Source organism: Mixophyes fleayi, chromosome 8 (genome assembly GCF_038048845.1).
Source record: "Mixophyes fleayi isolate aMixFle1 chromosome 8, aMixFle1.hap1, whole genome shotgun sequence".
NCBI lineage: Eukaryota > Metazoa > Chordata > Amphibia > Anura > Limnodynastidae > Mixophyes > Mixophyes fleayi.
In genome coordinates, this window is record NC_134409.1 from 100,983,213 (window position 1) to 101,271,570 (window position 288,358).

At 41.9% G+C, this 288,358-nt stretch overlaps 1 protein-coding gene across 1 annotated transcript; it reads right to left on the reverse strand.

Moving 5' to 3' along the window:
• Nucleotides 1-47,292: 47,292 nt before the first annotated feature.
• On the reverse strand, nt 47,293-183,998 carry GRAP2 (GRB2 related adaptor protein 2). Its single transcript, XM_075183010.1, has 7 exons — nt 183,891-183,998; nt 115,904-115,989; nt 88,679-88,770; nt 80,671-80,790; nt 53,245-53,416; nt 50,788-50,871; nt 47,293-47,762 (listed from the first exon to the last, which is right to left on the reverse strand). Exons 2-7 carry the CDS (start codon nt 115,979-115,981, stop codon nt 47,565-47,567), a joined length of 744 nt encoding a protein of 247 aa, XP_075039111.1. The 5' UTR covers nt 115,982-115,989; nt 183,891-183,998; the 3' UTR covers nt 47,293-47,564.
• Nucleotides 183,999-288,358: the final 104,360 nt, after the last annotated feature.

Genomic DNA, 288,358 nt, shown 5'->3' on the forward strand with positions numbered 1-288,358 from the left:
TGAAGGAGCTCAAGTCATCTGTCCACTTGGAAGTACAATCTGCTCTTCATTCACTGCGAGCGGAAGTGGCCTCTATTGGGAATTGTACCGACTAGGTGGAAAAGAGATTGGAGACGGTGGTGACATTCCAGACTGGAATGGAGGAAGACATCCGACTTATCCGCAGCGATCTGACCTCAATTCAAGAGCACCAGGAGGACATGGATAACCGGGCCAGACGGAATAATCTACGTATCAAGGCCATACATGATTCAGTCGAGCCTCCGCAACTTGACTTATACCTTAAGAAGCTCTTCTCTCAGCTTGCCCCTGAGGTCTTGGAGGAACATTTGCTACTGGACAGAGCCCTTAGGGCACTAAAGCCAAGGCTACCCGATCAAAACCAACCCAGGGATGTTATTCTGCGCCTCCATTTCTTCACGGCAAAGGAGATGATCCTACGGGGTGCCAGAAAGCTGTCCAACCTCATGTATGAAGGCCATACTCTGCAGATCTTTCAGGACTTCTCGCCGGTGACTCTAGCCAGACACATGGAGATGGCCCCAGTGACGCAGATCCTGAGAGCCCACAACATACGGTACAGATGGGGCTTTCCCTTCCGTCTCTTCCTCTGGCATGAAGAACGTCAAATTTCTGCAAGATCCCTACCTGAAGCTCAGGCACTTCTCCAGCGACTGGACATGGCCCCAGGGCCCACCCTGGGCGCCTCACAATCATCTGGATCAGGCAGTACCTCAGCTACCCCTCAACCTCAAAGAGCTCCTAGAAACGAGTGGTCCACATCCGGAAGACCGTCCACTTTGCACAGGCCTGACTCTTAATGCCAGGCCTTTCTGTCTCCTCGCCAGAGAAGGCAACTCTATATAAGAGCGGGTCCTTATAGACTCCTATAGTCCACAGGATCACCCCATGGGAATGCATAGGAGAAATGCAACATGCCCGCTCTGTCCTGTTGTGGACTTACCATAGCTTTGGTTTCCCATTGCATTGTTTAGATGTTATGGTTTGGTTGCTTCTCTCTTTCTCCTTTTCCTTTTTATAGGTGGTCCATCTAGAATGAGGCCCTTCAAGTATGCTGCCTCTGAAGGCCTTCCCGTTATTACTGCTTCACCAACATGCAGGCCTGTCTGTTTCTATTTTTATTGATGTTTTATTTCTGTTTTTATTTCTTTATCGCATTTTATAGTATCTTATTGTTTTCTATTTTTGCTTAAGGCCATGTGCCTCTCTCTTTCTCTTATCTCTGATTGTTATATTTGAAAATTGGAACCCTAATGGTATGTTTAGTAGATGCATTGTTATGCATTCTTGTTTTGTTTTCATCTCACAAAGAAATGCTCTGGACATGCACCCTCTCCCCCCCTGAGCCCACTGGAGACATGCTGCGTCTCCTCCCCCCCCTGTCAGCGCCCTTTCTCACGTCACCGGATCTATGCTGGCTAGTCACGTCCCCCTCAGAGCTTTTTGCTCTCAGCTGATCCCCAGATACCCAGAGTATCGCTCCCTTTTCCCTACCAGCTCTATAGGTGGGTGTTATGCACCGCACCCAGCCTTTCCTCCTCTGTCCCTCACCATCCCTCCCATACCTGTCCCCCCCAGGTCGTCACATTTCTCTATCTCTGCAGACTTAATGCTCCAAGCCATTCAGCTTCTGTGTCTTTCATTCAATCCACCACCACAAACTTTCTCATGACTCTTCGCCTTATATCCTACAACGTAAAGGGACTTAACTCCCCCCAAAAACAAGGCAAACTCTATACTTCCCTGCAGACCTTTAAAGGAGATCTAATTTTCATTCAGGAAACTCACTTTGTCAAGCATTTACCCCCTGGACTAAGGTCCAAACGTTTCCCTCTCACTTTCCATGCATGCGACTATACTCAGAAGAGACGCGGGGTGGCTATTTTATTTGCACGCCACCTTAATTTTGAACTACAGGATACACATAGCGACAAGGAAGGCAAATTTCTCATCCTGGTAGGCAATTTGAATAATCTGCCCTGCACCTTGGTCAATATTTACGCCCCTAACCAAGACCAGCACAAATTCTTTAAACGTCTAGGCACTTTACTATCTCGGGTTCGCTGGGGGGAACTGATAGTCGCTGGAGATTTTAATGCGGTCCTCACGCCTTCCTTGGATAGGTCCACTGTCCTGACTACCCTGCCCGACAGGAGAGACAGGATGAACTCTAAGGCCCTACAAGATTTTTTAAAATTGCACAACCTGTATGATTCGTGGCGCATCTCAGATCCCCTACTTCGGGACTATTCCTACTATTCCCCTGCACATAACACATACTCCAGAATCTACATGATCCTGCTCAGCCATGACCTCACCCTTAAACTACTTAATTCACACATTCACCCAATCACTTGGTCAGACCATGCCCCGATTTCTTCTGACCTTTCCTCACTGGCTCTGCAACCCTCTTCCTTTACGTGGAGGATTAACAAGTCTCTGCTTCACGATAGCAACACGGTGGCCCATCTCAACTCCCTTTTAGTCGAATACTTCGAAACTAATGATTCCCCAGACATCTTACCCACAACTCTATGGAATGCTCATAAAGCTGTTATTAGAGGACATCTTTTAGCCCTGACCTCTAATGCCAGGAAAGAGAGACTCGCTAAAATGATTCAGCTCACTAACTCCCTACAACAATTAGAAACACAGCATAAGGCCAAACCCAGATCCCACATTCCTCCAACAGATTATTAAAATACGAGGTGAGCTTAACCTCTTGTTGTCACATCAAGTGGCCAATAAATTGAAATGGTTAAATCAACGTTACTATGAAAAAGGAGACAAGGCAGACAAAATTTTAGCAACCCGACTCCGTACCAAAATTTCAGCTCGTAACCTCCTGGCCATCAGGGACTCTTCAGGTGTGTTAGTGTATGACTCAAAAATGATTTGTGCCGCTTTCCAAAAATACTATCTAAAACGATATAATCTCCCACACCCTTCTAATGAAACTGCACGCCAGAAGCAAAAAGACTGTACAGAGGAATTCTTGGCAAATGCCCATCTCCCTAAATTATCCCATCAGGCGGCTACCGGTCTTAAAGAGTGCATTACCTCAGAGGAAGTTGAGCAGGTGGTAAAGGCGCAGAAAGCCGGCAAGGCACCCGGGTTTGATGGGTTCTTGGCGGCTTATTATAAGAGGTTTGCGGTCCAGTTAGTCCCCTGTTTGTGCACCCTATTCAACTCCATTCTTAAGGGAGCCCCTTGGCCCAAGGAATCCTTCGAAGCGAGGATCTCCCTGATTTATAAGAAGGGGACGGACAGCCATAATTGCGCTAGCTACCGTCCGATATCCCTACTTAATAATGATGTTAAGCCCTACGCCAAAAATCTTGCCAACCGACTTAACTCTGTACTCCCCTAATTCACTACGATCAGATAGGTTTTATTCCCGTCAGGCAAGCTAGGAACAATACGAGGAGAGCCATTGATCTTATCCATATACTCAATGCTAGGAAAACCCCCTCGATCATCTTGGCGCTAGACGCCGAAAAGGCCTTCGACAGGATCTCCTGGCAGTTCATGAACCATACACTGAAGCATTTTGGCCTGACTGGAGATCTCCTGGCGGGAGTGCAAGCCTTATATTCCTCTCCCTCTGCTAGGGTTATGGTCAATGGCTCTCCTTTGAACTACATAACAATCAACAATGGCACACGCCAGGGATGTCCCCTTTCCCCCCTTATTTTTGCCCTTGTTATCGAACCCTTAGCGGCCACGATCCGAGCATCACGGGATGTGAGGGGGGTCCACACGGAGGACCTGGAGAGCAAGATTTCTCTCTTTGCTGACAATGTGCTTTTGACACTTCTGCAGCCAAGTATATCCCTGCCCAACTTATTCTCCATCATGTCTCACTACGGAGACCTCTCCGGCTATAAAATTAACATCACTAAATCTGAGGCACTCTTACTTAACCTCCCTCCCCGTGATTATCAAGACACTACCTCCCAATTTCATTTTAGGTGGCAAAAGAAAAAGTTAATATACCTGGGGATCTACATCACCACCACCTATGAGTCCTTCTACCAGGAGAATTACCCGGCTCTCTTCCTCAAACTTAAATCTGACATTTTCTCTTGGAGGCCCCTAATCATCTCGTGACTGGGCAGGATCATCGCCGTCAAAATGTCTATTCTCCCTCCACTCCTTTACCTATTCCAGACACTCCCCGTTAGGGTCCCCATCTCTGAATCAATTGCTATGCAACGACACTTAGTTAAATTTGTCTGGCGGGGTAGGACTGCCAGGGTCCAACTAACCCAGCTTAAGAAACCTACAAATTGCGGAGGATCTGAAAGCATATTACTGGGCAGCCAATCTTAGTTCTATTGTCACCTTCTTTGCTCCTCCGGCCTCCCACTCATGGGCGGATATAGAAGTAGCTTACCTCTTCCTACCAAACCTATCTAGTATTTGGGGCCTGTCTAAACAATCTAGGCTTGCACGGATCAAGCGATTCCCTACCCTACTATTTGCTTGCCTGGAACTGGGAGACCTGCAAAAGCCATCTCTCTGTTCCCTCAACTTCGTTGAATATCATGCCCTTATGGCACAATCCGGCCTTCCCCCCCCGGCGGACTTCGGTCCTTCTCCCTAACATGGACCGCCGTTGGTATCCAATTTGCTTGGGACCTTCTAGATCAAGGAGGATTTATAACCTTTGATGCTCTCCGCTCCAAATTTCCCACACTAAACCCGCCATTCTACCAATACTTACAAATCAGACATTTCGTCCTCTCTTTCCTGTTGGGCAATTCACCTCCATTGATCTCCTCCTTTGAGACCCTCTGTCTCTCCTCACCACTTCAGAGAGGCATGATTTCCTCAATCTATAATTTACTTCTGGATAAATTACTGATCTCCGGTAGTAGCCATGAGAGGGAGTGGGAGAGGGATCTGGGTCCTTCCCCAGAGGAGGACTGCTGGGAGACCATCAGATCAAATGTAGCTTCTAGTTCCATCTCCACTTTAATTAAAGAGAATGCATACAAGATTCTCTACAGATGGTATCTTACGCCTGACAGACTAGCTAAAATGTATCCAAGTGCCTCCCCGGCCTGTTGGCGGGAATGCAGGCATAGAGGTACCTTCTTCCATATCTGGTGCTCTTTCCCTGTCATTTCCTCCTTCTGGGATAAAGTAGCTACTCTCCTTTTCTCCCTTCTTCAATTCCCTATACTTGGTCCTTCCTCCTTTGCTATCCTATACAAGATGCTGATGTCCCCTCTGCGAAACTGGCTTCGCACGTTTTGGCGGCCGCTAGATGCCTGATAACCAAATCCTGGAAAAGCGCAGTGCCCCCCCGCGTCTCTTCTCTAAAATCCTTTATCTGGTTCATGGCTAGCATGGAAAAAATCACTTTCCACCTACGGGATAAAGATGATAAGTTTTACCAAATCTGGGCCCCTTGGTTACACCACTGATGTCCCCAATACTTCCCCTCCTATAGGTTGACTCGTTCGTACCAGATACTTCTGTTCATAATAATGCTTTAGATAAAGTTACTCCTTCTGAGGTCTGAGACACCGACCTGTATTATCTTACTAGCACAGACGACCCCCCCTCCCGCCCACCCACCCCTTTTCACCCACTGCCCTTTATACCCACTGCCCTTTATAATAATAAGGATATTGCCTGTGTCAATACAGTTTTCCAGTTTTCTGCCACAAGTTACTATGAACCGCAATTACTAACATGTACTGTGACAGTGTTTGCCTTTTTTTTTTCTATTATGTTTCTGCTATTTCTTTGTATGCTGGCTGTCACCCAGGTTGATTTAATAAAATTTGAGTTAAAAAAAAAAAAAAAAAAGGGCTAAAACTATGCAGCAGGAATTAGGTGGCACAAGCAGTTAGCTAGCTGCAGGAACTGCTCGCAGCTCGGTAGGGTATTATGAGTGGAACGCGACTGGGGTTGCTTGCAACTCATAATAACCTACCACGCTGCGGCACACTCCCACTCTTACTCTTCTTAGACAGACATTCCGTCCGTCTCTCTAAATGAGGTCCAATATGTAGATATAAATAGTAATATGTCAAGCTGCAGCTCTCCTATACGGGTACTGGAGCCCGGAGATGCAAATAACTATAAAAGATTTATAAAAAAAAGAGGAGAGCGCTTAGCTAAAATAAATACATCTTTAGTGTGATTAATAAAACACAATAACAATTAATTGTAAATTGAAGAACCAAGAAGTTAATTCCCAAATGTTGAAATGTCTTTCATACAACCCTCGGGTTGTTGTACCCAGGAGTATAGATGTTAGTTACTGTGCACAGTAATTACTTCACTTATTGGCTGCTGCTGGCAGATTTCAAACAATCAAGTATGTATCAAGGAAGGATTAAATTGAACATTCCATTTTACTTTTTGCGGATCACGGGACCATTACATATTGATTGAATTTGAATTTTTGAACTTTATTTACATGCGGCCATTGCTTACCAACTAGCCACACACAGAGCTGTGTTGAATGGAAGCTTCATGCCAAAGTCTATATATTGGATACATACTTGATTGTTTTTTCCTTGGCAGTTGATTATATGCACACAGAGTTGCATCTACAGATGAACTAATATAGGAGTACCTTGTTGAAATCTAGCAGCAGCAGCAGCCAATAAGAGGAGTAAATACTGTGCACAGTCACTAACATCTATACTCCTGGGTATAACAGCCCGAGGGTTGTATGAAAGACATTTCAACATTTGGGAATTAACCTCTTGGTTTTTCAATTTACAATTAATTGTTATTGTGTTTTATTAATTATATTAAACATGTATTTATTTTAGCTGAGCGCTCTCCTCTTTTTTATCTGATAACAGAAAGTAATAACAGATAATAATAGAGAGTAAAAACAATTATAATAGAGGGAAATAACTTATAATAAGACAAGTTAATAACAGGCAATCCCTGCTCCCAAGAAGAGGTAATGAGGGCATGGAGAGGGTGGAACCTCTACTTGGGGGCTGGGCATTTCCAGCACCAAGGATAATAAAGGAGAGTAATACAGGAAAGTAAGAGAAAGTAACTTAACAGGACAATAAAAGGGAATAAAAACAATAATAATGAGAGAAAAAATATATAATATTAACATAGGGTAATAGAAGAATAATAACACAGGGTAATAACAGAGAGTAAAGCAGGGTAATAACAGAAAGCAGTAATAAAGGGTATTAATTGAGGGAAATAACAGACAATTGTAACACAGGGTAATAATAGAATAATAACACTGGGTGGAAGCAGAGAGTAATTGCAGAGGGTAATAATAGAGAGTAAAAACAAAAATAATAGAGGGAAACAACAGATAATAATAACACAGGGTAATAAAGAGAGTAAAACAGGATAAAAACATAATACAGTAGTACAAAGTAATAATAGAGGGAAATAAGAGATAATAATTACACAGGGTAATAGAGGAAGAATAACATAGGGTAATAATAGGGAATACAAACAATAATAATAAGGGAGATAAGAAAATATAATAACACAGGGTAATAGTGAGTAATACAGGATAATAATAGAAAGTGGTAACATAGGGTAATAATAGATATTAAAAATAAAAATAGAGGGAAATAACAGATAATAATAGCACCAGGTGATAACAGAAGGTAACTAGGGGCCTGATTCATTAAGGATCTCAAATGGAGAGGATACTCATTTCAGTCTCCTGGACAAAACCATGTTACAATGGAAGGGGTGCAAATAAGTGTTCTGTTTTACACATAAGTTAAATACTGCCTGTTTTTTCATGTAACACACAAATACTTGATAGCTTATTTGTACACTGAAATTTAAAGTTGATATTTGTGTGCTACATGAAAAAACAGTCAGTATTTAACTTATGTGTAAAACAGAACACTTATTTGCACCCCTTCCATTGTAACATGGTTTTGTCCAGGAGACTGAAATGAGAATCCTCTTCATTTAAGAACCTTAATGAATCAGGCCCTAGGATAGGAACAGTAAGTAATCCTATAGGGTAATAATAGGGAATAAAAACAACAATAATGAAGAAAATAACAAATAATAATAACACAGGGTAATAGAAGAAGAATAACACAGGATTATACCTGAGTGTATTACAGCATAATAAAAGAAAGTAGCAATATAGGATAATAATCGAGGTACATAATAGACAATTGTAACTTAGGGTAATAATAGAATAATAATAAGATAGTGAAAGAAGAAAGTAATAACAGTGGGTAACAATAGAGAGTAAAAACACTACAAATATAGGGAAATAATATAATATAAAAGTACAGGGTAATAAAAGAATAATAACACAGGGTAAAAACAGAGAGTAACACAGGATAATTAAAGAAAGTAGTATCACAGGGTAATAATAGGGAGTAAAACTATAATAATAGAGCCATATGGGAGAATAATAAGACAGGGTAATAGTAGAATAAAAACACATGGTAATAACAGAGAGTAATACAGTATAATAGGAGAAAGAAATCACACAGGGTAGTAGAAGGGAATAAAAAATTAATAATAGAGGGAAATAGCAAAGAAAAAAAACACAGGGCAGTAGTAGAATAATAACACAGGATGATAACAGAAGGTAGTAACACAAGGTAATAATAGAGAGTAAAAACACTAACAAAAGAAGGAAATAAGATACAATAATAAACAGGGTAATAGAAGAATAATAACACAGGTTAAAAAAGAGTGTAATACAGGATAATAAAATAAAGTAGAACTACAGGGTATTAGTAGAGAGTAAAAACTATAATAAAAGAGGATCATAAGAGAGAATAATAACTCAAGGTAATAGAAGAATAATAACACAGGGCAATAACAGTGATTAATAAAGAATAATAACAAAAAGTAGTAACACAGGGTAATAGTAGAGGGAAATAACAGAAAATAATAACACAGGGTAATAACAAAAAGTCATAACATAGGGTAATAATAGATATTAAAACAATAATAATAGATGGAAATAATAGATAATAACACAGGGTAATAAAATAATAGTAAATCAAGGTAATAGCAGAGTAATACAGTTTAATAACAGAATGTAGTAATACAGGGTAATAATACAGGGACATAACAGATAATAATAACTCAGGGTGATAACAGAAAGTTACAAAGGATAGTAACAGAAAGTAATCACACAGGGTAAAAATAGGGAATAAAAACAATAGTAATGAAGGAAATAACAAATAATAATAACACAGGGCAATAAAATAGAGTAATACAGAATAATAGTAGAAGGTAATCTCTCAGGATAATAATAGGGAATAAAAACAATAATAATAATAATGGAAATAAGAAATAATAATAACACAGGGTAATAGCAGAATAATAACATAGTAATACAGGAATAATAGAAAGCAATGACGCACAGTAATAAAATGGAATAATTACAATAATAATGATGGAAATAGCAAATAATTGCACTGGGTAATAACAGAGATTAATGCAAGGTAATAAAATAAAGTAATAGCACAGGGTAATAATAGTGAGTAAAACACTCACTATAGGGGAAATTAACATAAAATAATAATACATAAAAGTTAGAAATAACAGATATTAATAATAATACAGGTGATGATAGAAAGTAATAACAGGGTAATAATAGAGAGTAAAAACAAAAATAATAGAGGGAAATAAGAAATAATAATGAGACATGTTAATAAAAGGCAACCCCTGCTCCCAAGAAGAAATAATGAGGGCACTGGAAGGGAGGAACCTCTTCTTGGGAGCTGGGCATTCCCACCACCAAGGTTGTAGTAGAATAATAACACAGGGTAATAACAGAGAGTAAATCAAGATAATAAAAGAAAGTAGTGTAATAGGGTAACAATGGAGAGTAAAAACACTAACAATAGAGGGAAATAAGATAAAATAATAATACCGGGTAAAACAGAGGGTAATACAGGATAATAAAATAAAGTAGTACTACAAGGTAATGCTAGAGAGTAAAAACTATAATAAAAGAGGACCATAAGAGAGAATAATAACACAAGGTAACAGGGTAATAACTGAGAGTAATGCAATCTATAATAATAGAAAGTAATGACACACAGTAATAAAATGGAATAACAACAAGAATAATGAGGGATATAACAAATAAAAAAGGGTAATAGAAGAATAATAACACAGGGTAATAACAGAGAGTAATACAGGATAATAGAAGAAATGAATCACAAAGGGTAATAGAAGTGAATAAAAACAATAATAATAATGGAAATAAGAAATAATAGTAACACAGGGTAATAGTAGAATAACAACACATTAATACTGGAATAATAATAGAAAGTAATATCACACAGTAAGAAAATGGAATAACAACAATAATAATGATGAAAATAACAAATAATTGCCCAGGTTAATAATAGAGAGTAATGCAAGGTATTAAGATAAAGTAATAGTACAGGGTAATAATAGTGGGTAAAAATACTAACTATAGAGTAAATTAATATAAAATAATAATACAGGGTTATAGAAGAATAATAAAAAGTGTAATAACTGAGAGTAATACAGGATAGTAATAGAAAGTAGTAATACAGGGCAATATTTGAGGGTAATAACAGTCAATAGTAACACACGGTAATATTAGATTAATAACACAGGGTGGAAGCAGAAAGTAATATCAGAGGGTAATAATTGAGAGTAAACCCCATAATAAAAGTGGTAAATAACAGATAATAATAATACAGGTGATAATAGAAAGTAATAACAGGGTAATAATAGGTAGTAAAAACAATAATAATAGAGAGAAATAAGATAGAATAATGAGACATGTTAATAAAAGGCAATCCCTGCTCCCAAGAAGAGGCAATGAGGGCATTGGGATGGAGGAGCCTCTTCTTGGGAGCTGGGCATTCCCACCACAAGGGTTGTAGTAGAATAATAACACAGGGTAATAACAGTGAGTAATACAGAATAATAACAAAAAGTAGTAACTCAGGGTAATAATAGAGGGAAATAACAGATAATAACAGATAAAGGGTAAGAATAGAGATTAGAAGCAATAATAATAGACTAAAATAACAGATTATAAGACTACAGGGTGATAAAAGAAAGATGAACAAAAAAACAAAAAACAAGACAGGCGCTAAATGACTTAGACAAAGTCTAAGACTACCGATAGACTTTCATTCCAGCCTTACAGCTGTTTAGAGTAATCCAGTACACCACAGGAATAACATTCACTAAGTGTTATATAGAATTAAAATCAATAGTACATATTGTATTTCTATGGCATGTCTTATTGTGTGAATTATGCCTTCTACATTTTATTTCTCTACCAGACTAACTTTAGGCAAACAGCTGGATCCTGTATACTAAAATAAACCTAAAAATGGTTAAAGTTTCATGATCACATATCTGAATACTATTATAGGTCTGTTCCAAGGGCTACAATTCTATGGCTTCACTATTTTTTAATGTTACCCTATGTTATTATTATTATTATTTATTATTATTATATTATTCCCTCATTTTCTTACTGTGTGTCATTACTTTCTATTATTACTCCTCTATTACACTGTTATTACACTGTTTTATTCTTCTACTATTGCCTTGTGATATTATTATTATTTTTCCCCTCATTATTATTTTATGCTATTATTACCAACTGTTATTACTTTCTTCTTTCACTATGTTATTATTATTCTATTATTACCCTATGTTACAATTGTCTGTTATTTTCTTCGATTATTACCCTGTATTACTACTTTCTATTATTATCCTGTATTACACTCTGTTGTTCCCTTGTGTTATTATTCTATTACCCTTTGTTATTAGTATTTGTTATTTTCTTCCTTATTATTGTTTTTATTCCCTATTATTACCCTATGGGATTACTTACTGTTCCTATCCTGTTCCTGTTATCACCGTGTGTTATTATTATCTGTTATTTCTCTCTATTATTATTGTTTTTAATATCTATCATTACTTTCTTTTATTATTCCTGTATTACTCTGTTATTAACCTGTGTTATTATTCTCCGTTATGGCTCTATTATTATAGTTTTACTTCCTATTATTACCCTGTTATACTACTTTCTTTTATTATCCTGTATTACTCTCTGTTTTTACCTTGTGTTATTTTTCTTCTATTACCCTGTTATATTATGTTATTTCCCTCTATTTTTAATAGAGGGAAATAAATAGTAATATGTAGTCTTAGACTTTGTAGTCTATGGACCTCATTTAGAGTCGGACGCAAAGTCCATTTTAGGCGTATAGAACAAAAAAACACTATCACACATGTGCAGCAAGCAGCATATCCGCCGCATCTTGGACCCAATTAACACTTGCTACAGCTTGCGGTTCACTACAAGAGAATGGGCGGAACATGGAATTGTGAAGGCCTCACCATGTAAGTAAATCCTAGTCGCAGTGAGGCGCAGACGAAACACACGTCAAAAAAGGGCTAAAACGGGGGGCATGGCTTGGTGGCCATATTTGGTAGACGTGGGTTGCAGGAGCTCCTGTTACTTAACTACCAACTCAGAAGTTTTGGATAATATTGGGCCTAGATTGCACCAGCCGCAGCTTGGATTCGGCTCCAGGAACATCGGGGGAGCAGACCAGCCCTTTCGCCGGGGCGGAGAACCCGCCATTCACCCTCATCCCTGCTGAAGCCCTGACAGCGCCACACTCCAGGGAAACCCACCAGGAGGGAACCCATCTGAGTCCTAACCTTGAAGCTGACAACCGCCGGGCGATTGGGCGGTGCTCCTGACGGCGTTTAAGGCTCCTGTTTGGAAGATCTTCCCCGGCCGCAGAACCGAAAGTCCCCGACCCGCACTTCCGGTTACTGGACCCCACGGAGCTGCGGCAGCGGAGGAGGGAAGCTGCCAAGAAACTGCCCCAAAGCTCATCAGCTCATCAGCCCGGCCGCACGTTACAGCAGTGGAGCACTGGAGGTGGTGGAGGCGGAGCCCCATATCTACTCCTGCTTACATTTGCAGGCAGAGTGTCTGGCCCTGCTGGTCGCTACATCTGTGCCGCATTCTTGGCTCCCATTTGTGCGCTGAGCTGCATGCGGTCCTGGCCCGGAGGGGTCCACACTGTGGCTCACCTGTTGGTTACCTGCCAGATAAATCCTGGGCTGTGGAGCCTTCCTCCTGGGTCTGCTGTGCTCTCTTATGTTGATTTCTGCAGATAGCAGTAGTGTGGGTCACTTCGTTGCTATGTAGTCCCCACTGAATGAAGAATCTATGTGCTGTCTACACCTGGTAGCCGACTTCATATATTGCAGCCTTCATCAACATAGTCATTATTCTCACCCCTGTACAAAAAGCTTGTCCCCCTTTAGTGACAACTTCACTCCCACTGCATTACGCTATAGATTTCACTGGGGACGCTCTACAGACCGTCTAAAAGGAGCCGCGGGCCCCCGTCCCCTGCAGGCTTTAAATGATCTAATCACCCACTACATGCTGACAGGGGGAGGAACCTCATCTGCACTGATGTACTGCTCAATGATTCTCTGAGTCTCCTCATCTACGTGGGCTCGTTTACTGCATTTTACTCTCTCACTCTAGCCTGGGGCTACTGTCCAGAACACTCAATTGCTTCTAATCATATCCTGCTTCACTATGCCTCAGGGCAAAAAGACCCACTCCAAGGGCCTACTGCAGTATTTCGCAAAACAAAAGACTCCCACCTCCCGCCCGGAGAGAACGGACTCTCCACATTCCTCCACAGAGTCTGACTCTGACGAGGAAGATGACACGGCCCCTATCACTAGGCGGGACTTCATGACCCCAATTAAAGAAATGAACGAGCTCAAGTCATCTGTCCACTCGGAAGTACAATCTGCTCTTCATTCACTGCGAGCTGAAGTGGCCTCTATTGGGAATCGTACCGACGAGTTGGAAAAGAGATTGGAGACGGTGGTGACATCCCAGACTGGAATGGAGGAAGACATCCGACTTATCCGCAACGATCTGACCTCAATTCAAGAGCACCAGGAGGACATGGATAACCGGGCCAGACGGAATAATCTACGTATCAAGGGCATACATGATTCAGTCGAGCCTCCGCAACTTGACTTATACCTTAAGAAGCTTTTCTCTCAGCTTGCTCCTGAGGTCTTGGAGGTATATTTGCTACTGGACAGAGCCCTTAGGGCACTAAAGCCAAGGCTACCCGAACAAAACCAACCCAGGGATGTTATTCTGTGCCCCCATTTCTTCACGGCAAAGGAGATGATCCTACGGGGTGCCAGAAAGCTGTCCAACCTCATGTATGAAGGCCATACTCTGCAGATCTTTCAGGACCTCTCGCCGGTGACTCTAGCCAGACACATGGAGATGGCCCCAGTGATGCAGATCCTGAGAGCCCGCAACATACGGTACAGATGGGGCTTTCCCTTCCGTCTCTTCCTCTGGCATGAAGAACGTCAAATTTCTGCAAGATCCCTACCTGAAGCTCAGGCACTTCTCCAGCGACTGGACATGGCCCCAGGGCCCACCCTGGGTGCCTCACAATCATCTGGATCAGGCACTACCTCAGAAATCCCTCAACCTCACAGAGCTCCTAGAAGCGAGTGGTCCACAAATGGAAGACCGTCCTCCTCGCACAGGCCTGACTCCTGATGCTGGGTCTTTCTGTCTCCTCGCCAGAGAAGGCAACTCTATATAAGAGCGGGTCCTTATAGACTCCTGTAGATCATCGGATCACCCCATGGGAATGCATAGGAGAAATGCAACAGGCCCGCTCTGTCCTGTTGTGGACTTCCATAGCTTTGGTTTCCCGTTGCATTGTTTAGATGTTATGGTTTGGTTGTTTCTCTCTTTCTCCTTTTCCTTTTTATAGGTGGTCCATCAAGAATGAGGCCCTTCAAGTATGCTGCCTCTTCAGGCCTTCCCATTATTCCTGCTTCACCAACATGCAGGCCTCTTTGTTTCTATTTTTATTGATGTTTTATTTCTGTTTTTATTTCTTTATCGCATTTTATAGTATCTTATTGTTTTCTATTTTTGCTTAAGGTCATGCGCCTCTCTCTCTGTCTTATCTCTGATTGTTATATTTGAAAATCGGAACCCTAATGGTATGTTTAGTAGATGCATTGTTATACATTCTTGTTGTTTTGTTTTTATCTCACACAGAAATGCTCTGGACATGCACCCTCTCCCCCCCTGAGCCTACTGGAGACATGCTGCTTCTCCTCCCCCCCTGTCAGCGCCCTTTCTAACGTCACCGTATCTATGCAGGCTAGTCAAGTCCCCCTCAGAGCTTTTTGCTCTAAGCTGGTCCCCAGATACCCAGAGTATCGCTCCCTTTTCCCTACCAGCTCTATAGGCAGGTGTTATGCACCGCACCCAGCCTTTCCTCCTCTGTCGCTCACCATCCCTCCCATACCTGTCCCCCCCAGGTTGTCACATTTCTCTATCTCCGCAGACCATATGCTCCAAGACATTCAGCTTCTGTGTCTCTCATTCAATCCACTACCACAAACTTTCTCATGACTCTTTGCCTTATATCCTACAACATAAAGGGACTTAACTCCCCCCAAAAACGAGGCAAACTCTATACTTCCCTGCAGACCCTTAAAGGAGATCTAATTTTCATTCAGGAAACTCACTTTGTCAAGCATTTACACCCTGAACTAAGGTCCAAACGTTTAGAAGAAGAAGAATAACACAGGGTAATAATAGGGAATACAAACAATAATAATGAGGGAGATAATAAATAATAATAATAACACAGGTAATAAGAGAGTAATACAGGATAATAACAGAAAGTCGTAACATAGGGTAATAATAGATATTAAAACAAATTATAATAGATGGAAATAATAGATAACACAGGTTAATAAAATAATAGTAAATCAAGCTAATAGCAGAGTAATATAGTTTAATAACATAATGTAGTAATACAGGGTAATAATACAGGGGCATAACAGATAATAATATCTCAGGGTAATAATAGAAAGTAACACAGGATAATAACTGAAAGTAATCACAAAGGTAAAAATATGGAATAAAAACAATAATAATGAAGGAAATACCAAATAATAATAACAGGGTAATAACAGTAAGTAATACAGAATAATCAGAAAAATTAGTAACAGGGTAATAATAGAGGAAAATAATAGATACTAATAGCAACACTTGATAACAGAAGGATAATAACACAGAGTAACAGCAGAGAGTAGTACAGGATAATAGCAGAAAGTAATAACACAAGGTAATAATAGGGAATACTTACAATAAAAATGAGGAAGATAAAAATAAATAAAACAGAATAAGGCAATATAGTGAAAGAAAGTAACAACTCAGGACAATAATAGGGAATAAGATAATAATAACAAGGGAAATAAATAATAGTAACATAGGGTAATAGTAGAATAATAACACAGGGTAATAAGAAAGAGTAATATAGCAATAATAATAGAAAGTAATAACACAGGTAATAATAAGGAATAAATAGTAGACTGCTGGTCATAGGTCAGTTCATTTAATCTTTGTCCAAACAGTGGGCAACTCACTCCAACTGTTGTATACGTGTCTTCCCGCTGAAGAACCAGTTTAAACTGACCAATAAGAAGAGTGTTTTTGAGTATGAATCTCATATAGATCTTAACTGAAGTTCGCTACTCTGTTGAAACCGGGTTACTGCTGGTGAATTAAGCTTTAATATGAGTGTGTACTATTGAGTGTGTGAGTGTAAATGCTAGTGTGTGTGCTATTTATCCGTGCAATTGCGTCATTAGACTGGCATACTAATCGAAATCGGACGCTAAACCATAATAAATTAATTTAGCTGACTTCATCCAATTATTCGACTTCCACATAGAAGAAGAATAACACAGGGAGTAATACAAGATAGTAACAGAAAGTAATAACACAGGGCAATAATAGGGAATAAAAACAATAATAATGAGGGAAATAACAAAAAATATTAACATAGGATAATAGTAGAATAATATTACAGGGTAACAAGAGAGAATAATATAGGAATAATAATAGAAAGTAATAGCATAGGATGATAATAGGGAATAAAAACAATAATAATACAGGGAAATAAGATAGAATAATGAGACATGTTAGTAACAGACATTCCCTGCTCCCAAGAAGAGGCAATGAGGGCATTGGGAGGGAGGAACCTCTTCTTGGGAGCTGGGCATTCCCACCACCAGGGTTGTAGTAGAATAATAACAGAGAGTAAAACAAGATAATTAAAGTATGTAGTATAACAGGGTAATAATAGAGAGTAAAAGCATTAAAAATAGAGGGAAATAACATAATTTAACAGGGTAATAGAAGAATAATAATACAGGGTAAAAACAGAGAGTAATACAGGATAATAAAAAAAGTAGTATCACAGGCTAATAATAGAGTGTAAAACTATAATAATAGAGTCATGAGGGAGAATAATAACACAGGGTATTAGTAGAATAATAACTCAGAGTAATAGAGTAATACGGGAATAATAATAGAATGTAATGACACACAGTAATAAAATGGAATAAAAACAAGATAATGAGGGATGTAACAAATAAAATAAAATAGGGTAAAAGAAGAATAATAACATAGTGTAATAACAGAGAGTAATACAGGATAATAGAAAAAAGGAATCACACAGTGTAATAGAAGTGAATAAAAACAATAATAATAATGGAAATGGGGGCGTGGTTTGGACGCCATTCCATGCAGACAAGGATTTTGCCAGCTCTCCCTTCTGAGCTTAAAAACCCACCTATATCGAGAGCTACCCGCTTTAAAATAGACCCTGTCACTGGGTTCAAGTGGGGACAACACACCTGCGGTCTCATTGGTGCGTTTTCCAGCTCACTGTTCCGGAATTGGGTTCTTCAGCCACGATATCGGCTGTCTGCACTGCGCTGGGCGATCTCCCTTCCTGCCTCCCCTGAGATTGGGTCAGCATTCCTGGACTGCCACACTGCCGCGTCCGCCGATTGGGTGGTTCTTCCTGGCGTGCCCTGAATAACAGAGAGGCCCTACTTCCGGTCCTGATCCCCAGACTCGGGTGAAAGCAGTGGTGGCCGGCGAGTCACTAACAGCGGGAGTCGGAGGCTCAGAGCTGCCTGACAAACAACCACATATCGTTGTGGTTAACACATTATTATCCCACAGTGGCAGGTTAGCGGGGGAGAGCACCCCCCCTTCTTTCTTTTGTTTGGGTCGCACTGATTGGCACCTGAGCGGCACAACAGGGAAAAGGAGCATTACCAGAGTGAGTCTATCTGCATTCAATGCAATCTAGACCTGTAACAAAGAATTCCTGTGTTACTTTTGGCTACAACCATTGTGCCCTGTTTTGCCCCATATGCTACACTGTGTGCTGAAAGATTCTTGCATCCAGAGTTGTGACATTGCTAACACCTGCTGGCCAAATATAATATTGTGGCTGCAAAGTTTTCTGTAAAATACTTGGCACCACAGGGTGTTGGCATTTCTGTCAGCACATGGTTGGAAATAATTCTGTATTCCATATGAAGCACGGATATCTCTCTGCCATAACAATGGAAGTCTTCTGAATTAACATACAGGATACCCACCCAGTGTGACACTCTAAGCAATCAATCATAAAGCGGAATTTACCCTCAAGTCTTGCTGAATCTACATATTAGTCAGTCTCTCATGGCTCCTAAAAAGATTAAGCCTGCTGTCTTGGCTCCTCCACTTAAATTCCAACCAATGCCAAAGTCGGCGTCAAGTTCACCTTCTACCTCAAGCGTTTCTCCTCCAGCGAACCCATACTAAGGAGTTAGAGATCCCCCCTCTACGCCCTCCTGTCTCTGATCCGGAAATGGATACTGCACTGGATGCTCCATTAACAGCGCGTGTTCTACATTCTACCTTACATCAGATGCTGATGGCTCTTCGGGCTGACCTGACTTCTGAGATGAGAGCGGCAATTGGAGGTTTGAAATCAGACATCGCTGAAATTGGAGATCGTACAGACCACCTTGAGACAAAAATGGGGGAAGTGGTGGCTTTTAACAACAACCTTTCCTCCTCACATCAATCCCTTCAGAGTGAGGTCGCTTTCCTGAGAGGTAAAATGGCAGATCAGGAAGACCGGTCCCGCAGAAATAATATAAAGATCGGGGGCATTCCAGAGGCTGTCTTCAACGCAGATCTACAAGATTATGCAGTTTCTTTATTTAAAAAGCTAGTTCCGGCGGGTAATGATAGAGACTTTCTTATTGACTGTATTCACCGCCTTCCACGCCCTCGATCTGTGCCGGGGAACCTACCGAGAGACACTCTCCTCCGGGTTCATTTCTTTCATGTCAAGGAGGCCATACTCCGAGCTGCTCGAGACCCGTCCAATGCGTCAACGCTTGGGGATCTGCAGCTCTTTCAGGACTTGTCACTCACCACCATCAATCAAAGAAGAGCTCTTCACCCGATAACGGCAGCCCTGCGAGCAAATGACATCTCTTACCGTTGGGGCTTCCCGGTTAAGCTGCTGGTGCGGTATGAGGAGTCCTCGTATGTCATCTCGTCTCTTGAAGCTGGCACCAAACTCTTGGAGGAATGGCAGATATCTCTCCCATCTGGAACCGATTCTGGCAAGACCCCGCTTCAATCAGATTGGTCTCGTGCTTCTAAAGACTGAGGTCCAATACTATGGATAAAACCGTACAGCCTTACAACTTCTACCTCGAGTTTGATAAGTATAATTGTTAACATTCTTTGTATCTAATATTTAGTATCTTGCGTTTACATTTTTGTGGTTTGTCTTCAAAATCTTGATGCATAATCTACGAAATGTATCAAACAGGTATGTTTAAGGACAAGCTGTGTACATGCGAACATTGAGATGTCACAGTGGAGGGACCTAGGGCCTCGTTGGACATATATCCCTCTTTGCATTGCTCACATTGTATTGTTGTAGGATATATTTCCTTTTATAGTATATCACAGGTTTAGTCTGATGTTATATGGCTGTTATATTGTTGCTGTTCTTTTGTTTTGGGTTTGTTTTTTTTTCTTTCCTCCTGTTCATATTTTCTAGAGTGTTACATGGGTGGGATCCTTATCCCACCACCTCCCCACATGGTACCTAGTTTGCCACATGCTTCCCTCTGTGGAAAATGCTCTGACCCCATCCTATGGTTCAGTTTAGTTTTTTAGTTTTTTTTTCTTCGTTTTTTCTTTTAAACCCTTCCTCCCTGTTTCCCCTTTTCCCTGGATCACTCGCACTATACACTATAAGAATAGAGCAAGCTCACTAGCGATGTCTTTCTCCTTTCAGGTCCCATAAATTATGATTCGGTTTTACTCCTTGAATGTTAAGGGACTTAACTCCCCAAATAAACGTCGATTGGCGCTTACTACATTCCACAAACGTAGAGCAGATGTTATAGCCCTGCAAGAAACTCATTTCTCGTCCCATGCCCCTCCCCAACTTAGAGATCCAAGATATCCCTCGGGATACTTCGCTAATGGCCCATTCAAAAGGAATGGAGTGGCCGTGTTGTTTAGTGCTCGTGTATGTTTCAATTTACAGCTAAAAATAGAGGATAAATCTGGCCGATTTATAATTTTGGTTGGACTTCTAGAGGATAAACAGATGACCTAAGTTTCCCTATATGCTCCCAACTCCCGTCAAATTCCTTTCCTTAAGTCACTATGCTAGGAGATACAGAAAGTACGCAGAGGACACCTGGTCCTGATGGGAGATTTTAATTTGACTCTAGATCCCAAAATAGACAAGTCTAGGCCATTAAAATCGGCGGGTCCTGATCCTACCCTAGGTCCTTCGACAGCTTTTCGCAAATTATTAGCGGAATACGATCTTTACGATGTCTGGAGGGTCCAATCTCCAAATGTACGGGACTATACTTATCACTCTAGTGTACATAATACATACTCTAGAATAGACATGGTTCTGACAGACAAATGGACACTACAACACACTGATGCAGTTAATATTCTTCCCATCACATGGTCAGACCACGCCCCGAAAGAGTGGACCTGGAACCTAAATCTCACTAAAATTCCCCCGAGACCATGGCGGATGCCGGCCTATTTACTTACTTCCTTTGAGGCCATGCTCGGTTTGTCAGAAGCATTAACAGAATATATCCAGGTGAATAATCCGGAGAATACATCCCTTTCTACCAACTGGTGAGCACTGAAAGCAGTCCTACGTGGGTCAGCTATCCAAATTGGGGCACGCTTGAAAAAGCAATACCTTTTCCGTCAACATACACTTGAATCCACTCTAATCACCCTAGAATCACAGAACCAGACACGCCCTTCTAAAGCTCTCCAAAAAGAAATAAACAGCGTTAGGAAACAGCTTAATACACTTTTCATATCTCGTATGAAAGTAGCCCTTACTAAATTCGCGTCAGAAATTCTATTCCACGGGTAACAGAGCCAGTCGGCTCTTGGCCCGTAAACTTAGAGGTAAGCAAGCTAGAAACCGAATAAAAACTCTTCAGGACTTTAGGGGAAATAAGATCCACAATCCCGCTGATATAGCGAACCAATTTGCTAAATACTATGCCAGTTTATACAACCTTCGGGATGACAAGGACACGGTGCAGCCGTCAGAACTGTCCATATCTACCTTCCTCCAGCACCTTAGTCTCCCCTCGTTAGATCGTGATAGTCTGGAGCAGATTAATCTCCCTTGGTCTCAACGGGAGATTGAGGAGGTCATCAAGCGCCTCCCTAGAGACAAGGCCCCTGGTCTGGATGGCTTTGTAAATGCCTTTTATACCACATTTCGGTCGGAGTTGGCCCCGCTTCTCACTAATCCTTATAATAACGTTTTGATGGGGGGGTAGTTTTCCAGCTGAGATGCTAGAAGCGCAAATAATAACGATCCCCAAACCTGGTAAGGACCACTCCGATTGTAAGAACTATAGACTTATAGCACTGCTTAATACCGACCTTAAAATTTATGCTAGGTTAATAGCTGATCGCCTGAACCCCTTGTTACCTCAGTTGATCCATCCGGACCAGGTGGGCTTCATATTAGGTCGTCAGGCATCAGATAATACACGGCGCATTCTAGATGTGGTAGACCTTTTGTCTGGGACCAGAGAGGAGATCGTTATGCTTTCCCTCGATGCAGAGAAGGCGTTTGATAGGCTCTATTGGCTCTATATGAAAGAAATTTTACTTAAATTTGGTATTCAGGGCAACATCTTACACTCTATATTAGCTTTATATCAAGGACCTTCCGCAAGAGTATTTAGTAACGGTTTTCTATCTTCCCCTTTCCCCATTACTAATGGAACAAGGCAGGTGTGTCCCCTTTCTCCCCTGATGTTTGTTATGGCTATAGAACCTTTAGCGCATACAATTAGGCAGGCTTCCCATTTCCCAAGCATTACTTTTCACTCCTATACACACAAACTATGTCTATTTGCGGATGATGTATTTCTGTTTGTTACCAGTCCGGAGACCTCGCTACCAGCCTTGAAAAGCATCCTAGATGACTACTGTTCGGCCTCGTTATATAAATTAAATATTACTAAATCTGAGGCCCTGCCTATTAATATACCGCAATCCTCACTATCGTTTCTGCAAAAGAAATTTCCGTTTGTCTGGGAAAAGGACTCTTTGCCCTATCTGGGTATACATATTCCCCCTACCTTATCCACAGTGTTTGAAACTAATTTCACTCCAATTTATTTACATCTTTCCTCCCTAACTAAGAATTGGCTTAACTACGAGGTCTCCTGGCTGGGCCGTATAGCTGTTTTTAAAATGATGTTGTTACCGAAACTGATGTATATTTTTCGCACTATTCCCTATATTGTACCTAAACGATTGATGGCCGGCTTCCATACGCTAATGATGTCATATGTGTGGCGGCAGAAATGCCCCCTCCTCTCCCAGAAACGTATGGCCCTTTCTAAACAACGTGGGGGACTGATGCTCCCTAACTTAACATGTTACCAGGAGGCTTGCATATTGAGCCACCTGCGGGATTGGGTGCTCCCTCTTACCTCTAAGCCATGGGTGGATTTGGAGAGAGCTGTGTGCCCTAACTACCTGTTGTTAGATCTCCTCTGGACACCCAGGCTGGCTCGCCCATCTGTTGTATACAGCTACGGTCCATCTCGGATGCCTTGCAGGTGTGGGATAGAATCATTGGGTTGCATGCCAATTTCGTACTCCCATCTCGTAACCTCTCTCTCCAGGCAGTGGGTCAACTCATCTCAGATCTAAATCTTGCTGTAACGGGATTTCCTCAGTGTCAGATTTGTTTGCCCAAGGTCTTTTTCTTTCATTTTCTCAGCTCCAAGTTTGCTATAGCTTGCCATCCTCAGAAACATATAGGTACTTGCAAATCAGTCACTGGGTCAGAACTGTCTCTAGGACCCCCTACTCTCTCACTTCGCTCCCAACATTTGTCATAAATAGACTGACAAAGGGTAGTGGTAGAGGCGGAATAACATTTTGGTACCATTACATTTATTCCCTGATTACTTCAACTAAAACTCTGGCACAGACCCAGTGGGAAACGGATGTGAATTTAATGCTCACTGAGCAACAATGGAAAATAATTTTTGTAACTTCCCTCCGTATGTCTAAGTGCATTAACCATACAGAGATGCAGGTCAAACTTTTAAACCGGCTGTACCTTACCCCGGAGCGGTTACACAGGTTCTGGCCAAGTCAATCAAAATTCTGTTGGTGCCAATGTTCCCAAATAGCTGATATTTTTCATGTCTTCTGGTCATGTCCGATGATTCAGCCGCTGTGGGGTGAGGTATTTGCTTTGATCTCAACTGTTCTAAAGACTCCTGTCGCTCCATACCCAGCCCTAGCTCTTCGCCATGTCTACCCGACTTCCATTCCGAAGCACGATCGCTACCTCCTGGGCCACATATTAATAGCTGCTAGAGCAGCAATAGCACAAAACTGGAAGTCTCAAGCCCCCCCTACCACTGCCCGAATCATCTCTAAGCTACAGTACAGCTTTGAGATGGAAACAATAGATACGCCCTATTCCTCATCTGCATCAGCTCCTATCATAAAATGGTTCAGGTGGCATGAATATATCACAGATGGACCCGGGGCTCCCCAAGATACTCTCGATTTCCCAACAGCTCATTCTCCAGCGGACCTTATAGAACCTCCCCAGCCCATTGATCAGCTCTTATCCCCTGGTACCACTCCCATGGTGGAGACATCTCTGGTTGATTAAAATGAAGGCTGATATGCCTTGCTGTATTTCTTTGGTGTTGTCTGTTTGTTTTTTTTGTTTTTTGATTGGATTGTTTTGTTCTCTCCTTTTATTTCTAAATGCGCATTGTTGTTATTGTGTGCCTTATTTTAATTTCAATTTTAATTGAGTGATTCCTTTCCGCCTGCGAAGGGATTCCTTATGTGTCTCCCTTTGTTTGTAATTTCTTTCCCCCTTTCTTTTTTTCTGTACCCCATATATCTTTGAAAAAGTTGATTAAAAAATATTAATGCAAAAATAATAATGGAAATAAGAAATAATAATAATACAGGGTAATAGTAGAATAGTAACACTGTAATACAGGAATAATTATAGAAAGTAATGTCACACAGTAAGAAAATGGAATACTAAAAATGATAATGATGGAAATAACAAATAATTGCACAGGGTAATAACAGAAAGTAATGCAAGGTAATAAAATAAAGTGATAGTACAGGCTAATATTAGTGAGTAAAAATACTAACTATAGAGGAAATTAACATAAAATAATAATACAGGGTTATAGTAGAATAATAAAACAGGGTAATAACTGAGAGTAATACAGGATAATAATAGAAAGTAGTAATACAGGGCATTACTTGAGGGAAATACAGTCAATAGTAACACAGGGTAATAATATCTTAATAACACAGGGTGGAAGCAGAAAGTAATAACAGAGTTTAATGATAGAGAGTAAAACCAATAATAAAAGTGGTAAATAACAGATAATACTAATACAGGTGATAATAGAAAGTAATAACAGGGTAATAATAGAGAGTAAAAACAATATTAATAGGGGGAAATAAGATAGAATAATGAGACATGTTAATAAAAGGCATTCCCTGCTCCCAAGAAGAGGAAATGAGGGCATTGGGAGGGAGGAACATCTTCTTCGGAGCTTAGCATTCCCACCACCAGGGTTGTAGTAGAATAATAACACAGGGCAATAACAGAGAGTAAAACAAGATAATAAAAAAAAGTAGTAAGGGTAATAATAGGGAGTAAAAACTATAATAATAGAGGGCCAGAAGAGAGAATAATAAGAAAGGATAATAGAAGAATAATAACAGGGTAATAACAGTAAGTAATACAGAATAATCAGAAAACGTAGTAACACAGGGTAATAATAGAGGGAAATAACAGATAATAATAGCAACACATGATAACAGAAGAATAATAAGACAGAGTAACAACAGAGAGTAGTACAGGATAATAGCAGAAAGTAATAACACAAGGTAATAATAGGGAATACTTACAATAAAAATGAGGAAGATAAAAATAAATAAAACAGGATAATAACAGAGAGTAATGCAAAATATTGAAAGAAAGAAACAACTTAGGACAATAATAGGAAATAAAACAATAATAATGAGGGAAATAAATAATAGTAACATGGGGTAATAGTAGAATAATAACACAGGGTAATAAGAGAGAGTAATATAGTAATAATAATAGAAAGTAATAACACAGGTAATAATAGGGAAGAAATAGTAGACTGCTGGTCATAGGTCAGTTCATTTAATCTTTGTCCAAACAATCGGCAACTCACTCCAACTGTTGCATACGTGTCTTCGCGTCGAAGAACCAGTTTAAACTGACCAATAAGAAGAGTGTTTATGAGTATGAATCTCATATTGCTCATAACTAACGTTCGCTGGATGTGTTCGCTACTCGGTCGAAAGTGGGTTACTGCTGGTGAATTATGCTTTAATCTGAGTCCAAGCTCTTTATGTTTTAGAGGACCTGAACAATGAATACCTTTACTGTAATATTATCTGTATATAAATAACCTTTAATTCATTTATTAAATATTTGCAGATTGGAACTTTTAGAAAGTGTATACTATTTACATGTGTGAGTGTAAATGCTAGTGTGCGTGCAGAGCTGGATTACGGTTCTGGGGGGCCCGGGGCACTTAAGACAGGGGGGCCCTCTATTGTGTAATATGGACTTCATTTTAGACAAATAAGCAGGCAATGCTGTATGCACTACTGTTAGTTGCATGCAGCTCTGCCATCACAGCATAACAGTGTGAAGTAGGACATACCTCCCAGCTTTCCTTGTAGTCAGACCAAATCCTGACTAAGTGAGACAGTCACCCACATTCTGGACTATATTGAGGACAGTTGGAAGATGGTCCTGCTCTCTCCTACCTGCTCTTGTCACTTTTCACTAGGGATGTGCACCGGCGACTTTTGGTGTCCCGTGTTTTGTGTTTTGGATTCGGATTTTCTCGATGTTTTGGGTTCGGATTTGTTTTGCAAAACACCTGCCGAAAGGTTTTGATTCGGATTTAAGGTTTTGGATTCGGAATTTTTTTGTAAAAAGCAAAAAAAGTTCAAAAATCAAGTTTTTGGGCTTATTTTCACTCCTACGCTATTATTAACCTCAATAACATTCAATAACAATAATTTCCATTAATTTACAGTGTATTCTGAACACCTCACAATATTGTTATTAGTCCAAAACGTTGCAACGAGGTATCTTTCTGGACTGCGTAGTGGAGTGGTCCCCACAATATAATAAGAAAACCATCAACTGGTCTTGATCGCACCAAAAAATGTACCTGGACTGCGTAGAGGAGTGGTCACCACAATATAATTTAAAAACCCTGAACTTGTATGAATCGCACCAAAAAATGTACCTGAACTGCGTAGTGGAGTGGTCACCACAATATAATTTAAAAACCCTGAACTTGTATGAATCGCACCAAAAAATGTACCTGGACTGCGTAGAGGAGTGGTCACCACAATATAATTTAAAAACCCTGAACTGGTCTGAATCGCACCAAAAAATGTACCTGGACTGCGTAGAGGAGTGGTCACCACAATATAATTTAAAAACCCTGAACTGGTCTGAATCGCACCAAAAAATGTACCTGGGCTGTGTAGAGGAGTGGTCACCACAATATAATTTAAAAACCCTGAACTTGTATGAATAGCACCAAATAATGTACCTGGACTGCGTAGAGGAGTGGTCACCACAATATAATATAAAAACCCTGAACTTGTATGAATCGCACCAAAAAATGTACCTGGACTGCGTAGAGGAGTGGTCACCACAATATAATTTAAAAACCCTGAACTGGTCTGAATTGCACCAAATAATGTACCTGGACTGCGTAGAGGAGTGGTCACCACAATATAATAAGAAAACCATCAACTGGTCTGAATTGCACCAAAAAATGTACCTGGACTGCGTAGAGGAGTGGTCACCACAATATAATTTAAAAACCCTGAACTTGTATGAATAGCACCAAATAATGTACCTGGACTGCGTAGAGGAGTGGTCCCCACAATATAATAAGAAAACCATCAACTGGTCTGAATCGCACCAAAAAGTTTACCTGGACTGGCTAGAGGAGTGGTCACCACAATATAATTTAAAAACCCTGAACTGGTCTGAATCGCACCAAAAAATGTACCTGGGCTGCGTAGAGGAGTGGTCACCACAATATAATTTAAAAACCCTGAACTTGTATGAATCACACCAAATAATGTACCTGGACTGTGTAGAGGAGTGGTCACCACAATATAATAAGAAAACCATCAACTGGTCTGAATTGCACCAAAAAATGTACCTGGACTGCGTAGAGGAGTGGTCACCACAATATAGTTTAAAAACCCTGAACTTGTATGAATAGCACCAAATAATGTACCTGGACTGCGTAGAGGAGTGGTCCCCACAATATAATAAGAAAACCATCAACTGGTCTGAATCGCACCAAAAAGTTTACCTGGACTGGCTAGAGGAGTGGTCACCACAATATAATTAAAAAACCCTCCATGGGTCTGAATTCCAAAAAAAAAGTTTCTGGACTGCGTAGTGGGGTGGCCCCGGTATACAATTTTTTACCGGGGCCACAATATAATTAAAAAACCCTCCACGGGTCTGAATTCCACCAAAAAAGTTTATGGACTGCGTAGTGTAGTGTTCCCCACAATATTATTTTAAAAGTTTGCAGCAACAGTCAACGTTGTTTAATATCTGATACACCTCTATCTGGACTGCATAGTGGAGTGGCCCCGGTACTAAATTTGGTACCGGGGCCACAATACCTCCGCCTTCAAATGGTCTGAATTGCACTGCACAGCTGCCTGCTCCTACATCCTCTGCAGCATATACATGGTGTTGTTCCAGCGTGTCAATACCTCTTGTTTTCGACGATGACAGGTCCTTTTGATAAATTTTGGTTTTGGCAGCAACAGTCAACGTTTTTTAATATCTGATACGCCTCTATTTGGACTGCGTAGTGGAGTGGCCCCGGTACCCAATTTGGTACCGGGGCCACAATACCTCCTCCAACCATGGTACAGAGCATTCATCATTGAGATCCCATCAAGTATGTTAAAGACAGACAGGGTCGAAGTGTTATTGGTTGACTTTGTAAACCAAAAAACTGTCCCTGTTGCACATAGTCGTGCAATGAAGAGTGACTTTTTCATTTAAAGGCTCCATCTTTCAAGTGTAGTGTTTGTAAGTCATATTATACTTTTGGTAAAATTTGTTTAATTTGTTCCTCTTTATGGTAACTACTAATAGAATTAAAGTATTAAATAGAAGCTGCAGTTCCTCTTTATGGGAATTAGTAATAGAATTAAAGTATTAAATAGAATTAAAGTATTAAATAGAGTGGTATAGAGTGGTAGTGTGGTATAGAGTGGTCCCCACAATATAATAATAAAACCCTCAACTGGTCTGAATACCACCAAACAAGTATCTGGACTGCGTAGTGGAGTGGCCCCGGTACCCAATTGGATACCGGGGCCACAATATAATAATAAAACCCTCAACTGGTCTGAATACCACCAAACAAGTATCTGGACTGCGTAGTGGAGTGGCCCCGGTACCCAATTGGATACCGGGGCCACAATATAATAATAAAACCCTCAACTGGTCAGAATACCACCAAACAAGTATCTGGACTGCGTAGTGGAGTGGACCCGGTACCCAATTGTATACCGGGGCCACAATATAATAATAAAACCCTCAACTGGTCAGAATTGCAGTGCACAGACGGCGGACAACGGATGGACGTCTAAAACCAACATAGCAGTTAAGGGCGCAGTTCCTCTTTTTTGTGACTGCACAAACAATTAACGTAGTAATAGAAATGACAGCTTTTTTTTAAAAAAAATAACAGAAATAAAGAAGGTAGTACTAGAAATGGCATTTTTTTTTAAAATTTTAAATAGAGAAAGAAAGAAGGTATTACTATAAATGGCAGTTATTCGAATCCCCAGGAGAGTCTAAGTGGGATGAGCCACAGAGAGATTAATTCCCTCAGTTTCTCTAACAGGTTGTCAGTGTTGTGCGTCTTCTTAAAACCTGTGATACATAACTACACACACTCGGCAAAGCTTTTACAAATTATCTGCAGCACAGGAGAGTACCACTGGACTGTACTTTAATAGCAGTACATATTTTTTTTGTGTACAGCAACAGTGAATGATCGTAGTTAGACTTTTAAATAGCAGTACAAGCTAGATTTTTGAATAGTTCGTAATATTTTTATTTACATGACTCAGGCGCATCCCCACTCCTTTTCCTATGTCGTAGGTGGCTGTGTAGGCTTGAATGGCCTTTTGATGCTCCTCCATCCTCTGCAGCATATAGAGGGTGGAGTTCTAGCACGTCACTACCTCTTGTTAATTTAGATTGCAAGGCTTGTAAATACTTTGAAGAAAAAAAAAGGCTGCACAGACTGTGGAGCTAGAAAGTGAAATTAAATAGACCACGTTTTTTTGGTGGCTATCTATGCCCCCCTCCCCCCCGCCCTACACTTGTGGTTGAATATAAAAAAAACAGCCTGCATAGACTGTAGAACTAGAAATTCAAATATACAAAGAAATGGACAAAGGCAGTTTGGTATCTGTCTGCATCAAATCCCCTCTCCACTAGGAGTAAAATGGAAATCTATTCAGCCGTTATATAATCTAGAATATAAATAGAAATTGAGAAAGGCAATTTGGTATCTGTCTGCATCATAATCATCAACATCCTCCTCAGCGCCAGCTACATCAATATCCTCCTCCCGGTGTACAACATTCACACCTTCATTAGCCAAATCTGTAATTGGACTGTGGGTGATCCTTCAAACATATGCAGAGGGCGTGCTGCAAATGGTGGAAGGAGCCACCTCTTCCCGTACAGTGATGGGAAGGTCAGGCTTCGCAACCACCAACACCCTTGGACTCGCCTTGGGGATTTGTGATAATTTCTCTTTAGAAGGCAGAGTTGTTTGCTGTTTTGTTGCTAACAGCATAATTCTCTTCAATTTTTTGTAGGGGGGGGGGAGGAGGAGGAGGGCTAAGATCCTTGGGTGAAGCTGAACCACTAGTCATGAACACGGGCCAGGGCCTAAGCCGTTCCTTGCCACTCCGTGTCGTAAATGGCATATTGGCAACTTTACGTTTCTCCTCAGATGATTTTAAGTTTCTCTTTTTGCTACTTTTACTTAACTTGGGCTTTTTGGATTTTACATGCCCTGTACTAGGAGATTGGGCATCGGGCTTGGAAGACGACGTTGATGGCATTTCATCGTCTATGTCATGACTAGTGGCAGCAGCTTCAGCATTAGGAGGAAGTGGGTCTTGATCTTTCCCTACTTTATCCTCCAAATTTTTGGTCTCCATTATATGTAGCACAAGATACTGCAGAATGTGTGAACTTGGTAATATTGCAGTACCAATGGACTTATACTGCTGGATTGGTTTTGCAAATTTTGTTATAATTACTTTTTTTTATAATTTTTTATTTTTATTTTTTTTTATAAGTTTTTTTTTATTTTTTAAAAACTTGGGAATAATGGGGAAATAACTATGCCCTTAGAAGCACAGATCACAGGACACAGCACCACTGGACTGAACAGGACACGGCACAGGACCCAGCAGCACCACTGAACTCAGAAGGACAGAGCACAGGACACAGCACCACTGGACTGATATGATACTGCTGAATGTGTGAACTTTGTAATATTGCAGTACCACTGGACTTTTACTGCTGAATGTGTGAACTTGGTAATATTGCAGTACCAATGGGCTTATACTGCAGGATTGGTTTTGCAAATTTTGTTGTAATTAAAAAAAAATGTAATTAGTTTTTTGTATTTTTTTTTATAACTTTTTTTAAATTTTTTAAACACTTGGGAATAATGGGGAAATAACTATGCCCTTAGACGCACAGAGCACAGGACACAGGACCACTGGACTGAACAGGACACAGCACAGGACCCAGCAGCACCACTGAACTCAAAATTGACAGAGCACAGCACACAGCACCACTGGACTGATACTGCAGAACACAGCACAGCACAGCACAGAACTAAACACCACAGCACGAGATCTACCAGGACAGAGGACCACCTAACACACCCTCCCTCTACCCTGATCAATGCCCGAGTGAAGATGGCGGCGACTAGCGGGGAATTTATAGGATCCGAGTATCGCGAGATCCGACAGCGGGATTATGACTCAGAGCCTCGGTTTCAAGTTTTCATTTGGCGCCAATACCCGGATCTGTCTCGGATCCGACTCGGATCGGAAACGTTCGGGTGGGCTCAGATTCACGAAATCCGAGTGCGCTCATCTCTACTTTTCACTACCTGTGGCTGCTAGTGTCTTAAGTTTAGTTGCTGCTTGTGTAGATTCTGGGATGTCGGGGCCCTATTTTGAAAAAAAAAAGTACATAAAGTTTAGGAGTCCCCAAACAGTCCTGTTAATAAATCAATAGCACCCCTTTAATAATTAGGCCTCCCTCCCTGCAACCAGCCCCAAATTTGAAATTAAATAAAATTAATGCTATTCGTATTTAATAATAAAACTATTTCCCCCAAGCAGCCCAGACATTAAATTAATAGTGCACACATTTAATAAATAAACTGATTTCCCACCCCACCAAACAGCCTGGCAATAAATTAAATAGCATTTACACTTAATATAACCATTTACCACAACTATCACCGGCATTAAATAATTTATATTTTCAATTACAATTAATAACTAGCCCCCCTCCCCAAAATCAGTCCCATATTCAATTAATAGCCCCAAATCACTTCATCTTAACTTAATAGTACCCAATCTTATATTAAATTGTCCCACTATCACCCCTCAAATAAAATAGCACTCATTAAATAATTAGCCCCCACCTGCACTCCACCATTAAATAGCCTACCTCCCACACTATCTTAAGACCCCCCGTTCCCTTACATATATTAACATACTGCCCCCATGCACACTATATTTATATACTGGCCCCCACACTTACATACTATAGTTTATATACTGCCCACACACACACACACACAATATATATACTACACACACACACACTATATTTATACACTGCCCCCCCACACACACAATATACATACACTGCCCACACACACACAATATATATACACTGCCCACACACACAATATATATATACACTACCCACACACACACACACAATGACAGGCAGGGCAGCTCTTCTCTGCTCCTCCTCACACTGTCATCTGCACAGCAGCTACAGAAGCCCAGAAAACAAAGAAAAAAAAAGCATTCTTGTGCTGATAGTGGCGACAGAGCACTTAAACTCGGAACCCTGTGCTGCCCCCTGTATTCCGACATTTGGGGGCAGCAAAAAGAGCCATACCTGGTCCGTGGGGCCCCCTGAGAGAGGGGGACCCGGGGCACTTGCCCCCTGTGCCCCCCCTTAATCCAGCCCTGTGTGTGTGCTATTTATCCGTGCGAATGCATCATTAGTCTGGCATACTAATCTAAATCGGATGCTAAACCTTAATTAATTAATTTAGCTGACTTCATCCAATTATTCAACTTTCACATAAAAGAAGAATAACACAGGGAGTAATACAAGATAGTAACAGAAAGTAATAGCACAGGGCAATAATAGGGAATTAAAATGATAATAATGAGGGAAATAACAAAAAATATTAACATATGATAATAGTAGAATAATATTACAGGGTAACAAGAGAGAATAATAACAGAAAATAATAGCATAGGGTAATAATAGTTAATAAAAACAATAATAATAGAGGGAAATAAGATAGAATAATGAGACATGTTAATAACTGGCTTTCCCTGCTCCCAAACAGAGGCAATGAGGGCATTTGGATGGAGGAACCTCTTCTTGGTAGCAGGGTATTCCCACCAACAGGGTTGTAGTAGAATAATAACACAGAGTAATAATAGAGAGTAAAAAAATAACAATAGAGGGAAATAACATAATTTAACAGGGTAATAGAAGAATAATAACAGAGGGTAAAAACAGAGAGTACTACAGGATAATAAAAGAAAGTAGTATCACAGGGTAATAATAGAGAGTAAAACTATAATAATAGAGCCATAAGGGAGAATAATAACACAGAGTAATAGAGTAATACGGGAATAATAATAGAAAGTAATGGCACACAGTAATAAAATGGAATAATAACAAGAATAATGAGGGATATAACAAATAAAATAAAATAGGGTAATATAAGAATAATAACACAGGGTAATAACAGAGAGTAATACAGGATAATAGAAGAAAGGAATCACACAGGGTAATAGAAGTGAATAAAAACAATAATAATGTAAATAAGATATAATAATAACACAGCGTAATAGTAGAATAATGACACAGTAATGCATGATTAATAATGGAAAGTAATGTCACACAGTAAGAAAATGGAATAATAACAATAATAATGATGAAAATAGCAAATAATTGCACAGGGTAATAATAGAGAGTAATACAAGGTAATAAAATAAAATGATAGTACAGGGTAATATTAATGAGTAAAAACACTAACTATAGAGGAAATTGACATAAAATAATAATACAGGATTATAGAAGAATAATAAAACGGTAATAACTGAGAGTAATACAGGATAATAATAGAAAGTAGAAATACAGGGCATTAATCGAGGGAAATAACAGTCAATAGTAACACAGGGTAATAATAGATTAATAACACAGGGTGGAAGCAGAACGTAATATCAGAGGGTAATAATAGAGAGTAAAACCAATAATAAAAGTGGAAATAACAGATAATAATAATACAGGTGTGTGACTGGATCACTATTAAATAACTTTTGGTAAAACTTTATTTAAAGCAAATAGCGCAGGTCACTTATTTATGTAATTGCATGTGCACTTATTTTTGATATTGTGTATATTGTGAGATAGGAAATCGTTATCTTTGAGACCAGGACAGAAATGTTTTTTTTCTGTTTAACCTTGCTATAGGATATGCCTATGTCTGATGTATATATCTGATACAATGAGCCTGTGTTTACCAAGCCTTTGATGTATTGTGATGTGGGGAAGTGGCTTGTTTTTTTTGTTGTTCTGTGGAAATGTGCATTCGGCGACTGTCTGAAGTATTCATGCCAGTCAGACCTTTTGACTTGCTAGTGAGTCTCCTGCCTCTGAAATAAGATCCAGGAAATCACAGCAAGGTTTTTAAGAATTTCATAGCTAAGTATAAATATTAGTGGCTTTGCAATGCATGTAAATCCATGTTTGTGTAAATAGAGTACATCCTGATTCTAAAAATAGACTATTTCGGAACTGTATAAAAGATGAGCTGTGTGAGCATGTTATGTATTAATCTGATGTTCTCTCTGACCTGACCACTGATACCTTAAATCAGTGGAACTGTCCTTAACAGAACACTTGAGCAATAAACATCACTTTGCTTCAAAGACCTACTTGACAACTTCTTCAATATTGGTGTAATCCTGTGACCCTAAAATCTAATCCGTTCTCCGGCTGTCTGAGGTTTGGACCCAAGCTTTTTCAGTACCACCGCTCTGCCTGCTACAGCTCTTGTCAGTGTCATAGGCCAGGGAGGATCCATCCACAGCAACCCGGATCCATAGTAAGAGGTCCGGAGTTACCAGTCCAAGTGTACAGGCACAGGAGTACACTAGCAGGGACAGATACCCAGAAGCAACGTGGTTCTGAGCGCCATAAAGGAGTTCAGTGGTGGCAACAAGCCCCCCCCCCCATTGCGGCAGTAGGGGCATATGCGAAATAGCGAAAGAGAACGGTGGCAAAGTAAGCCCAGCCGGTTCCCAGCAACAACAGACAGGGTGGCATAGGCGGTCCATCCTCTCACAAGGTGATAATAGAAAGTAATAACAAGGTAATAATAGAGAGTAAAAGCATTAACAATAGAGGGAAATAACAATTTAACAGGGAAATAGAAGAATAATAACACAGGGTAAAAACAGAGAGTAATACAGGATAATAATAGAAAGTAGTACACAGGGTAATAATAGAGAGTAAAACTATAATAATAGTGTAATAAGGGAGAATAATAACACAGGGTATTAGTAGAATAATAACACAGGGTAATAACAGAGAGTAATACAGGATAATAGAAGAAAGGAATCACACAGGGTAATAGAAGTGAATAAAAACAACAATAATAATGAAAATAAGAAATAATAATAACACAGGGTAAGAGTAGAATAATAACACAGTAATACAGGAATAATAATAGAAAGTAATGTCACACAGTAAGAAAATGGAATAATAACAATAATAATGACGGAAATAACAAATAATTGCACAGGGTAATAACAGAAAGTAATGCAAGGTTATAAAAGAAAGTAATAGTACATGGTAATAATAGTGAGTAAAAACACTAACTAAAGTTCGGGTGTGTTTGGTTTCCGAGGAACCGAGCCTGAGCATCTTTAGTAATAATAGAGAGTAAAACCAATTATAATAGAGGGAAATAACTTAGAATAATGAGACATGTTAATAACAGGCAATCCCTGCTCACAAGAAGTGGTAATGAGGCCATGGGGAACCTCTACTTGGGGGCTGGGTATTCTCACCACCAAGGATGATAAAGGAGTAATACAGAATAATAACACAGGCTTGTAATAGAATAATAGCTCAGGGTAATAACAGAGAATAATACAGAATAGTAATAGAAAGTAACGTAACAGGGCAATAAAAGGGAATAAAAACAATAATGAGAGAAATAACAAATAATATTAACATAGGGTAATTGAAGAATAATAACACAGGGTAATAACAGAGGATAATGCAGGGTAATAAAATAAAGTAATAACACAGGGTAATAAGAGAGTAATACAGGATAATAACAGAAAGTAGTAATTAAGGGTATTAATTGAGGGAAATAACACAATTGTAACACAGGGTAATAATAGAATAATAACACTGCGTGAAGGTAGAAAGTAATTGCAGAGGGTAATAATAGAGAGTAAAACAGGATAAAAACATAAAGCGGTAATACAGAGTAATAATCGAGGGAAATAACAGATAAGTTATCTCATAGGGTAATAATAGGGAATAAAAACAATAATAAGAGGGAGATAATTGTAAGCTTGCGAGCAGGGTTCTCTTACCTCTAGAGATGAGCGGGCTCTGATATCTGAAATCCGAGCCCACCCGAACGTTGCCGATCCGAGCCGGATCCGAGACAGATCCTGGTATTGACGCCAATTGCAAAACTGAAACTGAGGCTCTGAGTCATAATCCCGCTGTCAGATCTCGCGATACTCGGGTCCTATAAATTCCCCGCTAGCCGCCGCCATCTTCGGGCATTGATCAGGGTAGAGGGAGGTTGTGTTAGGTGGTCCTCTGTCCTGCTATATCTCGTGCTGTGCTGTGCTGTGCTGTTCAGTTCTGTGCTGTGCTGTTCAGTTCTGTGCTGTGCTGTGCTGTGTTCTGCTCAGTCCAGTGGTGCTGTGTCCTGTGCTCTGTCCTTCTAAGGGCATTGTTATTTCCCCATTATTCCCAAGTGATAAAAAATTTAAAAAAAGTTATAAAAAATAAATAAAATAATAATTATAAGAAAAATGTATTAAAAAAAAATATCCAAAAACAATCCTGCAGTATAAGTCCATTGGTACTGCAATATTACAAAGTTCACTGATTCTGCAGTATAATTCCAGTGGTACTGCTATATTACAAAGTTCACTGATTCAGCAGTATAAGTCCAGTGGTACTGCTATATTACAAAGTTCACTGATTCAGCAGTATAAGTCCAGTGGTACTGCTATATTACAAAGTTCACTGATTCAGCAGTATAAGTCCAGTGGTACTGCAATATTACAAAGTTCACTGATTCAGCAGTATAAGTCCAGTGGTACTGCAATATTACAAAGTTCACTGATTCAGCAGTATAAGTCCAGTGGTACTGCAATATTACAAAGTTCACTGATTCAGCAGTATAAGTCTAGTGGTACTGCTATATTACAAAGTTCACTGATTCAGCAGTATAAGTCCAGTGGTACTGCAATATTACAAAGTTCACTGATTCTGCAGTATAAGTCCATTGGTACTGCTATATTACAAAGTTCACTGATTCAGCAGTATAATTCCAGTGGTACTGCAATATTACAAAGTTCACTGATTCAGCAGTATAAGTCCAGTGGTACTGCAATATTACAAAGTTCACTGATTCAGCAGTATAAGTCCAGTGGTACTGCAATATTACAAAGTTCACTGATTCTGCAGTATAAGTCCAGTGGTACTGCTATATTACAAAGTTCACTGATTCAGCAGTATAATTCCAGTGGTACTGCAATATTACAAAGTTCACTGATTCAGCAGTATTAGTCCAGTGGTACTGCAATATTACAAAGTTCACTGATTCTGCAGTATAAGTCCAGTGGTACTCTCCTGTGCCGCATATAATTTTTAAAGGCTTTGCCGAGTGTGTGTGGCTTAGTGGTACGCTCTCTTGTGCTACATATAATGGAAAACAAAAATTTGGAGGATAAAGTAGATAAAGATCAAGACCCACTTCCTCTTAATGCTGAAGCTGCTACCACTAGTCATGACATAGACGATGAAATGCCATCAAAGTCGTCTGGCAAGCCCAATGCCCAATCTCCTAGTACAGGGCATGTAAAATCCAAAAAGCCCAATTTCTCAAAAAGTAGCAAAAAGAGAAACTTAAAATCATCTGAGGAGAAACGTAAAGTTGGCAACATGCCATTTACGACACGTAGTGGCAAGGAACGGCTTAGGTCCTGGCCCGTGTTCATGACTAGTGGTCCAGCTTCACCCAAGGATCTAAGCCCTCATCCTACCCCCCTACAAAAAATTTAAGAGAGTTATGCTGTCAGCAACAACAACAAAACAGCAAAGAACTCTGCCTTCTAAACAGATGACATCACAAATCCCCAAGGCGAGTCCAAGGGTGTTGGTGGTTGTGAAGCCTGACCTTCCCATCACTGTACGGGAAGAGGTGACTCTATCCAGCATTTGCAGCACACCCTCTGCATATGTTGGAAGGATCACCCACAGTGTAGATCCAGATTTGGATAATCAAGGTGTCAATGTTGTACACCGGGAGGAGGCTATTGATGTAGCTGGCGCTGTGGAGGAACTTGATGATGAGGAAGGTGATGTGGTTATTGTAAATGAGGCACCAGGGGGGGAAACAGCTGATGTCCATGGGATGAAAAAGCCCATCGTCATGCCTGGTCAGAAGACTAAAAAATGCACCTCTTCGGTCTGGAGTTATTTTTATCCAAATCCGGACAACCAATGTATGGCCATATGTAGCTTATATAAAGATCAAATAAGCAGGAGTAAGGATCTTGCCCACCTAGAGACATCCTCCCTTATACGTCACCTGAATAACCTTCATAGTTCAGTGGTTAGTTCAGGAACTGGGCCTAGGACCGTCATCAGTACAGGGACACCTAAATCCCTTGGTCCTGTTGGATACACACCACCAACACCCTCCTCGTCAACTTCCTCCACGATCTCCATCAGATTTAGTACTGCAGGCCATGTTACCAGCCAGACTGAGTCCTCTTCTATACGGGATTCATCCGAGGAATCCTGCAGCGGTACGCCTACTACTGCCACTGCTGCTGTTGCTGCTGTTAGTCGGTCATCTTCCCAGAGGGGAAGTCGTAAGATGGCTACGTCTTTCAAAAAACAATTGACCGTCCAACAGTCGTTTGCCATGACCACAAAATACGATAGTCACCCTATTGCAAAGTGTATAACTGCGGCTGTAACAGCTATGTTGGTGTTAGACGTGCGCCCGGTGTCCGCCATCAGTGGAGTGGGATTTAGAGGGTTGATGGAGGTATTGTGTCCCCGGTACCAAATCCCGTCGAGATTCCACTTCACTAGGCAGGCGATACCAAAGATGTACAGAGAAGTACGAGCAAGTGTCCTCAGTGCTCTAAAAAATGCGGTTGTACCCACTGTACACTTAACCACGGACATGTGGACAAGTGATTCTGGGCAAACGAAGGACTATATGACTGTGACAGCCCACTGGGTAGATGCATCCCCTTCTTCAGCAACAGCAGCAGCTGCATCAGTAGCAGCATCTACACAATGTCTGCTCGTGGCAAGGCAGGCAACATTGTGTATTACAGGCTTTAATAAGAGGCACAACGCTGACAACCTATTAGAGAAAATGAGGGAAATTATTTTGCAGTGGCTTACCCCACTTAGACTGTCCTGGGGATTTGTGGTGTCAGACAACGCCACTAACATTGTGCGGGCATTGCATATGGGCAATTTCCAGCACATCCCATGTTTTGCCCACACTTGGTGGTGCAGCATTACCTCAAGAGTGACAGGGGTGTGCAGGAGATGCTTGCGGTGGCCCGCAAAATTGCTGGACACTTTCGGCATTCTGCCATGCCTACCGCAGGCTCGAGGCCCATCAAAAAAGCCTGAACCTGCCCTGCCATCACCTCAAACAAGAGGTTGTGACGCACTGGAACTCCACCCTCTATATGCTGCAGAGGATGGAGGAGCAGCAAAAGGCCATTCAGGCCTACACCGCCACCTACGACATAGGCAAAGGTGTGGGGATGCGCCAAGCGCAGTGGAGACTGATTTCCGGGTTGTGCAAGGTTCTCCAGCCGTTTGAACTTGCCACACGAGAAGTCAGTTCCGACACTGCCAGCTTGAGTCAGGTGATTCCCCTGATCAGGCTGTTGCAGAAGCAGCTGGAGAAAGTGAGGGAGGAGCTGGTAAACCATTGCGATTCCACCAAGCATGTAGCTCTTGTGGATGAAGCCCTTCGTACGCTTTGCCAGGATCCGAGGGTGGTCACTATTTTAAAGTCAGAGGAATACATTCTGGCCACCGTTTTCGATCCTCGGTTTAAAGCGTATGTTTTGTGTCTGTTTCCGGCGGACACAAGTCTGCAGCGGTGCAAAGACCTGCTGGTCAGGAGATTGTCCTCTGAAGAGGACCGTGACATGCCAACAGCTCCACCCTCATTTTCTTCCACATCTGTGGCTGCAAAGAAAAAGCTCAGTTTTCCTAAAAGAGCCGCTGGCGGGGATGCTGATAACATCTGGTCCGGACTGAAGGACCTGCCAACCATTGCAGACATGTCTACTGTTGCTGCATTGGATGCTGTCACAATAGAAAAAATGTTGGAGGATTATTTTGCTGACACCATCCAAATAGACATGTCAGACAGACCATATTGTTACTGGCAGGAAAAAAAGGCAGTTTGGAAGCCCCTGTACAAACTGGCTCTATTTTACCTGAGTTGTCCCCCCTCCAGTGTGTACTCTGAAACAGTTTTTAGTGCAGCGGGGAACCTGGTCAGTGAGCGGCGAAGGAGGTTGCTTCCTTAGAACGTTGAAAAAATGATGTTCATAAAAATGAATTATCAATTCCTCAATCAAGTACAGCACTGCCCTCCAGATAGTACAGAGGGACCTGTGGTTGTGGAGTCCAGCGGGGACGAATTGATAATGTGTGAGGAGGAGGAAGTACACACTGTAGGGGGAGAGGAATCAGAGGTTGAGGATTAGGACGACATCTTGCCTCAGTAGAGCCTGTTTAGTTTGTACAGGGAGAGATGAATAGCTTTTTTGGTGTGGGGGCCCAAACAAACCAATCATTTCAGCCACAGTTGTTTGGTAGGCCCTGTCGCTGAAATGATTGGTTTGTTAAAGTGTGCATGTCCTATTTCAACAACATAAGGGTGGGTGGGAGGGCCCAAGGACAATTCCATCTTGCAACTCTTTTTTTGCCATTATGTGACCATTCAACAGTCGTTTGCCATGAGCACAAAGTAAAACAAAATTAAAACAAATTCAACAAATTAAACCAAAAGTAAAATGCCCTGTCATAATCAAAAACAAGAGGAAATGACATGCTTGAACTACTGTAGTGTTTATAAGTTATAAACACTACACTTGAAAGCTTGAGCCTTTAAATGAAAAAGTCACTCTTCATTGCACGAATATTTGCAACAGGGACAGTTTTTTTGTTAACAAAGTCAACAAATAACACTTCGACCCTGTCTGTCTTTCACATACTTGATGGGATCTCAATGATGAATGCTCTGTACCATGGTCGTCTAAAACAAGAGGTATTGACGTGCTTGAACTACTGTAGTGTTTATAAGTTATAAACACTACACTTGAAAGCTTGAGCCTTTAAATGAAAAAGTCACTCTTCATTGCATGAATGTTTGCAACAGCAACAATTTTTTGGTTAACAAAGTCAACAAATAACACTTTGACGCTGTCTGTTTTTCACATACTTGATGGGATCTCAATGATGAATGCTCTGTACCATGGTCGTCTAAAACAAGAGTTATTGACGTGCTATAACTACTGTAGTTTTTATAAATTATAAACACTACACTTGAAAGTTGGAGGAGGTATTGTGGCCCCGGTACCAAATTGGGTACCGGGGCCACTCCACTATGCAGTCCAGATAGAGGCGTATAAGATATTAAACAACGTTGAATGTTGCTGCCAAATCATAAATGAATGAAAATGACCTGTCATCGTCAAAAACAAGAGGTATTGACACGCTCGAACTACACCCTGTATATGCTGCAGAGGATGTAGGAGCAGGCAGCTGTGCAGTGGAATTCAGACCATTTGAAGGCGGAGGTATTGTGGCTCCGGTACCAAATTGTGTACCGGGACCACTGCACTATGCAGTCCAGAAAGCTACCTCGGTGAAACGTTTTGGACTAAAAACAATATTGTGAGGTGTGAGGTGTTCAGAATAGACTGGGAATTAGTGGAAATGATTGTTATTGAATGTTATTGAGGTTAATAATAGCGTAGGAGTGAAAATAAACCAAAAAACTTGTTTTTAACACTTTTTATGTTTTTTTCAAAATAAATCCGAATCCAAAACCTTAAATCCGAACCAAAACCTTTCGTCAGGTGTTTTGCGAAACAAATCCGAACCCAAAACCTCAAGCAAATCCGAATCCAAAACACAAAACACGAGACACCAAAAGTGGCCGGTGCACATCCCTACTTACCTCTCTGTCTGTATGTATTACCCAGTATTGTTTTATTAATGCTTGTTCCCAATTGTAAAGCACTACGGAATTTGCTGGCGCTATATAAATAAATGTTGATGATGATGAATAACAAAGGGTAATAACAGAATCTAGTAACAGTGTAATAATAGAGAGTAAAAATAAAAATAATAGATGGAGATAACAGAAATAATAATGCAGGGTAATAATAGAATAATATCACAGACCCGCATTCTGGTGCACAGCGGATCACGAAAGCCATGACAGCTATGTTAGCATTGGATGTGCGTCCAATTTCTGCCATCAATGAATCAGGTTTTAGCTGATCAGTTGAGATCATGTATCCACGCTAACAAATCCCTACTCAATTCCATTTTTCCCAAACAGCAATTTTTTTAGCTGTCCTGGGAAGTTAAACAAAATGTATTTCAGTCCCTAGAAAATGCCATTGTACCGACTATTGACTTATATATGGATATGTGAACAAGCGGTACTGGTCAAACAAAAAACTACATGACCATGACAGCTCACTGGGCTGGTGTATCACCATCAGCAGCAGCAGCAGCGCCGTTAGCTTCATTATCATCCTCCTCATCCTTTCAATATAGTAGTGCTAGCACACAATGCCGGGTCTTTCACAGGCAATCTACTCACTAAGAAACATACTGGGGTCAATCTGTTGGAAAAGCTCAGGAATGTCATCGCAAAATGGCTCAGCCCACTAAGGGCTAGATTTACTAAGCTGAGGGTTTGAAAAAATGGGGATGTTGCCTATAGCAACCAATCATATTCTAGCTTTCATTTATTTAGTGCATTCTACAAAATGACAGCTAGATTTTGATTGGTTGCTATAGGCAACATCCCCACTTTTTCAAACCCGCAGCTTAGTAAATCTAGCCCTAAGACTCTCCGCAGGATTCCTCATTGTCGGTAACGTAGCGAGCATAATGTATGCATTATGACTGGGTGAATTTCAACACGTATCATGCTTTGCACACAGAATAAACTTGATGGTGCAGAATTTCTTAAAAAATGAGAGGTCAGTTCAATATCTATTTAGAACCCCCAGAGCATTACAATGAGAACATGTTTACATAGGGAAAAGTATGTTTATTAAAGAAATCTCTGTACAGCTTGAAACAAAGGGGCCGGTGTTGGTACATTAAACTTGACACTATGTTCATTGACATGGACTTTGTACGTTCAGAGACTGACCACTGTCTATACCACAAAATGATAGATGGAAAGCTGTTCGTCGTTGTTGTATATGTTGATGACTTGTTGCTTACAGGCCAGAAAAATCACATAGACAGTGTAACAAGTCTATTGATAGTTAAGTTTAGATTGAAAGACTTAGGCCCTACGCATCACCTGTTTGGAATAAGAGTTTCGCAAAATATGACTGCTGGGACTGTCACCATTGACCAACAAAATTACCTATTTGGATTTGCAGGCGCAGTAGTAAGCTGGGTGTCAGGTGCCGTCCCTGTACTCTTCCGTCCGCACAGGGACAGGCGCCTTCTCCTCTACAGGATGCTGCAGCTAGTTGCTTAGCAACCAGATGCATCAAGTCCTTCCGCTCGGCAACTCCAATCACGCTTGCATGTCCCATAGCCAGTTACTGGGGATCATGAATTAAAGGTGGGTTGGGGAGTGTAGGGGAAGGTGTATGCATATATAAATATGTTGGCAACAATGTACTGCATCTCTCAAGTGGCAGATGACCTAGTGGATGTTTTTTTTTTTTTTTTTTTTAAAGAGTTAGAGTCAAATATAATACGGTTCCATTTGCCTTGACTAGTATGCAATGCTGACCCCATCTGTTGACCAGTATATATTGTAAACCCCCTTTTAACGATCAGTATACAATACCGCACACTCTGGACAGAATATAATTCAAAGCCCCATCTGATAATGAGTATACAATACTGCACCTCATCATCGTGTAGACAATATACCATGTAGAGCCCATTCTTGTGACCACTATGTAATGTACATCCCTGTTTTATGCCCAGTAAACAATTCAAAACTTCAGTCTGGTAACCAATCTTTTATGCATTAACAGTTATTTATTTAGGCGCAGTGGCTCACTCTTTGCACTTAGTTGCAAAGGGTAACAGCTTAATCTGTGCATTTGAAGTTCTGCTTCCATTTCTCTGACTGCCTGCTGCTGGCTAGAGAGATACGCCCCCTATGGACCTAATTTAGAGTTGGCGCAAAGAATGTTGCCCTACAGGGGAGGGAGTGATTTAAAATGAGGCTCTATATATGTCTAAATTGATGGTGCAATGCTGTCACTACTTTTCTCAGCTCAATCATCATCATCCCCTCTGTTATTCCAGCCCTGTAAGCATTCTTTCAGAGTCTAGGATATGTATTACATCCTAAATAAAAAATTGATTTATTCAGAAATTGAACAGATAAATATGAAACTCTGTATTGTCAAATAAAAAACAACTCTATTCTTAATTCATCACTAATAAATCAGACAATAATTGAGAACTATTCACCTACCTTGTTTTAATATTTGGTAGAAGTATTTTAGCTGCAAATTACAGCTGAGAGTCTATTTGAGTAAATATCAGCTTTGCATATCTGGACAGTTTTACTCACTCTTTTTTACAATATTGCTTGAGCCAGTGGCGGATCCAGAGGGGCGATCGCCCCCCCTAGCAGACACTTGCTGCCGACGGCTGCACAGTATGTGCAGGTCTGTCCAGCCGTGACAGGCAGGGACAGTGTGCTGCCCGGCTGCTCTGACTGTGTTTAAAACACAATCAGAGCAGCCGGGCAGCACACTGTCCCTGCCTGTCACGGCTGGACGGACCTGCACATAGTGTCAAGCCGTCGGCAGCCTAAGATGTTAGAAAGGGGCGGGGCCTAAATCGCCCCCCCCCCCCCCCCCCCCTAAATTGCCCCGGGTACAGCATTTTTCTAGATCCGCCCCTGGCTTGAGCACCAACTAGTTGGATAGTTACTGTTGGTGAACAGCGATTTTCAAGTCATTCCACAAATTCTCAGTGGACTGAAGTCTGGGCTTTGGCTTGGCCACTGCAGGACATTGTACATACATTTTGTATTTAAGCTACTGAAGTATGTCTTTTGCTCTGTGCTTTGCGTCCTAGTCCTGCTGAAATATAAATCTCCTCCCAAGTCCTAGGTAAGCAAATTCTTGCAAACTTTTCTCTAAGGTTTGTATATATCTTGCTCCATCAATTTTGCCCCATATTTTGTCAAGTTTTTCAGTCCCTGAAGCATCCATAGAGCATTATGCTCCTACTCCCATGCTTCATGGTAGGAGTATCTTCTTGAGATGATCCTCACTCTTAGGCCTGCACCAAACATAGAGCCATAACATTGAGCTTAAAAAGTCTCATCAACCCATTGAATCTTCCTCCACTTGGTCTCCCATATGCTTTCTGGCATTTTTGTTTTGCCACCATCCCATAAAGCACAGCTTTGTGTAGTGCCCAGGCTATTGCCCCCATAGATAGTGTCTCCCAATTAATGCTCGGTGGCAACTCTAACAAGTGCTCTTCTCTCACAGATGAAATCCGGATCAGTTTTGGAGGATGGTCTGTTCTAGGCAATTTCACAGTCGTACCATATCTTCTTCATGTCTTTATGGTGGGCTTGTCAGTGCTCCAGGGCAATAGCAAAAGTGTCTAAAATAGTTTAACATCATTGCTCAGATTGGGATGTTTCAATTTCTCAGATTTGATTGTAATGTTATTCTTTAGGATGAAGCTCTTATTGGAAATTCACTAATTAACTGTGGCACTTATTTTGAAATCACTTGAAACAGTTTTATTGTACATATGTGGATACCAATCAATGAAATATGTGACAGCTGAAGACAATTGGTTGCACCAGGGTTTACTTATGTGAAATTTGCAAAAGGGGTCATTACTTATGTGATCAACTATTGTGCATTTGTAATGTATCATTAATTAAGAAAAAGCTTTAGTTTTTTGCATTAAAGGACTACTCTCATGAGGCCCTGTTCCACTGAGGCCCCCTGCTGGAGGCTTCTTCTGAGCAATAAGTTCCTTTATATATTTTTTTTTATTTATTCGTTATATTATACCCTTGTATGCTAAACCCCTTTAATTTACTATATGTAAATTGAGCACTTTGCTTTTTGCTGATTTGGCTACCAGGTATGCTAACTTATGTATTCACAGTCCGTGTAATATTTCAAGTTACCTAGTCCCTGCATGTAACTATTCTCATATGATACTTGTAGAAAGGTAAACCGTCTTCCAATGATTATTTGAAACCCTTCCCCTTGGTTCTTACATTGCACTGCTATATATTTTGTTCTGTATTCTGTCTCTGTAAACTTAAAATTTTCATGCTTCAATAAAAAATGGAATTTAAAAACGAACAATATTAAACCATCAATCTCATGAAAAAATAAAATAATGTTGGTATTTCCCATGTGTTTTTTTCTTCAGGCTGCTATGAATGATTTATGATTCTAGACTCCCGTGGTTACCACAGTCACATGACACATGATATAGTGAGCAGACAGGCTTTGGACTGTTCTTCTGAGCTCTGTATGCAATGTGAGATTATCCTTCTCCCCCTTATATCACATGATAGAGCTGTGAGGCAGTGTCTGTATAGCAGACTATGTCTGTATCTGGCGGTCATTTTTGTTTGCCAGACACACCTTTTGAAAAGGAGATAATGATTTGTAGGAGGATAGCTAAGACAAATGACTATCAGATGCAATCTTAAAATTTACTTATAACATGCTATTTAAAGAAAAAAAATCTATGTGGGATTGCTGCTTTATGTACTGGGTAGGTTCACGTGAAATATCTGCCACCAGTGTGTTATATAACTTAAAGACACAGAACCAGAAATATATATTTTAAGGAAATCTTTATGTTAAACATAGTAAAAATATTGAACAAGCAGTAACCAAGAAGATTGTGATAAAGACAAGGCCCCTCCCTCCCCAATAAATAGCATAGAATACCATAGGTATACTTGTCTGGAATCCAACAGCTCTGTAACCAGATGATAACTATGCACTGTTGTATAACCAATGAATAACACTCTCAACAGATTTGTAAAAACTGGCATTACTTCAATTCCCTCTGGGAGGAATTGTTCAGTCCCTGTATAAATGTCTGTTGTCACCGGTCGATGCTCATTACATAATTAGTTGGGAATAGCCCTGTCTTCTCTCCCAACCTCCCCAGCCACCAGGAGTCGTTAGAGCTGTCCATTACTTCAATGATGTCACTGGTATGGAAACTGAGTTCATCAGGCTCCAGGGCTCTGAAGTCATAAAGAGCTTTAACCAGCCGTGCACGTTTTTGTTGGGGTGACACCTGCGAGATAGAGAAAGGTCAATGAATGAGAAAACATCCAGCAACGCATGGCTATGTATCTATTGCTGTCATGAGATCACCTGTATACCCAAATTGACTAATGGCACAAAGGACAATTACTCTAACAGCAATTTCTCCATAAATCTGGACAGATGTGGCATAATTGTCAGCAGTTTTATCTTTGTGGAGTTGAGGGGTATATTTTATGAAGGTTGGTGTGTAACTGTATTTACAGAGCATGTGTCCATAGGCTAAAAAGCACAAGATTCCCACATGAAACCTTCAGTATGTGCTCATAGTGTATGAATTTGATGGTCTCTGCTGACCTCTACTGGTGACATGTTATTTCACAGACTTCAAAAACTAAACCTTATTCTCTTTTTCACATAAGCCTTGCATATATAGAGACACCAAGGGCAAATTAGAAAGAGCAGCAAGGGGAAGAGACAAGGGGGGAACTATAGCATAGTGAAATCCCTAGCGTTACTCTTTCTGGGTTTCAAACCTCCAGACTTACTAAAGCCTAAACCAATGTAAACCCGCTATTCTTCAAAATGACGCATTTTTTTGCATGCTAAAGGTGGGTATTCAATTGACGGCGTGATCGCCGAAAAACGAGCGCTCGAAAAATATTACCGTTAATACGGTAATCTGCACGTAAAAACCGTTAATACGGTAAAATTCAGCGAGTATTAACGGTAATATTTTTTGAGGGCTTGTTTTTCGGCGATCACACCGTCAATTGAATACCCCCCTAAGAATATAAACCACTAAATTTATGATGCTGCAGTTTGGTAAACCACCAGTAAAAATGCTGGAACTCGCACTGGAAAAATGAGGTGGTTGTCTATTATGAGCTATCGTGTCTGAAGGTAGCTGGAAAATAAAAGATTTAACCCCCCTCCATCCCCTTCTTCTATACTAGTTGATTCAGCAAATCAGGAGTGATCGCTCATCCATCTAAGACTGCTCCTGATTGGTTGCTTGTCTATTAAGTAGACAGGCTTACCGGACAGTAACCAAATTCTTGTTGGAAGCTCCTCGGGGGCAGACTGCTTTGTGAATTTGTTTTTTTTATTTTTAATCAATATGGATTACATCATAACATAAGATTCTAGAAAAATATTTACTAAGGCCACTGCACTGCAGACAAATTAGTGGGACAATTATTTTTTGTAAAGATGACACTATTTATATAATGGGGGCACTATTATTTTGTTTATTCAATGGGGGCACAATTATTTATTTACTCTATGCGGCACTATTATGGATTTATTTACAAATGAGGGCACTAATGTTTTATTGATGTATTATTGAGTAAACATTTCAACAGCATTTACTATTTCCCAGGTAACCACAGGCCAGGGTACCAGGGGAGGCTCAGTGGCGGTTAGTATTGGACTAAGCTGAGTAGCATTGAGCTCGTACACAATGTAGGGTAAAACCGTATGCTGCCTTTCTGAAAAATGTATATTTTGTTGATTTCTTCCCGGGTGTTTAATGTCAGGGATAAATATTATAAGTCGACATGTTATAAGCATGTGAATTTAAAGATGTAAGGGTGTAAGGGGGGAATTTCTATATAAGTTTCAGATTCGGCTGTTAATAGATACAATTTAAAAACCACCACATTTTAATCCTGTCCTTTGTATTACTATATAAATCCAGCTAAGCACGGGAGAGCAAATCAAAGGTGATAAAATAAAACACAGCCTGAGATTTCTTCTTTCCCAGCGACCTCTGTATGGGTCAAGGCCATGGTCAACATTACTAACCCCTGGGACGCATTGACGCAAAAGCATAATTTTGTTGCGGGGCGTGGCAAAAATGACGGGAAGGAAGTGGGTAGCATGCGGTAGAATGGTCAGCTCTCCTGTGAGTCCAGGACACATACACAGAATTCTGGGAGATTGGACAAGTATGTTTTAAGTCCTGCACATTCTTATATGGCGACCTTATTCCCATATCTGTGGCACAGTACTAGAAATAGCCTCCCAACATTCCTAATAGAATTCCTTTCTTTGGTTGGTTTGTATAAGTGGTCAGTGAGGTTTTAACTTTAAAGTACACCCATCAAGTACACAGAGAGAAGAAAGTCATTTTGAGACTGTAGCAAATCAATTCACTAGAAACCAATGACATCCCTAAACACTGTCAGTGGCTGCTGAATTAATATACTACCATTATCATGAAAATAAGTTCAACCCACAAAAAATGTCTCTCTACATGGTGTATGTGATGGAGCACTTTAAAGGACCACTCAATTTTAAATACATGTTGCCTATATTAAGAACTACTCATAAATGCACAAATTTGACATATCTGACATTGCATTTATATTTGTTGTGTGGCTCAGTATACACAATTGTGCTCTGCAATTAGCCTTTCATCATCATCATCATTTATTTATATAACGCCACTAATTCCGCAGCGCTGTACAGAGAACTCATTCACATCAGTCCCATTGGAGCAGGGACTGATGTGAATGATGTGAATACCCTAATATAGACACAGACTCACACACAGACACAGAGACAGAGAGGGAGACGGACAGACTAGCAGCCCATTACCTACCAGTATGGTTTTTTGGAGTGTGGGAGGAAACTGGAGCACCCGCGAGGAAACCCACGAAAACACAGGGAGAACATACAAACTCCACACAGATAAGGCCATGGTCGGGAATTGAATGACCCCAGTGCTGTGAGGCAGAAGTGCTAACCACTAGGCCACTGTGCCTATAGCAACCAATCACATTCTAGCTATCACTTATTTAGTACATTTAGTACATTCTACAAAATGACAGCTAGAATCTGATTGGTTGCTATAGGCAACATCTCCACTTTTTATATATATCTATTAATGTTGCTAGTAGCTCCTTTATACATGAAAAATTGTAGTATATGATTAGTGGTCCTTTAAATTTCTTACAATCTGAGAACATGTCCTATTGGTGTCTCAAAACTATACAAATACACATTTCATTTCAGATGATCTATGTTAGAAAAAATGGTACATTTGGAATTACCTTCTCATTTCTTTCAACTGAGCTCCTGTAGAAGGAACTATCGTACTGCAGAGATGTCTGGCTTCCACTTGCACCAGCGCTGGGCTGGCAACAAAGACAGAACAGAGAGAATAAAACATTTAAATCAATGTGTTATTGCAATCACTGCACTTTGTCTCATGATTAAAACAAATTTGGGTTGTTTTATCTGGTACAGAATAGATTTTAGTTTCTTATGACTCTGCTGCAAGCAGAGGCATAATTAGATATGTGTAGGTCCATAGCAAAATTTTGTAAGAGATCCTGGGCCTGAGTCATTAAGGAGAGCAAAGCATAAAAAAGGAATAAATTTGCACCTGGGCAAAATAATGTTGCATTGGAGGGGGAGGTCATTTAAAATGTGGGGACAGATTTATAGTTGGGGTAGAGCATGTCCTAGATCAAAATTAAATTTCAGTGTAAAAGCATACTTGCCAACCTTTAATACATTTCCTCCGGGAGCTGCAAGGGGGAGGTGGGCGTATAGGGGGCGGGGCCTCGGAAATCACGTCATTTTAGCCCCGCCCTCGTGATGTAATGACGCAAATCGCGTAATTTTACAGCGGGGGCGGGGCCAAACGCCGCGATTCCCGGTGAATCGCGGCGTTTGAACCGATTTCTGCCCACTTCACTAGGAAGTGGGCAGATCAGGGAGATTGCCAGACTCTCCCGGGAGTCTGGGAGACTCTCGCAAAATGCGGGAGTCTCCCGGACATTCCGGGAGAGTTGGCAAGCATGTGTAAATGTAAAGCAAACAAGTATTTGTGTGCTAGATGAAAAAACAGACAGTATTTAACTTATGTGCAAAGTAATAAACTAATTTGCACGCCCGGCATTATAACATGGTTTGTCATGCAGAACATTTACTCATTTTTTTTGCCTTACTTTCCTGAATGACTCAAGCCCACCCAATGTGCCACCCAAAGGTAAAAAAAAAACATATACAGAAGAGCCTCCTAGCTACAGGCCCCATAGCAGCTGAGCTGTACCCCTTGCTACTATGGTAATAATAACGCCTGTGACTGCAACCCATGGTCCGTTCAAACACTGACACCTGACTGCACTTACTGTGCCTGTATTGTCAGCTCACAGTACAGCAGCAAACACGCCAAGGTTCAGTGAAGTAAACAAGATCCATTGCATTCAGTAAATAAATGCTGTTTTGAAATATATTAAATGTAATATAAGCAGACTCATAGACCCGCAAAGTACAGAAATGTATTTTATGCTACAAAGTGCATGCAGCAAGGTGCAGTTTGCATTACAATCTGCTTTCCATAACCTCTTTACGAATAGAATAGTCCATGATGACAAATTATAGTTCAAGCAACACTTTGCTGTGGCTGCATCTGAGCAACGGGGTGCAGTGAGAACACAGACACCTAGGGGTATATTTACTAAACTGCGGGTTTAAAAAAGTGGAGATGCTGCCTATAGCAACCAATCAGATTCTAGTTACCATTTATTTAGCACATTCTACAAAATGACAGCTAGAATCTGATTGGTTGCTATAGGCAACATCTCTACTTTTTCAAACCCGCAGTTTAGTAAATATACCCCCAAATGTGTTTAAATGGGCGAGGAAGGCAGTGGTGGTGAGTCCTACCATTATACAGGACATACACAGATATTCCTTATGTATATACCCTGAAGGAAATGTATAGCCATAGTGACTACTTTATTTCAGGCAGTATATTATTTTTATGCATTCTGTCATGAATGGAGCTATTCTCATATTTTCATATAAGAAATTGATGCCAGAAGCAGCCACTTTGGACAGTCACCTATGTCCATGTTTAAGATGTGATTAAAAACATGGTTCTTTCTGTAGATAAATATCTCTGAGACATTATTTGACTGACACCCTCTGATATTCCTCTTAAAAAAAGCATTCATATTTTTATAAAGCCATATTACATTATCAACTTGCTGTACCCAACCTGTATATATTTACTTTCTCAGCTGAGTGCACATTTGGGCTCTGGTTCATTCGGATACCAGTTGTTATTTACCCCCATATGCCGAGTCATATGTATCTCAGGATACATCTCAGGATGCATCCAGCTCTGCACCTGTAGCATATCGGCCACCCGCGGGACCTTTGCTGTAGCTAAAAGCCCATGGTGCTCAGTACAAAGTCTGAACCAGTCTCTCAAGACATGTGGAATTAGGGGTTCAGTTTATTTAATAGACACTGTATACTTTCTAATTCTGAATTTTCATGGGAGTGCTTCTTGGTGTCACACAGAGGTTCTAAGATGCTGTGCTGATGTTTTCATGGTCGCAAAGAGAGGGATAGAACTGAAGAGCCTTGAGCCCACGTAGGATATTAAGGTCACAGTGGAACCCCAAACCCCCTGGGCCTTGGCGTGGTTGCTGCAGCTCCTACACACATATTGTAAACCACTAATTAGACCAAATGAACCTGTATGTAAATACCTGAGGTTGAGCTGAACCTTCCTCCTGAAGAAAGATCTGTTTCTGTCTGGAGATGGATGTGGTTTTGTAATATTCAACAAGTTTGTTTAGTGACTTGAATTTCTCCGTCCATAAGCTGTAATTTCCTAACTTGTCTCTCATGACTTTGAAGTGCTGCACATCTTCCTCATGTCTAAAACATAAATGCATAACAAAATAAGCATATGGCTGATTGTGTGAAACAGTGGCCTGATCATGTTAAAGGACCATTAAACTGCAAAACTGAAGTTTTCAAATATGAACCATGGAGGTAAACATTGTTCAATGTTAACCTGACATTCCACTGCAGCTCTGTTAAATTTTACCTGCCCACTCTATTAAAGTGGTAGCAGATTCAGGGGTAGTGATTGGGGAGATCTTTCCCCCTAGTACTGCTCCCTGCACCCAGCAACAGAGCACATTTCTGTGAAATTCCCTTCCCCGCTGCAAAAGTAGAATCTTTGGGCCTGATTCATTAAGGATCTTAAATGAAGAGGTATCTTATTTCAGTCTCCTGGACAAAACCATGTTACAATGCAAGGGGTGCAAACTAGTTTTCTGTTTTGCACATAACTTAAATACTGACTGTTTTTTCATGTAGCACACAAATACTTGGTAGCTTATTTGTACACTGAAATTTAAAGTTGATATTTGTGTGCTACATGAAAAAACAGTCAGTATTTAACTTATGTGCAAAACAGAAAACTAGTTTGCACCCCTTGCATTATAACATGGTTTTGTCCAGGAGACTGAAATAAGATACCTCTTCTTTTAAGATCCTTGATGAGTCAGGCCCTATGTTCTTGACAATGGAAGATATTTTGAGTGACACGTTACAAGTGACTATTCATACACGTTACAAGTGACTAGTAAGCATAGGAGCCAGCCCTGTGGATACTGGAGCCCCCCTCCCCCAATGTTTGTGCTGCAGCAGCAACTAGCCATGACTGTGCATGCCATTTTTCAAACATATGGGTGGGGTGGGGGGTACCGTGAGCACCCCCCAATTATTTTAAAATGTTGGCACCTATAGTAAGCTACTTTGCTGGTCAAGATTATAATATGAGTGAAGAGTACTTCGAAATATTTGAATATAGTGTGAATTACCCACTCTTTTTGGTGTACTGCTTTCATGTTCATAAATAGCTCATTTATGAGAATAAGCTTACTAAATGTAAAATTATTTACAAAGTTCCTCCACATAGTAACATGAGTGAATGAAGGATACATCAATCAAAACATTGTTAATTTCCTAGCATAGTATAATAGCGGACGTCTACTAGATATTTCGGGAAAATGTAAAGGTTTTACAAATTAATATTAGCATCAGCCATCCGTTTTTGGATGCTGCAATGAAAAAATTCCGATTTGTGAACAAAATTGTTTTTTAAAGTGCCATTCTTTTAACCAACAACAACAAAAACCCCAATATACAAAATGGATTAAACAAATGTACATTATAAATTACTTTTTATACCCTTGAAATGTGTCTTACTCTACTTGTTTGTTTGAACCATTAATAAAAGATTTGTGAATTGATTAATGAAACTAGAACTATCATAAGGAAGTTTATTCAGTAAATCAAACAGTGAAATTCACTCATACTCCATATCTACCTTTAGAGGTGACCACCCAAGAAGGCATAACTGACAGCTTGTTGGATAAGTTGCAGTTTAAATAACCATCACCAGATGTCTCTCTTTCACAAAAAATAGAATTGGTCCTGGAAATTATTTTATTTTCTGAGCATTATCATTACTCATCCTTCATGAGCGCAGCTCTGTGATGCATCATGACCCTGTCTCGTTCTATGAACCAGAATCAGAGATTGATCTGGCAAGGTCACTAGCTTAGGAAGTAGGAGAGTGTTCATTAACTCCTACAGGGCATTACCAATATGCTTTCAAATGCTTGTATAGTAATTCTTATTCACTTACCATTGCTTTTCTTTTAATTTCTGTCTCTTCAGAGCCATGCAAGGTAGATGAGGATCTACCAATGGGGCTAGGGGTGTAACACTTGTCATAGCATGACAAGCAATTACTGCAGGGCCTGGAGGTATATGGGGCTAGATGCAGGTCCGCCATCAGGGGAAAACAGGGAGTATAGCAAATCAGGCCTCGACAACAGTATGGGGCCTGGCAAGCCCTGGGCCCAAACAGATTTATTAGGGGTGGGGGCAGGGGCAGGCTGGGCTGGGGGGCATCTGTCCCCCAGGTCAGTCCCATAGTGGGCTACCTTGGGCTGAGTCATTGGTCCACCTGCATTGTTTCCATTAAAATAGGCTTCTGATTTGAGTCTTGCCCCCCGGGCTGAAATTTGCCAGCCCTCCCATGGTGGGGGGCCTGCACAGTGAATTAAGGGACATAGCGGGCTCTTTTTGTATGCTGCAGCTGCTTCTGAGATACGAGTGGTAAGAAGAAGCAGTGAAGGGGTAGCTGGAGAGAAAGGGGAGGAGGGGGTCAGGGAGCAACATGTTGAGAAATGATAATTTCAAAATGGGGGTGGAGTGAGAGAAGGAAGTCGGGAGCTGCCTGGTACATTTGTACTGGGTCCAGCAATTTCTGGTGGTAGCCTTGGCTATATGTGATTAAGGCCACAGTAAGGCGAACGGCATATGGCCAGACTAGTCTCTGGTTTCTGTACTAGATGTCAGACTGTTCTTGGTTTTTTCAACTAGATTCCAGACTGATCTCCGGTTTCTGTACTAGACACTAAACTGGTCTCTGCTTTCGGTAGTAGATGCCAGACTGGTCTCTGCTTTCTGTACTTGATGCGTACTAAAAACGTGCCAATAAACTGTGCTCTGCATTAAACAGTAGCCACCAGACTGGTTTCTACTATTAGAACTAGTCAGGAAAATCTCTACTTTTATATCCACAGGATTGGGCTATTTATTGCGCAAAAACCACTGGACTGAGATGAGTATCCATGTTAAGCTATGATTGGTGCACTAGCCACTATGTTAGGCAACTTTGGCTTATGCCTTACACACTAAGCATCTGAATTGACTTTGCCTTCTACACCAGATAAGCCTTGCATTCTAAAATAACAACTAGAACCGGCTTTGTACACTGGCCACCTTAAATGTGGTACATGAGCCACTATAATGCGGTCCGCTACGTGCATGAGCCACTTTTATATGGTCTGCTATGTGCATGCGACATTATAATTGGCAGACAACATGTGGCGTTTTGCTTTCTGATATGTAAGTGGATGCTATCTTAATGTTAAACAATTAAATTGTTTACCAGTTTCTTCTAATCTTATCTTTATATAGGTTTAAAGATGTATAGCGTGGAAGATCTTTGTTGGATATCTAGACAGGAATCGGCTTGGACTAGCCTGTCCTTAATTGCAAACGTCAACACTATAATGGGGTTTCCTATGTACTCAGCAATCAATATGGGTTGTGCTTGATATATTGGTCACTGGAACGAAATCTGTTCTGTACTCTGGATGATGGAATAGTCTATTTCTGTTTAAAAATGCAGAAATGGTGGTTAGATTTTTTTAAAACTGTAACAGTGTGAGCCAAGCTTATTGTCTTGCAACCGGCACTTCTCTGCACCACTTCTTCACAGCTAGGGCCGATGGTAAGCGGGGTAGGCAAGGGCACAGTGTGAGGAATGGGGTCACAATGTAATGAAGGCGGCACAGTGTGATGGAGGGGCACAGTGTGATGATGGAGGAGGGGGCACAGTGTGATGGAGGGGCACAGTGTGATGATGGAGAAACAAAAGTGTGAATTAACTAGTAAAAGGGAATAATAGTAGCAGCAACAGGGATAGATAGAGAGGATCAAGGAGTAAGAGAAGAGCGAGAGAAACAGGATGTGAGGCACAGTGGAGAGCCGGTAGGGAGGGAGAGTGGGGGATACCTGCAATGAAGATAGGGGCACATAGAAACAGAGAAAGGAAACAGATCAAGAGAAAAATATAAGGGTAAAATGGGTAACATGGAAGATATAAGGGAGATATTTTGGATAGCTTTATTATAACATACTTGCCAACTCTCCCGGAACGTCCGGGAGACTCCCGCATTTCGCGTGAGTCTCCCGGACTCCCGGGAGAGTGTGGCAATCTCCCTGATCTGCCCACTTAAAGTTTGGCCCCGCCCCCGCTGTAAAATGATGCGATTTGCGTCATTGCGTCACGGGGGCGGGGCTAAAATGACGCGATTTTCGGGACCCCGACCCCTACACGCCCACCTCTCCCTGGCAGCTCCCGGAAGAACCATTTTAAATGTTGGCAAGTATGTATTATAAAATGCAGATATGAGAGAAAATGTAAGTACATAAAGGAGACATGAGGGAGACATGGAGGGATACAGAGGAAAGGTAATTGGACACAGGAAAGGAGGGGGACGCAGGGTGGATAGCCTTGCATCATTTAATATGTTTTATATTATTTTATATAGTGTTTAAATACATCTAAAATTAATTTCACTCTATCAAAATCCCTAAACATACAAGGGGCCTATACTTATACATATATATATGCACCAGAAGTTGTATGTTTCTCTCTAAAATTAATTCTTTATTAAATAGATTAATTTAATCTGCTGTATTTTCTTATATTGCTGTTAGTGTCATACTTTTTATAATAAATCCCACATAAATTGCAGTCAATGCCATTTCAAGTATTTTATTATAAATTTGAAAGTGTTTTGCATGTATATTTTCCCATAAATTAAAAGCACTCTATTGCTTTCAGTTGTGCACACTATAGAGAAACCTGTAACCATCTGCCAGAGGAAGTGTGCTGGCATAGCAAACCAGGAAGAAATAACACTGGTGAAATCAAACAAAACAGTCACACATAGGGAGTGTGTTAGATGACTCAAGTGCATCCGTGCAGCATAGTTTTGTGCTGCACATAAAATTGGTAACACTGCTCATGCACACACCTTGCACCACTATTTTGAGCTGCATGTCTCTAACACTTGCTGCCCCTTGCACTTCCAGAGATATTCATGAGCAAGAGCAGTGCAGTAAGGATGTGCAGAGGCAAGTTAAGCACACCCTTTGGAGATGTGTTGTATTTGTATTGCATTGAATTATGTTCTTCACTAACTGGAAGGTTTGCACCTACACAAGACAGATGCAGTTCGAGTTGATGATGATGTCTGCCACATGTTTGCACCTGCCGCATCTACCTGCTAGATTTAATGTAACACGTATCTAAGATGCACATAACTCAAAATAGAGATGTGGAAATGTAAAAGTGCAGGAGAAAGCTTGCGCATACACAAGCATTCAGTTCTAGTTTACCCCTATAGGCCTACTATGACATACAGTACATGTTGTAATGAGGTCACTTTTTTGTTTATATTTTTAACCACATTCAATTGTGTGTCTATTGACCCCAAGTGACCAACAATGATCATGTCCTGTTACCGTTGTGGACAGATTATCATTTAAACTGCAAACAGATGGTGTGGGAGTGAATACTGGCATGTATAAAGACAGGTTTATTGAACCTGTTGCTCATCAGCTGTTGTTGAATTGCAAGTCTCGGTAGTCTCTATTATGCTGGAATTTGTAGTACAACATTGTCTAGTGAGCTACATGCTGCATACCCCTCTACTGCTCTATTTTCCTTGCCCCCACACAGTTCCTATGTGTTTCAGACTTGATATTGGGGCTTATGTCTGACAGTTGCCCACACGTTCCAGGATGCGAGGATCACAAGGAGATCTCTCTATAATGAGAAGAGAAGCTGCCTGCTGAACAGAATGGAGCAGGCGAGGGATTAACCCCTGTGCTGACACAGGGAGATACAATCTGTTTAATATATCTATATGCATTTCTATTTTTATAATGGAGACTAAACTGTGAGCATACATGTGCGTATGGGTTTTTGCTTAAAACGTTCTGAGAACTCACCAAACAATTCTATAATACTATAGAATAGAATATGACAGCATTATAATAACAAGAGCAGGGGCAGAACAAGGCATCAATAGTCTCCATCTGATGTTGGCATAATGTTTCTGGTGATATTTTTAAATAATATCATTAATGTGGAATTTCATTAAGTGAAGACATGATGTTATGTTAATAAAATTGCAGCATGGTGGCTTAGTGGTTAGCACTTCTGCCTCACAGCACCTACGTCATGAGTTTGATTCCTGACCGTGGCCTTATGTGTGTGGAGTTTGTATGTTCTCCCCGTGTTCATGTGGGTTTCCTCTGGGTGCTCAGGTTTCCTCTCACACTCCAAAAATATACTATTAGGTTAATTGGCTGCTCCCAAATTGACCCTAGCGTCTTTGTGTGTTTATGTTAGGGAATTTAGACAGTAGGCTCCAATGGCTGCACCATTAGAGCTTACATAACATGATGTGAGTGAGTTCTCTGTACAGCGCTGCGGAATTAGTGGCGCTATATAAATAGATGATGTTGATTCTCCGTTTTCAGTCATCAAGTTTTCTTGTGTTTTACTGTTCATATGCTTGAGCTGAACAACGTATAAGCCTCTTGTGTGGATTATATAGGCAACCGTAATTAATTAAATGATGTTATTATATTATATAATATTCAGTGGTCATATCATGTTGAGTAGCAGTAGTGCCCTATATCTGTATCCAGTGTAATAGAATTGTATGTGGCATGCTGTAAGTGCATGCACACTGCACCTACCTCTGGTGATAACCAGAGGCTTAGCTTAGTCTTATTTTTCTCAGGATACAGTCTGTAGTTACATGGACAGGTGTCCCTGCACATGTAGGTTTAGTAAAAAGAAAGTCAGATGTTGAACTGACACGTGAGCTCTAATTCTCACTGATTGGGATTGTCTCTCCATTTCTAGCCCTCCAGCCCCTGTGCTCCTTGGGTCACTTCACTTTCCCTGCTCTCCCATCAGTCCAGGGTGTCTCTTCCATTCAGCACTTGTGTCCTGTCCCACTTAAAACTCATGGGTGGACTGACTCTATATATATAATCCTGTCAAGATGCCTCACCCAGCGTTATCACCTTCTCCTCTCTGCCTCTCACTCGGTTTAGGAATTTCTCTCTCGGAAATTAGGTTCTCTCTCTAACACTCATGTGCATCTCTTGTCCCTGCTAAATGCCGAGAATACATACTGACTTACATCTGACACTCCACAGCAGACACAACCTCTCACCCCGCTCGCTATCTGTTGGAAGAGCATTGTGACAGAGGAGAATTTCACAGATAGGAAAATTTAAGCAAGGATGAAAAGAGTTTAAAGTGCAATCAAGGTTTTCTCTAATTCTAACAAGGTTTTTTTCTGGTATCTGAGTGGATATTTAAATGCTTTGGTCCCCCCATTACACTACTGGCATGCTTCAGTGGTGGTTTTATCCATTCCACCTCAGTCTGAGGCATCTCTCAATCACATCCGTGAAAAAGGCTTTACATAAATTATAATTATGTCCTGTGGTCAGGTCATGTTATATAGAAAGTTACCACCGCACCAAGTCTCACTATCCCGAGTATAAATGCTATGGTCCAATAATATCAGACCTTATTACATATCTCGGGTGGTGCACTCACACATTGCAAATCAACCATATCCAAGCAAGCTTTAGAGAATAAAATGTGTTCCCAATGGGGCACTCAGTGTTACAATACTGTATAAAATTTATATTTATTACTTTTTGATTAAAAATTCTTATAGATTGTAGTATTCTTACTTATACTCCGAAGCTAAAACATGTTATGTAGTGTCCTATGTCTGTATAGAATGTAATACAATTGCATTATGGTCAAGGCCAGTAATCATTTTATGTTGAGTAGATGTAGTGCTCTGTATAAAGTGTAATGCAATTGTGTTCTAATCATGTCTAGTGGTCAGGGTTTAATGCAAAATTATTATGATCATGTCCAGAGGTCATTTCATGTTGGGTAGGTGGAGTCTCCTTTGTCTGTATATAGTGTGACAAAATGTTATTATAATTATGTCCAATGTCCAGGTCATGTTAAAAGGTATAGTGCTCATCTCTGTATTCAGTTTAATATATCTGTATTGGAACAGGCCCCGCAGTTAGGTAATATCCTATGTCTAGGTATAGTGCACAACAGAATTATGATCCTTTTCTGTGTCCAGGTCACATATAATGTCAGCATGCAGTACATCACACACATTGGGCCTGATTCATCAAGGGACATATCTACCGATTTTGTGTATCGTGCGCAAAACCACACTGCGCATGCCCAGAACCGAGAGCTAAGCACGCGAAACAGTGAGAAACGAACGAATAAGTACCAGCATGAACGAGCGCAAACACCACTTACAACGCCCTACGTCCTTCAAAGTAAAAATGGGCGTGCAATAGGCGGACACCGCTGTGAACTACTCAAAGTAGGCGTTTAACTCAAGATACGTATGATTCATACTTTGGTGTAGTCAGCAATTTCAGTAAAACCATGTGCAACACTTACCCAGCTCGGGGTCATGTCTAAGTCCCAGCCAAGCACACAGCTGCAGATCTCCTCATCTGATACCACAGCGGACCATACACCTGCTTACACTTCTCTCATTACACACCATTATAAAAGACTGTTTGATGCACTCTTTAAATTGTTGGCAGTTTAGTGAGATTATTTGTATATTTGTATTTGCATGGCTATTTTGTTGTATTTGTGTATATTGAATATTTGTCTTGAGAGGTATGTTTGCTCTTTGCCTTACACACTACAATAATGTGTATTTATTTTTCTTGCTGAACTGTGTTTATAAATGTATGTGGCACAATAACAATGCATCACAATTTTCAAGTGTAATGTGTCTGTTGAATAGTTTCTCCCTTTTTGTGGGGGAATTTATGTGTTGCCTGTGTATCTCTTTTATATCACTTTTTGTGTGTGTGTGAGTGTGTGTGTGTCTGGGGCGGGGGGGGGGGGGGGGGGTTTGAAGTTGTTTAAAGTAATGTTGAGTAGGATGCCTCTACGTGTCTCTTGTCACTTTCCCAGGTTACATATTTATGGTTTTTTTTTTCTTCTTTTCTTATCTCCCCCCCTGATCCCTTAAGGTACCAACCCCTGTGATGAAAGTACTCTAGCCCTTCGCTGACCGATGTGTGGAAGAATAATAATACAAATAATACATGAATGTAATTTATCCCGGGTGCACTACAGGCCCCAGGATGACCAGACTACCGTTAAGTAATTAAGTATCAATATTACTAAGAGCACAAGCATACTCCATAGCTGCAAAGACAGACTGGGACCTGTAATGTCCCTAAGACACATTTAAATACAACACAGACACAAGTTAAAACATCATTTTTAAAGCCAAAAATGACACACACATTATTGGTCACCTACATGATAGTGTGATCCAAATAGAACCGAAACCCAGGAAGATGGTGCAAAACAATCTGCCCTGCAATGTCAACTATTTTTTAAGTGTATTATTAATATTTTAGAAAATGGATAATAATAAACATAAAATTATGATAAAAAGTTCAGTGCATTCTGTTCTGTGTTTAGTTGCATTGTGTTCTGATGAACTGAGTTAAAGTGACTCCTTATTGAACAACCTCGAGTTTACGGTGCAGAACAGTTGCTACTAATTATTACTATTAATTAATATTATCAATATTTATTAATTCGCAATATATATATATATATAAATCCTAATAATGTGGTGTGTGCCTAACAACGGTTCTGCACAGTGCAATCAGTATAATATTTATTTTAAAATAAACTAATCGCATCTCAACACTAGGTAAGTCAACAGATGTCCGCATTCGTCTATTTGAATGCGGACATTTCATTGAGTGCTCTAACGGTGGAAGTCTGTATTAACCTCAGTGCATGATATCCATGGTAGGACGTGTGTCCATGTTACGTAGCTTTTTGCGTTACATAAGGGAATTGCGACCAGATTCATCTTGGTTCGTATCTGGAGATCCATTGCTTGATGAATCTGTGCGCATGTTTCGTGTGTAATTTGTGCATATTATGTAATGCAAATTACGCACACAATAAGTACGCTAATGAATCAGGCCCTTTGTGTATGTAGGTGTTATCCTCTCAATTGCCATGTGTGCCTGGAAATTGTTTTCAATATTGCTTAATGTGAGGGGTTAAAAATGGGTTGTCATAGTATTTAGATTCTCTATCTGGTCAAAAGAAATGATCTATTGAACAATTGTTTAACATCAAATTTCAAATGGTTATTATCAATATTGTATATTTGTACATTTACCTAACAGTGTAACATTTATATTTGTATAATCTAATCTAATTGACTTGTAGCCACCAGTAAAGCAATTATACATTCAAAAGTGGTACTGAGAAGTGACCTCAAACAATCTGGTTCAAAGCTGGAAAGAGGCTAAGAGCACCTGCGCTGCAGGTTGGATTGCCAGTCACCCATTTAAAAGGCTGCGATTGTAGGTTAGCCACCTTTTGCAGAGTTGAAAACAGAAACATGTACTTACAATCAGTGTCAAAGATAACTAGACTTGCAACATATTTGTACTTTGAACTCAGATATGCTTATATTTAATTATTTAATGACAGCATTTTTCACTCTCTGTGTTGTTATGATTATCTCTTACCCCTTCCCATGTACCATGTTCAGGGTGAGTGCACACCTTTACTCAGCTCTATGTCATTATAAAGTGTCTTATTTTTCATGATCACTGGACCTCAAACAGTGGAGGTTATCCACATCAAGAAGATTTGGTTGATCTTGTGCATGTTAGACAATAAAAGCTAATAGCTCATTGGTTACCATGAGTACTTGCATATTTGATAGCAACTAACTCCTGGTGATCTGAAATCTGTTATCAAAATCATAAGACTGATCTACCGGAAACCTCAAATAATTTATTGATATGCAATCATGTGGCACATATGTGTAATAATTCTAGAGCAGCCGTAGAGTTCATAGGTGTCCAGTTTTTAAATGACTGACACACATAGGTGGTGCTGTAACCTCCATGCTCCCAAAAACTTCTGTCCCACTTGCACATTCACTAACTCTGTACCTGACATTATGCCAGTGGCGAAACTACTATTGGTGCAGCAGATGCGGTGCACCGGGGCCCATGGAGATAATGGGGCCTGCTGCACGGGGAACTGGCGAGCTGTGGGTAGCGGTTCCCTTCTCCTTACGGCTTCTCTGCACTGTGTCCCACAGCTGGCTAGTTCCACCTCTGTACTATGCCACTATATTCTGTGTCCCCTGCTTTGTTCTCTACTAACTCATAGTGAACAAGTGTCCTGGCTCTGTTTTCAGCAGTGTGTATGATACCCAGGGTCGGATTAAGACACTGTAGGCCCCTGGGCTAGGGGTATTGTGTGGCCCCCATTTGTCAACTGACATATGCCCAATCCTATCATACTGGGGCCCCCCAGTAATATCGGATTTCAATATACCTACTCAAAAAGTAAAAAAGAATATGTCCTCTCCTACTCCTCATAATGACTAACATGTCCTCCCCTCCTCAAAATTACACATGCCCCCCCCCCCCAATGTATCACCTCCGGAGGCTCCGCTCCTCCTCTTCACCCCCTGATAAGTAGGCAACAATGGAACCGATTGGGTGGGGAGAGGGGAAGGGGTATAAGGATGCTGCCTCAAACCCTATGGGGTTGTCTGAGTTCCCCACAGACAGGGTAAATAAAATATATTTGGTTGCTGGGAAAGGGCCCAGAAGGATGACGGGATCAGATGGGGTTGGAAGTGATATATGTGATGACTTTGTGACTGAAACAAAAAACATTAATATTGATATAAAGTACAAGATTCACTAAGGAACATAATTGATGATACGTGCCATATTTTGTGTAATATCGCTCTGCATATGCCCAGAACCGGACCATATGCCAGTTAATATAAATTGCCTACTCTCCCGAGATATCCAGAAGACTTCCGGATTTTTGGACGTTCTCCCGGACTCCTGAGAAAGCAGGCAAACCTCCTGGATTCAGCTATCTCCGTTGGTGAATTGGGTGGGGGCAGGGCTAAACATGACATTGTGATCCCGCCCTCTGCTGCGATTGGCCGAAATTGTCAACACTTTACAGGGGTGGGGACTAATGGCGCAATTCGCATGACCACGCTCCCTCGACAGACCCCCTCCCGGACAGTTTCTTTGAAAAGTCGGCAAAAATGCAGCTAATGCAGCAACATCCTCGAGTACAAAGGACCCTTACAATTCAAGGGGCAGAACGGGGAGGGAACTGGGCACGTAGTCAATGTACAGTAAGGGGGTGCCAAGCTCGAGCGCATGCAGCAACATCCGATTCAAGCTTTGGACATCTCAAAGGTACGTATCACTTGCACCAGCAACAGGTCGGGTGTAAGTGTCAATTACTAGTATTGATGGTCGCATATGCAAGCTACAACATGTGATTGCAGTCAGAAACAATTGTATAAAATGCATTTTATGCACAGTAGACATTCATAACATCCTGATTAATGTATTTTAATGGGATTTTTTTTTTTTTTAATGTCTTGTCATTAATTGTTATATTATTATCATGTGACATCAACTGAATTTTTATTTTTGTCTATGTGTTCTACTGAGACTTTATATTCTACGTATGTATTGGACGTGACCTGCAGTATGTTGTCTGTCAGAGCAGAGCTCACCTAGCCCTGTATTCAATAAGAGACATTTCTTTAGATCTGCTACTTGTTGACTACAGACGTGCATACGCCTGATTTTTGTGTGTTTGAGCCAAAAAAAACACAATTTACTTTTGTTTTGCTTGCCTTAATGAAAAGTCTCTAAAGTCCATGCGTAAAATAATCAGGGCTTCATTTATGAAGCACACTGAAAGCCCACTGCAAAAAAACCTTGATTTTACCGAATGGTTTGCCAATCACTGCAAGTGGAGTGTCTACTCTCCATTCTGAGGAGCAAGTTATAAGTGCACCTCGGTCTGTGGGAAGGGGAAAGAATCTCCTGAAACGCACTCTGCAAAAGCTTAAAAGTTACGTCAAAGGTTTCCAACCACTTTAGTTTATCATCTTTCATTAAAATAATCTTTTCCGTATTTTCTCCTAAAATACTGCTCAATTTGGCTTCAGTTATGGCCATGCATCTGTGGACATCTAATAACCAGGAATGTCCCAAAAGATGCATTTCCTCTCTTCCATGCTTTTTAAGTATCTTGTCCCACAATACTAAATCCCATTTTTGATTAAGCTATTTGTGCACATCCGAAGCACATTTATGCACCCAGACCACACTTAACTAGGACCCTGAGCTGCCCAACACAGCCCATCAAAAATTACAAAATTTGCATCTCCCGATAACACTGCCGTCTTGAAATGCAGAATCATGTACTTCCTTTAAGATGTATTTGTTCAAAAATAGGCACATGACATTGAAATTGCTAGTTTGCCGCGTGGCATGTTTTACATATTTTTAAATAACTCTTATATGTTGTATCCAGCATCATAATTACCACCGTAGCAGCCCATGCTCTGGCGGCATGTGCAGTGGTGGTGGAACTGAAAGTCCAAAATGGGGTTCCAGTGTATACACTACCCCAGAAGCTCTTGAACTGTCCAGTAGATATGAAAACCCAGGGCTCCCACTCTCCCCAAAAATTGCCATGGAGTCCAGCAACTGTTAGTAATGTCTAGAGATGGGCGGGCTCGGTTTCCCGAAAACCGAGCCCACCCGAACTAAGAGGATCCGAGTACCGAGCCTGGTCGTGCCAATTCGGAATCCAAATCGAGGCAAATGTTTATCGGATAGATTGAGAAAAGAGAGTAGGTGTAGTGTACAAAAGTGTATGGTGTTATATACACCCAAAGACAAGAGGTCCATTGCTGAATTTGTCATTGCTGAAATACAAATACAAATATACAAGTCCTTGCAGGCTTTTTTTCTGAATGTGCACTAATACATGTAGGGTCTTTTACTAATATACACCCTAATAGAACAGCTGCTTTGGTAATTTGATCATTGGTGAAATACTAATATACAAGTCCTTGCAGGCTTTTTTTCTGAATTTGCACTACTAAGTGTAGGGTCTAATATACAGTTATACACCCAAATAGAAGAGCTGCGTTGGTAATTTTGTAATTGCTGAAATACTAATCTACAAGTCCCTGCAGGATTTTTTTCTTAATTAGCACTACTAAGTATATGGTCTAATATACACCCAAAGACAAGTGCTCCATTGCTAAGAGTCATTGATGAATAGGAAGACAAGCAGGCTTGTCTGTAGCGTTTGCAGGCAAATTCTACTGCATTATATAGGTAAAAGACAAAGAGGAGTGCTCCATTGCTAAGAGTCATTGATGGAAGACAAGCAGGCTTGTCTGTAGAATTTGCAGGCAAATTCTACTGCGTTATATAGGTAACAGACAAAGAGGAGTGCTCCATTGCTAAGAGTCATTGATGAATAGGAAGACAAGCAGGCTTGTCTGTAGAGTTTGCAGGCAAATTCTACTGCATTATATAGGTAAAAGACAAAGAGGAGTACTCCATTACTAAGAGTCATTGATGGAAGACAAGCAGGCTTGTCTGTAGTATTTGCAGGCAAATTGTACTGCGTTATATAGGTTACACACAAAGAGAAGAGGTCCATTGCTCAATTGCTAATTGTAATTGCTGAAATACAAATTATAGGACTGGCTGGCTTGGTCTAAAACTGCAGTTACATTTTATTGTACCATAGCTCACTCAGAAACAGGAGAGGTGGCAGGGTTCAGTGCTGAAACAGAAATTGTAATTATAGGGCTGTCAGTGTTCTTAAAAGTCTCCAGCAACATTGTACTGTGCCATAGCTCATACAGAAACAGGAGGAGTGACATTGTTGTTGTCACTCTCCAGTCTCAGTCACAATGATACTAATCCCTCTACCTCCTGTGCTAAAGCCTATGTTCAAGTGCATAGTGGTTTTAAGATGGGGAAAAAATGTAAATAAAAAGCTTGTACCTTTCTAAAGAAAAAAAACCTCTCTAATAAAGGTGAAACTTTACTGTAGAAAAACATAAATTTGCCAACATGCCATTCTACCCAAAATATTACCAGGCCAACCAGCCTTAGGTAGCTCCCTTCTCTTAGCTAGATTTCAGCACCTGCAATCCACACTGTCATCATATTCACCCTCATCATTGTGTACATCTTCCTCAAACAATACTAATTCATCCCTGCTGGAATGTCACGGGCACTAGGAGTCTTTACCCAGGGATCACCAGGTGGTAGGCTTACCAGAGCAATGTAGATGGTAATAGGGTACTCTGGTAGCTGGGTGATCACGGAACAGGAAATAGTAGATGATGAGATGCTCAGGAAAGTCTATGACTAGCAGCACTGGCAATATGGAGGTAATAATACACGAGGAACTGTATGGACAAAGGACACGTGAAGGTAGTCAGTGGTCTGCGGTAGCAAGTTGTACCACTGCTATAGTGAGGAGGAATGTCCAACAGAAACGAGGAGGTGATGAGAGTCAGCGGTCTGCGGATAGCAAGTTGTACCGCTGTCTGAGTGAAGGAATGGAATCCAAGTGGAGGTATCCGGGGAGTCAGTGGTCTGCGGTAGCAAGTTGTACCACTGCTATGTGAGAGGATACTGGAACAGGTGATACAGGAAACAGGGATCAGTGGTCTGTCATCAGCAAGTTGTACCACTGAATATATATGTGAGGAGGTGCACGGGGAGAGACTGCAACACAGGATATACACAGGCACCTTATACACCATCCACAGTAACATGCACAATATATATAAATGACTGAACAGGTCTGCAAATATAGAAAGTCTCTTGAAGTAGTCCAGCACAAGTTAACACAGTCAATGATGGCAATAGACTCAGCGGATAGCAGACTCCAGAGGAGAACCAACACAGTCCAGCAAGATATGCAATACACCAGCACAGTCAATGAGAAGTATGCATACCGTGGTTCAGAAGCAGGCAGTCAGATAGGAGTGCAGCGATACCTGAGCGGCAGGAGGCCGGCTGGATGAGAAGTCCCTGGATAGATGAGGCAGCGGTCTAGTAGGTGCAGCGCACAGGTAAGTAGACCAACAGGGACACGAATCCACAGGAATCAGTAACACGTGGAACTGGACTCATGGAGGACCCAGGAGAATGGAGATGATCCAGCAGAGGAGTAGTTGATTAGATACGAATCCAATGCTGACAGGAGGGTAGAGACCAGCGGGACACGTGAAGGCGTGGAGAGCGGATCAGCAGTAGATGGACGATAGCGCGGTCAGCAGCAGCAGGGCTCTGCGGGTACACGGAGGTAACCAGTAGCAACCAATAGGTGTCAGTAGCGATGGAACACGGGAGAGCAGAGTAGACCAGGAGCTGTTGATCACGGAGAGTAGCGGATGGCAATGAGAGCAGCAGTCTCGAGGAAACACAGGAGAGCTGAGAAGAGACTGCAGTGCACAGGGGCAGCGGATAGGAATCAGCTAACTGTCACGATGATGAACACAGGCGAGTTGCAAGCTGGAGGCTGTAGTGCACAGAGGCAGCGGATAGGAATCAGCTAACAGTCACGATGTTGAACACAGGCGAGTTGCAAGCTGGAGGCTGTAGTGCACAGAGGCAGCGGATAGGAATCAGCTAACAGTCACGATGATGAACACAGGCGAGTAGCAAGCTGGAGGCTGTAGTGCACGGAGGCAGCGGATAGGAATCAGCTCACAGACTTGATGAGGAACAGGTGAGAGGATGTAAAGTAAAGGCTGGAGTGCACGGAGGCAACGGATAGAAACCAGCAAACAGTCACAATGAAATATAATAGCGTTGATGTGGTTTAGAGAACTGTAGTGCACGGAGGCAGCGGATAGGAATCAGCAAACAGTCACAATGATATATAATAGCGTTGAAGTGGTTTGGAAGACTGTAGTGCACGGAGGCAGCGAATAGGAATCAGCAAACAGTCACGATGATACAGTTGATGGTAGAAGTGGTATGGGAACCACAGTAGTAGAAGTGGTTTGGAAACCACAGAGGTAGAAGTGGTTTGGAAACCACAGGAATCAGCAGCGCTGAATACACGAGGAATACAGGACACCTACAGAGACTCATGGGGAATGAGACTCCAAGATCAGGCCACGTGGTGTTGACCACAGGTGCTTAATATAGGGAGTGTTGCCTGATCTGCCAATTGAGTTAAAGGGACATACACTGAAGTATAAGAAAGGGCTGCGCATGCGCAGACCCTCAGGATGGAGGACGGCCACGGTTCCTAAATGTCCGGGAAGAGGCACTCACAGTACGGTGAGTGACAGTACCCCCCCTTTTAAAGGTGGGCACAGAACGCCTGGAACCGGGCTTGTCCAGATTTTTGGAGTAGAACTTCTTCAAAAGGGCAGGAGCATTCAGATCTTCAGCTTTGATCCAAGAGCGCTCCTCAGGACCAAAGCCCTTCCAATGAACGAGGAAACGGAGGACTCCTCGCGAAATTTTTGCGTCTAGTACCTCAGTAATCTCAAAATCCTCCTCCTGATGAACTTGAACTGGCTGCGGAGCTGAGGGAGGATTTGAGAAACGGTTGATAATAAGAGGTTTGAGTAAAGACACATGGGAGGCATTAGAAATCCGAAGATTCTTAGGAAGAAGAAGTTTCACACATACTGGATTGATTACTTGAATGATCCTATATGGACCAATAAAACGAGGGGCGAATTTCATAGATGGGACCTTCAAACGAATATTTTTGGTGGATAACCAGACACGATCTCCAATTTTTAGTGGTGGAATAGCCCGCCTCTTCTTATCTGCGAAAGATTTATATTTGATAGATGTCTTCTTTAAACAGGTTTTGACCTGAGACCAGATATTTTTAAAGGTCTGACAAACAGTTTCCACCGCAGGAACTTGGGTGGGAGGGAGGGCAGGAAATTCCGGAAAAGACGGATGGTGACCGTGAACCACCAGCACTTGACTTTTTGAAGATGACTCCTGAGATCCATCTTCAACGTCCGATGACGTCACGAACGCCCGATGAGGAGGAAGGCGTTCAGACTGAACCTTATCACACAGATCCGTAGATGAAGGATCCTGTGGAGGAGGACCTGGTGGAATAGACGAATGCTGTCTTTTGAATGAAACCATTTGAGAGAGACAACGATGATGACATTCAGCTCCCCAAGATGTAACTTGAGAAGTGCGCCAGTCAATCTGGGGAGAATGACATTGAAGCCATGGAAGGCCTAAGACAATCGGACTTGTCGTAACAGGAAGAATTAAAAACGAAATCTCTTCATGGTGTAGCCCACCAATCTGAAGCGTTACTGAAGACGTACTCTGGGTGATGAGACCATTGATGAGACGTGATCCATCCATAGCAGTCACAGTAATCGGTGTTTTCAAAGTAATCACTGGTAGGGACCATTGATTCACTAGGGATTTAGAAATGAAATTTCCTGCTGCTCCAGAATCAATCAATGCCTGTGACTCAAAGGATTTGGTAGCAAAGGAAATCGTAACATCAAAAGCGCAGGCTTTTAATTTCGTAGAAGATGGAGAGGACTCCAGGAACCCTAACCTTATCTCCCCAGTATTGGTTAGAGCCCGGCATTTCCTGGGACAAGAATTGAGCATATGCGTAGAATCGGCACAATAGATACAAAGTCTATTCTTTATTCTTCGGTCCCTCTCCTCTAAAGTTAATTTGGAGCGACCTATCTCCATGGGTATCACCGGAGATGAAGCTGGGTGAAATTGAGGATTTGAGAGAAGAGGTGTTTTAACCGAAGTTGTTTTCTCAGGTTCTCTTTCACGAAACCTCAGGTCTACACGATGGCAAAGAGAGATCAAATCTTCTAAAGAGGAGGGTAGTTCTTGTGAAGTCAGTGCGTTTTTAATTTTATCGGAAAGCCCCTGCCAGAAGGGGGCAATTAATGCTTCAGTGTTCCATTGAAGTTCAGAGGCTAAGATCCTAAATCGAATGACGTACTGAGCCACAGTGCGAGATCCTTGGCGAAGACGGAGAATGCTAGATGCAGCGGAAATAACACGACCTGGTTCATCGAATACACTTCGGAACGTGGAAATAAACTCGGCACTATCCTGTAACAATGGATCGTTTCTTTCCCACAGAGGGGAAGCCCATGCGAGAGCTTGTCCAGAAAACAATGAAATAAGATAGGCCACTCTGGAACGATGGGTAGAAAAATTTTGAGGTTGGAGCTCAAAATGAACTGAGCATTGAGTAAGAAAACCCCTACAAGTTTTGGGGTCTCCATCGTATTTTGACGGAGTAGGCAGGTGAAGCGTGGAAGCTGTAAACACCTGGGATGGCACTGGGAAAACGGAGGAAGGCACAGGAGCATCAACAGTAGTTGTGGCATCTTGCACAGACGGTCTTTGGGAGGCTAACGCCTGGTAACACCGCAGTAAATGCCGTTGGCGAACTTCCTGTTGCTCAATACGGGTAACCAGATGCCGCAGCATCTCTTTGGCTGTAGGTTCCGTATCTGGGTCTGTCATGGCCTGATCTTACTGTCACGGGCACTAGGAGTCTTTACCCAGGGATCACCAGGTGGTAGGCTTACCAGAGCAATGTAGATGGTAATAGGGTACTCTGGTAGCTGGGTGATCACGGAACAGGAAATAGTAGATGATGAGATGCTCAGGAAAGTCTATGACTAGCAGCACTGGCAATATGGAGGTAATAATACACGAGGAACTGTATGGACAAAGGACACGTGAAGGTAGTCAGTGGTCTGCGGTAGCAAGTTGTACCACTGCTATAGTGAGGAGGAATGTCCAACAGAAACGAGGAGGTGATGAGAGTCAGCGGTCTGCGGATAGCAAGTTGTACCGCTGTCTGAGTGAAGGAATGGAATCCAAGTGGAGGTATCCGGGGAGTCAGTGGTCTGCGGTAGCAAGTTGTACCACTGCTATGTGAGAGGATACTGGAACAGGTGATACAGGAAACAGGGATCAGTGGTCTGTCATCAGCAAGTTGTACCACTGAATATATATGTGAGGAGGTGCACGGGGAGAGACTGCAACACAGGATATACACAGGCACCTTATACACCATCCACAGTAACATGCACAATATATATAAATGACTGAACAGGTCTGCAAATATAGAAAGTCTCTTGAAGTAGTCCAGCACAAGTTAACACAGTCAATGATGGCAATAGACTCAGCGGATAGCAGACTCCAGAGGAGAACCAACACAGTCCAGCAAGATATGCAATACACCAGCACAGTCAATGAGAAGTATGCATACCGTGGTTCAGAAGCAGGCAGTCAGATAGGAGTGCAGCGATACCTGAGCGGCAGGAGGCCGGCTGGATGAGAAGTCCCTGGATAGATGAGGCAGCGGTCTAGTAGGTGCAGCGCACAGGTAAGTAGACCAACAGGGACACGAATCCACAGGAATCAGTAACACGTGGAACTGGACTCATGGAGGACCCAGGAGAATGGAGATGATCCAGCAGAGGAGTAGTTGATTAGATACGAATCCAATGCTGACAGGAGGGTAGAGACCAGCGGGACACGTGAAGGCGTGGAGAGCGGATCAGCAGTAGATGGACGATAGCGCGGTCAGCAGCAGCAGGGCTCTGCGGGTACACGGAGGTAACCAGTAGCAACCAATAGGTGTCAGTAGCGATGGAACACGGGAGAGCAGAGTAGACCAGGAGCTGTTGATCACGGAGAGTAGCGGATGGCAATGAGAGCAGCAGTCTCGAGGAAACACAGGAGAGCTGAGAAGAGACTGCAGTGCACAGGGGCAGCGGATAGGAATCAGCTAACTGTCACGATGATGAACACAGGCGAGTTGCAAGCTGGAGGCTGTAGTGCACAGAGGCAGCGGATAGGAATCAGCTAACAGTCACGATGTTGAACACAGGCGAGTTGCAAGCTGGAGGCTGTAGTGCACAGAGGCAGCGGATAGGAATCAGCTAACAGTCACGATGATGAACACAGGCGAGTAGCAAGCTGGAGGCTGTAGTGCACGGAGGCAGCGGATAGGAATCAGCTCACAGACTTGATGAGGAACAGGTGAGAGGATGTGAAGTAAAGGCTGGAGTGCACGGAGGCAACGGATAGAAACCAGCAAACAGTCACAATGAAATATAATAGCGTTGATGTGGTTTAGAGAACTGTAGTGCACGGAGGCAGCGGATAGGAATCAGCAAACAGTCACAATGATATATAATAGCGTTGAAGTGGTTTGGAAGACTGTAGTGCACGGAGGCAGCGGATAGGAATCAGCAAACAGTCACGATGATACAGTTGATGGTAGAAGTGGTATGGGAACCACAGTAGTAGAAGTGGTTTGGAAACCACAGAGGTAGAAGTGGTTTGGAAACCACAGGAATCAGCAGCGCTGAATACACGAGGAATACAGGACACCTACAGAGACTCATGGGGAATGAGACTCCAAGATCAGGCCACGTGGTGTTGACCACAGGTGCTTAATATAGGGAGTGTTGCCTGATCTGCCAATTGAGTTAAAGGGACATACACTGAAGTATAAGAAAGGGCTGCGCATGCGCAGACCCTCAGGATGGAGGACGGCCACGGTTCCTAAATGTCCGGGAAGAGGCACTCACAGTACTGTGAGTGACATGGAATCCACCATCACAGAAGTCTGTTTACTTTGATGCAATTGCCGATAATGGCCTTCCTCATGGAATTTGTAGTTCATTTTATGGCAGGGCTGTCACGATTTTTGTGCAATTCTTTTAGAGCAGAGCAAATGTTAAAATGTTAAGCTGACTTATCTGCATCTCCCACTGGGTGTCTTGGGAAAGCTAAGTTTTTTCCGAGAAACAGTTGCAAGAGAAACTAAAGGAGGAGACATCATTACAAGATGTTGATAGCTCTTGGATCCTGGCAAAGCAAATTAAGTTCTAGATCTACAATTACAATATAGTTACCAGATTTGCTTAGTTTTATTTCATCCTTTAATTTCTCTAGCTGCTTCTCAAAAAGTATAATTAAGGCAATCACTTGACTCAAGCTAACTGTGTCTGCACTCTCTTCACAGGTGACTACTTCGCTGTACATTCCCCTCAAATTCGAGTCTTCTTGCAGCTGCTGCATTCTCCTACATGCTGTTGCAGAATCTCGAAAATTACCCTAAATTTTTCGGGACACAAACAGCATTTCATGCATGTCATTGTCATTTTTTAAAAGTTCTGTAACACCAATTGATTGTGTGAGCAATAGAAGAAATGTGATGGAATTCCCCCCTGCTGTAATACTCTAACAATATTGGTGTCATTATCAGAAATCACATATCCTCAAGAGAGTCCAAGCAGGATTAGCCATGTTGCAATGACATCCCTTAGTTTTTGTAACAGATTGTCAACTGTATTCCTCTTAGTGAAGCCGCTGATACACAGAGTAGCATACTTCTGAAAAATGTGACGTACTTGGGTACATGCTGCTGCTGTTCCTGCTGGTGAAGGCGAATCACCAACCCAGTGGGCTGTCACAGTCATATAATCTTTAGTTTGCCCAGTTCCGCTTGTCCCCATATCTGTGGTTAAGTGTACAGTGGGTAGAATGGCATTTTATAGCCCAATAATTACATTTTTATGAACTTTCTGGTAGAGGTGAGGAATAGCTTTTCTAGTAAAATGGTGTCATGATGGAATTTGGTAATAGGGACAGAAGACCTTAAGTAACTGTCTAAAACCAGTTGCAGTAATAGTGGACATTGGACGCAGATCTAATACCAGCATAGTCCCCATGGCGTCTGTGATCCGCTTTGCGACTGGGTGACAGCTTTCTTACTTTCTTCCTCTAGCAAACGATTATTTATCAGTCGATTGTTGTAAACTACTAGTAGTATTCTTATGGGTTAAAGATCCACCCCCAGCAGCAGCAGCGGGACTAACGCTCAACAATTCTTCAGAGGAATCATAGTTAGTGGAGGAGTCATCTAGCCTTAGCAACTTGGATGCAGCACTAACTCCCATCACTTGTGAGGATATTGATGATGAATGTGTTGGGGGTGTAGATGGCAGGTGCTGGGATCTAGATGAGAGAAGGGAGGTAGATGATGCTGGACTGCTTCTTGTTATTTTTTTAACAAAAGTTTCTGATTTTCCCAACAGCTTTCCATGAACTCACTTCAAATGCCGTAACATGGATGAAGATCCTAGATGGTTAAGGTCCCTACCTCTACTGAGTGTGGTTTTAAAAACGCTACAATTGGCTAGACAACAGTTGTCAGGATTTGTGTTAAAATAATTCCACACATAAGAGGTGGATTTTTGGTCTTATGCCCAGGCATGACAATGGCCTTTTTCTCATCACTGGCAAGCACTGCTGCAATCTTTGTGTGAAGGTGTATGAAAATAATATTGTGACATGTGAGGTGGTCAAAATTGACTGCAAATGACTTAAAATTAGTGTTAGTGAGGTTAATAATAATGTAGGATCAAAGAAAGAGCAAAGTTATGTGATTTTAGCATATTTTAGTAATTTTTCGAGAAAAAATACAGATCCAAAGCCAAAACCAAAACATGCAAGGGCGGTTTTGGCAAAACCAAAACCAAAACCCGCAGGTAATCCAGATCCAAAACCAAAACCAAAACACAGGGGTCAGTGAGCATCTCTAGTTATGTCCCTGATTATATCTGCTTTAGTGACTGTGTGGTCTATGCATGAAGCAAGATAAGGAAATGGCTGTTTCCGCATCTTTTAAGTAAGTTTGCTATGTATTAACTCATAGAAATCTCCTCTATTTAGGCTGACAATGTGCAGCATCGCAGTCCCCATAGATTACTATGGGGACTGCGATGTTCTGCAATGCATGAAGCTTTGATAAGCTTCGCATTGCACGGGCAGGTAACGCCATCTCAGGATGGCATTTCCTGTCATTTCCTATGGAATTCTGATGAAGCCTCTCTGGCTTCGCAGAATCCAGTACAGTGGAAGTGCTGTGCGCATGTGCACAGCATTTCCTCCTGTCACCGGCAGCTTAGCGCAGGAAAGAAAGTTTGCAGAATAGGAGTCACTTCGCCGGGGCTCCCAGAGTAGCCCTTAGTGCATCTAAGCGGTACCTAAATATGCATCACTGCGATGTGCAGTGATGCATATTTAGCTGTATGGATTCCTGCGATTACCTCCAAAGACTTTACTGAGATATTAGATTTCTCTATCTGCCGACATCTGTTTAATATACTCCCTATGCCCAGCTGACAGATTTGTTGATCACTAATCTACCTATGTTTCAGATCTGCGCATCCTTTGAATATCCCTCGGTAGCCATCTGACACATGAGGGTAACAGTCCATGGTTATTTACTCACCACTAGTCAAGTTTAAAGTCTCAATTTATACTCCAATAGGGGGCATGGACAAGTGATTTAAGGGCATTTCTCATTTGGAGCATGCATTAAGGGGATGAGGTGTGGTTTTGATTCAATGGTGTGGTCTAAAATGTCAAGTGGGGAGCTATGCAGTTGTAAGGATTTTGGCTACTGGCCCACAGAAAAAACTAATATAACAGAAGAAGCAATCTGGATACTTATTAAGATTTATCACAAGGGGCCTGATTCATAAGTGATCGTATCTGCCGTTTTTTGCTTACCTTTAGCAAATCCACTCTGTGCATGCTCAGAAAAGGGAGAAAAGAAGCAAAATCCACTGTGTAAGTTAAGAATTTCTTAAGTTAAGATGAAAATCCATCTTAACTTCACTCTTATCTCCCCGTTTCTTCTTAAAAATAAGCATCTTAACTTTTACACAAGATAAGATCACTAATGAATCAGGCCCAAGGTGAAGAATTTATTCAGTAACGGTCAAGTGGCTCAACTTTTGGGATTATCCTTTCAATTGTTGCCCACTACACCTATTATGTCTCCTGCATTCTTAAAGCTGCCATCAGTAAATTTGGGTGTTCTCCTTGTTGATACAGTAGTAAACTCCATGAAAATGTCTGCATCTTAGGATGTATGGGAAAATGTTTCTTTTAGCTTGCTGTTAACGTTGTTTGTCATTGCCTGTTTGTCTTGGTCCTAGCCTGTTTGATTCCAATATCCTGTGTCCCTTTAGTCCTACTATTGTAGCCACTGTCTATTTGGCTATGGTAAATGCAGAAGACCCGTTATTTAGCTTTAGGGCATGAAGGGGCTGCTTTAGGGAGAATCCTGGAGAGGATCCTGGAGAGGACCTGTCTAATAGTCATTATCCATACATGATGTAAGTCATTCTTTCTGTTTCTTTAGATGGTTGTGTTAAATCAATAAATTGAATTATATTCCTATTCTATTTGTTCATTGCTTTTTTTAATTTGGTTCTATCAAAATAATCAGTCCTGACAGGCAACCGGGTTTACTTTGGGCATGACATGGTGTCTGTCAGAGTGGTAGGACTATAGGTATATACATTCTGTTTAGTGAGATGTGTCTCATAGTAGCGAGGTGTTGGACAAGTGCATTCTAAGCATGACTTAGAGTTGTATTAGTGTTTAAACAGTATAATGTATCTCCCAAGTCATCCCTTGGTAAAACACGCTACCCACATCCCCACAACATACAGTACAGAAGACTGCTATAACAAGAGTGAAAGTAAATAATGTGAACACAGCATATCTGCAACACCCCACTCAGGTCTGGAGTGTTACATATGCAAAACATTAAATTGCAACTCTTTTACTGGTTATATCAGTGTTGCTGGGGGATTTATTTCTCTATATTTCTTTCTTGCTGAATAAACCCCACTCTTTCAAGCACCTGCTATCAACCAATAAATTGATTGATCAAATTCCACTTCTGTTTTATATGTAAAACATTAGCAAGAGAATTGCGGACCAATGGTTTCTTGAATCCCCATGTGTCAGCAGGACCAGGAATGTTAGAGCAAATGTTCGATAACTTAATTAGGTTACAAGCAATAACACTTTTTAATAACAAATATAGTTTAAACAAATACAAAGCGGTAGTAATCATTTTCACTATTACCAGAAACCCGACAAGCAGGAGCCCTACAAAAAAAATCAGATTTGGAAAAAATAAACCGGATGCAATATAAACAGACTTACCTAAAAACTGAAGCTACAGATTTCCGGTGTCACCAGCATACTGACAGGACCTCATTCTGAATAGACAGCTTTTCGGTAGTTGAGTCTGAAGCTGAGTTTGACGTCAGTATGACCTAGATCAATGTTAATTTAAAGCAGCAATGTCTGGACCCTGCAATTAATTGTTTAAACACTCAACTGTCGGAAAGCTGTCAATTCGGAATGAGTTCTTGTCAGTATGCTGGTGGCATCGGAAATCTGTAGCTTCGTTTTTTAGGTAAGTCTGTTTATATTCCAGTCGTTTGTTTTTTTTTCAAATCTGATTTTTTTGTAGGGCTCCTGCTTGTCGAGTTTCTGGTAATCGTGAAAACGTACCCAACCCATACAAAGGTGGGTGCTCATACCCCTTAGATCTGGAGATGTACTGATGTCACTAATTTATTACAAATAAATGTTCAAACAGTTTTCTTTACTCTCAATCTCAATAGCTGTAAATGATCTGCAGTTTACATACAGTTATTTAAGCCTGTAGTGGTAGATCTTCCATCATTTCTAAATGTAAAATGTGGATACCCATATGGCCTAAAGATTGCTATGACCATAAAATCCATCCCATCCACCCCATGCTTCCTTTATCCCCAACATAAGGGAAAACTTAAGGCCCTATTCACATTTGTCATGTTATGCTGGGTTTGTTAGGAGATTAAATGATGGAAGGTAAGATTCTGAGTTAAAGATTTTAGTGGAAAACCAGGACACGTGAGAGTCCTCTGTATGGGTCAGTTATGTGATATTTGTCCATACCTGTCCAGATCATTTTGCCTATATAGTTTTTTTTATTTATAGGGGGGTGAGGGGGCTGGTGCACTGAGGGGTATATTTACTAAAAAAGTATCATTTTGTAGAATGTGCTAAACAAGTGTTAACTAGAATCTGATTGGTTGCTATAGGCAACATCTCCCCTTTTCAAAACTGCAGTTTAGTAAATAGACCCCTAAGAGTATACGGATAGACAAGCTGAGTGGCGGGTCTAGCTTTGTATAAAAAAAAAACCCTCCATGCGTAGGATTGATACAAGAAACATAGGGTACGTTTGTTTCCCCATATAACATGCTTTACGGGTGGTGTCACATGGAATCTTTTACTGCTGTATTATTTTGCTGTCATACGGAAATGAATGGGTTTTGCCTAGATGGTGTCACACAAAGCAGATTTTATGCTCTGACAGCTGCTAAAAAGCTGCAAGCAACGTTCAGGGCCAGTAACAAAAAACTCACTCAATATGTGGCATCGTAGAAGTTTGTTATTTCTCCTGCACCTGTCACACAAGCAATTTACCAGCTGTTAAAAAATGTCTTGGATATTATGCAGAAGTTTTCAAGCAGCAGAAAATACTGAAGAGCTTCTTACCCCCAAGCTGTTTTTCTGCTGCATGATAAGCTGTCCTGTGACACCACTCTAACAAAGTGTCCCCAAATGTAACACCAAAGCACTGGATAATGTACCTGACTGAGATAGAAAATTCCCCTTTGGACGTCTGACTGGCACGAATGATGAAAGATCCAACTTGCTTGCCCATAAGTGCAATCTCCGATTCCATGCGGGTAATGTTTTCACAATACCATCTGCCAAGTTAAGAAAGAAGAGATTACTTCTGGCTACTCCATGTTTTCATTCATTACCAAATCTTTTATAAAAAGTAACATTTAAAGCAAAGCAATCATATACTGTTATGTTTCTTTATTTCACATGTTAAGCATAAAAGTTAATTGTCTCTATTATAAAATAAAATGAAAATCAAAGTAGAATAACATACATCAGACTTTGTTATTCGGGCAAAAGGGTATATTTACTAAACTGCGAGTTTGAAAAACTGGAGATGTTGCCTATAGCAACCAATCGAATTCTAGTTATCATTTATTTAGTACATTCTACAAAATGACAGCTATAATCTGATTGGTTGCTATAGACAACTTCTCCCCTTTTTTTGAACCCAACATTTAGTAAATATGCCCCAAGGTGTTTATTGAAATTAGTTTCAGTCACTAAAAAAATTACTTTTTCATTGCAAACATTATATAGATAACTATATAGAGAAAGTGTTACACTTACATCTACCAATTGTGTGTGTAGTATTTATTATGTAAAAACATATAGAAAAATTAGCGATGCCCGTGCTCGGTTTTCTGAAAACCAAGCCCACCCGAACTTAGGGGATCCGAGTAGACTCACGAGCCGGCTCGGTACTTTCGCTCGTCATTTGATCTGAATCGAGTCAAAACGACATTGTTGCGTTGTCGGATCTCGCGGGTTTTGGATTCCATAAGTACCTCCATCTCCAGGAGATCCAGCGCCATTGCTCAAACAGAAACAGTGGTAATAGTGTTCTTGTCACTCTCCAGTCTCCAGGGACATTGCTCAGTGCCATTGCTGACACAGAAACATGGGTAGCAGTGTTCTTGTCACTCTCCAGTTTCCAGTGCCATTGCTGATACAGAAACAGGAGGGGGTAGCAGTGTTCTTGTCACTTGACAAAAATTGACTGGAAATGACTGAAAATTAATGTTATTGAGGTTAATAATAATGTAGGAACAAAAAAAGAGCCAAATTATGTGATTTTAGGGAAAAAAAAAAATCGGGATTTTCGAAAAAAAATCGGGATCCAAAACCAAAACACACGTGGACGATTTTGTCAAAACCAAAACCAAAACACGAAGTTAATCCAGATCCAAAACCAAAACCAAAACACGGGGTCAGTGAACATCTCTAATAAAAATATAATTTTTGATTAAGCAGGCAAGTAGTGTCAAGTAAAACTTATTTTGTGGGTATTTTCTGAGCAATTTTCACCAGGAGATGTGCACAAAAGACAACTATCATGTGCTGTGAGGGGTAGGATTACTTAAAATAGTGTTTCTGTTTTTCTACAGTTTAAACTAGAGATGCTCAGGAAACAAAAAGAAAGAGGAGGGGTAACAGTGTTCTTCAAAGACTCCAGCGACATTCAGGAGAGCTCCATTGCTAATTGTCATTGCTGAAATAGAAATAATAAGTCTGGCAGGCTTGGTCTTCTAAATCTGCAGTCATTGTTTGAAAGTGTATGAAAATAATATTGTGACCTGTGTGGTGGTCAAAATTGACTGCAAATGACTTGAAATTAGTGTTATTGAGGTTAATAATAATGTAGTGTCAAAAAAGGCAAAAATATGTGTTTTTAGCCCCAAAAAATAAAATAGGGATTTTAGAAAAAAATCGGGATCCAAAACCATAACATGCAAGGGCGGTTTTGCGAAAACCAAAACACAAAGTTAATCCAGATCCAAAACCAAAACCAAAACCAGAACATGGGGGTCAGTGAACATCTCTAGTTTTAACCAGACTGAAACCGGTTCAAATAAAAGGGTAACCAACCCGAACTCTGTGACTAGTGTCACTAATCAGCTGTACCAGATTTACAGATTTCTATCCACGCTATCTATATATAATAGTATATTTTTGGTCATTTGTAACATTTTTGCTGTGTATCAAATAACAATTTGGCCAAATTTTATTTCCTTGTGTGAATTAAAGTTTGCAAACAATAATATTTATCAGAAGGCTTGTTCCATCCAGCAAATCACTCAGTATTAATACATATTGTGTAATGATTCATCAAGTCGTACTGGACACAAATGTGCCTAATTATGTGTATAACCAAGCTAATTTTTCTGCATGCTGAGTTTGTATTGCAAAAGCCTGGAAAATGCCACACATTAGCTGCAATCTGATTTTTAATATACTTAAATATTGGAATAAACTATATATTTTTGGTCTTTGGCCAGAATTGAGGATGAAAAGCATCTATTTTGGAGACTCTCCAATTGTATTCCTACCCAACACAGATGGCTCATTACTCACGGATATGCTATTCTCTTAATGGTTACAAGAGACGTAAAATGATGTAAGGTTCTTTCTGTTGACTAAAATGAGGACTACTGTTGGTGATGTTGCATTATTGAAATGCTACCAAGAAATGTGTGTAATATTTTTTAATGCACTGAAGATTCTCATAGACTGCAGCATCACCATTGCAATAGTTTTCTATGGTGAGTTTTAACCATACATGCCTACTCTCCCAGAATTCCCAGGAGGCTCCCGAATTTCGGGGAGTCCTCCCGGACTCCCAGAAGAGTAGGCAAACCTCCCAGATTCGCCGAAATTCACAGCATTTTATAGTGGGAGCGGGACAACAACGTCACAATGCCCCCTTCTACCCTCTGTCACGTGACTTCTCCCCCAGGATCTCCCAGATGAGAAGTTTTGAAAGTTGGTATGCATGGTAATAACTGTTGCAGAACTGTATCCATTGCAGTGTGTGCGATAGCTATGGGGAGGGCTCAGTAATGACCATTCATCTACAGTGCAGGCCCCCGCTCTGCTCTTGAGGCCTATGTGGGGGAGGCAAAGTGTTATCGCTTATCATTTTTTTTACGTTGTCCGGCATTGCATGTTATGTCCCTGCAGGTGCTTATTAATGCTTTTATTACAACATGAACATCCACAATTCTTTAGTATAATTGTTTAAGACTTTGGATGATACTTGCAAACCTGGCATTAAAGTGGAGTCTGTTTTGCAAACTGTGGATCGATTGTAGCACCAGTAGAGATGCTTGTTTTATTCGAACTAGGTCATAATTCAATAGAATTTGATAGTTTTCGTCCTTGATTTAGGGCTAGTTCACTTTGGGTTTGAATGCAGCAGCTGTACTTCCCTTGAAAGCCGAACCTTGAAATCAAATTTGCAGTTCGAGGTTTAAAAAGATGTTAAAATAAGCTGGAAAATGCTGTCTGTTCTAGCTTAAATGGCTATACTTTATAATATTGTTATTCATTTTATTTTAAATCGACAGTGAACATTGCTGAGTTCAAGTTCAGAGTTTGAGATTGACAAGGATCCCTATCTGCCTTGACAAAGGTCCCTATCTCTAATAAGTGGAAGAAGAAGCTGACAGCAGCCGATTTGATCCAGATAGGGACAAAGATCCCTATCTGCCTCGACAAAGTATCCTATCTGGATGGAAACGACCTCCATTGACTTCTACTTCCACTTATTTGTTATCATATGAATGTATTCTGAAATAAATGTACTTTTTTTGAAGAAACTACATGAGTGCTGGCATGCTTATCGAAGTACAGGCTCTCTATATAAAATATTATATTATGCAATAGTGTTTTTCACAAAAACCATTGTGTGGGTCTCACAAAAGCCAATTAAAATTAAGTTGAGGAGGCCAGGGGCTGCCTAGGCTGGAGGGCAGGGGGGCATCTGCACCCTGGGCAGGGCCCATAGTGGGCTACTTTGAGTCACTGGGCCACCTGCATTTTTTTCCTTTAAAGTGTTCTTAAATCAAGTTACCCAGACTGAATCCTCCTCATCTCTACGTTTACCTACTCCTCAAAAGTTTGATGGTGACCCTAAACTTTGTAGAGGGTTTTTGAACCAATGTTCAATTCAGTTTGAGCTACTCCCGCAAAATTTTAGCATTGATCGCACTAAAGTGGCTTATATCATATCACTCCTCTTTGGACAAGCTCTGGCGTGGGCTTTCCCTCTGTAGGAGAGGAATGATTCTTTATTGCAGGATTGTGCTGTGTTTACTGCAACTTTCTGAAAATTTTTCAATGAGCCAGGGCGTGTTTTCTCAGCCTCTTCAAGTTTACTCAGACTCTGACAGAGTTCCTGCACCCTTACTCAATACGTTATCCAGTTCCGTACACTTTCATCCAAGCTGCAATGGAATAATGAAGCCGTCGTGATAAAATTCTGGCAAGGGTTGGCTGAACGAATTAAAAATGTTTTAGCTTGGCAGGAACTTCCTTCTACCCTAGATGATTTCTTTGTGTCACCGAGTTGACATCTGGTGTCGAGAGAGGGCTTCAGAGAAAGAACCTTCTTGGTGGAATCCTGTGTTAACGGTCACTCAGAGCCTACCCTCTAGTGCACAGAGGATCCTATGCAGTTAGGGTGCTCTAGGCTCTCTCCTGAAGAGAGAAGGAGGTGAATTTCTTTTGTGCTTAAACTGGGCATCACCTGGTCTCATGCTCTAAACGCCAGGGAAATGCCAAACCCTAATCTGTGATCAAGAGGTCACATTGGGAAGTTTCAAGTGCTCTCCAGAATTTAATAATTTTGTCTGCTTGTCTAATTCCCATTACCCTTCATGGTTTCAGGGAATCTAAACAACTGCCTGCTCCTCTGGACACTGGGGCAGCTGAGAATTTTAATTCTTCCAAGCTAGTGGAATCCTTGTCACTACCTACCACGTTACTATATACCCAAAGTCATTGATGGGAGAATTCTGACATGAACAGAACCATTGTCTCTAGAAGTCGAGACTCTGCATTTCAAAGAAATATCTCTCTATGTGTTACACACACCTCCAGTCCGGTTATCCTTGATTTATCTTGGCTCTGTCTGCATTCTCCTCATATTGATTGGCCGTCCGCTCAAGTTTTGTCTTGGGGTCCATCCTGTCATTCCAAGTGATTGGTACATGTTAAGCCCTTACGTTCTGTTGCTACTGTTGAAGATTCCACCAAAGCGGTTCTTCCTTCCCAATACTCCTTGTTTGCTGATGTTTTTGATAAACAGAAGTCTGAGGTCTTACCTCCGCATCGTATCTGGGACTGCCCCATTGATCTCCTTCCTGGCAAGATGTCACCCAGGGGCTGTGTCTATCCGCTGTCACTTCCAGAGACGGAGGCCATGGCATGTCTCGGCTGGGTACTTGGATTTGCAAAGTTCGGGGGGGCTCGATTTTCAGAAAACAGAGCTGGAGCATTCTTACAAAATAGACTCTAGGCATAATACATGAATGAAACAGAACCATAATAGAACAAAATAAACAGAGTGGTATGGCTATCTGAAGACTTGTCACAGCCATTTGCCCACAGTTGAATTCAGACAGACTGTCAAATAGCGTTTTCACATCCAAGCACATGATTAATTTTTTTTTACCCAAGATATCATTTTATACCTGGTTTTTACCTTTACCCTATGTTAATGTTTTCACTTTTGACCTTTTCATGTAACTCACTTCTTTGAGAAGACTCGCCAGGCACCCTAAGCAGGATCGCAATGCAATATTCACTCTCCAAGATCAAAAGTGATAGATAGAAAGAAACTGTCATATAATTGTCACAATTTTGGTGTATTGCTTCTCAGTATAAACTTCCCAATAAGGTGGACATGCATAGCTATCATTACATAACGAGTGCTACTGCCCAGAATTGTAGATAATTTGCTGCATGGTGGACCGGCACAGTGTACGAGAAGAGTGCAACTTGGGTAATTTTTACCACCTGGTTAAAGATGATGATAACCTAAGTATCTATATGGGGGAGCCAATATGTTTAAAAAGCATCAGTGCACAAGAGAAATATAGGTAAAGAATAAAAAGTACAATCACAGATCCAGTACAGGAACAACACTTGCTTAATCTCTGTCCAGTTTATTAATAAAAAGATCAGCCCTAAGAGGCGAGTTTTGAAGTAACTAGATAAAAGTCTTGGCAGCTGGGCAACATAGAGAAGATGCTGGCTCATGTACTGAATATATAAGTGCTAAGTTACTATGACTGTGCAAAGTGTACAGGTCACCAGTTCATCCACCATTTTGTATTGGACATATTTCCGTATGGTGTAACAGGACACTACCACAATTCTATTTGAATGCAACCATGGACTCAGATATAGGTGGTCGTACTGTGCTTAAGAATTGATGCTAAATGTTATCCTCACATAAAGGGCACACAAAGAGGTGGAAGCTAGTGAATAAGAAATATTTATAAACATTTATTTTACTCCTCATTTGTTCACATGACCTGTAGCGAAGGCTTCTGAGGTAAAAGAGCACAGGATAATTATGTCTCGTGAAATAGGATTTAGCAGTTGTATTATATCTTGTTTACTGATGTTTTATTTGAGGCCTATTAGGATTAACCATTTGAAAAAATTTAAACATAATGAAATTCTGAAAAACATCCAATATTTTTAGATTGCCTTTTGTTTGTAGCAGTGTGAAATTACCACTTAAATGGGAACATTACCTGCATAATGAAATCACTCTAATAACACAGAAGTCAAAACACACTCAGCAGCAGAGCGAGGCACAGAGAAAGCATTTCCAAACAATACTTTGCTAGTTGTAAATGTTTTTTATTAATAGAAAAAAACTGTTGAATCCTAGCCTGAGGGTGGCACAGTCTTCCCAATTATCGATGGACTCTGCAGGTATAGAACCAGGTTGCCCCCCCAACAGTCTTATTTCTCCTTGAAAAGTCCTGATTTCAAAATTCAAAAGGCCTAATCTAATGAGATAAAGCCTTAACACATTTTTTGATGTGATTATTGGATCAGAGTGTGGCTTGTGTGGATATGGCCATAGCCGTATCCACGAAATTTGCCCTGAATAAAAAAAATCAATCAGCAATGAGCGTTTAGTTTATTGCAAGTTAGACAATGGAAGCAAGTGTCTGATTGGTTGCTATGGTTTATGTTCATATGTTGCATCTAAATGCAACAATAGTAAATGATCTCTATAGTGCAGTGTAAACAGCCCACACTTAGGTGTAAATGTACAAAACAAAGCTAAAAAACCTAAATATGAACAAAAAAAGGAAATCCTTCAAATGGTCTCACAAAGCAATTGCCCAGAAACGTTCCATAAAAAGTGGACAGTTTGAAGGCAACAGGTTATATAGGTGATGTTGTGCAAAATAAAATGCACTACATGTTCAGATATTTTGTAGTTAGCAAAGTACGCTACGGAATTTGCTGGCGCTATATAAATAAATGTTGATGATGATGATGATGATGAATGAATGATCAGTATGGAGTGATGCCTCTGTGTGCCCTGTAAGGTAACAACCTATACAGGGAGATGTCAGGAGAAATACTTTTTTAATCTTATTTTCTTTTCATGCTTTCTCAAAGTATGGGTCTATAAGTAAATGAGTAAAATGTTTTGGTTACATTGAGCCATGCATTTTACCTACTTGTTTCATATATACAAGTTTTTATTTTTGTGTTCATGTGCTGTTTAAGCTACCAGTAATAAATAAACTAGGAATTAGTCATTGTGAACCAAACATACTAAATTTGCATTTTCCAGCAAACAAAATCTAAAAGCAAAAACAGTAAAAGACAATAAATATTAAATGTTTCTCTTCTGCTCCTCTAACAGTGATGTTATTTGCAGGCAGCTATCATTCCTAATAGTATGAACACATCAATCTTAGTCACATAAAATGATTCTTTATTAAAAATCTGGATTTTTGGTGATTCATTTCATTAGCTATTCTGTGACTGAAATCACATTTAAAGAGCAAATTCTGAAAGTATTGATAATATATGCAGGTTTTGTAAGGGGGAGTTTTCTCTTTAATGATTTTTATATTTGGATGTTTCTCTTTGTGTGTTTATAGCTATGCTAACCACCTCCATATGTGTTACTCTACCAATGTAAATACAGACCTTGGAATATTCATATCCACATAGTTTTTAGGAACATAACCCTCGTTGCCCCTGAGTTCAGCTTTATACCAGTTATCATCTGAGCCAAGAATCTGTTGAGAAAACATATAAAAAGATCAGCAATCAGTTAATCTTCCAATCTGCATTTTATATTATATAATATGTCCATTTTTGGTGGGGACCATTTATCATCCCTCCGTGAGCATGAGAACTGAGCTGTTCCCAAAGGTACTGTGTAAATATAGAGAATAACATTAATCCTCATTTAAACCAGCAAATTCTCTAGATGGGTATTTTCTTGTGAGTTTTTCTCCAAAATTATATAGCTGTTCTAAACCACATTATCAGACTCTAGAACTGTGAGACAAATCTCAGATTATTGGATTTATTGTTTGAAATGTAAGAAAACTTTTGGGCAGACAAAAAAAATCCCCTTTTGTATCCAGACATTTGGGTTCTATGAGTGTTGTATCATTTTATATGCAACTGCTTTTTTATGCATGTACTGGAAAAATTCACTGTAGAACCATACTATTAGGGTCACACATTTTGCTTCTTCTTACGTTTTGGATGAGTTATGAAACTTCTAGAGAAGAAAATACTTAATATGAAAACCCATTATGTAGTAGGCAAAAAATAAATAAAAAAATAAAACAAATACGAAATACTGAATAATTGCTTATTTTTTGTAATAATGTAGTATGCACAGACACTTAAGCTGGGTACACACTACAGAAATTTCGACCAACTTTTTATGCTGAGCGATTTTACATGCGACCGATGGTCCGATCGCTCGGTCCATGGACTGCATACACACTAGCCTTGTTTAGGACGATAAAGGGAAGAGCGGACGTCCCTTTAGCGACTTTTTACAGCCATGTTGTCGTGAACAATGATTTAAATTCCGTACACACTGCAGCGACATTTGCGGGAAATGTAACGAGATACCAAAGACATTAGCATAAAGGGCAGAGATTTAACTATAGTTAACTCCCAAAACAGCAGAAAAACAGAAGGCTACACTGTCTCTTCATTCATTCCTATTTGTAAACCTACAATGGCTACAGAAGTACAAGAACAAGCAACTGCACTTCTCCTGCTGAAATATTGCCAACATTAAGAAAAAAACCAAAAACCTTGATAATACTTTTGATGACATGTATATGCTGTTTGCAACTGTTGTGCCACAAACCAGTAGCACCCTTTCACTGTAATACTATTTTTTTTTTCACGTTTCATGTTGTACAAGACAAATTTTATATTGTTATTTTTTTTACCTGCAATAAAACTGTTGCGTTAACACTGTGTGGTTTATTCAGAGTATTTTATAAATATTATTTAATAAAGGTTAATATGACTTTATAACTTTCATAGTTTTTAAACTTTATAAAGGTTAAATGAGAAATGATTGCCAACATAGATGCAAAGGGTAATAACCCACGTGCTTTATACACGTGTAATGGTCTGCAGCCAGACAGGTGCAATACCCATCTATACAAAACACAAGCCTGTGATGTGCGGATTCCGCACCACGTGGGACTGGGATTGACATAAAAAATTAACATACACACGCCCCCCAGGTTGAGGAAGTATCGGAGGATTGTCGTGGATCGGTCGGAAGTTTATACACAATCCTCCTTTTGGGCAGACTTTCGACCATCGTGTCACTGCACACACTGACCCGACTTTTGAACGAGCGGTCGTATGTCGGCTGTTTGAGGCGATTATTGGACGAAAACAGTGTAGTGTGTGCCCAGCTTAAGCGTGCACAGTGAGTCAAAAATATAAAAAGAACATCATTGAACAATTGACTTGAAAAGATTCCTGGTGAACACATTTTAATTGCATCAAAGTTTGTCCACTGTGCTTATGAACTTTTGATACTCTTTTCTTATGGCCCTTTTATTGAATTCAATGAAGTCCTGCAAGTGCCTACTTCCATCTCCCTTCTTTTGAACATCATAGCACATAGAGGCACAAGTGTAAAGTACCTCTTTATGAAACAAGGTTCATACATCCAAATTGTTTTAATATTGTAAAAAAAAAGTTATTTATGTTATTTGTTGTACATCAAGAATGCTGCGTACATTTTCATCCATGTCATGCATCAGTCTTCATTTTATTTAAGTCGTGGAGTTGACAGTATCTAGACAGAGCAAACTCTATGTAATAAGAGTATCCTGGTTTTCTGTTTTATGAGCCCTAGTTTTATAAAGATGATTTTTGAACATGCAACAACAAAGGCTTTTATTGTGGACATAATTGAGGCATAAGCATTTCATACATCATCTTTCATTCCTGGATAGATATTTTTTCCCTCTCACAGACGGATGTGAAAAGAAGTTGAGAGATCAAACAATACCCAGTGATTCACAGCTGAAAGGAGAAGGTCAGGTCAGGTGAACCAAGCTTCTGTCATCTGCAAATTCTAAACTCAGGGTCATGTCATACTGATCATATTGATTCAGGTCTATTCCTGGCAGAGAGAGAGATGTGATAACCTTTACTTTGACAATCAGATCTCTATTACTTCTTTTATTGCAATCATATTCTAAAATAGGTCTGCGCTCATTGTCAAGGCATCTCGTGGACCTTGCAGAGGAGTGAAATTAAAAAAAATATAGCTTAAAAAAAATATTTAGTAAACTGTCTGTGGGTATGTTTTAAAAAAAGCAAGAGGGTAAGTTGTTGTATAGAACGGGTCATAAAATAACAAGACTGTTGATGTTTAGTCGGTTGGATCAGCACACACAGGTCCTTTTTCCTTGGTCTAGGATAGCTGAATGGAAGGATACAAAAAACAAACAAAAAAACCCAACCTATTAAGACATCTTCCCAGAGTACTGAATCCCAGCAAGATCCGTTTATCGGTATACTCTATGGAATACACAATGGTTTCTTTCTCTATGTTAATTGACTGAAGCTCTCAGAACGTGGATGGAACAAGGTGAGAAGCCAGCAACTTCATTTTATCCCTTCAGCTCCGTCCTCCTGGGAAGAGAAGGCGCAAGGAGAGTATAACCTGAAATTGTATTTATTTAAAACATTTTAGAGAGACTACAATCCTGAACTCACCTCTATCTAGGGAAATTAAAATGTTTTTGTTACTGAATGTTTCATTGTCTAAAAAATTGTGGGAAAAATGTGAGAAATAGCAGCCTTATTGGAAATACAAAATCATTTGATAGCTGCTACAGGTCTAATTTCCAGCAGACATTTATAATATACCTACTGCTGAAAGTCTCCAACGAGTTCCATGACCATAAGTGCACTAAACAACACACTGAGTGCTGTTTTACAAGTCACAAACCTCTAAGGTGACTTCCAAAACCCATAAAAGATTAGAGTCAGGGTCAGTTATTACACACAAATTTTCCTAAGAATTATTATTACTATTAATGTACAATGAATTTAAGGCATCAAAACTCTGATTATTCTATAAGTGATTACATCAGAAATCATATTTTATACAGACATTATTTACTGGAGTTTATAGACATAATAGCTTCGCTTGTGCATTATATACATGTTTAGGTGCCAAGTTAGTAGTACGGAACTACATTTTAGCAATAGAGATGAAGGGTGCCTGATATCTGATACCATATTATTCATATACCAGCAATCAAAGTAACATATTTCACTAAGGTGAGCAGGCCAGTCATTTAAGCTGGAGAAACATAAATCCATGTTGGGCAGCACGGCGGCTTAGTGGTTAGCCTTATCCCACATGGCCTTACCTTTGTGGAGTTTGTATGTTCTTCCCATGTTTGCGTGGGTTTCCTCCTGGTGCTCCAGTTTCCTCCCACACTCCAAAAACATACTAGTAGGTTAATTGGCTGCAAACAAATTGACCGTAGTCTCTCCTGATGTTTATGTATGCAGGGACGGGCTGGGCCGGGGGGCATCGGACCCCCGGGCGGCCAGTCCGACCCCTGTTTGGGCCAGCCCCCCACCCCCCCAGTGGATGTAAAATTTCATTAATATTATCGTGTCCGCGTAACAAAACACACGATGCGGCCGCGTCAGCGCACAGGCGGCCGCATCACATGACATGCGTTGCGGCCGCCTGTGCGCCCCCCGGGCTGAGATTTGCCAGCCAGGGCCTGTGTTTATGTTATGGAATTTAGACTGTAAGCTCCAATGGCACAGGGACTGATGTCAGTGAGTTCTCTGCTGCAGAATTAGTGGCGCTATATAAAATAACTACATGCATCATGCAATGATTGTTATAATGCAGTGGTCACAGATTCATAAATGGTTGTCAACCCTACCTTGTACACAATTGGCTAAATTTCATCTTTTTTCCAAACATAAATTCCTCACTTACACTATAAATTCCTCACTGACACTAATGTTTCTTTTATACCTTACACATTTCCAAGTAATATAAAATGGTATTGTGTTGTGTGGTTTATATCTAGCTAGCTTTGTCTAATTCCTAAAGCTTTTGGGATTCTAATAAGTTTAAATTAATTTTAGACATAATTGAATCGCTTTTTAACACTATTTTAATAAAATATAAAACATATTAAGTGATAGCACTTAATAGGTCTCTGTATTTTTTAAAATAGTTTTTAAAGGCATCTAAAATTAGGGCTCTATAACCCCCACTTCTCCCATGTCACACACTCACACACACATATGACACACAGACAGACAAGCAGACACACACATGGGTAACATAAACCTTCCTGCCTATGTCCTGAGGTAGGTGCTGATAAGGGTGTTAAGTATTGTAGGAATAACTCGTAGGAATCCTGCTTTGTTCATTCTGCTGAGGGGAAGGTTTTGCCAGAACATCAATTTCAAGTTAATTTCATTTTACAGTTTGTCTCTATCATTGATTAAGTTATACAAGCGGTAGCAATTTTTCTGGAGACCAAAATGGACTTAGGCCTATGTAAATAGCTCAGCCATTGTTAGGCTGAGCAACTGAGCAGTGTGGAGAAGTGGCGGTATGACATGCTTTTGTATACTAGCCCACTCTGACGTGTGTGCGTCTACGTGTGTCTGTCTGTGTGTGTTTGCGTGGGTGTTCAAACATTATAAGGTTAGATTTTAAAAAAGAAAATGCTACAGTATCACTTATGACCATCAGATAGTGAAGTAAAATGACTGCTTTTATTCAAATAAAGTTTATTGTACAGTATAATGTGTAAACTATAGAAGTTTATGATTCATATCTACCTTATGCATGTGTATGTTACTGTATGCATATGTATGATATTGAATGATATACATTAAAAATGTTGATAGTTCTTATTCTAATATTCTTATTACAGGTTTATTTTACACCCTCTGCCCAGAAAAAAAAAGTCCTTCACTTTTCTCTGTATATACACAGGGTCGGACAGGCCCGCCAGGTAGCCGCGGTATTCCCCAGTGGGCCCCGATGCCTGATGGCTCTGCCCTTTTCATTGTTGGGGCGGAGCAGGGTACTAAAGAAAACAACAACAAAAATCTTACCTGATCACAGAGCCTATGCTGCTCCTCCCTGCTCCCTGCATATTCAGTGAGGAGCGGCGCATAGAGGAGCCAGCAAGCAAACAAGCAAGAAATCAGAAGAGAACAAGAGAAGAAAAGAGAAGAAAGAAGTCAATAAAGCTAAGTAAAGGGACAGAGGCATGGGGGAAAAAGCAGAACGGCACATAGTGATGAAGGAAGGGGGGGTGGGCAGAATGACACAGGGTGATGAAGGAAGGGGGGAGAGAATGGCACAGAGTGGTGAAGGGAGGGAGGAGCAGGATGGCATAGAGTGATGAAGGAAGGGGGTGCAGAATGGCACAGAGTGATGAAGGAAGGGTGGCAGAATGTCACAGAGCAAGGGTGGAGGAGCAGAATGGCACAGAGTGATGAAGGGGGGAGCAGAATGACATAGAGTGATGAAGGGAAGAGCAGAATGGCACAGAGTGATGAAGGGGGGGAACAGAATGGCACAGAGTGGTGAAGAGGGGGAGCAGAATGGCACAGAGTGATGAAGGGGGGAGCAGAATGGCACAGAGTGATGGAGGGGGGAACAGAATGGCACAGAGTGATGAATGGGGGAGCAGAATGACATAGAGTGATGAAGGGAAGAGCAGAATGGCACAGAGTGATGAAGGGGGGGCAGAATGGCACAGAGTGATGGAGGGGGGAACAGAATGGCACAGAGTGATGAATGGGGGAGCAGAATGGTACAAATTGATGAAGGGGGGAGCAGAATGGCACAGAGTGATGAATGGGGGAGCAGAATGGCACAAATTGATGAAGGGGGGAGCAGAATGGCACAGAGTGCTGAGGGGGGAGTAGGAGGAAACAAGGTGAGGAAGGGGGAGTAGCATGGCACAGAGTGATGAAGGGGGGGGGGCAAAAGCAGCATTGCACAGTGTGAGGAAGGGGAGCCAGGAGAAGGGAGGGGGCAAAAGCAGCATGGAGGGTACAGTGTGATCATAAGGGGGCACAGCATGGTGATGAAGGGGCACAGTAATATGTGTGTGATGGCACATGGGGCTTTTGGCAATGTAATGTGTGTGATGACACAGGGGGCTTGTGGCAATGTAATGTGTGGTGTGTGTAAGGTAAATGGCGGCTAATTAATGGGTGCTATTTTGTTTGTGGGGTGATGGTGGGGCAATTTAATTTAATAGTGGAGACTATTAATTTAAGATGGGTTGATTTGGGGGGCTATTAGTTGAATGTGGGGGGGTGTTTTGGGGGTGAATGAGGGCTATTTATTAAATGTGAATATAAATTATTTTATGACAGAGACGGTTGAGGGAAAAAGGTATATTTATTAAATGTAATTACTATTAATTTATTGCTGGGGCTGTTTGGAGGGAAAAAGGTTTATTTATTAATAAATCCGCTCTGATCACTAAATCATTTGCCAAGTGTTTGTTGTAGAATTACAAATCATTAATAGCAGCCTAAAGAAACAAATCAAGGACAAAAGACACCTAATTTCTTCATGTGATTGCTGTTTTAAGATCTTAGAAGGATTTATTGAACGCATGCTTGTTTACGCATATGGAATATATGTGAAAAAAGGGATTTATTACACAAACACAGCAGCATTTCCGGAAGTGATATCACTGCAGCTCAGCTGTGCATGCTTAGCTCTCATTTTTCTAGTCTCTTACTACTAGTAGTTAGGATTTTCTATCATTTAAAGGGGCGGTCTGTCTTTTCTGAAAGTTTTACACCACACTTCCTTGCCCTGGTATAGTACACCGGTAAGATGGCTCTCTACCAGTGGTCCCAGAAGCTTGTCAGTGGAGGCCCCAAACACAAATATCTACTATGGAGAGCTACATTGGTGGGGGGTCTACACTGATGTACTAGTCTGAACAAAATGGGTTGTATTAACTTTCCTTCCTTACAAAAACCATTAACTATAATTGCTGTTGGTATATTGAAATAGAGTGTGTTACATTACGTACACAGGGTTATTTAGAAGTATAATTAGCATTACTTACTCTCTGTTTAATGTCCTCCACAAGCCAGACAAGTTCATATGCCTCTCTGTCTAATTCACAAGTCTTTCAATGGAATAAGTATGATGCAGATTCTCGAGCTGCCTACTGTTAATGGGTAGCTTGCTGGTGTAGATTCTACTGGACTGATTTAAATAGCTCAATGCAAGAGGGTACCTGCACAGTCAGATTTACACTACAATTTTGGAATATTACATGGACAAGAGGGTGCTTCAGCAACATGCATGAAATTGCACATGTAATTTTCCAAGTCCATGACAGTATAATGTTGGCCTCTGTAATTTGCACAAGCACATGTCTGTTGGAGCAATTGTAGCTCTGGAATTCTCACTGTGTTTCCAGGTGTCACAAGTAAATATACATGAGCACTATACAAGTGTCACACTTTTGCATCTTCATAAGGCACCTGATTGTAATGAATTAATAGGCTACAATCTCATGGACATTGGTTAAGACGACAGAATGGCTGCCTCCACTCTGTGCAAGTGACAGGCACACTTTAAGCTGTAATAAACTACTACTTATGTGGAGTGGAATCAAATGGTTAAGGTCAATATCATTTATAAATCACATTTCCTGTGCTGGGTATTGTAAAATTCAGTTTATTGCGAGTTCCTAAGGAACAGGCCTACTCCACTGATTATATTGCATTCACAAATCTCATTAAAATTATACACTTTTAATTTAACCTAGTGCAGAAGTAGCCATACAAATGAAAATATAAAACAGATTATGATATCTAATTGCACCTGCTCTGGGGTGGCAAAGATTTCGAAAGGCCAATTTAAGCTTTTAACATTCAGTTTTCACAGCATGCTTACCATAATAAATAGCATTCATAAATCATTCCAAATGTATAGTAAAAGCACACATAATATAAAATCCATTTCCAAGAAAGGATTAAGGACTATTACAAATTGCATACCTTTAAATATTTTATTCTATAATAATATTTTACATCATGCATTAAAATAACATTTTTCATGGTTCACCGTAATATACATAATGGATTAGGTGTTTTTTTTTTGTTAAGCTACAGAATATTTAATTGCAATCTCTACTAACTCAATGACTACAGCTAGTATGTGTTTCGCTAATTTTTCTCTAGGCTCCTGTGAATTTGTACATTGGTAACAGTATTACAGAGTACAAACATTCACACTGTTTTCATTTTACGTGCACTGCAAATGGTACTTTTAAATCAACATGTCACCGCAGCAATCAAAACAGGTGTCTCTAGCACAACAGAGATCTTTCAACTTCATAGTGGAATCAGTTACAGTGGGTATGTGCACGTGCAGTGTAGAACAAAAGATGAGTCTGTGTGTTTCTGCTTTCTTACATTTGCTCGTATTTCTAGTTATTGTGAAGAAAACGTTTGCTCTTGCAGACTTTCTCTGGATTGTGTTGTAATCAGAATGTTCTCTGGGTGGTCTTAGAAGTGTAGTGCAAAAGTGCAAAAACCAATATAGTGGATATGGAAATCTAATAGTTAAATTTACAAAGAGTTATCGGGATAGCCAAGTGAGCTAAATGGAAACTTGAAGGTATGCCCTTCACCTGAGATGCGTATTGCACCCCCATAAGTGTGAGGGACACACCTCATATAGGCACCTGTTTCAAAGCGTTTCTAACTGGATTGTGCACTGTAAAACATTGGAATTAAAAGATCGAAACCGTCAAACCTGACACATGAATGAGATGGCTCCTATTTCCTTTTACCTTGTTGAGCTATTTAATAATCAAATGAGGATAAAAATCACAAACACTGTACAGCGGTATGTTGAACAAAGCAACATATATAGGTGGTGCTTACACATGTGATTGAACCTTTGCACCAGGATTGTGTGTGGTTTGGGTAACCTCATTGTCAGTCATATATTGCACAGAGGTACTCCATTACCAGCCATATATTATCCAGGTATTACCCCATTGTCAGTCCTATATAACACAGAGGTACTCCATTACCAGCCATATATTATCCAGTTATAACCCCATTGTCAGTCCTATACTACACAGAGATACTTCATTATTAGCCATATATTATTTAGGTATAACCTCATTGTCAGTCATATATTAAACAGAGGTACTCCATTACCAGCCATATATTATCCAGGTATTACCCCATTGTCAGTCATATATTACACAGATGTACTCCATTACCAGCCATATATTATCCAGGTGTAACCCCATTGTCAGTCATATATTACACAGAGGTACTCCATTACTAGCCATACATTATCCAGGTATAACCCCATTGTCAGTCATATAGTACACAGAGGTACTTCATTACCAGACATATATTATCCAGGTATAACCCCATTGTCAGCCATATACTACACAGAGATACTTCATTACTAGCCATATATTATCCAGGTATAACCCCATTGTCAGTCATATATGGCACAGAGATTCTTCATTACCAGACTTATATTATCCAGGTATAACCCCATTGTCAGTCATATATTACACAGATGTACTCCATTACCAGCCATATATTATCCAGGTATTACCCCATTGTCAGTCATATATTACACAGAGGTACTTCATTACCAGCCATATATTATCCAGGTATTACCCCATTGTCAGTCATATATTACACAGAGGTACTCCATTACCAGCCATATATTATCCAGGTATAACTCCATTGTCAGTCCTATATAACACAGATGTACTCCATTACTAGCCATATATTATCCAGGTATAACCCCATTGTCAGTCATATATTACACAGAGATACTCCATTACCAGCCATATATTATCCAGGTATTACCCCATTGTCAGTCATATATTACACAGATGTATATTATCCAGGTATTACCCCATTGTCAGTCATATATTACACAGAGGTACTTCATTACCAGCCATATATTATCCAGGTATAACCCCATTGTCAGTCCTATATAACACAGAGGTACTTCATTACCAGACATATATTATCCAGATATTACCCCATTGTCAGTCATACATTACACAGAGGTACTTCATTATTAGCCATATATTATCCAGGTATAACCTCATTGTCAGTCATATATTAAACAGAGGTACTCCATTACCAGCCATATATTATCCAGGTATTACCCCATTGTCAGTCATATAGTACACAGAGGTACTTCATTACCAGCCATATATTATCCAGGTATTACCCCATTGTCAGTCATATATTACACAGAGGTACTCCATTACTAGCCATATATTATCCAGGTATTACCCCATTGTCAGTCATATATTACACAGAGGTACTCCATTACTAGCCATATATTATCCAGGTATAACCCCATTGTCAGTCATATATTACACAGAGATACTCCATTACCAGCCATATATTATCCAGGTATTACCCCATTGTCAGTCATATATTACACAGATGTACTTCATTACCAGCCATATATTATACAGATATAATCCCATTGTCAGTCATATATTACACAGAGATACTCCATTACCAGCCATATATTATCCAGGTATTACACCATTGTCAGTCATATATTACACATATGTACTTTATTACCAGCCATATTTTATCCAGATATAATCCCCTTGTCAGTCATATATTACACAAAGATACTCCATTACCAGCCATATATTATCCATGTATTACCCCATTGTCAGTCATATATTACACAGATGTACTTCATTACCAGCCATATATTATACAGATATAATCCCATTGTCAGTCATATATTACACAGAGATACTCCATTACCAGCCATATATTATCCAGGTATTACACCATTGTCAGTCATATATTATACATATGTACTTTATTACCAGCCATATATTATCCAGATATAATCCCCTTGTCAGTCATATAATACACAGAGAACCTGTCAGAAACCATATTTTTTGCACCTACATGGACTTTGTGCATATATTATAGGATTTTGTCGACATACTTTTAAAAATATATTTTTTATTACTTTTGTTCGGATGCAAGACAGAATATTATATCTGCATTATTATAAAGAGGCTTTTTTGAAAAATAAATTCAAGCCAAATAGTGAATATATTTTTTGCTATTAAAACAAATGAGAGTAAACATTTCTTGTGCTTATGACCTGGTTGTGTATATACCTATGTGGGTGGATGCCTGAGTCTGACATACTACTACAGGTGTAGAGCTGGACTCATCTTGAGGTACCTCTGACAGAGCATATGGGCGTAAATACGCTTTTCTGAGCTTAAATTATGCTCAGCATGTGCCCAACTCGGCATCAAGCCCACAGTTTGTGTCCAATCTACAGTGTACCATTTGTGTGGCTGAGAAATACATACACAGTGTTCTATTCCAATAGACCATTACAGAATAAGATTCCCTCCCTCGCTTATAATGGGGAATGACTTCAGGAAGCTGAACACTGATTTACAATCTGCTTCTCAAGTAGCAGCTGAGGTCTTACGGTTTCTCCAGTCACCTCCAATTTTCCACTTGTCCTGGGTGAGTAGACTTCTAGTCTTTCAGTGCTGCCTATTTATACAGTGGAAGTATAAAAGGCAACGATGGCCTGATTTCTGTGACAATAGCAATAATTTGCTCCCCAGTCAGACTGCAGAAAGTCTGCCTTTAATTCAGGTTGTGTGACATGACTGTGTTCATATAATATTATTTTCTATACAAAACCAGTAAACACATTTGATTTTATTTTCATAGGTTTTCTAAATGTCATAATAAATTTGCTGCAAATAAACTTACAAATAAACAGTTCTGGAGCAGGAAAAAATGTAATGCACTTTAAATCATTGCAAGAGACGTGCTACCTTTCTATAAATAACTGGATTACACAGTAAATATTGAGTGGAGTACTTAATGCAGAAATCTATTCTTTATGATTATGCTTGATTAGCTTGATATTTTGTCACACAGCTGACTTGTTAAAAGCAGGTGAAGCTGCCCTTTAGGAGTTGGAGCTGTTAGCAAAAGGCTTCCACGCTGCATTCTGGGTAGTGAAACAGATGACAAAGGGTCAGTCACACAGAGCGAAGGCTTCATTGTTGACAGTTATTTTTGGCAAGCTGCAAACTGCGCTTTCTTTTAGTTGAAATAAACAAACAGTGGAAATAATAATACTAATAGAAACAGAAGTCAGGAATTCAATCTGCAACATGAACAAAATATTATACTGCTCTGCTAATGAACCACATCCTAAATGCTGGAACCTCAATAATTGATTAACGTTTGAATATTTATGCACCCTTTTAGAAAAATAGAGCAGGAAGGAATGTGAACAATGCATAAAGTCTAAGTTAGGATGCATGTACTGTACGACTACTGTAACATTTACAAATAATAAATAACTTGTAGTTGTAGAAGACATGTTGCTATTAAAAAACCATACCCCCGAACTGTCCCTGAGATTGGCAGGTCAGTCCCGATTTGAGGGCCTCTATGGGGATGGGGCTTATACAGAAGCAGATGAAGCTTCACCAGAAAGCGGACGTGGATGTGGTGTGAATTTGGTCAGTGGTTTGTGTGTGGGTCTTCAACGGAAAGTGGGCGTGGTTGGACAGATTATGACTTGTGTTGAGCCAATTGTAGGAATGGTTTCTGTGAATCAGGAGTTGGACTTATTTTGATATTGTGAAGCCAATTAGGCTTCACTACAGGGCATATGTATGCATTCCTGTATTCCAACATTTAAAATCTGAACAATTTGGCCACAGTCCAGATCTGTCAGGGTCTGATTAAAGATTCAGGGCGCCCTCGGCTAATTCGCTTGTAGTGCCCTCTCACCTTCCATGCCAGGCTAATAAGCAACAGGTGAAAACAGACGTGTCCTTAATTTCAAATCTGCCTTCTTTCTCTCCCATCCAATGTTTACATTTATATTTAACAACACATCAATGAAAAACTTCTTTAATTTAAATCTGTCACTATAGGGTACAAGTATCACTTTTTCTAAAAAGGAAAAGTGGAGGTGTAAGCTAGAAATTTTTGCTATAGGTAACACCTCCACTTTACTTTTTTGGAAGGTTTGAATCATCTACAACTATGGGCTTCATTTAGAGTCGGACGCAATGTGTGTCTAAGACTTACATGAAGAGTAGTACTGGGAGTGTGCCGCAGCTTGGTAGGGTATTGCGATTGGCATGCAACCCCAGTTGCGTCCCACTTGTAATACCCTACTGAGCTGTGACCAGTTCTCACAGCTAGCTAACTACTTGTGCCACCTAATTCCTGCCACACTTTTTCAGTCTTTTTTGCGGTGTGTTCCACCTACGTTTTGATCCGAATAGGGTAATTTTTGCGGGTAGACGCCCATAGTGTGTGAATTATTCATGGTCACTCCTACATAACTCCGAGTACCACCCTTTCCCTTGTACTGAGACGCAAGCTGTCGCAGTGTACCCTTGCAACTGAAAAGCAGACAGAACTGCACGGAACTGTTGCTTACTGCACATGCCCCATCAGTGGAAATGTGCCGGATACACCTGAAATTGACTTTGCGTCCAACTCTAAATAAAGCCCTATGTGTCTAAATTTACTACAGCTTATAATAATTGCTATTTTTATTTATATGTTTGATTTTTATTATGCCTTCCGTAATATAGAAGCATAGACTAAAAGTAGGAAACCATAAAATAAATGTAGTCGTCAATCTCACCATTTAATGATTTATATAACACGTAAAGCAGCTACCAGGTTACATAACTCAATTAAAGCTTTTACACTGAATTGTTCTCATTTATCATTTGCAATGAAATGTTCTAAATCAAACTACAGTTCACATCAAGCATTGGAATCAAGCTTTTGTCAAGTTTTGGAATCTTTTTCAATTAAGAGTCCTCTTGTTCATCTCTCTTTTTTGCGCATTTTCGAAATTCAGCTCCACTTGGCTTTCTAAACGGGTCACTGCAATCTGTCACTCTTTTAGTTTTAATTAAAATCAGAACTGTATAGAGGAACGGAGGTGTAAGCGAGTGCTACTGAGGATGGAGGGGCGACAGGCTGTCTGGCCTGTCACTGTCCTTGTCTCTCCTTCTAACTTATCCTCAAGCACCTGCCCAAAAAAAAAGTCATTGTTTTCAGCCTTCACCATGGAAATACACCAGGATTAAAACCTTATTACATTTTTTTATTTCATATTTTCTTTCTACTTTGGCGAGCAACTATTCTCTTATTTAAAAATTAATTTCAGTTTATGCCCTGATATTAGACATGCTTTTAATCCATCATACACGCTCTCATCATCTCCCGCCTCGACTACTGCAACCTTCTCCTTACTGGCCTCCCCCTCTCCCACCTCGCCCCCCTTCGCTCTGTTCTCAATGCGGCCGCCCGACTCATCTTTCTCTCACGCCGCTCCTCCTCCGCCTCCCCTCTCTGCCTTGCCTTACACTGGCTCCCCTTCCCCTACAGGATCCTTTTCAAGCTCCTCACCACCACTTACAAAGCCCTCTCCCAGTCTACTGCCCCCTATATCTCCAACCTCCTCACGATTCACACCCCTGCCCGCTCCCTGCGCTCGGCCAATGACCGTCGCCTCTCCTCCACTCTGATCACGTCTTCCCACTCCAGAATCCAAGACTTCTCCCGAGCTGCTCCCCTCCACTGGAACGACCTCCCTCGCTCCATCCGTCTCTCACCCAGTCTGTGCTCCTTCAAACGGACACTCAAAACTCACCTGTTCCTCAAAGCCTACCAACAATCCACTTAACCCTTACCTTGTTGCACCTTCACAAACATCCTTCTCTCGTTCTCCCCTCTCTCCACCAGCCCCGCCTTTCTCTCCCTTACTTTAATGGCTCCCTCCTGTGCCTGTTTGTCCACCCTCCCTTAGGATGTGAGCTCGTATGAGCAGGGACCCTCTCCCCTCCTGTCTCCATACCTATTCTTCTACTCCATCTTCGCTCATATGTCTGCCCGGAGTTCTGAAGTATTGGTACTTTGTGTTTATTGCTCTGTACTATGTCACCCTGTATGGTCTCCTGTTTGTATTATGTACGGCGCTACGGAAACCTTGTGGCGCCTAACAAATAAATGATAATAATAATAATAATAAATACCCTTGTCCTTATTCCACCCACACGCACCCAATTCTGACATGGACCCTGCATTGCTACATCTTATTGCTAGACAAACAAGTTTGGTACAATTGGGGGTATGCACAAGTAGCTACTCAAAACAATACACATAAACGGTTTCAAACACAGACATGTTACAGAATCTCTAGGCCACCGTGGAATGCAAATAAGCAAGTTTTGAGACGAATAATGGATGAAATTCCTCTAGGCACTGAAGACTATAATGAATAGAGTAGAGTGGAATAGAGATCCTGGGTGAAAGAAGTAATTTGGTAATAGTTATGAATCTCTAGAACCCAGTGGGGGCAGGAACCTAATGTTACACTGGGCCATTACAGGGAAGGTAAATAATAAAGAATATATGAAAAATAATAATAAAGAATATATAGGGAAAAATAATAAAATGGCAGGTGAGAGAAAAACATAAATATAAAAGTGAAGCTTCCTAGAAGATGTAGCAATGGATTTCTGTAAGTGAAAAGATGATGAGGAAGGACTTGTAATATCAAATAAAATGATTAAAAGTGGCTATATACAATATAACCTATACATTCTGCATATATAATACATTATATTACATTTTAACCATACAATAAACACTCCTTGAAGGGGACAGCTGTAACTCTACCTATGTCCAAGGTAATCTCGCACTGAAGTTACACTGGCTGAACCTATAGAATGAGTTTACTGATCTATGACTGTCACGGTTTGGCAGTACATACGTGCTCACTGATTCACTGTATATGTGTACTCACATATCAACAGTGTGCATGTCTGCTCACTGACTGCTTAGATTTATGAATAGTCACTAGTTGGCTATATACTGTATATGACTGCTCACTGATTTGCTTTCTTTACCTATGTGCTCAAAGACTGGCTGTGTGTATGACCAGTGCCGTAACTAGACATTTTAGTGCCCTGGGCGAGACAGGGCACCGGCGCCCCCCATCTAAGTGGGAGTGACATTTGACAAGTGGGTGTGGCCAACCTAATGTGGGGGTGTGGCTAGCACTTTACTGAAATAATTCTGTTACACATATTTGCAAATGCATGATAGAGAGATGGATGGAGAAAGGGAGGAGAAAGAGAGAGGAGGGATAAAGATAGAGATAGAGGGAGAGAGAGAAGGGGGAGGAAGAGAGAGAGAGACAGAGAGAGAAAAAGAAAGAGGGAGGGAGAGAGAGGGATTAGTGAAAGAAATACAGATATGACAAAGGGATAAAGGGGTGAGGGATGTAACAACAGAGAGACAGCCAGACATATAGATACAGAATTGAGTGAGAGAGATAGAGATAAGAGGTGTATAAACATGGAGACAGGCAGCCATACATAGAGACACAGATATGAGTGTAAGAGATACATAGGTGAGCGAGACATGGGAGAAGCAGAAACAGTCAGACAGACACAGAAATGAGTGTGAGAGAGATATACATAGATGAGATGCAGGAGGACACCAGACTGGAATACAGAGACAGAAGCAGGTATGTGTGCTGCCATTAATTTGTATAATAGGAAGGTTAGCAGGAACAATGTACACTGAATAGACATCTGTATAAGAGGTGAAGTGGAGGGAACTAGTAACAGGACAACAATAACCCAGCATCTGGACAGCAGTGACAGCGATAGTGAAGCCAGTGTATCCCTGTAACTGGCCGAGAGATCCCCCCCCCCCCCACGGGCGTGCCCAGTCTGTGCCCCTCCAAGAGGCTCTGAGTCCCCGAGCTAGAGACAGCCAGAGCTGGCAAGTGTCTGTGTGCCTCCCCCCGTGTGACTGGAGTCCCCTTCTGACCGTGACGCTCCTGAACCCGCCCCCATCCACCAAGTAGACAGCCTCAGAGAAGCAGGGAGCCAGAGGGGAGAATGGTCCGGATCCTGCAGCAGCAGCAGCATCACCTCACACACAGACAGCGCTGCTGCTGCACCAACTCCCGGGGCTCGATCAGAGAATCTTTCATTCACTTACCCGCAGTGGAACGCATATGCGTTCCACTAACAGGAAGTTCGGCATTTGCGTTCCAAATGCCGAACTTCCTGTCAGTGGAAGATGCGTTCCACTGCGGGTAAGTAAAAGCCTGTAGATAGAGCCAGGTAGCGGGCGGCTGCTGCGCCCACTTGGGCTTGCGCCCTGGGCGATGGCACCGCCCGCACCACCCTAGTTACGGCTCTGTGTATGACTCTTCATTTATTGACTATATATGTACTCACTGTCAGTCTGCTGGCTGCATTAATGACCCAGCGCTAAATAACCGTGACAGTAAAGTATATATGTGTGATATTGGACATGGAGGGGATAAACCTTATAAGAATACATTTATTGGAAAACTGCCGAAAACAGCTAAAAGTGCACAGGTAGGTTTAAAATTACATATCAACAGCACACAAAATAACAATTTAAAATGATGGAATAGTACTAATAAATGATCATTCAACAGGAATGGAAGTCACCATATACAAAGGATGGCCACTAGATATTAGATTGTCAAGTCCAAAATAAGTCCCAAATGATGTCTCAAATAACGGATGCAAGCTGTTCAGGTTGTTCCTCCACAAAACAGTCTTGCACAAAACCCATCAAAGATTTCATGTCCAATCAAACAAGGCAGAAATATATAATCAAAGACACCCTTACCTGTGATACTAAGGAGGAATTTACATCTTACAATCTTACAATGCCCGTACAATCTCCAGTATGTGGGGCGCATGATAAGACCTCTCAAAACCAGAATAGGAGAACATATTCACAATATTAAAAAAGGGTTAGAAACACATAGTGTTTCCCATCACTATAAACATCAGCACAATAGAGTCCCGTCATCTTTACAATTTATGGCTATACAGAAAGTAAACAAGAATTGGAGGGGATTTCATTAAAAAGATCAATACAGTTGAGACCAGGTGGATCTATGAGCTGAAGACCCTGGCCCCAGGGGGTCTCAATATAGACTTTGACATCCAAGCTGCATATTTTGATCAAGACCACCCCATAAGTGTGTTAACCTGATGTCTATAGCCATGCCATCCTGGAATAAGCCCAAACGCTTCAGAACTTGGAAAAGAAGTCAGATGGGCTAGGTCAGTACTGAGGGTGAAATTTTATTATCATACCCAGGGGAACCATATATAATGTTATAGAAATCATCTGTGTGAAGATATTTTTTGAGCTGACGAAATTCCTTATGCATTTACACCCAAACAAATAATTTAATGTATGATCATTAAATAAGGTATCCAACAAGAATCAAAAATAAGACACAAAGCCCCCTTAATATGTATGTAAATAGTTTATTTGACATTATACCATGCTGTTGGAGTTACCAACATCTTGCACAATGTACGACCAGATTGGTTTCAAATTGTTAATATTTAATATTTCATTTGATTATAATGTTTTTACAAATATGGTGGTTTTATTCCTATACCAATTCATTGCATGAACATCTAATTACATGTATCTATTGTATTTGGGTATATAAACCCCTAAGATAGAACTTCTGGCACCTCCCATTGAGAAAGTCACAACTGGTGATGAAACGCGTTTGGCCCAATCCCCTACAGTGATCCAACTGGATCCAACCCACAGGAAGTGACGCGTGCGTTCCACAGTGAAACGCATGCTGGCTTTCAGCTCACTAACCACGTTCATCTATAGAGGAGCTATTCAGCGTTTACCATCTAGCCGGCCAACTTTAGCTCAGATCCAAGCACCTTAACAAGATGTAATCACAGCAAGTACCATGAGACTTCTCTATTCTTTATGTGTTGGCACGTGCCTAGCATCCGTTATTTGAGACATCAGTTGGGACTTATTTTGGACTTGACAATCTAATATCTAGTGATCCTCCTTAGTATATGGTGACTTCCATTCCTGCTGAATAGTCATTTATTAGTACTATTCCATCATTTTAAATTGTTATTTTTTGTGCAGTTGATATGTAATTTTAAACCTACCTGTGCACTTTTAGCCGTTTTCGGCAGTTTTCCAATAAATGTATTTTGTCGTATAAGGTTTATCCCCTCCATGTCCAATATCATACATATATACTTTATTGTCACGGTTATTTAGCACTGGGTCATCCTATACCGTCATTCTGCCTAATTGACAGGTTTGGACAACCTGTTAGATCTTCAGCAGCAATTAATCGTACACTCTGCTTTATCTGTGCTCACTAACTTGATGCATTGTGTATATGGCTGCATTAATGGCACACAGATAATATGAATTTTATGCTGGCTGTTGAAAAATGTAATCCAATATTACAATCCATTTGATCTATCTGCCTTTAATTTACTCAGCAGACAACGCTTTGTATATATGCCATACTTGCCAACTCTCCCGGAATGTCCGGGAGACCCCCCCGCATTTTGCGAGAGTCTCACAGACTCCTGGGAGAGTGTGGCAATCTCCCGGATCTGCCTACTTCACTAGGAAGTGGGCAGAATTAGGTCCCAAACGCGGCGATTTCTGGTGAATTGCGGCATTTTCGCCCCGTCCTCGCTGTCAAATGACGCATTTGCGTCATTACATCAAGGGGCGGGTCCAAAATGACGCACATTTTGGAGTCCCGTCTCCCATCACACCCACCTCCCCCGGCAGGCTCCCGGAAACCAACTTTCTAAAGTTGGTAAGTATGATATATGCAGAAGACTGAAAATGCATGTTTGTGGGACACAATAGGGACTGTCCCCACCAAAAGCTGGCCCTTGGTGGAAACATGGAAGAGATCCGTCAGAGCTAAAATAGATGTTGTGCCTAGCAGTGAACAGAGAAGGATTGTGTCTAACTGACACAAGACTAAACAAAGCAGCAACATTTCCATGTTCCAGGCCTCATTAGGCCTAGAACATGGAATATAATCTGCCACTGCTTATATAAAAAGAAGAACTACAATAGCAGAAGCCTAGCACTTCATGTTGTATATTCATTATGTGTACTGTAGCCGATAACACATTGCACTGATAAGGTTCAGAGACTACTCAAACAATGACAGACTCCTCTGATGTCACAAATGATATTTGTATTTCATTAGGTAACAGTGTCACATTAGATAATTACTTTTCTCATTAGGTAATTAGTTCTTTATTAGGCTGATAATAACATAATAGATGTGATGCATTACATTGCTCATTGGTGGGTTGTAGAGCAACAAAGCAATGTCTCTGAGCTTAGTTGTAGAGAAAAGAGGCTGTTTTTCTGCATCTCTCAGAATTTAACCCTTCAAGGTATCTGCAGTTATCACTCTGGGATGTGTAGTAGCATTAGTTACATTGATTCTCACAATGAACCTCAATCTCCATCCCCTTAGTTTTAGTACTAATATTAATAACATAGGTGGGAAAGGTTTTGACATGTCTAGACCAGGCATCTGGTTTCACACATAGATGGAGCAGAGTCTCATAAAAAGCTATAAGTTGAGTCTCTCCAACTATTTCCTCAGGTTGCAGTCACTCTTTTGGTTGCAGTTTAGTTTTGGTCTTGCTGTTTTTTTTACTTTCCAATAAACAAGTGTTACCCCAGAAGGCCTGCACAAGGATGGGAAAGGGGGCTTGGTATATCTTTATTGTGACAGGGTAGTTTTTGTAGGGTTTACTTACTGGTTTCGCTTCACTGTTCACCACTGAATAGCTCTGAATGTTATGCACTATTTTGCGACTTTTACTAAACCATTGTGACTTGCTCTTTTCAGTTTTGTGAAAATGCTAATCCTTTTACTCGCAAAACATTTTATACATTTTAAGATATTTTGTCTCTTTTTTCTAAAAATTCAACAACATGGAAAAAGAGAAAAAACATTGCATACAAATGGCACATTATTCAACTTTATAAAATTCCCCTGTTACTGATGTCTCTATTATACTGTTCTGCCTTGGTGTAATTGTACCCACTCTGATTCTTGTATAATCGAGTAATACGTACATGGAGTGCTCTATATAACTCACTTAGTAACAGTATTCAAAAAGTTGCAATGAACAGATGCTTAATATGATATAAATGTATCAAAAAGCCATTGGTGAATATTTTAAAGAGAAAACTAACTCGTCTCCACAATAATTTTAACTATTTGTGGAAAACTTCTGCGTTGTCTTATTTGGGTACCCAAATTATTCCCCATGTGGACACTATACTTGATTCCAACTCTTCTCCCTTGCTACTGCACATTACCAACCTTACTAAATCATGGATGTGTTATGAAGCTTCCTGGTTGGGTCGGCTTGCTGCTTTTAAAATGATGCTATTTCCTAAAATTATGTATCTCTTTTACACGCTATCCTTTTTTTTTATTTACCAAAAACAATCGCTAAACCATGATGAGCACATAAGTTTGTAAAAGCAAACCTCTGCGTATTGCCAACAAACATATGACCCTTGATAAACATCTAGGGGAACTTGCTTTACCAGATCTAGCCAAATACCAGAAGACTTGCCTCCTGTCACAATTGAGGGACCGGTCTCTCCTTCACATCAAAAACCTCAGGTTAACTTGGAGAGAGTCCTTAACCCTTCCTTCCCTATCGAAGACCTACTTTATGTTCCTAAAGTCTTGACTAAATTGACGAAAGGTGATAACAAAGCAGGTATCATTTATTGGTACAAGTTTATGACTTCAGTTTACAACCCAATGAAATCTCCTGGCCTCCATCAGTAGGAACCAGACCTTCATCAGAATTTCTCCATAGCCCGATGGGAGAACATATTTTTGACTGCTTACCGTATGTTGAGATGTCTCAATCACACAGAAATGTTGATCAAATTTCTTATTAGATTATAGAGTCCTGCAAAGCTCTATCAAATTTGGCCTTCCCATTCCAAGTACTGTTAGCACAATTGGAATTAGATTGGTAACGTCTTTCATGTTTTCTGAAGCTGCCCAGTAGTTCAGACTCTGTGGACAGGAGTTTTCAGCTTAGTTAGAGATGTTACAAGATGTTTTGAGATGGAGATGCTTGGCATGCCTTAAGCCAATGCAGTGTCTTCCCCTTTAACCAAGTGGTTTTGGTCGGCATGAGTATACCACTGATCGAGAGGAATCCCCCCTTAACTAATATACCCTGGTGTCATTCCGCTTCATATCAATTTGGTTGAATCTCCTCAATTCACATCTGACTAGCTCCCTTTGGATGCTCTACTTACCCTTTCGACCTCTCAATGTTGTTCTTTTTATTGATGGAAATGTTTATACTGCTTTGCCTGTTTTATTGTGTTCACTCTCCACTATGTACCCTTTCCCTTGGTTTACTGTCTGTTCCCCTGTCCCATTTTGCTTTTTGTATCCCCGATAATTGAAAAACTTTAATAAAAACGAATGATGTTAAACAAAAGACAATGTTGAATATTAAGAGATATCATACATGCACATAAACCAAACAAAGATCTTAATTGCAGTATACTAAAGGAGAAGTTGAGTAAACATGGTAAAACTAAGGGTGCATTTGTAAATATTTGCAGATAACCTCTGTACATCTGCCGTGGTTAAAATTCAGCACATCTAAAACTTCCTGCAAGTTATGCACGGTGTCTCTGTCATGAAGTGCATGGGCTTAGTCATCTTACAGCTGCTGTATTACTCAGAGACCAAACGGATGCCAAACAATTGTCTGAAAACCACAGCCTCCCAAGGCTCATACTATGCTGGTTTCATGGTTGACCCTGCAGTGTATACACCTCTCACACACAGACTCCTTAGCATATTAAGCAACCTTTTATTTTACGGTAACTGAATCAAACTATTGAAAGTTATTGTAAGGAATCAACACTATTTTTTGTTATAGATTGAATAGACCCTGATTAAGACCCCAAGAATCCTTAGGTTAGAATAACCCAGGCCCCTTAGTGCTGACACTCCAAAAAACCCTAAGGAGTATTGTTTATTTAATCAACATTAGAAATAGGGAACTGTTGTGGGCAAAATGAATGTCTATCTTGCATTATCCACTTTAAAACCATTTTTGTTGTGAAAACTAGCAGATGTTTGCTTGTCTGGAAAACACATTCATAGAAAGGCGGAACACCTGTTTGTCAATAAATGTCATGATTAGCTGGCCTTTTACAAAGATGCCTTTTCTTTAAGGAGAGATCGCAGACAAATAATACCACTGTGATGATAATACTGTTACTTTTGAACATCTGATTAAAAGATTGTAAAACATTACACAGGAAAGAAACTTAGATTTTATAAAAACAAAATGAAAATTGTTTCATTTGTTTAAAATTCAATGACCAACATTGATTTTGGTAAATCACATCATACAGTGGTTATCCATATTTTAACCATGTTGCTGGAGTGCCAAATTAGGTTGGATTTACATCACTGGTGCCTGTAGACACACAGCCTATAAAGGTCTTAGCAAACAGCAGCCATATCAATTTTAATGAGGAAAGTGATGTATCCTCCCCCCCGTCTACCTGTCCCCTTGACCCCATCCCCTCCCACCTCCTCCGCTCCCTCTCCCCCACCACCTGCTCCCACCTCGCCCACCTCTTCAATCTGTCCCTCTCCACCGGTATCTTCCCCTCCTCCTTTAAACACGCTCTTGTTTCCCCCATTCTCAAGAAACCTAATCTTGACCCCACCTCTCTCTCCAACTATCGCCCCATCTCTCTTCTCCCCTTTGCCTCCAAAATACTTGAGAGACTCGTCTGCAGCCGCCTCTCCACCTTCCTCTCTGAGCACTCCCTCCTTGACCCTCTCCAATCTGGCTTCCGCCCTCTCCACTCCACCGAAACTGCCCTGGCCACAGTCTCCAATGATCTCCTTTCTGCTAAGGCCAGGGGCCACTTCTCCCTTCTCATTCTCTTGGATCTCTCAGCGGCCTTTGACACCGTTGACCACCCACTCCTGCTCCACACCCTTCAATCCTTTGGCCTCTCTGGCTCCGTCCTGTCCTGGTTCACCTCTTACCTTGCTGACCGTTCCTTCTCGGTCACCACCTCTGGATCTCTCTCCCCCCCCTCCTCCCTTCCAGTAGGGGTCCCCCAAGGCTCTGTTCTCGGACCCCTACTGTTCTCTCTTTACACCTCTTCCCTGGGCAAACTCATCAGCTCCTTTGGTCTCAAGTACCACCTTTATGCGGATGACACCCAACTCTACCTTTCCTCTCCTGATCTCTCTCCCTCCCTCCTCTCCAGGGTGTCCGACTGCCTCTCTGCCATCTCCTCCTGGATGTCCTCTAAATTTCTCAAACTTAATCTTGCGAAAACCGAACTAATTGTCTTTCCTCCTGCTCATTCCCCCTGCCCTTCAGACCTCTCTATCACTGTACTCAACTCCTCTCTTTCCCCTGTTCCTCAAATTCGCTGCCTCGGTGTCATCCTCGACTCCTCTCTCTCCTTTGCCCCTCACATTCTCTCACTTGCTAAATCTTGCCGCTTCCAGCTGCGCAACATCGCGCGCATTCGGCCCTTCCTTTCCCAAGATGCCACTAAAGCTCTTGTCCACTCTCTTATCATCTCCCGCTTAGACTACTGCAACCTCCTCCTTACTGGAATCCCCCGCTCTCATCTCGCCCCCCTTCGCTCCGTTCTCAATGCTGCCGCTCGGCTTATTTTCCTTTCTCGCCGCTCCTCCTCTGTCTCCCCCCTCTACCAATCCCTTCACTGGCTCCCCTTCCCCTACAGAATCGTGTTCAAGCTCCTTACACTTACCTTCAAGGCCCTCTCCAACTCCACCGCTCCCTACATCTCCAGCCTCATCTCCATCCATGCTCCATCCCGCCCTCTGCGTTCGGCCAATGACCGTCGCCTCTCTTCCCCCCTGGTCACCTCCTCCCACGCTCGCATCCAAGACTTCTCCCGTGCTGCCCCACTCCACTGGAACCAGCTCCCCCGCTCCATCAGAACTTCACCCAACTTGTCCAGCTTCAAACGGGCCTTAAAAACCCACCTCTTCCTTATAGCCTTCCAGTCCCCCACCTAACTGCCCTCCTTCCTGTCTCCCACCTACCTTCCTCCTCGTCGCTCTCCTCTCCCCCCCTCCCCTCCGTCTTTGCCTCCACTCTCCCCCTCTCCTCTTCCTTCCCTTGCGTCTCTGTCCGTCCTACCCTCCCCTTAGATTGTACGCTCCTCCGAGCAGGGCCTCCTCTCCTCCTGTTCTCCACCACCTTAACTCTGCTCTCCAGCTCCTTGTCTCTTCTGTGAGGCCCTTCTACCCCTCTAGCTACCCCGCTGGGGCTCTCGCCTGTCATCTAGCTGTACTTTGAGCTTCTGAGTTACTGTGCTTTTTGTTAACTGTTCCGTGATGTCTCACCCTGTACTGTATTTCTGTCTGTCCCTGTACGGCGCTACGGATACCTAGTGGCGCCCTATAAATAAATAATAATAATAATAATAATAATAATCCTCATTTATCCTTTGATAGAGCAGAATATATCAGCACTTCCTGCAACAATTCATTGTCCCCTTCAGTTGAATGATGTTCTTTGCATGTAGGGGTCAATCCCGAGTTAGCAGGTGTCCACAGAGGCTTTTACCATTGCAAAAGAACTTGCTTTTTATGAGTGCACAAAAGGTGCCAGCAATCAGTGCAATATTCAGGTACATTTAATGTGGAAAAGAGCAAGAGTATGCATAAAAATATCCTTTCATAAAACAATTCAAATGTACAATAATAACACATGGGTGTAAATGTATCAAGCTGAGAGTTTTCCAGCATGTTTGAAAAGTGGAGATGTTGCCTATAGCAACCAATCAGATTCTAGCTATCATTTTGTAGAATGTACTAAATAAATGATAGCTAGAATCTTATTGGTTTTTCAAACCCGCCGGAAAACTCTCAGCTTGATACATTTACCCCATGGAGTAAAGACAGTTGCACAAGATTCCTTACACTAAATTAAACACAGAAAAAGATCCAATAAGCAAAATTTTAGGAGTAATCTGCAAAAATTTTTAGTAGGCTGGACTGGGAAGTTATATTTTTATGCATTACACCACACACATTTTTACCTGGATCTAATATCCTGCAAAAATATGTGCAGAGTGATGATACAGGGGCACTTTCCAGATGGGGAAAGTGGACGTGCCTCTATGTGTTTGTTAGGCAACCAAAGAGGTGTATTTGCACATGATTGCACATGGTTCCATTCCTGACATTAATTTCTTACATCACATCTCAAACTTTAAATTCCTACTTTATTGCACCACTGTTATTCAATCATATATGCCGTTAAGCGCTTTATTTAACAGATTTATTAGCTATACACTTTTTCCTGTGTTTTAACACTCATCCCTAAATTGAAACATTTTTAAATGTATTATGTACTTCAATTATAAAATAGTTTTATTTATTTTTCTATAAACATATACAATGAAGCTAATGGTCGGAGGTATTCAGCAAAGATAATTATGTTTGTACATATTGTTATTTATTAGTATAGCCATACTGATTACTCAGCTCACAGTTAAGTATATCATTTATTATTTAATAGTATATATTAAATAATTATATATTAGTCTTGCCACCCAGTGTCTGAAAAGATTCAGAAATACATGGCAATACAAAGTAAGACCTTTAGTATAAAGCATCTCTGGGACATACTAGCAACATAAATAAATAAGGATATTCTTCAAAATAAGAAATATTTCAGTGCATTGTCCCCTGAAGGATGGTAATCCAATAACAATGTCCACTGGAATGGTTGCAGAAAAACGCTTATGTATTGGATTTACTGTTAAGCACAATACTGTGTTTACTGATAAATTTAACATACTATATAATACCCATAAAAGTTCAAGTACCTTCAATATATCCCCTTTTCTGAAACTCAGCTCATCCTCTCCAGAGGCGTTGAACTCGTACAGAGCAAGAACCTCCATCCCCCTTGCTGCAAAGAAACAAAATAGGAAAAAACAGTCGGTGTGAAGTACAAACATAACATTCTGTGAAGCATTATGAAATGTAATGGGAATTTATTCTTTTACCCCACATGAATCTGATTTCATATTATTCCTGCCAAAATTTCTGACTGGAAATATGTAAGAAAATGACCGTGCTGCCCAGCCAACAGCCTACTAAACCCATACTTGCATACTCTCCCAAATTTTGGGGAGTCCTCCCGGACTCCCGGTAAAGTTGACATCCTCCCGGAGGTAATGGAGGCAGAACTTAACGTCTCGATTGCGTGCCATTAAGCCCCACCCCTGCTATGGAATGCTGGGAATTTTGTAATGCCGGGAGGTTTGTAAAGTGGGCAAGTATGACTAAACCGCGCTCAATTCTAGTAAGGTCACGACGCTTTAGGCAGATGAATTACAAGACTATTGGCATGTATAGACTTAGGACTCTGGATTTCTTAAATAAGCATATAGAAAGGTATTAAATCATGCATGAGAGGTATTATGCTGAGCACACACTAAAGAATTTTCCTACCGATGTGTTATCTATAACGATATTACTGTTAAAAAAAGGTCACAATCAGCATGAATGATTCTCGCACACACACTATACATGTTTTAAAAGATTTACCCTCAGATCTGTGCTCTCCATCTGTCATAACCGTCGTCTGAAAAGATCATGACACTGTAAACTCTATGTAGATCCTAATTGTGAGAGCATACACACTGCAGAACTGGATGGATGTCGCTCCATAGCTAAATGAGATTTATAGTTCTGCTGAACAATCAAATCAAACGATGGTGGGTGCTTTGGAACAACTATCATTCATTGTCTAAGTGTAGTAGGGATGTGTACCGGCCACTTTTGGTTTCTCGTGTTTTGTGTTTTGGATTCGGATTTCCTTGAGGTTTTGGGTTCGGATTTGTTTCTCAAAACACCTGACGAAAGGTTTTGGTTCGGATTTAAGGTTTTGGATTCGGATTTATTTTGAAAAAAACATAAAAAGTGTTAAAATCAAGTTTTTTTGGTTTATTTTCACTCCTACGCTATTATTAACCTCAATAACATTCAATAACAATCATTTCCACTAATTCCCAGTCTATTCTGAACACCTCACACCTCACAATATTGTTTTTAGTCCAACTGGACTTATACTGCTGAATCAGTGAACTTTGTAATATTGCAGTACCAATGGACTTATACTGCAGGATTGTTTTTGGATATTTTTTTTTAATTAATTTTTTTATAATTATTTTTTTGTTATTTTTTTTTATAACTTTTTTTTTAAAAAATTATAACTTGGGAATAATGGGGAAATAACTATGCCCTTAGAAGGACAGAGCACAGGACACAGCACCACTGGACTGAGCAGAACACAGCACAGCACAGCACAGAACAGCACAGCACGCGATATAGCAGGACAGAGGACCACCTAACACAACCTCCCTCTACCCTGATCAATGCCCGAGTGAAGATGGCGGCGGCTAGCGGGGAATTTATAGAATACGAGTATCGCGAGATCCGACAGCGGGATTATGACTCAGAGCCTCGGTTTCAGTTTTGCAATTGGCGGGAATACCCTGATCTGTCTCGGATCCGTCTCGGATCGGCAACGTTCGGGTGGGCTCGGATTTCAGATATCCGAGCCCGCTCATCTCTAAAGTGTACACACTAATGCAATATCAGGCTGAACGGTCATTTAGCGGGTGATTATCAGGCCCAATAATTGGCTGAAAACACTGTAGTGTGTACCCAACCTTACCTCATAGTCACAAACCAAGATTAGAGGATGGTTACTGTAACCCTTTACTACCTGCCCAGAAAACATTTAAATCTCTTTTGAATGCAGTTGGTAGGCTAAATTTCCTTAATAGCGCTTAAGATAAAAAAGGTATGTATTTCACAGAACAGTTTTGAAGGCTTGCAGCACTTTTCTCCGCTATCAAAGTACTTCTTTAAGGCCTCATATATGCAGGTATTAAAATCAAGTGCTCAATATGCATTTAACACATGTTATCAAGCCAGGACTCCAAAAAATAATAAGTGAATGAATAGACACAAATAGACACATGCTTTCTTACAAACATAGTCTTTGATTTGCCACTTGTCAATTTCAACATCGCCTACAGCATTCATGATCATTTGCACGCTATACAATATAACAGACTTCTATGATAGTGATCATTAAATACATGTTAATGATGTTGCTGTTAAAAGCAAGGACCAAGCGCTAGGTTTCGTCTACATGTTGGTTTTAAATTCCTGAGTGTATGAGGACTAGCAAGACATCCTCGCATGTGGTTAGTAATCAAATCAATGTACTGTATTTGTCAATCTGTTGGAATATATGTATGTATATATATATATATATATATATATATATATATATATATATAATCACCTAACTTAGTTTATAATCAAGTTAAATATTATTAATTACAGGCCATTATCATTGCAACAGTGAAGAGTTTATAGCAATTTGTGTAAAGCAAAGATGCCATTCCTCATTATTCTGCACAGATTTCTAGTTGATATGTGCACAATGTTGCATAATGAGGCTTGAGGTGTCTAGAAAGGTGAATCTTCCGCCTCATTCAATTGCAGCAGCCTGAATATTAATGCAAGTCAAATCAATTGAAGCAGCTGACTCTGTGATATAAAAATCTTCTTGTATAAGAAAAAAGCCAGGGAATTGATTGGTGATTACTTTAATTAGGCCGCAGTGACAATGGTGTAAAGCAGACAATGGGCAATGAAAGAACATACTCCATCTCCAAACTGTCATTGGTATACACATACCTCCCAACTTTTCAAAATCTTCAGTTGTAATGAAGTGCGCACATCTTTGTGGTGTCGCACTCACAAAAAGGAGGTGTGACTATGTCACCGTAAGGATGTGACCGCATCACTTCTGAAGCTGCTCCTAACCCTACCTCTTTCTTAAAATGTCACTTTTAGTGCTGCTGGTACCAGTGGCAGATGTGCATGAGTACTTGTTCACCGCTGGTCTGCTGTGCCACACAACAAATATTTTCATTTTTGGGACAAATGTGCTGATGGTTGGATGGCGATACAGACCTCTTAAATCTGGACTGTCCTGTCTAAATTGGGGCTGCCCTAACTAAATCTATACAGTTGAAAGGTAAGTACACAGGTAAAAAGAAATTGATGATGCCCTATGAATCTTAAACATGTCATATGATGTACAAATAATACTATTATTCAAGCTGTGCTGCTATCTGCTTCGTTGTGTATACATTTCCTGAATTTGTAACCCATATCTGCCCTCAACTTGAGTTTCCCAATTGGTTTTCGTCTCTGCTTGTTTTCATTTTTCTAAACCCTTTTAATTTTCCAAAGTCCCTCATAGCCCTAACCTTTACCAGATCCCACCCTATAAATCTCTTTACAGAGGGCCAAACTTTCCGCTGGGCATTGCAAAACCAGTTTTGGTCCCATCCAGGGCTGCTCCAAGAGCATGGAATAGCAACCAAAAAGCTGGTGCTTATTGGGGAGCAGAAGTTTTCACAGTCTAAGAGGAGAAGTTGGATGGGGCAAGGGCGTTCCTAGTGAAGAATGGAGTAAGTGCACTGGTGCGCCTAATTTTGGAGAGCAGTGCAGAAATTAGATTACATTTTGTGGAGTGAGGGTATTGAAATGACATCATGGGTGGAGATGGAGTGTTTCTTGCTGTGCACAGGGCCCACTCCAGAGAAGGACTTGAATTTTGCACCAGCTCGGTGATGGTGAAGATAGGATCTCATCCTATACTTTTAATGGTACCCACTTTGCGCCTCCATGTTTTATTTTAACACAGAAGTGCACTTCAAGGCACGATCTGAACGGTGTGTTATAAATCTTTACCCACAAAATTGTCACATGTTATAAAACAGTCCAGATGTTCCCTCACTATTATGATTAATTTAACTCATAATGGAGTAAAAAAAGAGAGCAATATTAAATGGTTGGTACTAAAGTGGTAGGAGGTTGAATTTCGATTTGACATTTATACATTTGCACAATGCTTCTATTGAGATTTTCCACCTCCTTACACACCTATAGGCACTCTTATTTGTAGAACCGCCTCCAGAGAGAAGAGAGTAGGCATGTACCTTGATGTGTGCTGGGCAGACCATCTAAGTGCACAGGTCAAACCCAAATAAATGCATTTGCACTTCTTGCATTGCAGCATGGTTTGTCCAGTAGTAAATATGCTATTTTTTTGCTTTGCTCCTTGTCTTGTTTAAGCAAGTAAGCACACCTGCTTTCCCTGCACCAACAGATATACATTAAGCAATGCAATGTAAAAGAAATAAATAAATGCAATACAGAATCAGATTCCAGTCTGTGAAACATAAGGGCCGCTCTCACACATCAGGGTGTGGTGACAGTAAGCGACATTTACAAACCAAAATGCAGCACTTTGAAACTGCCAGAAGAGCTCTCTGTGCCTACTTTGGTGGGACTACAGGACCGCAGCAAATGTCTTTAGGACCACTCCGTTTAATTATTTTAACTTTTTAATTTTTCTCAGAAAATACTGCTCCCTAATTGGTCATTTATACTTAAATTAATCATGACTGTGAGGAGACATAGAGACTGCCTTTATTACATGTGTCAAGCCCTCATTTTTTGCATACATTGTTAAATGGTCTACGTTTATTGGCGACCTGGTTGAAATCTGGGGTCACTTGGTGTTTTCATTTGAGATATTTGAATTATATTTGGTTCACATTAAATTTGAAATCTTTAACACAAATTCAATACCCTGACATGTAGTGTACATTAAATATTATATAAACAAGATCATACAGCATAGTTAGTTAAAAAATCCTGATACAGTCTTGAACTTTCATCCAGAGATGGAAGGTTTCAGAACAAATACCTTTCAAATAAGGGTGTGCACCAGGCACTTTTAGTGTTTTGTGTTTTGGGTTCTGATTAGCTTGAGGTTTTGGGTTCTGATTTGTTTTGCCAAAACACCTGACGAAAGGTTTTGGTTCTGATTTAGGGTTTTGGGTTCTGATTTATTTTTAAAAAAGCATAAAAAGTGCTAAAATCTAGTTTTTTGTTTGTTTTTCACTCCTACACTATTATTAACCTCAATAACATTCAATAACAATTATTTCCACTAATTTCCAGTGTATTTGGAACACCTCACACCTCACAATATTGTTTGGCCGACAAAACGTTGGGCCGAGGTAGCTTTCTGGACTGCATAGTGGAGTGGGCCCGGTACCCAATTTGGTACCGGGACCACAATATATCACCCTCAACTGGTCTGAATTCCACTGCACAGCTGCCTGCTCCTACATCCTCTGCAGCATATACAGGGTGTAGTTCTAACGCGTCAATACCTCTTGTCTTTGACGATGACAGGTCATTTTAATTAATTTTGGATTTGGCCCCAACATTGAATGTAGTTTAATATCTGATACGCATCTATCTGGACTGCGTAGTGGAGTGGCCCCGGTACCCAATTTGGTACCGGGGCCAAAATAAAAAACCTTAACTGGTCTCAATTCCACTGCACAGCTATCTGGACTGCGTAGTGTAGTGGCCCCGGTACCCAATTTGGTACCGGGGCCACAATAAAAAAACCTTAACTGGTCTCAATTACACTGCACAGCTATATGGACTGCGTAGTGTAGTGGCCCCGTTACCCAATTTGGTACCGGGGCCACAATAAAAAAACCTTAACTGGTCTCAATTACACTGCACAGCTATATGGACTGCGTAGTGTAGTGGCCCCGGTACCCAATTTGGTACCGGGGCCACAATAAAAAACCTTAACTGGTCTCAATTACACGGCACAGCTATCTGGACTGCGTAGTGTAGTTCCCCCGGTACCCAATTTGGTACCGGGGCCACAATATAAAACCCTCATCTGGTCTGAATAATACTGCACAGATGGTGGACACCGGATGCACGTCTAACACCAACATAGCAGTTAAGGCCGCAGTTATTTTTTTTTGGAACTACAAAAAATAAAAAATTAGCAATAGAATGGCAGTTCCTCTTTTTTGGAAATACAGAAAGAAAGAAAGAAAGTAGTAATAGAAATGGCAGTTCCTCTTTTTTGGAAATACAGAAAGAAAGAAAGTAGTAATAGAAATGGCAGTTCCTCTTTTTTGGAACTACACAAACAATGAACTTAGTAATAGAAGTGCCAGTTCCTTTTTTTTGGAACTACACAATCAATGAACGTAGTAATAGAAGTGGCAGTTCCTCTTTTTGGGAACTACATAAAGAATGGAAATATTAATAAAAATGGCAGTTCCTCTTTTTTTGAACTACATAAACAATGAACGTAGTAATAGAATTGGCAGTTCCTCTTTTTGGGAACTTAACAAGAATTAGAGCATTTTTTTTATTCAGAAATGATGAGTCTCTCTATTAGAGTGTAATGCCCCTTAAAACTCCTTTAAATAAAATAGTACGTATTCTAGGAGACCCTGTTTATATATTTAAATTGGTTCTGCAAAAATATGCATGATGATCACTGTACAGAGATCTGTAATAGAGCAGCGATTAAAGTGGCCTGATTAAAGGTCATGTAAGATCTTAAAGCACTCACAATTATATAGATACTGTATTCTCGTTAAAGACGTTGCCTAACGTGTATAAAAGTTGGCACTTATATAGCGCTTGCTTCACTGGGTGATGTGAGCAAGCGGAGTGTGTTAATATGGAGAGACCCTATCTAAACATTAATATGATAGAACAAATAGCAGCGCTGTATACGCTGTGTGTAGGTAAGGTAGGGATCTCAAATACCATGACACTCTGTTTAGCCTAATCCCTAACAATGTAATATCACGGAAAGCCTATTTGATTATCAAGGCCAATGGCTAGCTTCTGCTAAATCAGACAGAGTATGCAGCGCACGTCTAACACTAACACAGCTGTGCCGGTGACATGGCCTGCAGGAATATCTCTGATGGAGATAGAACTAGGCCCCAAAGAGCACATAATGCCAAAAAAAGAGTTGCAAGATGGTATTGTCCTTGGGCCCTCCCACCCACCCTGATGTTGTTGAAATAGGACATGCACACTTTGACAAACCAATCATTTCAGCGACAGGGCCTACCAAACTACTGTGGCTGAAATGATTGGTTTGTTTGGGCCCCCACACCAAAAAAGCTATTCATCTCTCCCTGTACAAACTAAACTGGCTCTACTGAGGCAAGATGTCATCCTCATCCTCTTCCTCTGATTCCTGGCCCCCTTCAGTGTGTACTTCCTCATCCTCACACATTATCAATTCGTCCCCGCTGGACTCCACAACCACAGGTCCCTCTGTATTATCTGGAGGGCAGTGTTGTACTTAAATGAGGAATTGATAATTCGTTTTTATGAACATCATTTTTTCAACGTTCTGAGGAAGCAACCTCCTTCGCCGCTCACTGACCAGGTTCCCCGCTGCACTAAAAACTCTTTCCGAGTACACACTGGAGGGGGGACAACTCAGGTAAAATAGAGCCAGTTTGTACAGGGGCTTCCAAACTGCCTTTTTTTCCTGCCAGTAACAATATGGACTGTCTGACATGTTTATTTGGATGGTGTCAGCAAAATAATCCTCCACCATATTTTCAAATGTGACAGCATCCAATGCAGCGACAGTAGACATGTCTGCAATGGTTGGCAGGTTCTTCAGTCCGGACCAGATGTTCTCAGCATCCCCGTCAGCGTTTCTTTGAGGAAAACTGAGCTTTTTCCTCGCAGCCACAGGTGTGGAAGAAAATGAAGGTGAAGCTGTTGGCATGTCACGGTCCTCTTCAGAGGACAATCTCCTGACCAGCAGGTCTTTGCACCGCTTTAGACTTGTGTCCGCTGGAAACAGAGACACAACATACGCTTTAAACCGAGGATTGAGCACGGTGGCCAGAATGTTTTCCTCTGACTTTAAAAGAGTGACCACCCTCGGATCCTGGCAAAGCGTACGAAGGGCTTCCTCCACAAGAGCTACATGCTTCGTTGGATCGCAATGCTTTAACAGCTCCTCCCTCACTTTCTCCAGCTGCTTCTGCAACAGCCTGATCAGGGGAATCACCTGACTCAAGCTGGCAGTGTCGGAACTGACTTCTCGTGTGGCAAGTTCAAACGGCTGAAGAACCTTGCACAACACGGAAATCAGTCTCCACTGCGCTTGACTCAGGTGCATCCCCACTCCTTTTCCTATGTCGTAGGTGGCTGTGTAGGCTTGAATAGCCTTTTGCTGCTCCTCCATCCTCTGCAGCATATAGAGGGTGGAGTTCCAGCGCGTTACAACCTCTTGTTTGAGGTGATGGCAGGGCAGGTTCAGACTTTTTTGATGTTGCTCGAGTCTGCGGTAGGCACTGGCAGAATGCCTAAAGTGTCCAGCAATTTTGCGGGCCACCGCAAGCATCTCCTGCACACCCCTGTCACTCTTGAGGTAATGCTGCACCACCAAATTAACGGTGTGGGCAAAACATGGGACGTGCTGGAAATTGCCCATATGCAATGCCCGCACAATGTTACGGGCGTTGTCTGACACCACAAATCCACAGGACAGTCTAAGTGGGGTAAGCCACTGCGAAATAATTTCCCTCAGTTTCTCTAATAGGTTCTCAGCGTTGTGCATCTTATTAAAACCTGTGATACATAACCTTGCCTGCCTTGCCACGAGCAGCCGTTGTGGAGATGCTGCTACTGATGCAGCTGCTGCTGTTGCTGCGGAAGGCGATGCATCTACCCAGTGGACTGTCACAGTCATATAGTCCTTCGCTTGCCCTGAAACACTTGTCCACATGTCCGTGGTTAAGTGGACAGTGGGTACAACCGCATTTTTCAGAGCACTGAGGACACTTGTTCGTACTTCTCTGTACATCTTTGGTATCGCCTGCCTAGTGAAGTGGAATCTCGATGGGATTTGGTACCGGGGACACAATACCTCCATCAACCGTCTAAATCCCACTCCACTGATGGCGGACACCGGACGCACGTCTAACACCAACATAGCTGTTACAGCCGCAGTTATACGCTTTGCTATAGGGTGACTACTGTCGTACTTTGTGCTCAGGGCAAACGACTGTTGGACGGTCAACTGTTTGGTGAAAGACGTAGCGGTCTTACGACTTCCCCTCTGGGAAGATGACCAACTACCAGCAGTAACAGCAGCAGTGGCAGTAGTAGGCGTACCGCTGCAGGATTCCTCGGATGAATCCCGTATTGAAGAGGACTCAGTCTGGCTGGTGACATGGCCTGCAGGACTAAATCTGATGGAGATCGTGGAGGAAGTTGACGAGGAGGGTGTTGGTGGTGTGTATCCAACAGGACCAAGGGATTTAGGTGTCCCTGGACTGATGACGGTCCTAGCCCCAGTTCCTGAACTAACCACTGAACTATGAAGGTTATTCAGGTGACGTATAAGGGAGGATGTCCCCAGGTGGCCAAGATCCTTACTTCTGCTTATTTGAGCTTTACATAAGCTACATATGGCCATACATTTGTTGTCCGGATTTGGATAAAAATAACTCCAGACCGAAGAGGTGCATTTTTTGGTCTTCTGACCAGGCATGACGATGGGCTTTTTCATCCCATGGACATCAGCTGTTTCTTCCCCTGGTGCCTCATTTACAATAACCACATCAGCATCCTCATCATCAAGTTCCTCCACAGCGCCAGCTACATCAATAGCCTCCTCCCGGTGTACAACATTGACACCTTGATTATCCAAATCTGGATCTACACTGTGGGTGATCCTTCCAGCATATGCAGAGGGTGTGCTGCAAATGGTGGATGGAGTCACCTCTTCCCGTACAGTGATGGGAAGGTCAGGCTTCTCAAACACCAACACCCTTGGACTCGCCTTGGGGATTTGTGATGTCATCTGTTTAGAAGGCAGAGTTGTTTGCTGTTTTGTTGTTGTTGTTGCTGACAGCATAACTCTCTTAAATTTTTTTGAGAGGGGGGGAGGAGGAGGGCTTAGATCCTTGGGTGAAGCTGAACCACTAGTCCTGAACCCCGGCCAGGGCCTAAGCCGTTCCTTGCCACTCCGTGTCGTAAATGGCATATTGACAAGTTTTCGTTTCTCCTCAGATGTTTTTAATTTTCTTTTTTTGCTAATTTTAGTCAACTTTGGGTTTTTGGATTTTACATGCCCTGTACTAGGAGATTGGGCATCGGCCTTGGCAGACAACGTTGATGGTATTTCATCGTCTATGTCATGACTAGTGGCAGCAGCTTCAGCATTACGAGGAAGTGGTTCTTGATCTTTCCCTACTTTATCCTCCAAATTTTGGTACTCCATTATATGCAGCACAAGTGAGCGTACCCCTAAACCACACACACTCGGCAAAGCCTTTACAATTATCTGCGGCACAGGAGAGTACCACTGGACTGTAGTTATACAGCAGTACTTATTTTTAGTGACAGCTGCAAGAGTGAACCTAGTGTGACTTTGAATTGAAATAGTACTACCTATTTTTAGTGATAGCTGCAAGAGTGAACGTAATGTGACTTTGAATTGAAATAGTACTACCTATTTTTTTCAACCTAATTTTTTTTTTTTTTTTTCAATTGTTTTGGGATAATTTTTTTATAATTTTTTTATTTTTTTTATAATTTTTTTTTTATAACTTTTTTATTAATTTTTTAGAAATCTTTTATAACTTTGGAATAATTTAGAAATAACAATGCCCTGAGCAGAACAGAGCACAGGACACAGCACCACTGGAATCAGCAGGACACAGCACTGGACAAAGCACCACTGGACTCAGCAGGACACAGCACAGGACACAGCACCACTGGACTGAGCAGAACACAGCACAGCACAGCACAGCACGAGAAATAGCAGGACAGAGAACCACCTAACACATCCTCCCTCTTCCCTGATCAATGCCTGAGTGAAGATGGCGGCGGCAAGCGCGGAATTTAAAGGATCCGGGTATCAAGAGATCAGACAGCGGGATTATGAGTCAGAGCCTCGTTTTAAGTTTCGGAATCGGCGGGAATACCCGGACAGTGCTCGGATCTGACTCGGATCCGCACTGTTCGGGTGGGCTCGGATTCAAGAAATCAGAGCCCGCTTATCCTTACTTTCAAACCAAGACAAAGAACCCAGCATTGACTACTTATGTGCAAGGAAGCATATCGTGTACAGAGTTTTCAGTAAAACATGACTTAATTATTTGGTGATCACTAACCAGCTCTTTAAATCTCCTTTGAAAGACAGCTGGAGTTTAGGATTAAGAAGTTCCATAAACTTTATTACACATGATAATATTTTGTAATAAATGTATCAAATTGCATTTTATAGAGATTATCTTGATATAGTATACATTATTATAAACATTAATTTTAGATATGATATATTTTACCTTTGATAATTTCATACTTTTATACTTATGTCATTTTAATGTTTTTGTAGGTGGGTGGTCTTTCCACACAGGTGTGACCATAGAATATGGCTGCGTTTCCTGCCCCTTCATTCTTAAATGAGGGGTAATAAGACAGTTGGAAGTGTGGACAAAGTGTGTGTGGCTGAACGTCTTACTGTTGAACAGGTGTTAGGGTTTATATTCATGGGTGTTGAAATCAGACTTTCAGTATGAGTTTTTAAAGCCTACTAAACACACTTTAATGTTAATAATAATGTAACGAATTGTCCTGGACACACAAGCTTTATGACAAGCACTCATTTTGCATCAATTTCAATATTGCCTGCAGGGTTCACAAGCTTTAATGTTCATTGCAGAGTGGCTTTGAGAACACTTTTTAAGTGATCTGTGAGGACAAACTACAAAGTGTGTCTTCTCTTTTAAAAAGCTTTGTTTTCCAACACCCATCTGTAGTAGTCTTTGGAACAAGGGAGCTCCCAGTTACAGGTCACTGATTGTTCTCGTACAGTGCATTGAAAGCATTTCACAGCCAGTTTCATGACAGTAGACTGCAAATAGGGTTAATATTCTCATGCTGCAATGTGTAGGACCTGGTATTCGGCTACTTGCCGTTCTGCCACTGATGCTGTGTCATGGGAGAGTTTCTGAAAGCTCTTTATTCTGTGTTCAATTTGTTCCGAAAATGTTTTAAGAACGTTGTCCCCTTTCATTAGGGGATGAATATCTTTGTCTGAGCCTGGGGGCCCAGCAGTAATCTAGCCCAGCGCCTGGTGCCTGATTAAACAACCATTACCGGCTTCTATTTTTTACTTATTCTTTTTTTTCCCTTTTATCGCATGACTTCTCCAGAAATGTATTTGTGCTCATGAGGACAGCCGGATCCTTTCCCCTGGCTTTGATTAAGAGGCTGAGAAAAGAACGGTTAATGAGCCTGCCCTAACGAGTGCTGATCAGTTTGCTCTGAAAACCTGATGTATGCACGCTTCACTGAGCCCTCAATGTTTTGAGAGAGCTGAATATGGAAGATTAAAAGAGGCGGGTTTATATAGTAATGATAAAAGCCTTCGCTCCTCCGTATCAAACTGTCTGTTTGCAGTGCAATAAGGTTAATTTATCAAACCAATTGTTATGCTGAAATGATGAGAGGTAATTATATCAGGGTATTTTATTCTTAATTTATTTTATATGCATCTTTCTTAACATTTGTATGATTGGTAAAAGTAGGGCATATGCTATGATGCAGAGCCGGATAAAGACCCCATGGGAACATAGGCAGTATACTGGTTTGGGCCCCCTTCCCACCTCCATTTGTGAAAAAATAAACAAAAAAAATAATCTTAAAAATGGACTAGGATAGCCTGGGCCCCTCAGTGCTCACTTGACCCTAGGCAGGAGTCTAGGTTGCCTAATGGATGATCTGGCTATGCTATATTTGTTTGCGCAAACTAAGAAAAATATGCTATAGAAACAGAAGATTTGATGGAAGAAGATAAGCGATTGGTCAAGCTAGACTGTCCATGCTAGTGCCTATTGTCTATTTATTTTATTTGGGTTTTTTTCTTGGGGGGAAAGTTAATTATTTTGTGAAGTTTTGTTGTTGCTGTAAGCCAATAGCAATAGCCTATATCTGCCAACATCACTAATTAAAAAAGCTAATTTATGCCATTACCGTGGTCTTCGTCTACCTGCCCTGACCACTGCCCTCATCCATTGGCCCTATGATTATTGATAGTCTTATGTTATTTTAATTCAATTGTTTAAATGTACAAATCCCTAACATATTTCCTGGGGCTATTATATCTATTGCCCATTGATTCTAGGTGTGTTTCACTAAAAAAAAATCTGTACATTACACCATATTCACTTTTATTTAGGCACATGTTTCAATGGCTGTTGCATCTGATTATAATAATATATATATATATATATATATATATATATATATATATATATATATCTGTAAGCTTATAATTAAAAAATCTATATTTTATTTCAAAATAATTAACAAACACTGAATAAGAAAAGCAAATCCCTTCAGTTTCTCAAGATCCTTTGGCTTTTTTGTGTCTGTACTACTCTTGCCGTGGTGTAAGAAGTCATAGGTCAACAGGTCATAATGAGTTGAGTAATTGTTCATTCACATACTCATATTTCCTTATGCCAAACACCACTTCTTAGTTATTGTTTGCCAATTGAAATAGGAGGTTGACATAGACAAAGTTGTGAAATAGTGCATTAAAGAAAAAAAATAAACATACAATAATTTCTGTGAAGGCCATGAACAGGGCTACTATTGGTGTGTGTGTCTTGCTTGTCTCTATGATAAACACAGCCTTTAAAGGCGGTAGATTTATAAACCTTCTTAGAAGAGTACCAGCTTAAATAGTTATATTAAAGTAGCTCTATATTATATAAAAAAATGTCACAGATGTAGACCCACTATGCCGTTAGTGATTGGTGCTTGATAACTGGTGCAGAGTCTGGCAGTTCAGGTACAAAATAAGAAAACTAGTCCTAGGTCAGGAGCAGAAAGCAACAATTCATGAATGGAAAACAGCCAAGGTCAGGGTCACAAGCAAAAACATTAGATCAAAACAATCTGGGTGTGTCGACAATAATATAGTCAATTAGACTAGAAACTTAGACAACTGTGGGTGCAAAAGTAGGTATAAAAGTGGATTAATTAAAGACCCAACTGAATTCATGGACATGCACACACACATCACACTGTGAGTAAGCACCTAATCGGTTGCACGCACCTGGAGAGCAGCCAACGCAATTATTTCAGAAACAGTGGCAAAACTATCATGGGTGCAAGGGATGTGATTGCTACCAGGCACGGAGGTGAGTGGTTCCTTCTCTGAGGCCCCTTGAACCACCACAGGCCCCTTACAGTACTCCCTGACCCCCCCTCTCTACTAAAAAAAGAGCAGCATGGAGTCCTCTTCTAAGAGGCGCATGCTGAGAAGAGGTCCCCTTTCTGCGGGCAGAGAGGGATCTCTTGGAAGCTACAGAGGCATTGCCGGGCCCTTATTCATTTTTTACTATGTGGCCCAGTGATGCACTGTTCCTGGTGTTTAGAATAATTAGAGTTGTCCTTGGCAGGTAGGGCTCCAGTGTGATCACTACAGAATATGTTTACCTTGCATGTGCAAACTGAAATGGAGGATCTGCACATGCTAAAGGTATGTAAAAAAATCTTCCTTAACTATTATGGCTACCATGCAACACACATTCTTTCCCCACTGGAAATTGTTAACCTGAAATGTTTCTTTCCTAGATTTCTGACTCTTTATATTAGGTAATAGGAAATATCTTACAATAATTGTTTAACTTTACTTGTTACCCAAAAGTAAGCAAAATGTAGTCCTACATGCTTGCAGAACATAGCTATACACATGTATGGAATGTAACAGCTGAGATAGTGCTTAAAGCAAGCAAAAAGGGAGCTAAAATCAATCAGGAGAGAGAACTATTTAGGGATTTCTACAACTGTAAACAATTTGCAGAAGGACCAAATAGTCTCGTAGTTCATCCAGCCAGGCACCACCTGATCTACACTAACAGTGTAATATACACTGCACACCACCATGAATTACACAAACTATACAGTAATACAGTTACACACAGAAGTACACTTCAAACATGACACGGTGTCCCCATAATGGGTTACCTTAATCCCTTTTACACAGACCATCAAATCCTCAAATTGCACCTTACACTCTCTATACTGAAATGCTTACCTATTAAATAGCAAAAAAGTTTAATTTTTGCATTTGATTTTATTTGTAGCGTATTGCTCCAAAAAACTAGTTAACTCATTTTACTTAAGAAGCATTGAAAATGTCTTCAAGAAAATTGCACTGAGCATGCACTGGAACTGGTGCATGCACAGTGAAGCCACATTTCAGAAGAGCTAAATGATAGCCTCGGAAGGGTTGGCCAGCATTGCCAGTCCACCCTTACCTCACTTAGCCTCACTTAGCCTCACTGTCTGTAATGGCAGTTGTTCCAGTACTTCCAACCTTATACACTACACAGCAACCCTCCTGCGGTCCACTGAAACCATGCATCTGTGATGGTTTATCACAGCACATCTCCTTATCCCCTTTCTCAACAGCTGCTCTATGCCATGTAACACTGACTGTTATACTGTCTCATTTGTACACATCTGAAACCATCCTAGACTGACAAATGTTATAGGTATCTTTTACTGGTTTTGCTATGCACAACAATCTTTCTGCATTCAAGTTCTTGAACAAAACTGTATGTAGTCTGTAAGTGGCTAAACTGCCTAATAATAATAATAATAATGTCTTGCTGGTGGACTGCACGCCACATGTGATTGAGAACTTATGTCACCTTAAATACCCTTCTTCCCTGGAATTAGTTCGGTGGGAAGCGGCTCCCAATACCTCTGTGGCTGAACTAGCAGACCCGTACCATACCACAACCCGTGCTCCAAGTGGCTCATCATACTTCTGGGGCTGAACCAGCACACCCGTACCATACCTCGGCCTGTGCACCAAGTGGCCCAATATAACTCTAGGCCGTACTCTACCACGAGCCCATGCATCAAGTGGTTCATCATACCTCCAGGGCTGCACACCCGTACCATACCATGGTATCGGGCAACAAGTGGACCATCATACCTCTGGGGTTGAACCAGCACACCTGTACCATATCACGCCTCACGCACCAAGTGGCCCATCATACCTCCATGGCTGTACCAGCACCCATACCAGATACCGGAACTCGTGCAACATGCTGGTCACACAATCTTGTGCCAGCACTAGAACTCTGGCAAAGACATGGGGAGCAACTCCCCTACCTCAGGGCACATCAGCAGGAAGGTGACTCCATAATTGGGAGCCAGCAGCCGGGAATGAGAGGGAGGGACGCTGTCCTGGCTCCAAAACAGTTGGATGACTCCTTCCTGAAATTTTATAGCCTGTTCCCTTTCTCCTGCCCCCTATGACACTTACATAGGCATCAGGACACCTTCCCAGCTATTGTTAACCCTTAGTGGGGTCTTAACTAGTTATGTACACAAACCTCAACTTTTAATCTCCTTCGGTCTTAATTCATCCCTCAGTTCTATTTCCACCTAATCAACCACATAAACTAGTTGGTGAATAAGTAAAAACAAACAAACAAACATAAATGTAATAATATATTTTAAATCGCAAGAGTTTAGCTAAAGAATTGAGTATAACTTATTTTAGTATATTTTTGGGAGATATATTTACTATTTCTAGCAAATCATGTGCTAGTGTGCCACTTTCTACTTCATTTATTTTTCATAGAGAGCCTTAATTGTGTTAATATTTGCATCTATTAATAGTTTTTTGCTCTGCTGTAATAAGGAATAAATTATAGAAAGCAGCAGAGCAGTGCCAACATGTGGTCACATTATCATGGCACTTAGAGTGACATAGCCAAGCAAAAACTTTTGAACTAAGTCTCTATTAGTGTAAGATTTTTCATCTCAAGGTACTACATACATATACAGTTAAAGACTGATCATTCATTCATTCTTTCCTTTCGTTCATTCAATCATGCTTTCATTCGTTCATTCAAATCCTTTCTCCATTGCAAATAATGAAAACTTAACACTATATATCACAGGATTCAGTGTTATTAACTGGAGGAGGAGCCAGCCACCAGGAAACATACAGTGTCAACTGATGGGAGGACCTAGTCTCGGGGGGCCCTGAGAGAAGCCCCCCCCTTAATCCAGCTTTGATCTATGCCACCCTTTTTATGCAATAGTTATCTGATTTCCCATAAAGATTTGTTCCTGTTAATATCAAACAAATGCACAGTACAGATCTTCTTAATCTTAGTCTATTTGCTTGGTGCAAATCTCAAAAATAATTCTAATGCTTTGTAATTAGATGTTAATAATTTTTAAGAGGAGTATTTGAATGCAAAATAAAAAATGTATCCATGTAATGGCAATGGATATATGGAGATAGGCGCTGTACATGGCACGCTTGGGCGCTCAATAGTAACATCTCCCCAAAAATGATTTTAAAATGTTAATAAAATGAGCCAAACATTTTGTATTTTGCACAAACTAACCAGATACTTTATTTACTCTATGGTGTGTGAAAGGAAGTTACAGCGTTACAGATAACCATGTGCAATGCTAACTAACTGATGCAGGAAACTCTCCAGTTATTTGCTGTAACCACTTTGGCCTAGATTTATCTGGAGATGAATACACTTTGTAAACCAAATAATTTCAGTTTTGCAAGCAAACGTATAATGAAACTCGACAGCAGGCTGCATTAAATTGCTCCACAACTTTGCAAACTTGTATTTAAAAAGGAAACAAAACATTATTTCAGGATGCATTTATTCCATGCAGTCCTCACGTAGGAGCGACTGTTAATTACTGGAAGTGACTTTGTTAGAGGTGATTTTTAATTGAATAATTGACATACATTTTGCATCTCACACTCATTAATTGTGTTTTATAGCATTCAATGGTGAAATCACGTAGAAACTTGGAATACTGACAGTACTAAAAGATCATTTGGCCCATATAGACTTCCCATGTTGCTTATGTATGGTTTAGTCTCAGAACAGGTTTATCCCATGTTTACAAACAGTGTATTCCAAACATGTTTAAATTCCTTTATTGTTATTTTCCCAAAAACATGCACTGGTGGATAATAATAGAGGTGGATATGGTGACCTCCCAGGGGCCAGAGTAGGGAGCCACTGGACCTATCCTCCCTATGCAGAGCCATTTAAACAAGACAGAGTCAGGTGACTGTGCGGAACAATAGCAGATCTTGCAGCAACCTATTAGTCTGCCTGGACAAACCTTCCAGACTGAGTGCGCACATCCTCGGCCAGGGAAGAAAGCCAGAGAAGTTGTTACACCAGGATCCAAGATCCCTTTAAGTGACCCATATGCTGACATTACTACATTTCTGCAATGGAAGAAAAGATAGGAAAGAGTTTATGAGGCATTTATGAGAAAATGTATCAATTATGAAAGGAGGACTAAATATGTCTTAGATATCTAATCAATTATTCAGCCTCTTAACTAATACTATATACTTGTGTAACCTGATGTAACTAATAAAAGCAAAGATAATATACCAGACATGTATGTAAATATAAATGTGCTCAACTCATACATGTGTTAGACAACAAGTCCTACAGCCAGGGGCGGGCTGGGCCGGTGGGCAGGGGGGCATCGGTCCCCCGGGCCGCTCAGAGTGACTGCTGTTTGGGCAGGCAGCCCCCCCCCACCGTGGATGAATATTATCATTCATGACGTGGCCGCATCGCGTGTCATGTGATGCGGCCGCCTGTGCGCCACCCAGGCTGCATGTTGCCTGCCTACAGTGTTTGGAAAGCAGCATATGCATTTTGAAAATATAGTAGATGCTGTCAGTAGGTTTAACAAGGTGCATTAGTTCAGGATAGTGTATAATAGCAAGTACAGGTGTGCATCCGGATTAATGTAAGTTCTGCTACTGTAGGCAGCCTTTCTATTTTATGAATAGGTTTTTAATGGCTCAGTCAGTAAACCTAGCTGTGATGGACTTGATTGCTAATAGGGGCAATTATGCTCAACCCTCTATAGATGCGAAAATGAATGCATCACCGATAAATACATGTATTACATGGTGAAACTGAATACTGACTGTAAAAGATTATTTATATTTTTTGAGCTGAATCTCATCTTCAGAATCACTCTATCTTATATTTAAATTTCTGTCTTGGAATTATTTTTATTATTTTATAGTTATTATTTTAGAGTAAATTGGAAAGTAAAGCAAAAAAAAGAGTAACTTTGCACCTTGGCAAAACCATGTTGCATTGGAGGAGTAGGTAAATTGAAAATGTGGGGACAGATATATAGTTGGGGAAGGGCATATCCTAGATCATCTTTAAATTTCAGAATATAATAAAGTTATCAAGTATTTGTGTGCTACATGAAAAACACCCAGTATGTAACTTATGTGCAAAATAATAAACTCTTTTTCACCCCTTGCATTGTAACATGGTTTTGACCAGGAGAAAACTTACTCTTTTTGTTTTTAGCCTTACTTTTCTTAATAAATCAGGCCCAATGTGTTCAAACTTGGATATTAAAACTACATTAGAGACCACTAACTATATATGTATAAGCAGTTATGGATTATAATTGGGGTTGGGATGGCAGGCCTTAAGGAGGCTCTATATTTTCTTAATTTAAACTTATTGGTTAAAATACGACAGAAAAATAAAATTACCTTGGGGAGAATGGTTTGCTTTATATTTCAAGAGACGTGGTCAGATCTTTTTGCTGTTTATACCAAAATACTAGAACTATGAGGCTTTATGTTTTCATTAATACATTTGGTGAGAGGAGCTTGCTGTGTAAATTAATGCACTTGGGGAGAGGAGGCCATTGGGTATTCTAATGAAAACATTAATGCAAGTGACCTGCAGTAGTTGTTAGAGAATTATATTTGTTACTTTGGTGTGTGATCAAGCAAGAAAATAAGTATATGGATTAGGGGCCCATAGCTGGGCTCTACGTGGGATCTCTGGTAGCTTTAATCCACCGCTGATTATATCTGCTGAGAAGGTAAATAGACCTAGTAATATTACAGTGTAAAATGCTATTTTCTAACATTACTCCTGAACTTCCCGTCACAAATTTAAAGCTATGTTATAGCTCAACTTTATTGTGAAAATATTTGTCTTCTGGTGTTGAAAATGCCTTCTGGTACTATAGACACACTCAGAATTGTTTTAGCTTTGAGACAAGTGGATATTAAAATTGCTGATGTGACAGTACTGAAGCGTCACACTAGAATATCAGAAACAAAGGGAGATACCAAAAGACTGACAGACTTTTAAAGGGCTCACCGTGTATGTTCCCATAAACTTCACATCAACCTTAAACTCCAAACATTTGCATGCAAATAAACACACAGAGCCATGTATAAGTTACTAAAAATGGCAGAACTTTTATTATGATTTTGTATTAAACTAAACCTATGGTGGCGGAGAAAGGGCACTGCGATACAGCTCTCAAGCTGATAACACTAGATCACATGGGGACTGGCGCAAACCGCCTTAAGTCCACAAACCAAGGGGAACAAATACCATCATAACTTGCGCTGAGTTGGCGTCAGAGTGACTGCCCCTTTCAAGCTCACGCTGCCCTCCCTCACCGAGCCGGACAGGGACCCTCCTTACCAAAGGACCAAAAAAGGAGTTACTGGTGCCTCTAAGGGGACAGTGACCTGCGACCAACTACCTGTGCGCCCACTAATCAGCCGCTGAACGCAGTGCCTTCCTACCGCAAACGTTAACACATAAGTACTTAAACTGAGGAGTGGGTGGGTGGGATCTCGTGCTGCAGAGTGAAGAAGACCAGGAAGTACATCCTGCTATATTCAATCAAGGTCCCTCCCACAGGAGATACCATTGGTCGGGCCCCACCCTATGTTAACCCCTTCAGGTAAGTGTTCAGCTTACTACAAACACTGTCGCCCTTTAAGTGCGTTCATCCTAAAAGCCTCACTTGTCATTCTACAGACATTCTAGAAATATGATGTTATATTTTTTAATAACGTTTTTAAAATATTTTCAGTTACACATCTACAAAATATATTCTTTGGCAATAAATAAATATGTATTTAGTAGACCATACATCCTATGTGAACGCAGCAATCATAGATCTTACATAGGATGTTAATAAGATCTCAAAAGTTATTAATTTGTACCTATTCCACTCATCTGCAACTCAAGCATGATGGTGAAGAGCATGGGTGTCCAACCTTTTAGCTTCCCTGGGCCACATTGGAGGACGACGAGTTGGTTTGGGCATCACATAAGATACACTAACAATAACAATAGCTGATCATCCAAAAAACCATAGAAAACATAGTTAACATATATATATGAGAAAAAAAGTGATATATACATATATATCTATCACTTTTTTTTTCAAATCCCCCTATACTTACCTTTCAATCGCCCTGTTCAAAAAATCCTCTCTAGTTATTATACTATAATCACTTTTTGTATTGTTTCGATGCAATATCAATAAGTGCATTTAAGCCAGGCATTGTATATCAGGGTGCCCTGACCAGGCCTGCGGTACCTGACATATACACCACTGTGACCCCAAATTGTCACCTGTTTTGATAATTACACCACTATGTTAGTTAAGGGATAACAACTTATAATGGGCCAAAGAGAATAATATATAATGCCACATTAGTAATACAAGTAGAAGTATGTAGCAGGGAGATAAGGTCCATGATGCTCCAGGACCAGGTGACTTTTATTCACTGGTCAGCGTCCCTTGAAATAATAAAAAAAATCCCCCTTAACTTACCTTTTAATCGGCTTGTTCTCCTGTCCTCTTCTCTTCTTTTCTCCAATTCTGTGCTGCTGATTGTTCTTCTCGCGCGGGTGACTCCTCTGTGCTGCGCTCCGCAATGGATGTTGGGTGTGATGACATCACGCCTGACATTCACTGCGAGCACCGCACGGAGGAGGAGACAAGGGAGGGAGCCGGAGTACCAGCTGACGTGACCGCAAGGTAAGTATTTTCTTTTCTTTTTTTTGCAGGATTTTTTTTTTCCATTAACAGTGCTGCCCCCTTGCCACAACCAAAACTCCTTCTGGGCCACATTCACAGGCGTGCTGGGCCGCATGTGGCCCGCGGGCCGTGGGTTGGACAACCCTGGTGTAGAGTGATATAAAACCGAAAATGAAATAAAATAAAATAGACAAACAAAGAATTCTGGTGTTGATAAAAAAATACAAACTTGTTTATAGATATCCATTTTATAGCAACAATCTCACACAATGTTTTATTTCTCTAAACAGCAAATTAAGTGGCTTTTTTTAGCATGCCTCTGGAGATAAAATCTTGTTAGGGCAGTCAATATACCAGCAATTAAGCATGTGCCATTAGGGTTATTTTCCAGATGTTTTGGAAAACCCTGTCACTGGGTTCTGGGAATTGAACTTGATAGTACCTGACTGAGGCTGGTACACACTACAGGTTTTTCCCCAGATTATCAGACTAGTCACACGATAAACGACCGTTTGGCCTGATATCACATTAGTGTGTATGTACGCTCAAACAATGAGCGATTATTGTTCCAAAGCTCATCATATCGTTTGTTTTGATTTTTAAACCAAACTAAAAATCTCATTCAACAATGGAACAATGTTGTTCCAATCCTGCAGTGTGTATACACTCACGACCAGCAGTGTCTATAGATTATGACAGATGAAGATCACAGATCTGAATGTAAATCTTGAAAAATGTGTATAGTGTGTACACATGAGTCGGCATGCTGATTGGGACTTTTTATTTTTAATCGTTGGTGAAATCATTAACTATATCGCATTGTGATTTCTGTAGTGTGTACCCAGCTTTACAAGACTATCTATAATATAACTTGCCAACCTTTCCCTACAGATGCTGTGAAACTGTAAAACTACTATCCCAAGTATGCTCTGTCTGCCGATATCCTGATCTACAGCATAGGCAAACCGAGGGAGAGTTTCATAGTGCCTGGAAACCCCCCTCTAAGCCTGGGGCATTGTATAATTGAGGTGGCTGGACCCTGCCCCTGCTTCACACGGCTCTGCTTGAAAAGGGAGAGCTGCGTGCACCTAACAGTAGTGCACGCAGCTTTGCCCATGTATATTAAGGGGTTAGGAAGAGTTGGAGAGCAGCCAAGCACTGTCTAAAATTATAGCCACGCCCCCATGCATGCTTGTCACGCCCATTGGCGGCATAGGGTGGGAACCCCCCTCTACAAATCCTGCGTTTGCCCCTGTACAGTCAGACAAAAAGCACTATAAAAGAGCAGGACCAGTTACTGTGAAATGCTAATTTGTGTCTGGCACTGCCCAAATAGATTTCAAGTTGTTGGATAAATTACATGCATTCTGACCTGTGATGCCAGAAATATTGCACCTTGTACTGGTTTTATTTGTATGGTGCACATGTAGGTGATTGAGATATCATTCCCCTTATTCTTTCTATACCACCAATATATATTATCTCCCAAAAAGTCGATTTATGCATATAATTATGCTTGGGGTGGGTTTGTATAAATATATATATGCCATTGCCCACAAACCTTTGGGAAACCTAATTGCATGTATCCCAAAATTTCTAAGCGAAAAGAAGTTAACGAAACCTCTGCTGAACATTAACTTAAACAAGACATTTTGATGCACAATTACTATTTAATGGTTGAATGTAACAATTTGAAAATAAAGTAAAACAGTGAACGTAGCATGTGCAAAAGTTTGGGCACTATGTCACCTGGTTGAAATCGCAGCTTCCTAACATTTTTTGTAGTCAACTAAGAGTCTTTCTAATATTACGTTAAGAGTTTATTCCCACGCTTCCTTGCAGAAGTATTGTAATGCAGAAATGTTCTTAGTTATTCTTGCATGCAATGAATGTTTGAGATCTCCCCACAGATTTTCAACAATATTCAAAATTGGGGACTATGAAGGCCATTCTCAAACCTTAATCTTTCATTTCTGCAAATCTGCGTACCTAGACCTTTGCACATGCCCCATTTACGTTTTACTTTTTTTTAAAATTCAACAAATTCATAGTAATTGTGCATTAAAACGGACAGACATATGTCATGTTTAGGTTTGTACCCTGCAGAGGTTGTGTTAAGTTATTCTCGCTCAGAGATTCAATAAAACATGTAACTTAACCAGGGCTGCTCCAACTTTTAATACAACTGTACATTGCAATTCCCTCCTTACTGGTCTTCCCAAAGTCAGACTTGAACCCTTACAATCTATTTTGCATGCAGCGGCTAGATTGATTTTCCTTGCAAACCGTTATTCCTCTGCTGAGCCATACTGTCAGTCTCTACATTGGCTGCCTGTATTTCAACGAATCCAATATAAAATTCTTCTACTAACATACAAGACCATCAACAAAATTGCACCAACATACATTTCCTCACTTGTCTCAAACTATCTCCCAACTCGACACGTCCCTTCTGCACAAGATCTACCTCTCTCTTCCACTCTCATCACATCCTCCCATTCTCAGTAACAGGATTTTTTCCAGGCTGCACCCACTTTGTGGAATTCCCTCCCACGCACAATAAGACTTTCCTCTAGTCTTCACACCTTCAAGCGTTCACTGAAAACCCACCTCTGCAGACAAGGTTATGATATTCCTCAAGCACCATCTTAATTTCTCTAGATTACCCTATTACCATCCTCTACACAGCTAACGCAAGACAACAACCCTCTGACCAACATTGCAACACACACAGCCCACTCAATACTTTTACCTTTGCATTCTAGCTGGTCCATTGTGCAAAATGATGTAGCACATGCCCTTGTGTTTCTAACTCCCATTGTCCTATAGATTGTAAGCTTGCCAGCAGAGTTCTCTTACCTCTCTGTCTGTATGTATTACCCAGTATTGTCTTATTAATGTTTGTTCCCAATTGTAAAGCGCTACGAAATTTGCTGGCGCTATATAAATAAATGTTGATGATGATGATGATGATGATGATATATATTAGTACAGAGAGCCACAAGGGATAGAGCATAATAATGTTATTGCAAATAGCCAAGAGTAGCTAAGACGGTTGAGAGTAGCTTGTCTAGTGATGCCATATTTATACCGTATGGCTTGAAAAGGTTCTATCATTCTAATGATTAACCTTTTTAGACTAACAGTATTAAGCATAAAAAATATAAAGGATCACTAAAAAATTGATACTGCAGTCTCAACCTGCTGCAGAGGAGACAAAGAAAGTATGGTGGACATGTTTATTCAAGTGTAAATACTATATTCATTTCATGCATATTATATACCTCCTAACATCAGCCTACTTGGAACTTAGTGTAGGGGGCCACTTTGGTGACTTGGTCACATAATGAGAGAAATGGTCACCCCACAGGACATAACTAATGCTTCAGATGCACTAGGCCACCCCACTCCCATAACCTCCCTCCATTGACAACACCCTTGTCATGTGCACCAGAGTCAGTTGCGCACTGTCCTCGCTCACCATTGTGAAATCAGGACAATGTGGACAACTGAGAGGTATTTTATTTATCTAAGTAATACACAACTGTTTTGTAACATATTACTTCACAGTGCTCTGTGTATGGAATCAGTTTTTACAATTATTTAATTATTTACTGCACTTTAAACAATGTTGGTCCTGTGACACCAGATCTGACACTGAGGCCTATGAGGAGGTCCTGAAATTGCTTTAGCACAAACCCCTATAGGAAATAGTGGTAAAGTAGCAGTGTTCCAGTGATAGACTACTAAATAGGGACGGTTTTGGTCAATTCTCAAATGGGTGCTATATAGCCACCAAATTTTTAGTGCATTGTGGGTGATTCACAAATTTAATTTGCCTGTGGTAAATGTCTGAAATTCAGAAGAAGATTTTGCATCTAAATGCAGTGTTAGTAAATGAGCAGGTTTGGAAAAGTGGAGATGTTGAATATTGCAACCAATCGGAATTTAACTATATTATTTATTTAGCATATTGTACAAAATGACAGCTAGAATCCGATTGGTTGCTATAGGCAACATCTCCACTTTTTCAAACCCGCAGTTTAGTAAATACACCCCCTAGTGTCTCTAAAAATACAGCAATGTAGACATAATGCTGATGGTGACAGCTGCTATTCTGCACAGTGGTGATATCTAGAAGATCATGGATAGTTTTGGAAGCAAAGATCCAAGGAATTTGATGCTACACCAACTCCTAAATGTTCTATAGAAGTCAGTTTCATTTCACAAGAAGATCAACTGGAGCATTTTTACCTTATCATGAGGCAAATTCTATCTTCTACTACCCTGACAGGTTTCCATATTTCTCTATCATTCTGTGAAGAGTAAGAATTTATATGAGAGGATTTGTAAATTGTAAGGTTTGCACTTTCCAAAAAAGAATAAGCTTGAAATTTAGGTTAACTCCTTCAATATCCATGAACATCAAACTTTAGCAGCTAGTGGTTTGATGCACACAAAATGGGGACAAAGTATACTTCTGACAAATGCCTTTCTTATTGGAAAAACATTTGAGGTCGCATTTGGTATTTTCCTACTGCATGTAAGCGAATTTAACAGGTTTTTCACTGCTCTCAAAGTGTCCTTGTACATCACCATATACCTTAACGTCTTATCCATAAAGGTCCACCCAAGTCTGTGAAATTCTTTTTCAGCCTATTACAGTGGCTTCATTGATTCAGTTTTAAAAAAAAACCATTTATATCTATTGTTTGGCAACAATTTAGTAAAGTTTTTTAAATTAGAGTTCAAATGCATGGGGCAATAGTTTGTACATTGAATGTGGTCTATAGCCAGTATAGGAATTGCTACGATATGAATGCATGGAGGGGTATCAGACATTTTTTCACCTTCTATTGCAATGTAACCATATACATGGTAAGAAATACAAATGACTGACTGACATACATTATAATAAAAATAGGGCTGGCTGGCAGTGAGTTATTTTCCCCCAATAGGTTCATTAAGAGATTATACCACATCTACAGTAATTCTGGGCAGGGGCAGGCTGGGCTGGGGGGCAAGGAGGCATCTGCCCCATGGGCTGGTCCCATAGTGGGCTGCCTTGGGCTGGGTCACTGGGCCACTTGCATTTCTTTTCCTTTAAAATAGGCTGCTGAGTCAAGTCTTGCCCCCGGGCTAAAATTTTCCAGCCCTCCCCTGATTCTAGGTAGGTTGCATGATTGCAAAAATTCCATTATTGTGATGAGTCCTTGAGGCAACTTTGCAGATATCTCTGCTTTGTTACAAAGCTTCAGGGCCTGATTAAGGGTTCTGGCTGTCCTAAGCTAAGACGCTCACAACCCCCACCAATGTTTACGTTCAAACCAGCAACAAATCAATGAAAAATCTCTTGGTCTTAAATCGATGTGCCTGATTCATGTCTGAACGCAACTTGGACGTAAGTTGCATGTTTACTAATTGCATGTAACTTGAGCATAGTTCTGGCCGTATTCAAATCCAAGCGTATCTCAAGATATGTTTTGATTTGAATCTAGGTGGAAATAACACACATAACAGACTGCAGTATACGCACGTGTATGTAGAATAACAGTTCACATCAGAACACATAAATCTTTTATTTGATCATAAATTAAAATAACTGTTAACAGTCTAAAAATTAATATAATTATTTCTTTTCAAAGATAGCTTTAAAAAAATGTTTAAAATTAATTACATAAAAAAAGATGATTTCAATGCGTACTGTACATACAGTGCATTTTTATAGTATGTCTTAGTTGCATACATTTGTTCTGTGATAACTACTGGCACGCATGCGTGTAATTTTTAATTAAGACTATGCCATTAAGACTAGACCATTTCTAGTTATGCCCAGTGCGGAATCACAGAAAAAACCCTATGCAAACGAACGTATGAGAATCAGGCCCAATTTGTCTAAATTTACTATGGAATGAACAATTGATTTCTGATACAAATTGTATCACCCCCAGTCAATTCATCACCCCCAGCCATTTCATCACTCCTCAGTCATTTCAACAACCCCCAGCAACGTCATTACTCTCCTAGCCATTTCATTACGCTCGCCCAGCCATTTTATGTCACCAACAGCTGTACTTAAGTGACTTACTTGCTGGCAGTAATATGATTATGACCAAAGTTTCTGTAATTTTCAGACAGCGGTCTTAGTCTGGCATCGCCAGATGTGGTAATCCTTATATCGCGAGACCAGACTAAGAACCACAGCACTCACTGACAGGCAGCATAAATCAGATTTTCTGACAAGCTACCTGTCACATAATTGTAACTGCCTGGGCCACCCACTTTAGGCCAGGGCTGGTCCTGATGAATCCAGACAGCCCTTGCCAACTGGGACGGAAAAAAAAAAAAATATTATGAAATTCCAGTGGCGCCCCCAAAATCCTGTTCATTAGGCTGCAGCCTGTTCAGGCCATTGGTTGATCAGGCCTGTAGAGGTAATAATAATATTTCCTGAACATCTCTACTATCGTTCGTGGGTTTGTATAAATGACCATGTAGTATCTTGATAGAGAATAAGACTATGACTGATGAATTTTGTCCCATAAAGTGTTATCTGGCAAATTACCAGCCATATTGCCCTTGTCATAACAGTACTGCTTTAACCATAACAATTTTACTACTATGGATGGCCTATCTGTGAAACAGTAGATCACATTTTTTTCAAGGTAAGTATTTCTGGGTACTATCTTTTGAATTGTGTAGCATGAGAAAGAAATGCCTGAAAACTCTACGTGCCTCACATAAAGTTATATGTCACAAACAAAGAATGTGTCTCTTTATAAACTCAAGGAATTCTGTCTTGGAGTTTATTATTATTATTGATTTGTAAGGCGCCACTGTGATGCCTGATATTGTAGAAAACAGAGACATATAAAGTAGACAAAATAAATGCAGCCATAAATAAAAGATAGAGAGGGCACTGCTCATAACTAATCTGATTTGCAAAGGGCGCAGCTGAAACAAAAGGGGTGAATGTGACTCAGAGTGGCTATTGGGACAGTTGTGATAGTGCACTAGTGTGGGTAGTACAGGTGGCATTAAGGTAAGCTCTAATAAAGAGATGGGTTTGCAGAGTACATTTAAAGATTTAAAGGCAGTATGAAAGTCTGATTGGACGTGGTAGAGAATTCCATACGTGGGTAGTGGACATCAGAAAACTCTTGTAGGCAGGAGTGAGTGGTAGTTACCAGAGAGGAGGTGAGATGCAGGCCCGATGTATGAAGGGTGGTGTTGTTGAGGTCTTTGTAGGTGAGGCCAGTGTAGTGATTTGCAGAGTGGTGAGGCAGATGTCGAGTGGCAAGGGAAGACGATCATTGTTTTTGTAGTATTTCAAATGGATTAAAGAGGAGATAGATGAATAAAGGGAATACCATATTGGAGGGGATTAAAGTACTTAAGGCGGGAGAGGATGAGAGAATGTTTAAGAGTTTTGCTAGCATCTTGGGTAAGAAATGGTAATATTTTAAAGGTGGAGGTAACAGGACTGGGAGAAACATTGGATGTGAGGAATAAAGGAGGGATGTCACAAATCGGGATCTTAGCCACACTTCTCTCCAGAGGATAGTTCTTGGCTCCAGTGTTCCTGACTGCACTACAAGTGCAGTAATCCTGTCTGCACTCCTAAGTGCAGTGTTCCTGACTGCATTATAAGTGCAGTGTTCCTGACTGCATTACAAGTGCAGTGTTCCTGACTGCATTACAAGTGCAGTGTTCCTGACTGCATTACAAGTGCAGTGTTCCTGACTGCATTACAAGTGCAGTGTTCCTGTCTACATTTCCAGACTGCTAATTCCCCTGCTATATTCTACAATCAGCACGAACATGAGCAAGAAGTTCATCCAGGCTGCTAAGTTCTGTTTCACTCCTGCTCCAGCTAGTCCCAAGGGTCCCGAATCGGATCAAGAAATTCAGACGACCGTGACAGTTTGTTCATCATCATCATCATCATCATTTATTTATATAGCGCCACTAATTCCGCAGCGCTGTACAGAGAACTCATTCACATCAGTCCCTGCCCCATTGGAGCTTACAGTCTAAATTCCCTAATATATACACACACTCACACAAAGACAGACAGAGAGGGAGACAGACAGAGACTAGGGTCAAGTTCTGGCCAAATGGATCCGAAGAATTGCCGCGGGTTTCTCAACCAGTGTAGTATACACTTTGAATTACAACCCGGAAATTTCCCCACTGCACGTACCAAAACTGCTTATATTGTTTCGCTACTATCAGGGCAAGCTCTGGCATGGGCATCACCGCTCTGGGAAAAATCTGACCCAATTTTATTTGACATTGATAGCTTCCTGTCTACCTTCCGCAGAATATTCGACGAGCCTGGAAGAACAACGTCAGCCGCTTTAGATATTCTGCGCCTTCGGCAAGGGCAGCAGTCTGTGGGCCAATATGCCGTTCAATTTCAAACACTTTCCTCTGAACTATCTTGGAATAACGATGCTCTTGTTGCGGTTTTCTGGCAGGGCCTGTCTGACCACATTAAGGATGTATTAGCGTCTTGGGACTTACCTACAACGCTAGACCAATTGATTACCACCTGCAATCGGGTTGATCTTCGGTTCAGAGAAAGAGCTCTAGAAAAGAGGAAGCTGAAACACCCCAAGTTCCACCCTATTCAACGGGTCCGTGTACCGTCTCCTTTCCCTGAAGGACCCATGCAATTAGGCAAGGCACGTCTTTTACCCACTGAGCGAGAACGGCGAGTTAGAGAGAAACTTTGCTTATACTGTGCCAGTTCCGGACATCTGTTACATCATTGTCCTCGTAAGCCGGGTAAACACAACCTCCTAGCTGACGATGAGGAAGTGAGCCTAGGAGTGGCTCTTCGCTCCCCACAAGGCAAGGACTGTATTATCCCAGTCACTCTGAAACACGCTCAAGGCTCCCAATACATTTCAGCCCTGCTGGATTCTGGAGCAGCTGGGAATTTCATGTCTGCCAGATTAGCTGCTGAACTAGCCATTCCACTAGAGAAAATTCCAGTGACCATCTTTCTCTCTGCGGTTGACGGTAGCCGTATTCCAGGGGGTACCATTGCGCATCAGACTTCTCCAGTGACGCTCCAAATAGGAGTTCTGCATTCCGAGTCTCTTACCTTTTTGGTCATCCCAGAAGCCACTAGCCCTGTGGTTCTCGGGTTTCCATGGCTTCAAACGCATAACCCCCATATTGACTGGTCGACTCCACAAATCCTGGCGTGGGCTCCAACTTGTTTCGGATCCTGTTTACAACGTGTTCTTCCACATTGCTCCACCTCTGATAAGGAAGTTTTGCCAGTTCCTTCTGCCTACCAAGAGTTCACAGACGTTTTCAGTAAGCAGGCCGCTGAAACTTTACCACCTCATCGGGATTGGGACTGTCCCATTGATCTTGTTCCGGGTAAAACCCCACCGCGTGGCAGAGTCTACCCTCTTTCTATCCCTGAGACAAAATCTATGTCTGAATATGTAAAAGAGAACTTGGAAAGGGGCTTTATTCGCCCATCCTCTTCACCGGCAGGAGCCGGGTTCTTTTTTGTAAAAAAAAAAGATGGTGGATTACGTCCCTGCATCGATTACTGAGGTCTCAACGACATTACCATCAAGAACCGGTATCCTCTGCCCCTCATCACAGAGTTATTTGACAGAGTCAAAGGTGCGCAAATATTTACGAAGTTGGATCTCCGCGGGGCCTACAATTTGATCCGTATCAGGCGTGGCGATGAATGGAAAACCGCCTTTAACACCAGGGATGGGCACTACGAATATCTTGTCATGCCATTCGGTCTGAGCAATGCCCCAGCGGTTTTTCAGAATTTCATAAACGAAATCTTTCGGGACTTACTGTACCATACTATTGTGGTATATTTGGACGATATCCTCGTTTTCTCCTCTGATATCCAGTCCCATCGCAGACATGTTAAAGAGGTCCTCAGCCGTCTCAGAAGGAATAAACTGTATTGCAAGCTTGAAAAATGCACCTTCGAAGTTGAATCCATTCCATTCTTGGGGTATATCATCTCGGGCACCGGTCTCCGTATGGACCCAGAGAAGGTGCAAGCTATTCTTAACTGGCCTCAACCATCTACACTAAAGGCAGTACAGCGATTTCTGGGATTTGCTAACTACTATCGAAAATTTATTCGTGGCTACTCTACTGTAGTAGCACCACTCACCGCCCTCACCAAAAAAGGAGCTAATCCTGCCAAGTGGTCTGAAGAAGCCCAATCTGCTTTTCAACTTCTGAAACAAGCATTTATTTCTGCTCCCATACTGAGGCAACCAGATTTAACCTGTCCATTCTACTTGGAAGTTGATGCCTCATCTGTCGGAGTAGGGGCAGTTCTCTCCCAAAAACCAGCTGATGAGCAATGGCATCCCTGCGGGTTCTTCTCCCGAAATTTTTTACCAGCTGAACGAAATTATGCCATAGGGGACAAAGAGCTGCTTGCCATCAAATTGGCGCTTGAAGAGTGGAGACATTTACTTGAGGGAGCTCGTTATCCTGTCACAATATACACGGATCACAAGAATCTGCTCTACCTTAAAACTGCACAGTGCATGAATCCACGTCAGGCCCGATGGGCACTATTCTTTTCTCGATTTGATATCCATGTCACCTTCCGTCCCGGTTCCAAAAATCGCAAGGCCGATGCTCTGTCACGTTCTATGGTAAAAGAAGAAGATTCCATCATTGTGGATCCACGGCCTATTATCAGCCCACTCAGCATCGCAGTCAGTAGACCCGACAATACACCTCCCCAGGGGAAAACTTTTGTTCCTGAGAATCTGCGTAAAAAATTGCTCCAATGGGCACATTGTTCCAGATTTGCCGGTCATGCTGGCATCCGCAAAACTCAATCTTTCATATTGAGAAGCTACTGGTGGCCTACGCTTCATCAGGATGTTCAGCAATTTGTTTCCGCATGTGGCAGCTGTGCCCAACATAAAAGTTCAAGACAATCTTCAGCTGGTCAACTTTTGCCTCTGCCTATTCCCACCAAACCCTGGACCCATATTTCTATGGACTTTGTTTCCGATTTGCCCAATTCTAATAATTTCAATACCATCTGGGTCATCGTTGACCGATTCTCTAAAATGGCGCATTTTGTTCCTCTCCGTGGACTCCCATCAGCACCTATCCTGGCTCAGCAATTTATAAAGGAGATCTTCCGTTTGCATGGGTGTCCTGAAGAAATCGTCTCAGATAGAGGAGTTCAGTTTGTGGCGAAATTCTGGAGATCCTTGTGCCAAGCACTACAGATCAAACTAAACTTCTCTTCGGCCTATCATCCCCAATCCAACGGGCAAACGGAAAGAGTTAATCAAGACCTAGAAACATTTCTCCGTTTGTACATATCCTCTTCTCAAGACGACTGGGTAGATCTGCTTCCTTGGGCAGAATTTGCTCATAATAATCATTATCACGAATCCTCTGCTTCCACTCCATTTCATACGGTCTATGGCCTACACCCCAGGGTACCCTTGTTTACTCCACTTCCTACAGCCTCAGTACCTGCCTCTGAAGTTTTCCTAAAGAATTTTTCAGGCCACTGGCGCCAGGTACGGGAATCTCTACTTAAAGCGTCCCAACGCTACAAAATTCAGGCCGACAAAAAGCGACGAGCCATTCCAAGCTTGAAACCCGGAGACAGAGTCTGGCTGTCTACTCGCAATCTACACCTCAGAGTTCCATCTATGAAATTCGCTCCTCGCTTTATTGGACCGTTTAACATCTCCCGAGTCATCAATCCAGTGTCCTACAAATTACATCTACCATCTTACCTCAGGGTACCCAATACCTTCCATATCTCTCTCTTGAAACCACTGGTGCTAAATCGGTTTTATACACCCAAACTGGTTTCTCCTGAAGTGCAGACTGAACATGGTGACGAATATGAAATTAAAGAGATCTTGGACTCTCGGTTTCGACATAAAACCTTACAATATCTAGTCGACTGGAAAGGCTATGGTCCAGAAGAGAGGGCCTGGATCAAAGCTTCTGATGTTCACGCTCCATCTCTTATCAAAAAATTTCACCGCAAGTTTCCAACTAAGCCCCAATCTAAGTGTCCAGTGGCCACTCGTAAGGGAGGGGGTACTGTCACAAATCGGGATCTTAGCCACACTTCTCTCCAGAGGATAGTTCTTGGCTCCAGTGTTCCTGACTGCACTACAAGTGCAGTAATCCTGTCTGCACTCCTAAGTGCAGTGTTCCTGACTGCATTACAAGTGCAGTGTTCCTGACTGCATTACAAGTGCAGTGTTCCTGACTGCATTACAAGTGCAGTGTTCCTGACTGCATTACAAGTGCAGTGTTCCTGACTGCATTACAAGTGCAGTGTTCCTGACTGCATTACAAGTGCAGTGTTCCTGTCTACATTTCCAGACTGCTAATTCCCCTGCTATATTCTACAATCAGCACGAACATGAGCAAGAAGTTCATCCAGGCTGCTAAGTTCTGTTTCACTCCTGCTCCAGCTAGTCCCAAGGGTCCCGAATCGGATCAAGAAATTCAGACGACCGTGACAAGGGAGGAGTGAAGAACATATTGAGCTTTAGTTATTGTTGGGACATCCATGTGGAGATAGCAGATAGACAGCTGGTTATATGAGAAAGTAGGGAATGGAAGAGGTCAGGGGGGGGGATATGTATATTTGGGCTTAGTCAGTAAAGTGGTGGTACAGGAGGCCGAATGAGAGAATTAGTTGTCCAAGAGAAGAGATGTATACTGAGAAAGGCAGAGGGTGGTGTACAGAGCCATGTGAGGCTCCAGCAGATAGCAGGAGTGGAAGGGAGGATGGAAGGAAGGATGTGCCAGAGGTAGATACACTAAAGAAGTGGTTTGATAGGTAAGAAGAGAGCATATGGTGGCTAGGCCACTGACAGCTGGTGTTGCCCATGGTTTCAAGAAATATAGTAGTCATAACAAATGGTAGAATGCAAGCTAAGCAACTTTATCAGTGACATGATTGTAAGTGGCACTATCCTCTGATCCTCTGACTCAAAACCTCTGGAGTTCCACTTCCTTCACTTCCCTGCTAACCACGCAGCAGACAAACACAAGAGTCTGCCTACTTTAGGTGGGCTTACGCCAACCTAATGCTAGAGAGGGATGTTCTTATTAGCCCATCATGAACACTGGTCTGATGGGTTTTCTATGCCTAACCTGGTGGGGACTAGTCTCAGGATTTCCAGGGAAGGATCACTATTGGGTGGCCTTATTTCTAAGGGATTTCCCAGATGCTTTGTGTCCAAACTGCCTTCTAGGGTTTTACTTGCTGTGTTGGGCTCTGCTAGGTCTGGGAGTAGAACTGGAGGACAATAAGATTTAAGAATTAAGAAAAATGGCCACTTAATACTAAAAGTGACTGGTTTAGGAGTGATTATAGCTCTTTTTTTTTGGAAGTTAACTATTTTGTGCCTCAGTCACCGGAAGCTTTCCCAAAAACATTGCTTTAATATAGATACTTTAACTGATGTACACATGAACTAAAATAGCCATCAGTGGTATTGCCAGACATGATGACTGAAACTTTTAAATAACATAATTCCAGGGCTCATTGTCCTTTATTAATCTGGGACAAAAGAGATTCCCAAGGAGCTTAACTTTTATTAACTGGCATGGTCCCTGCTCTCACCACAATAGCAATGTAGCATTGTAAATGCTTTGCAGTAAACAAAAGTCATATAAGAGTCCATCTTTTTAATTCCCAAATTAATTGGAAATTATTCAAGTCAGATAGGTTGCTTTGACATAAAACCTCTCAATTTTCTTTATATCTTGGCTCAAAAGAACCAGAACATTATAGCTTTGCAATGGCTGCAGATCTTTCACACTGCTTGATACATTTAGGCTCATATCCATTATTGCTAAGTGGCATAATCTTGATATGGATCATCAATCGTCCAATAAAAAATTAGCTTCTAGTCAGACTGTGCTCCAGAACAAAAGAAGAAGAGAACCATGTCAGCAACATGCTCACTAGAGCTCAATAAGGCACCTGTTCAGCTTAGCACATACTGCCAGCTGTGTAATGCATATTAATTACATGGCTCAGGTGGCCAGCCTGTCCCTTGGCTCTGTGAGTCACCAGGAGCAAATGGCAATTCTCTCACATTCTGAGATTACCTGGACAAGTGCATTTGCGTGAGCCAAAAATAATCATGCAATCAAGTTCAGAAGTTATAGCGAAAGAAACTTATGACAAAATAGGGGGGTGGATAATATATTTGTGTACAAGCTTGAAATACATTAACCCCCACATAAATTTGCTGTTATTGAAATAACCATGGGTATATTTTTTTTCAAGTACTCCAACTATGACAACGCTCCATCAAATTCACCCATACTATAATTGAAATATGTATATTCTTTTCTATAATTAGCCCCACTGGACACACAGCCATTAGTCATAATTGTTTATCCATAGCTAACATTAAAATTACTTTTTAAAAAATATATATGTTAAAATTGAACAGTGCATATGTCTGTGTGTACATGTTGTTCATCATATTTATGTTGAGTAATGGGGGATTGCAAAGAAAAATATTTCCTTCACTAATACAACAAAAGTAAATGAGACATATTAGCACCTCTAGAAACATTAACATGTGCATTTGTAATGTTACAAAGTGCTCTATGTAATAGCTTTGATGAATGCTACCTTCAATATTTCTTAAAGCACATCTGTCCCACACATAAACCAGCTTGTTAATTTACTAATAATAGCATTATTACATTTTGTGTTTTCCTAGTCTGTTATATTTTTAATCTATTTAATGTTAATTTCAGCTATTTATAATTTTTTTAAGCAGTAGTTCAACTTAGCTGATTGTTGATTTACCCTCCTCTTCCCTTCCTTGTGCACTTTTAGGGTCCTCCTCAATGGAGAGCCTAATTAGTGATTAGGCTGCAGAGTCACATTCTGTCAGACCAACCACTACTGCATCATCACACCACTTCAGTCTGTCAACGTGTTTACTCAATAATAATAATTAGGTATTGTGCTATATACCTTATCACCAACCGTGTACACCAGATTGTCCAATCCGGTGTGATCAGCAAACTGCTTGTGGTTGACTCCCAACATCTTCAGTCTCCAATGTACCCACTGTGTAGAAACAGGGTCCCACTGGACTGAGGACTTTTTATTCATCACCCATTTCTCACCGTTTAATGTACTTTATAGCCCTTGGTTCAGTCTAAGTATATACACCAGACCATCGGTGTATTATGTGTATTGTTATTTCAAGTTATTAGGTACACTTTGCACTTGCTATTTCCTAGGCAGTTGAGTTAACTAAGGTAATTACCATTTGTCTAATATGTCCATTGTTATAAGGGATGATTTTGATCTGAGTTATTAGTAATGACATCAGTAGCTGATGGGGAGTGCTGTTGCTGTATTGCCATTTGGAGGAGTTTGCGGTACCTCTTGGTAGGTTAACTTTTAATTTGAAAGCACAAAAGGCCCAAAATAGGTTCTCTCACTGTTTAGACTTAGGACCACCCTATTAGCAGAAGTGCCTTTGACGGGGCGGATGGCTTACTATACATTGCATATGTGTGCAACTGAGAATTCTACATTTTTATGTACAAGTAGAAATAGCAGCTACTTTGCTGGTTATAGCAGTGCGCTGGAGGATTTTTCTCTGTATTTGTTACTTTCAGGATAACCCCGCTCTTTCAAGCACCTGCTATGAACCTATAAATTGATTGACCTACTTCTACTTCTGATTTGTTTATTAGTAACATAATCAGAATGATGTCTGAGTATCTGTTAAGATAGGTAGCTGGCAGCCCAAGTTAATTAGCTAGGTCAACAGGTAATCTAGGAGCTAATTAGGTCAGAATTTACAGAGGATGTGCAGCATTGGGATATGTATTCGGTGGTAGTCATTTCACTGACTACCACCAACCCAATAGTACTTTCCCCGACAAAGATTACCCGACTGTCACTTTTCCTACATCCTTGTGAAGCCGAATGTTTATTACAGTGATTTGCAACAATTCTGATCATATAACAGGGCGGCAACTGTAAATGACGTAACTTTTAAACCCGACAGTATTATTTGTGCTCTTAAAGGGATAATTTATGGAGGCGCCAGGTCCACAATGTATTTTACTAAGACTTTTTAATTATAGAACCAGCGCCTCCATTTACAGCTGCCGCCCTATTATATGATCGGAATTGTTGCAAATCACAGTAATAAACATGCGGCTTCACAAGGATGTAGGAAAAGTTACGGTCAGGTAATCCTTGTCGGGGTAAGTACTATCGGGTTGGTGGTAGTCGGTTTCACGTACCACAACCAATGTATTAATGCGGCGGTTCCCAAAGTGTGCGCCGCGGCTCCCAGGGGTGCCGCGGCGCTGTCACTGGGGTGCCGCGAGCCAGCCATAGGATAAAAGAAAGAGCACATAAACTTGCCAACCCGTCGGGCGCCGGGACCCAGCAGCCTCCTCTTTCCCGCAGCTGTCACTGAATATCGCCGTCAGTAACAAGAGAGAGAGGAGGCTGCTGGGTCCTGGCGCCTGACGGATTGGTAAGTTTATGTGCTCTTTCTTTTATCCTATGGCTGGCTCGCGGCAGAGGAGTGAGAGGGAGCGTGACAGCGGGCAGACAGAGGGACAGAGGATTGTGACAGCAGGGCAGACAGCGGGGCAGACAGAGGAGTATGACAGCGGGGCAGACAGAGGGACAGAGGAGTGTGACAGCAGGGCAGACAGCGGGGCAGACAGAGGAGTGTGACAGCGGGGCAGACAGAGGGACAGAGGAGTGTGACACAGAGGGGCAGACAGAGGAGTGAGAGGTAGTGTGACAGAGGGGCAGACAGAGGAGTGAGAGGTAGTGTGACAGTGGGGCAGACAGAGGGACAGAGGAGTGTGACAGCGGGGCAGATAGAGGGACAGAGGAGTGTGACAGCGGGGCAGACAGAGGGGCAGGCAGAGGAGTGTGACAGAGGGGCAGACAGAGGGGCAGACAGAGGGACAGAGGAGTGTGACAGCGGGGCAGACAGAGGGGCAGAGGAGGGGGGACATCGTGAGAGGGGCAGTGGAGGGGGACACAGCGTGACAGGGGCAGAGGAGGGGGACATAGTGTGAGAGGGGCAAAGGAGGGGGACAGCGTGAGAGAAGGCAGAGGGGGAGACAGCGTGACAGAGGGGGTAGTGTGTCTGGATGCAGAGGGGGCAGTGTGTCTGGATGCTGAGGGGGCAGTGTGTCTGGATGCTGAGGGGGCAGTGTATCTGGATGCAGAGGGGCAGTGTATCTGGATGCAGAGGGGGCATAGTGCCTGGGGGCAGAGTGTCTGGATGCAGAGGGGGCATTTTTGCATACAACTAAATAAGTATTTCTGTCCTGACCTAAATTCTTATTACATTTTTTTGACCCAACTACTTCTAAAACAGGACTGCTCAATAATTATTTTGGAGGGGTGCCTTGAAAAAAATTGGAGACTCTAAGGGGGGTATTCAATTGTTCCTCCGGGCGCCGCCGGAACGAGCGCGTTAAAACTATTACCGTTTATACGGTAATATTGCACGTAATTACCGTTCATACGGTAATTTACTCGCTCAATTTCAGCTCGCTGCTCAGGGAGCTGCGAGCTGAAATTGAGCGAGAAATTACCGTATAAACGGTAATAGTTTTAACGCGCTCGTTCCGGCGGCGCCCGGAGGAACAATTGAATACCCCTCCCTAAGGGTGCCGCGAACTGCAAAAGTTTGGGAACCACTGTATTAATGTATCAATATAAATGTTTTTGTATCAAAATGTATCTAAGACTTAGATCATGTAATGCTGCAGATACAATAGGCCTGAGTCATCAATGAGAGCAAAGCAAAAAAAAAGGAGTAACTTTGCAACATGGCAAAACCATGTTGCATTGGAGGGGGAGGTAACTTTAAAATGGAAGGACATATTTATAATTGGGGAAGGGCATGTCCTAGATCAACTATAAATTTCAATGTAATAATGAAGTTATCAAGTATTTGTGGGCTACATGACAAAAAGGCCAGTATTTTCTTTACGTGCAAAATAATAAACTAATTTGCACCCCTTGCATTGTAATATGGTTTGTCCAGGATCAAATTTACTCCTTTTTTTTGTCCTGCTCTCCTTAATGACTTAAGCACAATGTGTCAAATATCTTAATGTTTCATGCAATTGTGACGTGTCATGTTATTCCATAATGTAATATTGTAACCCTTTGTTAAGTGTATCCAGCCAAATTACTAATTCAGTCATGCCATTCCATTGTATAATTAAGGTGACAGTGTTTAATAGTTAAATAAATTAAGTTTCCAACCCTGCTAAATGGGGGAGGGAGGGATTGTGAAATCATGACCCTACTTTCTGGATAAACAGCCAGGTATATAAGTAGAGTAGTATGTCAATATATTCATTCTATCTTGGAGGCTCCTGGTGTAGGTAACACCAGCACAAAGGACTCTGAGCCAGGCATCGCAGTACTGCCGGAGGAATCCCTATCAGGACAGGGTCTGCATGAGCCAATATCCCAGGCTGGGTGATATAAAACTGTATAGTTAACGGTAGCAGTAATAATGCGGGAGGATAAGACTCTAAGGACTCCGGAGAAGCTGTGGAGATTATTAGTTTGAGGTGCAGACTGCAAGAGACTGCTGGTATAGGATACCATTTTCCTTGTACCTGTGAACTGTCTATTGTATATGTTCTGTCAATAAACCTATATTTAGGATATATCTTGGTCTGCCCGAGTAAGTTGAATCTCTCTCACGGAGGGTAACCACCTTCCCATCTAAGAGTGTTTTCCTCACGCCCACTTCCACAAGTACCTTGATATCTTGGATGTGCTGATCAGTGCAAAGAACCTAAGAGCTGGCATGTGATGCAGAGATAAACACCAGGTGCAATCTGTGAGGTTGTTCCTTGAGAATTCTGGCCATAGGAGAAGACAGGGTCTGTTGTTTTGTGGGTCAGAGATGAAAAGCTAAAATAACTGGTTAGCCTACTCTCTTTGATCATTGGATAAGGGGTGGTGCACGGAACTCAAGTTTAGAGACATCCCCAGTCCCTTGCAGAAGGGACAAAGAAATGGAATATTGGTGCTGGGTGTCCTATCATCCCCACTATGAGCCCCCTCAGTGGATGTATAGAGATACTGGAGGCCATAGCTGCTGTACATGGAGCTCTGTGCTACACCCACAAGAGCTGAGTGGCCACAAACTAGACTACCAGACCTGCTGAAATGTGCTTTGCAATCTGGTGTTGCTCCCCAGCACTGATTGCCATTACCGGCAGGAGAGCTGAGACTTGCTCTAAACGTGTTGCATCATCACAGCATGTCAGAAGCGGATGGCACTTGTGTTTCTGCAGAGCCGCCAACTGTCGAGAGTCACTGGTTTTGATTCCTTAGGGCTGTCAAGTCGCTCACTAAGCTGCAGTACCTGAATATTGGTCATAAAGGGTCTCAGCTATGTCAGTAAGTTTTATTGGTTTGGAAGCCTCTACGTAAGTTATAGGACATCTCTAACTACAGGTTAAAAAAAATGAAACAATCCTATTTGTAACCGTCAATGAAACAAGCACACACTGTCATCCGTTTCGTGGAAATCTCTGGTCCCTAAATCAGCCAAAGACACTGTGATCCATGAACCATTTTAATGATTTACCACTTACGTAAGAGAAATATTTAGGATAGTCTTCTCCTTCTGAGTCTGCAACTCTGCAACAATTGATACAGCATAAACCCAAGTAGACAGTACAAATGAATTTGTGTGTGTCGGCTTTATTTTTCTATTTGGCCTTTGGTTCGGATGCGAGTGTGTGTGGCAGCTTTTTGAATTAGTATCCGAGTGTACCAGCTGTACAAATGAACGCAAAGACAGAGTGTGAAGCAAGTAAAATAAAGCTATATTGCTGAAACATAGGAATCTTTTGCCTTAGCTGAGTTACAGTTACATTTTTTAAAGGTCTAGTACCAAATTAATTTATATCTTGAAAATTAGGCCTGCAACAATGATAACCAATCTAAAAAGCTTAAAAAACAAATCCAATGTAAATATTTTTTTTTCAAATATTTAAGTAATTAAAATCAATGCAATTAAAGATGACATTTACTACTGGAAAGCACTAGTGAGAGAATATTTTATGATACCAGCAAATAGATATTTCAATTATAGAAGTATAAACTCTGCCTCAACATTCTCAAACTAAGTATTTATTTACCATTGACCATATATAAAAGTGAATAATAAAACAGAAGGCATTCTAGTGGTGTCATATGTTTGAAAATACTGCAGATAGCTTAGTGATAAGGGGCTCAGTACCAAGTATATATGTAAGCTTATCTGTTGTGCTCCTGTGGTCCCTGGGCATGCTTAGCTATATAGACCCCCGAAATGTCGGCCTCTTTCAGGCTTCTGTCAACATAGCATAACAGTAATACTGTTAACTCTGCGCATACAGACGGATAAAGAGCAAAGAAAGGAAAATTATGGTGTAGTACAGTATCCTTCTAATAAACTACCAAAAATCCCCAAAAAACTGGCCTATACTTTTATTTTTAAAAATGAAATACACACACATATACATATTTTTTACCTCTTGCATATCTATCTATCTATCTATCTATCTATCTATCTATCTACACACACAATGAAAATCTTGATTATGCAATTATGCCTTACACACTACATTAAATACCATGCTCAATCTTTAAAACATTATTATTATTGTAGATTTGAATGGTGACACAGAGCTCCGCAGCGCCATACAGTAGGAAAAATAGTACACACGTAAAATAGGGACATGCAAGGTAGACAAAATAAATGCAGACATGAAAACAAAGCATGTGGAGGACACTGCTCTGTAGAGAGATTACACTCTAAGTGGAAGAGGGCACAGATGAAACAAGAGGAGCAAATGTGGTTCAGAGAGGAGATTGGGACAGTTGTGAGGGTACATTAGTGTGAATAGAATCGGGGATAAGGTCACCTCTAAAAAAGAGGTGGGTTTTCAAAAAGCATCTAAAGATTTGAAAGCTGTGGGAAAGTCTGATTGAGCGTGGTAGGGAATTCCATAAATGGGTGACAGCACTGGAGAAGTTTTGTAGGCGGGAGTGAGAGGTGATTATCAGAGACAAGACAATGCGCAGAACATTGAAGAGGAAACAAAACATTGAACTTGAGAATTAAAAACCAAATTCCAGTTTCAGCAACCAGTTCATGTAACAATCTAGGGCAAGAAATGCAAAAGTACCAACTTCAGCAACAAAATTTGACTAAGTGCAACAGAAAGCTCTATAGAGCACATTAATGCACTTCATAACCCTTGAACAGGAAACTCCAAAGTAACTCCATTTGGAGGCCAAGTGGAGGCTTACTCCTGTTAAAACACATTGGGTTGCTTTCTTAGCCAAACTCTTGACCCACAACCCAAGAATTCGGGGGCTTGTTCTTGTGCAAGATACACATTTTCCTGCTGTGCATGTACACCGAAAAATATGTACATATGTCCATATGCAGGTTTTACTGTATCTTATACTTACTTGCTTACAGAAGAGGGAAGGGGTGGGCATGCTTAGGCCAAATACAGTAAGGCAGTGTACACGTAGTTGCTTCACTGCCTGTGTATTGACCACCACAGCTGATAGTACTTAAATAATTTGCATTGGGGCAATATTGTGACTGTCTATTTATATGACTTATTTGACATTTCCATTTGGACTATTGCAGGGATGAAGATTCCCTTTGGAGCTTAAAGGTGAAAGAACAGATGCAATTCATTCTTTTTTTAATTTGTATTTGTGTTTTTTATTTGTATTTGTATGTAAATACATCTTATGCAGCTTATTATTATTATTATTATTATTATTATTATTATTATTAATAATAATAATAATATTAATAATTAATAATAATAATAACCTTTATTTATAGGGTGCCACATGAGGTCTGCAGCAATGTACAGAGGGAAAACAACAAGATAGTACATGAATATATGACTTTCCCATTTATTAATAACACAGTACTGTCCGGACACTATTCTCTTTTGTGTATATGGCAATTCATCCGATTACTATATTGTGTACAAATAGGGTAATGCGACTTTAGCATTTACGACTAATACTGCCACATTTCTGTGCTTAGCCTGAAAGTACACACTTGTTACTTCTGCTGTACACCTGCCACAAATGCTATCGTTGTACAACTGGACACAATGTGAACATATGCACATAAATGCGTTTTTTTCTTGCATGATTCTTTTCCTGCATACATTTGAGGCACACGTTTCTTCCAAATCTACATAAGAAAACCAATTAATAAGCAGTTTTTGAACCCCAGCAAGTTCACCAAATCGGCAGAATCATTTGCAGCATATTGCAGAAAGCCGCCGTTAAGAGATTTCTGAGAATAGAGCTAAAAAGGAGATATTAGTAGGTGGCAAGAAGTGATAAATGACATGTCAGGTTCCATTTAAGTTTGACTACATTTTTTTTCTTAAAATGCAGTTAAAAATAATTACTGTCAATTTTAAAATTCCTGCTTAAATATATTTGATGGTGCATATTTAAAATACATTTTTAAGACATTTTGTCTTAAAATAAAAAAGTAATTCTGTAACTTAAAAAGTCCCAACACATAGTCTTTTCTTTTTATTAACTGTTATGCCATCATGTTTCTTTACTTTAGTATTTTGCTAAGGGTGTTTTTCATGATTTCATCAATATAGTTTATTGCTGTGCGTAAAGAGATTTAACCAGTGGCAACTCTCCATAGACAGCAAAATAGCAAAGAAATACCTGACATAGCCCTACTGCGACAAAATGCATAGGAGAAGAATTCTGCTGTGTCTCTGTTTGTTCTGATCACTATGAGCAGAACTATATTGCCCTGGATGTGGGATACTTTTTTTGGGCTGTCCATTTGTGGCCAAAGAAGCTGCCATTTTAATAAAGCATATCCAGAGTTACCGATAAGCTTATGTATTTTAATATTGATGTACACATTGTTATTGTATTATTAATAAAATATACATGTTTTAGAAAATACTACCCTATCAAGTATCTTTTTACATTTTAAGTTAATTCTACTTATCTTCTTGGGAGAATTTGGGAGTCAAGAATGGTGGTAAGAGTGAGCTGGATGTCAACATAGAAGTGGTATGACGTGGATTTGTTAATTCTTCAGCCCAGGACCCTGGGGTAGAGAACCATGCTCATTAGTGCCCCATCCAGCACACTAGATAGCACAGGTTGCTGCATCTCAGTGCTTTTAGAATTGGATGTTGGAAAATGTATTGTATATTGATGGATCTTGGTGAGATGTCCTTGAGACCAGTTGAGTGGAAGGAGGTAAATGTTTAGTATTTATTATTTAAGTTTCAAATAAAATAAATAGCCTTCAGTTCCCCTTCAACAAGTACTGTCATTCTTCTTTCTGTTTCAAAATAAACATGAATAAATCAGTAAAGAGAAGTGCACGACTTCAGCTATCTGTGTGAGAATACATATGAATGTTATTCTCCAGCACAACTCTAAAATGTGCATATTATATCTGCAGAGCTTTGACACATCTTTGCATTGTCATGGCTTGTCATGTCTCACTCATTTAAAATAGGCCCAAACTCTTGCCAGCCACCTCATTCTCTTTCGTAATTGGCACCATAGTGTTCAATAGAGATTCACCAGGAGAAGGCAGAAAAACTGCATCAAAAAAAATCTACATTGTTAGATTTAAAAAGTTCTAAACTCATAGGTTCTAAAAACGTGACAGTTGTGATGTATGTTTATGTACATTGCCAGACTTACAGGTACAACTTTGAATTGTTGTACTGACAAGTAGAATGTGTGTAGTGACAGAAGGTGAGGAACAGTAACAGATCGTTGTGTGTTAATGTAGTAGAAATACATGTTCTGTAGATTTCAAGTGAGTTGCTCTAATGGAGCCCTACATGCGTTCTAGGTTTCAGCATAAAAGTGATTGCCACTTTTTTTAAAAATTACGGTAGAATCTCATGCAATGTATTGGTCATTTCTCTCAGAGTGACCAGTCTACCATCCTTCTTCATTCCTGGGTAGCTGCTGAGGTGCCTCTATTTGCTGACATCTGTTTAAATGAATTGTTTTGTTTTTGGTTTGGCCATGTAGAACAGTGGAGAATAATTGAGGTCAAGCAGACCCGCCAAGCCGTGTGAGCCGACCAACCCGTGCCAGCCTCTGCGAAGGGTAGAAACAGCTTGTAAAGAGCAGTTTAATTGATTTTGCAAAACATTTCCCCAGCTGGCACACATCCAAAACCATTAGCAGCAGCACGGGCACCTGTTTAATGTAGAGTCTGGGTATTATTTAACCCCTACGTTGCTGTAAAATGATGCCATGGTTGTATTTTAGTTACAACATTAATTCCATAAGATATAATTATATTTAATTATAAGTTGATGTAATCTGAAAAAGGATTTTGAAACTATCCAGGCATTATCATTGCTTGCCACCTGAAATTACTTTTAATTTCAACATTATAAAACTTTTACTGACAAGCACCAAATGTTACATGTTGTTTCTGTAATCTGAAAAAATATATGTAAAATGAACTCAGCTGGGACAAGGAGACTCACGCATTGGAAATAAAGAGTAAACAAAGCAGTGTGGTCATGTTATGCATACTTTAGTAATATCAATAAAATGTCATAGTCTTATTGATCACTTTACAATCACTTATATATTTACTGATCACTGTAAATGTGGCTTATATTGTACAGCAGAGTTTCCCAAACCCAGTCCTCAGGGCTCCCTAACAGTGCAGGTTTTCTGGATCACATGTGACATAATTAGGACCACCTGTGGATCTGTTACAATGTGTCAGTCAGTAATGAATACACCTGTGCTCCAGCAAGGAGATATGGAAAACCTGCACTGTTGGGGAGCCCTGAGGACTGGGTTTGGGAAACCCTGTTGTACAGACTATAAGCAAATTTACTGACCGTTACCAACAATGGTCACTGCTGCTTACTAAAACTAACCCTGTTGCATTTTCAGATGACCAGTAATCAACAGTGATGCAAAAGATTCTTGCACTAAGGGGCCGATTCAATTGCCGCGAATAGCGCAGAGTTAACAGTATTACTGTTAATACAGTAATTTTAACCTGGATTTCATCCCGCAGTTCAGGGAGCCGCGAGTAAAAATCAACCGCTGAAATTACCGTATTAAGGGTAATTATGTGCAGTTTTACTGTATTAACGGTAAAACTGCTAACGCCGCGCTATTCTCATCAGTATTGAATCAGCCCCTAAGTGTATTAACGGTAATACGGTAATTTTAACACAGATTTCTGCTCGTGGCTCCAGCTGGTGTTGAAATTAACGGTAATTTCAGTGCAATATTACCGTAATATCGGTAATAGTGCGCAGAACACGTTACTTTTTACAGTAACATGGCCAATTAAATTCACCCCAAAGTGTTGTGAAGGTTTAACTGGCGTGTCTTTTAAAAACAAGCAATACTACATAGAAAGGAAGGAATTGTATATTTCTACTAAAATAACAGTAGTGCCCATATGGTACAATGGTTTCCTTGACTTATAAAGCAATATTTGGATAAAATTAAAAAGCTCAGTAAAGAGCATGTACTGCTTATCTATCAGTACATGCCAGTAAAATCTATGGTATTGCTGAGTCATATAATGTACCTTACACTATATTGATTTTGAATCCCTATATTGTTTTATAGTAATATAAATACCAACTATGGCACTTGCTGATTTTCATCTTATGTTTAATCAGTTCATTCTGATTCAAAATGTATTTCCTTCCTGGAAACAAAAAAGGCTATCAAGCTGCAAATTTAGTCAGATTTGTGTAAAATATGCCAAATTTTGTCATGTTCAGGTGTTTTAAACATGTAAGAGTGGGGTGCCTATTGTAACCAATTTAGAGATGTGTGCTGTCTGTGTGCAGCTGCTATTACAGTGCATATGCTCAAGGAATTGTGTTTTTCATGCTTTGAGCAGGTAACCAATTGAATGAATGTGGAGAACAGCTAAACGTCTCAAAAATCATTCAAAAGCATGCTAAAAATACACAGGAATTTATACAGGGTTGAGCCAGACTCCATGTCTTTGGCACAAGTGTAGCACATGCCTCTGGAAAAATGCATGTCAAAATGTGTCTGGTATCAGTAGAATCAGAATAGAGGTTTTGTTATGTCCATTGGGTGTCAAACATTGCCAAGTAAAGATATATGACAGAAATGGTGTGCTCCATTATTGGCTCTCTGGGTAAAATAGTCAGAATGTGAAGGAAGATACCTCAGGGTAAGGGTCTGCTAATATATGTTGGCAGCCAGATAACCTAAGGTGAGTGTTAAAGACCACTGTAGAAGTATATGGGTTAGATACCCTGGGGGGAGTGTAGTGTGGGATGCTGATAGCACTCCTCTAAGGGATTCTCAGTGTATAAGATATTTTCAGGGGCGCCAAGAGGAATTTTACTGTACAGCAACTTTTTCCCCCCCTTCCATAGCTGCCAAAGGGGGTGTGACCACAACAGATTAGTGGCTCCTCCCACTACACAGGTAGTACCGGTTTCACCCCCTCTCGGCACCCCTGGAAATTTCAGGCAGATAGTCTGTTACTGTATATGTCAGACACTCCTGGTGATGCTCTCTCAGGATGTACAAAGAGACCCCAGGAAGAGGATCTTTCCATTTATAGAGGCAGATTTTCCTAAAAATACAGTTTCCTATAAAGGTACTTTTTGTTGAACAGCAAAACAGCAAATGATGTGTGTAAAATTCTTTATCAAGGTTTTTTAGTCTATTTTAAAAGATGTGCCCTCGCGTGACGGTAACCACTCACCAAGTCCCCCTAAAGTTAAATTATGCACCCCAAAATCTGTACAGATTTATCAACGTACCCCCTAATAGGAATATATTTCTACCAAACCATTCATTAGGCATCTAAATACTTGTAAAATATTGATTCTACTTAGTTGTAAATATTCTTTGATATGTTTAATATTATTTTGAAATAAATATAACAGCCTCAAGGTGAACATCTGAGCTCTATAAGAAACTAAGCTCACATAGTCATCTTGTTTGTTGATCTGCAAAATATTCCTGGAATTAGTCATCATCAGTCTTTTAAATGACAGAGCCAGTGGTAGGATAATTAGAGCTTTTTTGGGTGACTGTACAACTTAAGAATGTAACCTCCTGCATGATATTTTACAGTGTTATATAATAGTACAGAGTATGACAGTGCTGCATGCATAATATAGTCCATTACCTAAGTAAGCTGACACAAGAGTTAGTATACTGAGTCTGGGACCAGGGACCGGCGGTTAAGATTCATTCAATTTAAAAAAAAGTTTGTGGTTTTAGCCCTGTGCTTGCTCACATAGCAGTGCAATGATATCCTCAACCTGGCAAGACATTTTGTAAAAAATTTAGTAAGTACTAATTGGCACTTACCACTAATCTGTCAATACGTATCTGTCACAAAGTGATAAGGCACCATTATACTGTATTGCCTACTGAATTTAACCTAAAGCCACAGCAAAGCACAGTTCAATCTACAGTATACCATAATATGTTTAAATTATGCTGCGATTTAATGAAAGAGGGATTACCATGCAAAATGTGCACATATCAGCATATTGCTATTAATAGTGTTTTACTCTGTTGAAGCACCCCAATCTCCTAACTGCAAACTGAGTCAGATCCTGTTCATCACAGTAGGCTTCATACTTTGCGATTTTCAGTCTGTTTGCACTAGAATTGAATTATAACAATGAATTCTAAGAACGTGCTATGATAGGCTTTATTTATCAGGTACTATTTGTATTTACAGGATGTCTATGGCCAGCACCAGAGTATAAGTTGTCTTTAATGTAATATCTTTTTATTATTATATCAAACATTGCCTTTGAACAAGCGTTGCTATTTTTCCCATTGTTCTGAATTTTATATATTGGATGTTATTTTGAATACCAAGTAGATGTTCTAAAAAAAATATGTTTTTTTTATGTTTAAAACCAGAAATTAAAATTGTTCTTTGATTTAGCTTGAACTCTTGAGAATTTGCATATAAATTATACTAGATACATTTGCATAAAACCCTGGCATACTCACAATAAAAGTAACATTAAAGATCCAATTATTCTATGACGGTCACAGATTGCTATAGAACACAGCCTGGCATTTATATCTAATGTCCCAGGTTAGATCTCTATGTAGTAAGATGTTGCGCTTCCTCTTAATTACTACATAGTGTAAACTTTCCCAGTGAATACATGCCAGAGACATCAAAATTTAAATATAATATTTTATTTTTTGACAGTGATCAGAGACAAGAAATTCTGCATCCTACTCACATGTACAGATAGTGTAGGTTGGTTAAGGCCAAATTCCAGATGTAAACTTGTTCAGCATTAATTACCATCAAGTCTCATCCAAAATAAAAAATATGGTATTAGCAAATAGCCAGCAGTTAATAGCACTGAGAAAATGTAGGCTGCACATACTGTATTCAGATCCCTTTTTCCCCACAAGGGAAGTACACATTTTATACAAAATAAAACACTTAAGTACCTAGCCTCTTCCTTTGGGTATCCAAACTGGGAGATTGGTAACCCAGAATCTCATATTTTGACTAATGTATATAGTTATCCACTACGCAAATAAGTTTCCTTAATTAAATGGAGTTTTGCATTCAAACCTGTATCTATTTATCTGCTATTCTTGTATATAGCAAGACCTCTGAGACTTAAGTTGGGTACACACCTATGCAATCTTACTTCAGATCAATTTCTGTATCAATTTCACCAGCGATTGAAAGACCTGATGAGCAGGGCGATGCATGTGTACACACCTACACAAGTTACCCTCAGGTCTGCAATTTTGAACTCTCATAACCATCTGCTGAAACAATTGTGACTCTGTACACACTTTACAGATATCTGCCTACGCTGCTGCAATATCTTGGAGGAACTGTTGGCAGAAGTGTAGGACAGACAGTTGTGAATGCCTATACATTTCCACATCTACCCGACATCATTCCATCGTTAATCGGGATTTTTAGGAGGTTTATAAAACCAAATCAAACAATAAGATGTGCTTTGGTAAGATAAGACATGATTGTGGGAGCGCACACACTCTTGCAATATCTAACTAAACAGTTGTGAATCGTGTGGTCTGCATAATTGCTTAAGTGTGTTCCCAACTTTAGTTGGCATAACTTCCTTTCCTAAAGATTGTAAAAAAAAAGGAGGTATTTAACTAGGGCCTGCGCCTCCATTAGGCAGCTGCCTAGAGCACCGGGAAATGTGGTGGCAGCACGGTGGATTGGTACCCACAATAACAATGTCTCTTTTGTTAGGCTGTGCGGGAGGTGCGATTGCTATGATTGCCCATCTGATATTTCCCCATGCCACAAGGCAGCACCACCTCTTCGCATCCTTCCGGTGCTGGGCACACATTTTTTTGTAGTTATTTATTTTGAAATTGTACATTAAAATGCCAGTGATCATCATCAAGTTGCTAATGACTGTCGTCTCTAGTATGTGGCCTCATTAAGTTGTGCCAAAAGTGAATCATGATGCGATTTAGGCCTATGTTCATATAAATGCAATTTACGCACTATCCTGAGTGGAACAATCCTTAATATACGTGCAAATCAGAATAAACACGTCAATGTGCCATTTTTGCACGACACATTTTGCAAGTGCATTTTTTAAAACAAATGCATCCAACTCTATCTGAGGCTCACAATGTCAAACACATCCAGTTCTTTTATAGTATGGAAAGTTTTATATGTATATCTGGTAATGTTATATTATGCCTTTTCATCATTGTCAACTTATATTTTAGGTTTATTTATTTATTTATATTTTGTCCCTGATGTGTCGTGAAACTTATTTGGAAATCCTTTATTTTTAAATTAATTTAAACTCATAGTTACTTTACTATATTAAGCTACTGTAAAGAGTGAGGAAGATAAAGTGTTAATGATCTTATAAGCAGTTTCTGTATGGTTAAAATATAGAGCAAAGAAACATCGGACACTTGGATACTGTCAGATATTATCCAAAGCAATGTTTGCTGCTTTGAAAAATAGAAAATATCAACAATTCTGTCTCTCTTTAAATACTTTTGCTTTGTTTTCTTACCATTTCATGTCATGCTTCCATAAGCTTACATACCCTGGGCCAATTTTTGTCTTGAAGAGAAGACATAGCTTATATTACATTAGATTACAATAAACACTTAGGGCTTCATTCAGAGTCGGACGCAATGTGCATCTAAGACTTACATGAAAGAGTAGGAGTGGGAGTGTGCTGCAGCTTGGAAGGGTATTACGATTGGCATGCAACCCCAGTTGCGTCCCACTCGTAATACCTTACCAAGCTGCAACCAATTCCTGCAGCTAGCTAACTTCTTGGACCATCTAATTCCTGCTGCACTTTTTCAGTCTTGTTTGACGTATGGTCCGCCTACAACTTGATCCGACTAGGGTAGTTTTTGTGGGTAGAAGCCCATAGTATCTAAATTTTTCATGGCCACACCTACATAACTCCGTGTTCCACCCTTTCCTTCCCTTCTCGTACTGAGACGCAAGCTGTCGCAAGTGTACACTACATCTGAAAAGCAGGCGGAACGGCAGGGAACTGTTGATTACTACGCATGACCGTCAGTGGAAATGTGCAGGATGCACCTGAAATGGACTTTGCGTCCGACTCTAAATGAGGCCCTTAGAGAATATAATGTAGGAAAGTTTAGCATACAGTTAAAAGATCTTGCAAAGTTATTTGGTAGTCTTCAGTCATTGAAAAACCATTCAGACAACTATTTTTTTATGACGTTTGTATGTAAATATGCTATACGAAGCTGTTGGCACTGGCTTGAAAACCTCAACTATATTGAAAAATTATTATTTCTCCCCACATACATACTGACTTATCTTACATCTAAAAATAAACCACTATAAAAAGTATGTTACATTAGAGAAAATCACCCAAAATGTGTAGGCTGTGCAGATCCACTGATTAATAAGTGGCATTTCCTAAAACATTCAGTAGCATTGCATGAGGTGGAAATAACCTATGTTGTTCTGCTAAAATTAAGTTAGTTCTAGTAATAGATAGAATTATATTTCTTTCACCCACACCTTTTACATTTTCCATCCTATATCAATGTCATATCTCCCAAAATTCCAAGCTAAAAAAAATTTGGACAATATATGCCAACATAATCCAACCCATCCAGTTTACACAAATGTCCCACCCATTCCTGAGAACTCGCCAAAACATGACACCCCCCCCCCTTTGCCTGAAAAATTGGACAGTGGGAGACCATACAAAATTGTCATATGTTAAGCACCCCAGCCTGATTCATTTTTGCGTATAATAAGGACAATAACTCTGCGCATGCCCAAAACTGGACCATATGCCACAGAACGCAGCAGCATTCAATCCACCTTCTAGCACAAAGAACACTTACAACACCCTACCATTTCAGGGTGGGAACGGGGAGGGGAATAGACGTATGCGTGTAGTCAATGGACAGTAAGGGCGTTCCAAGCTCAAGCGCACGCAGCAGCGCCCAAATCAGACTCTGGGCATTTTTAAGGTACTTGTTTTTCAGTCATATCTCTAGCTCCAGCTACAGGGCTAGTCTAATTCTGAATTACTAGTGATGATGGCTGAGTATATATGCTATAACATGTGTTTGTAATCAGGAGCAACTGTAAAAATATATTTTATGTACAGTAGACATTAATTACGTCCTAATAAATATTTTTCATTAACTTTTTATTGTTTTGTTATTATTGACTAAATTATTAACAGGTGACATTAGTTGAATAGAGGTGGTTTTTTTCTGTGCGTTCTTTTGTGAGTTTATATTCCTCATATGTATTTGACGTATCCTGCAGTGTTCTGTCTAGAAGAGCAGAGCAGACCTACACCTGTACTCATCATCCCATACCTTCACATCTGCTCCTTGTTGAATACGGACGTACGTATAGCTCCGTTTCATGTGCATTTTTTTTTTTTTTTTAAAAAACGTACATTACGTTAGTTTTGCATGCCTTAATGCATCGGGGCCCCCCTGTCTAAAATAGAAAAATAAAAGCCCAAATGGAACCGGGGGACAGAGAATAATTTGAAAAAGATAGTGAGTTAATGATATGGGGCCTGATTCATTAAGGATCTTAACTTAAGAAACTTCTTATTTCAGTCTCCTGGACAAAACCATGTTACAATGCAAGGGGTGCAAATTAGTATTCTGTTTTGCACATAAGTTAAATACTGACTGTTTTTTCATGTAGCACACAAATACTTGATAGCTTATTTGTACACTGAAATTTAAAGTTGATATTTTTGTTTTTCATGAAAAAACAGTCAGTATTTAACTTATGTGCAAAACAGAATACTAATTTGCACCCCTTGCATAGTAACATGGTTTTGTCCAGGAGACTGAAATAAGAAGTTTCTTAAGTTAAGTTAAGATCCTTAATGAATCAGGCCTATGGTGAGGGGAGAGAAGATGGTGAGCAGGAAATATTTTATTAGTTGGGTTGAATCATGACAAGAAATGAGGAATAAAATAAATGCAGTTGTTGCTGGGAAATAGACATAAAAGATAATCAAATAGTGATTGTAAAAATAAATCTTGCTTTAATATGCAACAATAAGCTAAGGAGTATATAGTAGCGGTAAATAGCAGCAATCATGCAAATGACAATAAATTCCTCTTTGCTGTAAACAAAGTTGAAAAAATCTCCCCCCCCATTTTTTTTTACCCTGATACGCCACTCAAATTTCAAACTATTTAAAAAGGCCTAGATGTTAAATCAGTTGGCTGAATGGATTTTTCATTACTTCTGTTTTTCATAGGAACTGACAAGCACTTATATGAATGCAATGGAGGGTGACAATAAGCAATCTGCATTCCATATCTCTTCATGCTTGCATCTGCTACTGTAAGCTCCTACCATATTTTTCTCACTTTTATTTTCATGCTTACAGCTAGAGTTTGTATATAGAGAGTGGAATGCCTTTACATATATACTAATTACTAAAATTAACCTAAAACAACATTTGGGAAAGCTGCCAACTGATTAAACAGTCATTTATACCGTATGGTGCCAAATAATCATGGTTTTAGAGGAAATGCTTAATGATAATTATAGATAGCGCTGCCATTGAAACCCATTTTGCTGTATACAATCTAGCATTTGAGAACCTATTCACTGAAAAATAAAAGAGGGTATTAAATCGAAATCTGCAGGTTGTACAGCTTATGTGAAAAGAGCCTTCAACCGACTATAATAAAAAAAACAAGGCTATAATAGGAAACAAGAAAGAACTATGTTTACTAAATGGTTTTACGAGACTTGTCACCTTTGTGTCTTGGCTTTGCAAGCAATAAACAATAAATAAAAGTAATAAAAAATATCCCCAGTTTCTAAAGTACATATTACAGTTTTGAAAATAAATACAAATCTCCCCTTGAATAGATTAAAAATAATATAGAGTTGTAGAAGAATGTGTCCACTGGGTGTGAGTATCCATACAATGATCATTTGGTGTAAGTGTAAATGAAGAATAATGAAATATGTTGCTTAAATTAAAGTGAGTTTTTCAGGCATTAACACTAGCAAAATATTCTAAATAAGGATATGCAAAACAGTTTTGCAATTCTAGCTTTGTTCTATATTTGTCTTAACAAATTACTAAATAAGCTTGTTTAGGTCAAATAGGGAAGCTTCCATATCCGGAGAATGAAGAGTTTATATGGATCCAATTATTTACAAAAGGCTGAATTTGATTGCAGAGTTTAAACTTTGTTGTTTTTCTGAGGTATCTGGCTATCCAGTCATTTGAAAACTGAATAATATTTCATTATCCCACCAGGAAAACAGAGAATTGGTCCCACTTGTTGAGGGTCTCTACCCAATCCTATGCCACAACTCCTCCTGGACTACTCTGCTTTGAATCTAGACGTCTGAGTCTTACCAAACACTGGTGTGTATTGCATAGACAGATATAATGAAGCAGAAGGAGGTGGCTAGAGAAAACTTATACTTTTACATGTATTTACATTTATTAATTTGACACGTGCTCATGTAGAGTTGGACGCAAGTCCATTTACGTAGAGTAAAACATGACTTTTATTACTATGCATGCCTAAAGGCTTATGCTTGCATCTGCATACAGAGTGAGTTGAATCTAGCATACACAACACCTTCCTGCAGCCAGGATGTGCCAAGTAAAGGCAACCGATGTAGACCTGGATGCAAACGCAGTTATACCTGTCAGGAAATGTATCTGTTCCGAGTGCTCCACCCTTGGAGTAAGCTTATGAACTAATAATGATAATCAGCTGAAATGCATCTAACTCAGCATAATACGTAGAATGTGTCTTTTTTACAGGTGCAATTTACACCTGTGTTTTAGACGGCAATTGCATCCAAATCTACATAAGGTGCACAAAGTCGAAAAGCATATAATGTTTTCACAACCTACATTTTCAGTATATCTAGCTTATTACCTACATTAACAAAATATTTGTTCACTATCCCAAAAGCACATTCATTCATAACCACCTCCCGTTATCCTACAGAGCATTGTCTCAACTCTCTAATTTCTATGTGTTTACTTGCTCTTTCCCTTTATAACATTTCTAATGTCTCTCTAATCTCTTATCACTTCTCCTTTTTACCCTTCTTTTTCCCTAGATTTTTTTTCCTTCTTTTCTCTTTTCCTTTGCCTTGTTTAGCCACCTTTCCTATTTAGTTATATTAATGTAACTCACTGACATACATTCCTTATCTTTCCAACTATCTATTTTCTCATGTTCCGTAGTGGCCACATCATTCAACTCCAGAACACTACTCCACATCTGAGACACCACTACTGTGGACTCATGGTGCAACAACACTCCAGACTTCATCCCACAGGACATCAAGGGACAACAGTATTTCACTGAGATGATAGGATATATATTAATATTGTTTATCGGCTTACTAGGCATCGTGTTTTGCAGTACTCATGCATGCAACCTCCCACTACAGCTAAGCACCTTAGTGTGTCTATATCTATAACCTGGACTTGCCTACTGGATTAAGCTGAACAAGCACTGGCAGGAGGAACACTGAGAGAGTTGCAATCAAATATTATGCTGGCCAGAGTTCAGACTGGGAGACTAAAGAGTCTCCTAGTTTTCAAACTTTCATGTGCACGGGAACATTTTCAAACTTTCACCCACAAAACCTGAGGATACATTACAGATGGTGCAAGCCTGGAGAAACCTGAGCAAGAGCTATGTGCATATGTGAGAGGCACATACATCGGTGTAAAAGGGACTAAACATAAGTCGGGGACAACAGTTGACCAGATTTTCTTTTCTGAGTAGGACATTGATCATTTAAAATGACATTTTGTGCATACGCTGCAACATAAGACTAATTTTTTCGGGACTGAGCAAGTGGACAAGGTTTGTTTATCACTTGTATGTCTCCCAGTGACATTGTGCAGTTGATTTTCTACCACAGGATAACACTTCATTTTCTTGATTACCTCCAAAATCTCCACCACCTACCATTATTGTTACGAGCCGCGGCGGTGCCCAGCCGTCGCGACTCCCTTACCTCCGTCCCGGCCTAGGCAACGGTCGGGACGCTGAGTGTGAGATCGCCGCGTCCCAGCAAAGGGAACTGCTGCGCATCTAGATAACCTGCGGGCTAATTAATACAATGGGCTGTATTCTTGCAGAGCTAGGCTCTGATTGGTTGGGGTTACTATTTAAGGCAATGAGGTCTGCTACATCATTGCTGGTTATAGCTTCTGACTCCCAGTCTGCTGACCTGCTTGTTCCTGTTCCTGTGTATTGTATTCTGCTGAACTCTCGTGTGTGACCCTTGGCTTGGATTTGGACTTCGCTCGTGTATCCCGTGACCCTGACCTTTGGCCTGTTTACTGTTTCTCCTGTTTGCCTGTGACCCTTGACCCCGGCTTGTTAACTGGAATTGTAACTTGCTGCCGGCCCTTGACCTCTGCATGGACCTCACTCTGCTTACCTGGGTTCTCCCCAGCCGGTACACACTTCACGACCCTCTGTCAGTCTGCAGCCCAGTCTGTCCCCACCATCAGGGGCTCCAGTGAACACCTGATTGGCAGAGTAGACTCCGGGTTGTGTTGTGCCGGCTGGAGGGGTTCCTAACAATTATGAGACATTTTTATACCTGGCCATTTCCAAGAAAAATAAAATTACTCATTACTGATCTAAATTCAGGGTTTCCCAAACTATATTATGTGTATAATCAGGGGTTTCTCAGACAGCTGATCACAAGATGCTCACATCCAGTCCTGGGGCTTCCTCTTTGACCAGATGCTCCATGTTGCTTTACAATGTTTTGGACAGTCACAAAAATATAATCATGTGTATTTAAATGTGTTGAAATACCATGAGGAAATGCATGGAAAATACTTTTACATATAAGAAGATATACACTCTGGTACATTAATACAAATTAGAGAATATTTGATAAATTGACACACATATTTGAGGGTAAAACAGTTGTCATTATAATGGAGAATCTATAATATAAATGTGTGTGTGTGTGTGGAAAAAATAAAACCAAGCTGCAGCGCCACCTGCTGGGCGGAGTTATACACTGACCTACTAAATTCTTAGTGTGTGTGGGAAAAAAAATTCAGAAAGGGCTGAAATTTGGTATACTAAGATGTTTTTAATTTGTTAATTTAATTTGTTAATTGTTAAAAGTCTTTATAAAGATTTAAAATATATATATATATATTTCTTGAAGGAGTAGTGACAGTTGGGAGTGGTTGGTGGTTGCCAGGGGTGACAGTGGGGAGTGGTTGGTGATTGAGGCCTGTGCTATGGCCCAAATGCATGACAAGAACCTTTTTAACACCTTAAGTAGCTTGATTTGACTAGAATGCATGAGTATCATGCACGGGTTAACTTGTATAAAAATATGTTGATAAATTTAGGTGTAGCCTAACCAGAGAGAGGGAGTCTGGCAGCGCATGGAAATGGAATAACCAGTGTGGGCATTACTAGCACTTCATGCCCCCCTTCTTTCTTACTTGTAATTCCGTGTGCACCACTGTGATGCTAGACATACCCCAAGCCTGTAACCACAATCCAGATAAAGTCTTGGTTGTGTGGGACAGTAGAACTATTTCAAAATCCCCCACTCTGTAATTCAATCCCACCCTCACTCTACCCTTTAACAGCAGCACTACAGATTTAAGAATCATGTGGTTGCATTCTGCTAGATCAATTCCAGTAATAAGTAGCAGTAAATAAAAAGAGATTGCATTATGTGCCCCTAACATTAGTTCATAGTTGGTAATTTATAAAATCAGATTATATCATCATACGCAAGGAAATTGTGGTTACCATCACAGTTTCAGGTGTTTCATTACCCAACGTTTCATGAATTTTCATATCAAGTTAAACAGTACTATTAAAATTACCACTTTCATTAGGTCCACCAAAAATGTAAAAACAAATAAATGATAAAAAGATATACTTCAACCAAATATTTTGACACCACATACTTGTTAGTCTTCAATGAAGTTCAGTGGTAAAGATGCATCTGTAAGTCTAGATACACAATCCCGAGCAATTTTGTCAGACAATTACTGGTAGGTAAGTGAAATTCAATTACAAATATGCAGCAAAGTGTCCAAATCCTCTACCACCAGCTAGTGAACCCTTAGCTAATGAGAGGGACATCAGATTTGGAAGTTAAAGGTCGAGGCCAGTGACCACTGCACATAATCAAAAGTATTAACAAATTGGGAAAAAAAGATGTTCCATAACTGTCTAATGAACAGTGTTTTATTACAGATGTAAAGGAGGCATTTCCCTGCCTCTCACTATTAAACTTCTCAATAATGGAATCTGGGCAGGAGAGCTTCTGTCTCAGTTTATTGGTGTTGTAAGAAAGGAATAGACCTGTTTCAAAAACAAAAGTTTCCTCTTTTTTATACAAAATCTAAAGTTAAAACATTAATGTTAAAAAATAAATATAAAGCTTAGCTTTATCAACTGTAATCTCTCTCTTTCTACTGGTATTTTTACATCACTATTCAAGCATGCAGTGATTACTCCCATTTTAAAAAAAAACAGAATTCTGACCCTAACTCTCTCGTATCGTAAATTACCACCCCATCTCCCAGCTCCCATGCCCCTCCAAGCTTCTCGAGAGAATTGCCTACACTCGCCTCACACACTTTCTTACAGCAAACAACCTGTTGGATCCTCTTCAGTCAGGCTTTCGCTCTCAACACTCCACAGAGACTGCGCTGACCAAGGTTGTCAATGATTTGATCACAGCAAAAAATAATAACCATTACTCTTTTCTAATTCTCCTGGATCTCTCTGCTGCATTTGACACTGTTGACCACTCTCTCCTCATACAAACGCTACAAACCCTAGGTCTTGAAGGCACTGTCCTATCCTGGTTCTCATCCTACCTGTCTATTTGCTCTTTCAGTGTTATTTTCTCTGGATCCACCTCTGCTCTGCTTCCTTTATCAGTTGGAGTACCACAAGGCTCAGTCCTAGGTCCTCTGCTATTCACTATCTACACCACTTCTCTTGGAAAACTAGAAAGCTCCTTTGGATTTCAGTATCATCTCTATGCGGATGATACACAAATTTATCTATCCTCTCCTGATCTTTCACCATCTGTGTTGTCTCGCATTACTGACTGTCTTTCTGCCATTTCATCTTGGATGTCTTCTCGCCAACTCAAACTCAATCTTTCAAAAACTGAATTAGTAATATTCCCACCCAAAAACAAAAGCTTCCTGCCTGACATTTCAATTTCTGTTGATAACATGACCATAAATCCCACCCCGCAAGCTCGTTGCCTAGGTGTAATCCTTGATTCACAACTGTCATTTATTCCCCACATCAACTCTATATCTAAATCATGTTACATACACCTAAAGACCATTTCCAGAATACACACATATCTGACACAAGACACCGCAAAAACATTAATTCATGCACTCATCATCTCCCGCATCGACTATTGCAATTCCCTCCTTACTGGTCTTCCCAAAGTCAGACTTGAACCCCTACAATCTATTTTGCATGCAGCGGCTAGATTGATTTTCCTTACTAACCGTTTTTCCTCTGCTGAGCCACTCTGTCAGTCTCTACATTGGCTGCCTGTATTTCAACGAATCCAATATAAAATTCTACTACTAATATACAAGGCCATCAACAAAATTGCACTGACATACATTTCCTCACTGGTCTCGAAATATCTCCCAACTCGTCACCTCCGTTCTGCACAAGATCTATGTCTCTCCTCCACTCTCATCACATCCTCCCATTCTCGGTTACAGGATTTTTGTGGAATTCCCTCCCACGCACAATAAGACTTTCCTCTAGTCTTCAAACCTACCTTCAAGCGTTCACTGAAAACCCACCTCTTCAGACAAGGTTATGATATTCCTTAACCACCATCTTAATTTCCCTAGATTACCCTATTACCATCCTCTACACAGTTAACGCAAGACAACAACCCTCTGACCAACATTGCAACACACACAGCCCACTCAATACTTTTACCTTTATGTTCTAGTTGGTCCATTGTGCAATATGATGTAGCACATGCCCTTGTGTTTCTAACTCCCATTGTCCTATAGATTGTAAACTTGCGAGCAGAGTTCTCTTACCTCTCTGTCTGTATGTATTACCCAGTATTGTTTTATCAATGTTTGTTCCCAATTGTAAAGCGCTACGGAATTTGCTGGCGCTATATAAATAAATGTTGATGATGATGATGGTTTCAGACATTTATATTGTCCAACCCAAAATCTGAACCTCCATCTAATTTTATCCCTAGACCTAGTCCAAGCCATAATTCACATGTAACCATAAACCTAACTCAAGATCTAAAATTATACTGAGCCCTAACAGATCCCTGATCTTACTCACCAGATGCTGAAACTGAAATAACCCTCCAACAGGCTCTTCTACCAGTGGAAACATTTTTTGTTTTCAAGAAAACTCTTTACAAGTTCCAGAGGGAACTGAGAGCTAAGTAAAGTAATACTTGCCCCGTGCCCGACAAGGTCTTGGTACTGTAATATACTATAAATATATATATATGCAGATATATATATTATATATGCAGATATATATATATATATATATATATATATATATATATATATATATATATATATATACATATATATATATATACATATACATACATATATACACATATATGGGTGTGTGTGTGTGTGTGTTTGTGTGTCGGTGTTTGATAATTGTGCAATGAAGAAAGTAGGATAGATAGACAGATATATATATATATATATATATATATATGTATATATATATATATATATATATATATATATATATATATAGATAGATAGATAGATAGATAGATATAGATAAAATCAAGTTCATAATGGAGAAAAATCAAATCATAAAATACTGATATGCGCTGTTAAATATGCCTTGTGTGTTTCAAAAACATGAGTTTATATCTTATGTTACGATTAATGAAAATAAGACATCTTGTTTTATTAATAACATAGTGATAATCAGCAAACCAAAGAGAAAAAGTAATCCATATTGTCTGTTGTAATTGGGTTAAAGCTAATAAGCGGATTTATATACAAAATATATTGAGCATCACTTATCCACAGTGCATTTTGTCCACCAGTAATTATCATTTTTATTTATTGATTACTATTAACTGTATATTATGTCGTTATTGTACAAATTAAAGAAGAATGTAATATTTTGCAAAATATTAGATAAGGGGAAATTTTCTTCAACATTAAAGACATGGGGCCTGAGTCATTAAGGCAAAAAAGGAGTAAATGTTCTCTGGGACAAACCATGTTTCAATGCAAGGGGTGCAAATTAGTTTATTATTTTGCAAATAAGTTAAATACTGGCTGTTTTTTCATCTAACACACAAAAACTTAATACCTTTATTATTACACTGAAATTTAATGTTGATCTAGGACATGCCCTACCCCAACTATAAATCTGTCCCCACATTTTAAATTTACCTCCCCCTCCAATGCAACATGGTTTTGCCCAGGTGTAAATGATACTCCTTTTTTATGCTTTGCTCTCCTTAATGAATCAGGCCCATGGGGCCTGATTCATTAAGGATCTTAAATGCAGAGGATTCTTATTTCAGTCTCCTGGACAAAACCATGTTACATTGCAAGGGGTGCAAATGAGTGTTCTGTTTTGCACATAAGTTAAATACTGGCTGTTTTGCCATGTAGCACACAAATACTTGATAGCTTATTTGTACACTGAAATGTAAAGTTGATATTTGTGTGCTACATGAAAAAACAGTCAGTATTTAACTTATGTGCAAAACAGAACACTCATTTGCACCCCTTGCAATGTAACATGGTTTTGTCCAGGAGACTGAAATAAGATACCTCTGCATTTAAGATCCTTAATGAATCAGGCCCATGCATACTATCTTACTGGATGCTGTTAATTAAGTTACAAGGTTTCTTATTTATATACACATTTATGATGAATCTTGTTACCAATCATACAAATTAATAATTACCTAAATACGTATTAATTGCGGTGGTATGTACTGCACCACAATACATCCTATACATATTAACCATTTTACAGGCAATGGAACAATATAGGCCAAAAACAAGCTATTTCTTGTACAATATGTATTAAGAAGGACTTATGTCTTACTTCAAATAAACATCTTTCATTTATACATGAAATTCTAAATATAAGCAATTAATAGGAAATGCCTTATTTATTAGTTATACATATTGTATTATTGTAGTCATGTCATTTTTCTAGAAATATTCAATGAAGCATATGAAAATATGTGAATCTGCATATTGAACCTTAATTATTCTGCATACCTAAGAATACCTGCATTTGTACAGTCTAATAGAGGTCAAGTCATCATTAAAATACCAATCAAAAAAATAAGTGTTAAATTAATTCCAGGAGGTGGGAATAATCTTCGGTCAAATAAAGAAGACATCAGATTTATTCTGTCTTCAAGTTTTTAATATACTTATTATTAATGTATTAATTCATAAAATAATATAATTTATCCTTGGCAGGGGTGCAATCATGTAAATGGACTTTATGTTACCTACTGTTAATCTATGTTATGAGTCTCTTCCACGTTAGTAAATCAATCTCATTGTATGACAATCGAGAGCCACTTGCGATCTATTTAAACGATCATCAGACATATATACGCAGTCATTATTGCTGTGACAATGCAAATATTTATTAATCGAGAGCTGATTTGCACCTTCGTGACGGGAACAGTTTGTAAGTATTTGTTCAATGTTGGCTTTGCCGGAAATATGTTTTTTAATTAACTTAGCAAATTTTATATTTTCTTTTTTTTAAAAAAAGTAGAGCTTTTATTTGGCACCATGTTGGAAAAAATATATATTATTTTATAGGCATTAGAATGGGGCAATATCAAAACTATACCTTCAGATGGCCTAAAAAGTAAGGTGTCAATATTTTCAAATGACAATAATCTACGTAGCATATTTAACAGGGAAGGGCTGGCAAATTTTAGCATGGGTGGACAAGACTTTACTCAGCAGCCTATTGGGAACATTTTAAAGGATAAAAAAAATGCAGGTGACACAGTGATTCAGCGCAAGGTAGCCCACCATAGGACCAGCCCGGGGGGGGGGGGGGGCAGATGCCCCCTGCCCTCCAGCCCAGCCTGCCCCTGATAATTAACATAAAGGTGAACAATAATTTACTGCAGGAAGATGGACAAAACAGAAAATAAGTGCTTGATATGGCATGTTAAATTTAATGTAGATAAATGTAGGTTTATGCACCTAGGCCATGGTAATAATAATACTAATATTATTCACATGTTTTTTACCTGAGGAAGGAGGTCAATCTGAGACTATTGTGCATTTTATTATTTTCAGCTATGTCTTAAGCTGTCAAACGTGAATAAATTTGGCTAGATGTAAACTTTGCTGAAGCCTGCGGGTGCCCTGGTCCTTTCTCTGTTTAATAAGAATACTATTTACATATTATATGGAATACTACTAGGGAACAATGAGATTGAAAAGGACTTAGAGATGCTAATTTACAGAAAACTGAGTAGCAGCAAACAGTACTAGGCAGCAGCTGCAATAACAAATTAAATTATAGGAAGCTCAGAAAGGGGGATAAATCCCCATGATGCAAATATAGTGTTACAATTAAATAAGTCACTAGTTAAATCACATTTTGAATACAGGGTACAGTTTTGGGAACTCCACTGGAAGAAGAACATAGGACAACTCAACAGCATTTTGCGGTTTGTCTCCTTAATAAATTCAAAAAAACACACGAGAAGTTACAATAACTAGGTTTATTTACTTTGTCATAAAGGTTTCTTAGAGGTGATCTAATTAATATGTATAAATATATTTGTGGTCAATAAACCGATTTGTCTAATCAATTACCAATAGAAGAAAGACAGTTTTGGCATCCACACAGAAGTGGGTTATTTATTGCAAAGCTGGTTAAACCTTAGAATTTAGTATCTCATAAAGTAGTTGACAAACCGAATTTAAAAATGGTTTGGGTGTCTTCATTACAATAAATATATCTGTAACTATAATAAGTAGAGGACATTATAGGCACAATTTATCCAATTTTTTTCCACTGTGATGGTACATTGGCAACTGTCACATAGGGATTTTTCTTCCTATGGAAGACAACTCTATGGAATTATAATTTATGAGAGGTTACACTTGATGTACCTGCGCCCTCTTACAACTGTACTGTGTTGCTTTCTCTGAATTAGACCCACAGTTCATTTTATGCAAATATCACAATCCATGACAACTACATCAACAGTATATCAACTAATTCTCCTGATTATGAGGTTTCCAGACATATATTCATAAGGTTATAGGTAGGTAAAGGCCAGGACCAATAGTATATGTTTACTTTTTTTCACTTTTATGTTCCAATTTCTTTATCCTATTTTCCTTGTTTTGAATCGACACTTGAGACTCTAGTAGGTCTCCCATTTTTTGTCACAAATAGATCCAATGCAGTTAATTACATCACAGGAATGTCCTTTTACATTTGTCTTCTTTGGAAGCGAGGGATTCTGGGTTACAGGTGACCCAACATCTCTCCTTATATATATAGATAGGTTGTGGTCATACCAGGTCCACAAACCCAGATGCCATTCAACAAGAAGCAAGCATTGTCTCCAGCTGTTGTAAAACTAAACTTCCACCTTACTGCTGGCAAGTCATGCTGGGACTTGTAGTCCCATAGCTAGTTTCCCATCTGTGGTCATTACATAATTATGTTCACATGATATCTCATGTTGAAATGCCCATAATCAAATTCACTGTTCTGCGCTAACACATTATATATTTACTTTAATTTTAACATTAATTGTACATTTTTAACTCAATGATATGCTTTAAGTATTTATATGAGTTTAGACATAGATGGCAGGTGATTATTAGATTTCAACGCACTCACTTTGTTGCCCCTAAGTAAGCTTATAAATGCCCATGACTGCCTTAACTGAGAATATACATATCCTTAACAATGAGGCTTTATTTGATATAAGTGTATCATATATATGTCATTTAGATATGATAAATTATATAATATAGAACTAGGAGCACGGCTGATGTAAAAACTTAATAACAGTATCTATTAATGTGTCACTATTACCGCTGTCAGACCTATCTACCTGATTTTTGTATTTACAATAGAAATTATTTTCTGGATTCCATTCAAGCATGGGACAGCACTTTATTCTGGAAATCAGTTACACGCATTCACTTCAGTTGATCCAGTAGTAATTTGTAGACCTGTCTAGGAATTGGAAGACTGCAACATGTGAATAATCCAGTTTCTTAATGAAGCAATGCACAGCATTACAGCACTGATCATTCTCATATACTTACAAACCAGGAAAGATTTTCCTTTTAGTTAGAATTGTGATGTGATAATATTAAATAGTGCAAGACAGTCCAACTGGCAGCCCACCGAGGCTTTGTGACATTCTGAACACCATCAAAGACTCTGCTGTTCGATCCAGCTCAAGACTATCTCTAGATAGGTGCAAGTAAAACCTGGTAATGGGTTTTGCAAAAGGATAATACTCCTGGGATCTCCATTACATCTATCACAATTATTTTTTTTCTTTATTTATATTTATATAACAACTTTCTCCCAATAGGACTCTACATTGTAGATGGTCAGGAAGCCATTTGCGTACACTCAGATGCTATTCTATGGGATCATTCTCATAAGTCCCTTCTCTATTGGAGCTTACAGTCAAAATTCCCTATCACACACAAGGATCCATTTTTGTCAGACGCCAAGTACCTTGCTAGTATGATTTGAAACTGCAGTACCCCCACAAAAACTCAGTAAAACATACAAATTACACTCAGTTATGATCCATACATTGCTGCTGATAGGGTTCAAAATGCAAAGGAAACCTTTACATAAACAGTAAAGTTCCTGGTTAGGTTCCCCACTGGTTTTGATATTGAGGAGTTAAAAATTAAATTCAGTGCCATTTAAAAAAAAAAAAAAGTTCCCTGTAGTTGCCTTAGCTTGCCAAAGTGTTATATTATTATTTCCATAATGGGATAATATACTTTACATCTCTCAATCAATCAATACATTTGTAATCTTTCTGAAACTTTCACACCTTTACCAAAACAAAACCAGAACACCTCTTGCTGGTCTATGTGCATGATACATTGCTCTGCATGCAAAGTGAGAGTCAAGCTATGAGGCACATTTACTGTCCACAATGCAAATAAGCCTTATGCCATGTAAAGAACCCGCAGTCCGTTGCAAGGCTATGTTTCCAATCCACTTCAACTATCAGAGATTACATAAACTTCACCCTCCCACAAAGGAAATATATGCAATTTCTGCCTTACCTTTAATATTGCTTCGTTATTTCTTCTGCATTTAGTCTCCACAAGTTCTAAAATAACAATATATTGCTTCTACCAGAGTTAAGGTATTTTTCGACAAATGGTTAGATTCTCCTTCTGCATTACAATTCCCACAATGCCCCAATCAGAAGTCGTTGAAACCACACAGGAAATCTCACAGAGATCACAGCATTGGGTGGTTAGAAAATAATTTACAAAAGTTAGCATTTTTTTTTCTCTCTTCTTTCATCATCCCAGACACACACATTTCAATAAAAGCTGCATATTGATAACATTCGTGACTAACTTGGATACAAATCAGCATATCACAATTTGCTGCAAAATTCTAAGGGGTATTTTTACTAAACTGCGGGTTTGAGAAAGGGGAGATATTGCCAATAGCAATCAATCAGAATCTAGCTGTAATTAATGTACTAAACAAATGATAACTAGTGGCCTGATTCATTAAGGATCTTAAATGAAGAGGTATCTTATTTCAGTCTCCTGGACAAAACCATGTTACATTGCAAGGGATGCAAATAATTTTTCTGTTTTGCACATAAGTTTAATACTGACTGTTTTTTCATGTAGCACACAAATATCAACTTTAAATTTCAGTGTACAAATAAGCTATCAAGTATGTGTGTGCTACATGAAAAAACAGTCAGTACTTAACTTATGTGCAAAACATAAAAATAGTTTGCACCCCTTGCAATGTAACATGGGTTTGTCCAGGAGACTGAAATAAGATACCTCTTCACTTAAGATCCTTAATGAATCAGGCCCTAGAATCTGATTGGTTGCTATAGGCAACATCTCCAGTTTTTCAAACCTGCAGTTTAGTAAATCTATCCCTAATTCTTTACAGTTTTTTAGATATAAGATAAAGAGAGCACTGTGGGAATCTATTCATTACAGCTTTAGTAAAAATAATACAAATCCCTCACTCCTTAAATTAAACTGTTCCTTACAATACATTATTGTAAAATAGCCTGATACTCTGCTTTTGATATTGTCTGATCCCAATTCACAAAATCCATCAACATAAGGTGGCTGGGATCAGCCATTTCCATTTCGGTTTGCTGGAATTTATTGTTTGGGTCAATTCTGTCTAAGTAGTATATTTAACCATAATACTGATGTACTTTAAAGACATATACTTTGCTATAATAAAGACTCAGCTATAACATGAAAATGATGGCATATTTAAAGTGCACCCATTGCTTACACACAGTGAAAGCAAACTGAACCATTGCTCCTGAGAGTGCAACCTCAATTCACTCTACAATAACAAGTCAAAAGCAAAACTGTTTGTTTCTGAGATATGTTATTGCTTGGTAAAGCTGAGCATATAATCTACAATGTTTCCTCAAACTATAGTCACTAGGTTCCACTGGAGTCTGTGGACGTTACTTGATTTTACCATGGCCAGTGAAGCAGCTGTCATTCTTGTTAATAAATGTAACTATGTAGAGGCAGAACTAGCGAGATGTGGGCCCTGGTGAACGGAGACGAAGAGGAGGAAACCGGGGCTCCTGACTCTCTGCATTTGCCATGCAGCGAGCCCCATTATCTCCATGGGCCCCGGTGCACGGCAACTGCCATGCCAATGGTAGTTCCGCCACTGTAACTTTGCAATTAAAGCTGGTTCTCTTTGTCACATATACCAATATATTTACTAAACATGTAGTGAAAGAATAACCGTGTAAAAAAAATAAAATAAATAATATAGTATTCCCCTTTTTTTAACATAATGCCAAATGAGAAAAGCAGTAAAAAATGATCAATTATGTTTAGTGAAATTGTATATAGTAAAGCTGATTTAGTATAAACAGTATATAATGGTAGTTCAGTATAACTATATTTCTGAGTAAAGTATAGCTCCAGAAGCTATAATAATATCATCATATTATTTTATTCCTCAATCCTGTTAAATGTAGTGTGAGGAAGTCTGAAGTAGAGATGCTCGGGCTTGGTTTTCCAAGGCCACCCGAACATCGCAGATCCGACTACCGAGCCAGCCTGGCTCGGTAATTTCGCGCACCCTCGGAACTGAATACGAGGCAAAATGCCATTGTTGCGTCATCAGATCTTGTGAGTTTTGGATTCTATATGTACTGCCCTTCACAGAGATCCGCTGCCATTTCACAGACAGACAAAGAAGAGGTAGCAGCGTTCTTGGCAGTCTCCAGTGCAGTTAGCCAGTGTCATAACTACAACAGAAACAGGAGTGATGACAGTATTCTTGGCAGTCTCCAGTGACATTGTACTGTGCCATAGCTCACACTGAAACAGGAGAGAAGGCAGTGTTCTTCTCATCAGTCTCCAGTGACATTGCTCTGTGCCATTGCTCATACAGAAACAGGAGGGGTGGCAGTGTTATTCTTATCAGTCTCCAGTGAAATAGCTGTGTGCCATTGCTCATACAGAAACAGGAGGGGTGGCAGTGTCTTGTCACTCTCCAGTCACATTGCTGAGTGCCATTGCTCATACAGAAACAGGAGGGGTGGCAGTGTCTTGTCACTCTCCAGTCACATTGCTGAGTGCCATTGCTCATACAGAAACAGGAGGGGTGACAGTGTCTTGTCACTCTCCAGTCACATAGCTGTGTGCCATTGCTCATACAGAAACAAGAGGGGCGGTATTGTTCTTGTCACTCTCCAGTCACATTGCTCTTGCCACTCCCCAGTCTCAGTGCCACTGGTCACACAGAAACAGTGGTAGCAGTGTTCTTGTCACTCTCCAGTCACATTGTTGTAGCTGTCTTACAGTTCATTGACTGCACTGTTAGCTTAGATGCCTTAAGCCCATTGTTAGCTTGCATTGTGGGAGCCCAAACAAACCAAGCACTTCAGCCACAAAAGTGGCACTGCTTGTTGCTGAAGTGCTTGGTTTGTTAAACTGTACCTGCTACCCCTCCTGTTTCTGTGTGAGTTTGTTAAACCTTTTTAACATATGGGTCTCAGTGCCATTGGTCACACAGAAACAGGGGTAACAGTGTTCTTGTCGCTCTCCAGTCTCCAGTCACATTGTTCTTGTCACTCTCCAGTCTCAGTGCCATTGGTCACACAGAAACAGGGGTAGCAGTGTTCTTGTCACTCTCCAGTCTCCAGACACATTGCTATGTGCCATCGATATGGATTCACATTAGTCCACAGAAGACCAGGAGCACCAAGCAGCTGCTGGCACCAGTCATGATGATACTAATCTATCATGTCATCTGCTAAAGCCTATGTTCAAGTGCATAGTGGTTTTAAGTCAGTGAAACAAAAATTTTAAAAAAAAGCTTTTACCTTTCTAAAGAAAAAACACCTTCTAATAAAGGTGAAAGTTTCCTGTTGGCAACATGTTATTCTACTCACAATATTAACAAGCATACCAGCATCAGCCAGCTCCCTTCTCTCAGCTAAATCCCAGCACCTGTATCTACACTGTCATCATCCTCACCCTCATCTTCACCCTCATCAGTGTGTATATCATCCTCACACAATACTAATTCATCCCTGCTGGAATCCACCATTACAGAAGTATCTGTACTTTGATGTAATTGCCGGTAATGATGCCTTCAAGGTGCTGAAACCATTCCAAGTAGTCACCTGTGAAGTGAGATCAAACAATTCTAGCTTGAGCAAAGTTATTACCTTAATTGGAAAAGCAGCTTGAGAAATTGAAGAAGGAGATGAAACAAAGCAATTAGGCTAAGTATGTCAGACTTTTAGATCAAGTACTTTATTCGCTTCACAAGGATCCAAAAGTTAGTAACATCTTGAAATCGGATTACTACATTTTGGCGTCTATGCTTGATCCTAGGTTTAATAGCTATGCCTTTTCTTTATTTCTAACTGTCCCAGTTCTCAAGAGATGCAATGAGCTCCTAGGGAGCAAGTGGACTGTTCAAGTGGTACGTGACACTATGGCGTCTCCTACTTCAGCTTCTCAGGCTACTCCAGCTAGAAAAAAACTAAGCTTTTAAAAGTGACCCAGGGATGATACAGATGAGTCAGCAGAACATTTTGATATCTGGTCTGGTCTAAAAGAATTGCCCAAAAATCGTGGCACCTCTGCCGTAACTCCACCTGATCCTACAATCAACATCCAAAGGATGGTGGAGGATTATTTAATGACAGCATAGAAATAGACAGTCCCTTTACATACTGGGAGAATAAAAGGCAATTTGGAGACCCATGTACAATCTCACTTTGCAACACCTAAGTTGCCCACTCTCCAGTGTGTACTCGGAAAGAGTTTTCAGCACAGCCGAGAACCTTGTCAGTGATCGGCGTAGGAGGCTACTTCCTAAAAAGGAGGAAAATATGATGTTCATCAAAATGAACTACAAATTCCAGAAGGAAGGCCTTTACCAGCAATTATATCAAAGTAAAGAGACTTCTGTAATGGTAAATTTCAGCGGGGATGAATTAGTATTGTGTGAGGATGATGTACACACTGATGAGGGTGAGGATGATGAGAGTGTAGATTGCAGGTGGTGGGAACTAGCTGAGAGAAGGAAGGTAGCCGATGCTGGAATGCTTATTAATATTTTGGGTATAATGGCATGTTGGCAATTTTATTTTTTTCTACAGTAAACTTTCACCTTTATTAGAGAGGTGTTTTTTTCTTTAAAAAGGTAAAAGCTTTTTCTTACATTTTTGTTAAAGAGACTTCTGTAATGGTGGATTCCAACGGGGATGAATTAATATTGTGTGATGATGATGTACACACAGATGAGGGTGAGGAAGAGGCTGAAGATGATGACAACTACATTGTGCCACTCTATAATTAATTGACAGCACTGTTAACTTAGCTGCCTTAAGCCCATTGTTAGCTTGTTTTGTGGGGACCCAAACAAACCAAGCATTCAGCCACAAAAGTGGCACTCCTTGTTGCTGAAGTGCTTGGCTTGTTAAACAGTGCATGTCCTTTTTAAGATCCAACATAAGGGTAGGTGGGAGGGCCCAAGGACAATTCTATCTTGCACCGCTTTTCTTTCTTGACACTGCTGTGTGGCACTGGCAATGTTTCCTAGATGTGATAATGGTAATTACTACAGCCCTATTGCCTTTTGCAAACAGTCTGATCCGAATTAAGAAAATGCAGTTTTATTTCTAATGGCAATTACTACAGCCTTATTGCAAGTTGTCCTTTCACTGTTTGTTTGTTTAAACATTTTACTGCTAAGGTTTGTTGGGGGGGGGGTTATTGAGGGCTTGAATGAAGTACTCTAATCACATGTGTCTGTTAAGCAGATATATTCATAGTAGAATGGCTGCAAAGCCAGTGATGGCTGCTTAGTTAGTGTGTATAGCTCTAAGTGTATAGATACAAGGGTGAAACAAAAAATTTAAACAGCATAATTTGGAGTTATCCCGGAGTTACACTGGAGGAAACAGGAGAAGAACATTCTGCCTATTAACTCAGCTTCACAATGACAACAGTCAGTATTCACCTGAAATTCCATATTCTACCTCTGATGTTTTCAACTCACTCTGGCTACAAGCTACATGCAACATGAGGACTGTTTTGGACTCTGATCTCATTTTCCTCTCATCTCATGAAAGTTTGTTCTATTTATCAGTTTGTTTTCAATGCAAAATCCACTCTGTTTAACCAGACTGCTGTACTACTTGCTCAACCACTCCCTACCCATGCTACAGTTATTTCAGTCCCCTATCTCACCACTGTACTTCAATTCTATTTAAGCTTTGTCTCCCTTTACAAGTAGGAATAAATTATACTGTCTTTCAACCAATCTCCTCTCTCATGAGTCTGCAAAATCTCAGCTACTCAATTACCTGCTCTTTATTACTCTCCATTCAACACTTCCACCCACTCCCCCACATGGCTCCCCACATCATTACTTTATACTATCCAGACATCCAGGAATACACTACATTTGCTGCAGCCTAGCTCTGCACTACTTATCTGATTACACTGGACATTGCAATTAGGCAATTCCTTTAATTCCTCATTTTTGCTATTTGACTACTAGTCCCAATGCTTGCCAAAATATTTTTCTTTCTCTCTTTTCATGGCATTATCTTTAGGACTATATCATCCCTCACCCATCCTGCAACACACACCTCTGTCCACATTGCCCCTTTATTACTTCACTCACCTCTAGTGAACACTCATGAACTCTTGTGTAATTTAAATTCAATAACTTTAACAGCCTCACCCTGCCGCCAGAAACTAAAAGGACACACATCTTACAATCATCTTTCCTACCTTTCTTCCTCCCTGCTTCTATTAGCTGGTGATATATCACCTAATCCAGGTCCCCCTCACTTCTCCCACACACATATATCTGAACACTACAGAAATCTGGCAAACCTCAAACACATAACCTGTCTCCCCTCTCTTCCAAAGTCCTTTAGATGTGCCCTTTGGAATGCACGCTCTGTTTGTAACAAACTTACCTCTGTACATGATCTCTTCCTCTCATACAACCTCAACCTTCTAGCAATAACAGAAACATGGCTCACGCATTCAGACACTGCCTCACCTGCAGCCCTTTCACATGGTGGTCTCCATTTCACCCACACCCCCAGACCAGGAGGCAGACAAGGAGGGAGGGTTGGACTACTTCTCTCCCCACAGTGCACATTCACAGTTCTACCAAGTAACCCTTCACTCACATTCACATCTTTTGAAGTACATGCTGTTAGGATTTTTAACCCATTCTCTATGCGTGTTGCTGTCATCTATCGCCCCCCTGGTCCACACCAACAATTTCTTGAACACTTCTCTGCATGGCTCCCTCACTTCTTATCTACTGATATCCCCACCATCATCATGGGTGATTTCAACATCCCTATTTCTAATCCACGTTCCAATGCTGCTTCCAAACTACTCTCTCTAACCTCCTCACTTGACCTCTCTCAGTGGATTGAATCTGCTACTCATCAGGATGGCCACTGTCTTGATCTTGTTTTCTCTAGACTATGCTCAGTTTCTAATTTCCTTAACACTCCTTTCCCCCTCTCGGATCATCACCTTATTAGCTAGGCGCTCACCGCCAGTTCTTTACCCTCCCTAGTGTCAAACTCTTCCAAGCCTCCTCGTACCCGCAGGAATATCAACGCTATTGATTTTCAACAGTTTTCCACCTCTCTCCAACACCTTCTCTCCCCAATTTCTACATTCTCCTCCCCTGATCGGGCAGTACCCCATTTTCATCAAACCCTAGCAACTGCCCTGGAACAAGTGGCTCCAGCGACACAACATACTTTGCATAGAATTCGTTACCAACCATGGCACACTACAGTAACACGAACTCCACAATAACTTTCTCGTAAAGCAGAACTTCACTGGCATAAATCTTTTGCCTCTAATGATTTCATCACATATACTGATATCTACCACTCCTACAGAAATGCTCTGGACACTGCTAAACAAGCATACTACCGATCTCTCATCTATGCTCAGGCTTCTAACCCCAAACACCTCTTTAACACATTTAACTCTCTTCTGAATCTTCCAACTAACATCAGTGCACAGGATCTTGCTTCCTATTTCAAGGACAAAATTGATAAGATCAGGCTTGAAATGGTATCTCCCTTGACAAGCAATCTGCTCAATTCCTTTGTAGCACCCTCTGACACTCTCTCTTTATTTGATCCCACAAATGAAGAGGAAGTTTCTACTCTCTTCTCATCTTGCTACTCTACCTCCTGTCCTCTTGATCCCATTCCCTCACAAATAGGTATGTCCCTGTCTCTTGTGCTCATTCCCCCTCTAACTAAAATCTGTAATCTCTCTCTTTCTACTGGTATTTTCCCATATATATTCAAGCATGCAGTTATTACTCCCATTTTAAAAAAACAGAATTCTGACCCTAACTCTCTCATAAATTACCGCCCCATCTCCCAGCTCCCATGCCCCTCCAAGCTTCTCGAGAGAATTGCCTACACACGCCTCACACACTTTCTTACAGCAAACAACCTATTGGATCCTCTTCAGTCAGGCTTTCGCTCTCAACACTCCACAGAGACTGCGCTGACCAAAGTTGTCAATGATTTGATCACAGCAATAAATAATAACCAATACTCTCTTCTAATTCTCCTGGATCTCTCTGCTGCATTTGACACTGTTGACCACTCTCTCCTCATACAAACGCTGCAATCCCTAGGTCTTGAAGGCACTGTCCTATCCTGGTTCTCATCCTACCTATCTAATCGCTCTTCCAGTGTTAATTTCTCTGGATCCACCTCTGCTCCGCTTCCTTTATCAGTTGGAGTTCCACAAGGCTCAGTCCTAGGTCCTCTGCTATTCTCTATCTACACCACTTCTCTTGGAAAACTAATAAACTCCTTTGGATTTCAGTATCATCTCTATGCGGATGATACACAAATTTATCCATCCTCTCCTGATCTTTCACCATCTGTGTTGTCTCGCGTTACTGACTGTCTTTCTGCCATTTCATCTTGGATGTCTTCTCGCCAACTCAAACGCAATCTTTCAAAAACTGAATTAATAATATTTCCACCCAAGAACAGAAGCTTCCTGCCTGACATTTCTATTTCTGTCGATAACATGACCATAAATCCCACCCCGCAAGCTCGTTGCCTAGGTGTAATCCTTGATTCACAACTGTCGTTTATTCCCCACATCAACTCTATATCTAAATCATGTTACATACACCTAAAGAACATTTCCAGAATACGCACATATCTGACACAAGACACCGCAAAAACATGAATTCATGCACTCATCATCTCCCGCATCGACTATTGCAATTCCCTCCTTACTGGTCTTCCCAAAGTGAGACTTAAACCCCTACAATCTATTTTGCACGCAGCGGCTAGACTGATTTTCCTTACAAACCGTTATTCCTCTGCTGAGCCACTCTGTCAGTCTCTACATTGGCTGCCTGTATTTCAACGAATCCAATATAAAATTCTTCTACTAACATACAAGGCCATCAACAAAATTGCACCGACATACATTTCCTCACTTGTCTCGAAATATCTCCCTAATCGACACCTCCGTTCTGCACAAGATCTACGTCTCTCCTCCACTCTCATCACATCCTCCCATTCTCGGTTACAGGATTTTTTCCGGGCTGCACCTACTTTGTGGAATTCCCTCCCTTGCACAGTAAGACTTTCCTCTAGTCTTCAAACCTTCAAGCGTTCACTGAAAACCCACCTCTACAGACAAGGTTATGATATTCCTCAACCATCATCTTAATTTCCCTAGATTACCCTATTGCCATCCTCTACACTGCTAACGCAAGACAACAACCTTCTGACCAACATTGCAACACACACAGCCCACTCAGTACTTTTACCTTTGCAGTCTGGCTGGTCCATTGTGCAATATGATGTAGCACATGCCCTTGTGTTTCTAACTCCCATTGTCCTATAGATTGTAAGCTTTCGAGCAGGGTTCTCTTACCTCTCTGTCTGTATGTATTACCCAGTATTGTATTATTAATGTTTGTTCCCAATTGTAAAGCGCTATGGAATTTGCTGGCGCTATATAAATAAATGTTGATGATGATGATGTAACCTGCTGTGTGTTTGTGCCATTGCTCTAACCAGCCTTTTGCTGCAGTCTTACAGTTCATTGACTGCACTGTTAACTTAGCTGACTTAAGTCCATCTTTAGCTTGCTTTGTGGGGGCCCAAACAAACCAAGCACTTCAGCCACAAAAGTGGCACTCCTTGCTGCTGAAGTGCTTGGTTTGTTAAACTGTACCTTCTACCCCTCCTGTTTCTGTGTGAGTTTTTTAAACTTTTTCAACATATGGGTGGGTGAGAGGGCCCAAGGACAATTCCATCTTGCATCACTTTTCTGCCACTGCTGTGTGGCAATGTTTCCTAGGTGTGCTATGAAGTGCCGTAAGTTTGTGTCGTTGCTCTGTCGCTTAGCATCCAGCCAGCTCGCTGCAGTCTTTGGCTGAAAGTGTGTGGAAATAATATTGTGGCCGATGAGGTGGTCAAAATTGACTGGAAATTAAAGGAAATTTGTGTTATTGAGGTTAATAATAATGCGGGAACAAAAAAAGAGCAAAATTATGTGATTTTAGAATATTTTAACAATTTTTCTGAAAAATACAGATCCAAAACCAAAACGAAAACACGGCCGGTCAGTGAACATCTCTAGTCTGAAGAAAGGATTGTGCCCTTAATGAGGCAAACTGGGGGAGCTGTCTCAAGACACATGTTTTGGGAGGCAACGACGTGAAGGAAATTAAAAGGAAGACTATTTTACATGCTGCGAACATTTAAATGGCATGTTTCAACATTGTTCTAAAAATGATTAGTGACACTTTTCGACTTTTATAGTATACACCACGTGTATTCAAATTTTTATGGTGCAATTTAGAATGTGTCTACTTTTCTACTGAAAACAGCATGATCCAGGTATAGTGATGCAGAAGACAGCAGTAAGTCTATGTCTCCTGCAAGACCTTTGCTGTCCTTTTAGCCTGATGCTAAGAGAAAGGCAAGCAACCAAGTAGATGACAAATATACAGTTGCTGTTGCTATTGCTGATAGATTAGAGGTGGTTGGCTTAAGTAACATGGGATCTCTTTGTGGTTCACTCACTGTGCGGTGGTCTACCGCCCTCCATTTTTGGAGGCAATTTCAGCCGCATGAACCATAAAAGAACACACAAAACAGGATTAATCCACTCAATGTTGTCTGTTTCTTGGCACTTGGTGCAATACCTGTACTGAATTCAATATGTACAGCATCCAATGGAGAAAAATGGGCCTGAGTCATTAAGGAGAGTAAGGAATAAAAAAGGATTAACTGGGCAAAACTATGCTGCATTGGAGGGGGAGGTAAATTTAAAATGTGAGGGCAGATTTATAGTTGGGATAGGGCATGTCCTAGATCAACTTTAAATTTCAGTATGAAAATAAAGCTATCAAGTATTTGTGTGCTACATGAAAAAACAGCCAGTGTTTAACTTATGTGCACAATATTAAACTAATTTGCACCCCTTACATGGTTAGTCCAGGAGCAAACTTACTCTTTTTTTTTGCTTTGCTCTCCTTAAGGACTCAGGCCCGGAATGTGTCCACACACAATTGATGTTCTGCTCCCCCAGTCCTGGGATACAAATATAGAAGGCTGATTATTACATGCAGCTTGTCTTGCACAATAACAATATTATTTCAAGAGGGGAGATGGGGAATGGAGAGTGAAACTAGATCAAAGCACAAATGTAAGCACAGATTTAAAATGTTTATTTATTTTAAATATTAAATATTTGCAGACCTTCACCTACAATATAATAATACTTACCAAATAGCAATAAGTAACCACTGAAACACTGCTAACACAAACAACCATATTGTGCAGCTCAACACCAATAGGGTGGGGTAGGTTTGAGCGATTTTCATAACTGCGACAATGGCAACAAAAAAATGCTGAGTACAATAATCCCGATAGGCAGGAAGTGTAGACTTACTGTAAAAAACACAAACAACATCACCGACAGGGCTGCTATACTTTCCGCATGGAGAAAATCCGGGCACTTGCAAATTACATTAATTAAAATGGCAATAGTGAAATTTCCGGATTACAGTAACACGCACAATTTGTAGTGTTCCATGCCAAAATAAGGATGTGGCTTGGCCAGTTGTGGGAGTGGCTTATTCAGTTGTGGGTGTGGTTTTACAAAAAAGTCTGAAAAACTTTAAGTTCATGGGGCAAAATTTAAATTCAAAGCAATACCATATGGTCATGTATACAACACTAGAAATGAACATTGTTGGAAGATTGCTTGAATCTCAGTTATCCAGTTTGTCAGTGTTGCGCAAAAGAAATTCAGAAAAACAAAAACAGCACCATTTGCCATTGCATTATACAGAAAGAGTATATATTATCCTACCCCCACCCCACCCGCATATAATATCCATATTTGCAGCATCTTTTCAAGTATATTTAGAATGGTCACATTAGAACAGGGAGACCTGCAGAATTGGGGTCCTATGTCATAATGTGAAACCAACCTCAACCCAGTCAGCATCAGTTGGAATTCCATAGGGAAATCAGGACAGCAAAAAACGTGCTGGCCTTCCCTAAGGGCAAACCACTGTTGTGGAGTTACAAGTGCCAGCATGCCCTGACATCAATTGACTGCTTGGGCTTGCAGGCTCTTGTAGACTACAAATGGCAGCTTGCCCATGGCTGCCAGAGCCTGTTGGAGCTCGTGGTTCTACAATATTACTCAATAGTACAAAAAAAAACCCAAAAAACAAAAAAAACAAACATGATGATTTTAATAGTCCTGTGATTAAAATAGACACTCCTCAAGACATCTTATTTACTTCATTAGTATTGTCCATAGGGAATTTGTCCTTCATTCCAGACATAGTCCAACATAAAAAATTTTTTATAAATCATACGAGAAAGAAAATACTTGCTCCTACCAAAGCAAGTGAACTTAATTGACCAGTCAATAACAAGGGTTTTCCACCAGCTCCTGCAAATCAGCTGCAAGCCACTGATTGGTTAATGATGTTTTAACTCCTTAATTCACATAATGCTTACACAAGCAAATTTCTAATTTTATATTGGTAAATATAATATCATATAAAATCAAATCGGAGCAGGATATGGGGGTGACCATCAATCTCAACAATTGGTCTATAATTACACAAAACTGTCAAATCATTTGGTCCCCTCCAGGGTTCCTGCATTCTCCAGAACTTCTTTGAGCCTATGTTGGAGACAGTGCTCAAAGGTATGGTCTTTTGTTCATATTCTTTTTTAGTAGAATTGTCCTAAACTTGCTCCATTTAAGGCAGAGGTCAGAAATTTGATACAGGCCCTCACAAGTGCCACTGTTCTGAAGTCTCCTGAAAACTTCACACTCTCTTTTCCACTTCCTACAGTCATTAAAAATGTGAATAATCTAATAGGCACATTTTTACTGTGGTAACCTGTGAAATAGCAGATTCCTGTAAGAATTCATACCCCTCTTAGCTTGCCTCAGCCATGAGTCGGATCTGGTTACTTTCAAAATGGAATTAATTACGAACATTTTGCACAATTCAGCAATATCTTCAATTAAATTATGATTCCTTTGGGCAAAGCATTTCAAAGCTCACCAAGTCCAGCAATGCCACTCTAATCTCCTTTGATACTCCAATAGCAATGTTAAGTCTTTAATAAACTGTTTTTATCATTAATGCCTATATTATTACCAGGTGACATTAACACTATATTCCCCCCTCCCCCCCATGCGTTAGTTTGCGACTTACCACATAGTTATTGGACGTATCCTGCAGCATCTTGTGTAGTAGTGCACAGCAGATCTCCTCCCGATTTCAAAAGCTCGCGTATCTTGACATTCATGAATTCGGGACTACACAAAGCCTTAATAAGTGCATTTAAAACTAAACGTGGTTTGAGCTCAAAAGGCGTGCCTTGATGAACCAGGCTCACACTGTCAAAGTTTAATTGAATAAAAGACCATCTCCAATCTTATTTTACAACTTATTTTTAATTCTAAAGCAAACTTTTCTTCTTTATTATTTATTGATTCAATGTAGAAATGGAAAAAAAAGTATGCACATTTTTAGAAAAACTTATTTGTGTTTACCTTATAAGTCAGGGAAGGGAACAGGTGTGGATGCATAAGTCAGTGGAGGCTAGAGGTGTGTATCTTCACAAGTCAGGGGAGGGCAAAGGTGTGTGGGTGCACAAGTCAGGGGAGGGCACAGATGTGTGGGTGCACAAGTCAGGGGAGGGTACAGGTGTGTGGGTTCAGAATCCAGGAGAGGGCACAGGTATGTGGGTGCACATGTCAAGGGAGGGCACAGTGTTGTGGGTGCATAAGTCAAGGGAGGGCACAAGTGTGTGAAGTCAGGGGAGGACACAAGTGTGTGGGTGCACCTGTCAGGGTAGGGCACAGGTGTGTGGGTGCACTAGTCAGGGTAGGACACAGGTGTGTGGGTGCACTAGTCAGGGGAGGACACAAGTGTGTGGGTGCACCTGTCAGGGTAGGGCACAGGTGTGTGGGTGCACTAGTCAGGGTAGGGCACATGTGTGTGGGTGCACAAGTCAGGGGAGGCACAGGTGTGTGGGTGCACCAGTCAAGGGAGGACACAGGTGTGTGAGTGCACAACTCAGGGGAGGGCACAGGTATGTGGGTGCACAAGCCAGGGAAGGGACCAGGCAGGTTGGTGCAGAAATCAGGGGAGACACAGGTGTTTGGGTGCACAACTCAGGGGAGGGCACAGGTGTGTGGGTGCACAACTCAGGGGAGGGCACAGATGTGGGGGTGCACAAGTCAGGGGAAGGCACAGGTGTGTGGGTGCACTAGTCAGGGTAGGGCACAGGTGTGTGGGTGCACAAGTCAGGGGAGTCACAGGTGTGTGGGTGCACAAGTCAGGGAAAGGCATAGGTGTGTGGGTGCACAAGTCAGGGGAAGGCATAGGTGTGTGGGTGCACAAGTCAGGGGAGGACACAAGTGTGTGGGTGCACCAGTCAGGGTAGGCCAAAGGTTTGTTGTTGCACAAGTCAGGGGAGGGCACAGGTGTGTAGGTGCACAAGTCAAGGGAGGACACAGGTGTGTGGGTACAGAAGGCAGGCAAGGGCACAGGTATGTGGGTGCACAAGCCAGGGAAGGGACCAGGCATGTGGGTGCAGAAGTCAGGGGAGGCACAGGTGTGTGGGTGCACAACTCAGGGGAGGGCACCATTATGTGGGTGCACAAGCCAGGGAAGGGACCAGGCATGTGGGTGCATAAGTCAGCACATTGCACAGGTGAGAGAAAGGCACAAGCGTAAGGATGCACAAGTCAGCATTAACATTACATATATAGAGAAAAAGAGGGATTAAATGGACAGAAACATGCCTGTCATCTTATTACAGTCAGACTCAGTGACAAGGACTGTCTGTATCTCCCTACACAGGGTCCCAGGCCACTAACTTGCACTGTGTGCTCAAATAAACTCGCAAAAAATATCCTCTTCTTTTAAAAAAGCCTTATCTCCTGGTGTATAATGCAGAGAAAAAAATGCAGCAGTGCTTAATCAGCAGTCAGAAAGTTTAGTGTGTCCTGGGAATCGTACCTCCCCACAACTAGGTGATCAGTGTCAGGACAAACACAGGTCCTTTCCTTATCCTAGCAAGGAAGTCAGTGTCTCCTTCATCCAGCTACAAAGAGGTGCCATGATCCGCATGCAGCAGCCATCAACTAATTCCCCAAAACTGCCCAACCAAGAGGAAAGAATTGCACCCGCGTTACCTTACCATAGAAACATTGCTCCGCACATGCAGTGTCCCAACCACTTTATACTAATATACAATAGACTTACTTAATCTTATGGACTTACTATGATACGTGGCAGGAGAGGGCAGAGTAAATCTTTCATACCCGCACATTGTTCATATGAGTTATGGTATTCCTTTGACTCATGAACAATGTGCAGATGCTGGATTTGGGTGGAGAATAGGACCAGTCAGCATACACTTTCATAAATATGCACATGAGTGAAGTGCATAACATCACTTCCGTTACACATTTTCATCTCTATGAAAGATTTTTACTATGTGCCATCAAAGAAGGTTCACTTAAAACAAACTCAAATATTCCCCATAATAAAGACATCAACCCACCAACTAACTCTAGATCATCAAAGCTATGAGTCATTGGCACTCCGTTTCACAGGCCAGCTATTTTGTGTGTAGTTCAAAGCCGTGTGGCCAATTATTTTGTGAACACCCTTCATAGAGACACCTACTCAGCTTCCATGGCTTGTTTTTATTATGGGACGCAACACTTGGTCTCCCTGTTACAGTAGAAATCAGTATCAGAATCTTTTTCTGCACTGCTCAGCAAAATGAGGGACACTTGCGCATTGGCTCCATACTTTACTAGGAACGGGAACGGTTTCACTCTGTGCAACTTCACCCAACTCTGCCTATGCAAACTGCTGCATCTTCACAATTGAGGCAATCTTAGGCGGCACACCTATGCAACCTAATGGAAATCTGAGCACACTTACACCAATCAAGGCACACAGCAGATCTAAAGATTTGATTGCTGCAGAGTTGCTACCTGTAGGCAAGCTGAACTTTGCAAGATGACTTATAAGGACTAAATTCCTGCAGCATGAATGTTATTGTATGGTCACCGATTAATATTTACAAATATTTAAATTACAAATGTAAATAAGGAAAAAGTTAAACATTCTGATAATAATAGATCACATTGGTGCATGTTCGAAGCAGTAATTCAAAGATAACATAAACAGTTAAAGGTTTGAATAGTATAACTATTTCAATAGTATACTGTACAATCGTAAATCAGAAAATGCCTACATACAGCTTTCTATATACAAGTGATATCAATCTTCACTTTTCTGTGTTCGCAAAAACATTGCACTTTTGCATACACTTGAGCCTACTTATCAAAATCCTTGTTATTGCAGAGAAAATTGTAAATCTGTATTGCTGTTTTTCGAAAGCATTAGAACTCCTTGCTCTTTCGATTAATCAACCCCTTAATTTTGCAAATGTAATGTTGTAGTGGGAAATTAACTACTCAAACACTGAAATGTGAAAACAGAATAGTTACTTGTTAAACAAAATAATATTAATATTCCTGAAAAAATAAAAGTCAGTTTAGGGCATACCAGAGATATACATCGCAACACACGTAAGAATCTTTATCAGTTATACTGCATCTTAGGGGTAATAAAGGAAACTTGGACATAAATATAGGAGGGTGCGTTTAAGTTAAGTGGCTCCTTTCCAGCGAATATCTTTTGGCTAACTGATTTATTCCGGGTCCCTTCACAAGATCTAACACAGACACATATATTCTGAGACGCCTGTGCATAAAATTGGAGCAGTAACTCCAGTGTGAAGACCTCTCCGAGCTATTCTGTTTTATGTCCGTGCTTACTGATATGTATCTATAATTTTGGTTTCCTACACTAAGCCAACTTTAGCAGATGTTGAAAAGCTCTGGGTGTCTGAAAAGATGCTAGTAAATTACAATGACATAAAATGTGATGAATACAAAAAGAATCATTTGTGGAATAGATTGTAAGCTTGCGAGCAGGGCCTTCTCATTTCTTTGTCTGTTTTACTCAGCTTGTTTACTATGTTTGTCCCCAATTGTAAAGCGCTACGGAATATGTTGGCGCTATATAAATAAATGATTATGATGATGATGATGATGATGGAAACTGCAGCTGAAATGCTGTTTAGAAATGTCGCTATCTATTTTTGCGCAAATGCGTCTCTCTTATCGGGAAGTGTATGAATTTGCTGATCAAGATCGCAATACCGGGGAAAGGGATGCAAAAATGATCTTCCGATGATAGTAACTGGATAGGTGTGTTCCTTGATAAGAACGATCTAGGTGTATGTCCAGTTTTGCACCCGCATGCAAAGTCAAGAGACGTGATTATTTACATGACATTCATGAAGAAGGCACACTAACAAGGGAGACCCATACTCAATCTATATTGTTAATGGGTTGCGCTCTACAACTTCCAGGTGTACTTTATCCATCAAAGGATATTTGTAGGTCATTTAGAGTATTAAGATAAAAAATATTCAAGCACACAAAAATAACTCACATAATAAAGAGTCATGATTTTGTCTATGTGTGTTTTTATGGAGTCGTTCTAGTGTTTGGCGTTGGTAAGTCATACCTTGTATCTTAGAAGCTTGAGATACAACATAAATCAACTATCCACGGGACATGGGCAGACCGTATTATAGGAAACATTTGTGTGTTAATAATTTTAGAACTTCAACCTCACTGAAAACAGTAAGTTTCATGTGCTGTGGAGTAGAACGTATAGTCTCTAGCCAGGCAACCCATGAAGGCAAAGGTGTTAGATAATTCTGAGTTATTATTTAATATAGTGGTAAAACCTACTGTCATCAAACCTCTGCTTTTCTGTGTTACAAGTTTTTTGGATCGAAACTAAATGAAAGCGTAACATTGCGCTCTTATGGTGAAGCAAAACTATAAAATATATTTAACCCTGTATTTCTGTACATATGTTAAGAAATTGCACTCAAACTTTTAACAGTAACCATTGTATTGAGCAGCTAGAGTAAATCCCTTAATTCTCTTTTTAATTGTAATCATATTTTAAGTGCTACAATACAAATTGGCCAGCTAAGCTGTAACCTAAGTGAGAAGATGAAGTGAGATAAATTTCCAGGGTCCTCATAAAGGAGGCTTCACTTATCCAGTAGACCTTAACCCTAAGCTGATGTTATAGGGATTTTGTCGCAGTAGAATTGAAATCATTACCTACCAAAAAAATCTGGTGTCTAGATTAGATGTATAATCAAAAAGCTATTTGTCCTACAACTTATCATCCAAATAAATCTGGATATATTTTTACAATCAAATTAAAGTTTTATGAAGTACTGCTTTGAGGTCTGGACAGTGGCGGATCCAGGGGGGGGTGGGGGGGGGGGGGGGCGATTGGGGCGATCGACCCCCCCTAGCAGGGGCTTGCTGCCGGCGGCTGCACACTATGTGCAGGTCCGTTCGGCAGAGAGAGTTAGGGAGAGAGTCCTGCCCAACTGCTCTGATTGACACAATCAGAGCAGCCAGGCAGGACTCTCTCCCTAACTCTCTCTGCCGAACGGACCTGCACATAGTGTGCAGCCGTCGGCAGCCTTAGGTGTCAACAAAGGGGCGGGGCTAAATCCCCCCCCCTAAATCGCCCCCGGTACAATTACGTTCTGGATCCGCCCCTGGGTTTGGATCTAGTAAGAAGCAATGATCAGTCCCTTCTAGGAGTTGTCTGTGGAAGAGGTCTTTCTGTGCTTCGTTGTTGGGTACAGAAGGCCTTGCTACTAACGCTCTTGGTCAAGATCAGAGATTCAATCTGCTCAGTAGATTCAGGACCTCATTTGGGCTTTTTGTCAATATCTGTTTGCACTCATAAGGCTTAAAGGGAAACACCATTTTTATGCAACATTTAAAATTTCTGTGGCATCTTTTATTTCAAATCTCTTAACCAATGTGGTAGGAGCCAAGTCCTGAAAGACAACACTCTGAGGGGTAAATTTACTAAATGGCGGGTTTGAAAAAGTGGAGATGTTGCCTATAGCAACCAATCATATTCTAGCTGTCATTTATTTAGTACATTCTACAAAATGAAAGCTAGCATCTGATTGGTTGCTATAGGCAACATCTCCACTTCTTAAAACCCGCAGATTAGTAAATCTAGCCCTGAGTATCTTCAAACTAACATTTTTTTGTCTTTCTATGTTCTCCAGAAGATTTAATTTGGCTTTGTAGCAATCTGGGCACTACATTCCTGTGGTGACAGGATTCTTAGGGCATGGTGTTCTGCGCACTCTATCTATTGAAAGTTGGTTATGAGGGAGATTCTAAGAGAACAAAAATGATGAGAAAGGACTCCCTCCAACCATGGCCAATGGCCCTTGGGATGTTTTTTTTAACTCTAAGATTGTCCCAAAAAGCTCTGCTTTCCATATCCTTTAGTATTCTTCAGTGGTTGAATATAGTGTTGGTGTACATTAAAGGTCACTTCCTCTTGATATTGAATAACCACTTCTCATTTTAATTCAATAACATCTGTCCTAGCTAATATCTCTGCCACTTTGTAAACAACAAAAATATATTTGGCTCTTTTTTTAAGATATTAATGTGCATAATGGGATTTAAAAGGTTTTTCATTGTGACAAAAAATGAATTACCAACGTTACACATATTTCTAGTTTTAAAACTTTTTCTAAGAAATGCAAATAGAAAAAAACACTTTGGAGCTGATTTATAGTTAGGGGCAAAATTTGCAACTGAGCAAGCCACGTTGTACTGTAAGGGAGGCTAGATTTTTTTGTGATCAGGGCAAATATGTACACACATAGAACTCTATTAATACACTGCAATTTAGAATTGGGCTAGGCTGTTTCCCCTTTTCAGCTGCATTTTACACCTCCTGCCCTGAGGAGTACATTTTTTTTTTTCTCGGTGCAAATGTTGCACCTGGTAACTGGATTTGCTTCTTAAATCAGCCCCTTCATTGATATTATATGAGGATTTATGAATACGTGGGGTCTAATTAATTAGGTAGTCCCCGTGGTCCCAGTGTAAATGTTAATAATAAAATATTTGATATATTCAATATACCTTATAGTAACAGGTGTAATGAGGTCTTATAACTGTGAAAAGACCAGAATCTTTTCAGAATGACACCTGATTGTAGAGCTGGAACCAAGGTGTTAAGGCCATTTATGGCCATTAGCACTTTAACATTTCCTCTAGAGTCAAATTTGTTAAACTGATCAGTTCTAAGTTGCTCACTGCAAAATAGGTATTTTATTGCAACTTAATGGATGATTACAGGGCCACCATTAGTGGGGTAGGTACCAGTGTATGGGGCCTGGACTGACCAGGGGGCCCCTTGTTTGAGGCCAGCGTGTTTTTTTCAAGTTCCTTAGGCCCTTACTCATTCCGAGTGCAGCCACAGGTTTGAAAATGCAACGGGGAGTGAGTGGCATTATTGGGTCCAGCCTTGTCAATGTTATACTTCCTTGTGACTGGTTTCTCCTCTCGGACCAGCCACCAATGGCTGCTTTCCTTTCTATTCCTGATCTTATAGGTCTGATTCTATGAGTCTAGCTGTCACGGAATTAGCACAGGAATTATCATTGACTGGTGGGAGGCACGAACTCTAACGCATCCCCGGTGTTCACCAGGGACCCCTGCACGGAGGTATGAACTTGGCTGCGTGAGGTGGGCAGGTCGCCAGTGCAGTGATGAGAGAAGAGTAGTCGGACAGTCCGGATCAGAACCAACGGTAGCACAGTACAACGTAGATAATCAGGAGAGTAGTCAGGAACGGGCCAGGGGTCAAAACCCGGAACAAGCAGAGCAGTACCAAACGGAATCCACAGGGAGAGTCAGAGACAAACCAAATCAGGAACGAAGAAGCAATAGCACAAACAGCAATGCTGGAGAAGGGTGAACCAATACTCTGGCACCCTAATGGCGCCAGAGTGAGGTTTAAATAATGGAAGATGCTCCCTGATTGGAGCCTGAGGTTTCGGCGGCTAGAGCGCAGCTGACCGCTGACAAGCTGGGAATAACAGTGTCCCAGTGCCTAGCAACGGGATGCGATGCATAGTGCATGAGTGCGCTGCGCTGTCAAGACCCAAAAGTACGGCCTGTTGCTAGGCAATGGGACGTGAGTGTGAAGAGAGAGACGTCCGTCTCCGGCACCTATGAGGGGTGCAGAGGCGGCACCTGACACTAGCAAGAATATACAAGAATATACAGTATATTCCTTGGTCTCAATATAGGAATAATATAAGTACTTAATAGGCTCCTATTAAATTACACTGCAGGCAATTTGATTAAAAAAAAAATGCCACCCTGCTCATCAGTTTTTTTGCCTACAAGCTTTTGCCTCACATACCCACATCCCTACCAGAGTTCTCTCCCATTACACCCTCTGCTCACCAGCTTTTCTCTACCATGACACCCTGCTCACCATATTTTCTTGCAAATGCCACCCTGCCTACCAGCTTTGTCACACATGCCAAACTGCCTACCAGCTTTTCTCGCACAAATCACCTTGCACACCAGCTTTTGCCTCACACACATATCTGCTCACTAGCTTTCTCTCCCATGCCACCCTCTGCTCACAAGTTATTCTCACACATGCCTCTCTTTTCACTATTGTACCCCTTCTTCTTACCTGATTTTCTTCCAGTGGTGATAGCTACACAGGAACGTTTGCATAAACCCGCCTCCACAGTGTAGCATGACTATAGAAGTCACATGAGTCAGAGAGGCAGAGCAGCGGGAAGAACCGCCCCTGCTACTCTGTAAGTGTAGTTTCCGAGTCAGCAGCTTTCTATTATACCTTTCAGGTCTCCCTTGTGCTTCTTCATTGGGGAGATGGTGGTGAGGCACCCTAATGGCACCCCCCAAAGCCTGGCGCCCTAGACTGCTGACTAAAGTTTCCTAGCACTGGGCCTGTATACAATATGTATTTAATACATGCATAAACTGTGAGTTTCTCTATCAGCTTTAAAGCAGCTGAAATCTGTATTTGTTGCAATATGTTCTCTTAAAGTGGTACAAATCTCAAACACAAAAACTCACATATATGTTAATGTATAGTGTGCTGGCTCCTGTGACTTTGATCCTGACTTTCATGTGATATATATTGTGACATTTCAAATAATGTCTTTCAGACCAACAATTAGCAAATGTATAGCGATTTAATGTAATAAATGAATTCATGCCTGTGTGAAAGCCTTTGTAGTATTTTGTTCTGTTTTTTTCTTTTAAAGTAATAATAATGTTTACCAAGTGGCACTCTACAGCTTGTCAGACATTCCTTAGAAACAACCTTCATTAGTGAAAACACTTTTATCTCAGGAAATTACTTGATTAGCAGAACGCAATAAAGTGTATTATGGTGTCCAAAATGAAAAGACAACAAAGATGCTCTTTAGAAACTGACATTTAAAAAGAATTCTAGACACTGAAGCAGCAACAGAAGAATAAAAATAAATCAACAAAGTCTAAATATCCACTTAGTCTATGTTAAATGCTGCATATTATTTTATAAACAGAGCCTATTAGGTATTCTAAGAAATGCCAGAAGGCTTGGAAAATACACTTCCATAGTATCTAAAGCTCTATACATATCCCAACAACTAACGTTTACTGTGTCTGAAAAATTGGAGCCCTGGATCTCAGGATTAATGGGTATTCTGGGAATTAGGAGCTGACCATTGTGTTAATTGTGGGAAATAAAAAGAATTAACAGTTTAAATATTTTAATTGAAGGCTTTTCCACCCTAAATATTTGTTTTTTTTTTATGTCGTGTGTGGGGCATCTGGGTCTAATGCAGAACCTCCAGTGTTGTTCCTGTGTAGGATAGCAAGGAACCCAATGGCTGGGTGCAGTACAGGGACAAAAGCTTAGATAAATGTCACAGGCACTGATCAAAAGTCCATAGCAGTGAAGCAGGCTATACTGAGGAAGTGACAAATCAAAATGCAGAAGAGCTCTGGTTATGGTGAAAGTGGTAACTCTTATATTTATTAACAAACAATTTTATATATATATATATATATATATATATATATATATATATATATATATATAACTAAAAATCATATGAACGTGATATATTACAATGAACATGCTAGTTATGGCAAATAAAGTGCAATTGCAAACAAATCCAGACTCCTTTCAATAATCGATAGTCAGCTGGCTCCACTTAATTAGTCACTCCTATAAGCATACATATTTGGAACCATAGATTTGTAATATATGGTCCAGATGTTCAGTAACAGTTCCTTTTGTGTAACTGAGCCAATATGGTACTCTAATTTGTTATGTGGTCAAATTACATTGTCCAGCAACAAATCCACATAAACATTGTTTTCAGTAGTTCATCGAGTTTCCACAGATTTATTCAGTTGGTATTTAGATAGTGATCCACTGCTCATATCTTAGGGGAAAAGGTCCCACCAATGAAAAATTACGACAGGATCAATCCATTAGGCAACAGTTTGAAGCCAGAAAAAAAATCCACTGTCAACAGATACATTTAATATCGTAACTTAGTTCCAATGGAGCGCTCCAAATTTGTGTGATTTAAAAGGGGATCCAAATGCCAGAAAGTCCTCTTTACTGTTGATAATTGAGAAGCTGGATAGTTCAATCCGTTTGCCACTAGCGTCACCTGAGGTTTTTCTCCGCCCCTGAAAGGGGTGGTTTCATCAAAGGTTCATACTGAGGAAGGGATGAGACCAGATACAGTTAGCAAGGGCAAAGATAGAGAGCTGAAAACACAGAAGAGGTAAGTAGGTAAGACAGCATCAACTATTGTCAGGGCACAGGTAAGACTGAAGCAGAAGTTCAGGAGACAGGCTTGGTGCAAGGCTGTAGTAGTTTAGGACAGGAAACTGATTAGAATTGTGCCAGTAGCCGATTACAACTAATCAAGTACTGGATGCAGAGATTTAAATACATTGCTGATTGCAGCTAAGCATGATCAGCTGCAGGAGTGTGGAGCAGTTAATTTCTCACTAAGCATGCCAAAGTTACACTTGTTTTATAGAGCAGAAGTTCTGAGCATGCATAGTATTACAGATTCTGAAAATGATCTCACAAGTGACCTGGATCCTGATATTGGGCAATTAAAGTATAATTCAACTTTTATACAATTACCTCCCATTAAATAGTCCCAAACATACATATTTATCAATACAACATGGTAGATGTGAGATTTAGGAGATCATTTTCATCAAATCTTTTATTATTCAGTGATTTACAAGGGATTTTACTACTAAAAGCAAGTTGCCATGTAAATGTTCACTTTTTTGAACCTGCAAAAAACATATAGCCATACATCAATGAAGAATCCAGCAAATTCACCATGGAAAATATCCAAATATATTACCATTGGTTTCAGACAGTCAAAACAGTGCCTGAAAATTAGTGTCAAGCAGCAAGCCCCCCTTCCTGAGGCATCCTGTCCACTGCCTTTTATTTTGAATTACCACTTAGCAAGGAACACCCCCTATCTTCACACCAGGCAGTTAAAACTTTTTCACTCCAACAGATGCCGTAATCTAGTCATAAAATAAGTTTTAGGCTGCTGTTTTGCTTAAAATTAATGGGCAATGCCCAACATTTATAAGAATTGTCTATTAATGTCCACCAGTTGGCACCATGCACGTGTTATATGCCAGGGCTGTGCCAGATTTTTTTGTTGCAGTTGACACTTTTTATCAATATAATGTGCCACTGTCCATCAATAATTTCTGCCCTATTTCAAGAAAATTAAAATCTCCTGTGCAACCTGCAATATATATATCAGTGGCGGAACTTCCTTTGGTGCAGCAGGAGTGGTGCACTAATTATTTTGCAAATCACTTTGATAAACTTTCAGAAATAAATGTATTATTAAAGGAAGTACACGTGGAAATTAGGGTTGTTACAGCAAAATAGATCATTTAGACAAGGGCCGCCAGAGGAACTTCTTCGGGCTCCGTTAATAGCCGCCGAAGGGGGCCAGTCCATACCAGGTTGGTGGCTCCTCCCACTACACAGACAGGCCCGGGCTCCCAGGCAGGCCCGAGCCTCGGAACTTTTCTCCCCCCGCTTTTGCCACCCCTGATTTAGACTTAGAAAGAAATAGTGGGTTTGTGGGAGAGATGGATTAGATGATATATAGTGATTGAGATGAGAATGTCTAGGTTGAGAATGTAGAATACAGATTACAGTATTTCTAGAAATGACATCTTTCCTTTTTTTGTCACTGTACTATTTTTCAAATAGCAGACTCCAGTGCTGCCAGGCACGTCATGATACAACTTGGCTATAGTGTGTAACAGACACATTACTAAATCCTACAGTACACAGACTTAGCAGAGATGAAATTAAATAAACCCTTGACGAACGTTGAACATGACATTTTGAATCATTTTAAGCATGCATTGTAATTTGGTAGTCGCACTCTGGTTTACAAGTAGAAAAGTGCAAACAGACAAATATAAATGATTCATATTAAAGCATGAGGATTAAATGGATTTTTGAGGATGAACCAAAATCTCTGGCGGGGACAGCAAGCTTTACTTGAATACATGCCAATGTCTATCTGCACAGTAAAGGAAGAGAAAGTTCTGAAGGTGAAAATCTAGGATACAAAGCTCAACTAATTTACTAGATTGTAGAAATATATTTTAAACAGGGCCATCTTTTCCATTGGGCACGATGGGCAGGTGCCCAGGGGCCCCACGGGTAAGGGGGCCCCATAGGCAGGGCTCTTAATTAGAATAAATAATCCTGCAAAAGAAAAAAACCTGCAAAAAAAAACCTTCAAGGGTCACAGAGCAAGTACATCTATCTAATATATATATATATATATATATATATATATATATATATATATATATATATATATTATATAGGGGCCCCGGTGCACTGCTTTGCCCGGGGGCCCATAATGTTGTTAAGATGGCCCTGATTTTAATTACTGACTGCTTACTGATTAGCTGAGATCAGCTGGACTTGGAAAGAACTCTCTGCAGGAGTGAGCATGTACATGAAGTGGTGATGGCACCACTAGGAGGAGAGCCTTTGAATAGGCCACTTGTAAGAGATCTTCTTGTTTAATGTCAGATGACAACTTACTATAAAACTGTATTGCTCTTTATTGTTAAGGGCTACATTTATCTAGGTCATTATCATCATCATCTATTTATATAGTGCCACTAATTCTGCAATACTGTACAGAGAACTCTCTCACATCAGTCCCTGCCCCATTGGGGCTTACTGCCTAAATTCCCTAACATACACAGAGAGAGAGAGAGACTAAGATCAATTTGGTTTCAGCCAATTAACATACTAGTATGTTTTTGCAGTGTGGCAGGAAACCGAAGCACCCAGAGGAAACCCATGCAAACACAAGGAGAACATACAAACACACAGATAAGGCAATGATCAGGAACTAAACTTATGACCCCAGTACTGTAAGGAAAAAGTGCTGTCACCATGATTCGCAAAAATGTATATAGCACAAGTAGAACTTAAAAGTGCAAGTAACAAATTCAAGCACTAATAAAATAATAGCAACATAAATCAAGTCATATTACAAAGGGCAATTCACAGGCAATTACAAGGATGACAAGCTCTTACACGGGCAAAGGTATAAGATGGTGTGAAATCAGTAATGAGATATTTGACACATATGAGCCATTTAAAAAAAGACAATATTCCCATCCAACAATTGTCTGAATACATTATCTAATGTAAATGAGTTCCATAAATATATACAAGTATTTATATAATTTTATAGACAGTCCAAAAACATACTAGTAGGCTAATTGGCCGCTACTAAAATTGACCTTAGTCTCATTCCTAATGTTAGTGCTATATAGTCCATGGAAGATATCATTAATATGTTGTATTTAACATTCTTAGTTTTTAACTGTGAATGTTTCTACTCATATTTTAAATATAACAAGCAATAATTTCAATATGAATTGGTTTTTGTTGTTTTCTCATTTGTTAGACAATAAACAGTTGCTAGAATATAACATTAAAGCTTCACTTTTACAAAACGCTTTGGACCACAAAGTCACTGACTGTGAATCCTGAAGTCAGCACTCTACGCAGCCTATTAAAACATTTTCATAGCTAATTCCCTGGGATTATATCTAACTCTAAAACCAATTATTCAGTTCAGTAAAATATTTCTAAGTTAATAAAAAAAATCAAATTAATCGCCAAGATTAAAAAAACTGTGCATTTTTCATTACCACGAACTTGGTCAATTTAAATTGAAATGGTTAATTTAATTGAAATCGGTCTGTCTACTGCACGCTAGCATGTAACAACTGATTCACTCTACTGGTACCATGCAGAGAAACCCAGATGAGGGGTGAATTATTTTGGCAGCATGGTCGGATTCAGGTGTAAAAATGTCTTGGGAAGGATTGTATTAGAACACTGCCCGTGGAGGAGAAAATGACAAAACACTGGCAGAAAGCAGAAGACAGAACAATTTTCCTTCACTGTGGTATATATGTATTGATAATTGCTGAAGAAAAACTACTTTCACAATGTATCACAGTAGTATTTTTATTGTCAGTCAATACATGTAGTAAAAAATCAACTGATGCAATATAATTATATTAGTCATAATAAATATGTCTCATGCTGGTTAAAGTAATAGTCACAAAGTATAAAGTGCATCAAACTAATATTTGGCAGGATGCAAGAAGCAGGGTGAGCGGGATGAAACCATACGCTAGCCAAAATGCAGGGGTGAAATTACATGAAATAACTAAGAGCATAGGTATAAAGCACATTTTGAATAAAGGGCTGATTAGAAGGAAATGCATATGATGCTTCGGATAGCAGCAAATTAGAAATTTGCAAGAGCTTTAATAGTTTATTAGATTGCTGGGAGATCTAGGAAGATAGTGGAGCCTTTTCCCAGTTCTAAGGATTTCAAATGATGCGTGTGACTTACATTTTTACTGCAAGTGCAATGCATGCAAACACATGTAAAAATACAGCCCATTCAATTGTAGGTGACTACACATTTGTATTCATATTTGTGCCTGTATGTGCTTGCATTTTGGTGAATTTTTTCTTTGCTCATTGTCCCATTTCAGTGCATTCAAAACATGTCATCCATTAATCTCTCCATTAATCCATTAATGTGGAAACACATTGTGTACACTTTTTCAGCAGTCGGGAATACGAAGATGTCGGGTATAATAGTTTCGTGATCAGGGTGTTGAGGTAAGTAGTGTCGCTGTTATCATCATCGAAATTTAGTACCCAACCCTTGTGTGTGATATTGATGCGTGAGAGTGGCGTGTAGGGATCAGTATGTATCAGGTATGTAATGTCAGGTTGACCTGTGTATAGTGATCAGTATTTATAGGGTAAGTAGATAAAATGTTTGTTGACTTATTTTGACAAGTTTTTTTGCTTTGTTCTGAAATTTAACATTTGGAAACCCTTCTAGAAATCCTACGTTTGACCCTGTGCACCCATGGGGAGTCTGAACAGCCTTCTGCGTCAGACATCAGTACATCTGGAGATCAGTGCATCTGGACTGTAGTCTTGTCATGTCAACCAAGAGGAGATATGAGTTATTATTTAATTTTACAAAAGTAAAAGCATGTGTTGGGCTGGGAAGTCGGTATTGGGAAAAAAAGGGCAGTAGGCTGAACTTTACCTAGGGTGCCGAGAAAAATTGCACCTTGATTGTATATATGTTTAATACTGTGTTTACAGCTAAGCATCATAGCATAGCATAGCGTATCAGTGTTTATGGCTTAGTGTTAAGTTTCATCCACAAGCTATCAGGATACACACAGTCCTTAACTTTGTCTGACAACCCCAACAATTGTGAAATGCAGCTTTCAGGGTCAGCATTACACGTGGACACACATTTATAAATTAGTAGGATACCACATTTTTATATCAGTTTACAGCAGCTGATTCCATTTAGCGAGGTGTGCCATTCAATTCCCTTTTGGAATAAGCAAGTCCCCAATCTATATCCTACTCTGTAGATATTTACATCGAATAGAGTTTAAATATGGTCAATATGAACTAAATTGCAGATCATTAAAGTTATGTAATGTTCGGTCAATGAAATGGCAATTTATTTACTGTAGAATAGGTGAGAGGAAGAATTCAGGATATGTAGTTCTTAGTAATAATAAATGTTAATGTTTTGCAAAGGAGCTACGGGCCTGATTCATTAAGGATCTTAAATGAAGAGGTATCTTATTTCAGTCTCCTGGACAAAACCATGTTACATTGCAAGGGGTGCAAACTAGTTTTCTGTTTTGCACATAAGTTAAATAATGACTGTTTTTTCATGTAACACACAAATACTTGATAGCTTATTTGTACACTAAAATTTAAAGTTGATATTTGTGTGCTACATGCAAAAACAGTCAGTATTTAACTTATATGCAAAACAGAAAACTAGTTTGCACCCCTTGCATTGTAACATGGTTTTATCGAGGAGACTGAAATAAGATACCTCTTCATTTAAGATCCTTAATGAATTAGGGCCTACATTACTGCCAAGTCAGTTTCCTATATTTGTCATAAAAAAATCTCAAAATGGAAGTCATTGCACTTATATCATTTTGAATAATTGCTGTATAAAATCTACACGTACAATTTACGAGAAGGGTAAATTACAGAACACTTCTGATGACTTCCATCTCTTGGTTTGGTAGTATACAAGCTCACAATATCTAGTGTTGATAGGATAAAAATATATGATAGATTGACAATAGCATTCAATCTAGAAAACATCAATGTCTTGAAGTAAATTGACATGATGGCTGGTGGGTTTGCATATATCTCCTGTGCTCCTTTTGTGTAGTCATCACCCACATGCCTCAAGCACAGTAAAGATATGTTAGAATTCCTGCATTACATAGAAGATCTGACTGATTACATACTCGCAACATTTGTTATTATGACTTATATATGGTGACTCCACAGCATTAAGCTATAGAGGTAATCTGACAGGGCAGATAGGGGCACAATATTTCTGGGATCCTCTTGTAGATTTTATTTGTTTTATTAACTTCTTAAATATCAATGACTTTTTGCTTTGAAAAGAGCAGGAACGCCGATGGGCAGTAACGTTGCACTGACCCTTGCTAATATGCATATGAACTAATATGGGATGATACAATTATTGACAGGCAAGTAGCAACTCTTGTTTCACTGATATTACATAGCTCATGTACTTCTGATTTGACATAGACAGCTGTGTGATATATGCACATGGTATTAAAGTTTTAATCCATACCTTTTCCAATTCAATTCACTCTCAAGTTATGTATAAGAAAATATTTTTTTAGAATGGATAATCATTTGGGCACTATGTTTTACAAAACACCTACTGACCAAAATAACAACTTTCATGGATTAACACCCACAAGCAATGAAGAGAGAAATACGTGGGACATCTTTTTTTCAGACTTATCTCAACAGCACTGACTCAAATATTTGTAGTATACAATTGGCTAACATGCATTTTAAGTTTCTGACAAGACCACATTTGGATGAGAATTTAAGCCCTAAACTACTGAATAAACAAATGAGTACCTTTGAAATATGAGTGCCCCCAAATGTATCAAGCAAACTCCAGGACAGATTTATTGCCCACAAAATTCATGCCAGTAAATAAGAATGCCAGATATCTGAAAAGACATTGGTTGATAAAGATAATGGGCAAAGAACTGTCATTCGCTAATACTTTCCCCAACCAATTTTCAGTTTTAGGTATGGGCATAATCCTGGAGACTCTACACACATATCATTACAAACATTTTCATGGCCAATGTGCAACATGACTGTAAACTAGAATGCTTTATCTAAGATCGATTGACCTTTGATGAGAGGTGGAGATCACGCCTGTAGACTTCTGCTGGATTCATGGATTGAACATCAATTCCATGAAGGGCTAAAATAAAATATTAAACTTGTACTGTTTTCTCTGAGAAGATAATAAGCTCTGTTTTGTACATGATGAGCTTTAGGTAGCATTGGGATATAGATGTGGAGATAGCTGAAAGACAGTTGGTTACATGAGATAGTACAGAAGGGGAGAGGTCAGGTGGAAGAGATATAGATTTGGGTGTCATCAGTGTAGAGGTGTTATTGGAGGCCAAATGAGTGAATTAGTGCCCCAAGAGAAGAGGTGTACACTGAAAAAAGTAAAGAGCCAAGAACAGAGCAAGTGGGGTCCCAACAGATAGTGGGAGTGGAGGGGAGGATGTGCCAGAGGTAGAAACACTAGCAAAGCAGTTCGATATGTAGGAAGTGAACCAGGGTGTGTAGGAGAAGAGGGTGATCAACAGTGTCAAAAGCATCAGAGAGGTCCAGGAGAATGAGTATGGAGAAATGACCCTTTGACTTTGCAGTAAGTAGATCATCAATCACTTTTGTGAGAGCAGTTTCAGTGGAATTTGGGGTATGGAAGACTGATTGCAGAGAGTAGAGAATGGCGTGAGAGGAGAGAAAGTGAGACAGAGGTTTGAACACTAATCACTCAAGTAGTTTGGAGGCAAAAGGGAGGAGAGAAATAGGGTGGTATTTGGAGAGAAAAGATGGATCGAGAGATTGTTTCTTTAGAATTGGTGAGAAGAGGGCATGTTTAAAGGAGGATGGAAATGTGCCAGTTGAGAGAGACAGGTTGAAGAGGTGAGCTAGATGTAGGCATACAGTAGAGGAGAGGGAGCAGAGAAGTTGGGAGGAAATAGGGTTGAGGGCATAGGTTGTAGGTTTAGATGATGAGATGTAAGTGTAGAAACTGTTTTATAATTATATATGATAATTTTATCTTTCTTAGTTTGATACATCATCATCATCATTTATTTATTTATATAGCGCCACTGATTCCGCAGCACTGTACAGAGAACTCTTTCACATCAGTCCCTGCCCCATTGGAGCTTACAGTCTAAATTCCCTAACATACGCACAGACAGACAGACATAGAGAGAGAGAGAGGGAGAGAGAGAGACTAGGGTCAATTTTTGTTACCAGAAAATAAACCTACCAGTATGTTTTTGGAGTGTGGGAGGAAAACGGAGCACCCATAGGAAACCCACGCAAACATGGGGAGAACATACAAACTCCACACAGATAAGGTCATGGTCAGGAATTGAACTCATGACCCCAGTGCTGTGAGGTAGAAGTGCTAACCACTTAGCCACCGTGCTGCCCATCATCATGAAAGGAATTACTTTAAACTGAGTGTCCCCTCAAATAAATCATATCTGTGTTATGGTTTGCGGCTATTGACATAAGCTTCCAAACAGGAGTTAGAGGTCTTCGCCTATAGCAGCCGTCTTTCCTGTAGAGCTTGATGTGCTCACAGGTACATGGATGCCCCCAGGTCTTGAGCTCTTGCATAGTGGAAGCTTATATCAAATACTGCAGCGGGTGGGTAGGAACTGATACCCAAGATAAGAGCACATGGTCAGAAGCAGGCTGAGGTCTAGGGTCCGTAGTGGGTAAAGAGGTCAGGGGGTCAGGGCTGGCAACAAGCAGGGAGATCCAAATAACAAGCCAAATGTCAGGGCAATCAGAGTTCAAGCAGGGTCCAAAAACAAAGTCAAGGGTCACAACAGGAATCAGTGAGAAAATATCAGCAGAGTAACTACAGAGCAGGTCAGCTATCACAGAATGGACACTATGACTGGCAGGGAGGCTAAGCCCTTCCTGTCTTAAATACTGACATGCACCAATCAGGAAGTGCAGTTCATATTGCCAAAATCAGCCTCAGCAGGCTGTTACTTAGTTAAGATATCACACAAATGCACCCGGTTGTCTAGCAGGCAGGGCGCGGCGGCAAATACTGAGGGTCCCAGCCGCTGCTACGGTGACGGCCGGGATGAGATAAGGGAAGTGACGCCCTGGTTGTAGCCATAGCACCCAGGATGTGAACTGCAGAAGTGAGCTGCAGCTCGTACCAATCTGTAACTCTTAACACAAGCTATAACATGGGCATTGCAAAGTTTAGGCAACACCTAAGTTTAGTTAAAGGTAAGAAGATGCAGTTCATGAAAAATGAAAGTTATAGATCATAAGCAGTGTTAGATGTGGGTGTGTATATGGTGGTATGCCATACCGTCACTTATCCTATTGTCTTTATTGTAACACTGTCAAATTTCATTCACTTGCATTTCCATTACTTATTTTATACACCACTTCTAAATTTCCACATCGATAACAGGTTAAGGGGCAAAAATGTGAAATCAGGTTGAGGGGAGAAGATGAATACCAGGGTGATTAAAAAACAAAAAGGGTGAAGCAATAGAACAATATGGGGGTGCGGTGGAGGGTTGGGCTGGGAGAGCATAGAGTGCTGGAGAAGGGAAAGTACAAGGAAGAGAATTAAAGGTGAAGGAGAGAGCACATGGAAGACAGGATATAACTGGGGAGAGAAAGGAGAGCTAACGGGGAAAATGCTGGTTTGATGGGACAGAGGGACTGTGGGAGAGAGTCCTTGGTGCAGAATAGTGCTTCTGTTAGCAACAGGTGGCAGATCACTGATAGGGAGGTTATGGCAGGAGTGGAGCTATAGACCGAGCGAGGCAGAATAGGAAAGAATCTGATCCACTGACAGCCTTAAGGTCAGTGTGTGTTTGTGTGAATGTGTAAAACACTGTAATGTCATTTTTTTGTAAAAATAAAGTGAAATATACTGTTATTGTAAAATTTTGTACAAAAATTAAAAACTATGTAAATAAGAAGCGATTTCTGACACAGGCACAGTGTATGACAAATGAAGAGTTGGGAGGCACAGTTCCTGAGATGGGTTCCTGCTCTCTGTATTTTATGGCGGTAACTAAAATATTAAAAATAAAAAATACTGAAAATAACTAATATGCTCTCTGTATTATATTACGGATAGTAGGATGCTTTCTGTATTTTATATCAGTCCCTAGGATGCTCTTTGTATTGTATAGTGATCACTAGGATGTTCTCGTTATTGTATGCCAGCCACTAGAATGCTTGCTATATTATATAGATTATCCTACTTGTGTATTGGCTTTTGTACAGAAAGCAGTTACTAGAGATGCTCAGGCTCGGTACATTCGCACGCCCTCGGAATTGAAAACGAGACAAAACAGCATCATTACGTCGTTGTGTCTCGCGAGTTTTGGATTCTATAAGTACCGCCCTTCACCGTGATCCAGCACCATTTCACAGAGGAACAGAGAAGGGGTAGCACGGTTCTTGGCAGTCTCTAGTGCAGTTGGGCAGCGTCATAACTAGAAAAGAAAGAGGAGGGGTAGCAGTTTTCTTCAAAGACTCCAGTGACATTCAGGAGAGCTCCATTGCTCCATTGCTAATTGTCATTGCTGAAATATAAATAATAGGGCTGGCAGTCCTGGTCTAAATCTGCAGACACATTGTACTGTATTATGTAGCTAACACACCAACAGGACAGCTCCATTGCTCTATTGCTATATATAGCTCATACAGAAACAGGAGTGGTGGCAGTGTCCTTGTCACTCTCCAGTCTTCAGTCACATTGTTCTTGTCACTTTCCAATCTCAGTCATGATGATACTAATCCTTCTACCTCATGTGCAAAAGCCTGTGTTCAAGTGCATAGTGGTTTTAAGTCCGGGAAACAAAAATGTAAATAAAAATCTTTTACCTTTTTTAAAAAAAAAACCACCTCTCTAATAAAGGTGAAAGTTTACTCTAGAAAAACATAAAATTGCCAAATGCCATTCTACCACAAATATTTCGAAGCATATCAGCATCAGCTAGCTACCTTCTCTCAGCTAGATCTCAGCACCTGCAATCTACACTGTTATCATATTCACCCTCATCAGTGTCTACATCATATTCAAACAATATTAATTCATCCTTGCTGGAATCCACCATCACAGAAGTCTGTGTACTTTGATTTAATTGCCGGTAATGGCCTTCCTTGTGGAATTTGTAGTTCATGTTAAGGAAGAGCTGCCACGATTTTTGGGCAATTCTTTTAGACCAGACCAAATGTCAAAACGTTGTGCAGACTCATCTGCATCACCACTGGGTGTCTTGAGAAAGCTAAGTTTTTTCCTAGCAGCAGTTTCCAGAGAAACTGGAGGAGACGACATTGTGACATGTACCACTTGAGCTGTCAGCTTTCAAACAGGCTGTCAGCGGTCTTACCACTGACTTGCGCCTAGTCTTATCTCTGATAACCACCTCTCACTCCCGTCTTCAAAAATTCTCCCGTGCTGCTCCCCACTTAAGGAATTTCCTACCACGCTCAATCAGACTTTCCCACAGCCTTCATATCCTTAGATGCTCTAAGTAAACCCATCTCTTTTTTAGAGGTGACCTTATCCTCGATAACACTATTCACACTAATGCACCCTCACAACTATCCCAATCTCCACTCTGAGCCACACTCGCTTCTCTTGTTTCAGCTGTGCCCACTTCTCTTTCGAATGTAAGCTCTCTAATGAGCAGGGTCCTCCATACCGTTCGTTTTCATTTCTCCATTCATTTTGTCTGCCTTGTCTGTTCTTGTTTTGCGTATGCATCTGAAAAATGTGACGTTCTTTGGTATATGCTGCTGCTGTCCCTGCTGGTGAAGGCGAATCACCAACCCAGTGGGCTGTCACAATCATATAATCTTTAGTTTGCCCAGTTCCGCTTGTCCACATATCTGTGGTTAAGTGTACAGTGGGTAGAATGGCATTTTGTAGCCCAATAAGTAAGTCCGTAACAAGTAGTTGTTGATTCCCTATTGGAAACTGCAGTCAGCTGGGCAAAAGCAGCACTCTGAGTTGGTAAGATGTGTCAGATAACACTACCCAAGATGGCAGCTCCTAGTAACTTGGAAACCTGGAGTAGAGGCTGCTATCCTTGATTGGCTGGGAGGAATCATGTGACCGAATCCAAGATGTCAGCACCCATACCCTGATTCTGGAGGGATCTCTAGGGTGGAGAAGGACTAGGCAGCATCTTGCAGAGAGATCAGAAACCAGCAGAGCCTGACTGCAGGGACATCTTGGAAAGACAGAGTTAAGTAACAGGCCCTGAGAGCTTGGTGTGTGATATGGCTGCTGCCATAGTGGGGTTGTGAGAGCAGCACCGCGTAAGAGAGTCGAATTTATACTACTTATGGTGATTTCTAATGACAAGTCTCAGGAAATGTATGTATCTGTCACTTGCCTTGGTTTTGAATATTATTCTTTGTGGTCATATGTTTACTTGATTTATGGTTTAATGACACTTTTAGTTGTGTATGTTGTTTTTGTTTAAGTAACTGATAACTAATTAAGGTTTGATGGAATTGTTTAACTTGTGATGGTCAGGTCATGTTGGGTAAATGTGGTGTCCTATGTCTGTTTGGTGTAACAGATTGTCACATCATGTCCCTTTGTTGTAGAGTAATATACCTATGGGGACAATGGGTCAGGCCTTGTTGTCTTATGGCCTCAATGTTTCACATGTCTATTGTCACCTGCTCAATGGTGCAGTGTCCCTGGAAAATGCACTGAATTATTGGCTAAGTTTGATAGTATTGTGTGTAAGCAAACAGACCATTGGCAATTATATTAAAATGTTAACAATCCTGCTTTACCACAGGTGAATGTAAGGGTGGGTAGCTTTATAATGTGTACGGATTCCTAGGGACTAACATGAAACACTTACTTTTTGTTAACCAGTATCTGTAATGCAACATGATACATTTTATATTATTTGTATTCCTCTATTCCAGACATATTACAGGGCCTATTAAAGTCTATTACTCCAAGCGCAGTTGTTGCCTGTATTTCAGCAGAGGACATTTTGGTACGGTACTGTCACTAAAAAAATTGTTAACTTGTCTCCTAACAAAACTGCATGTTTTTAATATTTAGTAGGCTGGACTGCTGTAAATATGCTCTCTGCATTTTCCCCTTGCATAATTTATAATATTGGGTCTCTAGTGAGCTATTATCTATGGGAATTCATATTAAAGTATCTGGCATATTTGCTTCTGTGACAACCTTTTCTGGCATGCAAGTAATACCACCTTCATTATTAGATCATTTTTAGATTGTGTCTTCCAATCTAAGTCGCCTAATATAATGAGACGCCTGGAGACTGCTACCTTTGCCTCAACAACTGGCAGCAGGGTGAAGCGGCACATGGCAAGAGGACATAGACATTCAGGATCATTTGCCCTCAGCATTCAACCTGAGTAGCTCCAGACATTCAATAGATTCCTGGGTAAGATCCTATTCAGTATTTGTGAGCAGCATTTATAACAAATTGTCTTACTAACCTGTACTTTGGAATGTCTGAGGCATCTAACAGCCTGAGAGTTCGCCCCTCCTGCTCCAGTGGGCCTTTGTTGGGGATGTCCCCTCTCCCAGTTAGAATCACTGAGGTATGTGACACATACACAGAGTGCAGGAAAGTGAAATCTTATGTCCATTATTCCTACCTGCATTTAGGTGTCTTCTTTCATAAAGTTGTTGTTTATAAAGGTAATTGACGTCTAATTTTCCCGTCCTTTCACACCTGTAAAAAATGTCTATATGAAAAAGGAAGTCATGTTGGGCAGCACAGTGGTTAGCTCGTCTGCCTCACAGCACTGGGGCCATGAGTATGACTCCTGACTATGGCCTTATCTGAGTATAATTTTTATGTTCTCCCCGTGTTTGCATAGCTTTCCACCCATTTTTCAAAAACATACTAGTAAACAGAGCCGTAACTTAGAATTCTAGCGCCTGGGGTGAGAAAGACAAATGCCGTCCCCCCTCAATTTTAAAGAGGGGTGAGCGGGTTCGGATTTTTGAAATCCGAAAACACCCCCGAACAGTACTGATCCGAGCCCGGATCCGAGCACTGTTCGGGGATTCCCGCCCAATGCAAAACTCAGAACGAGGCAAAACATCATAATCCCGCCGTCGGATCTCGCGAGATCCGGATTCATATTATTCCCCGCTTTCCGCTGCCATCTTCACTCAGGCATTGAAGAGGGAAGAGGGAGGGTGTTTTTGTGGTGTCCTCTGTCCTGCTCAGTCCAGTGGTGCTGTCCTGTGCTCTGTCCTGCTCAGTCCAGTGGTGGTGTCCTGTGCTCTATCCTGCTCAGTCCAGTGGTGCTGTCTAAATCAGTCCAGTGGTGCTGTCCTGCACAGTCCAGTGGTGGTGTCCTGTGCTCTGTCCTGCTCAGTCCAGTGGTGCTGTCCAAATCAGTCCAGTATTGCTGTCCTGTGCCGCATATAATTTTTAAATGCTTTGCCGAGTGTGTGTGGTTTAGGGGTATGCTCTCTTGTGCTGCATATAATGGAGAACAAAAATTTGGAGGATAAAGTAGGGAAAGATCAAGAACCACTTCCTCCTAATGCTGAAGCTGCTGCCACTAGTCATGACATAGACAATGAAATGCCATCAACGTCCTCTGCCAAGGCCGATGCCCAATGTGATAGTAGAGGGCATGTAAAATCCAAAAAGCCAAAGTTCACTAAAATGATCCAAAAAAAGAAATTAAAATCATCTGAGGAGAAACGTAAACTTGCCAATATGCCATTTACGACACGGAGTGGCAAGGAGCGGCTTAGGCCCTGGCCCATGTTCATGACTAGTGGTTCAGCTTCACCCAACGATCTAAGCCTTCCTCCTCCCCCCCCTCTAGAAAATTTAAGAGAGTTAAGCTGTCATCAAAAATACAGCAAACAACTTTGCCTTCTAAAGACATGGCATCACAAATCCCCAAGGAGAGTCCAAGGGTGTTGGTGGTTGCGATGCCTGACCTTCCCAGCACTGTACGGGAAGAGGTGGCTCCTTCCACAATTTGCAGCACGCCCTCTGCATATGCTGGAAGGATCACCCACAGTGCAGTTCCAGATTTTAATAATGAAGGTGTCAATGTTGTACACCAGGAGGAGGATATTGATGTAGCTGGCGCTGAGGAGAAGGTTGACGAGATGGATGCTGATCTGGTTTTCTTAAATGAGGCACCAGGGGGGGAAACAGTTGTTGTCCATGGGATGAAAAAGCCCATCGTCATGCCTGGGCAGAAGACCAATAAATCCACCTCTTCGGTCTGGAATTATTTCTATCCCAATCCGGACAACAAATGTATTGCCATATGTAGCTTATGTAAAGCTACAATAAGCAGGGGTAATGGATCTTGGCCACCTAGGGACATCCTCCCTTATACGTCACCTGAAGACCCTTCATAATTCAGTGTTTAGTTCAGGAACTGTGGCTAGGACCGTCAGCAGTCCAGGGACACCTAAATCCCTTGGTGCCATTGTATCCACACCAGCAACACCCTCCTCGTCAATTTCCTCCTCGATCTGGATCGGAGATAGTCCTGCAGGCCATGTCACCGGCATGACTGAGTCCTCTTCAATCCGGGATTCTTCCGGAGGATCCTGCAGCTGTACGCCTACTACTGCCGTTGCTGCTGGGAGTCGGTCATCTTCCCATAGGGGAAGTCCTAAGACCGCTACGTCTTTCACTAAGCAATTGACCGTACAACAGTCGTTTGCCATGAGCACGAAGTACTACAGCAGTCATCCTATGGCAAAGCGAATAACTGCGTCCGTGACAGCTATGTTGGTGTTAGACGTGCGTCCGGTGTCCGCCATCAGTGGAGCGGGATTTAGACGGTTGATGGAGGTATTGTGTCCCCGGTGCCAAATCCTGTCTAGATTCCACTTCACTAGGCAGGCGATACCCGGGATGTACAGAGAAGTACGAAAAAGTGTCCTCAGTGCTCTGAAAAATTCGGTTGTACCCACTGTCCACTTAACCACGGACATGTGGACAAGTGGTTCAGGGCAAACTAAGGACTATATGACTGTGACAGCCCACTGGGTAGATGCATCGCCTTCCGCAGCAACAGCAGCAGCAGCATCAGTAGCAGCATCTCCGAAACGCCTGCTCGTTCCAAGGCAGGGAACATTGTGTATCACCGGTTTCAGTAAGAGGCACAATGCCGACAACCTCTAAGAGAAACTAAGGGAAATCATCTCGCAGTGGTTTACCCACTTAGACTCTCCTGGGGATTTGTGGTGTCGGACAACGCCAGTAACATTGTGCGGGCATTACATATGGGCAATTTCCAGCACGTTCCATGTTTTGCCCACACAATAAATTTGGTGGTGCAGCATTATCTTAAAAGTGACAGGGGTGTGCAGGATATGCTTGCGGTGGCCCGCAAAATTGCGGGACACTTTTGCCATTCTGCCACTGCCTACCGAAAACTGGAGCACCATCAAAAACGCCTGAACCTGCCCTGCCATCACCTCAAACAAGAGGTTGTGACGCGCTGGAACTCCACCCTCTATATGCTGCAGAGGATGGAGGAGCAGAAAAAGGCCATTCAAGCCTACACAGCCACCTACGACATAGGCAAAGGAGTGGGGATGCGCCTGAGTCAAGCGCAGTGGAGACTGATTTCCGTGTTGTGCAAGGGTCTCCAGCCGTTTGAACTTGCCACACGAGAAGTCAGTTCCGACACTGCCAGCTTGAGTCAGGTGATTCCCCTGATCAGACTGTTGCAGAAGCAGCTGGAGAAAGTGAGGGAGGAGCTGGTAAAGCATTGCGATTCCACAAAGCATGTAGCTCTTGTGGATGAAGCCCTTAGTACGCTTTGCCAGGATCCGAGTGTGGTCAGTCTTTTAAAGTCAGAGGAATACATTCTGGCCACCGTGCTTGATCCTTGGTTTAAAGCGTATGTTGTGTCTCTGTTTCCGGCGGACACAAGTCTACAGCGGTGCAAAGACCTGCTGATCAGAAGATTGTCATCTGAAGAGGACCGTGACATGGCAACAGCTCCTCCTTCATTTTCTCCCACACCTGTGGCTGCGAGGAAACAGCTGAGATTTCCTAAACGACCCGCTGGCGGAGATGCAGAGCAGGCAGGAGCGAATTTGAACATCTGGTCCGGACTGAAGGACCTGCCAACGATTGTTGACATGTCTACTGTCGCTGCATTGGATGCTGTCACCATTGAAAAAATGGTGGAGGATTACTTTGGTGACAGCATCCAAGTAGACATGTCAAACAGTCCTTACTTGTACTGGCAGGAAAAAAAGGCAGTTTGGAAGCCCCTATACAAACTGGCTCTATTTTACCTAAGTTGTCCCCCCTCCAGTGTGTACTCAGAAAGAGTTTTTAATGCAGCGGGGAACCTGGTCAGTGAGCGGCGAAGAAGGTTGCTTCCGCAAAATGTGGAGAAGATGATGTTCATCAAAATGAATTATCAATTCTTCAATGAAGACCAGCAATGGCTTCCATAGACTACAGAGGGACCTGTGATTGTGGAGTCCAGGGGGGACGAATTGATAATTTGTGAGGATGAGGAAGTACACACTGAAGGGGACGAGGAATCAGAGGATGAGGATGAGGATGACATCTTGCCTCAGTAGAGCCAGTTTACTTTGTACAGGGAGAGATGAATTGCTTTTTTTGTGTGGGGGCCCAAACGAACCAATCATTTCAGCCACAGTTTTGTAGGCCCTGTCGCTGAAATGATTGGTTTGTTAAAGTGCGCATGTCCTATTTCCCCAACATAAGGGTGGGTGGGAGGGCCCAAGGACAATTCCATCTTGCACCTCTTTTTTTGGCATCATGTGCTCTTTGGGGCCTAGTTTTTGAAACTGCCATCCTGTCTGCCACTGCAGTGCCACTCCTAGATGGGCCACGTGTTTGTGCCGCCCACTTGTGTCGCTTAGCTTAGTCATCCAGCTACCTCGGTGCAACCTTTTGGCCTAAAAACAATATTGTGAGGTGTGAGGTGTTCAGAAGAGACTGGAAATGAGTGGAAATTAATGTTATTGAGGTTAATAATAGCGTAGGAGTGAAAAAAAAACAAAAATCTGGATTTTAGCAGTTGGTATGCTTTTTTAAAAAAAAAAAACAGAACCCAAAACCCTAAACCTTGAGGGGGGTGTTTTGGCAAAACCCATTAGAACCCATAACCTGAAGGTAATCAGAACCCAAAACCCAAAACGCGAAAAGTGGCCGGTGCACATCCCTAATTTTAACCAAATGAACCTAAAACATTCCTAAATTGCTCCCCCTTTCAGCACAGTGGTCGGGTTGCCCCTATCGCACAGCCCTACTTATGGCGCTGCTAGTAGATTAATTGACTGCTATTAAAATTGGGACTGTTCTGCTCGCAGGTCCCAGCGCTCCCAATGCGGCCAATTGAATTCCCACCATGGGGTCAATCTGCCATAACCAATTTACTATTCATGCGTTCCGCTTTACTCAACCAAAATCAAATATTATTTTCAAACATGATATGTGTCTTGATACTGAAATTAGCATACAGCTAAACTTAAACTGCCATATAGCTTAAACATGCTGGTTCATTTCAGCATTTAACTAGAGTACTATCCTCATTTACTTTTAACAGGTTTTATTTAGAGGATCATCCTTATACACAAGGGATAATGTTTAAGTCAAATAAGTTAATATATCTTTTTGAATGATTAAACACTTACTATTGGTCAGTCACTAATGGGGGTGCGCCTGAGCTCTACACCACTGCAGAAAACTATTTGTCCATCAGAGGGCATTGCCAGAGCTAGAGACAGACCATCTCGTTAATGCTGAATCCTGAAAAAGCCTCATAGCCCTATCACTACTTCAGTGTTAAAGTACATATATTTTATCACTCTATTTAGGATAGTTCCCTGATTATATTCAGAAACTGAATGGGGTTGGTATCACTGGTACAAGAAGCACTATTTTAAAATAGTTTTTTTTTAAGTAACTTTGACATGTATATTAAACTTAGAAAAGGTTTAAAATATTTTAATATATTACAAAAAAAGTATAATTTGATTTGGTAAAATAGGTTATCTCTGAGAAACTGATTCTTCCCAAAACATGGAAACTGGCTTAGTCATGTCGAAGTCAGCATATTGGATAAAGTCATTTCAATTAAAATCGAGCAAACTTGGTTGTCTTTGTTTGAAAAGATGCGTACGGTACGCTACGGCGTAAAAGAGCACGCTACGGCGTGGAAGGGCGTACGCAGCTGCAACACGTGGCAACAACAGTATTTAGTCTTTTACATACATTCGCACAAACACGCACACTTGTAAAATAGTACACATTAATGGTAGTTGCAACACATAGTCATTTATGTCGAAATATAGTAGTATTTATATGTAATATTATAAGTTATAGGCATATCAGTAAAACATATGGTACACGTTGAAGGAATCTAGTCATGTGTGGTACCATACTAATCCTCTTCGCATTTGCAACTGTCCGGTTCACTCTGTGAAGGAATCGCAGAGTGCATACGCAAGTTATTAATGTTAAGGAATTATGGACTACTATGATGAGTAATCTTGGCGGGAAGATCAGAGCTCATCCCCTGGAGAGATGACCCCCTCCTTTGGATTCCTGAGCTTAAACTAGCCTATGATCTGCAACCCCCTGGACCCTCCTGATGCCTGGACCAATAGAAGCAAGCCACACCTTTGCATTGTTTTACTGTATCTCTGTTTGCATATAAGCAGCAGCTGCTCATCCAGAGTTCAGTCACCTAGACCACAGACTTCAGGACTGAATGACTGTTCACTGGATCCAGAGCGCCTGCGATAAGTAACGGCTGTACTTACTATTATTTCGCTAAGATATATATATACTGCTACTTTTTGAGAATAAATCTTTGTGCGTTGGAAACACAAATCGAGATTCGACAATCGTTATTGGATAGCGACAAAACGCTCATAGCAATTTGGGGGCTCGCAGCGGAGGTTTCGTCACCGGATGATACGCAAGACCAACCGATTTCGGTTCCGCAACAAAGGGTGGAGACGCGTCATATACGGGTAAGAACGCAATGTGTTCAAAACCTGAATTTTGCTCTGTGTTGTGAAACCGAATGTCCGTTTTGCTTAATCTGAAGGTGCGGTAACTAGAATGAAGGGACAAAAGAGAAAACTGATTATTTTTATGTCATATTGCGTTTTGATATATTGTATTGCATAGCGTATGTGTACTTCCTGTTTAGCGTATGTGAACTTTCGGTAGATTTTCCACGTGGTTAAACAATCGTTTTGATAGTTATTATATGTGCATACTATAATTACTTGTGAAAGCCTCTGGGACATTATTACTATTGTTGGGAACTTTTGATTTTCTGCGCAGAAAAGGTGTATAGTGTGTGATTTTGTGACGTAGATACACTGTTTATTGTTTGGGTGCTCAGTTGCTGTCTGATGAGGCAGGTTGCCCAACTGAAGGACGGTATACGGGGCAGGTATACTGGGAGCGAAAAAAAAGGAAGTTTTCGCGCGCGCTCCCAAGAGCCATCGCAACGCTTATTCATAGTTAGTATTTGTAAGCGTTGCGATCGGACCGCACGGCAAGGAAAGCCGTGATTGTAACTTGGGAAAGCAGCGGGGAGGAATTACATTGGAAAGGCTGGTTGATTGTATCGACTTTGTTCTACCAGTTGTAATAAACTCAACAGTTTTTTGTGGTTTAGCCAGGGTATCGAGGAGCTGATAGCCCTTGGGTCCCACAGTGATATTTTCTGTGTTAGGGGTCCTCGTTTGGTGCGAGAGGAAGCGAGTGGACGCGGCTTGAGCAAATACCTCCACGGGCAGTAAGAGATCTCTAGCGGTCGAGTGTTTGTAGCAAAGGGTTGAAAGTGTTTTTTTTGGAAGTGTGGTCTGCATAGACTGGTACTGTTCAACATGGGTGCTAAGCATACGCTAGAGATGGCCATTGTACTGCCTAAGGAAGGGCCAATTGGTTCAGCACGGTTTCTTATGTGCAAGAAATATGGTACGTACGCAACTGTGTATTGTGACACGTGGGTCGAGATGACCAAAGAGTGTGATAGGCCTTTCCCAACAATAGGGAGTTTTAATGCAGAGGTACTAAATAACGTAAAAGATAAAGTGTGTTTGATTAAGTCAACAAAAGTGAAAAATAGACATAATGACTGTTTAAAATTGTGGCAAATGGAACGCAACACGTGGCAGAGCAGCGAGTGCACAGCGGAAGTAGGCGTAGCGAAAAGCGCGCGCACAACGGAAGTAGCCGTTGAGAAGCGTGGAGAACTCAGCGCAAGCGCGCCCCCGCCACCCTATGTGGCGGAAGGAGTAAATACAGCCGTTATTAAAAATGAAAAAAAGGAAATTGCTAAGTTATATCCTGTTTTAAGTCAGTTTAAAGCAAGTGTTTCTGAAGAAGAGGATGAACCCACGGTAATTTCAGCCATTGCCCATGCTGTTAATATGTTAGAGGTTCAGCGTAAGTATGGAAAGGGGGTAATGGCTGAGATAGGTGAGAGTAGTGTGACCACTAGGAGAGATAATATTCAAAGTACTGAGGTAGCTAACCCTGAAGATAGTGAACCAGTGGGTACGTATCCAGTCCGCACAATATCAGTTCCCAATGGGAAGGCGGATAAGGATGGTGTAGTTCCTTTAAGAAATGTTACAATGCATTGTCCTTGGACTAGATCAGAATTACGTTCCATTATGACTGAATTCCCAGATCCTACAAAAGAGTTGGCTAAGTGTCAGAAGTTTGTTAAAGACTTAGGAAATGCACACAAACCAACCGATAAGGATTGGCGTGTAGTGTTGAGGGCGTGTCTTCCTCCCAATACTAACGTACAACAATTCATTAGAGATTGTTCGTTGGAGGCAGACGACACCTTGACAGATGAAATTAATCAAGAGAATATAGAACAGATTGTCAAACATTTAGCCATCTATTTTCCAGTAGTAATGAATTGGAGTAAAATTTTCACCATCAAACAGAAAGATAGTGAAACAGCATCAGATTACTTAATTAGAGCTATAGCAGCGATGACACGGTTCACTGGGATATCAAACATAGGTGAGAACCCACATCACAGGGAAGTAGCTGTAGGAGTACTAATGGATGGTCTTAGGGAAAATTTAAAAACCAGAGTACAAACCACATTACCTAATTGGAGAGGCATCACAGTAGATTCTCTTAGGGAGTCTGCTGTGGAGTATGACAAAAACCTTCTTAGAAAGAAGGAAGAGAAAAGTGATAGGTTGATGATGGTGAGTATACAGGCTCTAGAGGGGATGCATACATGACCACCAGCATACAACCCACATAATAAGAAACATAGAGTGATCAGATGTTTCAACTGTAATGAAGAAGGTCACGTTAGGAGGGATTGTAAAAAGGACAGATACAACCCTAGAGGTGGGACACATAGATATCCTCCAAGGAAGAACTCACATAGAATAGAAGATTCACATCTACCCGCACATATTATAGCAGCAAATATTGCGCGGGGAAATGATAGTCAGCGCTAGGGGACAGGTCATACCTGTAGTCTACAGCCAGTGAGGTTAACAGAGAGTCTGAGAGAAGAACCAAAAATGATAGTTGACATAGCTGGTAGGAAACAAACTTTTCTTGTAGAAACAGGGGCGGCCAGATCTGTGATAACCTCTCCTTTTAATCTGCAGGTGACCAGTAAAGCTATTCCAGCTATGGGGGTAACGTGAAGAGTGTTGCATTATCCTCTAACTAAACCCGCTGAAGTTACTATCGGGCCCCTGCATACTAAGCATTCGTTTCTCTTGGCTGCAGCGGCTCCTACTAACTTGCTAGGGAGAGGCTTGTTATGTAAAATGGGATGTGTCATATACTGTACTTCAGATGGTGTGTTCCTAGATATACCTGAGAAGGTCGCTCATGAGGTACAGGATATATTGGACACCCCTCTAAGGGTAATGTTACACTCTACTGTTATAGAACAAAGTCCATCTCAAGTAAAGGGGATGTTGCTGGAAATACCGGGTTCACTATGGACCAGAGATGGACAGGACACTGGACTGATGGCAAACGTAGCCCCTGTCATGGTCAATCTAAAAAGTGGTAGGATAGTTTCAAAAATCCCACAGTATCCATTAAAACCAGAGGTGGAACTAGGGGTATATCCTGTTATTGTAAGGCTGTTGCAACAGGGGATTTTAATTCGTACATCAAGCACAGCAAATAGTCCTATTTTCCCTGTGAAGAAGAGTGGGGGGAGGAGCTATAGATTAGTCCAGGACTTAAGGGGAATTAATAAAGTTGTTGAGAGCCAATTCCCCGTAGTGCTGAATCCAGCTGTCATCCTCATGCAGATTCCACCGTCTGCTAGTCATTTTACTGTCATTGACCTATGTTCTGCTTTCTTCTCAGTCCCTCTTCACCCTGACTGTCAATACCTATTTGCATTCTCCTACAGGGGATTGCAATACACATGGACCAGACCTCCCCAGGGGTTCATTGACAGCCCCAGTATTTTCTCCCAAGCCTTACATGACTGTTTGCAATCCTTTCAACCCTGCAATGGGTCTGTTCTAATTCAATATGTGGACGATTTGTTGCTGTGCTCTGATTCTTTTATGTCATGTTTACATGATACTAAATTGTTGTTGCTTTATCTCTCACAAACAGGGCACAAGGTGGCAAAGGATAAATTAGAGCCATGTCAGACTAAGGTCAAATACTTAGGACACTGCCTCACCAAGGGGCTAAGACACCTGACAACCGACCGGATTGAGGCCATACAACACATGACTCTGCCGCAGAGCCAGAAGCAGATTCGTACTTTCCTGGGGATGTGTGGATACTGTAGATCCTGGATCCCAGGTTTTTCTATTCTGGCATTACCATTGCAGGAACTAGTCTCTTCCTCGAAACCAGAACGTGTCGTACACACAGAAGAGTCAGAGCAGGCGTTCTTTAATCTTAAAGATAGTCTGACTAGAGCACCTGCATTGGGAATACCTGATTATGAAAAACCTTTTGAGCTATACTGTACGGAAGCTGATGGTTGTGCAGCAGGTGTCCTCACACAGAAACATGGTGACGCTAGCAGACCGGTAGCATACTACAGTGCACAATTGGACACTGTGGCTAGATCACTCCCAACATGTCTCAGAAGCGTAGCAGCAACGGCTCTTCTGGTAAGTAAGAGCGAGGACGTAGTATTAGGACATAATTCAACTGTCTATACACCCCATGCTGTATCAGCTCTGTTAAATTCAGCCCAAACCAGACATGTTTCTTCAGCTAGATTCACAAAGTGGGAACTAGCCCTGATGGCACCCTCAAACATCACCATCAAACGATGTAGCACCTTAAATCCAGCTACATACCTTCCATATGTGTCTTTAGAGACACAAAGGGTGGGAGGTGAGGAGACCCTGGTTGATGATGAGTTAGGCAAGAGTACTGACATGCATGATTGTATGGAACACCTGAACCAGACCTTTACTGCAAGGCCTGACATACGTGACACCCCCTTAGAAAATGTAGATTTTACGTTTTATACAGACGGGAGTTGTCATAGACAGACAGAGACGGGAGAGCTATGTACTGGTTACGCTGTGTTAGACGATCAGGATGTGATAGAAGCTGAACCCCTTGGCCCACCTCACTCACCCTAAGTGGCGGAACTAGTAGCATTAAGGAGAGCGTGTGAGTTGGCAATGGGTAAATCAGCCAATATATATACTGACTCTAGGTACGCCTTCGGGGTAGTGCACGATTTTGGGGCCCTTTGGCGTCTTAGAAACTTTATGACAGCAGCAGGTACGCCAGTGGCACACTCACAACACATAAAAGGACTTCTGACAGCGATACAGTTACCCAGAACAGTAGCCGTCATAAAGTGCAAAGCCCATACCTTTGAAGAAGACCCAGTGTCATTGGAGAACAACAGGGCAGACGAAGCTGCTAATTGGGCAACAGGGCAACCTATGACTGTATCGACCGAGACTATGATGGTTTTTCAGACATTAGACATGCAGAAATTAATTGCAATGCAAGATTTGTGTTCCCTGTAGGAAAAGGCGGTCTGGAAAGCGAAGGGATGTGGTCAAGAGTCCTCAGGACTCTGGAGGGATGGACAAGCTAAGCCTGTAGCTCCCCGAACATACTATCCAAGCCTGGCTGAAGCAGCACACGGTCTGACTCACCTGGGTAAAGAAGGTATGTGCAAACTGGTGAGAGCATACTGGTGTGCTCCTGGATTTTCCTCTCAGGCTGGTAAGAAAGCAATGTCATGTCTTACTTGTTTGAGGAAAAATGTCGGGAAAACTATTCCAACTGAGCCATCCCACATCCCTCCTACAGACGGACCTTTTCAGGTAATACAAATTGACTATATCCAATTACCACCGTGCAGGAATCTAAAGTGTGTGTTAGTGTGTATTGATGTGTTTTCCGGTTGGGTAGAAGCATATCCGGCAGCCACTAATACTGCTGTGTTCACGGCAATGAAAATTGTACAAGATTTTGTGTGTAGGTTCGGTATCCCTAGAATCATTGAAAGTGATAGGGGTACCCACTTTACTGGTGATATCTTCCAGAATATGTGTAAGCTCATGGGAAGCAGTAGCAGACTTCACACCCCTTACCGACCACAAGCCAGTGGTAAGGTGGAGAGAGTAAACGGTATTATAAAGAACAAGCTTGGTAAAATAATGGCTGAAACTGGGTTGGCATGGCCTGAAGCTTTGCCACTAGTCCTCCATAGCATTCGAACCACTCCTAGACCTTCTCTTAATCTGTCCCCCTTTGAGATACTGTTCGGACGACAACCTCATTTGATCGTGAGTCCGCAAGACGACTTAAAGTGTAATAATGAAGTGACTGTGCAATATCTTATAAAAATGAGCAGACAGCTGAAACAACAACAACAAAAACTAAAAATGCTGTCACCTGTTATGCCAGAAACGAATTGTCATGATGTTGAACCTGGGGACTATGTTATGATCCGCAATTTCTTATGTTCAGGTTGTTTAACAGACCGTTGGGAAGGCCCGTACCAAGTGCTGCTCACCAGTACCACATCACTGAAGGTTGCAGAGAGAGACACTTGGGTCCATTCCACCCACTGCAGGAGAGTCAATAACCCGGAGAAAGTGCGAGATAAAACTGAGACCAACGACACAGATCTGTCACTCGTAAATCTGTTCTGGGAGACCTAAGGTCCGCAGTCAAGACACCTGAGCCAGAGACATTGCATCAGAACTATCTTTCCAGCTATGGAGTGGCGGTTTTTGTTTTTCTTTTGTTCCAGGATTTTCCTTGTTTTTACTTTTTCTAGGACATTCTATTTTTGTGAAGGAGGATGGAGGACAGAGGAAGGTTCTGGCAGTGATACGGATGAAATGGAAATCGAGGAAAAGTTATTAAAATACCCAGAGCAGTCCATTATTAAGCTTGGTCCAGGGGTTATGAAAAGGTCTGCTAGATCGGGAACTCGGAGACAGTGTAAGGGGCTATTGTCTGATGAGTATTGTATCTGCAAGTTCTGTGACTCCCTAGTTGAAGAGAGGTGCATCCAGCGATGTCAGTCCACCGGTAATCTAAATGTGGGCGGGCATACTTTGGAGGATTCTCACTCCCTGGTGGGTAAGGTGCTAAACCAAACCGAGTGCTGGGTGTGCTCTCACGTGCCGCAGGGGCAGCATAACATAGGACTAGTGCCATTCCCATTAAACATCTCCGAAGTACTCGAATTGAGGGGTGGGAGGCCCATAGAGGGGAGGTACAATAACACTAGGTCCCCTAGTCTAACGCTTCGACAATACTCTGTAGACAGATCTTTGCTATGTCTAAATATCTCTCATGCAAAGCGTCTGGAGAATTGGGAAGCTGACCTATCAGATCAGACAATGGCTCGCCACGCTCATTTTGAAAGGGAGACTGAGGCCACCAATAAGCAGGAATGTTGATGGAAGTCACAAATTAGGGCGTGTAACCAAACATAAGAAAGTATCCATTGGAAAAGTCTCTATAGATAATTGTAAGAATGTCATCCATGCTGACACGTGTCTTGAGCAAATGGAGACACTAGGCATGGGTAGTTTTATCGAAACTCTGTGTGATATAATTAATGGACATACTGTTCCTTATGTTCTCCCTCATGATGTGTACTTTGTTTGTGGGAGGAAAGCTTATTCCTGGGTGACTCTGAGTTACAAGGGCTTGTGTTTCTTAGCTAAACTGGTTCCTGAAATCATGACTATTACTCATGAAGAAATGGTTGGTATTCACAAGACTACATCACCACCATACATACACACACATTATGAACACCGTGGCAAGAGAAATATGATTCCTGGTGAGGAGTCCATAGCTACAAAATTGATTAGTGAAACCGCTGGGTTTCAAGCTATGGTTGCTCTAGATCTCACCAGGACCGCTCGGGGAACATTAAACTTTAAATATATCCAAGACCTAGCTAAATTAATAGATAATATCACTGAGATGTATGATGACACTTTCAGGTATACTGGAAGGGAGCTACAAGCATACAAGAAGGAGTTGGTGCAACATAGACTGGTACTAAATTATCTCACCTCTATTACTGGTGGGTACTGTGTGACACTGGCCACCCAAATCGGTGTAAAATGTTGCACGTACATCACCAATAATACGGATGACCCAAAGGAGGTTATAGACCGGAAGATGGATGAAATTCTGCAACTGCAATGGGAATTTCGAAGGAACCATAATTCTTCGTTATATGAGGTCGGGGAAAAGGTGGCAGGTTGGTTCTCATGGTTGAACCCTGTGAAATGTTTCTCTGGTCTGGGGAAGTGGGTACAGGAAATGGTTGCGAGTGTAGGTAAGCTCCTTCTCCTTATACTGGGTGTCATCTTAGCAATTGGTTTGTGTGTCAAATGTGTTCCTACTGTGTTGAAATGTGGAAAACAGTCTTCTGGGAGTAACACTGAGAAAGAGACTGAAAGGGTGGTGCAAGACACCGAGATCATGGTATGTGAAGAAGTGTTGTATAACCCTGAACTTGAAACTGTAATTAGGTGATAGTTTATTATACTATCAAAGGGTGGAGCTGTTGAAGTCAGCATATTTGATAAAGTCATTTCAATTAAAATCGAGCAAACTTGGTTGTCTTTGTTTGAAAATATGCGTACGGTACGCTACGGCGTGAAAGGGCGCTCTACGGCGTGGAAGGGCGTACGCAGCTGCAACACGTGGCAACAACAGTATTTAGTCTTTTACATACATTCGCACAAACACGCACACTTGTAAAATAGTACACATTAATGGTAGTTGCAACACATAGTCATTTATGTCGAAATATAGTAGTATTTATATGTAATATTATAAGTTATAGGCATATCAGTAAAACATATGGTACACGTTGAAGGAATCTAGTCATGTGTGGTACCATACTAATCCTCTTCGCATTTGCAACTGTCCGGTTCACTCTGTGAAGGAATCGCAGAGTGCATACGCAAGTTATTAATGTTAAGGAATTATGGACTACTATGATGAGTAATCTTGGCGGGGAGATCAGAGCTCATCCCCTGGAGAGATGACCCCCTCCTTTGGATTCCTGAGCTTAAACTAACCTATGATCTGCAACCCCCTGGACCCTCCTGATGCCTGGACCAATAGAAGCAAGCCACACCTTTGCATTGTTTTACTGTATCTCTGTTTGCATATAAGCAGCAGCTCCTCATCCAGAGTTCAGTCACCTAGACCACAGACTTCAGGACTGAATGACTGTTCACTGGATCCAGAGCGCCTGCGATAAGTAACGGCTGTACTTACTATTATTTCGCTAAGATATATATATATACTGCTACTTTTTGAGAATAAATCTTTGTGCGTTGGAAACACAAATCGAGATTCGACAATCGTTATTGGATAGCGACAAAATGCTCATAACAATCATGAAGGGCTGAGAGCTCAGGACATGAAGTGGTTAAGGAAACGCTGAACTGCCCTGGTTGTGTATGTAAGGAGACACACTGATATGTTCATATCCAATACGAGTGCAAAAAACTGTAAAGAAATGCCAGCATTAAACTTGCCTTGTGTTTACCATAGGTATCTTGCAAATGTCATGGAAGATTCTTACAACTATGCAATATTCCCATGGGCACTGGGAAAATCCTAGAAAAAACACTTCTCTCTCTTCGTAACTCTAAGAACCAAGTTGTTTGTCCAAATGAATTACAGGGCAATCACCAGCAGATGAAAGTGTGATGAGGTAAATTCCTGTAATGAAAGAACAAAATGAATGTGATACTGCTAAGTCATGTGGTTGAGATACTGCATTTTTTATTACAGATCATGGTGTTAGACCCAACCCACTGGATATGGCTTCAAACTGCTCAGTCCATCACAATGGTGCCATCAGGAGTTATCTTAGAAGGGAACATGATTTCTATCCAAGAGTGGGAGGCTTCAACCTGACCAGCTGTTCCCTTTGCAAGGGTAATCCTGAGAGTGCAGCCTCTATCGGCTCCATGCCACAGGGTGAGTTGTTTAAATTTTCTAATGAAGATACGTCCCAGGACCTTCTCATCATAACCCCAGATCTGCTTCCTGTGTCCACTTATGACATTCACAGTGAGTTCTATGTGTGTGGCTTGAGCTTGTTTTTATTATATTGCTCATAGAGGCATTTTTAGCTTGTTTATAGTAATCATCTGTGACAATAGCGCTGCGTCCCGGCAAAGGAGAACTGCTGGGCGCGTGCGCAGTTAAGTAACTAGCCTGCGGGCTAATTTTGTATGATTTATCCATTAGGCATAGGCTGGGGGCAGTTTCAGAGCTAGGCTCTGATTGGTCACAGTGTGTATTTAAGGCAGGGAGGGCTTAGCCTCCCTGCCGGTTATAGCTTCCAGTTCTCTGTGTTGCTGCCTGCTGCTGTACTCCTGGTGTTAAGCCTTTGGATCTCTGTTTGCCGTTTATGACCCCTGCCTGTCCTCTGGATTTGTCTTTTGCCTGTGCCCTTGACCTTTTGGCTTATCTTCGTTTCTGCTGATTTGCTCGTGACTTCGACCCCTGGCGTGTTCTCTGACGATTCTTCCTAGCAAGTGACCCCTGACCTCGGCCTGTTCTTTGGATTTGCTGTCTGCCATTACCCTCTGCTCCTGGGTTCCCCGCAGCTAGTCTGTGGCCAAGTCTGTCCCCACCACTAGGGGCTCCAGTGAACACCAGACTGTCAGAGCAGACTCCGGGTGTTGTTGTAATAGCTGGAGGGGTTAATAACATTATAACCGGCCATAAATCTTTGGAGAGTTCGCTTCCATGGATGATAACAGGGCGAACCTTTCTCCAGCCCAAGTTCTGGCAGGACAGATCCAGTCCATCTCACAAGTGGTCCAGAATTTGGTTCAACGCCTGTCTGCTCAGGAAGAGGCCACCAGAGCCGCGCAAGCCCAAGTCCAGCAAAACCCGTCAGCTCCTGCTGTGGAACCCAAGCTGAACTTGCCAGTTCGATTCTCCGGTGACAGAAGTCTCTTCCGTAACTTTAAGGAGAGTTGTAAACTTTACTTCCTTCTCCGACCCCGCTCCTCCGGCTCTGAACAGCAAAGAGTGGGTATAGTGATTTCGTTGCTTCAGGGAGACCCGCAGTCCTGGGCCTTCAGCTTGCCTTCTGACAGTTCTTGCCTGAGGTCTGTGGATTCTTTTTTCGAAGCCCTAGGCCTCCTGTATGATGACCCGGATCGGGTAGCTTCCGCTGAGGCCCACCTCAGATCCCTAAAACAAGACCGACGTTCTGCAGAAGAATACGCTGCCGAATTCCGGTGCTGGTCCACTGACAGTGAGTGGAATGACCCAGCTTTACCATGCCAGTACCAGTTGGGGTTATTATTATTATTATTTATTTATAAGGCGCCACAAGGTTTCTGCAGCGCCGAACACAGTACAAACAATGGACAGTACAGAGAATAACCGTACAGAACAATAAACGAGTAATACCAAGACTTCAGAGACTCCAGGCAAAGCAAATATAATGGCGTTGGAGCAGAAGAGAAGGTAGAGAGACAGGAGGGAGAAGGGCCCTGCTCATAAGAGCTTACATCCTAAAGGGGGGGGTTATCAGAGCAAATAAAGGATTCCCTGGTACAGTATCCTTCACCTACTTCCCTGGAGGGACTTATGCAGCTCACAATCAAAATTGATAGACGCCTCAAGGAAAGAAGAACTGAGAAGGAAGCATCCACTTCCAGTACGTTCCTTTCTGTGCCTCCTTCTAATATGGAAGCTGTGGAACCTGTGGAAGCTAGGCGCCTATCGCCTCTCCCAGGAAGAGAGAACTAGGAGACGCACCTTACGTCTTACAGTTGGGTCTCTTCATTCCGAAACCCTGTCTCTTCTCCTCATTGATTGCCCTTCCGTTCCGCTAATTCTGGGTCATCCATGGCTTCACCTCCATAATCCTGTGATCGACTGGAATTTTGGAGAAATTACTCATTGGAGTACTCACTGTTCTCAAAATTGTTTGGCCATGTCTCTTCGGCTCCTGCAGCCGCTACCGGATCAACTGCCTTCTGCGTATCGTGAATTCCAGGACGTGTTTTCCAAGAAGGCGGCTGATTCTCTACCTCCACATAGAGACTTCGATTGTGCCATTGATCTACTTCCGGGATCCAAGTTGCCCTGAGACTAAGGCAATGCAAGATTATGTGGAGGAAAACTTGCAGAAAGGGTTCATCAGACCTTCATTCTCCTGCAGGAGCGGGGTGTTTTTTCGTGTCCAAAAATGATGGTAGTCTACGCCCGTGCATCGACTATCGTGGCCTTAACAAGATCACCATCAAAAACACATATTCACTTCCGCTCATCTCTGTCCTGTTTGACCAGTTGAGGGACACTACCATATACACCAAATTGATCTCCGTGGCGCCTATAATCTCATACGCATCAGGGAGGGCAATGAGTGGAAGACGGCCTTCAACACTCAATCTGGCCATTATGAGTATTTGGTCATGCCCTTCGGCCTGTGTAATGTGCCTGCAGTCTTCCAGGATCTCATTAACGAGGTTCTCCGCAAGTTCCTGGGTCGCTTTGTGGTGGTATATCTGGATGACATCCTGATTTATTCCCAGTCTCTTCCTCAACACCGGGATCATGTCAAACAGGTTCTGCTTAAACTCAGAAAACATCATCTCTTCGCCAAGCTTGAGAAGTGTGAATTTGATGTCAAGAAAGTGTCATTCCTTGGACATGTAATTTCTCCCAATGGATTCTCTATGGATCCTAGTAAAGTCCAAGCCATCCTGGACTGGGTACGTCCAACAAATTTAAAAGTGATCCAAAGATTCCTGCGCATTGCAAACTACTATCGAAGATTCATTCGGGCTTTCTCTGATCTTGTGGCTCCCATCACTGCTCTTACCCGCAAAGGGGCGGATCCCTGTAATTGGTCACCGGAGGCCATTGCATCTTTTGAAGCTCTTAAGAAAGTGTTCACTACTGCTCCGGTCCTCAAGCATCAAAATCCGCAGTTGCCATTTATCCTGGAGCTGGACGCCTTGGAAGTAGGCGCTGGTGCTCTTCTATCTCAGAGGGACCCCGGTGATCATAAAGTGCATCCATGTGCATTCTTTTCACATAAGTTTTCGGCTGCCGAAGTCAACTACGATGTGGGCAATCGGAAACTCCTGGCAATCAAGTGGGCGTTCGAGGAGTGGCATCACTGGCTTGAGGGAGCAGTTCATACGATTTCATTCCTCACTGATCATAAAAACCTATTATACATTGAGTCTGCCAAACGGTTAAACTCCAGACAAGCTCGATGGGCCCTATTCTTTACCCATTTTAATTTTGTCCTAACTTACAGACCTGGTTCTAAGAGTACTAAGGCGGATGCTTTGTCCAGGAGCTTTCTACCTCATCAATTACCCACGGGTGAACCACCACCTATAATTCCGGCTTCTATCATTCACGCTGGGTTGACCCAGGATTTAGTAAACACCATACATCAATTTCAGAAGATTGCCCCTGCTGAAACACCTGCGGGGCGTCTTTTTGTGCCGGTGCATCTACGTAGAGCTGTCCTCTCTGAGGTCCATGAGAACAAATCGGCTGGGCACCGGGGTATCTCTAGAACCCTTGAGATCCTTACACGTTCTGTATGGTGGCCTTCACTGTCTTTGGATGAGAGCTTTGTCCGCACTTGTGAAGCCTGCGCAAGGAACAAAACCTCCAGAATCTCTCCTACAGGTCCGCTTATAACTTTGTCTACACCTATGAAACCCTGGGCTCATCTGTCAATGGATTTTATTGTGGATCTGCCACACACTTCAGGAAACAACACTATATGGGTGATAGTGGACCGTTTCAGTAAAATGTCCCATTTTGTTCCTCTGACCAAGCTCCCTAGCGCTCAGGATCTGACTGTGTTATTCGTACAGCATGTGTTTCGTCTTCATGGTCTACCAATTGACATCGTTTCGGACCGGGGCTACCAATTTGTTGCTCAGTTCTGGAGGTCCTTCTGTAGCATCCTTGGGATTAACATCAGTCTCTCTTCAACCTATCACCCTCAATCCAATGGACAGACGGAAAGAGTGAACCAATCGTTGGAACAGTTTCTACGTTTCTACATTACTGAGTTCCAAGACAATTGGTCATCATTGCTTACGTGGGCTGAGTTTGCATATAATAACGCCTCTCATTCTTCCACTCAAACCTCTCCTTTTTACTGTAATTTTGGCTTCCATCAGAGATCAAATTCCTTGTCCTTGCTCAATTCTTCTGGCCTTCCGGAAATCCTTTCCACGGCTTCATACCTCAAGTCTGTTTGGAAAAAAGTGCATGCTGCATTAGTACGGGCCTCTTTTCAGTCTAAAAAATTTACAGACCGTCATCAGAAGGACTGTTCATTTAAGGTGGGGCAAAAAGTCTGGTTATCCACGCGCAATATTAAGCTCAGACAGCCCTGCACAAAACTGGGCCCTAGATTTATTGGCCCATTCCTGATCACCAAACAGGTTAATCCTGTCGCCTTCAGGCTAAAGCTTCCTCAGTCTCTTAGGATGCTGAATACTTTTCATTGTTCTCTCCTAAAGCCTGCTATCCCTGCACGTAAGTCTAGGCTCCGTTACTTACGGAAATGTCAGCCTGTCATTCTGGAAGGTCACTAAAAATTCTTGGTGGAGAAGATTCTGGACTCCAAATAGGTCCAGGGGCAAATCCATTTCTTAGTTCAGTGGAAAGATCGTGGCCCTGAGTAAAGATCTTGGATTCCATGGAGACGCCTGCACGCCCGCAAACTCATTGAGGAATTCTTCAAGCAATTCCCTGGAAAGCCTGGATTCGGGGTGCCTTGACCCCTCCTCAAGGGGGGGTACTGTTACGAGCCGCGGTGGTGCCCACAGCTGTCCCGGCCGTCACTATGACGACCAGGACGTCACTTCCGGGGCTCGTCCCGGGCCTTTGCCTAGGCAACGGTCGGAATGCTGAAAGAGATAGTGCCGCGTCCCGGCAAAGGAGAACAGCTGGGTGCGTGCTCAATTAAGTAATTGGCCTGCGGGCTAATTTTGTATGATTTATCCATTCGGCATAGGCTGGGGGCAGTTTCAGAGCTAGGCTCTGATTGGTCACAGTGTGTATTTAAGGCAGGGAGGGCTTAGCCTCCCTGCCGGTTATAGCTTCCAGTTCTCTGTGTTGCTGCCTGCTGCTGTACTCCTAGTGTTAAGCCTTTGGATCTCTGTTTGCCGTTTATGACCCCTGCCTGTCCTCTGAATTTATCTTTTGCCTGTGCCCTTGACCTTTTGGCTTATCTTCGTTTCTGCTGATTTGCTCGTGACCTCGACCCCTGGCGTGTTCTCTGACGATTCTTCCTAGCAAATGACCCCTGACCTCGGCCTGTTCTTTGGATTTGCTGTCTGCCTTTACCCTCTGCTCCTGGGTTCCCCGCAGCTGGTACACATCCCATGACCCTCTGTAGTCTGCGGTCAAGTCTGTCCCCACCACTAGGGGCTCCAGTGAACACCAGACTGCCAGAGCAGACTCCGGGTGTTGTTGTACTTGCTGGAGGGGTTCCTGACAGTAGTGCACTGTGATTAAAGGTGCAATACTGTGGCTAAACATTTCTCTTCTCGTAAACTATCCCTTCAAATACTGTCCATTGGTGGCACAATTAATTGCATACGTGTAAAACATCCCATACTATGGTAAATCGTTATTATGGGGCTGACCTAGTTAGGAGTAAATCCAGCTTAAAGTTACAATTTCAGCAAAACCGTGTTGTACTACATAGGGGACACATTTAAAATGTGCAGACAGACTTACATTTAGGTTTGGAGCCCATCCTAGCCTAATCCTAAATTGCATTGTAAAAATAAAGCTGCACAGCTTTTGTGTGCTGCATACAGAAGCAGGAAGTATTTTCCGTGCAAACAAAATAAAATTGCATTTGCTCCTCTTCCATTACAGCACAGTCTGTACATTTGCACCCTTTAGCTGGATTTGTTCCTAAATGTGGCATCAAGTGTAATTGTAAAATCCGTATCTCTGAGCTCTGAAAATAGTAAAATGAATAGCAAAAATCTAAAGGATAGGTAAGTAATCAATTTCAATGAAAGACAACTCCTTAAATTACTACCAACTTAGAAATGCACACTGCATCATAGAATACTACTCATAGCTAAACCGTTGCCCCATTGAGTTTAATTAAAGCATTAGCAAACAGTTTAATAACGACCCCCTTGAGTCATAAGCAGCCACCAATTACCTGCTACAAGCTGGACATTGTACATTTTTAGAATAGTGCTTTGATTTTGAGCCACTGGAAGGCGCCAATTAGAGGATCAGCTCTGCACTAGTGAAACAACCTCAGTGTACATGTACATTTTTTCCACCTCTCCCTCCCTCCCAATTTGATAATATGGCTTGTGGAAAAAACCTAACTAATAAGAAATAAAGAAAATGAAGATTCTGCTGCTTGGGATCCTAACTATAACCAGGTTTATAATTACTATTACATAAATAACATTTCTTTTTCCTATTCTAGTACAACCACAAAGCTTGAAGTGTGGGAGATCCTTAGAGTGGCGATTCTAACAAGAGAATTATATACACTGTAGTCCACCTCAAGTAATAATTGTGTGTGTGTGCATATATATATATATATATATATATATATATATATATATATATATATATATATATATATATATATATATATATATAAAAATGTATATGTATATATAACACCATAATTCACTTTGAACTACCATTAATTCATTACAGTATCTTAGAATTCTACATTATAGAATTATACAAATATAATATTATTATAGACTTATATGTTTATGTCTATTAAATGGTCTCTGGTGTCATTTTATTTCTATGTGTACATAAGATGTGAGTTGCTACAAAACTACTTGATGTTGGTGTTGTCATACCCTCAGGGGTTAAAATGTGCGAGGGAGAACTTATTACTACAGAGGTGGGATGTGTTACTACAGAGGCTGGGGATGTGGGATGTGTGTTACTGTAGATGTGGGATGAAGGGTAACTACAGAGGTGGTAGAAGGAGGAGGAGGTTACTACAGAGGTGTGTGTATCAATGTACACATATAACCAACCATGCATGCCTTACAGCATTTTAAGGGGATCACATGGGGTCAAATCCGGCACTTATTTGCATACTTCCTTGTATATTGAGGCATGTGACCATAATTTTTTATTTTCCACATCAAGATTAAAGCCAACAGAGTTGTGAGTATGACTAATTCATATCAATGTGATATTTGTTACTGTTTAGATTTGGTTCTGAGCACCTTATTGCACTCAATCTTCATTTCTTGCACTCATAATTTTGTGTATTGTGTGCTGTTGGGAAAGTTTTAGAGGCCTGTCATATTATCATTTTCATTATTTTATTTTTACAAAATATTTTCAGTTTTTTACTAGTGATAAATGAATGAAGACTAGCAGAACAAATTGTGCCAATATGTTTCAGTTAATTAAATTAATAATTAGGTGCAGGGGCCATAGGTCCCAGAGGTAGTGGGGCCCCCACCCCTCCAAGGTCCTTTCTCAAAAGAGCACAGTGATGGCCTCTTTGAAGCAATGCATGCGCATGGTCAGAAAAGGCTCCCTGCTCTGCTCTATTGACAGTAGAGTGGGAGCCCAGGAGGCAAGAACGTAACTGAACCCTTATCTAAATTTTGCTATGTGGCCTAGCAATGCACTGCTTTGCCACTGAATTATATTGTAATAATAATAACCAACAATGAGTAATTTGGTCCAGTACTGTCTTACATAAATATCAGACTACAAGGTCCATTTACTATCACTGCATTTAGGTGCAATGTTTACACTGAATCACGGCAATCAATCAGCAATTAACTTTTATTTGTTCTCAATGAACATAAAAGGGATTTTAAATTTGTGAAATATAGTATACTTTGCATAAGATACTTGCAAGGGGAAAGAGTTTGGATCTGGCAGTCATGGTTGCAGAGTTTGAAATTATAAGACATAAGAGTTACATCTCTAGTTCTTAGTGGGCAGTTCAGACATTTCATTTGTATTTATTTGTATTTATTTTAACTAGTTAAGGGGGTGACCACAAAACTGTAGAACTCTGACTCCCATCACCCTCTTAAAGATAATGAAAGATGCTTGCAGTTTAAGAAATAAGTTCCCCAACTGATTTCAAGGCATAAACTGCATATCGTTGATGCTCTTTCCCCTCCACAATTACCCTCCACAATTATAACTTACATGGTAAATATGAAATAACGATGTGGACACATATTAACTTTGGCAAAAATAGGTTTTATTTAGTTTATTGAAGAAACATTTTTTGGTGGCAGAGAAAGCAACTGCGGAAATGGGAAAAAATACCTTCATGTCCTCGCTATAAGTGACAAGCAGCAAAACCCTGGGTTACCGAGGTTTGGGAACTGGCCAATTATTTATTCGGTCTAATGTATTTTTTATAGGCATCAGACACAGCAGCAATGGAAGAACCTGCCAAGGCCATGGACGTAGCCACCCTAAACCTGAAAGGAAAAGGGCGCCATACAGAGTCGGATCTAAACCCAGATACTCTAACGCTTTTTTTAAATATTGCATTAAACTGATATTTTGTAAGAGGGGTACCATTCATATGTACTAAGAATAATTCACTCACAGAGAGTCTAAATCTTGCAAAATGTCTGGCTAAATCCACTGGGCATATCGTCTTATCCACATGAGGAGATATGTTAATCAAGCAACCCTTACCCGATTGATCAGTTTTGGACCTGGCTGTTTTACATGATAAATGGACCTTATGAATCAGCGCATGTTGCACAAGCTAATCCGAACCTGTGCATTGTTTAGATTCAGCCACTAATTCACAAATCCCCAAAAAGGCCAAAATGAAGGCAGTGCTAAACAAAATGAACTCATAAGTATTTAATGTCACACCTTTGAGGGAAACAACTAAACGGTGAACCATCTATACATCTTACAGCCACCTAATGTCCTCAGGTACCGGCCTGTCATGTGCCCAACCCCTAAGGGTCTTGGAAATTAAGAAGCTCTTTCTTAGATCCTCTACTCCCTTTAATTGTGCCATAAACAAAATACCCGATAGCATAGCGGACAAGGATGTCTTAGAGACACCTGCCTGATATTGGGACCAAATAAAAGCAATCATGTCATCACTTTCACCTGAGTCCCAACAACCTTGAGAAAGCAAGAGTTGTTGCCTAACTGCCTAGAATGCTCGCCTGTTTGATGGTGCCAACGACATCTCCACGAATCCCATTATGATGATTTGATGATCTGCCAAGCATAAGAAGGACAAGGGGTGCCAACCGGGTTAGGTATGAGTTGCCAGGACTCTAAAGAACCGCCATTGAAAGTGTATTAAAGCGCCAGCTATGCCATTATCAACCTACAGGGCATACTGCGCATTGTCGGAGATGTTGTATTCCAGACAATGCAAAACTAGGTGTCTCAGCAATAGCGGGTGGGGACAATGCACTCTGTTATTTGATTGATTTTAACAATACCCAGATTGTCGCACCAGAAAATGATGTTGCTCCAGCGTAATCTCGAGGCCCATAACTCTATGGCTCCAATAATGGGAAAAGTTCCAAGCCAGAAGGTTGGACACAAGGACGGACTTACGGCAGGAGTGGGGCACCAATTGCCATTCAAATAGGCCCCAAAATCTTGTGACCCTGAGGCATCCATTTGTAAATCTAGCTGCAGGCTAGATATGGGCGAGCTGCAAAAGTTAAGAAGGAACTAAGGGCCTGATTCATTAAGGAAAGTTAAGCAAGAAATTGAGTAAGCTATTTTACTTAAGTTTTCTGGACAAAACCATTTTGCAATGCAAGTGGTGCAAATTAGTTTATTATTTTGCACATAAGGAAAATACTAGCTGTTTTTTTCATGTAGCACACGAATACTTGATAGTTTATTTGTACACTGAAATTTAATGTTGATCTAGGAAAAAAAAGCCAATACTTTCCTTATGTGCAAAATAATAAACTAATTTGTCCAAGAGAAAACCTTCTAATTTTTTTCTCTTACTTTCCAAAATGAGGGAGATGTGAGGGAGATCACATTTTAAAAAATTGGCATAAAATTAATCTTTACTCCCATAAAAAACAAGCTCTAAGAAATCTTACAAATAATGATATGCTTATAATAAAAAAGCTGATAAGGGAAGAGGGGTTTTCCCTTATGAAAGATTATTATTTTAAGGAAGCTTTATGGTTACTAGAGGACAGGGATTTGTATGTTATTTTGGAATTAGACTCTACAGAATGGTACTTAATAATTTAAAAATGCAAGTTAATTATTTGAGATTAATTTTATATATTTATCGATCATACCTAGTTATACTAACTTTTTTTTTACAATCTTCTTAAGATTCATAAGTCCATGAAGAATCCTCCAGGGCGTCCAATTATATCAGGTATAAATTTCCTACTATCTCATGCTTTGGTTTATGTTGCTGTGTTCTTCAAGAAAAATGTGATAAAGTTACTCTCTTATTGCAAGAACGCTGCATTGGTTCTAAAAGCCTCATGTTTTTTTTTTAAATGTTTGGAGAATCCATCCTGGGCCACCATAGATGTTCAGTTGTTCTACACATCTATTAAACATGATTGATTGCATGTAGAGATTTCCAAGAGGCAGATATCACTCTTAGGGCCTGATTCATTAAGGAAAGGTAAGTAAAAAATTGAGTAAGTAGTTTCCTGGACAAAACCATATTACAATGCAAGGGGTGCAAATTAGTTTTCTATTTTGCACATAAGATAAATACTGACTGTTTTTTCATGTAGCACAAAAATATCAACTTTAAATGTCAGTGTACAAATAAGCTATCAAGTATTTGTGTGCTTCATGAAAAACAGACAGTATTTAACTTATGTGTAAAATAGAAAACTACTTTGCACCCCTTGCATTGTAATATGGTTTTGTCCATGAGACTACTTACTCAATTTTTCACTTAACTTATCTTAATGAAAATCATCATGCATTGTTCATATGTGAGTTAATTTTATTCATATGAGAACTAGAGATGCTCAGGCTCGGTTCCCCGAGAACCGAACACACCTTAGCAGATCCGAGTACTGAGCTGAGCACACTCGGTAGTTTCGCACGCAATCGGAATTGAAAACGAGGCAAAGCTTCATCGCTAAGTAATCGGATCTCGCGAGCTTTGGATTCTATAAGTACCGCTCTCCACGGCGATTCAGCGCCATTTCACAGAGGGACACAGAAGGGGTAGCACAGTTCTTGGCAGTCTCTAGTGCAGTTGGCCAGCGTCATAGGTAGAAAAGAAAGAGGAGGGGTAACAGTGTTCTTCAAAGTCTCCAGTGACATTCAGGAGAGCTTCATTGCTCCATTGCTAATTGTCATTGCTGAAATAGAAATAATAGGTCTGGCAGGCTTGGTTATCAAAAAGGATTCACAGCAGTACACAGAAGACCAGGAGCACCAATCAGCTGCTGGCACCAGTCATTAAGATAGTAATCCCTCTACGTCATCTGCTAAAGCCTATGTTAAAGAGCATAGTGTTTTTAAGTCAGGGAAACAAAAATTTTAAAAAATACCTTTTACCTTGGTCAAGAAGAAAAAAAGACCTGTAATCCAGGCAAGGTTATCTGCAGAAAAAAATAAAATTGCCAACATGCCATTCTACACACGCAGTGGAAAGGAAAGAATGAGGCCTTCGCCTTTCTCTATGAGTGCTAGCTCTGCAACTGTCACCAAGGCATCTTCTTGTAAGGTCAGTCATGTCCAAGCAAGACCTTGTTATTCTGACTCCAAAAGTGGTGTCCAAATACTTTTAAAAAATGACTGGAGCGTGGAGGAGATGCAGTCTGTGGCCCGTAAAATATCTGGACATTTCCGGCATTCGGCAACAGCATGTAGGAGATTGCAACAGTTACAAGAGCAATTTAATTTATCCTGCCACCAACTGAAGCAAGAGGTGGTGGCAAGGTGGAATTCCTCCCTGTATATTAGTCTACAGATGGAGGAACAGCGAAATGCCATCCATGCTTACTCTACAAGCCATGACATTGGGAAAGGAGGGGGGATGTATTTTAGTCAAGCAACGTGGAGAATACTTTCCATGTTGTGCAAGGTGCTGACACCATTCGAAATAGTCACCTGTGAAGTGAGTTCAGACACTGCTAGCTTGAGTCAAGTGATACCCTTAATTAGACTTTTGGAAAAGCAGCTTGAGAAACTGAAGGAGGAGATTAAACAAAGCAATTATGCTAAGTATGTCGGACTTCACCAGGATCCAAGATTTATCAAAATCTTGAAATCAGATCACTACATTTTGGCGACTGTGCTTGATAATAAGTTTAAGAGCTATTTCTTCTCTTTGTTTCCAAATGACCCAGATCTGAAGAGATGCAAAGAGCCCCTGATGAGCAAGATGACATCTCAAGTGTTACGTGACAGGACGGCATCTCCTCCTTCAGTTTCTCACTCAACTGCTGCTAGGAAAAACGTAGCTTTCTCAAGAGACACAGGGATGATGCAGATGACTCAGCCCAACATTTTGACAACTTCCCTTTACAATGCAGCGCCGCTTGAAATTTAATCGCGGAAGAGACTGAACACGCGGGTGTTGAAGAACCCGCATATTGATACATTTATGCCCTGGTCTGGTCTAAAAGAATTGCCCAAAAAAACGTGACACCTCTGCCGTAACTCCACCTGATCCTACTATTAATATGCAAAGGATGGTGGAAGATTATTTTCAAGAGTTAATTTATATGGAAATGTCAGACAGTCCCTTTCCATACTGGGAAGAAAAACAATCCATTTGGAAACCCATGTACAAACTTGCTTTGCACTGCCTAAGCTGCCCATCCTCTAGTGTGTACTCAGAAAGAGTTTTCAACACAGCGATCAGCGTAGGAGACTGCTTCCTCAAAATGTGGAAAAGATGATGCTCATTAAAATGAACTTCAATTTCCACGAGGAAGGTCTTTCCCGCCAATTACATCAAATTACTGAGACTTCTGTAATGGTGAATTCCAGCGGTGATGAATTATGTGATTATGAATGTGTGAGGATGATGTACAAACTGATGAGGGTGAGGATGATGACAACAACATCTTGCCACAGTAAAGTTCATTAAAAGCACTGTTACCTTAGGTGCCTTAAGCCCATTCTTAGCTTATTTTGTGGGGGCCCAAACAAACTAAGCACATTAGCCTCAAAAGTGGCACTCCTTGTCGCTGAAGTGCTTAGTTTGTTAAAGTGTGCATGTCCTTTTTAAGATCCAATATAAGGGTGGGAGGGAGGGACAAAGGGCAATTCCATCTTGCACCACTTTTCTTTTCAGCTACCACTGTGTGCCAATGTTACCTACATGTGCTATATACTGTTGTGTGCTTTGCAAAAATCTTAAGACACCCATTGATGATGCAGATGACTCAGCACAACATTTTGACATCTGGGGGTAAATGTATGAATCTCCGGATTCTTCATCTCCGGCGTGTTCAGCCTCTTCAGCGCTTAAATTTAAAGCGGCGCTGCATTGTAAAGGGAAGTTTCCCTTTACAATGCAGCGCCGCTTTAAATTTAAGCGCTGAAGAGGCTGAACACGCCGGAGATGAAGAATCCGGAGATTCATACATTTACCCCTGGTCTTTTCTACTGTAAAATAATTGATCTGTATTAGTGACATCTCTGCTGTAACTCCACCTGATCCTACTACCAACTATCAACATTCAAAGAATGGTGGAGGATTACTTTTAATTTTTTTGAACGGTATAAAGACAACAGTTTTATTAACAAAGAACAACGTTGCTAGCAGAAGTAATATAAGCATGAATGTCTAAATAGACTTGTATATGTATTACCTTCCACTTTGCTGCTGTTTCATCAGTATTGCACCAAGTGTTCACAATCTGCACTTTATGTCAAAGGTACCTAACTATATTATAATTTTTGGTGAATTGGGGCTGATTCCAAGCTCAGTGATGAACTTGCTTTTTGCTGTGAATTACAAAGGCTATTTTTAGTGCATTGTCTGGCACCCTGGATTGGTTTGGGTCTGATAAAAGCACGCATCCCAATGCGCATGACAATGTTTCATAGATGTGCTAGGAACTGCCGTGTGTTTGAGTCATTGCTCTGTCGCTTAGCACTCAGCCAGGTCGCTGCAGTCTTTGTTTGACAGTGTATGAAAATAATATTGTGACCTGTGAGGTGGTCAAAATTGACTGCAAATGGCTTGAAATTAGTGCTATTGAGGTTAATAATAATGTGGGGGGGAAAAAAGCAAAACTATGTGATTTTAGTAAAAAAAATAGGGATTTTAGAAAAAAAATCAAAATCCAAAACCAAAACACGCAAGGGCGGTTTTGCCAAAACTAAAACAAAAAGTTAATCCAGATCCAAAACCAAAACCAAAACCAGAACACAGGGGTCAGTGAACATCTCTAATTGGAACATAATTATTTTACATATTTTGTGTATGTGCAAGTAGGCATAGGCATAGTGCAGTAAGGGCATGTTAGAATATAATAATTTTTTATTTTTAGATTGATTTGATTGTAGAATGTGGGGAGGGAGGGTGAAGGTAAGCCTATCACTGGGCCTGATTCATTAAGGAAGTTAAGCAAGAAATTGAGTAAGTTTTCTTACTTAAGTTTTCTGGACAAAACCATGTTGCAATGCAAGGGGTACAAATGAGTTTTTTATTTTGCACATAAGTTAAATACTGGCTAACTTGATAGCTTATGTGTACACTGAATTTTAAAGTTGATCTAGGAAAGAAAAGTCAGTATTTTTCTTATGTGCAAAATAATAAACTAATATGCACCCCTTGCAGTATAATATGGTTTTGTCCAGGAGAGAACTTAAGTAAAAAAAGAGTACTGTCAAAAATGAATCAGGCCCACTGTGCTCTAATTCTATAGGAGATTCTGTATTCCTTCTATTTTTCTCTGCTATCAACGACTATACCAAAAGAAAGAAAAATGTATATCTTATTAGATTGTTCCGGAGTAGTCTAGTTTCAAACCAGGTCATTGATTCAAAGCACATTTTCCGTTTTGATTTGGTGGTGTTTGGTAAGAATTCAACGAATCTATAAAAAGAAGTTCCAGTATTTCTGTTCTTTATACATGTATCCAATGCTACAGGATGCATATTTTTTTTATTATGGCAGAGAGCATCAACAAATGATTTTTGCTACAATTTGTTAGCTTTGCCTCTGTCATGGATATGCCCAATATGGCCCATTCTGGTGAAGAGGCAAAAAAATTAAGAAGTTCTCCATATAATTTGATCTGTAACCAAAATCACTTTTAGATAGCAGTCCCATGGGCAGTGATATAGCGATGCAATTGGAACTGAACATTTGGAGGAGCTTGATAGTCCAATAGTGTGACATCTGGAACAGGAGGGATAGCCTCCATAGAATATTCTATAAATCATTTCTCTGTATGTTGTCATTGTAAGAGTAGCGATTGATTGTAGAACAGCTGCAGATATATCAGGTGTTTGGATAGAAGGAAGTTCTTCCTGCCATTTTGTAATACCTGTCCTGTGGTCAGGGAAGTATTGGGGTATGTTTATAGTTTTGTAAAAGATCAATAACTTTCGGTATCTGTCAGGATGAGAGCATAAATCTGATATCATCAAATAGAACATTGAAGATCATGGCCCAAATAAAATATTGCATTGATACATAGGAGTGAACCTCATTTTCAACTCAGATAAATGTTTGACCAAATGTTTTTAAAAAGTAAACAATTAGCCCAGTAGGATGTGTTTAGGTAGAGCAAACCCTTTTGTGAGGAGACCTGCTTAAGATATGCAGATCACAGACATCCATTGTGTATGATCCTGTATTCCCCATCCTAATTAACTTTCTTTCAATAGGTAGTGTAAACACCATAGAACCATAAGGTGTGAATTAGGGAGAGAGAGCCATATGCCTAGTTGAGAATCTTGCCGCCAAGGAAAACATATGAAGGCCTATGCAAGTATATAGAAATATGAACTTTAAAGAAGATGTCTTCAAATTTCATATTTTGGGAAACCTGTGTGCCACTCCATACTGAGGAGCAGAAATCACACCAGGCTTGTGAATGACAGGTACGGGTGGTATCTGGGAACAGCAAAAATCAAATATTTTTGTTAAAGGTATGTCACATTGTCAAAATTTCATCATGTTTGGTATCAAAAGATGGACAGAGTCTTAGGGGATTTATTCATGATAAAATTTGGATCGATGTGATGCTCTACAGAAAAGTTAGATCACATAGTAGAATTGGTTAGTAAATCAGGCAACATGCAAATGGTGATTGAAAAAAGTGTCACAGGCCACAACCCCCTGGAGGGCAGGGACAGGTCTTTAAACTGCTGAGACGAGACACAGACTTTTTGGGAAATCAATGCACATTGATAAGCTGTCCATCTTCCTTGCCAAATTACCCATGGCACAGATTATGCAATTCATGAAAGTGACACTCTGAAGGTAACCCCTTTTATTTTAAATTGTTTTGCTTGTGTATGTCAATTTATTAATTGTTTATTCATTATTTTTTTTATATCTGTGTGCCCTGTTCTTTTGTATATTAAATCTGTCAAGTACTCTTGTTCCTCAGATAACCTGGGATCCTGTTTCAACTGTTTCTATGGACTTGCTGTCACGGGCACTAGGAGTCTTTACCCAGGGATCACCAGGTGATGGGCTTACCAGAGCAGTATAGATGGTAATATGGTACTCTGGTAGCGGGGTGATCACGGAACAGGAGACAGCAGATGATAGAGATGCTCGTGAAAATCTATGACTAGCGGCACTGGTAATATATATGTAGTAGTACACGAGGAACTGAATGGACAAAGGAAACGTGAGGGTAGTCAGTGGTCTGCGGTAGCAAGTTGTACCACTGCTATAGTGAGGAGGAATGTCCAGCAGCAACGAGGAGGTGATGAGAGTCAGCGGTCTGCGTTTAGCAAGTTGTACTGCTGTCTAGGTGAAGGAATGGAATCCAGGTGGAGGTATCCGGGAAGTCAGTGGTCTGCGTTAGCAAGTTGTACCACTGCTATGTATAAGGATACTGGAACAGGTGACTCAGGAAACAGGGATCAGTGGTCTGCCTCTAGCAAGTTGTACCACTGAATATATATGTGAGGAGGAGCACGGGGAGAGAATGCAATACAGGGGATACACGAGCACACTGAACTTGATCCCACGATGATATGCACAATATAGTAATGACTGAACAGCACTGCACAATAATACAAAGTCACAGGAGCTATCCGTGCAAAAGATAACACAGTCAATGATGGTAATAGTCTCAGCGGATAGTAAACTCCAGAGGAGAACAACTCAGTCCAGCAAGATATGCAATACACCAGCACAGTCAATGAGAAGTATGCATACCGTGGTTGAGGAGCAGGCTGTCAGACAGGAGTGCAGAGATACCTGAACGTCTGGAGGCCGGCAGGATGCGAAGTCCCAGGAGGGTGGAAGTGGTAATCAAGTAGGTGCAGCGCACAGGTAGGTAGACCAGCAGGGATAGCAACAAATACTCAGGAAGCAGTAGTATGTAGAACTGGACTCCTGGAGAACCCTGAAGAGTAGAGATGGTCTAGACGAGATGAAAGCAGCGAGGCGTAGATCCGATGCAGACTGGCGAGTTGACACCGGCAGGAACACTGAGAAGCACGGAGAGCGGATCAGCTGCTGCAGACACGATTAGAACTGAGGGGTAGCAGCCAGCAGGACTCTGCAGGTACACGGAGGTAGCGGATAGAAATCAGCAGATGCAGTCACGATGAAACACGGGAGAGTAGAGCTGAGCTGGAACTGTTGAGCACGGAGAGCAGCAGATAGGAATCAGCTGGTGCAGTCTCGATGAAACACAGGAGAGTTGAGGTGAGCTGAAGACTGTAGTGCACGGAGGCAGCGGATAGGAATCAGCTAATACAGTCACGATGAAACACAGGAGAGTTGAAGTGAGCTGAAGACTGTAGTGCACGGAGGCAGCGGATAGGAATCAGCTAATACAGTCACGATGAAACACAGGAGAGTTGAAGTGGTCTGGAAACCACAGGAGAGTTGAAGTCTGGAAACCACAGGAGAGTTGAAGTGGTCTGGAAACCACAGGAATCAGCTGAGCTGAATACACGAGGAAACACAGGAACACCTTCAGAGGCTCATGGGGAATGAGACTCCAAGATCAGGCAACGAGGTATAGAACTCAGGTGCTTTAAATAGGGAGTGTTGCCTGATCAGCCAATTAACTAAAAGGAACAGGTACTGAAGGTTTGAAAGGGCTGCGCATGCGCAGACCCTCAGGATGGTGGACGGCCACGGTTCCTAAACACACGGGAAGAAGCACTCACAGTCTGGTGAGTGACACTTGCGTTAGTTGCCTTCTTAATTACTGCATCTCATTTTTACCTGTGTGACCTGTGTTTAAAATAAACCACTTTATTTAATTTACATTCTCTCTATGGTCTTCACATTGGGAATCCTGACACCTGTACCAAGTAACGACCATTAGTAAATCCCATTTGATGTGCTGGAGGCCTGGGATTAAGGTTTTCTGTCTAGTATAGCCAGTCCTGGTTTAGGAATATAATAGGTCATGTAATAATATTCTAGTATTTTTGCTTGGCTTAGTGATAAATATTGTTATAGCCTCATTAAAGCAGGGATAAGGTAAATTTTCTTTGCTTATTTTCTAAAATAGGTGTGTTAGAGTCAGAATCAAAAAATCCTTTAGAAGTGTATAATGGTTTCCATTAAACCCATCTGGTGAATCGGTGGTAGTCATATTAACGACTTACAAATCGCTGACACTCCTTACCCTGACACAATGATGCAGAAGGTGTCATTGCCGACTTCCTCATGTTCACGACTGCTGGAAAAAGGGACCTTTAGCAATTTAGACTGATTCATATCACGGCACACATAGAATGACGTCAGTTTGACTGCCGACAGCATTATTGGTGATGCTCAAGGGGCAATGCAAGTAGGCATCGCCTGTACAATGTAGAAGGCTTAGTAAAAAGCAATGTACAGGCGGCGCCTACTTGCCTTGCCCCCTTAACACCACCAATAATACTGTCGGCAGTCAAACTGACATTAAAGAACATGGTCTTTCCCAGAATTAATCACTGTATTTGTTATAGTGTTTTAGAGATACTTGTTTATAAAGATAGCTACTCCTCTCTTTTTCTGAGTGTAAGGTGTTGAGATGCATTTTGCTATCCAAAAACTTTTACATTTGGAATTTGGGTTATCAAGCCAATGTTTTTAGCAATGATACAACTATAAAGATTCTGTGATCTTTTAATAGTATACACGCTGTATACAGGGCCGGTGCTAGGGTCCATGGCGCACTAGGCATTTTTACAAAATCGGCTCCTCCCCTCCAGTCACTGACACTAGTGAGTGGAGGGGAGGAGACGGAGCAGAGAGGCAGCGGTGGTGAGCAATAGCCTCTCCCCCCCCCCCTCCCTCCCCGTGCATCTGAATGCTGTGCGGCGGCCGCCGACAAGTATGGTCAGCGGTCGCCGCACAGTTTTAAAGTCATTTACCATTCTGTGGCGCCCTCCAGAGCCCGGCGCCCTAGGCAAGTGCCTAACCTTGCCTAATGGGAGTGCCGGGCCTGGCTGTATATTATTATTATTATGTGCTGCGGCCATCTATTTCTATATGCATATAATAGTAAATATATGCTTTATTATAAATGATATCTGTAACTCTGCTGAATTGCATGTAAGCATTTGTGAACATATTAAAAGAGCATTTGAAGTGTTGGAAGGTTTGCAAGTAATGATATTACACATAAAAAACAGCATGTGGCTCCTCAGGGCAGTTAAGCAGTTGTTTTAAAGGTTATTCATTGTCTTTATGTAATATTTTCTGTCAAGAAAATTGTATAGTGTGAATTTAATGCTCCAAATATTATTCACAGTATCTGGAATATGATGACATGCATACACTAAATAAATTACAATTTAGAAGTCATTTAAAGCTGCATTACCCCTTAGTAAAAGGCTGTAATGCTGAGGCTCTCACCACTCTGGCGGGACCCTGGGGTGTTTTTCCCGGGGCTCTACCAATTCTGTATACCACCTTTAAATGGCAATGGAAGAGGGGTGTGCAATCTTTTGCAAATAATCCTCCTGCTCACACCTTCGTGGTTTTAGGCTGGGTTGTAATAGGAGCGGCGGATCCCCTGGATAAACGGCTGCAAATAAATGTACTTTAATTATGGTAAACAATTTTTGCTTTAACGAGTCTGATTAAACATAACATATCTGACACCTTTGTTATATTTCCACTATTTTATTAAATATGTTTTAATGTGTATATAGCTCTAATTATAGCATGTTAACCATTAGATCCCCTCTGTTCAGCACAGTCCTTAAACACCTCCAAAAAAAAATCTGTATTACATTTTAGACCAATTTTTAGACTCATCGCTCTCTAACCAATAGAATTGCTTAATAGTGTTAAAAGGTTATTTATTGGTTTAAATGTGCAATGAGTAAAATTACAGGAAAAGCAGCTAGATCAAAGTAAACCAGGGGGTAAATGTATCAATCTCCGGTTTTGTCAACTCGCGGGAGTTCGGCGAGATGACAGCTTAAATTTAAAGTGGCGCTGCCTTAAGCTGTCATCTTGCCGAACTCCCGCGAGTTGACAAAACTGGAGATTGATACATTTACCCCCAGGTTGTCTCTGAAAACCAGTTGGATATTAATTAGAGATGGGCGTGCTCGGTTCCCCGAGATCCGAATCCATCCGAATTTAGCCTATCCGAGTACCGAGCCGAGCACACTAGGTACTCTCCCGCCCATTCGAATTCGAAATAGAGACAAAACGTCATCGTGACGTATTCGGATTTCTGAGCTCGGTTCTCGCGAGATTTGAAAAGCATAAATACCCGCCTCCACAGCAATCCATCGACATTTGACAGAGGGAGAGAGCAGGGTTAGGTCACACTGGCTAGATCAGCGCAGGGACAGATCAGTATTTGGACACATTATTGTTTGTATGCAATACCATTGTAATCTTAATACCAGTTGTTACAGCAGTAAGAGGAGGATAGAGGAGGGTTTTTTTTGTGCAGTTTCTGGCACCCCAAGTGCTTTTGGGGTGTCCCCCATTCTTTTGCATTAATATTTCTGCCTGTCAAAAGTCCTATTTGTCAGCAGTCTAAAAAAATAATTGTTAGCACTCCTAAGTGCTTTTGGGGTGTCCCCCATTCTTTTGCATTAATATTTCTGGCTGTCAAAAGTCCTATTTGTCAGCAGTATCTAAAACAATTTGTAGCACTACTAGTGCTTTGGGCTCATAATGGATTCAAAGCAGTCCGCATATGAGCAGAATCAGTAACCAGGTTCTGTCACCAGTCCTGATGGTAGTGTTCCCAGTACGTCATCTGGGAAAGGCGATGTCAAACTATACAGTCTTCTGAAATCAGTCAAAAAAACACACACCAAAAAAATTTTTACCATGTTGAAGCGAAAAAGAACTGTAACTGAGGAAAAGTTAAGTGCCGATAAAAATTTTTTTGCCAACATGCCATTCTACACACGCAGTGGCAAAGAGAGAATGAGGCCTTCACCTTTGTCTATTAGTGTCAGATCAAAAAATGTTACTGAGCCTACAAGTGGTGCACAACTACTGTTACGCGTCAAAGCCGAGCTGCAAGAACAGTAAGGCAGTAGAGGATAATGTTTGCTCTGAATCACAAATGACACCAATCCCTGTGGAGAGCCCATCCAACAGTGGGATGTCTAATCGTGAGCATTCTGTTAGTGTACCCATAAAGAGGGACCCTTTCAGCAGTTCTGCTGATGTGTGCCTGAACAGCCCAAGTGTAGCCGGTGATACACAAATTGAGGATGCCACTCTGGAAATATAAGAGGATGAGGGGGAGATTTGTGTAGGCGACGAGGCCACTAATGATGATGTTGATGATTATGATGCAGACAGATACCAAATTGCCTTTCTCAATTTCTATTTATATTCTAGACTCTATAACGGCTGTGTAACGCCCCCTGCGGGGAAAGACAGGGACAGACGCAACAGAAAATAACTCACCTTGTAAACGATGGTCACCTCCAGTCCGCTTCTGATTTCCCAGCTGCGATCCGATCCCAGCAGATCCGCAGCCGCAGTCACCTCCAATCACGTCCCTCTAAGATAGAGGCAGAGATTACGGCCGTGCCTACCAGGTAAGGGCTGTCCGAGACTACGGCAAAGAACAAGGGCACAGTCAGTCCAAGCTCCTTGCCGCCTCCTCACTTTGTTCTTGCCAAGACGCGGGGGACTACAGGCACTGAAGGCCAAGACTAATCCGAGGACTAATCCCGCCTCAAGTGCCTCACACACCTGCCGGTGAGGGCCTAACCGAAAGGGGGAATCGAGCGTGATACTCACCGGGACACTCCCACTTCCGATCCGGTTCTCCTGCACCTTCCTGACTCCTGCGGATGACAAGAACACACAGCCTCCCTCTACGCTCTCCGTGAACTAAGATGGCACCCACAAAACTGGACTAACTACAACGGCGACCCGACCCTAACAACGTTCTAATGGTCGGCAACGCAACTAAGTCAAACACTAAGACTAACTAAATGTGGTGCACTAACGGAACTACTAGTTACACGCTACGGGGAACACCAGCCGGTGTTCACAGCCTAAACCGGAGGGCGGTTCCTAACCCCCTCACCCAGGTCGTACCAAGAAGCTGCCTTCTTGCTATGGAGTCACACACAGGCCCTAAGTACGGGTTCTTTAAGCCCGGCTGAGGCTCAGTAAAGCAGCACACTAACCCGCGGGCCGACTGCCGCACGGAACAGCCGATCGAACTGAACCGCCCGACTGCCTGTACTCGGGTATCTCACACGTGTCCCTACGTCCGGAACCACAGGTCCACCTGCACGGAACCGGCCTTGAGGACCCTTGATCAGAACCACGGCCGCCCCTGGAACTGCCTCAAGGTGTGCTGTACTGCCACCAACTCACTCAGCCACCCCCTCTGGGTACCAGTGTGACCCCGGGGACCTAAGGGACAGGGAAACTACATGTGTTCTCCCCTGACTATGTGTATGCTGGTACTTACACTTGTCCCCCACAGCACGGGTTAGCACAGGAAAACCACAGGAAACAAGAGCCTACCTTTAATGGGGGCCTGACGTCTTGCCCCTGGACACAGTTAGAAAGCACACCAAAATACTGTAATGTAAACTACACTCGCCACACAGACAGAATAAATAGATACAGTATACAGTACCTTGCCCGCTACTTACCCGAACACACCGCTGCTAGCCAACCAGCAGGTTGCTACAGCACCACAGGAGCCTACGCTCGACCGTACCTCCTAACCTCGTGTGCTCACCTCACACAGGACCGCGCCTACTCTCACGAGGCTCCCACGCCTCTACCACACACCACCAGGGCCTTATGCCCTACACACCATGGGTCTCTGCCCAGCTACACACAGAGCCTTCTGCTCTGACTAATGGGCCTCAGCCCCCTCTCTAACTCAGGGCTCTGAGCCCACTCACTAGGGCCTTGTGCCCTACTACCTAGGGGTCCTAGCCCCTGCCTGAGGCCTGTGGCCTTCCTAACTAACTGAGGGCCTTGTGCCCTTAATAGCAGATGGGCTACCAGCCCCTAACCAGGCCCTCTGGCCTTCCTATGGCCTCTAGGCCACTAACTACCTAAGGGCCTTGTGCCCTTGTACCTCCTGGGGCTCAGAGTCCCCCTCTCTAACTAACAGGGGCTTGTCCCCTTTATATACATATACTAATGGCCTACTGGCCCACTAACACGTTGGGGCCTAGTGCCCAGGTCCCTGGGCCTTGTGCCCCTACTTTATTGTGCCACGGGCCTTGTGCCCGACGGTGCCCACGGGCCTAGTGCCCGACGTTATCGTTGAGTCTACTTACCTGCTCTGCGCAGGATACTCAACTTGACACGCCGTCTTCTTCCTTTCTTCTCCGGGTCTTCCAGACCCTCCAGCCGGCGGCGCCTCTTCTCCGCTTCGGCGCTGTTGAAGGCTGCTTGGCGGGGGCGCTCTCAGCCCTGACAAGGGCTCCCCGCCGGCGATCTCCGCTCCGGCGGCTTGATTGAAGTCTTCTGGCGGCAGGGTAGCTCACGGCCCTTACAAGGGCCCCCTGCCGCCGCTGCTGCTGGCTCTGTTGATGGACGTCTGGACGAGACGTCCTCTCTCTTCCCCGCCGACGGACTTCTGCCAAAATGGCGCCACCCGGCGACTTATATAGTCGCCGGCGTGACGTCATTAGCCGGCGCGAGCGCTGATTGGCTCGCGTCGGCGCCAATCTTTTGAATGGCCGGGCGCGAGCCGCGATTGGCTCGCGCATCCGGCCGCTGATTGGCCAGCGGGGAAAGATGAGCCCTGATTGGCTCATCCTTCCCCCGCGCACAGGACCTGCAAAAAAGAAGTTATACTCACCGCCGCTGGATCGATGGACGGGTAAGTTCTTCTCCTCTTCTTTCTTGTAGCTGGGCACCATCGGGGACCTCTTCAGCCCCTCCAGGGGCACAGCGCTGCCGGATATCTTCGCCCTCTTCACGGGCACCGGCTCCAGCGTCTTCTGTCCCTCCACATTTCCGCCGCCTTTTTCCATTGTGGTCCCCACAATCAACGTCTTCTCCTCTACGTCCACCTCCAAGGGTCGCTTACCGGCATCCCTGACTTGCGTCCACCGGGTCCTTCGCGGTAAAGCCCTCTCGCGCAGGATCCACACCATCCTGGCAACTTCCTCGCCCGAAGTCGGTATCCAGGGAGTCTCTTCCTCGGCACCTGCCGGAACCTCCCATCCGTCCGATACCTCCTCGGTTGTGCGGGAAGCTTCTTCAGAAGGTGACAACATCCACCACTCTCCAGCTGCGCTCCCTAAAGTACAGTCTTCTTCAGGCAGTACTTCTTCAGCAGCTCTCTCTTCCGGGGTACTGATGGCTTCCATCCTCTCAGGTACCACCGGGCAGACATCTTCACATGTCTCCGGACACAGCGTTGCCCCGTGGAGGGTCTGCTCAGTTCTCCCTTCGTCTTCAGGGACCAACTCTTCCACAGCCACGGACAAGTCGTCTGACGTATCCGACGTCTCCAATACCCCGGCTCCAGCATCCGGCTGACGCGGGTATTCCTGTCGCGAATCTTGCTTGGACGAGACGATCTCCTGCGATCCAACAGTCAGCAGGCTCTGCCGATCCTTCCCTCCAGATTCCGACTTCTCTTGAGACCATGGATGAAAGGCTTCCTCGTCCTTCCACTCGAAGACTTCTACGTCTTCCCATTCATCGGAGACTTCTTCGTCCTCCCATTCATCAAAGAGCTCCTCGGCAACTGGGCACTGGTATGCGAAGTGTCCAGGCAACCCACACTTCCAGCACAGCATTTCTTCCACCGGTTGCCGTTTAGTACCTTTGTTCTTCTTCTTCCTTGTCTCACAACGTTCCAGGATTTGCTTCGTGAACGCTGCCACTTCGTCACGAGAGATGACACAGCTGTATCCCTCGTACAGCGGAATGATCCCCCGATGAGCCATCGTTGATCCTGCCGACTACGCCAAAATGTAACGCCCCCTGCGGGGAAAGACAGGGACAGACGCAACAGAAAATAACTCACCTTGTAAACGATGGTCACCTCCAGTCCGCTTCTGATTTCCCAGCTGCGATCCGATCCCAGCAGATCCGCAGCCGCAGTCACCTCCAATCACGTCCCTCTAAGATAGAGGCAGAGATTACGGCCGTGCCTACCAGGTAAGGGCTGTCCGAGACTACGGCAAAGAACAAGGGCACAGTCAGTCCAAGCTCCTTGCCGCCTCCTCACTTTGTTCTTGCCAAGACGCGGGGGACTACAGGCACTGAAGGCCAAGACTAATCCGAGGACTAATCCCGCCTCAAGTGCCTCACACACCTGCCGGTGAGGGCCTAACCGAAAGGGGGAATCGAGCGTGATACTCACCGGGACACTCCCACTTCCGATCCGGTTCTCCTGCACCTTCCTGACTCCTGCGGATGACAAGAACACACAGCCTCCCTCTACGCTCTCCGTGAACTAAGATGGCACCCACAAAACTGGACTAACTACAACGGCGACCCGACCCTAACAACGTTCTAATGGTCGGCAACGCAACTAAGTCAAACACTAAGACTAACTAAATGTGGTGCACTAACGGAACTACTAGTTACACGCTACGGGGAACACCAGCCGGTGTTCACAGCCTAAACCGGAGGGCGGTTCCTAACCCCCTCACCCAGGTCGTACCAAGAAGCTGCCTTCTTGCTATGGAGTCACACACAGGCCCTAAGTACGGGTTCTTTAAGCCCGGCTGAGGCTCAGTAAAGCAGCACACTAACCCGCGGGCCGACTGCCGCACGGAACAGCCGATCGAACTGAACCGCCCGACTGCCTGTACTCGGGTATCTCACACGTGTCCCTACGTCCGGAACCACAGGTCCACCTGCACGGAACCGGCCTTGAGGACCCTTGATCAGAACCACGGCCGCCCCTGGAACTGCCTCAAGGTGTGCTGTACTGCCACCAACTCACTCAGCCACCCCCTCTGGGTACCAGTGTGACCCCGGGGACCTAAGGGACAGGGAAACTACATGTGTTCTCCCCTGACTATGTGTATGCTGGTACTTACACTTGTCCCCCACAGCACGGGTTAGCACAGGAAAACCACAGGAAACAAGAGCCTACCTTTAATGGGGGCCTGACGTCTTGCCCCTGGACACAGTTAGAAAGCACACCAAAATACTGTAATGTAAACTACACTCGCCACACAGACAGAATAAATAGATACAGTATACAGTACCTTGCCCGCTACTTACCCGAACACACCGCTGCTAGCCAACCAGCAGGTTGCTACAGCACCACAGGAGCCTACGCTTGACCGTACCTCCTAACCTCGTGTGCTCACCTCACACAGGACCGCGCCTACTCTCACGAGGCTCCCACGCCTCTACCACACACCACCAGGGCCTTATGCCCTACACACCATGGGTCTCTGCCCAGCTACACACAGAGCCTTCTGCTCTGACTAATGGGCCTCAGCCCCCTCTCTAACTCAGGGCTCTGAGCCCACTCACTAGGGCCTTGTGCCCTACTACCTAGGGGTCCTAGCCCCTGCCTGAGGCCTGTGGCCTTCCTAACTAACTGAGGGCCTTGTGCCCTTAATAGCAGATGGGCTACCAGCCCCTAACCAGGCCCTCTGGCCTTCCTATGGCCTCTAGGCCACTAACTACCTAAGGGCCTTGTGCCCTTGTACCTCCTGGGGCTCAGAGTCCCCCTCTCTAACTAACAGGGGCTTGTCCCCTTTATATACATATACTAATGGCCCACTGGCCCACTAACACGTTGGGGCCTAGTGCCCAGGTCCCTGGGCCTTGTGCCCCTACTTTATTGTGCCACGGGCCTTGTGCCCGACGGTGCCCACGGGCCTAGTGCCCGACGTTATCGTTGAGTCTACTTACCTGCTCTGCGCAGGATACTCAACTTGACACGCCGTCTTCTTCCTTTCTTCTCCGGGTCTTCCAGACCCTCCAGCCGGCGGCGCCTCTTCTCCGCTTCGGCGCTGTTGAAGGCTGCTTGGCGGGGGCGCTCTCAGCCCTGACAAGGGCTCCCCGCCGGCGATCTCCGCTCCGGCGGCTTGATTGAAGTCTTCTGGCGGCAGGGTAGCTCACGGCCCTTACAAGGGCCCCCTGCCGCCGCTGCTGCTGGCTCTGTTGATGGACGTCTGGACGAGACGTCCTCTCTCTTCCCCGCCGACGGACTTCTGCCAAAATGGCGCCACCCGGCGACTTATATAGTCGCCGGCGTGACGTCATTAGCCGGCGCGAGCGCTGATTGGCTCGCGTCGGCGCCAATCTTTTGAATGGCCGGGCGCGAGCCGCGATTGGCTCGCGCATCCGGCCGCTGATTGGCCAGCGGGGAAAGATGAGCCCTGATTGGCTCATCCTTCCCCCGCGCACAGGACCTGCAAAAAAGAAGTTATACTCACCGCCGCTGGATCGATGGACGGGTAAGTTCTTCTCCTCTTCTTTCTTGTAGCTGGGCACCATCGGGGACCTCTTCAGCCCCTCCAGGGGCACAGCGCTGCCGGATATCTTCGCCCTCTTCACGGGCACCGGCTCCAGCGTCTTCTGTCCCTCCACATTTCCGCCGCCTTTTTCCATTGTGGTCCCCACAATCAACGTCTTCTCCTCTACGTCCACCTCCAAGGGTCGCTTACCGGCATCCCTGACTTGCGTCCACCGGGTCCTTCGCGGTAAAGCCCTCTCGCGCAGGATCCACACCATCCTGGCAACTTCCTCGCCCGAAGTCGGTATCCAGGGAGTCTCTTCCTCGGCACCTGCCGGAACCTCCCATCCGTCCGATACCTCCTCGGTTGTGCGGGAAGCTTCTTCAGAAGGTGACAACATCCACCACTCTCCAGCTGCGCTCCCTAAAGTACAGTCTTCTTCAGGCAGTACTTCTTCAGCAGCTCTCTCTTCCGGGGTACTGATGGCTTCCATCCTCTCAGGTACCACCGGGCAGACATCTTCACATGTCTCCGGACACAGCGTTGCCCCGTGGAGGGTCTGCTCAGTTCTCCCTTCGTCTTCAGGGACCAACTCTTCCACAGCCACGGACAAGTCGTCTGACGTATCCGACGTCTCCAATACCCCGGCTCCAGCATCCGGCTGACGCGGGTATTCCTGTCGCGAATCTTGCTTGGACGAGACGATCTCCTGCGATCCAACAGTCAGCAGGCTCTGCCGATCCTTCCCTCCAGATTCCGACTTCTCTTGAGACCATGGATGAAAGGCTTCCTCGTCCTTCCACTCGAAGACTTCTACGTCTTCCCATTCATCGGAGACTTCTTCGTCCTCCCATTCATCAAAGAGCTCCTCGGCAACTGGGCACTGGTATGCGAAGTGTCCAGGCAACCCACACTTCCAGCACAGCATTTCTTCCACCGGTTGCCGTTTAGTACCTTTGTTCTTCTTCTTCCTTGTCTCACAACGTTCCAGGATTTGCTTCGTGAACGCTGCCACTTCGTCACGAGAGATGACACAGCTGTATCCCTCGTACAGCGGAATGATCCCCCGATGAGCCATCGTTGATCCTGCCGACTACGCCAAAATGTAACGCCCCCTGCGGGGAAAGACAGGGACAGACGCAACAGAAAATAACTCACCTTGTAAACGATGGTCACCTCCAGTCCGCTTCTGATTTCCCAGCTGCGATCCGATCCCAGCAGATCCGCAGCCGCAGTCACCTCCAATCACGTCCCTCTAAGATAGAGGCAGAGATTACGGCCGTGCCTACCAGGTAAGGGCTGTCCGAGACTACGGCAAAGAACAAGGGCACAGTCAGTCCAAGCTCCTTGCCGCCTCCTCACTTTGTTCTTGCCAAGACGCGGGGGACTACAGGCACTGAAGGCCAAGACTAATCCGAGGACTAATCCCGCCTCAAGTGCCTCACACACCTGCCGGTGAGGGCCTAACCGAAAGGGGGAATCGAGCGTGATACTCACCGGGACACTCCCACTTCCGATCCGGTTCTCCTGCACCTTCCTGACTCCTGCGGATGACAAGAACACACAGCCTCCCTCTACGCTCTCCGTGAACTAAGATGGCACCCACAAAACTGGACTAACTACAACGGCGACCCGACCCTAACAACGTTCTAATGGTCGGCAACGCAACTAAGTCAAACACTAAGACTAACTAAATGTGGTGCACTAACGGAACTACTAGTTACACGCTACGGGGAACACCAGCCGGTGTTCACAGCCTAAACCGGAGGGCGGTTCCTAACCCCCTCACCCAGGTCGTACCAAGAAGCTGCCTTCTTGCTATGGAGTCACACACAGGCCCTAAGTACGGGTTCTTTAAGCCCGGCTGAGGCTCAGTAAAACAGCACACTAACCCGCGGGCCGACTGCCGCACGGAACAGCCGATCGAACTGAACCGCCCGACTGCCTGTACTCGGGTATCTCACACGTGTCCCTACGTCCGGAACCACAGGTCCACCTGCACGGAACCGGCCTTGAGGACCCTTGATCAGAACCACGGCCGCCCCTGGAACTGCCTCAAGGTGTGCTGTACTGCCACCAACTCACTCAGCCACCCCCTCTGGGTACCAGTGTGACCCCGGGGACCTAAGGGACAGGGAAACTACATGTGTTCTCCCCTGACTATGTGTATGCTGGTACTTACACTTGTCCCCCACAGCACGGGTTAGCACAGGAAAACCACAGGAAACAAGAGCCTACCTTTAATGGGGGCCTGACGTCTTGCCCCTGGACACAGTTAGAAAGCACACCAAAATACTGTAATGTAAACTACACTCGCCACACAGACAGAATAAATAGATACAGTATACAGTACCTTGCCCGCTACTTACCCGAACACACCGCTGCTAGCCAACCAGCAGGTTGCTACAGCACCACAGGAGCCTACGCTTGACCGTACCTCCTAACCTCGTGTGCTCACCTCACACAGGACCGCGCCTACTCTCACGAGGCTCCCACGCCTCTACCACACACCACCAGGGCCTTATGCCCTACACACCATGGGTCTCTGCCCAGCTACACACAGAGCCTTCTGCTCTGACTAATGGGCCTCAGCCCCCTCTCTAACTCAGGGCTCTGAGCCCACTCACTAGGGCCTTGTGCCCTACTACCTAGGGGTCCTAGCCCCTGCCTGAGGCCTGTGGCCTTCCTAACTAACTGAGGGCCTTGTGCCCTTAATAGCAGATGGGCTACCAGCCCCTAACCAGGCCCTCTGGCCTTCCTATGGCCTCTAGGCCACTAACTACCTAAGGGCCTTGTGCCCTTGTACCTCCTGGGGCTCAGAGTCCCCCTCTCTAACTAACAGGGGCTTGTCCCCTTTATATACATATACTAATGGCCCACTGGCCCACTAACACGTTGGGGCCTAGTGCCCAGGTCCCTGGGCCTTGTGCCCCTACTTTATTGTGCCACGGGCCTTGTGCCCGACGGTGCCCACGGGCCTAGTGCCCGACGTTATCGTTGAGTCTACTTACCTGCTCTGCGCAGGATACTCAACTTGACACGCCGTCTTCTTCCTTTCTTCTCCGGGTCTTCCAGACCCTCCAGCCGGCGGCGCCTCTTCTCCGCTTCGGCGCTGTTGAAGGCTGCTTGGCGGGGGCGCTCTCAGCCCTGACAAGGGCTCCCCGCCGGCGATCTCCGCTCCGGCGGCTTGATTGAAGTCTTCTGGCGGCAGGGTAGCTCACGGCCCTTACAAGGGCCCCCTGCCGCCGCTGCTGCTGGCTCTGTTGATGGACGTCTGGACGAGACGTCCTCTCTCTTCCCCGCCGACGGACTTCTGCCAAAATGGCGCCACCCGGCGACTTATATAGTCGCCGGCGTGACGTCATTAGCCGGCGCGAGCGCTGATTGGCTCGCGTCGGCGCCAATCTTTTGAATGGCCGGGCGCGAGCCGCGATTGGCTCGCGCATCCGGCCGCTGATTGGCCAGCGGGGAAAGATGAGCCCTGATTGGCTCATCCTTCCCCCGCGCACAGGACCTGCAAAAAAGAAGTTATACTCACCGCCGCTGGATCGATGGACGGGTAAGTTCTTCTCCTCTTCTTTCTTGTAGCTGGGCACCATCGGGGACCTCTTCAGCCCCTCCAGGGGCACAGCGCTGCCGGATATCTTCGCCCTCTTCACGGGCACCGGCTCCAGCGTCTTCTGTCCCTCCACATTTCCGCCGCCTTTTTCCATTGTGGTCCCCACAATCAACGTCTTCTCCTCTACGTCCACCTCCAAGGGTCGCTTACCGGCATCCCTGACTTGCGTCCACCGGGTCCTTCGCGGTAAAGCCCTCTCGCGCAGGATCCACACCATCCTGGCAACTTCCTCGCCCGAAGTCGGTATCCAGGGAGTCTCTTCCTCGGCACCTGCCGGAACCTCCCATCCGTCCGATACCTCCTCGGTTGTGCGGGAAGCTTCTTCAGAAGGTGACAACATCCACCACTCTCCAGCTGCGCTCCCTAAAGTACAGTCTTCTTCAGGCAGTACTTCTTCAGCAGCTCTCTCTTCCGGGGTACTGATGGCTTCCATCCTCTCAGGTACCACCGGGCAGACATCTTCACATGTCTCCGGACACAGCGTTGCCCCGTGGAGGGTCTGCTCAGTTCTCCCTTCGTCTTCAGGGACCAACTCTTCCACAGCCACGGACAAGTCGTCTGACGTATCCGACGTCTCCAATACCCCGGCTCCAGCATCCGGCTGACGCGGGTATTCCTGTCGCGAATCTTGCTTGGACGAGACGATCTCCTGCGATCCAACAGTCAGCAGGCTCTGCCGATCCTTCCCTCCAGATTCCGACTTCTCTTGAGACCATGGATGAAAGGCTTCCTCGTCCTTCCACTCGAAGACTTCTACGTCTTCCCATTCATCGGAGACTTCTTCGTCCTCCCATTCATCAAAGAGCTCCTCGGCAACTGGGCACTGGTATGCGAAGTGTCCAGGCAACCCACACTTCCAGCACAGCATTTCTTCCACCGGTTGCCGTTTAGTACCTTTGTTCTTCTTCTTCCTTGTCTCACAACGTTCCAGGATTTGCTTCGTGAACGCTGCCACTTCGTCACGAGAGATGACACAGCTGTATCCCTCGTACAGCGGAATGATCCCCCGATGAGCCATCGTTGATCCTGCCGACTACGCCAAAATGTAACGCCCCCTGCGGGGAAAGACAGGGACAGACGCAACAGAAAATAACTCACCTTGTAAACGATGGTCACCTCCAGTCCGCTTCTGATTTCCCAGCTGCGATCCGATCCCAGCAGATCCGCAGCCGCAGTCACCTCCAATCACGTCCCTCTAAGATAGAGGCAGAGATTACGGCCGTGCCTACCAGGTAAGGGCTGTCCGAGACTACGGCAAAGAACAAGGGCACAGTCAGTCCAAGCTCCTTGCCGCCTCCTCACTTTGTTCTTGCCAAGACGCGGGGGACTACAGGCACTGAAGGCCAAGACTAATCCGAGGACTAATCCCGCCTCAAGTGCCTCACACACCTGCCGGTGAGGGCCTAACCGAAAGGGGGAATCGAGCGTGATACTCACCGGGACACTCCCACTTCCGATCCGGTTCTCCTGCACCTTCCTGACTCCTGCGGATGACAAGAACACACAGCCTCCCTCTACGCTCTCCGTGAACTAAGATGGCACCCACAAAACTGGACTAACTACAACGGCGACCCGACCCTAACAACGTTCTAATGGTCGGCAACGCAACTAAGTCAAACACTAAGACTAACTAAATGTGGTGCACTAACGGAACTACTAGTTACACGCTACGGGGAACACCAGCCGGTGTTCACAGCCTAAACCGGAGGGCGGTTCCTAACCCCCTCACCCAGGTCGTACCAAGAAGCTGCCTTCTTGCTATGGAGTCACACACAGGCCCTAAGTACGGGTTCTTTAAGCCCGGCTGAGGCTCAGTAAAACAGCACACTAACCCGCGGGCCGACTGCCGCACGGAACAGCCGATCGAACTGAACCGCCCGACTGCCTGTACTCGGGTATCTCACACGTGTCCCTACGTCCGGAACCACAGGTCCACCTGCACGGAACCGGCCTTGAGGACCCTTGATCAGAACCACGGCCGCCCCTGGAACTGCCTCAAGGTGTGCTGTACTGCCACCAACTCACTCAGCCACCCCCTCTGGGTACCAGTGTGACCCCGGGGACCTAAGGGACAGGGAAACTACATGTGTTCTCCCCTGACTATGTGTATGCTGGTACTTACACTTGTCCCCCACAGCACGGGTTAGCACAGGAAAACCACAGGAAACAAGAGCCTACCTTTAATGGGGGCCTGACGTCTTGCCCCTGGACACAGTTAGAAAGCACACCAAAATACTGTAATGTAAACTACACTCGCCACACAGACAGAATAAATAGATACAGTATACAGTACCTTGCCCGCTACTTACCCGAACACACCGCTGCTAGCCAACCAGCAGGTTGCTACAGCACCACAGGAGCCTACGCTCGACCGTACCTCCTAACCACGTGTGCTCACCTCACACAGGACCGCGCCTACTCTCACGAGGCTCCCACGCCTCTACCACACACCACCAGGGCCTTATGCCCTACACACCATGGGTCTCTGCCCAGCTACACACAGAGCCTTCTGCTCTGACTAATGGGCCTCAGCCCCCTCTCTAACTCAGGGCTCTGAGCCCACTCACTAGGGCCTTGTGCCCTACTACCTAGGGGTCCTAGCCCCTGCCTGAGGCCTGTGGCCTTCCTAACTAACTGAGGGCCTTGTGCCCTTAATAGCAGATGGGCTACCAGCCCCTAACCAGGCCCTCTGGCCTTCCTATGGCCTCTAGGCCACTAACTACCTAAGGGCCTTGTGCCCTTGTACCTCCTGGGGCTCAGAGTCCCCCTCTCTAACTAACAGGGGCTTGTCCCCTTTATATACATATACTAATGGCCTACTGGCCCACTAACACGTTGGGGCCTAGTGCCCAGGTCCCTGGGCCTTGTGCCCCTACTTTATTGTGCCACGGGCCTTGTGCCCGACGGTGCCCACGGGCCTAGTGCCCGACGTTATCGTTGAGTCTACTTACCTGCTCTGCGCAGGATACTCAACTTGACACGCCGTCTTCTTCCTTTCTTCTCCGGGTCTTCCAGACCCTCCAGCCGGCGGCGCCTCTTCTCCGCTTCGGCGCTGTTGAAGGCTGCTTGGCGGGGGCGCTCTCAGCCCTGACAAGGGCTCCCCGCCGGCGATCTCCGCTCCGGCGGCTTGATTGAAGTCTTCTGGCGGCAGGGTAGCTCACGGCCCTTACAAGGGCCCCCTGCCGCCGCTGCTGCTGGCTCTGTTGATGGACGTCTGGACGAGACGTCCTCTCTCTTCCCCGCCGACGGACTTCTGCCAAAATGGCGCCACCCGGCGACTTATATAGTCGCCGGCGTGACGTCATTAGCCGGCGCGAGCGCTGATTGGCTCGCGTCGGCGCCAATCTTTTGAATGGCCGGGCGCGAGCCGCGATTGGCTCGCGCATCCGGCCGCTGATTGGCCAGCGGGGAAAGATGAGCCCTGATTGGCTCATCCTTCCCCCGCGCACAGGACCTGCAAAAAAGAAGTTATACTCACCGCCGCTGGATCGATGGACGGGTAAGTTCTTCTCCTCTTCTTTCTTGTAGCTGGGCACCATCGGGGACCTCTTCAGCCCCTCCAGGGGCACAGCGCTGCCGGATATCTTCGCCCTCTTCACGGGCACCGGCTCCAGCGTCTTCTGTCCCTCCACATTTCCGCCGCCTTTTTCCATTGTGGTCCCCACAATCAACGTCTTCTCCTCTACGTCCACCTCCAAGGGTCGCTTACCGGCATCCCTGACTTGCGTCCACCGGGTCCTTCGCGGTAAAGCCCTCTCGCGCAGGATCCACACCATCCTGGCAACTTCCTCGCCCGAAGTCGGTATCCAGGGAGTCTCTTCCTCGGCACCTGCCGGAACCTCCCATCCGTCCGATACCTCCTCGGTTGTGCGGGAAGCTTCTTCAGAAGGTGACAACATCCACCACTCTCCAGCTGCGCTCCCTAAAGTACAGTCTTCTTCAGGCAGTACTTCTTCAGCAGCTCTCTCTTCCGGGGTACTGATGGCTTCCATCCTCTCAGGTACCACCGGGCAGACATCTTCACATGTCTCCGGACACAGCGTTGCCCCGTGGAGGGTCTGCTCAGTTCTCCCTTCGTCTTCAGGGACCAACTCTTCCACAGCCACGGACAAGTCGTCTGACGTATCCGACGTCTCCAATACCCCGGCTCCAGCATCCGGCTGACGCGGGTATTCCTGTCGCGAATCTTGCTTGGACGAGACGATCTCCTGCGATCCAACAGTCAGCAGGCTCTGCCGATCCTTCCCTCCAGATTCCGACTTCTCTTGAGACCATGGATGAAAGGCTTCCTCGTCCTTCCACTCGAAGACTTCTACGTCTTCCCATTCATCGGAGACTTCTTCGTCCTCCCATTCATCAAAGAGCTCCTCGGCAACTGGGCACTGGTATGCGAAGTGTCCAGGCAACCCACACTTCCAGCACAGCATTTCTTCCACCGGTTGCCGTTTAGTACCTTTGTTCTTCTTCTTCCTTGTCTCACAACGTTCCAGGATTTGCTTCGTGAACGCTGCCACTTCGTCACGAGAGATGACACAGCTGTATCCCTCGTACAGCGGAATGATCCCCCGATGAGCCATCGTTGATCCTGCCGACTACGCCAAAATGTAACGCCCCCTGCGGGGAAAGACAGGGACAGACGCAACAGAAAATAACTCACCTTGTAAACGATGGTCACCTCCAGTCCGCTTCTGATTTCCCAGCTGCGATCCGATCCCAGCAGATCCGCAGCCGCAGTCACCTCCAATCACGTCCCTCTAAGATAGAGGCAGAGATTACGGCCGTGCCTACCAGGTAAGGGCTGTCCGAGACTACGGCAAAGAACAAGGGCACAGTCAGTCCAAGCTCCTTGCCGCCTCCTCACTTTGTTCTTGCCAAGACGCGGGGGACTACAGGCACTGAAGGCCAAGACTAATCCGAGGACTAATCCCGCCTCAAGTGCCTCACACACCTGCCGGTGAGGGCCTAACCGAAAGGGGGAATCGAGCGTGATACTCACCGGGACACTCCCACTTCCGATCCGGTTCTCCTGCACCTTCCTGACTCCTGCGGATGACAAGAACACACAGCCTCCCTCTACGCTCTCCGTGAACTAAGATGGCACCCACAAAACTGGACTAACTACAACGGCGACCCGACCCTAACAACGTTCTAATGGTCGGCAACGCAACTAAGTCAAACACTAAGACTAACTAAATGTGGTGCACTAACGGAACTACTAGTTACACGCTACGGGGAACACCAGCCGGTGTTCACAGCCTAAACCGGAGGGCGGTTCCTAACCCCCTCACCCAGGTCGTACCAAGAAGCTGCCTTCTTGCTATGGAGTCACACACAGGCCCTAAGTACGGGTTCTTTAAGCCCGGCTGAGGCTCAGTAAAACAGCACACTAACCCGCGGGCCGACTGCCGCACGGAACAGCCGATCGAACTGAACCGCCCGACTGCCTGTACTCGGGTATCTCACACGTGTCCCTACGTCCGGAACCACAGGTCCACCTGCACGGAACCGGCCTTGAGGACCCTTGATCAGAACCACGGCCGCCCCTGGAACTGCCTCAAGGTGTGCTGTACTGCCACCAACTCACTCAGCCACCCCCTCTGGGTACCAGTGTGACCCCGGGGACCTAAGGGACAGGGAAACTACATGTGTTCTCCCCTGACTATGTGTATGCTGGTACTTACACTTGTCCCCCACAGCACGGGTTAGCACAGGAAAACCACAGGAAACAAGAGCCTACCTTTAATGGGGGCCTGACGTCTTGCCCCTGGACACAGTTAGAAAGCACACCAAAATACTGTAATGTAAACTACACTCGCCACACAGACAGAATAAATAGATACAGTATACAGTACCTTGCCCGCTACTTACCCGAACACACCGCTGCTAGCCAACCAGCAGGTTGCTACAGCACCACAGGAGCCTACGCTCGACCGTACCTCCTAACCACGTGTGCTCACCTCACACAGGACCGCGCCTACTCTCACGAGGCTCCCACGCCTCTACCACACACCACCAGGGCCTTATGCCCTACACACCATGGGTCTCTGCCCAGCTACACACAGAGCCTTCTGCTCTGACTAATGGGCCTCAGCCCCCTCTCTAACTCAGGGCTCTGAGCCCACTCACTAGGGCCTTGTGCCCTACTACCTAGGGGTCCTAGCCCCTGCCTGAGGCCTGTGGCCTTCCTAACTAACTGAGGGCCTTGTGCCCTTAATAGCAGATGGGCTACCAGCCCCTAACCAGGCCCTCTGGCCTTCCTATGGCCTCTAGGCCACTAACTACCTAAGGGCCTTGTGCCCTTGTACCTCCTGGGGCTCAGAGTCCCCCTCTCTAACTAACAGGGGCTTGTCCCCTTTATATACATATACTAATGGCCTACTGGCCCACTAACACGTTGGGGCCTAGTGCCCAGGTCCCTGGGCCTTGTGCCCCTACTTTATTGTGCCACGGGCCTTGTGCCCGACGGTGCCCACGGGCCTAGTGCCCGACGTTATCGTTGAGTCTACTTACCTGCTCTGCGCAGGATACTCAACTTGACACGCCGTCTTCTTCCTTTCTTCTCCGGGTCTTCCAGACCCTCCAGCCGGCGGCGCCTCTTCTCCGCTTCGGCGCTGTTGAAGGCTGCTTGGCGGGGGCGCTCTCAGCCCTGACAAGGGCTCCCCGCCGGCGATCTCCGCTCCGGCGGCTTGATTGAAGTCTTCTGGCGGCAGGGTAGCTCACGGCCCTTACAAGGGCCCCCTGCCGCCGCTGCTGCTGGCTCTGTTGATGGACGTCTGGACGAGACGTCCTCTCTCTTCCCCGCCGACGGACTTCTGCCAAAATGGCGCCACCCGGCGACTTATATAGTCGCCGGCGTGACGTCATTAGCCGGCGCGAGCGCTGATTGGCTCGCGTCGGCGCCAATCTTTTGAATGGCCGGGCGCGAGCCGCGATTGGCTCGCGCATCCGGCCGCTGATTGGCCAGAGGGGAAAGATGAGCCCTGATTGGCTCATCCTTCCCCCGCGCACAGGACCTGCAAAAAAGAAGTTATACTCACCGCCGCTGGATCGATGGACGGGTAAGTTCTTCTCCTCTTCTTTCTTGTAGCTGGGCACCATCGGGGACCTCTTCAGCCCCTCCAGGGGCACAGCGCTGCCGGATATCTTCGCCCTCTTCACGGGCACCGGCTCCAGCGTCTTCTGTCCCTCCACAGCTGAATAGTTTTCTATTTTACTCCTAGTGGAGAGGGGGTCTGATGCAGATAGATACCAAACTACCTTGGTCCATTTAATTTTACTTTCTAATTCTACAGTCTATGCAGGCTGCTTTTTTTCTATTCAACTACAAGTGGAGGGCGGGGGGGAAGGCATAGATAGCCACCAAACTACCTTGGTCCATTTATTTTTACTTTCTAATTCAACAGTCTATGCAGGCTAAACAAAACTTTACGTTTCTGAAATGTCAGACATTTACATCTGCAGTCTGTTAAAATTAAAATTCTCATGGAGAGTATCAAAGAACTTTGACATTTACATACTTAAAAGAAATTAACTTTGAGAACAGGTTTCCTTCAAAGCGCACACGTTGCCCAATCATTGGAGGGACTATGCGGCTTAGTGATGTCACTAGCTCCTAAATAATAGTGGTTGCGCTCACGTAATTATATTGTGTCCACTGAGTTCACTCAGCTGGTGAACTATAATTCAGCTCTTTGCTGCCTATGTTAGAATACATAAAATTCATGTTAATAATAATACAGTTTATACACAGTGGTATAATCTTAAAAAAGTAAAAATGTGTCTGTGCTATACTAGTCACGAAGATGAGCATAGCATGGCAAACAAAGTATATTGTAGGAAAGTACTGATAGCAGTCATGCAAAATAGTGGCTGTAGCTTCATTAAATTTAAATTGCATGGTGCATGTTGTGTATGTAGTTTTGAATAAACACGCTGGGCCTGAGCCATTAAGCCATCTGTTGATTTTGAGCGTATTGTATGCCCACAGTTGACACATATGCCAGAAAGCACAGCCCTGACTGCTCCATTGTACGCAAAGGACACTTAGTACAGCCTACGATTTGGGGGAGTAAACAGGTGGGGAAGGAGCGTTTGACCGTTGTCAGTGCACTCCATCCTGCCTATAGAGAAAAGTGCTCTGAAATATAACGTGCAGGTGCTAAATCCACAGACCTCCTAAAGAGCAGGTCAAACGTGCAGTCACTGAATTAATCGTTTTGTGAATCTCATCTGCTACAAGTCCTTCAGGAAAAGAACGCCAAACCCTCCTAGGCACTATATCAAAGCAGCTGAGAAGAAGGGGTGGCCAGGAGGCATGTACCCATTCAAGTTCAAATTGAATGAGTGAAATAAGTTCTACCAATCTGCCATGGCCTAGATCCTTTACCCCCAAATGTATTACCAAGATATGGGGAACCCCCACTGAGCTATCTTCTCCTGTAAGGGTTCTCTAAACCCAGGCCATCGAAGATCTTTACGGCCTATCCATGATATCACTACAGGCCCCAGGAAAACAGAAATATCTCCAGCTGCCCTATGCAATGCAGCCTAATGTACATAAGAGTGCCCCAGCACCCAGATCTGCAGGGTCCGATGGTCTGTAAGACAGAAAGAAAAACCAACATAGATCAGCCTACATAAACAGCAGTAACTCAATCGGTGAAAGAAAAAGGGAACTCTGGTTAGAGACCCCTGAAAAGAAAGTGAAATTGAAATTGAGAAAGAGATAGCAAGACAAGAGAAGAATCTCTCATTCAGCCAGCTTGAGCAGAACAACCTCCAGAAAAGTACATACTCATGAGGCGACAGAGGAAACAAAGGAGAAGCAGGAGACACAAGCAAAGGTAAAAACCATAAAACCTTGTGACGCCAAGTGCCAATCAGGCCCACTTTTTAGAGGAAAAAATGGACAAATCCCGTCGCGCCCTGCCTCCAAAGGCAACAAGCTTCTGAAACCCTGTGTCACCACAGCAGAGAGAGCAAGGCAAGCAAAGAAGTCAAGTAATAAGAGAAAGTCGCACATAACACTTGTAAACATTAGTTTTCCATCTACCTAGTTACTTAATATACTGCACAAAAGCACCAGTAACCTCTGTGGACATGGCAGCTCCAGTCTGAAGGAATGGGTGCCGAATTGAGAAACTATCCAAACCTAGCGCAACCCATGTCTGCTTGAAAGCCACAGAGAAGTCGTACATTGTGAGGGGAGGACCATCAGTATGCACCAGCCACAGGACCGTGGCCAAAGGCTGGAGAACAGAAAAATCACTGACAATGGCAACTGGGCAGGCAAAGAAAGTTAATAAGCCATAGTGTTCTTGACATGTCCTGAGAATACTTGGCCAGTGTAGGGTATTTGAAGGAAAACCTTGACCAGGAGGACAGCACCATGGTGCCTTAGGTGATATATTGTAGGGCACTACATTTAAGAAAAGGATAACCTGTTTCCCCAGGTACCAGAGGGCACCTAGTAAATAAAGTAGAATTACTGTTAGGGAATGTATTACAAAGATTATCCGCCTCCTTCATCAACACAGATGACACAAATTTGTCCTGTCTTACTCCTGTTCATTGAAGTATCGCTTTATTAATTGGTCATCAGTGTGTAAAATCGTTTCATTATCCACTCCTTCAAACAGAGCATTATGGAAGTAACATAGTTAAATTGCAGATCTGTATCCACAACAGATGGAAACCTGATTGCCCCCAAAATGTCCCTCAAATAAAAATGTCCCTTGTTGGTACGGTAAACCCGTATGGCTCTTGCAGGTACAGTAATACAGAATAGTATAATACATATTACATGCAAGAACAATCACATATATACCTAATAAGTGAACAAGGAGGAGCCTGGGGTGGGGTCAATCAATTGCTACATGTAAAATCATAATGCAATAACTGTTATACCCAAGAAGAAGTAAAGCCTAAAGCCTGTGTACCTAATAAGTCTGCACGTACCGTGAGTATAGAGGGAACTTGTGAGGACACACTTCACTCCAAACCTGTAAGTTATGTTGCATAGATAGCAGCTCTTCCATAACATCAAATGTACACGCAGTCCTTCCCTCTAGCAGATCCCATCCGTATGAACTTCAAAAGACCAAACGGAACCGCACTCGGAGCCGACCAACTGACCTTCCATACCCGATGTAGAGTAAGGGCGTGCCTAGCTCAAGTGCACGCAGCAATGTCCGATTCATGCTTTGGCCATCTCTCGGGTACCTGTTTTTTCTGCCGAGTGAAAAACACAGGTCTGGTGTAAATTGTGACTTTATATTCCACATATGCATTGGATGTACCCTGTTTGTTAGAGCAGAGCGTATCTATTCCCGTATTCATCAACAGATGTATCTTTAGATACGCTGCTTGTTGACTATTGACATGCAAATGTGTTCTGTCCTCACTTTAACTTCCCTCTGGCCTGAATATAATCAGACAGACAGCATAAGCATTCCTACTTTGATGTTGTTTATTCAACTAGTTAAGAATGTGATAATTCAAGTGGTAAAATAGTAATACAGAAATAATGGAATATATTTGCAACATGAACAGATGCAATGTAATGCAAACATAAAAAACATAGCAAAAGTACATAACATCTATAATATCTAAAATGGCGACCTCCTGTAATTCCCATGATGCACTGAAAACTAAACTACAGAGGCCCTGAGTGTTAAATTTTAAGCTAATACCAGAGTGGCCACTAGGTGGAGTTTACTGAGAATACATGCATATGCAATATAAAAATGCTGAAGGCATAGCAGTATGCCTGATATGCACGCGCATTAAAAAAAAAAGCATTACATTAGTTTTGCGTGCCTTAATGAATCAGGCTCCATAAGTCTAAATTACATCCAACTTTACATGTTGGACGCAATTTAAAATCAACCAAATAAGGCAGACCATCAATAATGACAAGTGAGGCTTTTAGGATGAACGCACTTAAAGGGCGACAGTGTGTGTAGCAAGCTGAACACTTACCTGAAGGGGTTAAAATAGGGTGGGGCCCGACTAATGGTAGCTCCTGTGGGAGGGACCTTGATTGAATATAGCAGGCTGTACTTCCTGGTCTGCCTCATTCTACAGCACGAGATCCAGTAGGAGAACCTGCAACAGAGAAGCGGATAAGTACCCTTTCCTTGTTGTTCATTTCCTAGTATTTCTTGCTTTGTTTCATATATATTGTGTTTCACTTCGTTCCTTTTTCTATTCTCTTCATTTTCTGCTATTATTTGTAATTTTTTTCCCCTCCCTGTTCTTTCCAGTATATCTCTCCCCCTTCTATCCCCCCCCTCTTATTTGTTTCAATCTCCCTGCTTTCTTTTCTATTCCCGGGCCCTTTATCCTCCTATTTCTTTGTTCCCGGGCCCTTTATCCTCCTACTTCCCGTTTTCTCCTTGTTCCTCCCCTGCCCGTACCTCCACCATGCCCCGTCCCAAGCGTGCCACTACCCGCCCAGCCCGCCTCAGGTTCCCCTCCCCCTCCGCCGCCGTCCGCCATTTTTCTCATCCCCACTCGGCGGTTCCCCCTCCCGTGTCTCTGCCCAGCCACCCCACATCAGTCCCCCTCAGCCACCGGGTCCTTGTCACGGCTGACCGCTCGGCGGTGATTACAGCAGCGGCGGTCGGTGGGGACGTGTAGCACGGCCGGAATCTCCTCTGGGGCCGCGCATGCGCAGATCGAGGGCGCCATCGCGCCGGCTGGTTTCCTTTGCGGTATCTGGCAGAGGGGAGTCAGGTGTAAGGGGGGGAGGCGGGGGGTCCCCGGTGATCGCGCCTGCGGGCTTGGTACATCAGTGTGATAGTATCCCCCCTCTTGCGGATAGCGCAGGGGGGGTGGGGGCATGGTAGCTGTCAACACGCTAAGGGGTTCTCAGAGGCATGCCCCTGTTATGCTGTGCCCAGTGAAATTTTTGGGGTATGGGGTGAGGCGTCTTTGTGGCCCCCTCTTTACCACCAGGGCCTGTCTTCAGCAGAGAATAGGTCATATAGGGCACGGTGGGCTCCTTCCCCGGTTAATACAGCAAGGGGGGTGGAATTCGTGGGGCGCGGCGCCGGGCCAGATAATTTAGTGATCGATTACCACCACGCTAGCATTAGTAATTTGTCCCACTGGTCCCCGCCCTTAACGAGATCAGGTTCTCCCGGACGTTCTGCTATTACACACAAATCACAGCTGTTGGGGTCACCAGTCCTCTCCACTAGTAGTGAGTCTTCTGACTCCAATGATAGACCCAGGAAACTGATCAGGTTGTTAGAGACGCAATTATTAGGTAAACGCAATAAGCAGGCACCTCAGGCTGGAGGCACAGAACAGTCAGTGGTCCGGAATGATTTAGGGCACGTCGAAACCCTAGAAATAACGCATGGAATTAGGCCTAGCGTCCGAGATAGAATAAGATGAGGGAAGTATGGGGACATGTATGCACTGACGGACGAGGACAAGAAGGTTTTGGCGGCAGCATGCGAAAAGACAGGCATGGGAGAGGAGAGGTACCGATCATTCCCTAGATGGGTGAATGCCTTCTGTATTTTTCGCTACAATTTATCTTGAGACTAGGCCCAGCGAGCAGGCGGAGGTGTGGAGATACATGCACCTTATTAGCGGGATGTTTGTAAAGGACGGCCCGATGATTTGGAGGGCATATGACAAGCTGTTCAGGAAGCGTATGAGTGGGTGAGAGAAGCTGCCCCTGGGGTCTAAAGATATTGACACCTGGTTGGAACTGATGAGACCAAGCAACCAGGCGACAGAGGGCAGGCAGGAGGTTTCAGGGGCTGGGGAGGGCGCAAAATACTCTCCCCACAAAAGAAAGATGCTATGATTTTAACGCAGGGTCTTGCCAGAGAGGATCCTCCTGTAGATTCAGGCACACCTGCACGTCATGCTGCGGACAGCATCCAGAAGCTGAATGTGCAAAGTCCCTAGGAAGTGGGGGAAGGGGGAGAGGCGCTAATCCAGCTATGCCTAGTCAAGGGTCCATCTCCAATTAATTTGGTTGAGCTGGACAAATGGCTAGCATGGTTTGACGATAGAGACTCTGCAGTGCTCCTTCATGACGGCTTTCACCTCGGTTTTAAACTTCCAGTTTAGGGCAGCATTTCCACAGCAGCGCCGGTTAATTTGAAATCAGAGCTCGCTCTCCCGGAAGTGTTAGATGAGAAAATAGGGAAGGACGTTAGTTTGGGCCGCATGATTGGTCCGTTCCGACTTCCGCCCATTCCCAACCTGATTTTGTCCCCAGTGGGGGTGGTTCCTAAGAAGGCAGAGGGGAAATTCAGACTGATCCAGCACTTTTCGTCTCCTGCTGGCCAATCTGTGAATGACGCAATCGACAAGCTAAGTGAATGGAGTGCATGACACTGTGTGCTTCCATAGTGATCAGTGTATTGTGGAGGCTGTTAGTATGTTAGAGTAAAGAATGTGCCCTTTAATTCAAGGATGTTCTTTTGAGCGCACCTATGAGAATACTTACAGAGAAATAGATACATTTCCCATACTTGCCAACTCCCGGAAACTTGTTTTGGGGAGTTCTCTGCGTGACTGGAGGGCGTCATTTTGGTCCTGCCTCCCGCGAAAACGTAATGTACATCGCGGGGGCGGGGCCAAAATGATGCGTCAAATGAATCGCGTCTTGGAATCGGGAGAAATGCCAGCTCCCCCGGGAGCCCGGGAGACTGACCCGAATTTCGGGAGTCTCCCGGACTTTCCGGGAGAGTTGGCAAGTATGACATTTCCTAGTGTAGGGCAGACAAGATTGCTGCATTCCTGTTTACAATAAAGTAGAGTCGATCAGTAGCTTCTGGTGCCCAAAATCTTCATTTCTAATAGACAAGATCTACAGTGTAGAATGATTCAGCCCACCAAACTGTGGGATTGCCCACACTCTGTCTTACATCACATGCGAGTCTATCCAGTATGTTATTGTTTATGAGGAACGAGGATGTGTTCTTATATGATGACTCCCACCACTGATCATAAACATTTCTCAAGAGAAATTGCTTTTACAGAAAGTGCAGCTTTACACTTCCTTATCTTATAGAAATATGAGAATATATGAGAAATATATTGTCTAAGTCTACCACAGAATCTTAACCAATGTATTTTTTTTATAGTTATTAACCAATGAAATATTAAGTCAATAACACATTGAAAAAGCAAGCAGTGTCTTCTCTCATCACTTTTAAGATACCTTTACAGAGCAAATTGCAGGTTTCTATAGCAACAATGATGGTTCATTGCAAATGATCTGTCCTAAATATATCTATTTTTTACATACACTCGTTGTTTTAAATATGTGTCCAATTGTAAAAATGTGGATATTTCATTCTCTAATTTAACTGGAAATGTATGATAATATAATATTGCATGGTTGTATAATAATAATCGGTGGTATAATATAATAGGTATTGAAGCACCCTGGACAGCAGCAATTCCTCAAGATTTCCAACACAATGCAAGGGTTTCCAGTGTACTTATTAAATGACATCTATAGTGTTACTTTAATGTACTATGTTAGCTATAGAAGTCCTGCCAGGCTGCTCCTTCCAGCCCAAAGGTGATCCACTAAATGCAAGTATGATCATGTTCAACATTAATGGAATAATTTTAACTAAATATTCATATACATTTCACAGTAATAAGGTTATAGTGTAAAATACGATATGCTCATTCTGCAAAAAATGTCAGAAATGTGACGTGATTCACACTCTTGAGATTTCTCCACACAGTAAACATGCACACAGGGCCGGGGCAAGGTTACTCGGCACCCGAGGCAAAGCTTCAACCCACCGACCCACTTCCCCCAATACTTACTTCCCAGCCCCTCACACACTTGACATTTGTAAAATAAAAATAAAAACTCTTACCTCCTCCTAACTGACTGGTAAGGTTGTGGTCCAGATGCACTAATGTCCAGATGTACTGATATCTGACGCAGAATGCTGTCCGGCTTTAGGGGCGCACAGAGGATTTTTCAGGGGGGTTTCCTCCACCCCCGAAAAAAAACCAAACACCTAGAGACCTGCGCGGGCGCATGAGCGGCAGCTCCATTTCAGCTGCACTGTAGTATACAGCAGCCGCGGCGCTGTCAAAGAAGCGGCCGCGGCGGTGCTGTATACAATACAGCACCGCCACGGACGCTTCTTAGACAGCGCCGCGGCTGCTGTATACTACAGTGCTGATATGCAGGGCACTAGCGGAGGGGGGTTTCTGTAGACCCAGAACCCCCCCCTCCGCTAGGGCCTCAATGTTGCCCAGGAGCAAACGCAGAATATCTTAAAGGGAAGCTCCGCATGATAGATTTCAGAACGAAAATAAACGCTTGACATCGCACACGTGGATTGACATGTCCCCCCTCTACCCACAAGCTTTTGTCACACATGCCCCTCTGCTCCCCAGCTTTTCTTTAAAATCCCCCCCCTGCTTTTCTCAAACATGCTCTCCTCTCACATGCCCTTATGCCAGTAGAGATGTTCACTGACCCCTATGTTTTGGTTTTGGTTTTGGCAAAACCGCCCTCGTGTGTTTTGGTTTTGGTTTTGGATCTGTATTTTTTAGAAAAATAGCTAAAATATGCTAAAATCACATAATTTTGCTCTTTTTTTGTTCTTACATTATTATTAACCTCAATAATATTCATTTCCAGTCCATTTTGACAACCACACAGGTCACAATATTATTTTCATCCACTTTCAGGCAAAGACTGCAGCGACCTGGCTGGATGCTAACTGACAGAACAACGACACAGACACACGGCAGTTCATAGCTCATCTAGGAAACATTGCCACACAGCAGTGGCAGAAAAGAAAAGTAGTGCAAGATGGAATTGTCCTTGCAGCAGCTGCAAGAAGAATTGAATTTGAGAGGGAATGTACTTTAGTCCAGGTAGTGAAACAACTCTAAGAAATTTCAACTGTGAAGTGAGTTCAGACACTGTTCGCTTGAGTCAAGTGATTGCCCTAATTAGACATTTGGAAATGCAAAAAAAGGAGAAAAGTATAATTGTGATCTCTCCTGTGCTCTACAATCTAGTGCAGCTTAAATGATAATCCCACAACCATACACCAATTGAAAAATTATATAAAAACAGATAATGAGGTGATTCAAGCACTCCAAATATTCCCCATATGGAAATGTGATTGACACATATAAATTGAATTAACATTATACTTAAATTGATATTCAATGTATACTTCTAAGTTTCTTCTTGTGTTGATAGTGAACATTCAATACGGATCATATAAACAAAAAATAGGCAGTATAGTGTAATAACATCAAGATAACAATAATTCAAAAAAAATTAGCTGTGAATATTAAATTATTTTAATGCTCCTCTTCAATTTTTTCGGGGTAATAGATCCAAAATCTCCAATGTTATTGCACTCACCAAAAGAAGGAAAAAATTGTGCCTCAAATGTGTATCTTGAACTCCTCCCTTATGTGGATCTTGAAGATGATTGGTACTTATTCCCTCATTAATCGATCATAGTAGAAAGCAGAAAAACAGGGGAAAAAGTCTTGTGTAATGTTGTATGACAAAATGGATTTTAATAAAGATACATATAAACACACCTAAGAGGCATAATATAAAACATGCTAAAATATCCTGAAATAAATGTGCAGAATACTCGTACCGAAAACTTGGATTATTCAAGCAGAAAAAGATCTTATGTCCTTACCGGGATAGCAGGGAATGATGGTAAGGAATAGTCCCAGTAGGCGATAGTATGGATCGGTCAGTACATCTGCAATCTCATCACCCATCGTGTTTCGTCAGAAGTGTTTTTATCAAGATCCACCTTGTGTTTATCAAGATCCATGTTTCCTCAACTATGTAGTTCCTTTAAATTAATAGGAGTCTATTTATTAAAGTGCGATCAGCCATTAAAACAGAGAAAACTACTGTTTTCTCTGTAAAATGGTCATCGCACAATTTATGAAAGGTTTATGGTAGGAGAAATCAAAGATTTCTCCTAGCATAACCCATTTAATGTTTGTTAACGCAGTCCCCATAGATTAATATGAGGACTGCAAAGTTCTGCAATCGCAGCAAGGTAATAAGGTTCATCATCATACTGTTTTAATACATACACCCCATAGTCTGTAACTCATGGAGATTTCTAAACGTAAGCCCTCCCTCACCTTACCCCCCTTTTTTCCAGCCACATCTCTCCCCAGTTTTTCCAGTATCCCCCCATTTTTTGTAATCTCATACTCCAACCCCCACATTTTCTGTATCATTCTCTCCTCTCCCCCCCCATTTTCTGTAGCATTCTCTCCTCCCCACCCCCAGTTTTCTGTAGCATCCTCTCCTCCCCACCCCCTATATTCTGTAGCATCCCCCCCCTGTTTTCTTTGGCATTCTCTCCCTGACCCCTCCTGTTTTCTTTGGCATTCTCTCCCCAACCTCCTGTTTTCTTTGCCATTCTCTCACCAACCTCCTGTTTGCTTTGCCATTCTCTCTCTCCCCCCCAATTTCTTTGGCATATTCTCCCCCCTCTCCTGTTTTCTTTGGAATCCCCCCCCTGCTTTCTTTGGCATCCCCCCCTTGTTTCATTCTCTCTTCCCCCCCTGTTTTCTTTGCCATATTCTTCCCCCTCTCCTGTTTTCTTTGGTATTCTCTCTCCCCCCCCTGTTTTCTTTGCTATTCTCTCTACCCTTCCCCCATTTTCTGTGGCATCATCCCCGCCCCATTTTCTGTGGCATCCTCTCCTCTCTCACCTGTTTTCTGTGTCCTCATCTACCTCTATTTTCTCTCTATTACTGTACTTACCTTTTCTTCTTCTTTTCTCTGCTTCTCTGCTTCTTTCTTCTGTCTTCTCTATTGTTTGGCTTTGACTTCTGTCGGCTCCTCTTCACTGACAGCGTTGTGAGGTAACAACGCTGTCAACAGCTGGGACCCGAGCAGTTTGGGACCTAGGGTCTGCCATGTAGATAGGACATGGGGGTGGCTGTTGCGTCCTGGTGAGCGCACCGCCCGCAATTACTTAAACAATAATTAATATCATTATTAAGTATTATTTAGTCCCCCAGAGGCCAGCATTAGGCAGCTGCCTAATGGTGGCGCTGGCCCTGCATGCACAGTATCATTAACAAGTATTTTGAAACAGGCAATAAATGTAGAGGGGCAATACACGTTTGTCGGCCTCCATTGGAATAGGAAAATAAGCATATAGCATTCGGTTGTTCTTATGAGGAAGTAACAAAGACTGGGATTAGAGATAGACAAATGAATATGCTAATTATATATACTATATGGACAAAAGTATTTAGCCACACTTGTTTATTATTGAATAGAAGTGTTTCATTCATACCTGTTGACAGAGGTGTATAAAATCAAGCACCTAGCCATGCAGTCTCCATTTGCAAACATTTGTGATACAAAATGGGTCATTCTGAAGAGTTCAGTTACTTCAAGTGTGGTACTGTGCTAGGATGCCCTCTATGCAATAAATTTCATGCCTACTAGATATTCCACGGTCAACTGTAAGTGATGGTATTAGAAAGTGGAAGCATTTAGGAACAACAGCAACTCAGCCATGAAGTGTAAGACCACGTAAAGTGACAGAGCGGGGTCAATGACTGCTAAGGCGCATGTTTTGTGAAAGTCACCAACTCTCTGGATTGACAAACCACACTTCTCTGTTTGGCAGTCAGATGGGCGAGTCATTTTGGACAATGCTATGCTTCCATCTTTGTGGCAAGAATTTGGGGAAGGCCCTTTTCTATTCCAACATGATTGTGCCCCAGTGCACAAAGCAAGGACTACAAAGACATAATTTGATGAGTTTGGTGTGGAAGAACTTGACTGGTCCACACAGAACCCTGACCTCTACCCCGTTGAACACTTTTGGGATGAACTGTAATGGAGATTGCGAGCCAGGCCTTCTCATCCAACATCAGAGATTGACCTCATAAATGCTCTACAGAATGAATGGGCACAAATTCCCACAGAAACTCTCCAACATATTGTGGAAAGCCTTCCAAGAAGAGTAAAAGCTGTTATTGCTGCAAAAGGTGGACCAACTACATGTTAAAGTATATTTATTTGAATACAACATCATTACAGTCCCTGTTGATGTAATGGTCAAGTGTCCGAAGACTTTTGTTCATATAATGTGTGTGTGTATATGATGAAGTTTGCTTGTAGGCGAATATCTTTGACACCCCTACACCGATTCAGATGAAACCAACGCGAGGTGGTCCAGTTGGATCCTGGCCAGGTTTTTAAGTTTTATAGGTATTATTCCAACTCCGTGAGTGATTTCTTATCATATGGTTAGGCTATCACTTATCCTCCATATAGGACCTAAAATTTGTACGGTCCTTCGTTTATGTAGAACAATATAGATGCCTAGACAGCTAAGATAATTTATATCCCTCATGATTAGGGATGTGCACCGGCGACTTTTGAGGTCTCGTGCTTTGTGTTTTGTATCCGGATTTTCGTTATTTTTGAGGTTCGGATTTGTCTCGCAAAACACTTGACGAAAGTTCTCGGTTCGGATTTAAGGTATTGGATTCGGATTTTTTTTGAAAAAAACATAAAAAGTTTAAAAATCAA

Excerpts from the sequence above, each read along its gene's own strand:
- GRAP2 (XM_075183010.1), bottom strand. The coding sequence starts at position 115,981 with ATGGAGGTTCTTGCTCTGTACGAGTTCAACGCCTCTGGAGAGGATGAG. Across the intron at positions 88,771-115,903 it reads GAAAAGGGGATATATTGAAG|ATTCTTGGCTCAGATGATAA; the intron begins GTACTTGAACTT and ends TTTTCTCAACAG. Across the intron at positions 53,417-80,670 it reads GAATTTTCTATCTCAGTCAG|ACATGAGGAAGATGTGCAGC; the intron begins GTACATTATCCA and ends TTTATGTTTTAG.